Source organism: Dendrobates tinctorius, unplaced genomic scaffold, assembly GCF_039654945.1.
Source record: "Dendrobates tinctorius isolate UK_male_01 unplaced genomic scaffold, ASM3965494v1 ptg000078l, whole genome shotgun sequence".
NCBI lineage: Eukaryota > Metazoa > Chordata > Amphibia > Anura > Dendrobatidae > Dendrobates > Dendrobates tinctorius.
The window spans coordinates 10,920,646-11,209,003 of NW_027361746.1; the positions used below are offsets into that span (position 1 = coordinate 10,920,646).

A 288,358-nucleotide genomic window follows, 5' to 3' on the forward strand; every position below is an offset into this window, starting at 1 on the left:
GGCGACTGACAATGATGTCAGACGCCGATGATGTGCGCACTGACGTCAGCTGCCAGCCTCCAATTGGCTGGCTGGTTTAACTATTGCCGTGCGAGCCCGCGCGGCAATAGAGTAACTGAACCTGCGTCCTGGACACAGGTTCAGTAACTTGATCGGCAGAATCCTGTCGCTGGGGATGTGGCAGTGGGGCCCAATGGGTAGAGGTGATGGGGTCCGATGAGGGCCCCCTCTGCTGATCGGGCCCCATACGCCAGTCAGGGCAGTAATTCCCTGGTGGCGGCCCTGTACTGATGTGTGCTGTCCAAGTAAAAATCGGAAACCACACTGACCAATGTAATTCAATACGAAAGCAAGAAACAGTACTCACCAAGGGTACACAAAGCCCAAGGAACCCACTTGATAAGAAATGTAATTCAATTTTCTGTTCAGATGACAGTTTTTTTTCACAAAGACCGAATATCCGTGTGAAGAAAAATCAGCATGCACTGTTCTCTGCGGAGCCTTGGTGGAGACTTATTTACTCAAGTCTAAGAGTGCGTAAAAAAATCGGATCCTTTAGAGATCATCTGTGTAGGATCCCATTTTTACGGATGCATTACAGAAGGAAACTATTGTAATTGGATCATGTACAGTTAGTGTATAAAATCGGATGACGCACTGATGTAAAAAACACACACGCGGATGACAATATGGATGAAATTTGAATGAATTTTCATATAGTCGTCTGACCCTGGCTTAATGGTCAGAGGATCTTAGAATTTTCGTACTAGTCATAAAAACGATGGAACAATCTGACAGTTTTCTAAGCCACTAGATACATAATGATGAACACATTTTTCTTTTCTTCTGACTGATCACAATCTATATCTTGTGGTTTTCCATGGAGACAAATTTGAGCTCTTAAATATTCACAATTTGTAAACAGTTTTTTCGATAGTATGATTACAATTCAGTGGACTAATGGAGCCAATTACCGATCTTTAGGAAGGGGTCAGACGAGAGTATGACAAATGAAAAATCATCCAAGTTTCATCTAGAAAACGCAAATGATTTTCATCCATGATGTCATCTGTGTGCTTTGTGGGTGTCCGTTTTTACATTTTGTTTTACACCAATGTGTCCGTAAGAATCAGAAGCTACACAGATGATCTGTATGGGATCCATTCTTTTGCGCACCCATAGACTTGTATAGGTGATTCTCTTTCAACACTCGAAAGATAATAGTGCAATCTGAGATTTTTTTTTCACTCAGTCATCTGGAGATTGAATTACGTTGTTCAGTCCGTATAATACACTTTTCTGAACGAGCCCTTAAAGAGAACTTGTCATGTCTGATAATGCTATTAACATTAAGATATTGGGTTAATCTGCAGGTAAATAGCTATGAGGCTATGTGTACACGCTGCGGTTTTGGCCGCTGTGGATCTGCAGCAGTTCTGCAGACAGTGTACAGTACAATGTAAGTCTATGTGATTTACAATCTGCTGTGCACATGCTGCGGATTTTTAACTGCGGAAAAGCTGCGGTTTTGAATCCACAGAAAGAAATGACATGTCACTTCTTTTCTGCGGATTCTGCTGCTGTTTACCATGTCCTCCATTGTAGAGGTGATAAACCGCAGGGGAAGACCGCAGGCAAATCCGCAGGTCATTTTACCTGCGGTTCCTCAGATAAAAATCCGCAGTCCAATCCGCAGTGTGTGCACATAGCCTGACGGTGCCTGGCCGTAGTACTGAAAGTGCGGCATCTGGAAAAAAATAACTGTAATTCCTCCAAGGAGCCACCGGCTTTCAGTCATATAGGCGTGCTTGGAGTAATTACAGTCACCTCTCACAGCAGTGAGAGAGGCTGCTGCAAGCACACCCCAGCACTGACAGCTGGCTCAGAAGTGAATCAGTACAAAGCCTGTCAATCATTATCTCGGGCATACTTACAGCCGCCGCTCTCGGTACTGTGAGTGGTGACTGTATTTGCTCTGTGTACGCCTGCATGACTGAAAGCCGTCAGCTCCCGAGAGGAAAAAAGTTCATTTTCTCCCAGGTGCCGCACTTTCAGTACAGCAGACTTGCATCTTTATAACACTTTTAATCTGCAGATTAACTTCATATCTTAAGGTTAATAGTGTAATCAGACCTGACAGCTTCCCTTTAAGGGCTCATACTCATTTGCGAGAAAAACAGACAAGTGCAATCCACTAACAAATCGGATAGCACTGACTAATGTTATTCTATGTGTCCCTCCTCATATGTGATTTTTTTTCTCAGCTCAAATCGGACTGAGAAAAAAATCGCAGTATGCTGCATTTGTACGTGTATATCGGACGATGCAAGTCAATGGGTGCGATTAACAAAATCGCACAGCACTCGGACCATGTGAGTACCGTCTTATTTTTACTCATCCATCTGCTTGAAAACCTGACATTGCATCAGCCACGTACAGCAAAATTGCAGCACTGTTAGATTAAGCTATATGTATATATATATATATATATATATACATATATATAATAGATACAGTATAAAGATGTCAGTGACATATACAATTAGTACAGTGTGTTAATATTTTGAATAAAATCTATATTTTTTGAAAATTTGCATAGACTCAGGTCCTCCGTTTTTTGACTAAATGTATATAAGTCGCCGCTGTTAGGGTGTGTGCACACGCTGCGGATTCTGCTGCGGATTGATCAGCCAGGATTTTGCAAAATCCGCAGGTCAGAAGACCTGTGGTTTATCTGCGGATTAGCCTGGGTTTTGCCCTGCGGTTTATCACCTCTACAATGGAGGAGATGGTAAACCGCAGCGGAATCCGCAGAAAGAATTGACATGTCAATTCTTTCTGCGGATTAGAAACCGCAGCAAATCCGCACCGTCTGTACTGTGGTTTCCATTTCCCATAGGATATTATGGTACTGTACACCGCAGCAGAAACTGCTGCGGATCTGCAGGGCCAAAACCGCTGCGGATCCGCAGCAGAATCCGCAGCGTGTGCACACACCCTGGAATTTGTACCACAGTTAGGTGTTAAATAATGATTTGGCGAAACTTTATATTATTAGTACAGTGCGTGTGTAGCTTGCTGTACATGTATTTAATACATTTATGAAAAAAATGAAGTTGGATCCCCTGAAATTTTATTAACCAGCAGAGTAAAAGCGGATAGCTTGGGACAGATGTTTATAGCCTGGGAAGGGGTTAATACAAATGGAGGGTCCCAGGCTATTAATATCAGCTCATAGCTGTATACTTAGCCTTTACTGGTTATTAAAATGATGACCCACCACAAAAAAAATTATGTAGGATACCTGTATAATTACAAAAAAAAAACCATCAGAAGCTAGGCAGACAGATGCAGGTTGATATTACTAGACTAGGAATGGGTCATGGATATTGGATCTGTACCAGACTGAAAACATCAACTTTCACTGGCTCCAGAAAAAGGGCATCCATAAGATGCGCCAATTCTGGCGCTTAGGGTACCGTTACACCTAGCGACTCACCAGCGATCCCGACCAGCGATATGAGGCGGTCAGGATCGCTGGTGAATCGCTGGGTGGTCGCTAGTGAGCTGCCACTCAGGCAGATCTCACCAGCGACATCGCAGGGGACGGGGATCGCTACTTACCTGTCAGACGAGACGATCCTGACGTCCTCCCACCCGGTTCCACGCGTCGCTCGTCGTCACAGCAGGAAGCGCCGCAGGAAGTGGACGATGAGAAATGGTCCAGCAGCTTCTCGCGCGATCAGCGATAACCAGCGGGGGAGCCAGTCGGAGGTAAGTATCACATGCAGCGATATCGCTAGCAATATCGCTGTAACGTCACAAAATCGGTGACTTTACAGCGATATTGCTAGCGATATCGCAGTGTGTAACGGGGGCTTTAGCCTTGTTCTTCCCACTTGCCCTGGTGCAGTGGCAAGTGAGGTGATAGTATTGAGATTGATGGGGAGGCATATTGTAAATAAATACCCTGAATAAAGTCCTTTATTAGAAATAAAGATACTGACATTTGTTTTTATCTAAAAATAAAAAAAAACAAAGTTATACTCACCTTTATGCCCAATCCACTGAAGTCCATGTCTCCTGTAAAAAAAATTAAAATATTAAACAACCATATTCCTCACTTGTCCCAGATGTGAAGATAATCCTACTGTAGAGGGTATGCTATGTTACGGTAATGCCCTTGCCTTTCTCTTTCATCTCGGTGCCATATATTATCAGTGTATGTATATTTGTTAATACATTATAGTACTGCTACATGATTAAGTGTATTACCATGTCTATATAATGGTACTGCTACACTGTTGTGTGTATTACTGTGTCTTGCTAAATGTATATATGTATAATGTTATACCGTTGTAATGCTGCTATGTATAGTGTATAGGGTAAGTGTAGTTATTGGACTGGCCACTAGATGGGGGCATTATAGTGTACAGTATATAATGAATAGTGAATAGTATAGGAAAGGGTTAACAGTAGGAGGGGCTGCTGTGTGGTAAACTACGAATGTTCCTTTAGGCGGTCACAAGGACCTGGACGCCCGAATAGTCCACATGGGCTCTAGGCCCAGGACGCCACAGCAGTTACGTAACATTAAAGAAGAGAAGCTTAGCCATTCAGAGTCTATTGGACAGAAGTATGATGTCAAGCAGCAGGATTGTAGCAGTTCCTAGCTGGAGAAAGGAAGATGTCCTGAAAAGTACAGGGCGCAGATTGTCCAACATATGACAGATAGCTGCATGGACCGATGCTCTTAGGACCAGGGTGAAACGGGTCAGAGAATCTCCAAGCACAGGGAGTATAAACAGGGAGAACGATGCAGTACTGCCTAAGGCGATATTACCCCGTAATGTACTGGAGGACGTGGAACTGAGTAAAGGGAAAGAACAGATTGAGAACTGCATGGAACTTGCTGTTGATGTTGTAACTGACAAGAATGTGCTGCCAAGTTGTTCAAGTAAAGTTTCACTTGTTGCATTTGAACCGGACTGTGTCTCAATTCTTGCAAAACCAATTGCAGAAAGGCTTCAGCACCACAGTGGTATCCCTGATGGCACAGTGAGAGAAGACACAGGTATGCTGGTGAAAGAATACTGTTTTCATGTGAGAGGCCAGGGCTCAGATACACCAGAGTGCTCGGCCATGACAACAGTCCTGGATTTCCCTTACACTTGTCGTAGTCGGCAGGATGCAACTACCTCGCAATGCGGAGAAACCGAGAAGAAAGAAGATGTGGATGATGTGAAAGTAATTGCTGTGTTCAGAAAACTTAAAGATGAAGATTTGGTGAATGCTATTGAAATGCCGGATGTGACTAACAAACTGGACTTGACATATACCGTGAAAAAGACTGACATTGTGTTGGCAAAGATGGCAGCCATGATGGCGGGAAATTGCGTTGAAGAAGACATGGGCCTTTCAGTACAGTATTGGCACCAAAATCCACCGGTCGATATTCTCTGGTCCACCCCTGGTGGGTGCGAATGAAGAAAAGACCTTGCCCTCCCCTACAGAATTCCAGCAAATGGGTGTTGTTGGAGGTGTACCCACCTGGAAGCAGGTGGGGCTTAGAAGGAAAACCCGGGTGCAGCTGTGTGGCACCATTGCGTGATCTTGGACCGGCAGTGATGGAGCACTCCTGCACTCGAAGCTGCCGAGGCATAGGCCACATGGAGTGGAGGTGGTGGCATGAAGTGGAAAGAACCCGGCCTGGCAGATTGTGGAAAGACATCGTGGGGATCCCCACTCTCCCACTCTCAGTGATGCCCCAGGTGCAGAGTCGGTGGTCGGAAGAGTCGTCATCATCTTCCCGGAGGTCGGAGCCTCTGTGTGCGGAGCAAACGCCTCCTATGGAGCTGGAGCATCGTGCAGAGCCAGGAGGAGGAACCTCGTCGTCCGGAACCAAAGTTGTTAACTCAGCGGCGACTGGAAACAATGACCGCCCTGGAGGAGCCAGAAGCAGAGTATGAGCCGGAGCTCTATTTGCCACCAGAAAAATACGCAGGCGCAACCATGGAAGGATCCAGTGCGACCAATGTTCCTGAGAGGGTGAGTGCACCTCAACCCCTTACCCCGGAGGGATGGTCCACGCCACGGGGCCCTGTATCGGAGGCTGATGTCCACCCCCGTGTCCATGAAGGGGGAGCTGCGCCTCGGCCTTGTCCCTCAGAGGTCCGTCCTGTCTCCAACACTGCCATATCCCTGGGTGCCCCCACTTCCATCTGCCAGCAGAAGGCCCTTTTCCTACTCCTGGGCAGGCTATAAACAGAAACCATGTAAAACAACATAGATACACCTAAGAGATCAACAACCACGTGGTTATGTCAAAAGGTATCTTGAATGGACACTCCTGGAAACCATTATTACAACATCACAAGAAAAAGGAGTCCTATGTTCAACATCACTCTAAAATGTACAAATTTATTAATCATACAACAGATACACAGGCTGCCTGGATAGAGGATGTCATCAAGAAGAAACAAAGGGTGGAGGTGTGGGCCGAATTGCGCCAATCCGGAGGGAGCGCTTTGGCTGGTCGACGTACGCACGGCCAGCTTGTGTACACAGATATTGAACGGAGGTACAGTTTCATTAAGGAAGATGGGACTGACGCCAAAATTTATGTGATTGCGGCAAATTCGACAAACCCCTACACTACGATGCCCATGTCCTCTGTAAAAGAGTTTTTTAAAAAATAAACAAACCATATTCCTCACCTCTCCGAAAACTACTTGGCATACAGAACACTGGCATGATGCGAGCGTTCAAATTGTCAGGCATCAGTGAGCTGTGCATGCTAATGCAATTCAGTTCAGTGCCTCACGGTGATGAGAAAAAGGTGAAGTTAGTTCATATCCAATAAACTCTGTTTACCTCAATGATGTCAGCGGGAGCACCTTGAGAACTTTACCATGGCGCAAGCGCTGATGTCAGTAAAGGCTAAGTATATAGCTGTGAACTGATATTAATAGCCTGGGAAGCACCATGGGTATTATCCCCTTACCAGTCTATAAACTATGCCCCCATCTGTCCGTTTTCCAGATTTCTAAAACATTGGGGGAGCCTATGCTATTTTTTTTTTCAGAAAATCATTTATTTAGTAATAAAATACATGTACAGTAAATTACACAGGCAAAGCACTGATTATACAGTTGTGGCCATAAGTATTGACACCCCTGCAATTCTGTCAGATAATACTCAGTTTCTTTCTGAAAATGATTGCAAACACAAATTCTTTGGTATTATCTTCATTTAATTTGTCTTAAATGAAAAAACACAAAAAGAATTGCCCTAAAGCCAAAATGGATATAATTCCACACCAAACATAAAAAAGAGGGTGGACAAAAGTATTGGCACTGTTCGAAAAATCATGTGATGCTTCTCTAATTTGTGTACTTAACAGCACCTGTAACTTACCTGTGGCACCTAACAGGTGTTGGCAATAACTAAATCACACTTGCAGCCAGTTGACATGGATTAAAGTTGACTCAACCTCTGTCCTGTGTCCTTGTGTGTACCACATTGAACATGGAGAAAAGAAAGAAGACCAAAGAACTGTCTGAGGACTTGAGAAACCAAATTGTGAGGAAGCATGACCAATCTCAAGGCTACAAGTCCATCTCCAAAGACCTGAATGTTCCTGTGTCTACCGTGCGCAGTCATCAAGAAGTTTAAAGCCCATGGCACTGTGGCTAACCTCCCTAGATGTGGACGGAAAAGAAAAATTGACAAGAGATTTCAACGCAAGATTGTGCAGATGTTGGCTAAAAAACCTCGACTAACATCCAAACAAGTTCAAGCTGCCCTGCAGTCCGAGGGTACAACAGTGTCAACCCGTACTATCCGTCGGCGTCTGAATGAAAAGGGACTGTATTGTAGGAGACCCAGGAAGACCCCACTTCTTACCACGAGACATAAAAAAGCCAGGCTGGAATTTGCCAAAACTTACCTGAAAAAGCCTAAAACGTTTTGGAAGAATGTTCTCTGGTCAGATGAGACAAAAATAGAGCTTTTTGGACAAAGGTATCAACATAGAGTTTACAAGAGAAAAAAGAGGCATTCAAAGAAAAGAACACGGTCCCTACAGTCAAACATGGCGGAGGTTCCCTGATGTTTTGGAGTTGCTTTGCTGCCTCTGGCACTGGACTGCTTAACCGTGTGCATGGCATTATGAAGTATGAAGACTACCAACAAATTTTGCAGCATAATGTAGGGTCTCCCTCAGAGGTCATGGGTCTTCCAGCAGGACAATGACCCAAAACACACTTCAAAAAGCACTAGAAAATGAAAGCACTGGAGACTCCTAAGGTGGCCAGCAATGAGTCCAGACCTGAATCCCATAGAACACCTGTGGAGAGATCTAAAAATGGCAGTTTGGAGAAGGCACCCTTCTAATATCAGGGACCTGGAGCAGTTTGCCAAAGAAGAATGGTCTAAAATTCCAGCAGAGCATTGTAAGAAACGCATTGATGGTTACCGGAAGCGGTGGGTCGCAGTTATTTTGGCTAAAGGTTGTGCAACCAAGTATTAGGCTGAGGGTGCCAATACTTTTGTCTGGCCCATTTTTGGAGTTTTGTGTGAAATGATCAATGTTTTGCTTTTTGCTTCATTCTCTTTTGTGTTTTTTCATTTAAGACAAATTAAATGAAGATAATAATACCAAAGAATTTGTGTTTGCAATCATTTTCAGGAAGAAACCGAGTATTATCTGATAGAATTGCAGGGGTGTCAATACTTTTGGCCACAACTGTATATTTCAATCATATATTTATCTCTATCTACGTATCGTATTCGCACTTCATTCGGATGTCATTCGAATGCTAGGTGATAAAAATCGCATTGTACTTGCATGAAAATTGCTCGACATTCGTCGAACTTTAATGAAACTATCTAAACAGATTTTTTTTTTTAATTCAATGGGGATGGGTATGAGCCCTAAGGCAAATCCTCAGTCCCTTGGGAGGCATTTTTTTCTTTTGGGGCCACAAGGGTTAGTACTAGAGATGGGCGAATCCGAACAGTAAAGTTCCTACTGTTCGGCACAGATACCGAATACGGACTTCACCACATCTGATAGGCAGTAAAATCATCACCGCCAATCAGACGGCCACTAGAGCCCGCAGCTGTGATCGGAGGTATAAAGTTCACCTCCGTTTATTGGCGTTAGCTGATGGCTCTACTGCTCCTATCAGCAGACACCTGCTGCCGCTAATAAGTGAGAGCAGGAGCAGCTGATGGGAGTATTTATCAGCTGACTCTTGCATTGTAAATGAATAACTAAGAAAATGGCGTGGGTTCCCCTGTGTTTTTAATAACCAGTCAGGCAAAACTCACAGCTTGGGGCTGCAACCCTCAGCTGTCAGCTTCAGCAAGGTTGGTTATCAAGAATAGAGGGGTCGCCACACCGTATTTTTTAATTATTTAAATAAATTTAAAAAAATGGCGTGGGGGTCCCCCTCATTTTTGATAACCAGACTTGTTAAAGCAGACAGCTGGAGGCTGGTATGCTTAGGCTGGTAAGGGACCATGGATATTGACCCCCTAGTCTAAAAAGAGCAGCCCGCAGCTGAAAAGTTGCATCTAATTAGATGCGCCAATTCGGTTTTGGGTACCAGAACAGTATCTGGACCCCATTCACTTGAATGGGGGGCTAAAACATCCAGTGTTTGTTTTGGTGTCATGTGTAAATTCAAAAACAGCAATATCCCTTTACCTGGGACAGAACGACAGACATTGTGTTTTTTATTTTTGTTTGGCTACAGTAGAGGAGGGATTCAGTAGAATTAGGCGTTAGGTGAGTATAACTATTTTTAAATACAAATGGAAAAAAGCATGTTTTGGTTGTTTTGTTTTCTTTAACCCCTTAGCGACAGAGCCAGTTTGCAGCTTAATGACCAGGCCAATTTTTACAATTCTGACCACTGTCCCTTTATGAGGTTATAACTCTGGAACGCTTTAATGGATCCTGCTGATTCTGAGATTGTTTTTTCGTGACATATTGTACTTCATGTTAGTGGTAAAATTTCTTCGATAAGTCTTGTGTTTATTTATGAAAAAAAACAGAAATATGGCAAAAAAATTTAAAATTTTGCAATTTTAAAACTTTAAATTTTTATGCCCTTAAATCAGAGAGATGTGTCACATTAATTTCTTAATAAATAACATTTCCCACATGTCTACTTTACATCAGCACAATTTTGGAAGCAAAATTTTTTTTTGTTAGGAAGTTATAAGGGTTAAAAGTTGACCAGCGATTTCTCATTTTTACAACAAAATTTACAAGCCATTTTTTTTAGGGACCACATCATATTTAAAGTCATTTTGAGGGGTGTACATGACAGAAAATACCCAAAAGTGGCACCATTCTAAAAACTAGACCCCTCAAGGTGCTCAAAACCACATTCAAGAAGTTTATTAACCCTTTAAGTGCTTCACAGGAACGAAAGCAATGTGGATGGAAAAAATTAACATTTAACTTTTTTTTGGAAAAAAATTACTTCAGAACCAATTTTTTTTATTTTCACAAGTGTTAAAAGAGAAAATCAACCACAAAATTTGTTGTACAATTTCTCCTGAATACGCCGATATCCCATATGTGGGGGTAAACCCCTTTTTCAGCACACGGCAGAGCTCGCAAGGGATGGAGCACCGTTTGACTTTTTCAACGCAGAATTGGCTAGAATTAAGATCGGATGCCATGTTGCGTTCGGAGAGCCCTTAATGTGCCTAAACAGTGGAAAACTCCAACAAGTGACCCCATTTTGGAAACTAGACCCATTAAGGAACTTATCTAGATGTGTGGTGAGCACTTTGAACCTTCAAGTGCTTCACAGAAGTTTATAACGTAGAGCCGTGAAAATAAGAAATCCATTTTTTTTTCCACAAAAATGATCTTTTCGCCCCCAAATTTTTATTTTTACAAGGGTAACAGGAGAAATCATACCCCCACAGTTATTATGCGATTTGTCCTGAGTACGCTGATACCCCATATGTGGGGAGGAACCACTGTTTGGGCGCATGGGAGAGCTTGGAAGGGAAGGAGTGCCATTTTGGAATGCAGACTTTGATGGAATGGTCTGCGGGCATCATGTTGCGTTTGCAGAGCCCCTGATGGGCCTAAACAGTGGAATCCCCCAACAAGTGACTCCATTTTGGAAACTAGACCCATGAAGGAACTTATCTAGATGTGTGGTGAGCACTTTGAACCTTCAAGTGCTTCACAGAAGTTTATAACGTAGAGCCGTGAAAATAAAAAGTCTATTTCCACAAAAGTGATTTTTTAGACCCCAATTTTTAGACCCCCAAAGTTGGTAAATAGTGGAAACCCCTCAATTCTTACTCCAACCTTAACCCCAACACACCCCTAACCCTAATCCCAACCCTAATCCCTAATCCTAATTCTAACCCTAATCCTAGTTCGCCCTAACCCTACCCTACCCCAATCCTAACCCTTAACCCTAGCCCAACCCTAACCCTTAACCCTAGCCCAACCCTAACCCTAGCCCAACCCTAACCCTAGCCTAGCCCTAACCCTAGCCTAACCCTAGCCTAGCCCTAACCCTAGCCTAGCCCTAACCCTAGCCTAGCCCTAACCCTAGCCTAGCCCTAACCCTAGCCTAACCCTAACCCTTATGGAAAACTGAAAAAAAAAATTTTTTTTTTATTTCATTATGTGTGCCAGAATAAGGGGGTGATAAAAGGGGGGGTTATGTACTATTTTTATTATTTTGATCACTATGATCGTTTATCATAGTGATCAAAATAATGAATGGAATCTGCCAGCCGGAGCCAGCAGATTCCCGGCGGGCGCACTGCGCATGCGCCCGCCATTTTCAAGATGGCGGCGCCCATCGGATGACGCCGGCGGGCGCGGGACCACCGGGAGGGGACGGAGGACAAGGGAGAGGTACCGGGAGGGGACCGGGGGGATCGGGGACCCTATTTCTCTATCCTCTGATGTGCAATCACATCAGAGGAAAGAGAAATTAAATGTAAAATCGCGGCTTTTTTTTTTTTGGCGGTCGCCGTTATAGGGTTAATAACGGCGATCGCAAAAGCGGGGGTCGGTAAAAACCAACCGATTCATGTTCTCTGGGGTCTCGGCTACCCCTGGCAGCCGAGACCCCAGAGAAAATCCGACACTGGGGGGCGCTATTCACTTAAATCACAGCGCCGTGAATTAACGGCGCTGTGGTTTAAGTACCCTTAATTACCGCCGTTAAAAGGCGTATCGGCGGTCGTTAAGGGGTTAAAAGAGGATTTTATTCTGGCTATGTCTTTATTTACCATACAACTGTCTTATAGACATCTCTCCATTACTAAGACTTGATGTCACCACTCACAAGACAATGCAAAGGTAACATCACCCCGCAAATATGAACCCCACTTGCTACGGCTACAGGGCAAGTGGCAACAGCCAGGCAAAGCACCAGAATTGGCACATCTAATAGATGTGTGCCTTTTCTTGGCAGCTGCGGGCTGTTATTTTTAGACTGATGGGTCAATATCCATGGCCCCTTACCAGCCTGAGAATACCAGTCCCCAGCTGTCTGCTTTAGCAAGGCTGGTTGTCAAAAAAAATGGGGACCCCACACCATTTTTTTTTTTTTTAAGCGAGATCGCTGTGTGTGACACGTACCAGCGACCGGCCCCCCAGCCGGGTATCACTGATCGTCCTGGAATGGCCAGGACATTTTTTTTTTTTATCGCTGGTCTCCCGCTGGCCAGCACACATCACTGCGTGTGACAGGCGGGAGACCAGCGATCAGCCGCTGGTAACTAAGGTAAACATCAGATTTCTAAGCGGCGCGCAGCGCTTAGATACCCGATGTGTACCTTAGTTACCAGCGTGCTGGTGCAGGGAGCTGATAACCAAGGTACACATCGGGTTTCTAAGTGCTGCGCGCTGCTTAGAAACCTGATGTGTACCTTGGTTACCAGCTCCCTGCACCAGCGCGCTGGTAACTAAGGTACACAGTGGGTAACTAAGCGACATGTGTCGCTTGTTACCCGTGCGTCGCTGGTGCTGATCGCTGGTGAAGCTGCCTGTTTGGCAGCTCACCAGCGATCATGTAGTGACACACCAGCGATCCGGACAAGGTCAAATCGTTGTCAGGATCGCTGGTGCGTCGCTATGTGTGACGGGGCCCTAACAGTCCCATCAGCCGCCACCTGCTGTAGCTTTTATCAGTTGAATATAATACATCATTCTCCCCTGCTCGCGCGGATTGCCGGCAGATGCACGCAGTCTTCAGCGCCAGGGAACAGCGCTAACTGTACTGCTGCTTCTCAGGTGCCGATGTGTGTCACACTCATGACGTGTGTGGAATGTTTTGCGACCCGTGCTGCTGTTAAACGGCATGTCAGTATTTTTCTCACAGACACCCGGTCCCTGGAAGCACAATGACGTGCACAGATCCATTCACTTGAATGGGTCTATGTGAAAAGCGTCACCAGACACGCTTACGTGAAAGAGGACTTGGGGTGTATTGAGGATTTTCCCTAGGTTTTTAGAATTATTCATTAAAAATTACATTTTATTTATATTAGCGATTTTCCTTGCTCCTCACTAAATCCTCAGTCCCTTAAAAGTTTTAGGTCCCGACCCAGCAATTGTGAAGCAATTTTTTGTCATGTTTTTCAACTTTTGCTGGTGGACTGTGCACGTAAAAAGTGCAATATTTGATACATTTGTCACAAATTGAAAAATGGCTTCACTATTTTTTTTTTTAAGAGTAAAATATTTAATCATTCAAATGGTATTTAAAATGTTGCATTTTATTCTCCAAGTGCCTAATATTTTTAGACATATTATGTATTCCACAAGGGTACAGGAATACCAGTCACTTCGTGGAAAAACATCTGCATAATGAATACCACACCAAAATTGTCAAGCAAACAAAAAAATTACAAGGACTAAAAGAAACAAAAAAACCCTAGAGCAAAAAAATGTGCAGAATTGTGCCATAATGAATTTGGTGAAAAATAAACAAGCTTTTACTCCAAATTAATCTATCTGGGCCATTCTATCAAACAAGCGTGTGCAGTAAATCTTTTACACAGGACTTTCAAAAATTATATTTTTGTCTCAATCTCCATACTTAGTATTACCCTCCAGAAATCGCAAATCACTCAGCACTTCTTGATACCTGGATTTCAAGGAGTCCATCACCCCCTAAACTGAAATTAAACAGTTTATACGCTCCTATAGGGGATTTAGTCCCTGTAATCACCATATCTGTAGAATTTATATAACATTACACGTTTATGAGGGGCTTTGGTGAAAAGTTACACCCATCAAATACCATTCTCGGCCTCTCACTTTTTGATGACAGCGCTCGTTTTGTAGTGCCGCCTACGTTGAATCCTTAGTCCAGCCACACAGTTCACGCAGCGTCTGTGTGAACCCGCTGATCTCTGGCCCTGAATGCAGCAGTCGCTCGCTGCACACAGGATTGCACAGCAGAGGACGGCCGATGCCGACAGGAAAGAGATCACGCACACGCTGACATTGTGTGTATCCTCCACACCTTCAATGTCAATATGTGCAGGGCTGTGGATCTAATACAAGCAGCGCGCCTTAGAGAATTGTCAATCCATGGTGCTATATAATAGTAATGAAAGGGGTGGAGCTCTCAGGATCCTCAGGGGTGTGTCTTTAGGCTGCTCTACATAAGCAATGCCCCCTTGATAAAGACCATAAAAATTAGCACTAAATATAATGTCCCATATCTCTGGAACAGTAGGGTAGATACATAAGAAAAAAAATAAAAAATGGAATACTCAGGGGAGCAGCAGGAATAAAATAAGAGAAAACTGATGACATCCCCTCCTTAAAATCCCATGCACTATGCTGGTAATGTAAAATGCATCAATCAAATTTATTATCGCCAAGTACATATTACATATATACAAGGAATTCTTTGTGGCAAAGAGGCAATATAATATATAACAGATACAACAAGTAACATCTAACAAGACAGATACAGTATATAGTCTACACATGACGATTTAATTGTTGAACAGAGAGTGGATAGAAGCTGTTCATATGGCGGTTGGTGCTGCATTTGGGGACTCTGAAGCGACATCCTGAAGGGAGTAGTTGGAATGAGGAGTGTCCCGGGTGAGAGGGATCGGATGAAATTTTCAATGCGTGGGATCGAATACTCTTATCATAAAGATCCTGGATTTTAGGCAGGGGGGAACCTATAATTCTCTCTGCTGTTCTGAAAGTCCTTTGTAAGCGGAGTTTGTCATGCACAGTGGCTCCCCCATACCAGACTATCAGAGAGGAACAAATCACAGATCTGATGACAGCATTAAAGAATAAGATCAGCAGATTCTTAGACAAACCATCTTTTCAGCTGACGCAGGAAGAACATCCTCTGTTGTGCTTTTCTTATAACAGCATCCACGTTTTTCCCCCATTTAAGATCATGAGATAACACCAAGGAATTTGGTCTCTGTAACCCTAAGAACCACTTTGTCATGGATGTAGATTGGAAGTATCTCATGTTGATCTTTCCTAAAATCCACAACCATCTCAGCAGTTTTTTTTAGTGTTAAGTACAAGATTATTGGCTTTACACCAGTCACATATTCTTTTCACCTCACTCCGATACAAGTCTTCAGCATTTCCCCTGATGAGACCAATCAGTGTCATATCATCGGCAAATTTCAAGATTTTTACTGAGTCTGCTGAAGAGATGCAATCATTCGTATAGAGAGAAAACAGTAACAGTGACAAAACACACCCCTGAGGTGCCCCGATGTTTGTGACCAAGGTGTCCGAAGTGAATGGTCCAACTTTTACACTCTGTATCCTGGCTGTCAGGAAGTTATAAATCCACAAGCATAAGTTGAGAGGGACTCCAAGAGCTACCATTTTCTTATGAAGTAAATTCGGATCAATGGTATTGAACGCTGAGCTAAAGTCCATGAAAAGAATCCGTCAGAAAGTTGTGGGAAGCAGGGTATGTTGCAGTCCGCGCTGCCGAGATTAACAAATCACCTGGGATGCAAGATGTTGTAGCAGTGTACTCATTTATTTCCTCCTACGCGTTTCAGCGCCCTTCCTGGCACCTTCCTCAGGTGTGGCACCTTCCTACTTGGGTGTTGCACAATGAATGATCTTTATATGAACAGACTGAGGAGCTTAGAGATGAATGGCCACTGTGTGTAGACCTTGCCTTATGCATTGGATTATGCATGGGAGAAATCCAGTTCATTTTTGTACCCCAATTATTCAGGCAAACTACTGCCTGCAGCTCGTCAAAGCCTCCTCCAACTCTATAGTAATCAAGGACTTTACAACCAGCCAGGAATAAAAACACAGAACTAAATATTTCATTTCACTACTTTAATGAATCTCATGATGATGATACATTTAATAAACAGTTAAATTATAGCTTTTGTTGCTAGAACAATAAACCAGACGCAGTCAGTACTTCAGTTGTTCATCATGACCTTGCACATTAAAATGGAAAACTTCAAATCTCAAAACCAGCGTGGGTCAATCCTTTACCCGGAATTGCATTTACCAGTCCGTCTGAAAAACATTTTCATTCAAAATGTGGCAAAAAAAATAACATGTTATTAAAATACACTAATCACCTATGATCAATGGAAGTCACTAGAGGTCAAGTCATAAGAAGCTAGAGGCCATATGTATCATGTTCTTCTGCCTTGGTGATATCCATTCTCCAAAATTGAGTGACCTGGCAGCAGGTATTATTGTTTGCCTGTTTCATGCTCATGGTTTCTGGATTTTTCAACCTTTAAATTTCCTGTTTATGCTATATACAGGACACGTGACGTATTAGTAATGACTTTTACCGTGATGATACGCCCCATCCCATGCCCACGGAGAGAATAACCACCTGAGTTTCTGGAAACGGGCAGCAGAATTGCGAACGAACAGTCACATAAAAGGATCTTTCAGACAGCTCCTACAAGGACGTGTAGAAGTCCTGATGATGACTACTGCAAATGGTTTCCTGGAGTAGGTAATTACAACTTGTAGGTCAGTTCCCAGCCGCGACGCTGCTGCACCAGGCTCCTATTACTAAGGCAGTCATTGAGGTAACGTGTAAGAAGTGGAGGTCTTCGACGTCAGTTCGTTGCATTGAGTCACATTTAAGGATTAATCTTTGCTTGATTTAAACCACACATGACAAAACCGCCGAGACCTCCATTACAGTGTACAAGCCATGGCTATAAACCCTGAGGGCTACACAAAGTCAATATAAGGTTATATTATTACGCTCTTCCTTTTGATATGTGGTCTTCCCTCAACCATCTGCTACTCCCGCCATGTAAATCATGTAGAAAGACTAATGAAGAACGCCTGCTCGCCACAAGCCATAAAATATGATATGAAAGGAATTAAAAGCTTACAAGGAATCGGTGAGCAGGATTTCACTACTTATATACTCATGTAGCTCTTTCAAAGACAAATCCAGCAATACCTTTACACATGACCAGTCCATTCCTGCTTGACGGAGAAATTAGCATATGAAATGAGGCTGAAGGACTAATGGTAGATCTGAAGCCTCTGTCACTCCAGCTCTTTTCCTCACCCAATTCCGCCATTTCCTGTTTGACTTGACAATGGAGTAGTCAGTCAAGGAGGAGGAGATGATGACGAGTTGAGAATAGAGCTGGAGTGACAGATGCTTCAGATCTACAAATAGCTCTTCAGTCTAATTTGCATATCAAGTCAAACGCTTAATTCTCAGAAATGGAGGGACGGATTGACCACGTAAAGGCATTGCTGGATTTGTCTTTGGAACAGCTACATGCGCATATAAATAGTTTGGGGTATGAAATCCTGCCGACAGATTCCCTTTAACAGTTGCTTACGTCATATAACAGTTATTAATAGTATGTGAGCTGCACGACTGGAGCAGGCGCACCTCCCACCTTATCAGGAAATCGGTAACTTCCATGGTCTTACCATTGGCTCGATGACGCGCGGATTTGCAGCAGTTTTATCCATACCATTATATCATCTGTATCATAGATTTGATGAACTTGTTCAATACAGTTGTGATCCCGTTGCCTTCAGACATGTGCTTTAACCCCAGCTACTGTAGTGATACAATAGGTCAGGGGTCGGCAACCTTTGGCGCATGGATCAAGTTTCCCTGGCATATTGGGCAGCCTACACATAAAATTGTGAGCCTGTTGGCGCAACTGCAATTGGGCAGCTACACTGCGCCGCTATTAGAACCCACACGATCCGGTGTTGCTGTGGCCGAAACACCGGTCACCCACGGTTAGCCAATAGCCGCACGATTCTAATCTAAACTCATTGGTCAGCTGGGGAGGGCAAGAGCCAGACTGAGCCATTAGATAGCTACCTTTATCAGTAGGATAATCTAGCTGCCAAGGTGTAAAATGTCCTAAGTTTAATAGGAGAATTCCCTGGTAGAAAATGGTTTAGTAAGGTATGCAGAGCCCACATATGAAGGAACACTGTGCCTGGCATCATGGCTGGCATGGATTGCCATCTTTCTTACTAACTGCATTTAGGGCCTAAATAATATTGTTCTACCGCTGACAAAAAAAAAATTATTGCAGTCATGAGAGATGTGAAAAATTAGCAACAAATATCACAATAATTGGCCCATTCATTGGCCCATGGGGTGTGGTGGGTACAACAATGGGGCTAGGCGTCAATGTTATACCAAGAAATGATGCCATCAACAGTCTTTCCATGGGTGAGCTTGAAAAGCGATTCCCCACAAGTAGGGTTGGCAAGCTTTACAGGTGTGTCCAGATTAAAAAGAAAAAAAGTGTGGTCTAAGGTTCCCCATGTGGAGAGTGCCAAGTTGGCATAAGGAGGCCATGAAATGCTGAGAATTTAAAAATGCAAAATTGCCTCCTCAAAGGGTAAGAGGACAGGAAATCTCGTGCCACTTATTGGATGTAGCAATCCTAAATATCAATATTGACCCTTTAACCAAGCCTTACCACATGACTTAGGCCTGTTTCACACTTCAGTCTTTTGACATCAGTTGAAATCCGCAAAAGTGTAAAAAACACGGATCCGTTCAAACGGATGCACCGGATCCGTTTTTTTTGACGGATCCTCTGAGAGACAGACAGAGAGAGACAGAGAGAGAGAGAGAGAGACAGAGAGAGAGAGAGAGAGAGAGACAGAGAGAGAGACAGAGAGAGACAGAGAGAGACAGAGAGAGAGAGAGAGACAGAGAGAGAGAGAGAGACAGAGAGAGAGAGAGAGACAGAGAGAGAGAGACAGACACACAGAGAGAGAGAGACAGACACACAGAGAGAGAGAGACAGACACACAGAGAGAGAGAGACAGACACACAGAGAGAGAGACAGACACACAGAGAGAGAGAGAGACAGACAGACACACAGAGAGAGAGAGAGACAGACAGACACACAGAGAGAGAGAGAGACAGACAGACACACAGAGAGAGAGAGAGACAGACAGACACACAGAGAGAGAGAGAGACAGACAGACACACAGAGAGAGAGAGAGACAGACAGACACACAGAGAGAGAGAGAGACAGACAGACACACAGAGAGAGAGAGAGACAGACAGACACACAGAGAGAGAGAGAGACAGACAGACACAGAGAGAGAGAGAGACAGACAGACACAGAGAGAGAGAGAGACAGACAGACACACAGAGAGAGAGAGAGACAGACAGACACACAGAGAGAGAGAGAGACAGACACACAGAGAGAGAGAGAGAGACAGACACACAGAGAGAGAGAGAGAGACAGACACAGAGAGAGAGAGAGAGAGACAGACACACAGAGAGAGAGAGAGACAGACACAGAGAGAGAGAGAGAGAGACAGACACACAGAGAGAGAGAGAGAGACAGACACAGAGAGAGAGAGAGAGAGACAGACACACAGAGAGAGAGAGAGAGACAGACACACAGAGAGAGAGACAGACACACAGAGAGAGAGAGAGACAGACACACAGAGAGAGAGACACACAGAGAGAGAGCCAGAGAGAGAGAGCCAGAGAGAGAGAGCCAGAGAGAGAGAGCCAGAGAGAGAGAGCCAGAGAGAGAGAGCCAGAGAGAGAGCCAGAGAGAGAGAGACAAATTTTTTCTGCCAGAATGGGTTTTGGGGTTAAATTTCATGAAAGGAAATTCTTCCGGGCATGCTCAGTATAAAAAAGCGGATCCGTTGGCGGATTCCGTCAATTAACGGTTTGCAAAGGAGCCATCGCCCATAGACGTCCATTATAACGCATGGCGGACAGCGACAGATCCGTTGCTATCTGCTGTTTTAACGCAACGCCAAAATTAGGATAGATCTGTCAAAAACGGATGCAATGGATGACCATCCGTCAAAATCCGCCGCTAATTCAAGTCTATGGGAAAAAAAAGGCGGATCCGAAAAAAAAAAAATGGCGGATGGGTTTTTTTCTAAAAACAGCGGATTTTGACGGAAGTCAAACAACTGAAGTGTAAAACAGGCCTTAGGATAAGAAGTTAAACTAGAATAAAGTAGACACTCTATATACAAACGTGTTTCGGGGTGTTTGCTCCTCATCAGGACAAACCTGGACAACTAGTTTGGTTGGGTGAGGGGCCAACAACACATGAACACAAAACATGCGTCGATAAACAGTTTCTGGTTAGGTTTCTTATCCCCACTCATTTGTCAAGGCTCGTTAAAAAGGGTCCACATTGACTTTCACCACTTACAATAGGGAGAACTAGAGAGGATTTTTTTTCGAGAGGAAGAAGATATTCCTGTGTTGCTGAAAGTGCCACTTTTCCCTTTGGCGGTGCCAGGTATTGCATCTCACTATAGGATTTTTCAGAAAGATTTAGGTATTGAAATAATAAAAAGACATAAAAAAACAATTAAAACTGACATTTAGCTTTTGATCACGAGCTGGTCACATTAATTTAACAGCTGGAGTAATAATGGGTTGGCATCTCTAACATCCGACCACGTTCAACATCATCTTGTGCCACTTAAGATTTTATTAAAGGGATGATTGCAGCTTCACAAAAATGGAGAAATCGTTGCGATAACAGAGGGCTCCGATCTTCACATTATTAAAGTTCAATACATTATTGTAGTTAAGAAAGGTAGTATGCTACAGTTAGAAATATATAAAACATTGATTGCTTCCATGTACAATTGTGAGAGGTCTTTCTTTCTTGGCTCATGCATAATCTGGTATCAAGGACTGAAAATACCAAATCCAATTTGTTTGTTGCAGCCGCGTGTTACCGATCTCAGTCTAAAGCTACCAAGTTCTATTAAAAAACAACAGGTGGTTATCAGACCTGTTAACACTGGCTGGTAGGGCTTTTGTTTAAAAAAAAAACAAAAAGGAAAAAAGTAAGCCCAGGAGGAGCATCTACTTCGAGATGGCCTCCCGAACTTTGGACTGCAAAGCATCACAAGTCTTCTTGGCGTCACCCAACAACATGGCGGTATTGGGCTTGTAGAAGATGGGGTTGTCGACAGCAGCATAACCCACACCCAGAGATCTCTTCATTACTATCACCTGAAAAGACGAAAAAAAAATGTTAAAACCTTTTTACTAGTTGATAGAAAGTTAGGTCCCCTACTCAGGGCCCTGATCTTAAGCAGCTCTAATGTAGGTCTCACCATGAGGAAACACGGACATCCTATAAAAGAGAAGAGTGTAATGCTATATGTGGTAGGAAAACGCTCGCTTTTAGATCCCCCGATGATTTACACCTAATCACTGGGGACCATGGAAGTGCGGATAGTCAGGGTTTCTTTTCAGCAAAAAAGGATGCTCAACTTAACTAAAAAAAAAAAAAAAAGACTTTCAAATATCACTATAAAGAGTGACCCGTCAACAGATTTCACAATACAAACCGTATACTTTATTTAATACAGATCTTAGACTCCATGTGGCTGATGTACTTACTCGGAAAATCCAGATCACAATGGCGGTGCTTCTTCCTGAAAGTTTTGAAGCTTCTTGAAAGAAATCAAAACTTCCGACAAGTTGTCCTGCTTCACAGCAATGTGAGCTGGCGTTCTAAAATGCTCATTTTTTTTATCCGCATTATACAGTCATTATGATATGGATTTGCAAGGTAAGTACAAAAGGCATCATCGGGTCCAAGACGTATTTAGTAATGTATGAATTTTGTATTATGAAATGTGAGGACAAGTCCGCTTTTGGCTTCTTTCGAAACAAAGTAAAGTCAAGAAGCGTGATTTTCCTACATGTATCAAATCGGTAAACAAAGATCTTTAACGGAGAGCTTTACTTGGTTTAGCTTTAGTCAGAAACTAATCTTTACAGGACACTAATTATATATATATATATATATATATATATATATATATATATATATATATATATATATATATATATAATGTTTAGGGGGTAAATGGGATTTTCTTTTCTTCACTATGTTATTTCCAATGTGTCCTCCAGATCAAGGATGGCCAAGCACTGACTACGGACTATACGTTTAAACTCTCATGTGGCGGACCGCAATTCCTCCCGACTATGCTCGCTCAACTTCCCGAAAAGCATGGGATATCAATAGGGAGAGGAGAATAAGACACAGTCAGACACTCTTCCCTTGAGTGGGCATGTTCCAGTCCAATATGCCCAATCCCTATTCTCTTTCCAACTCCTCTGACATATGGGATTGGGAAATAAATATAAGGCCTCCCCTATTCACATTAGATGCTCATGGTAAAGGTTCTACAAGTATCACAGCTTGTAGTAATTCACAGCTGACAGGCCCACAAAAATACACCAAACTACCCGATCAGGAGCACAAGCAGATGGCTACAAATACTGAAGTCCTTCACGGAAGTTTCTCCTTAAAAAATGACCAGTTGAGTCTATGACTTAGGCCCATACCTGCTTCGATTTCCATACTTCCAGGACGGGCATACCAGCAATGATTGAGTTGGGGTCTTCTTGTGCTGCAGAGTTAACCGTGTCATTGGCACCAATCACAAGGACCAGGTCAGTTTCTAGAAAAGGAAGGAACAGAAATAGTCAGCAGCATTAATAAAACTGTAAGCTAGGGTCAAGTAGATGATAAGCCCATACACCACAAGCTTCCTTACCAGGGAAGTCTTCATTGATCTCATCCATCTCCAGGACAATATCATATGGCACACCAGCTTCAGCCAGAAGAACATTCAGCTGACCAGGCATACGCCCTGCCACAGGGTGGATGCCAAACCTACAAGATAATACATCAGAACAAAGATATTTATTCCACTGGAAGCAGCACAAGCCACATACTCAGTAGTAATATCTAACACTGATGCCCAGCAGATTGAAGGGCCACCAGTTTGATTCGATTCACAGAAGCCAGTCCATGGCCACGCCAATAATCTGTAGCCGTGAGACTTGAATCTTACCTGATCACATCCGCAGCTCTGCTTCTGATTAGCCGGCGTTACGCATCACGCCAGGATAGATAATCAAAGGAAGAGCCGCGGATGTCGTCTAGTAAATGGCCGTCCTTACTGCTCTCGCCCAATGGCCAGATATCACTGTTCTTAATATCTTTGAGTCATGCAAATAAATGTCTGCCAACTCTATGGTCCACGTTTCTAAAGGTGACCATAAAAATGGAGGTCAGGGCCAGGTGGTAGCTCACGTAGAGCAGTGATGGCGCAATATTCTCCATGCAATGAATGTTGGACTGTATGTGGTAATCACTGACAATAATGTGATCGTTGACCCACGTCTATCGGGACATGGTACGACTCTGTATTAGGGTATATTTGGAGACAGGTGAAGTTTCTGCGATTGTCCTACTGATCTTAGTGAGGTTTGCAGAAGAGACTTTCAATGTTCAAACGCTGGGGATGTGTTGCAGAAGTTTCTGCCAAAGAGATATTCTCTAATGGAAGTGTTGCTCTAATATGGCATCTGATGAAGTGTGACAAAACCTCTATAGGAGATCAGAGGAAAGTACACAGTATGGTCCCAAAAACTTCTCAAGTTGAAGAAGCCGAGCACCCATAGGACACACAAAGCCATAATATTGTACTGTAGAAAAGCTTGCAGTTCCATTTAGGTCTTATTCATACGTCCGTATGATGGCACTCTAGTGTGGAGCATCGATAGAGATCATAGAATCATAGAATGTTAAAGTTGGAAGGGACCTCCAGGTTCGTGTCCAACCCCCTGCTCCATGCACGATTCACTAAACCATCACAGACAGATGTCTGTCCAGTCTCTGTTTGAAGACTTCCATTGAAGGAGAACTCCCCCACCTTTTGTGGCAGCCTGTTCCACTCATTGATCACCCTCACCGTCAAAAAGGTTTTTCTAATATCTAATCTGTGTCTTCTCCCTGTGCCCAGGGCATCTAATGCACCTTCCCTGTGCAGTCTGTACGGCAGCACACATCATAAAAGACCTGATAATCTCACTGAAAATCATTTTTCTGACATGCTCACATTTTTTTTTCCTTTATAACTTCAAGTAATGCACTAATCAGTAACATGGAGCAGTAAAGATAACTCTCTTATGCGCTCAAAAAAGCCTAATTCTAACCTTCATTGCTAAAACACATGTTAAACTGGGTACAATGCTGCAACCACAAACCCTAAGTGGGGCCTAAAAAAAAAAAAAAAAAAAAAAAAGACATTACACAGAAATCCGGATCCTATTATGGAAAGCTAGAGGATGGAACATATTAAGCCTTGACAAGATCAGAAATATGGATGTAAGGACAGCTTGAGGAAGGATTAGATCATATATACAAGACAAGGTGAAAAGTGGTTATTGGATATACAAAATTAAACAGATCGCAGTAATTTCATTTATAGCATCATCTGCTTTTCTCATCAGGCAAAGTACGACCCAAAATCCATATACAACCCCCTGTTCTGTTTAGGAATTACACATGTTACAATCAGCTCCTTAAACAAATGTATAAAAACACTTGTAAAACTATATATACATCATCCGCCGGCGAGAGAAGCCAGTAACACTCTCCTCCGTACGGATATTGGGATACTGTGCTAATATGAATATATCTTAAAGAGAACTCGACATTTGCAGTAAATACACATTTATTTAATCTGGTATAACTGCCGCTGTTCTACTGAATCTGGCCTGGTTTTCCTTTTGTTCCTGCTCATCTCCATTCCCGAGGTACGGCCCTCTTTTCCAAGTATGAAAATCTATGTTTCTTAGCCAAATGGGAGTGGTCTTCAAAAATTCTCCCATACAGAAGTTGGGGGACTACACCCACTAAGCTAGAAAAGACTAGATTTACTCACTGAGCACAGTGGCTCAGTGGTTAGCAGTGCAGTGCAGCGCTGGGGTCCTGGGTTCAAATCCCACCAAGGACAACTTCTGCAAGGAGTTTGTATGTTCTCCCCGTGTTTGCGTGGGTTTCCTCCGGGGTCTCCGGTTTCCTTCCAAATACTGATAGTGAATTTAGATTGTGCGCCCCAATGGGGACAGTGATGACGAGGTCTGTAAAGCGCTGAGGAATATGATAGCGCTATATTAGCAAAGCATGATAAATAAATAATACTAGGAAGAGGGGGGCCGTATCTCAGGAACCAAGAAGAGGGGAAACTAAAAAAAACTAAACAAAGAACGCCAAATTCAGGAAAATGGAGACATTCACATTTGGTTAAGAAAAAAAAAAACCCACAAAAATTAATGGGTACTCTTTAAAGGCTAAGGATTGGGGAAAAAATGGACGGTATATCTGTACTGTAAAGAAAAAATGGGCTGTATAGTTTAAAAACAGCGCAACTCTTCGTCTTGGGTTAGGTTGGGTATTACAGCTCAGCCCTGCTAGCTAAGCCACTATATCAAACTCAACCAAAACAGTTTTTTCCAATCTCTGACAACCTCTGCATGGACAGACCCTTCAAGTCCTATGGGTCCAATTTTAGGTGGATTGTGAAAGGGTAGGAAGGCAAAACTGTAATGGATACCAATGAAAATAAGGAAGTGCCTTCAAAATAAAAATATAGTTGACTATAGGTATATCGTAATCACACAGATCTGAAGCGATGTATGGTGGATCCCTCACACTGTAGAGCTCTCTAGGGACCAGCTGGTTCTAGCCATGTCACATTACACTGGTTATTTAATGGTAAGACCGGATATTAATTGATTCTGGTGCCACAAAGATTGTTTTTTAAGGGATCGTTAATCTCCTATTGACCAACTTTTTCTATCTATACGAGTTCTGCAGGAACAAGGACAGATATAGAAACACCTCTCCTGTGCAGTATGCGACGCTGGCACCACATATCTTAGTTTCTTGTACTCTTAGAAGCCCATATACATGAGAAGATTGTCTTTTTTTATGGACAGACTATCAACAATCAAACATGTTGATCCGAGCTCCTATACTTCCATTTCCATGAAGCGATCATTGACAGCAAGTGTGGGTTTATGATGGTTTGTCCCACACAGTTTTATTGTTGGGAGTCAACAGAAGGGTTAAATCAACCAAAAATTGATCATATTACATTGCTGAAATAAATCAATTTCACACTGCTTTGTATATAGTAAAAAAGGACCTGAAGAGCAGTCTAGGTGATCATTTGGTCTTTGGTCAATGTAAAGCCTCCTATACACACTTGACTAACATGGTCAGAATCCACCAATAGCCATGAGTATGACCAGACATCTAATGTGTATGGAGGCCCCATAGAAATTATTTTCGGTGGAGATAGAAATCCAGCATTTTGGACTGCTTATTTTTTTAGGTTCACCCAGATATAAGCTGCTGCCGCAGAGGTCTAGCAGCGGATTTCACATAGAGCACACAGGAGCCCTAACAACAAAGCAAGGACTCCTGTGTATAGTAGGACAGCCTCTATAGCTCCTGGCAGAACAATCGGACGAAACATCGTTCAGCCGACAGTCTTACCCCCCCACCCATACACCTTTTAATGGCTAAGCTGCTCAAGGACAATACCAACATGGTTATCAGTATGAGAGAGAGTAGGTTCATTTATTCATAGGTTGGTTCTAGCGATGCATAAAATGATCCTTAAAAGAAAACCTGTTGCCTCCCAAAACACTACTAACCTGCAGATATGGGGTTAATCTGCAGGTTAATAGAGTTCCAAAAGGTGACCGGCCTCTGCACTGAAAGCCGGGCTACTGGGAGGAAATTAAACTCAGTTCTTCCCGGCAGACTCCAGTTTTCAGTTATGAACGACGCAGCTTCAGTCACCACTCAGTAAATAGTGTTATCATGCCCTGGCAGCGACTGACAGCCAGGTCTACAGCCAAACTGACCGGAAGGCCCGAGAATGCCGGGAGGAATAAAGTTAATTTTCTCCTGGCAGCTGGGCTTTCAGTCCTGCGGACAGGAACCTTTGGAATCCTATTTTCCTGAAGATTACCCCCATATCTGCAGGTTAGTAGCATTTTGGGACATGGCAGGATTACTTTAAAATTATTAAAATGTATGTATGCGTTTTATTCAACTGGTCACTGGTTTCTAATATTTTGTAAGAAAGCTCTCCTGCAGGCAACAGGCCAGAAAATTCCCTTTAAAATACCAGTTTTGCAAACGGAAGGTAAAGGGGGCAGATGTCAACTACTTGGCTATGTACGATAGATTCTTAGGACACTTTCCATATCAGCACATTTCTTGTTTACACGGTGGACGCGCTGCCGACAAAGAATATATTTTGGTGTCCACATAGCACATGGGATCACACAAAGAAATTAGACTTGCCCATTTTCCGATCGATTGACCAGAGTAAGCATGTCAGCCATGCCATTGGAAATGAACATTTGGCTAATCATCCACCCATGTGAACAGGCCCCAAGAATATGCCCTATGGGCAACAAAGTTGATAAATGAGGTCGAAAGTATAGTATAAAGTAGCAAAACTCTTCATTCCCGAAAGTCCCTTCAACCTATGTTCTATTTCACTCCGAGAACTTGCACAGATTAAGAAGCTGAAAGCCTCAGTATTTCAACATCATTCAAAAGACTTAGATTTTACAATTCTGTATTTATTTAGACCCCCGTCACTCATGTGGACAAGAAGGTCAAATGATAAACAGCAAATCGCATACCCAAATATGAAATTTGCATTTTTCCATCATCCCAGAGCAATACCATCAGCGACTATGGAGACAATATTTAGGGGATGGAGGTCATGTATAATGTACGCATGTCGTTTGGTTAACCCCGCAACCGACGCATGGGATAGAAGAGGGAATAATACAAATTAGAGAAGCATGGAAACAAGTTTTATGAATCACAAGAGAATTCTAGCAAGTAATTGTAGAAATATGGCTCTGATTAACAACACAATGCCATATTACAGCAACACAAGCCCTCACACTCCAAGCCGCTCTGCATGAGGTCCCAACTAAATTAGTCCAGACTGCACTTCTCATTGACACTGGGATATGGAGACATGTCAGCTACAGAGGCCAAACATATATGGAAACAGATTCCTGGAGGTGGCAACAGGAATTAGGTGTGCAGAAGTGAGCTAAACTAAAGAAAGTGATTGGTGGGAGCACCATCAAACAGGAGAAAAATATTCCGATGGCTCCTTTAGTTTACAGTCCAAATAGAGAAAGTTAGAAGCAGAACTTACACCAAAAATATGCCCACCTGTGCAATTGGGTGGTGTTCAGCAAAATACACAATGATCAACAGTCCAATATAATCGGAGCTTGAATAAGCAGCACTCACCCATGTAAAGAAACTTCAGCAAACTTTATTCCAAGTTAGTAAAATAACAGCATGGTAGCATGCAAGAACATAAGCATGGACAACGGCCGTTTCGCACCCAGCACTCTTCCTCCTGGTCAATCTCGGATTATACTGGACTCTAGACCAGGAAGAAGCACCTGCTGGAAGCGAAACATGTTACCAAGCTAGTATTTTACTAATTTGACCACAAAATTTATCTTTAGTATAGGTTGGTAAGCAAGCAAAATATGAACAAGATACTATTTTACATGCATACGAAATTTTATTCCAGTTCCGTTTTTTGGGGGGGTTTTGTTCAAGCCTCAAGCTTCTGCAGTTTGTGCAGGTAAGGGTGTGGCCCCCCTTTCTTGGAGCTGGACATTATGTTTATATAGCTACCCATTTTTCTGGATACTCATGTTCGGGACCTGGTCCTGCTCTGCCCTTCTTCACATTGACGTCACTTTGACACATGGTAAGGTTTTAATACTACAGGTTAGGACCGTCCCGAATTTGGGTACATCTTGATGCTGTTGGGATGGCTTTTAAGCTTTTTTTTTTTTTTTTTAAATAAAAAAAAAAAAAAGTATATAATTTGTTATGCACTTTTACTTATTTACTACAGCCGAGTACATGTTTAGAGAATAGATGGTGGGTTTTAATGAAAGCATTGATCGCCATGATGTATCGTAATTTTTATTTATTGCTCGTAGATCAGCCTTAACAAAAAGCTTTTGGTAGAAGTACAAAGAATCCACAAATAGAGGCCAACGCTTCAGTCTAGTTACAGGCCAGCTATACTTGTGTTCCCCGTAGAGGTAGACAGAGACAGCCATATAAATAGATCTTACTGGCAATGTGTGAGGTTGGTACGGCTTGACGTCTGGCTTTCTGTTTCCGGAATCTGGATCTCATTAAGACTTTGTACTTTTTTTTAATGAACTCTGAAAAAGGCCGTGGTGGATGACATAAATCATTTGGCATATGTTGTGATCATGGCTAATGCTCAGAGGCTCATCTGCTTTTTTGGGCTCTGAAACAACGACAAAAGCTTCAGGAAGATGTTCTGGATGTGTTTGGAGAAATGTCATCTTTCAAAAACTTTGTGAGACTTACAAAGAGATGGGATGTGCCCTAAGCAGATGGACGATAATTTTTAACAGGAAGGAAGTGGTTCAAAAATAGAAAGAAGAAAATGTCATCTACAGAATATTGGTAATGGCAGCAGGACCTCAGGAAGACTGTAATGAAGAACTAGGAACTCCTAATCATCTAGAAAACAACCTAGAAGGTGAAAAGACATACTGACACACACTTCATGGACAAAGTATTGTGTCCCAACTCCTACTCATCGAATTCTACTTATTTTTTTTTACTCTGACCCCTCGCCATGACAACTGCCTTCACGAATGGGTGACTAAATATCTAGTTCTAGAGAGCTCAGTGATCTCAGCGCGATCCTGTAATTAGAGCCATAGGTCTAACAAGTCACCTGGGAGTGAGATTACAGAAAAGTGGAAGGAACCGCAACAACTCAGCCATGAATTGGAGAGCATGTAACGTTACATAGTGGGGCCACCGCGTGCCGAGGAGTAGAGGGAATAAAAGTCACCAAAGCTTGGATGACTCCATAGGTGCAGAGTCCAGACCAACTCTGCCATTAACACCAGCAAAAAAAAAACTTCAGCTTCATGGCATGGGCTTCCATGGCTGGACAGCTGCATACAAGCCTACATCACCAAGAACAATGTCAATAGATAGAAGAAGTGGTGTAAAGCTGCCGCCACTGGACTATGGCCCGTTCCCTTGTCCATAAAGACCGGACGCTTGCTTCATGGCTTACATATTTGAAATAGGTTCTTCTGATGAAGACTTTAAAACTGCAGCAACTTTTGAGTTCGGTGTAGTGATCGATTGCGCGCCTCAATCTGGCACCCAAAGGACGAGTCTATGTTTAGCGAATGCAAGGTGAACGTTACCTGTCAGACTATTTCGCCAACTGTAAGTTTAGTGAAGGAAGGATAATGCTATGGGCTTGTTCTTCAGGGGTCGGCGTAGACCCATTATTACCAGTAAAGTGTAGTTGTAATGCTTCAGTACAAGACATTTAGGACAATTGTATGTTTGTGAAATAGTAAATAATCTTGGCACTCAATATGTGGGGAAAAAAAAAAAAAAAAAAAAAAAAAATCGGTTCCTTTTTATTATGCATCCAGACAAAATGAAATGTTTTCGGTCCATCATTGGACCTTCATCAGAATATTCTTATTAGTGGAAACTAGAAAAGAGATCCTTGGTTGTCATATCCCAGTAAAAATAAGCAGTATTTCCACAGTTAACAATTTTGTGCTGGATGTCATGTGAACTTATTGTAATGAAGGCATCAGTAAATGATCCGGTATCATGGGTGAATGCTGGACACCATGGGGCTGTGTAATCAGTGGGAGGAGGCAGCGCTTCAGTAGTGGGCAAGACGCCTTCCCTGAACGGCGTCATCCCTGCACCACGGACTCGGGCACTGAGTGCTACTCTCATCGCAAGGTTCTTGCCCACTACTGAAGCGCTGCCTCCTCCCACTGCTTACACAGCCCCATGGTGTCCAGCGTTTACCCATGATACCAGATCATTTACTGACGCCTTCATTACAATAAGTTCACATGACATCCAGCACAAAATTGTTAACTGTGGAAATACTGCTTATTTCTACTGGGATATGACAACCAAGGATCTCTTTTCTAGTTTCCACTAATAAGAACATTCTGATGAAGGTCCTATGACGGACCAAAAAGGTTTTATTTCATTTTGTCTGGATGCAAAATAAAAAGGAACCGTTTTTTTCCGCATACTGAGTGCCAAGATGGTTTACTATTTTATTGGATGGGTTGGATACCTGACTTGAGCACCAAATGCAGCATCAATCTAGAGTGCCGTGTTATACATATCTATGAATTGTATGCTTGTGTACATTGTGGGGGAAGGCCCCTTTCGGTTCCCCATGACTGTGCCCTATTGCGGTGTGTGGAAGAACTTGACTGACATGGAGGACTTGGGGATCCTAGTTAATGATAAACTTACCTGGAGCAGCCAGTGCCAGGCAGCAGCTGCCAAGGGAAACAGGATCATGGGGTGCATTAAAAGAGGTCTGGAGACACATGATGAGAGCATTATACTGCCGATGTACAAATCTATGGTTAGACCGCACATGGAGTACTGTGTACAGTTTTGTGCACCAGTGCTCAGGAAGGATATAATGGAACTAGAGCGGGTACAAAGGAGGACAACAAAATTAATAAAGGGGATGGGGGAACTACAATACCCAGAGAGATTAGCAAAATTAGGATTATTTAGTCTAGAAAAAAAAGACGACTGAGGGGCGGTCTAATAACCATGTGTAAGTATATAAGGGGACAATACAAATATCTCTCTGAGGATCTGTTTATACCAAGGAAGGTGACGGTCACAGGGGGACAATCTCTGCCTCTGGAGGAGAAAAGGTTTTTTCACCAACATAGAAGAGGATTCTTTACTGTTAGGGCAGTGAGAATCTGGAATTCCTTGCCTGAGGAGGTGGTGATGGCAAACTCAGTCGGGGGGTTCAAGAGAGGCCTGGATGTCTTCCTGGAGCGTAACAATATTGTATCTTACAGTTATTGTTAGGTTCTTTAGAAGGACGTAGATCTGAGGATTTATTCTGACAGAATATAGGCTGAACTGGATGGACAAATGTCTTTTTTTCGGCCTTGCTAACTATGTACTATGTTATGTTACTATAACTGGCTGACCAGGGCCCGGATAGTTTGGATGAACTAGAGAGATTGCGAACCAGGCCCCCCTCATCTAACATCAATGTCTGACCTCACAAATGCTGCTCTCGATCAAGGGGCACGATTTCCAACAGACAAACTCCAAAATCCTGTAGAAAGCCTTCCCAAAAGACTGAAAGCTGATTTAGCTTATAAAAAAAAAAAAAAATAGTGGTAGGGCAGGACCAATGTCATTCAAGGTAAATGGCGACGGGATGTCATAAAAGCGCCTGTAGATGTAAATACTTTTGTCCATGTAGTGTATATGCCATAAGCACTAAACACCAGCCATCTTTGCTACGTGCAGGATGACTGTTTTCCTAACAAATCGTCTGCGTCCCAACGGAGGCTGCGCGACTACTTTACTGCATGGCATTCACCTGCACTAGCCCGCTATGTGTGTTGGTTGGAAGAGGTCTCTGGGATGATTGAGAAATTGGGATTAGGAAAGTATAAGCTTTATATGTTTTTTTTATGGCGTTGGGTATCACAAAAGCGGCATTAATAAATTAAAAACTGGTATTCTAAGGGCATTATTATTTTTTAAGTGGGGAAGAGATCAACGGTCATTAACACTTTTTTGAAAAGGACTTTACTTTTTAAAGGGGGCAATCAAGAAGCATAATCTTCTAAAGAGGAAATTCAAGGAGTATTATTACGTTTTAGAGGGATTTGCGCATTACTACTTTTTATTAGGAAGCATTATTACTGTTTTGAATGGGGAATGAGGGATACAATTTAAGGTGGTACTGTTACTGTAAGGGGCCACTCGGAATGATAAGTTTCAAAGAGGAAGATGGGGGACATTACTTTTAAATAGGTATTATGATTGCCTAGGTGCAAAAAGAGGGCACGATTACTTTCTAGGATGCGCAGAGGAGTTCAAGCTATCAAAATAATAAGAGCTAGGCGCCTTCCTGAGCTCGGCATTTCATCTATATATATGGGCAGGTCTCTGAGCAGTCAGGCCCATGTCCTGCTCTGCCCTTATCTACATTGAGGTCTGCTGACACAGTGAGGTGAACCACAAGAGTTAGGGACCAACCTAACTGCGTCACTCACCTTGTTGCAGTGGGATGGCTTTTATGCTTTCTTTTTAAATCAAAATAGTGTTAACTAATGGTGTTAATAGTGTTAAGTCCCCTATGTTATTTACATGTACTATTACTATTTACTTACTACAGGGTCTTTTCTAATTTTGTCTTTTTCCTCGGATTCTTGTATTTGTAGAATATGTTTTATAGTTATTTCAAGTGAAAAATACACAGAAAATAGGTGAAATAAACTTTCCGACTTTCAGCCTTGCAGTGCCATATTATTCATGTCAGTTCGGAAGTATTTCCAAGGGGACAAAAAAAAAAAGAAGACAAAAATGCTACTAGAAAACAGATCTGAATCACTATTACTATATGTCTGCGTCCCGACATCTAGTATAGACTCCTACATTCTTGTAACCAGTTTTAGGGCCATACAGGGTGATCTCATTTTACTTCCCGAACAGACGGCTTTTATAACATAAGCTAAAATCACTAACATAAGGAAAGTCCTCAAATAAAAAAAAAAAAAAAAGGAATTCCCATCATCTACATGGACACAACATTTTTCATACATTAGGACAAAATTGACATTATAAAAAGTTGTGGATGGTTACAAAACGCTTTCTTGTTGAATAAGAGGATTGTCTCCGGGCTCCCGGCTTCTGCGCCTTGTCTGCTTTTAATATTCCAGTGATTTCCTGAACGTTAAGCCCTGGGATTTTGCTGTGAAATCCACTGTGCTAGGAACATAACAAGTTTATGTAACTAAAACCTTCCTAGATTTGCAAACACACCACAGATCTCTGGTGTCAGCTTTCTGGAGTTCGGGTGATTAAATAATACACGATTCTCGGAGATTTGGGCAGAATAAAGGCCGCCCGTCTTAAAGTCCGGATCATGGGGAGCGGGTCACGTTTAACCCTTCCTTAAGGGTAGTGTTGGATTTCTTTTACCACCAGGAGAAGACAGATGTAGGAGTTAGGAAATTCCACCTTGAAATAAGATCAGAATTGCAAGAAAATATCAGAGAATCGCCTTCATGCCAAATCCATAATACGGCGCCATTAACGTGGCTCTGGGAGCTTTATGATAATAATGGATAAGATTCCAAAGCAAAAGCTGAACCCACTGTGGCTTTCCTGATGGCTCCTTCACGGCAGGCTGTCATGTGTGAATAGGATCCAGATTACAGACTGCTGTAAATGAAAAGGCATGCTGCCGGAGAAATGGAGGGCTAGAAAACACACAACACCTAGAGAGTAGTGATGAGTGAGCATTCTCGGATAAGGGTTATCAGAGCATGCTGGGGCGCTAACTGAGTGTCTTCCGCGTAATCCAATATGTTCGAATTCCCGCGGCTGCATGCCTCGCGGTTCTTCGACAGCCGCAACATATGTAGGAATTGCCTAACAAACAGCTGCGAGACATGCAGCCGCGGTGACTCGAACATATTATTGTGTTACACGGGAGACGCCCTGTTAGCGCCCGAGCATGCTCCGATAACACCTCATTCGAGAACGCTTGCTCATCAGTACTAGGCAGTCATAAACCGCCTCTTCCGATGGTGCACATGACAACTGTATCAACTTTACCAGGAGTATTAATTTGCTCAGGGACACTTTCAGGTTTTTTCTTACACGCATAATAAAGAGCTGTGCATTTTGTCTCTCATTCAGATAGTCAGAATTTTTCATCTTTTCATAATACATGGGGCATGTATTTTAGGTTACTTTCATACTTTTTTTCATGCTGATATCAAGTGATGATGGGATAAAAAAAATCCTTGTATATTTATCCATTTTTTATGACTACAAAAGGACCACTGAAACACAAAGGTCTCTTCTCTTTTCTATAACAATTATTTCTTATATATTGGATACGTTGTATTTTCTGTAGGAGGCGATGCTAGTAACAGCAGTTTGTATTGGCAGTGGCTTTTTTATCACCTATTTCTTTTAATTATGTATTAATCTTTCATTTATTTCACATTAAGTGCCTCCTCATAAAAGTCATGAATTACCATTTTTTTTACCCGATGTCACTTGTAACTGGGGCTGGTATATTAGCCCCAGATAAAGTGGAAATGCAGTTTCCTAGCTGCATAGCAGAGCTGACACTGTCTCCTGGAACTCCGCAGCACCTGCTCCCTTCCTACACCCAGAAATCACATGACCGACGCCGCTTCCTATTACTACACGCACAACACTTGTGCAACACTGTGTACAGTATATACAGAGAAGGCAGATGGTAAACCGACCCTGCCTTCTCCACGTGGAGTTACTGACAGCCGGATCCCTGCGGTTGATTGAGTCTGGGCAGCGGCACTGCTATATATTCATTCTACAGCTCTGGCAAAAATTAAGAGACCACTGCACTGCAAAATTTTCAGTTTGTCTGATTTTTCTCTTTATAGGTATATTTGAGTAAAATGTAAGTTGCTCTTTTATTCTATAATCTACTGACATGTCTCCAAATTTCCAAGCGCTAAATTGTCCTTATTTCAAGAAAATGAGAAATGGTCAAAATAACAAAACACATGCAGTGCTTGCAGACCTCAAATAATGCTAAGAAAACAAGTTCATAATCATTTAGAAACAACAATAATGTTTTAACTCAGGAAGAGTTCAGAAATCAGTATTTTGCGGAATAACCATGATTTTTTAATCACAGCTTTCAGGCGTCTTGGCATGCTTTCCACCAGTCTTTCACGCTGCTTTTGGGTGACCTTATGCCACTCATGGTACAAAAATTTAAGCAGTTCTTTGATGGCTTGTGACTATCCATCTTCCTCTTGATTACATTCCAGAGGTTTTCAATGGGTTTCAGGTCTGGACACTGGGCTGGCCATGACAGGGATTTGCTGTGGTGGTCTTTCATCCACACATTGATTGACCTAGCTCTGTGGCATGGCGCATTGTCCTGCTGGAAAAAACAGTCCTCAGAGTTGGGGAACATTGCCTAAGCAGAAGGAATCAACTGTTTTTCCAAGATAACCTTGTATGTGGCTTGATTCATACGTCCTTCGCAAAGTTTAACCTGCCCACTTCCAGTCTTGCCGAAGCATCCCTAGATCATCACCGATCCTCCACCAAATTTCACAGTTGGTACATGTCGCTGTGGCTTGTACACCTCTCCAGGTCTTCATCTAACCATTAGACGACCAGGTGTTGGGCAAAGCTGAAAATTAGACTCATCAGAGATTACCTTACTCCAGTCCTCTATGGTCCAATCCTTATGGTCTTTGGCAACTTCAGCCTGGCTTTCCTTTGCTTCTCATTAATGAAAGGCTTTTTTCTAGCTTTACATGACTTGAGCCCTGCCTCTAGGAGCCTTTATTACGAACTGTTCTTGCCGTGCACTTCACCCCAGCTGCCATTTGCGATTCCTTTTCTAGGTCACTTGATGTCATCCTGTGGTTGTTGAGTGACATTCGGATGAGATGACAGTCATCCCGGTCAGTGGAGAGACAATATCGCCGGTCTGTAGCTTTGTTGTCCCAAATGTCTGAAGCTTGACCTTGTTGTAATGGACTGCTGCCTTAAAAATTTTAAGGATGGAGGCAACATGACGCTCACTGTAACCCTCTGCTAGTAAAGCCAGAATTGAGCCCTTCTTTTCCTCACTCAAGACTTTTTTCAACTCCTTTGGCATGGTTAAAAGTTATTTTTTCATTCCTATTACTTTTGGGATATTACTAGCTCTTGTTTTGCCATCCAGCTTGTCCTATTGCAAGAGGATTGTGAACACCACAGCAGGGTTTTTTATACTTTCCTTCGTTAAATAAGATTTGGTTCAGTTGATCACCTAATCAGAAGAACATTAAGTAGAATGAGATGTACTCTGGTTGGAATTCAACTGACACTGGAATGGAATGGCTGTCAGACATGTAGAGAAGCTGATTTTTATAAAACTGGGCAGTGGTCTCTTAATTTTGCCAGAGATGTATATATCTCATAACATTCTTCATCTATTGGCAGTTCGGAGATTTTCAAATGGTCCTCAGAGATTATTTCTGGTCAGAAAGACCTCACTAACAAATTCTCAGTTAACGCATGCTTCTGACAATCCCTTTTAATGAGAGTAATCAGAGGGTTCCCTACTTTCAGAGATGTCACACAATCAGCTTTAATCTGCAGGGAGTTTAGCCAACGTTCACTTTCCCTGCAGCTCCTCCACAGGCAAAATACAGCATTACACATCTGAAACCAATATGCTATCCATGTAATGCACAGATTTAAAGGTCTTCCAGAACAAGACATTCCTTCTTGCTTCTTCCCATTTCGGATATTTAATGGAGATCATACAAAAGTGGGATCTCCTCTATTAACTCAGAATTCCATAAGGGTATGTTGAAAATAGGCTAAAACAGACAATTTTAAAAAATATAATCACTAAAACATAAGTTCAGAGCAGTTACACCAGTGAAGTGACAATACACCCTAGACAGCGGGTGGTGGAGCATGAGAAGGCTTCTCTCCCCGGTAAGACCGTAGGACCGGGCGCTGGGACGGCAATATGTCTAATCGATTCTCTCCTGACTTTTGTTAAGGAAGATTCTGGAGGCCGACATACACATTACATGGAAAGCCATCACTACCAGTGTTATTGTTAAGTGGTTTAATTAGCAATTGAAATAAGCAAACAAAAAACAAATAGGGATTTCATGAGGATTCTAGGCACAGATTTCACATCCAAATGTTTTGCAAGATTTTATCCTTATGTCAAAAATCGGCACAAATTTTCATAAACGTCATAAGAAAAAAAAAATAATATATGTAGATATTGAGAAAGAACAACTTTGATATTCTTTGCTGAAAAGTCACAAATGTGCCCTATAATATAACAACGGTGTCGATGCTGATTTGTGCTGTACATACGCTTGTAACATGGACATTGTATTTTCCATAGAGAAATCTGTGACGTGTGAACATGTCTTGGCGCACACCGCACCAGAAAACGTCAGAATTACTAGCGATTCATAGGTTGTGTGTTTTGGAGGAAAGCCGTGAAGTGGCTGAAACAAGTGATCGGACATTCAGATGGCTTCCGTTTTTTTTACGTTTGGTAGTAACTGGTGATGAGCGAGTATAATCGTTGCTCGGGTGTCCTCTGAGTATTCTGGCGTTTTCGGAGATTTAGTTTGTGTCCACGCAGCTGCATGATTCGCGGTGCAGGACAGACTGAATACATGTGAGGATTGCCTGTTTGTTAGGGAATTCCCACATGTATTCAGACTGTCTGGCAGCCGCAAATCATGCAGCTGTGTCGACAAACACAATCTCCGAGCACGCCAAAATACTCGGAGGACACCCAAGCAACAAGTATACCCGCTCATCACTAGTAGTAACTAGTTTATATGTAGTTAAAAAAAAAAAAAAGGCACCAAAACAAAAACTATACCAAAGAAAACGCTTGAGCAATGACACCGCCTCTTTTCCTCAACAGTCTTCTGATTAAAAAATTCAGCGGGTATGCCAACATTAATAAGACACCATTTTGAGCATGCCTTCAGGGCTCATGCAGTGCAGTACAAGACCGGACCGCTAAAGCACAGACTGACCGCAGGTCTTCTAACCTAAGCGTGGCAGCATGGTAGAATAAGGAGCTGTCACGCTCAAGTCGGGTGTCCCGCGGCCAGTCCATGCTGCGCACACCTGTATGAGCCCTTAAGAATGGATGGTTGAGATTTAGAACCTTTCCTAAATACATTGCTAGGAGAAGTTCCACCTATATAGAACCTAAGGCAATAATAATTTGGGGTGTAATGGCCGCACAGATAACTCTTTAGAGTCCGATAATCTTCCGCATTGGTTGCTGGATCCCGCTCAGCAGGTCCTTCATGGTTATACCAGCTGGCGAGGCCTGCAGGTATCAAATACACAACAGCACAGCAAGGCCGCATAGCGTGTTATGGCTGTGGCCAAACTTGAATACTAGCCATCTGTGTTTCGGAGTCCTTCACAAGTCACAGAGAGTCCTATTGACAGATGGGAACGGTTTCTTGGCTAAGCAGGGGCATGACTAATTGATGACAGCCGTATGTCTGTGTTGGCGTGGATCCACGAGGGGTGGGTGTATGAGAGTGTGTCACAGCGTCTGGAAACTGAACAAGACATGGTCCTGAGGCAGTGCAGATCTAGTGAAACCAAGGAGAAGGGCAGCTGCAGTCAATGAACACCGTGGGAGCACCACAACATGATGAAAGACCCAGATTAAACAAGAGGTTCCTGTCGCGGTTACATCGTAATTGTACGAAATAAATCTGTATTTACAGCTTGCGGTAAACAGACGGGGCATTTAGAAGTCATTTACAATGATTAGGTAGAGTTTAGACACATCGAGCTGCCGGAGTGACATAGGAAATCTTTGATCAGGTTTCCACTCTCCGCAGATCAAAGGGCACGCCAGACGTTGTTTGCATTCAATGTTTCATTGGCTTTTCATTGCCACTTAGGACCGCGCTGCTCAAGTGTCACAAGCGAGTCGAGGGAGAACCCGGCCTGCTCTTATCAGTTTAACAAATAGGTCTTACTTTCTCTGCAAAACAAATGTCCGTCGGAGTGTAATAAATGATGCATCACCACACAGGGAACAGGAATGTCAAGGAAGGGAATCTGATCACTGCTAAGAATGAGCATTACAGTGAAGCGGATATGTTACGGAAAGTGGATGACAACTTCAGGGCACCGAGTGTCCATAGGCATAAGTTGCTGAAAATTAACTTGCATGTCATGTCTCACACTGACACTGAATTAAAGAGGTTGTCCAGGAGTAAGGTATTGAGCACCCCAACCAATCAACTGGTGGCAGGAGGTATACAGTGCAGTAGCTGGAACAGCACAGCTAAGTGCACTGTGTGTAGTGGCAGCTCAGCTTCTACTGAACGGCTGCGATATAGTGTACAGACCTGTGGTGTTCCAGATCCGAAGACTTCACATGTCCAGACACCATGACACCTGGTAACACTTGATCGGTTGCTTCACCTCGTCGCTTTACTCAAACTTCAGAATAAGGCTATGTGCACACGTAGTTTTAGGAGCTGCAGATTTTTCCGTGCGGATTTGGAAAAATCCGCAGGTAAATTCTCAGGTCAAAAGACCTGTGGTTTACCTGCGGTTTAGCCCTGCGGTTTCACACCTCTACAATGGAGAAGATGTGAAACCACTGCGGATTCCGCACAAAGAATTGACATGCTGCGGATTTGAACCCGCAGCAAATCTGCACAGAAAATTCCGCAGCATGTGCACAGCGTTTTTCAGATTACCATTGAAAACAATGGTACTGTACAACGCAGCTAAAGCTGCTGCGGACTCGCAGAGCCTGAGACACTGCGGATCCACAGCAGACTCCGCACCGTGTGCACATGGCCTTAGGTTTGGCTCAGATACCGGCTTGGTGGCAGAGTTCTGCAGCACTGACCAACTATATACAATTTGATTGGCACTGGCCAACAACGAATGATCGTGTTCACTAATACGATTGTTGTGTCCCCTACAGTGAAAGTCTATCAGCGGCACATTCTCTGAGTACACAGGGGTGATGTGCTGCCGATGATGATTTATATGGTGGCAGCACATCAATCAAATTAACCCAGGATCCATATGTTGAATGTTTGTCTTGTGATCACTGGCATTTATACAGGGGTCAATAATCAGGAACAAGCTTATCTACAAAAGCTCATTCACCAGTTATCTTCTCATCTGAATAGACCAGTGGTTGCCTGTCGCGGATATGCATTCGATCGTTGCTACAAAGGGTAGGTTAACACCAGCGTATAAAAATTAGTTCAGAGGTTCATCAAGAAAAGTTGGCCAATTTTCTTTGCACTTGTAATCTGTGTCCAGTCTGTACTTAATCAGTTTTTTTACGGTATCTATTAATTTACAGGACCATTACAGTTCCCTGTGCTACAGAATGGCAATGTATCTCTAAATATTGGATGCTGGACTGTGGCTCCATACGGCAACCAATTTTTTTTTGCACATCCGTAGACTTGAATGGGCAAGTCGCTTCCAATTTACAGAAGAAACTAATGCATGTTGAGGGTCCCATCCCCTGTAAGACCTGGACGATCACGTCGGGTAATGAATCACAGGTCTTCTTTAGAATTGGTGTGATTGGTGTCCAATATTAAATGGATTTAGTTTCCTCTGGTGCTGAAGGGGTTAATTACCGTTTTGATGCTGGTCAAAAACATGCAGCTCCACTTCACCTGCTTCTGATCTGGTCATTACCTCTTCCTATAAAAACTGGCCAGACCTTCTTGTCCCTGCCAATGAAAGATTTGTCTTCCTGTGCTGTGTGCTAAAGTTACCGTAAGTGGTTGGAGTAGAGTTGTTGCTGTTGTAGTGATCTGTGGTTTGTTGTAATATGTGTATTTATCGCCTGGTCCCTATTCCCATTTTAGTTTAGTTTATTCCTCCCTGTCCCTATCCTCTTCCTAATTGTTGGTTTGTGCTTCTGAAAGTGATAGAGGTTTTCTGTTATCCCTGTTTTGTTTTTGCGTCTTGTTTACCTTACATTTCTGTCCCATGACTCTGAGTGGGGGAGGGGACAGATTAGGGTTTAACAGGAGCATAGAGAATCAGCAATTGAGAAAATCATAAAACATAACTTTTAATATAGTATGATAAAAGCTACCACACGATATAGTGAAGACAAAACACACTAAATAAAAATGTCACAGACTATAACAAAGATTATCTGCATAAGTCTCAAAACAGATTACACTGCGTATATACAGGGGTTGGACAAAATAATGGAAACACCTGGAAACATCAACAAAAGTTTGTTTAATATGGTGTAGGTCCACCTTTTGCAGCGATTACAGCCTCAATTATCCGAGGTATGGATTCATACAAGGTGTGAATTGTTTCCAAGGGAATTGTAGCCCATTCTTCAGTTAAAGCACCCTCCAGTACTTTGAGCGACGATGGCGGCGGAAATCGGCGTCTAACTTGAATCTCTAAAATCGGCCATAAATGCTCAATAATGTTGAGGTCTGGGGATTGTGGGGGCCAGATGAGATGCTCAACTTCATTACAATGTTCCTCGTGCCATGCTTTAATGATTCTAGCTGTATGAATTGGTGCATTATCATCCTGAAAGATGGCGTTCCCCTCCAGGAACAGTGCTTGAACCATAGGATGCACTTGGTTGCCCAAAATGCCTAAATAATCGCGGCTGTTAATTCTTCCATGAAGGGATATCATTGGCCCGGCGGATCTCCACGAAATAGCACCCCAGATCATCACAGAACCTCCGCCATGTTTTACGGTTGGGAGAAGGCAGTCTGGATGGAATGCTTCTTTCGGCTGTCTCCAAACGTACACTCGACCGGAAGGCGGAAATAGGGTAAACGATGATTCGTCTGAGAATATCACATGTTTCCACTGCTCGATGGACCTATTCTGGAGATTTCTACACCACTCTAAACGATTGGAAACATTTGTCACTGAGAGCAGCGGTTTTCGAATTGCAGCTCTTCCGTGGAATCCAGATTTGTGCAGCTCGCGACAAACTTTTTTCGTGGAAACTAGGTTCTGTAGGTGTTCATTGAGCTCAGCAGTGATTTTCGGAGCCGTGGTCTTGCGATCCTCTCTCACAATTCGCTTTAGAGTCCGACAGTCTCTCTCAGTCATCTTCGACTTTCGGCCGGACCTGTGCTTTGCTGCAGACGTTTTTCCTTCTCTTTCAAACGCAGTCATTACTTTGGAGACAGTACCTCTTGACACGCCAAGCATTCGGGCACTTTGTTACACTAGCGCCTACCATACGAGCACCAACAATTTGGCCTCTTTGAAAATCCGAGAGGTCTGCCATTGGTATCAGGTTCTCATCAATGTTCTTACAATTCTGCAAAACAAACAGTTAATTTACATACACATCACACAAATAATCAACTGCAAAACATTACCATATGTCACGGGTTGCATGTTTATAAACATGTTCGAAGATTATGATGCCAAATTGTTAGGCGTTTCCAATATTTTGTCCAACCCCTCTACATGTGACTATTCCAAGCCCCAGAGTTTGAGAAGACTGGACAAAATACCATAGGTCCACGGCAATGAAACCTAAGACCAAATACTGCCAATGAACAGCTTCCTTGTTAAAGGTTATGCATTTACACAATCTTCCATACAGAAAAGAAAACACCTCTGCCCTGTTCGGGTTATCAAGGAAATTGCCTGCGCATGCATTTTATAGAGACGTCCTATAAAATCCCATAAACACAATTATAAAGAATGGAATGATCTCACCGCGTATATATGGAAGACGTCCCCTCTCAGATGTCCAATCAAAGTCACGTGTAGATCAGGAAGAAGGGAAGACCACTCACCCTATTCAGCCCTGTGGGAGCTACTAAATCCTGACCCCCATGACTCCCGCCCTAACAAGGGCAGTCCACATCTGAAACGCAAAATAGAAGCCCTATTATGTCCTTGTGCATCTTCCATATATACGCGGTGAGATCATTCCATTCTTTAGATGGATTTTATATGACGTATCTATAAAATGCATGAGCAGGCAATTTCCTTGATAACCAGAACAGGGCAGAGGTGTTTTCTTTTCTGTATGGAAAATTGTGTAAATGCATAACCTTTAACAAGGAAGCTGTTCATTGGCAGCATTTGGTCTTAGGTTTCATTGCCGTGGACCTATGGTATTTTGTCCAGTCTTCTCAAACTCTGGGACTTGGAATAGTCACATGTATATACACTGTGTAATCTGTTTTTAGACTTATGCGGATACTCTTTGTTGTAGTCTGTGACATTTTGATTTAGTGTGTTTTATCTTCACTATATCTTGTGGTAGCTTTTATCATACTATAAGAAAAATTATGTTTTATGATTTTCTCAATTGCTGATTCTCTATTGTTCGTGAGATTTGTGGTTTTTATTTACACGTGTTGCGGTTTCTTTAACAGGAGCATAGCAAGGTCGGAGACCCGAGCCGCTCTACCTTCAAGAGTACCCCAGAAACAGGGATAGTGTCCCAGCTCCTTTACCGAAGACCGTCACAGTATGGTAGTGTAAACGAAATAATCGCTCCAAGTGTGAATGTGTTGAGCTTGGGCATTACACAGCAGCAAAATGGATCACACAAACCTGCAGTGTAAAGCATGGGGAGGAGGGGGACACAAAGCAACAGCCTCACCCACTCTTAGGACAAGCAGTTGTGTTACAGAAGACATAAAATGACTTTGCATCTCAGATTACTATGCAGTTAAATTGCAGTTTCTGATCACAGTAGAAGTAAAAGCAGTCAATGCAGACTACAAAGAAAGCCCACCCTGGAGCAAGGCTGCCAGTCGTCTAGAAGTTCTAGGACAGTCCGTAAAAATAGGGAACTTTTTTTGCGCTGTCCGTAAAACAAATTTAAGGCATCTGTGATTCCTTGGAAGCTGAAGAATCTTGCACAATTATTTTGACCTGTCATAATCATCATTTTACAGTTTGCAGTGACTGCAGCTGATGTCTTCATATCAGAATTATGGGCTGTAGACAGGGATCACGTATAATCATAATGATTTATTATGAGGTTTATAAAAAATATTTTGTCTGTGATTTTGTGACAAGCTGTCCAGAAAAAATTTTTAATTACACCAATCATTTTACCATATAATGTAAAAAGAAATATTATTATTATTATTATTATTATTATTATGTTGGACAAAAGAATTGCAATTCTGCAAAAAAAAATTTTCCTGGTGTAAATTGTGCAGTAAAAACACAAAAATAATCTTTCAGGTCATATAGTGATACTATACTTTAGTGGTTAAAAAAAAAAAAAAACTAGTGATTTAGTTGTTTTTTTCATTAAGTGTAGTGACCCAAAAAAGCGCCGAATCTGGATTTTTTTTTTTAATTTCATTTTGATAGATCAGACTTATGGACATAATGATACCAAATATATTTTTCGATATTATTTCTTTTAATTAGGACAAGATGGTTGATCTAAACTTATTTTGTTTTATTAAAACTTTTTTTTACTAATTTTTTACTGTACAGTACATCCTATGTCAGGCTACAAAAAGAAAGCACCATGAAATGTCTCACTAATGTAGCTTATGCCCTAAACAAAATTGATACTTAGCAAGTGCAATCAGGGTCGCCTCCTTATTATCTTACTATTAATTTGCTACAATATTGTTACGTAGAGCAGTGTAAACTACAGCTCTAAAAAATGCACCTCATTGGATGCGGAGGCTGGACTTCTAAGATGAGTTGCAAGGAGTTTGTATGTTCTCCCCGTGTTTGCGTGGGTTTCCTCCGGGTTCTCCAGTTTCCTCCCACATTCCAAAAAACATACTGATAGGGAATTTAGATTGTGAGCCCAATCGGGGACAGTGATAATAATGTGTGCAAACTGTAAAGATTATTATTATGAGCTATTATGGTACATAAGAGAGAAGAAGGGACCAGGAAAAGAAGAGTTTTCCCGAAACGGGTGAATTTCCTGTAAATAACAGACACTGCGTAGATGGGAGCACTGATACTAACTATATGAAGTACAGCAGAAGGTCCGTGTCTGGAGACGTGTGCACAGAGCGGACACTGCCAGGCCGGCAAATGTTTCCTTTCACCAACAGATGGTCAAAGATGGTCCCGCAGGGATTCACATGGGAAGTGAGAGCGAAAAGGGATAACTGCCAGGAAACATGAAATGTGTGGCACAGAACACTGCTGACAAGTTCCTCGACAGCAGCACATTCAGAAAGTCAGATTCAGCCCCGCATGTGTGTCATTGTAGTTTCCGCTGAACGAGAGGATAAATTCTGCAAAAATGGAAAGTTGGAATAAGGAAGACGACCACAAGACACAAATGTGGAAAAGATACTTATGGCTGGAAATCAGCCACGTACCTCAGAAGTCTGACATGTCTTGCAGTTTACTGACCCTTCTGTTCCAGTGTTGGAAGTTGTGTAGATCGTCACTGTGTCATCACTCTACTTCGCTAGTTTCCATATTCACTCTCGTTACAACAGGAGTCATTAGGTGTCAGACTACACATTACGATGCTTTCGACTTTGTGTCAGTATTAGGCTGGTTTCACATTAGCGCTTTTTAAGCGCACGCACGGCCGGGGGTATCTCCGCCCCCGAGCCGGCGCTCTGCCCGGCGTGCCCGCCCCTTGCTTGTAGCGCCGCCTCCTAGCACACAGCGGCCCCTGCGATCGGCGCACCCTATCTTTAGCATAGGGTGCGCAGATCGTGCGCTAGTTGCGCTTTGACCTGCGCTGCGCACTTTTGACGGTGCGCCGTGCGCGCCAAAATCCGAAAAGCTTGATTTTGGCGCGCACGGCGCACCGTCAAAAGTGCGCAGCGCAGGTCAAAGCGCAACTAGCGCACAGCCTGCGCACGATCTGCGCACCCTATGCTAAAGATAGGGTGCGCAGATCGCAGGCGCCGCTGTCCGCTAGGAGGCGGCGCTACAAGCAAGGGGCGGGCACGCCGGGCAGAGAGCCGGCTCGGGGGCGGAGCTACCCCCGGCCGTGCGTGCGCTTAAAAAGCGCTAATGTGAAACCAGCCTTACAATGTCTTTCTGATCTAATACTGGAGACACCGGGTGTGCGGAGGTAAGAAGAAGCTGCTCATACTACTGCCCACCCTATCTCTTGGATCTAATACTGGAGATACCAAAAGTGCTGATGTAAGAAGAGGATGCTCACACTGCTATGTCTATCTGATCTAATACTGAAGATACCACGGTGCTGATGTAAGAAGAGGCTGCTCACACTGCTCTCCACCCCATCTGATCTAATACTGAAGATACCAGGGTGCTGAGGCAAGAAGAAGAGGCTGCTCACACTGCTCTCCACCCCATCTGATCTAATACTGAAGATACCAGGGTGCTGAGGCAAGAAGAAGAGGCTGCTCACACTGCTCTCCACCCCATCTGATCTAATACTGAAGATACCAGGGTGCTGAGGTAAGAAGAGGCTGCCCACACTGCTCTCCACCCCATCTGATCTAATACTGAAGATACCAGGGTGTTGAGGTAAGAAGAGGCTGCTCTCCACCTTATCTGATTTAATACTGAATATACCAGGGTGCTGAGGTAAGAGCAGCTGCTGCCTGCTGTGACTTGGAGATAATGTGATACTACAGGGTCTATGTATCTTCAGGTTGGAGCAGTTGAGCTTCCTACTGCAAAATGCTAACAGGCACCTGCCCTATAAAACATTCAGAGCAGATTTCTCTGAGTGTAACAGGAAAGTGGCTATTATAATTCTGTAGCAATTACCTCCCTTGACAAAATGAGTGATTTGTCAATTAAAAGATATTTAGGAATTTATTTACAATGACAATTTGGTATTTATTTTCTTTATCCCTAAAAAAACATTAATATTAATGGACATGTAACTAGAGCTCATAGCATATCCAATAACTGCAGAGACAGCGCTGATACTCAAAGTGCGTGATTTGGTAAAATGGAGAGCTCCCATGGAAAGCAGTGGTTCCAGGGAGCAGCAATATGGGAGACAAGCTCATGTGTATCATATACATTTTTACGTTTTCAGCTCACAGGGCGCCAACTCTGCAAAACATGAAGTTAAAATGAGGACATTGCCTTGTTAAAGAAAAAAAAAACCCTATTCCCGAAAGCAACCTTGACAGGGGAGTGTGACAAGCCTGATTACATAAGAGCAGATTTCCTGCAAAGCGCTCTGCTCAGGGGGATAGGAGGAGAGATACGAGTCGTATGCAATTACAAGAATATTTATTTTCAGGTTCCAAGAAGACTTCAGGACCAAGTAAGCAGTTTACATTGCAGCTGTGACTTTCTCTTCTAGGAAGGGAGGGAGGCTAGAAGACTATTTTAAGACTGGCCACGAAAATAAGTCAAGTCTTCCAGAACCAAACCCTTCAAAGGCAAAAACACCTCCGCACAGGGTCCAATGCAACCATTTTATGCTACAATAAACTCTGTGTAGTGCCGTTCCTCTGCTATTCCTCCTGCAAACGTATGAATAAAACGGACAACTGGGCGTTAACAAACTTATTAAAATGGCTGACAGCATAAAGTTAGACTAGACAGACATCAGCTGGCCATATAAATGCTATAGCAGTTGAATGGACGCTCGCTGACCCATCAGCTATCTCTCAACTCCCCCAATACACATAAATGTGTATTCACTGGGGAGAGCAGAGAAAGCTGCTGCGCTATACCTCTGGCGGAGGCTCATTTCCTGGAAAATAAAAGGGTAGGGCATTTTAGCTCATACTGCCAACAATAATCGCCCCCATACACAGATGGTCGGACGATCCCACCGATATCCCACCAACAGAACTGGATGCCTTTTAGAAATGTGCCAGATTTAGCGCAATGTCTCTTCCTGGTTTATTAATGTGGCGATTCTTTAGACCATCTAGTCTCATTTCACACCGCTGAACTATTAGTTGACTTACTGTGTGCCAAAATGGATGGCACATGGAATTACACACTAAGCTATGCCCCTTTCTGGTGAAGCCATGGCCTTTTCATGCTAAACCACAACCCTTTCTTTATGCGGTCCCTTAGATAGTATCAAAAACACACTGGTGCAAGAAAATACATTTGTCTTGAGCACATTAAAGGGAAGCCGTCATCATAAAATTACTACTGCTTAAATCAGGTTTTTAAAATGTTTTTTTTTTTTTCATAACACAATCAGGATTGAAGTTAAAGTAAAGAAATCTTGCAATAGTTGCAATGGCCACTGTTTTGTTTTGTAGCTCCTGTTTCAGGAAACAACACATGTACATAGCCACAGTGGTTTGATCCTGGCCCTTTAAAATGTCTAATGAGCATGTGCAAAGGTCATTATGAAGGAAGGGGGAGCAGGTCAGCTGTGACATCACCTATAGTGATTGGTGTGGATCCTGTGTTATCAGCTGTGCATAGAGGAGTTTCCTGTCATTATAATCTGGTCTCTGATAATGTGGATCCTTGCTGAAAACTCTGTCTGAAAGGACAAGAGTCTATGAAAACTTTAGTACGAGACTTGAAAGATTACTAAAGTTTTTTTTTTGTGTTTTTAATAAAGATCCATCTACATATATATTATGGATCTTTATTTAAAATCACAAAAAATAGTAATCCTGCAATTTTCATAATAAAGCTTCCTTAGACTCTTGTTCATTCAGAGAGAGTTTTCAGCAAGGCTCCAAATTATCAAAGACCAGATTTTAATGACGTGTGTGTCATTTTTCTGTATAAATATATGTGCATACACACAAAAGATATTGAAAACATTTTTCGAAAACTACAAGTAACACAGAAAGCAGATTTTTAGCAGTAAGTCTTCCTCCGCCCCTCCCCCCATGTCGCTTGCATCATATAGCCAGTGCAGACTGCTGGGAATTTATACCTACCTGACATTTTTTCCTGAATCTCTCAGCTGCTTCACTAAATCTGCGATGGGATATTGAGCCTTAGCAGCGCACAGACCGTAACCTGCAAACAACGGAGAACATGTGCATAAACCAAGGGCCTCTATAGGAACTGGAAAGGATGCTGCCTCTAGGGCTTTCCCAACAGGTTGGAGAAGCTTTATACCAAATATCAGGCCGTACGTAGAGAGGGAAGTAACAGGGAATTAAATTGCCCCAGGGATACCTGCATGGTGCCGTTTACATGGCCTGTGTGTTCCGGGGAGCAGAGGGGTTGTTGGTTTTCCAATTCATCCATCTTTACAGCAGTTTTATGCTTTATACAAGAATCAATAATAAAATAGAAGCAGCGCCCCCATACGGGAGAGGAATAATGAGGGTGCGGGAATTAATAAAGGACCAAATGACATTTAATTAATATATATATATATATATATATATATATATATATATATATATATATATATATATATATATATATATATATATATATATATATATGCCCACCGTTTTTCAGTTTTTTCAGTTTAGTTTTTACAGTGTTTATTGTCATTTATTCACAGCAACTTCAGCATACTCTGGCTTTTTCAGTCAGGTGGGCGGTCCTAATCCTTGACTCAACCTTCCCTTGTAAAATCAAAGAGCAGGACCGCCCACTTGATTGCAAAAGGTCAAGTGGGCGGTTCATTACCTGGCGTAATGATGATGTTATGAGATTCTTTGATCAAGTCCACTGCGCCTTCCAGATTGATTTCCGTGTGGGTGCCAGTGATCTCCATTGGCTTGCCACCGGCAGTAGATGTGGTTCCAAAGCCTCCAAGGATCACATTAGCAAGGGATCTGTTCATGGCCTACCGAAAATAAGGGGAAGGAAAAAGAAAAAAAAAAAAAAAAAAAGAAGAGGTACTTTAATAAATATAAACCACAAATTGCCTATTAGCCCTGGCCCCCCGTGGTCTGCGGGAGGAGGCCACCATGGACACAGGTTGCACGGATGTCTAGTTAGGTAACAATACGCTGATTCACAAGCTGAAGACTACCGTGGAAACCGAGCAACACAAGGATCGTGTTTAGTCTGTGACTGGCAGCCATAATTGGTATGTAAGGTATGTAGAAGACGATTCACTCACCCTGAAGTCTCCACTGGAAGAAATAGGGAATTAACTCGATTTTACTTTGATACAGATCAAAAGGGGCGAGGAGTAGACAAAACATTGCAGACACTAATCTCTCAAAAATTAGACTCAAAAACGTCCCGCGCTACTACAAAGACGTCTCACAGCAAACCCTCTATACGAGAAACATGCAAGAAGTGCGAAGACTAAAAACCACTAGACGGGGCCCTCCGAGCACTGCGACAGTCACAAAGACGAGGCTCGGGTGGACTGTATATGGTTTAAGGGGGCATCTTTATTATAGCGTAACCACCCTTTTAATTTTCATAAATCAATAGTATACATGAAAATAAGAAACTTTGTAATACATCTTATCTGAGAAATACGCTTCTTTCTCCTCCTGGACTGATCCTTGAATACAGATTTTACCAATGAATTGAGAGCAAATGATAATACTTTGCCATTTTAGAGATAAGCAAGAACAGTTGGTGCTTTTAAGATACTATGGCAAAAGGGAGGAGCTAGAGGCAAAGACATTCTGCTGCAAGTTCCATAGACTTTTATGAGCACCAACTGTCATCAGCAAAACCCGGAACTCTACATGAATTGTCATAGAGACCAAATCTTTAATAGCAGGAGCCTCCAGGAGTGATGTCAAAGGAAATGTACCATTACAAGTGGCCATTAAGATGAATTATGGTCCATGCTGAACATGGATGGACGTTGTCCGCCAGTGAAGCAGCTGCTGCTTATTTACTTGAAAATGGAGCCTTTAGCCGGATTTTTTTTTTTTTTACATTTTTTATTTTTACTTTTGGGCGGTCATTGTCACTTTCCAAAACTAGAATAGTTGATAATTCGCCACTTTAGGAGTAAAATTAAAACACGTGACCATATTAAAAAGGCTGATATTATTAACCTCCTAGAAATAAGAAAAGTAGCAAGAAGTCCGTGATTTCCAAAGACGTGCCCCCCAAAACATTTCACAGACCGTCACCTGGTAATAGCGGACACACGTGACCCAGTCAGTAAATGTTGTGCTTCTTACACCCATTAGGCTGTGTGCCCACGTAAGCGTTTTTCTCGCGTTTAAGCGTTTTTACTGGCAAAAGCGCTTAAAAATCGCTCAAAAGAAGCATGCCATTCATTTGAATGCATTTTGCACTTTGTGCATATTGATGCGTTTTAATCCGTGAAAAAAATGCTTCACGGTAAAAAACGCAGCATGCTCATTAATTTTGCGGAAAAGTCCGTGTTTTTAGCTATTTTCTATGTCTGGGGCCGCGCGGAAAAAAAGGCATCAAAAACGAGCGTTTTTTGAGCAAAAGCGTGCGGAAAAAAAACGTGCGTTTTCTGGGAAGGAGTTCAGTTTTGATGCAGAAATTTTCTGCATACGTGAGCACATAGCCTAACCGGTCACCCTCTACAGCCCGCAACCACAGTCTGGCAATGAATCATCCATATGGAAACTGGTCAGGGGTCTTTAATTTAACAACCACTGGTTTAACTCTGTTTTTCTTTTTTATCTATGTGGACATGTTATAAAGGAGCATTGAATCCACTTATGTTTATTTTTCTTTAATTGCTTAATAATCTAATATTAAATATTTTCGTATTATAAGAGGATATGGTGGATCCGCCATTCTCACTACAGCCCACTCTTCTGGTGATATGCCCAATCAGGTGTCGTATGTAGAGATGAGCGCTAGTGCTCTTTACTCGGGTATGCACCAAGTATTGTGGGTACTCGAGTGACATATCAGAGTCTCCGCGGACACACGTTTCACGGCTGTTAGACAGTCACAAAGCATGTGAGGATTGCGGGTGTTTGTCAGGCATTCACATGTTTTGTGGTTGTCGTGGGGACTCGGATATGTCACTCGAGCACCCGGGATACTCTGCGCATGCCCGAGCAAACTGGAGTAACTAGCAATAGTGCTCATCACCAGTCGTATCCCGTGCACTTGGTTTTCCTCCACTCAGGCCTTGGCCACTCACATATGCTGACACAAGTGAGGTCACAGACAGGAGCAGGCTGATGGGCAGTTGCTGACATCACAAGGACAGGGGCAGGCTGATGGGCAGTTGCTGACACCACAAGGACAGGGGCAGGCTGATGGGCAGTTGCTGACACCACAAGGACAGCGGCAGGCTGATGGGCAGTTGCTGACACAAGTGAGGTCACGGACAGGATCAGGCTGATTGGCAGTTACTGACATCACACGGACAGGGGCAGGCTGTTGGGCAGTTGCTGACATCACACGGACAGGGGCAGGCTGTTGGGCAGTTGCTGACATGACAAGGGCAAGGGCAGGCTGATAGGCAGTTAAGTGACATCACAAGGACAGGGACAGGCTGATGGGCAGTTGCTGACACCACAAGGACAGGGGCAGGCTGATGGGCAGTTGCTGACATCACAAGGACAGGGGCAGGCTGATGGGCAGTTGCTGACATCACAAGGACAGGGGCAGGCTGATGGGCAGTTGCTGACATCACAAAGACAGCGGCAGGCTGATGGGCAGTTGCTGACATCACAAGGACAGGGGCAGGCTGATGGGCAGTTGCTGACACAAGTGAGGTCACGGACAGGATCAGGCTGTTAGGCAGTTGCTGACATCACAAGGACAGGGGCAGGCTGATGGGCAGTTGCTGACATCACAAGGACAGGGGCAGGCTGATGGGCAGTTGCTGACACCACAAGGACAGGGGCAGGCTGATGGGCAGTTGCTGACATCACAAGGACAGCGGCAGGCTGATGGGCAGTTGCTGACACAAGTGAGGTCACGGACAGGATCAGGCTGATGGGCAGTTACTGACATCACACGGACAGGGGCAGGCTGTTGGGCAGTTGCTGACATGACAAGGACAGGGGCAGGCTGATGGGCAGTTAAGTGACATCACAAGGACAGGGGCAGGCTGATGGGCAGTTAAGTGACATCACAAGGACAGGGGCAGGCTGATGGGCAGTTGCTGACACCACACGGACAGGGGCAGGCTGATGGGCAGTTGCTGACACCACAAGGACAGGGGCAGGCTGATGGGCAGTTGCTGACACCACAAGGACAGCGGCAGGCTGATGGGCAGTTGCTGACAAGTGAGGTCACGGACAGGATCAGGCTGATGGGCAGTTGCTGACATCACACGGACAGGGGCAGGCTGTTGGGCAGTTGCTGACATCACACGGACAGGGGCAGGCTGTTGGGCAGTTGCTGACATCACACGGACAGGGGCAGGCTGTTGGGCAGTTGCTGACATCACACGGACAGGGGCAGGCTGTTGGGCAGTTGCTGACATCACACGGACAGGGGCAGGCTGTTGGGCAGTTGCTGACATGACAAGGACAGGGGCAGGCTGATGGGCAGTTAAGTGACATCACAAGGACAGGGGCAGGCTGATGGGCAGTTGCTGACACCACACGGACAGGGGCAGGCTGATGGGCAGTTGCTGACACCACACGGACAGGGGCAGGCTGATGGGAAGTTGCTGACACCACAAGGACAGGTGCAGGCTGATGGGCAGTTGCTGACATCACAAGGACAGCGGCAGGCTGATGGGCAGTTGCTGACACAAGTGAGGTCACGGACAGGATCAGGCTGATGGGCAGTTGCTGACATCACACGGACAGGGGCAGGCTGTTGGGCAGTTGCTGACATGACAAGGACAGGGGCAGGCTGTTGGGCAGTTGCTGACATGACAAGGACAGGGGCAGGCTGATGGGCAGTTGCTGACATCACAAGGATAGGGGCAGGCTGATGGGCAGTTGCTGACATCACAAGGACAGGGGCAGGCTGATGGGCAGTTAAGTGACATCACAAGGACAGGGGCAGGGTGATGGGCAGTTAAGTGACATCACAAGGACAGGGGCAGGCTGATGGGCAGTTAAGTGACATGACAAGGACAGGGGCAGGCTGATGGGTAGTTGCTGACACCACAAGGACAGGGGCAGGCTGATGGGAAATTGCTGACACCACAAGGACAGGGGCAGGCTGATGGGCAGTTGCCGACATCACATGGGCAGTTATACACTGCACATGTGCCAAGAAAGTGCTTATTCACACATCAGTATCTCATTAGTGTTTGTACGCCAAAACCAGGAGTGGAACTTACAGAGAAAGTATAATTGAAAGACTCACACCAGTTCTGTGTTTTGGAGACCCTCCTGGTTTTGGCACAGAAATACTAATGTGTGAATACCGCACTCCAGCCTACTTCTGTACATGAAGCCGCTTACGATGACACGTATATTAGGCGATGCTCCGAATACAAGGAAATCAAGAGCATGAGCATGAGTTAGAAGAGGGGACTGACTGTCACGTGACCCAGAATGATCGTTGAGAATATGAAAAATAAAATATTCCAAAAAAAAAAAAAACGTAATATAAAAATCAATAAGTAACTTTTCTATACAGGAGCACAAGTGTTTACAGTCTCTATACATGACAATATAGTAATGCATTGTAAATGAGGTCATGCCACCAAAATAAAAAGGTATCGCGTGCGCGGCCGGGGACACAAGTGAATAAGTGCCAGGCGATTGTAGCTCTGCACAGACACACACTTGCCGTGGCCTCAGACTGACCTGGCAGATGATCTGCTTATACACATCTAATCACTCCGTGTCTGCATCATCCGACACAAAAGTGCCAAACAGCGCTGGAGTCCCCGGAGGAAGGTCTCCCCAGACACACACGGCATTGGATAATACAGCAAGTATGCATCCAGCCTGCCATAAGAAATGTTCTCTGAAGAAGAATGCTGGAGCAATCAAAATATTTCGACTGTCACCTCCTCATCTGCAACAGATTATCTCCAGCAGATAATCCAGGCCGCTGGGGCCGCCTGCTGAACGAGCCGCTTATGTAATGTCTGACTGCTGCCCCACTGTGGTGGGACCAACCTACGACGACACGACAGCGTGCGATCCACGCAATGTAGAGCGCAACACTGCTGGCACCGGAAACGCTGCAAAAATACCGCCATACAGTAAGGCCACGCTCACATCTCCAGCCTAAGGAAAGCGCTGGATAAGTGGTACAAACAATCAGAAGGACCCCTTCGATTATTAAAGGGTCTGGCTTCCATCTGGCGTCATTTTTTAAAGTGGAAGAAAAAGTTCTGAAAGAGGTGCTATTCTTGCGATCTAAAAAACAGACACCAACAGGACCCCATAGTAATCAAAAGGACCCCGCGCTTCCCTTTGCACTAGTAACGAGAAGGAATTTTTTTTTCCCCATCTCCAAAATCCTATCCCAATATGTAGTTGGTGTAATAATATTATCAAGTACCTCCAATTAGAAATGTCTTATCATAAGAACTATACTACATGTCACTTACTCCATTTGCAGGGCATGGCAGTAGCTTAGGTATCCATGGTGACAACCACTAACTGTAAATAAGAGCGGTCGTAACCATGGATACCTAAGCTACTGTAATGCCCTGCAGATAGGGTAAGTGACATAGCTTATCCGAAGAACTATATTACATTTCTAATTGGAGGTATTTGCTACTTCTACTAACGCGACCTTGAGGCATTTCAGTTCCTGTTCCCCTCTGGTTAAGAGGATACCTTTCAATGTTGGGAATAACACTTTAACTGCAATAAGTCACAATTCTCAATACAGTCATGCCGGAAAAAAAAAAACAATCTTAAAAGGGAATCTATTAGCAGAATTTTGCTCTATAATCTGAGAGCGTCATAATTTAGTGGCTGAGATCCCAATTCCAGCGATATGTTGCTTACTACGCTGGGTGTTTCTGTTTCGGCGAGGAGATGAATGGGCACAGCTGATCTCCTGAACGCTCTACTGCTCCATTGTTGTACGGCACTGTGGGGAGGCTGACCTGACAGAGGCACTCAGAACAAGAAAGAGGGTGCCATATTGAGAGTGATCATTAGAGGGCAGTGGGGAGCTTGTAAAGGGTAGTTATATAACTGCCATGAGAGAGGTTATGTAACTGCCAGAGGTCGAGGTCACTCTCATTGGTCAGAGGTGACTGTCAGGTGACAGTGGGCGGGGCTACCTAGGCCGTGAGTATAAAGACTGAGGTAAGCTTCTAGAAGCTTCAGTCAGCCAGGGGAGCTCACAGGTTAGGAGAGTCTGTCACACAAAGGAGACGCCTCAGAGACTTTGGACAGTGGAAACGGTCACGGGGGGTGACCCTATAGGACATTGGTCACAGGCAGAGACAGCCTGTGAGGACCTGGATTATTGGTGGACTTTGTAAGGTGAAACGCCATGGTGGATTGGCCTAGGGCAGCCACGGCGGATAGAGCCACGAAGTACGCCTGATGGAAAAAAGTGTACAAGTGACGGTACCCGGGCCTGTCTGCAGGAGGATAACAGTGTGAAACATCTGTTGTTTTGTTCTGGTCGTCGTGAGGGCAGCCAATAAAAGCAAACCTGATGAATACAATTCCTGCCTCTGTCTCGTGCCTGTCGATGTCAAGAAGCGGGTCACCCCCCCATTCCTGTGAGTACAGCACACCTCCGCTGCCTACCAGCCACACCACCTAAATTCCACAGCACGCTACCCTCCGCCCCAGCCTGCCACCGGTCTCTACAACAGACCCGAGTACCTTTACTTGTTCTGCGTGTCACCATCGTGGTGTCCCCTGTGGTTCTCTTCGCTGTGGCTGCCCTAGGCACCTTCACCACAGCGCTTCACCACCCAGAGTACACTGTTGCCCTCACCCTCAGGGTGTCATTGTCTGCTGCCATCTATTGGGTCCCCCCCCCCCCGTGACTGTCTTCACTGTCAGGCTCTCTCTGAGGGCTCTCTGCTGCCTCTCTCCTAACAGCAAACCCTCCTTTCTTGTGAACTACCTAGGCTGTGAGTATAAAGACTGAGGTAAACTTCTAGAAGCTTACCTCAGTCTTTATACTCACAGCCAAGGCAGCCCCGCCCACTGTCACCTGACAGTCACCTCTGACCAATGAGAGTGACCTCGACCTCTGGCAGTTACATAACCACTCTCATGGCAGTTATATAACTACCCTTTACAAGCTCCCCACTGCCCTCTAATGGTCACTCTCAATATGGCACCCTCTTTCTTGTTCCGAGTGCCTGTCAGGTCAACTTCCCCACAGCACTGACGTATGGAGCGCAAGTTTGGTGCTGCACTCGGACATCCTTGCATCTGCAGCGTGTTAGCGAGTTCAGCTGCTGCACTCATCTCCTCCTAGCCGATAATGTCTATGACCGGTTCCCTCATTCTGGTGATCAGTGGGGGGTCCCAACCTACTTGACAGTTAGGAGCTATCCTCTAGATGCCTGCAAAGTACAGTCAGGAAGTAGGCCTCAGTCTAAAGACCACTGCACAGGTGACCAGATGACCCTGGGACCAACCTCCTTCACAATAATAATAATAATAATAATAATAATAAGTAATTTTTCAAGACAAAGCTTTAATGTACCCAAGTTTAAAAAAAAAAAAAAATTAGTGTGTGCACCCAAATCAGTTAAGTGATCGCACAAGTGTAATAATTACACATGGAGAGCAGATTTACACACTTCAAACCTTCATTAAAAATCCATCGTCTAGTCTAGAAACCTGACTGAATACTGTACAGGGGTATTCCCATCTCCAAGACCCTATCCCAGAAGTAGGTGTAATAATATTATTAACAAATACCTCAAATTTAGAAATAGTATAGTTTTTCTGATTCACTATGTCCCTTTCTTCATGTGCAGGCATTGCAGAACCTTAGGTATCCATGGTTACGACCCCTAGCAACTAGCTTATTGTCACTATATCAGTGGTCGTAACCATGGACACCTAAGGTCCTGAAATGCCTGCACATGAGGAAAGGGACATAGTGAATCAGAAAAAACTATACTACATTTCTAAATTGAAGGTATTTGCTAATATTATTACATCTACTACATATTGGGATAGGATCTCGGGAGAAGAGAAAACCCCGTTAATGAAATGATACGCTCATGTCGGGCATTCCTCTCTTCTGGGCCCAGACTTAATTTGACAAAGCGTCTCTTATCCTGAAGGAGCCAAATCTCAAGTGCGACAACACTGGAGACCGTGTAATGCTTCACTTCCCCTATGGTGGCGCTACAGGATAATATTAAACTCTTGACGCCAACATTGGCGGCCAAGATGGTTTATTTACATGGGGGGGTATTAAAAGTTTCAAAACTGTTACAGATGCCGGGATGTTCTGCACTTGGACAACTCATAACGGAGAATAAGCTACAAAGATCTTAGCAATTTTCCAACGCATTTTACAAGCAGCAGACACATTTGCACACTGTAAACCCCCCGGGAATGGTAATTGATGGCAGCCCGGGCATAAATCACACTGCGGGTCTGACAGACAGCCAAGACCTTGAGAAGATACGACATCGTAAGGCTTTAACGGACGGCTCGGTAACGGAGCAGAAGAGATGAGCGGTAAACATCGGGCGATGGGAAACCGGGGGGGCTACGGTAAACCAGTGGGAGGTGGGGGGGGCTACCATAACATTTTCTCAAGAACCACCTGATCTTGTCAATTTTGCAAAGCCTTAATTACTTTGATTTTTACAAGACTTAGCAACTTCTCCGCACAAATTGGGAGACATCAGAACCCAGTGCGCGGCACTCCTGGGAGTCGGAGGTGAGCAGACGTGTTGTGTGTACGCTACGGAGTGAGGCAATTAAAGATGACACTGATTAAAAGCACACAATATGGAAGACGGACGCAAATTTGATGCAGATCCCCCCCTCAATTTCCCAATTTACATGCTTCCCCTGCCCATCAAACCATTCTGACATCAAAGCGCCCCGCAGCATTTAACCCCTTAGCCGTCTGCGGGGGGGTGGGGGACCATTAAAGGCTGCGCATTTACTGGATTCTAACTCATTAAAGCCTGCATTAACTCGCTGCTTTGAAAGAGTAATTTCTCGGAGGAGCGGAGAAGAAGTTTTTCAACTTTCTGTGTGGTTTACTGACAGGAAGAGCCCGTTTTAACTTCTGAGGCCCCTGGCCCCATCTAACGATCTCAGCCGCTTCCCAGACTGTGGTGGGTGACCCCGTCATTACAATAATAGCAGCACTGATCAGATAACTACAACTTTACATGGAAAGAGTGCGCAGATGGGATCACACCCGGTAATTACCACTGGCGATAATACAGAAGTGTAGGATGCCCCTTGTGCCAGTCTGCAAGAGGCGGTGGGGGGGCGATGTGGTGCAGCCGCAAAAGGCAGCACTGACACCGCCGCCGTGCAGTCAATCAGGGTGGCAGAGATGGTGGTTTTTGTAGTTTTTTTGAATGGTTGTTAAATGATTTTTTTCTGCAAAATAATGCTACAGTTTACAGGGAATCGGTCACCCTTTATTCTCAAAAATTGTTGTTGACTCCCAGGTTGTAGCCACACACATCATAATGCCATGGCATATACTAGCCAGAAGAGAAAATGCCTTTTTTTACTTTGAGTATGCTTTTGCTTTTACTTTAGCGTAGGAACTCGCAGGACAGCTGGGATCCTCGACGTGAGTTGGCAGAATTATCCACCGATACCTCACAATCCACATCATCCAGAACCCTACTCCGCATCGGTGTATTTTATCCAATTAGATTACCATTAGAAATTCTTGCTCTAGTAGTTCCACAGGAGATCATGGCCAGCATGGACACAAGATTCCCTTAAAAGGGTTGGCTCATGTTCTTAAATGGTTTGCCTCTTATTAAAAAGGCTACTGGCCACTTCTGCAGTGTCAGAGACCTTTTTCCTAGACAAGGAATGTGCCCCACTAGAAGGCAGACTTCAGGTGCCCCTCTCAAGCCTCAGTCGTCTGCGTTTATCCGATGCTGCAGAGAATAAACGCACAGGACAGTGCTCCGTTCAGATTAGCGGGGAAGCCATGTAATCTTCAGGCGCACCGTAACCCCCACCATGGAGCCATAAGGCAGAGGAAGAAAGAAGTTGAGAACACCCCCCCCCCCCCTTAAAGAAGAACCAGATGGAGGAGCCCTGATAGATAATTTGCTTTTATAATAAAACCCCAGTTGAAAGAAAACCAATAAAAAAAGTTAAAAAAAAAAAAAAAAATACATTACAAAAATTACATCTAATAACATGCCACCTTCTATCCAATGTCGCAACCCCCCTTGACAGTAGTGTTGGCAGTGGAACTACTGGTCCCAGCAGGACGGAGGGCAACATCATTGGATGAATACACCAACACTAGGTGTGTGACGGAGAAGGAGAAATCCAGCTGACGAGGATTCTACCCTAAAGATGGTTCATGTGATAGAGCCGTAGTTTACCAGCATACAGATCCCCTCTTTGCCTTCCTACAAGCCCCTCATTCTGGGACGGTAACAAGAGATGGTTTCCCCAATTCCAGCCTCTGACATCGGATAATTGCTCATTATTTGAAGCGGATCTTTCACCAGATTTCACAATATAAACTGCATACATTTTCTAAATAGATCTTAGGCTAGCTTCACACTAGCACATTTTACATGCAGCGCACGGCGCCGCTAAGCCCAGTCCCCTGCCCGCCCCGTCCGGTCATCTCCTCTTACTATCGCACACGGCCGCATGCGATCTACGCACCCTATCTTTAGCATAGGGTGCGCAGGCCGTGTGCTAGTAGGATTTTTGCGTGCGCTGCGCACTTTTGAAGGTGCGCCGGCGTGCGCCGAACGCACCATGTTGCATTTTGGCGCGCTCAGCGTGATAGTAGGAGGAGATGACCGGACGGGGCGGGGCTTAGCGGCGCTGTGCGCTGCATGTAAAATGCGGTAGTGTGAAGCTAGCCTTAGACATGATGAGGCCGGTGTACTCCTTTTGAAAATCAGTGTCACAACAGTTATATAACCATGGTAATAAAATGAATATTTTAGGAGTCCTAACGATTGTCATTATAATATTAGCCGCGAAAACTTTAGCGCCTTCCTAAAGGAGTAGCTTGTAGAGTAGTGTAGGAGTAGTACAGCAAACCTGGCAGATGTCGGTCTTGTTGCACAGCCGGAATCTGCCTGTAAAAGGAGTGACTGGAGAATTTATCGATTTAAAAGCCACTGCCAATCACTGACGGCAGCACGTCAATCTTGTGACTGTAGTGTATGCAGGCACCAATTTTTATCAGGCAACCGCAACGTGATTGCAGGGTGCACATGGGTCATAACAGCAGTTGAGGACCTGAAGACGGACCCCATGGCTGTCTCCTTTGGCTGAGCTGCATAGAAGATTAGAGGATCTCCCATGAACATCCGGGTCGCCCTATGCTCTATACGTGAGTTGGAAGTTTCTCTTACAACGTAAGCCTATGGGGGCCTTATTCTGACGCTCCACAGACTTACATTATCATGTAGAGCGTAGCGTGGCCAAGCGAGTCTGCAGAGCGGTGACTGAGAAGAGGACTGGAGCGGCGCTGAATTACAACGACAGCGCTGGTGGGGGGAGTATATTAACGCTGACATTACAGCAGAAAAAGCTAATGTGAGGCCTTCTTTAAAGGGAACATATCACCAGTTTTGTGACACAGCAGCTAAAAATATCTTATTCAGCATACGCTGAGCAAGATGATATTTTTAGCTGCTATGTCACAAAACTGGTGACAGGTTCCTTTTAACATTTTCTATATACAATACAGCAGTACTGCATTATATACAAGAGGAGATCAAGTGATCACCAGTTCAATTCCCTTAAAAGAAGGAACTAAACTAAAAATATAAAAAAGGACACACACATTATTATATATAGACACATACACACACTAATTTACATATATATACATATATATATATATATATATATATATATATATATATATATATATATATACACACACACACACAGTGCCTACAAGTAGTATTCAACCCCCTGCAGATTTAGCAGGTTTGATAAGATGCAAATAAGTTAGAGCCTTCAAACTTCACACAAGAGCAGGATTTATTAACAGATGCATAAATCTTACAAACCAAAAAGTTATGTTGCACAGTTAAATTTTAATAAATTTTAAACATAAACGTGTGGGTCAATTATTATTCAACCCCTAGGTTTAATATTTTGTGGAATAACCCTTGTTTGCAATTACAGCTAATAATCTTCTTTTATAAGACCTGATCAGGCCGGCACAGGTCTCTGGAGTTATCTTGGCCCACTCCTCCATGCAGATCTTCTCCAAGTTATCTAGGTTCTTTGGGTGTCTCATGTGGACTTTAATCTTGAGCTCCTTCCACAAGTTTTCAATTGGGTTAAGGTCAGGAGACTGACTAGGCCACTCCAACACCTTGATTTTTTGCCTCTTGAACCAGGCCTTGGTTTTCTTGGCTGTGTGCTTTGGGTCGTTGTCTTGTTGGAAGATGAAATGACGACCCATCTTAAGATCCTTGATGGAGGAGCGGAGGTTCTTGGCCAAAATCTCCAGGTAGGCCGTGCTATCCATCTTCCCATGGATGCGGACCAGATGGCCAGGCCCCTTGGCTGAGAAACAGCCCCACAGCATGATGCTGCCACCACCATGCTTGACTGTAGGGATGGTATTCTTGGGGTCGTATGCAGTGCCATCCAGTCTCCAAACGTCACGTGTGTGGTTGGCACCAAAGATCTCGATCTTGGTCTCATCAGACCAGAGAACCTTGAACCAGTCTGTCTCAGAGTCCTCCAAGTGATCATGAGCAAACTGTAGACGAGCCTTGACATAACGCTTTGAAAGTAAAGGTACCTTACGGGCTCGTCTGGAACGGAGACCATTGCGGTGGAGTACGTTACTTATGGTATTGACTGAAACCAATGTCCCTACTGCCATGAGATCTTCCCGGAGCGCCTTCCTTGTTGTCCTTGGGTTAGCCTTGACTCTTTGGACAAGCCTGGCCTCGGCACGGGAGGAAACTTTCAAAGGCTGTCCAGGCCGTGGAAGGCTAACAGTAGTTCCATAAGCCTTCCACTTCCGGATGATGCTCCCAACAGTGGAGACAGGTAGGCCCAACTCCTTGGAAAGGGTTTTGTACCCCTTGCCAGCCTTGTGACCCTCCACGATCTTGTCTCTGATGGCCTTGGAATGCTCCTTTGTCTTTCCCATGTTGACCATGTATGAGTGCTGTTCACAAGTTTGGGGAGGGTCTTAAATAGTCAGAAAAGGCTGGAAAAAGAGATAATTAATCCAAACGTGAAGCTCATTGTTCTTTGTGCCTGGAATACTTCTTAATACTTTAGGGGAACCAAACAGAATTCTGGTGGTTTGAGGGGTTGAATAATAAATGACCCTCTGAATAAACTTTTCACAATTTAAAAAAAAATTAAACAAAGAAATAACATTCTTTTTTGCTGCATTGCATTTCACACTTCCAGGCTGATCTACAGTCCAAGTGTCACAATGCCAAGTTAATTCCGAATGTGTAAACCTGCTAAATCTGCAGGGGGTTGAATACTACTTGTAGGCACTGCATATATATATATATATTTATATATATATATATATATATATATATATATATATATATATATATATATATATATATATATATATATATATATATATATATATATATATATATATATATATATATATATATACACATACACATATACACTCACTGGCCACTTTATTAGGTACACCTGTCCAACTGTGTGTTAAGACTTAATTTCTAATCAGCCAATCACATGGCGGCAACTCAGTGCATTTAGGCATGTAGACATGGTCAAGACAATCTCCTGCAGTTCAAACCGAGCATCAGTATGGGGAAGAAAGGTGATTTGAGTGCCTTTGAACGTGGCATGATTGTTGGTGCCAGAAGGGCTGGTCTGAGTATTTCAGAAACTGCTGATCTACTGGGATTTTCACGCACAACCATCTCTAGGGTTTACAGAGAATGGTCCGAAAAAGAAAAAAAATCCAGTGAGCGGCAGTTCTGTGGCCGGAAATGCCATGTTGATGCCAGAGGTCAGAGGAGAATGGGCAGACTGGTTCGAGCTGATAGAAAGGCAACAGTGACTCAAATTGCCACCCGTTACAACCAAGGTAGGCAGAAGAGCATCTCTGAACGCACAGTGCGTCGAACTTTGAGGCAGATGGGCTACAGCAGCAGAAGACCACACTGGGTACCACTCCTCTCAGCTAAGAACAGGAAACTGAGGCTACAATTTGCACAAGCTCATCGAAATTGGACAGTAGAAGATTGGAAAAACGTTGCCTGGTCTGATGAGTCTCGATTTCTGCTGCGACATTCGGATGGTAGGGTCAGAATTTGGCGTAAACAACATGAAAGCATGGATCCATCCTGCCTTGTATCAACAGTTCAGGCTGGTGGTGGTGGTGTCATGGTGTGGGGAATTTTTTCTGGGCACTCTTTGGGCCCCTTGGTACCAATTGAGCATCGTTGCAACGCCACAGCCTACCTGAGTATTGTTGCTGACCATGTCCATCCCTTTATGACCACAATGTACCCAACATCTGATGGCTACTTTCAGCAAGATAATGCGCCATGTCATAAAGCTCGAATCATCTCAGATTGGTTTCTTGAACAGGACAATGAGTTTACTGTACTCAAATGGCCTCCTCAGTCACCAGATCTCAATCCAATAGAGCATCTTTGGGATGTGGTGGAACGGGAGATTCGCATCAGGGATGTGCAGCCGACAAATCTGCGCCAACTGTGTGATGCCATCATGTCAATATGGTCCAAAATCTCTGAGGAATGCTTCCAGCACCTTGTTGAATCTCTGCCACGAAGAATTGAGGCAGTTCTGAAGGCAAAAGGGGGTACAACCCCTTACTAGCATGGTGTACCTAATAAAGTGGCCAGTGAGTGTGTATATATATATATATATATATATATATTTTTATTCGTCTTATCATGACTGTCACCGAAACCCGGCGGCGTTGAAGGTGCAGCTGTTTGTAACGGTAAGCTGTGCTTGCCGCTGATTGGTCAATCAGCGGCAGGCGCAGTGCTCAATCGGGCGCAGCGCATCTGTAAAAAAATAGCATTAAAATAAAAAAGGTTATACTCACCTTCCAACGGCCCGCTATCTCCTTTCCACGCGCCCGGCCTCACGGTCCCAGTAATGCCTTGCACCTTAGACTGGACAGCGATGTTTCGCGCAAAGCATTACTGGGACCGTGAGGCCGGGCGAGTGGAGATCGCAGGCCGTCGGAAGGTGAGTATATAGCTATTTTTTATTTTAACAGAGACCATGAATACCAGGAAAGGGGGGTGAGGGGGGACCACGCATACCAGGAAAGGGGGGGTGAGGGTGACCACGCATACCAGGATAGGGGGGTGAGGGTGACCATACATACCAGGATAGGGGGGGTGAGGGTGACCATGCATACCAGGATAGGGGGGGTGAGGGTGACCAAGCATACCAGGATTGGGGGGGTGAGGGTGACCATGCATACCAGGATTGGGGGATGAGAGGACCATGCATATCAGGATTGGGGGGTGCATTATTGCATTATTATTAAAACTTCATAAATAAACTACATACATATTCTAGAATACCCAATGCGTTAGAATCGGGCCACCATCATGTATGTATGTATGTTATATATATATATATATATATATATATATATATATATATATATATATATATACATACACACAGATACACACATATACACACATACATATATGTACATACAAACACATAAAAGGAATGTCATATTAACCCAAAAATAGTATCAAGAAAAAAGAAAATAACTCAATACAGAAAAGAAGAAGCCCTCATGCAATGAGTAAGGTGATGGAAAACACTGTTGATCCTGATTAATGTAAGTTAATATGGCTGTGCCCATGGTTGTCTCTTGTACTCACCACACACATGATGTAAGACAGTATAGCACCGGAGGAGCCGATGAGAGCACCAACGATGGTCAGCAGGTTGTTGTTCAGCAGGAACCCTTCAGCACACAGAGCCCATCCAGAATAACTGTTCAGTACGGTAATGACAACAGGCATGTCCGCTCCTCCAATGGCCGCTGTCAGGGTGACTCCCTGGGGAAAATAAGATAATAGGACACATTAAACTGAGGAATCTACCTGCTAAAAGGAGCATGACCTTACTGGCGTCTTCAGGCATCACCAGGATCTGGAGATGTAAATATTACTGACGTGATAACAGCAGTCACGATCTAAAGAGACAAATTTAAAGAAATGAAATATACATGACTGCCCACCCGCCACAGCCCGGCCGTCAGCCTGCCCACCCGCCACAGCCCGGCCGTCAGCCTGCCCACCCGCCACAGCCCGGCCGTCAGCCTGCCCACCCGCCACAGCCCGGCCGTCAGCCTGCCCACCCGCCACAGCCCGGCCGTCAGCCTGCCCACCCGCCACAGCCCGGCCATCAGCCTGCCATAGCTGATTCTGGCCACTCCACCTAGGACTTCCACATTAATTTTATACTGGAGCTATTCGGAATAATCATTGTGTGCTTGCATTGAAGGAAGAACACATTGTTATGCATGAAGGGTGTTGTCAGGATCTCACAGTTACTAATTTCTTTTCTATTGAAAGGCCTAATAAATGGTGAAAATGACCAGTGTAGGTGAGGTCTGAACACCTGGGAGTGGCAACAGGCCTTACCACTAACTATACATACTTCACCTGTCCATAGACAAATGCATGGTTGTTGGGGATCTGACTGCAGAGACCCCCCACTAATCACAAGAATTAAAACATAGCGTCGCTTGTGTAATGGAGTCCATGACAGTCCATGAGACTCATAGAAAGTGGTGCTTGCAAATAAAATAAACAGAGGACACTTGTTCTAGTTGTCAGTGGAGACTCCCAGCCATCAGACCCCCAGTGATCATACAATTATCACTTGTCATGCGAAGAGATATTCTTTATCAGAACCCCTTTAAAGGAAATCTGTCACCAGGTGTTTGCTACCCTAAGAGTAGCATGATGTAAGAGTGGCGACCCTGATCCCAGCGGTGTATCACTTATTCGGATGCTTAAAGGGAACCTGTCAGCAGGATTGTGCACAGTAACCTACAGTGTCAGGTTGGCGCCGTTATAACTTATACTGATTACAATGATACCTTGGTTGCTGAAATCCATCTTGGGAGTTGTTGTGTAATCATTATTTTCAGTTTTTGGCTAATGATATGCTCGTGCTCCAGGGCGGCCTGTGGGGGTCTTCATGTGGTGCTCTGCTTAGCTATTCATAATGCAGACTGCTGACAGGTCACTGATCCCTCACTGACCGGAACACCACTTTACATAATGAATAATATGTACATACTGCAAAATAGGTAGGTTTTATAAAATTTCTTTTCTCTACTGGAGATCTAGCAGTTCTCTAAATGCTGAGCTCTGCATAACCCTGCCCACACCACTGATTGGCTGCTTTCTGTGTACAATCAATGGTGGGGGTGTGGTTATGTAGAGCTCATGAATATGGAGGACTACCTGGCAGTAGGTTTATTAATCCTCAAGTAATAATCTCCTGCTGATCAAACAAGGATTTATTCAAAACAACAGCAAGTAGCCTAGCAAGTGAGAAATCACTGGAATCAGGGTCTCTGCCCCTATATTATGCTGTGCTTAGATTAGGTGGCAAAAATCTGGTGACAAATTCCCTTTAAGTCCTGACAAGTCTCAATCTCTTTCAACTTGCAGTTATTTGGCAATTATTTCTTGAGCTGAACCCCAAGCAGAAGATGAGCTGCCCGGACCACATACCATCAAACACAAATACGAAGTGGAAAACCGTTCTATCGCGTTAGCTAGTCTAGTCTTCTGAGCAACGAGACGTGTAATAGTTTTCAAGAAGAACAAGCAGAAACCTACCATAACAGCAGAGAGGGCAGACACAGAGCCGAGGCATGTAATGCCAGTCGTGTAGCTTGGGTCCAGCATGTATGGGATCATACCACCGACGCTGGCAGCGAGCAAACCGGCATTCAGTGCGTGTCTGCCAGGCAGCAGCAGAGGAGCAGAGTTAAGGATACCTGATGGACAGACAAAGCAGCCATGTTACCTAATGAACACAGGTTTGTTTTTTTGCTTTTTTAAAATGTCAAAATTACTTGATATAATGCAATAAAATCCAGATGCAAAATGCAATATAAAAAAAAACGAATAAATATATAAACATATATATAGATCTATATACACATACCCAGTGTATGAGATAGATGTATATATATATTTTATTTATTTATTTATTTTTTTTTATCAGCGCTGTGCTGATTATATTCTAATGAAATCTCATTGTATAAAGTACAGGTCACACTCTGTGCACACGTGTAATAGGACAGGACGGATTTTGTGTATCTATATCCTGTTCTATTACATGCTGTTGCAGCCTTTTAAAGCCAAGGAGACACCAGCTTGGTCTTCCTGGCATTTCGTACCTCTGGAGCCGGTTTGTTCTTATGTCGTCTCTTCAACCTTTCCAAGAGCGGAGTAATTTACAACACATGCTCCTTCCCACATCTCCTGTACCAGCTCCAGTTGGAGCATCTGCTCTTCGAGGAGGCAGCATCATGGACAATAGAAGCAATAGCTCCACTACATCCATCAATGTCTGAGAAAGTGTCTGATCCATCACCCTGGGCCAATGCCACCTAGTCACACAGGGCGATCAGGGGCGTCTGCCACTAGGATAGATCCCAGTTGTCTTATAAAGCCACTATAGACATCATGGAGGGGGATCCTTGTCAAAGGCTTCTCTATGGGCTAAAACGTTGAGTCATGCTGTATGAACGACTTCACACACATCTCCATTCTATGTTACTAATCTAGATGTTTAAAGCATACCTGGCCTTTTGCAAAACCCCTGTATAAAACATGGTCCGGCAGTGCTCATCCTCTGCAAGTGTATAACTAACTGCTTTTGGTGCATAGATCTACTATATCCAGAAAATGGCCTAATTCTTAGGCTCTGTAACTGAACCATTCACTCTTTTTGAGTGGGCAGTTCATCTCATCTGCCAGCACTATAAGAGCTACAACTTCCTTTCCCCTTCACTTCCCAGCATGCATTTTCCCTGCCATTGCCCAATGGCTTGTTTGCTTACATCTTAAGGCCCACCTCTGTGGAATGCCAGTATGAAGTGCGACAGACAGGAGAGCAGGAGCACAGAGACTAAGGCTGTGGGCCCACGTAGCATTTTAAAACGCTCACTAAAAACCGGACTCCTTCCCAGAAATCACGCTTTTTTTCCGCGCGATTTCACTGCGATTTTCGAGTGCGATATTCAAGCACTTTCCAAGTGATTTGAAGCATTGCTTGGAAAGTGCTTGACAGGTTGGTCACACTCGTCATAGTGTTTGACAAGTGTGACCAAGTTTTTACTATTGAGGCCGCCTATGCGGCATCAATAGTAAAAGATAGGATGTTAAAATGCTAAAAAAAATAAAAAAAATCGGGGTATATTTACCTTCCGGCGTCCCGCGCTGCATTCCCGGGCCTCAGCGTTCCCAGTAATGCCTTGCGAGACCTGTGATAACGTTGGTCTCGTGTTGTTATAGCGATCTCACGAGACCACTAGAGTCACGCGAGACTACGTCATTACAGGGCCTTGCCGCAAGGCATTACTGGGAACGCTAGGCCGGGAATGCAGCGCGGGACATCGGAAGGTAAATATACCCCGATTTTTTATTTTTTATTCTTTTTTTTTTTACAGGGGTATGGTACCCAGGGCCTGGAGGACAGTCTCCTCTCCTCCACACCGTGGGTACCAACCGCACATGAGACGCTTAACTTCCCGCATGGTGGGCATAGCCACATGCGGGAAGTAAGCGATTCTCATGCATTCCTATGGGTGTGGAATCGCGGCAATTCTTTGCGATTCCGCCCAAAAGAATGACCATGCTGCGATTTTTTCCGTGATGCAATTACGCCGCGGAAAAAAGCGCAGCATTAGCACAGCATGTGCGGAATGCCATAGGAATGCATGGGGGGCGTTCTGTACACGATTTTTTAAGCGTTTTCGCGCCGAAAATCGCGGCAAAAATGCTTAAAAATCGCTACGTGGGCACACGGCCTAAGGGCCCTGTCACACATAGCAACGCACCAGCGATTCCGACAACGATATGACCTTGTCAGGATCGCTGGTGTGTCGCTACATGATCGCTGGTGAGCTGCCAAACAGGCAGCTTCACCAGCGATCAGCACCAGCAACAAGCGGGTAACGAGCGACGCATGTCGCTTAGTTAACCACTGTGTACCTTAGTTACCAGCGCGCTGGTGCAAGGAGCTGGTAACCAAGGTACACATCGGGTTTCTAAGCGGCACGCGGCACTTAGAAACCCGATGTGTAATTTGGTTACCAGCTCCCTGCACCAGCGCACTGGTTTCTAACGTACACATCGGGTCTCTAAGCGCTGCGCACCGCTTAGAAACAAGATGTGTACCTTAGTTACCAGCATCAGATCGCTGGTCTCCAGCCTGCCACACGCAGCGATGCGTGCTGGCCAGCGGGAGACCAGAGATCAAGAAAAATGTCCTGGCCATTCCAGGACTATCAGCGATACCCGGTAAGTGTCACACACAGCGATCTCGCTGGTGAGATCGCTGTTGCGTCACAAAACTTGTGACTCCGCAGCGATCTCACTAGCGATCTCGCTGTGTGTGACGGGGGCTTAAGAGCCGCCCACAGTTCCTGTAATCCGACTGTACTGCTAGAAATGGATTGACAATAGGCACTGAACAGCAATTTAAAACGGAAGAAGGGTTGACACTTTGGAATGATTGTTCAGGGGATAAGACACCAGAATTACTACCTAAAGTGATCTGCAGATCAGCTAGTCACTGGTCACAGTGCACAGATCGACAATCTAGAATGACGACCAACATCACTAATCGAGAGGAGGGTAAAGTGGATTTACCTTTATCCAGCATACACACACAACGTGCACAGCCGAGGCCAAGAGGTAATAGCCCCGCTCCACATGTTGTGCGCAGTCTGTGGGGAGGGGATATTTAATATGCCTTGGCAGTATAGTAAGACCGCTTTGGACAGGGATATATGGGAGCTGAGTAATCCGTCCGAGGCCCCTGATCGGCGAGATTCCGATCTCTTTCTTAATTGATGAGCTTAATACAAGAGGTTATCAAAGCTTTGTGCTAACAGTGCAGCTCGCCGGCTGCCAACAAACTGCAGTGGGACCAAAAATATTCAACGAGATCTTGGAACAATTTAGAAGCCATTATCGATTATTATACAGATTACATAACATGCAGAGCCACTTATGCAGACGCAAGGTTCACGGCCCAGTCAGTCCAAATGGAAAAACTATTTCCAGTAATATTTAAAGGGAATGACCAAAAGTATCGAAATGGGTGTGCACGTTGGCCCCAAAACAATGTCATCCTGGGTAATAGGCCATGTCTGGTACTGGTCCATGCGACTGTGGGAAATAGACAATGATTTACTATTTTGGTAATAACCTTCTATTCCAAATCTTCAATGCAGACCTGATCACAATCCTGAAATCCTACAACTACAAAACGAGATTAACCCCTTAACCCCCCCCAAGGGTGGTTTGCACGTTCATGACAGGGCCAATTTTTACAATTCTGACCACTGTCCCTTTATGAGGTAATAACTCTGGAACGCTGCCATGGATCCTGGTGATTCTGACACTGTTTTCTCGTGACATATTGTACTTCATGCTAGTGGTAAAATTTCATTCATATAACTTGCGTTTGTGAAAAAAAAGGAAATTTGGCAAAAATTGTGAAAATTTCACAATTTTCCAACTTTGAATTTGTATGCCCTTAAATCACAGAGATACGGCACATGAAAAACTTAATTAGTAACATTTCCCACATGTATACTTTACATCAGCACAATTTTGGAAAGCCAAATTTTTTTTTCTTAGGAAGTTATAAGGGTTAAAAGTTGACCAGCAATTTCTAATTTTTGCAACACCATTTTATTTTTACGGACCACATCATATTTGAAGCCACTTTGAGGTGTCTATATGATAGAAAATACCCAAAAGTGACACCATTCTAAAAACTGCACCCCTTAAGGTGCTCAAAACCACATTCAAGAAGTTTATTAACCCTTCAGGTGCTTCACAGGAATTTTTTGATTTAAAAAAAAAAAAAAAAAAAAATGAACATTTAACTTTTTTTCACAAAAAAAATACTTCAGGTTCAATTTTTTTTATTTTACCAAGGGTAACAGGAGAAATTGGACTGCAAAAGTTATTGTGCAGTTTGTCCTGAGTACGCTGATACCTGATATGTGGGGGGGAACTACTGTTTCGGCGCATGGCAGAGCTCAGAAGGGAAGGAGTGCCGTTTGACTTTTTCAATGCAAAATTGGCTAGAATTCAGATCGGACGCCATGTCACGTTCGGAGAGCCCTTAATGTACCTAAACAGTGGAAACCCCCACAAGTGACCCCATTTTGGAAACTAGACACTCCCAAGGAACTTATCTAGATATGTGGTGAGAACTTTGAACCAACAAGGGCTTCACAGATGTTTATAACGTACAGCGGTACAATTAAAAAATCATATTTTTCCACAAAAATGATCTTTTCACCCCCAATTTTTATTTTCCCAAGGGTAACAGGACCCTAAAAGTTATTGTGCAATTTGTCCTGAGTACGCCGATACCCCACATGTGGGAGTAAACCACTATTTGGGCGCATGGCAGAGCTCGGAAGGGAAGCAGCGCCATTTGACGTTTTTGGCTGGAATGGAGATCGGACACCATGTCGCGTTTGGAAAGCCCCTGATGTACCAAAACAGAGAAAACCCCACACAAATTACACCATTTTGGAAACTAGACCCCCCAAGGAACTTATCTAGATGTGTGGTGAGCACTTTGAACCACCCAGTGCTTCACAAAAGTTTATAATGCCCGGGCGTGAAAATAAAAAAAATCGTATTTTTTCCACAAACATGATCTTTTAGTCACCAATTTTTTTATTTTCCCAAGGGTATCAGGCGAAATTGGACCCCAAAAGCTGTTGTCCAATTTGTCCTGAGTACGCTGATACCCCATATGTGGGAGAAAACTACTGTATGGGCACACGTCGGGGCTCGGAAGAGAAGTAGTGACGTTTTGGAATGCAGACTTTGATGGAATGGTCTGCGGGTGTCATGTGCGTTTGGAGAGTCTCTGATGTACCGTATTTTTCTGACAATAAGACGCACTTTTTCCCCAAAAAATTTGGGGGCAAAGTGGGGGGTGCGTCTTATGGTCACAATATACTAACCTCCAATCATGGCTGGCGCGGGTGCCGCGGGGCTCTGCGGTGCGGTGGTGGCAGCGGGCGGGGCTCCGGTGCAGGGGCGGCGGCTCCGCCGGCATTTCCTCGCAGCCCGGAGGCCCCCGCACATCAGTTGCTGGCTGCCGCCATGTTGCGGTGGCCTCCGGAAACATGGATGCCGGGAAGGTGGTCGCCGGTCCGGGGACGGCGAATGCGCGGGTTCAGATCTCGTCCCGAGATCTCGGGGTACAAGATCTCGTTGCCAAGATTTGAATCTCATCTCCCGAGGATCTGAACCCGCGCATGCGCCGTCCATGTTCCCGGAGGCCACCGCAACATGGTGGCAGCCAGCAACGGATGTGCGGGGGCCTCCGGGCTGCGAGGAAATGCCAGCGGAGCCGCCGCCCCTGCACAGGAACACAGCCCACCGCCACCCTCACCCCGCAGAGCCCACCTGCCCCAGCCCAGCACAGCCCCACCTGCCCCAGCCCAGCACAGCCCCACCTGCCCCAGCCCAGCCCAGCCCCACCTGCCCCAGCCCAGCACAGCACCACCTGCCCCAGCCCAGCACAGCACCACCTGCCCCAGCCCAGCACAGCACCACCTGCCCCAGCCCAGCACAGCACCACCTGCCCCAGCCCAGCACAGCTCCACCTGCCCCAGCCCAGCACAGCCCCACCTGCCCCAGCACAGAGCCGCCACCACCGCACCAGCCTGGAGCACTGAATGACCTCTGTGACCACTCCTCCACCTGTGTCGGATCCTTTCCCAGGTAAGATGAATTCGGACTGTAAGACGGACACCCATTTGACACATTAATTTTTTCCCTATTTTCCTTCTTAAAATTGGGGTGCGTCTTAGAGTCCGAAAAATACGGTACCTAAACTATTGAAACTCCCCACAAGTGACCCCATTTTGGAAACCAGACCCCCCCAAGGAACTTATCTAGATGTGTGGTGTGCACTTTGAACCACCAAGTGCTTCACAGAAGTTTATAACGCCCGGGCGTGAAAATAAAAAAAATCATTTTTTTTTCCACAAAAATGATATTTTTGCCCCCAATTTTTTATTTTCCTAAGGGTAACAGGACAAATTGGACCCCAAAAGTTGTTTTGCAATTTGTCCCGAGAACACTAATACCCTATATGTGGGGGTAAAACACTGTTTGGGCGCATGGCAGAGCTTGGAAGAGAAGGAGCACCATTTGACTTTTTCAACGCAGAATTGGCTGGAATTGAGATCAGACGCCATGTTGCATTTGGAGAGCACCTGATGTGCCCAAACAGTGGAAACCCCCCAATAATAACTCCAACCCTAACCCCAACACACCCCTAACCCTAATGGGAAAATGGAAATAAATACTTTTCTTATTTTTTATTATTTTTCCCTAACTAGGGGGGTGATAACGGGGGGGTTTGATTTACTATTTATGGCGGTTTTTATGTTTGGCAGCTGTCGCACGCTAAAAGACGCTTTCTATTGTAAAAATAGTTTTTGCATCACCACATATTGAGAACTATAATTTTTCCATATTTTGACCCACTGAGTCATGTGAGGTCTTATTTTTTGTGGGACGAGTTGACGCTTTTATTGGTATCATGTTCGGGGAGGTGACATCTTTTGATCGCTTTTTATTCCGATTTTTGGGACCCAGAATGAACAAAAACCAGCGTTTCATGAATTTCTTTTGGGGGGTGCGTTTACGCCGTTCCGCATGCAGTAAAATTGATAAAGCACTTTTATTCTTCAGGTCGGTACGGTTACAGCGATACCTCATTTAGGTCGTTTATGTTTTGGCGCTTTTATGCAATGAAAGCAATTTTATATAAAAAAATAATTATTTTTGCATCGCTTTATTCTGCGAGCTATAACTTTTTTATTTTTTCACTGATGACGCTGTATGGCAGCTCATTATTTGCGGGACAAGATGACGTTTTCAGCGGTACCATGGATATTTATATTCGTCTTTTTGATCGCGCATTATTGCAATTTTTGTTCGGCGGTATGATAATAGATCATTATTTTTTGCTTCTTTTTTTATTTTTATTTTTTAAGGGGTTCGCTAAACGGGTTAACTAATGGGACAGTTTTATAGGGCGGGTCGTTACGGACGCGGCAATACCAAATACGTGTACTTTTTTTTTTTTTTTTATTTCCAAAAAAATGAATTAGGGAATATTTTTATTTATATTTTTTTTTTTTTTTATTTATTTAGCGATTTTTTAAACATTTTTACACTTTTTTTTTTTTTTTTTTTTAACTTTATTACATTGTCCCAGGTGGGACATCACTGTCCTGTGACAGATTCGCTGATCTGTCACATCACAGATCACTGTGACAGATCAGCGATCTGTCACAGGCACTGCACAAGGCTTCCTCCTTGCCTGCGCTTTGCAGGCATGAGGAAGCCAGCTCCCTGCAGGCCCCCGAAGGTCCCCATCGCCATCTTGGATTTGGGGACCTGCAGGGATGGAGCCCCCTGCATTGCGCTGCTGTGGGGGGCTCAGGGAAGCACGAAGGGAGCCCCATCCCTTCCAATGCTTCCCTTTAACCCCCGGTACACCGCGATCGTGTTTGATCGCGGTGTGCAAGGGGTTAACGTGTCGGGGGGCGGTCTGTGACCGCCCCTGACACATTGTTCCGGGTGTCAGCTGTGATAATCAGCTGACACCCGGCCGCGATCAGCGGCGCTCACCATGTGGGCACCGCTGATCGCTGTGACGTACTATCCCGTCCCTGAGAATTAAGTCCCAGGGCACATGGACGGGATAGTACGTCACATGACAGAAAGGGGTTAAAAAGACTGAGACAGATGGCAACATTTTGGTTACCACTATACAAAAATATAGGACTTCTTCTGGAACCTACACATGCAATTAAGACTGATAGAGGACTTGAAGCCGGGTGGCAAAAGGAGTAAAGACGGTTGTGCACACACACCGACAATGGGACACGCAGTACAACACACGCACAAGACAATGACTCACCTGGAAAACTAAGGGATAATTTTGTGAGGTGTGAACATGTAGGACAGCCGGAACACACTCACCTTGAAGTTTTCCATAAGCCACAAGGGAACCACTGAAAGTGACACCACCGATGTATGTGCCCAGGTAAGCCACAATCTTGGTCAGATTGGCAGCTGGATCAGTTGCAAAGTGTGGGTACTCAATCATGTACTCAGCTACACAGGTGAGGACGGCCGCCAAACCCACCAAACTATGGAAGGCAGCCACGAGCTGGGGTAGATCGGAAATCTGGATACGCTTGGCGATTGTTAAACCTGTTGGGGAGAGAAACAAGTAGACATTAGTGTGTGTTCCACAATGTTTGGAGATCTATACAGGAACGTTCACATGGATCCCATGTGTATTGACAGAGAAATCCTGGACTGAACCTCTGGTCTCTGAAGTGGATTTCCAGTCTGACGCCTTCATTAATGGGACACATCTTCATGTGACTGCCTATTGCAATTTAATGCCTCGGCGGGAAAGCCTGGGCCAAAAGAATTCCCCATTATTGTACAGTTCACAGAGTCGCACGAGCCTCTTCCGGGAGTTATGTCGCTTTCGACGTAAGGAACATGCAGCGACAGTGCTGCAATCAAGACCGACTAAACCCAGACAGGTCACAATGAGTAAATGACACCCAACATGAAGCTAGACACAAGTATACTATTATTATTGCGCCATTTATCCCATGGCGCTTTACATGTGAAAAGTGGTATACATAAAAAACACGTACAATAATCTAACAAAACATGTCACGACTGGTACAGGAGGAGAGAGGACCCTGCCCGCGAGGGCTCACAATCTACAGGGGATGGATGAGGTTACAGTAGGCGAGGGTAGAGCTGGTCGTGCAGCGGTTTGGTGGATCGATTGTTACTGCAGGTTGCCGGAAGAGGGAGGTCTTCAGGTTCCTTTTGAAAGTTTCCATGGTCGGCGAGAGTCTGATATGTTGTGGTAGAAAGTTCCAGAGTAGGGGGGATGCATAGGAGAAATCTTGTCTGTGATTGTGGGAAGAGGAAGGAGATCTTGGTGAAGATCGGAGGTTGCATACAGGTAAGTAGCGGGAGACATGATCACAGATGTATGGGGGAGACAGGTTGTGGATGGATTTGTATGCCATGGTTAGGGTTTAGAACTGGGCGCTCTGGACAATGGGGAGCCAGTGAAGAGACTGACAGAGTGGGAGGCTGGGGAATAGCAGGGGGACAGGTGGATTAGTTGGGTAACGAAGTTAAGGATAGATTGGAGGGTGCAAGACTGTCGGAGGGGAGGGCACAGAAGGATGTTGCAGCAGGCGAAGTGGGAGATGATGTGGGCATGCACTAGTGTTTTTGCAGATTCTTGGTTTAGGAATGTGCGGATCTGAGAAATATTTTTGAGTTGGAGTCGTCAGGAAGTGGAAAGGAGAGATCAAGAGTCAATATATACCAGACGGATACCTGCCCTGCACATGGGATCACGCAATACTATACTAATCAATTCCACGATTGGCCCCATTCTGATGTATCGGTCTCCACTGGTCTTTAGTTCTTTGTCTATCATGAACACATCAGAAATGGTAGGAAATGCCCAAAGCGGTGACTGACCTCAGAAATAGCAAGAAATGGTCAATCTGCCAATCGAGGTGTCTGGAGACAGTACCAGGAAACAGTGATTGGATATGATACCATGATTGATCAGTGAGGGAGAGTATTGCTTTTCTTTATTTTACTGGTTTGAGCCCTTTAGAAAATTATTTTATCTGCTGGAAATCTTTATAGCCACAAATTACAGCGTCTCAGGGAATGCTGGGAGTTGTAGTTTTGCACCACTGGAGGGCTATCGGTTAGGAAAAACAAATGTACAACTATGGATGAAAAGTATAGCTAAATGGAAGGAGAAAGTAGATAAGATGGGGTATGGCAGCCGACAGGTGTATAGTCTGTATATAGGCTACATGCGATCCACCAGGCAGCAGCGCTCCACCAAATGGCAGTATATAGGGGCTGGCATTAAACAGTTAACCCCGCGAGCTGTAGGACCATCGGCTGCCGGCAAGGTCTGTATATTCAGCGCAGCCCGAACAGCTGCACGACCTGAAAACACGCTCAGCATTCGGGATTATTTGCCGTTTGAAGATAAAAGGCCTGTATGGGGATCATGCCATCAAAAGGCACGACATTCCAGCTCTCCACCAACAATAAGTCAGCAACATGCCTCGGAGGAAGGGAGGCGTGCTGCAATCGTTTGGAAAGGTTTGCTCCTTCTAAAATAACTCTCCATTACTTCAAAGCAGCCAGCGAGACAGGACAGACAATAAAATAATATGGATGAAGCAGGAGGGAGGGGGGTTTATTGTGTGCGGCCACACAAAACCTGACAGGAGCGAGGGTCCTTTATGTAAACCTGTCAGGAGGAATTAATATTTCTACTCAAAATGATTTTATGTCCAGAGGGACGATCATGTAAAACGCACGTCACCTTCAAGTAGAGCGGTGGCTGTTACATGGGGTGTACTAATCAATAGTGAAGAGAATAATACAGGCTGCACATCAAAGCGGGGTCCAAGCCAAAACGTATGAGCAGCAAACAGATATTCAGAAGGGCTTCCTAATGCCACTCACGTTCGCATCAGAAGGAAAGTGCCATGGGTGACGTCCTTGGCGCCAATCAACAGAGCCACCAGTGATATCCTTGGCACCAATCAACAGAGCCACCGGTAACGTCCTTGGCACCAATCAACAGAGCCACCGGTGACGTCCTTGACGCCAATCAACAGAGCCACCGGTGACATCCTTGGCGCCAAACAGAGCCACCGGTGACATCCTTGGCGCCAAACAGAGCCACCGGTGACATCCTCGGCAGTCATCAGAGTCACTGGTGACGTCCTTGGCGCCCATCAACAGAGCCACCGGTAACGTCCTTGGCAGCCATCAACAGCCACTGGTGACGTCCTTGGCACCAATCAAGTCACTGGTGACGTCCTTGGCGCCAATCAACAGAGCCACCGGTGACATCCTTGGCGCCAATCAACAGAGCCACCGGTGACGTCCTTGGCGCCAATCAACAGAGCCACCGGTGACGTCCTTGGCGCCAATCAACAGAGCCACCGGTGACGTCCTTGGCGCCAATCAACAGAGCCACTGGTGACGTCCTTGGCGCCAATCAACAGAGCCACTGGTGACGTCCTTGGCGCCAATCAACAGAGCCACTGGTGACGTCCTTGGCGCCAATCAACAGAGCCACTGGTGACGTCCTTGGCGCCAATCAACAGAGCCACTGGTGACGTCCTTGGCGCCAATCAACAGAGCCACTGGTGACGTCCTTGGCGCCAATCAACAGAGCCACTGGTGACGTCCTTGGCGCCAATCAACAGAGCCACTGGTGACGTCCTTGGCGCCAATCAACAGAGCCACTGGTGACGTCCTTGGCGCCAATCAACAGAGCCACTGGTGACGTCCTTGGCGCCAATCAACAGAGCCACTGGTGACGTCCTTGGCGCCAATCAACAGAGCCACTGGTGACGTCCTTGGCGCCAATCAACAGAGCCACTGGTGACGTCCTTGGCGCCAATCAACAGAGCCACTGGTGACGTCCTTGGCGCCAATCAACAGAGCCACTGGTGACGTCCTTGGCGCCAATCAACAGAGCCACTGGTGACGTCCTTGGCGCCAATCAACAGAGCCACTGGTGACGTCCTTGGCGCCAATCAACAGAGCCACTGGTGACGTCCTTGGCGCCAATCAACAGAGCCACTGGTGACTTCCTTGGCGCCAATCAACAGAGCCACTGGTGACTTCCTTGGCGCCAATCAACAGAGCCACTGGTGACTTCCTTGGCGCCAATCAACAGAGCCACTGGTGACTTCCTTGGCGCCGTTCACCAGCACCACCGGCGTTGTCGCTCAACAGCGCCACTGGCGAAGTCATCTGCACTGCTCACCTCCAGGTGCACACAGTGCCAGACAATCCCTTAAAACTTTAGCAGTAGCATTCCTTGTGTGTTTTTTCTATTTTTTTTTTTGTTCTTTTAAGAGCCATTGGTATTTTGTTGTGAGACTGAGGGTAAAGTGGTCACTGAATGAACAGGCTGACAAATTCTGAGAAGTTAAAATAGTTTATCCAGGATTAGAAAAACATTTTGTTCTGTTTCAGAAATAGTGCCACACATGTCTACAGGTTGTGTCTGACATCGCAGCTCAGCTCGATTAAAATCAATAGAGACAAGCTGCAATACCTTAGGCAACCAGTAGACAAATGTGGAGTCAACCTTAGAATAAAGAAATGTTTTTTGTTTTTTTGCTTTTTTAAATCCTGGAAAACTCATTTAACCTCAGAATTTGTAGGCATGTTCATTCCACTGACTAATGATTTTTGCCTGACGTTTCCGAAAAGCTAAATTATAATAGCTGCACTCCCTGTTAATTTTACAAATACGGATGCCTCAACAAAATGCAAAGATTAAAGAAATCAAAAACTAGATACTGCTAAATTTTTAAATTGAAGCCTCATGTTTTTGAGCAGTAATGGCTTCCCTTTTAGTTTTATATTGAGGAGGACATTAGACAACCTTTTCTGGGTGCCCATAAAATGGTGATTAGATATAAGAGCGTGAAATAAAACTCCCAGCATAGTGATTAGTGTAACAGTAAAGCACTTACCAATCGTGCCTCCAAGCGCCAAGGCTCCTGACATCTGGGTCAACAATTCAGGGTTTGGCTTTAGTGCACCAAAGGTGGCTGCGAGACCTCCAGCGACTCCGATCATGCCCAAGGTGTTACCAAGACGGGCAGTGCCTTGGGTGGAAAGACCAGCCAGGGCACCGACGCAGCACAAACCAGAACCCAGGTACATCATCTGAAACAAGTCAAAAAAGGAAAAATAAATTGCCCTTCAATATGAATCAGTATTTAGGTCTGGTTCATCTAGTCCAGCCTCAGATAGCATAACACTACCAAGTACAAGGACACCGGGAGGACGATTTTTGGAGCCATAGGGACTCTCAGTGTTTCTTAATTCATCACCAAGTATATGAAGAGTTATATATTTTTTTTACAAATACCACAAACAAAATTATTTTAATTATTAGATATTGAAATGAAAGTTCAACAATTGGATGTGCTAAAAAAAAAAATGTTTCGATAATCTTATAAATGTGCCCCTGCTGTGTATTGTGTAATGGCTGTGTCTGACCATGCAAAGCCGCTCCAGTTCGTGGTTGGCATATTCCTCAACTCCTGGCCAGGGAGAGAAGCAAAGGACACTTATAATAAATATAAAGACAAAACAGCTGCTACTTTCTGAGGCAACATGGTTACCTGCTTGAGGTAACATTTCCCTTCCTGTATTGTCACAGGAATGAGTGTTTCAAACTCCCTCCGAAGTCGCCTTGCTACACTTGTAAGGAGAGCTTTAAACTAGAACAACATGGGAAGGGAAGCAAAAGACCAGAAAAAGCCATACACCTGACAAATGCTATTGAGAACTCTGCAATTAGAAGTGGAAAGGAAGAACAAAGACGAAAGAATCTAATTAATAAAAATATTGGAGAAAGAGAAACCAATCACAAACTAAAATGTTTCTATACTAATGCACAAAGCATGGGCAACAAACAAGGAGAATTGGCACTACTAACACAGGAAAAGAAATATGATGTCATAGGAATCACTGAAACTTGGTGGGACAATACACATGATTGGAATACAAGACTAGAAGGATACAACTTATTTGCAAGAAACAGACTTGATAAACGAGGAGGAGGTGTCGCATTGTATGTTAGAAACGCGTATATCTGCACAGAGATTGAAGCTTCAGAGACTGGGAGTTCTGTGGAAACTGTTTGGGTAAGAATACAAGGACAGAACAATGGAAAGGACACCATTGTAGGCATTTACTACAGGCCGCCTGTGCAAGCTGAAGATATGGATGAACTCTTTATGCATCAAATGGCCAAGTTCTCCAAAAAATATGACATAGTTGTCATGGGAGATTTCAACTATCCAGACATTTGTTGGGAATCTCTCAGGCAAAACTAACAGGTCAAGGAAATTCTTATCCTCTCTTGCTGACAACTTTATCTTCCAAAAGGTAGGAGAGAAAACAAGGGGAACTGCAACCTTGGATCTAATCCTTATAAACAGGGAGGAAATGGTTGAGGAGGTAAAAGTGGCTGGGACCCTAGGAGGTAGCGACCATGCTATTTTAGAATTTTGGATAACTAGAGGCGGAAGACCTGTGAAGACTCAGACGTCAAGGTTAGATTTCAGAAAGGCAGATTTTAAGGGATTCAGAAAGAGAATTGGAGGGATCCAATGGCTGGATATCCTTAAAGACAAAAATGTCCAGGAAGGATGGGAAATCTTGAAAAATGAAATTCTCAAAGCACAGTTGTTAACAATTCCGAAAAGAGGGAAGAATAGGAAGCATTTATGGAAACCAGGATGGATGAACACAGAACTTAAGCACATGCTAAAAAGGAAGAAAAAAATGTTTATAAAATGGAAAGAGGGAGGCATATCTAAAGAAGAATATAATGCTGTCTGCAGAACCTGCAGGGCACAAATCAGATTAGCTAAAGCTGAAAATGAATTGAGGCTTGCAAGAGATGTCAAAAGCAATAATAAAGGATTTTGGGGATATGTCAAAAGTAAAAGAAAAGTCAAAGATGCTATAGGATTTTTACAGGATGAAAATGATGAAATGGTAAGACAGGATGTCGAGAAGGCTGAACTTTTAAATTCCTATTTTGCATCTGTTTTCTCTCAGAAAGGTAATGTAACATCAACTGTTCTTCACTGTCCTATTAAGGGAATAGAAGAATCCAGGATATCTATAAACAGAAAGATAGTGAGGAAACACTTAGCTAACCTAAATGAATTCAAGTCTCCAGGTCCAGATGAATTACACCCCAGAGTACTGAAGGAGATAGCAGAAGAAATGTTTGAACCTCTCTCCATAATCTTTGAAAATTCTTGGAGAACAGGAGAAGTGCCAGAAGACTGGAGAAGAGCAAATGTTGTTCCTATCTTCAAAAAGGGGAAGAAGGTGGACCCAGGCAACTATAGGCCGGTGAGTCTGACTTCTACACCAGGAAAGATCTTTGAACAAATTATTAAACAACATGTATGTCAATACCTGGATAAGAATGAAGTGATTAAACAGAGTCAGCATGGGTTTGTAACTAATAAGTCATGTCAGACTAACTTAATTTCCTTCTATGACGGTATCACTGATTGGGTGGATCAAGGAAATGCTGTAGATATAGTATATCTTGACTTCAGCAAAGCATTTGACAAAGTCTCTCATACAATCCTTATTGAAAAAATGACTAAGTATGGAATGGACAAGGCAACTGTTGGTGGATTCATAACTGGCTTAGTGATCGGACCCAAAGAGTGGTCGTAAATGGCTGCACATCCAGTTGGAAGAATGTCTCAAGTGGGGTACCACAGGGCTCTGTCCTGGGCCCTGTATTGTTCAACATCTTTATCAATGATTTAGATGAAGGAATTGAGGGTAAACTGATTAAATTTGCTGATGACACAAAGCTAGGAGGGATAGCTAATACTAGAGAAGAGAGAGAGAGGATTCAAAAAGCTTTAAATAAACTGGAGAAGTGGGCAGCAACTAACAGAATGGTTTTTAACAGGGAGAAATGCAAAGTACTACATCTGGGCAATAAAAATGAAAAAAGCATATATAGATTGGGAGGAATAGGGCTAAGTGACAGCACATGTGAAAAAGACTTGGGTATACTAATAGATCACAGACTGAATATGAGTCAACAGTGTGATACAGCAGCAAAAGAGGCAAATGCAATTCTAGGATGTATTAACAGAAGCATACAGTCTAGATCACGTGAAGTCATTATTTCCCTCTACTCCTCTTTGGTCAGACCTCATCTGGAATATTGTGTCCAGTTTTGGGCACCACATTTTAAAAAAGACATCAACAAACTGGAGCAAGTTCAGAAAAGAGCGACCAGAATGGTGACCGGTCTGCAAACCCTGTCTTATGAGGAAAGGTTGCAGGATTTGGGAATGTTTAGTTTGCAAAAGAGAAGACTGAGAGGAGACTTAATAGCTGTCTACAAATATCTAAAGGGCTGTCACATTGTAGAAGGATCAACTTAATTCTCATTTGCCCAAGGAAAGACTAGAAGCAATGGGATGAAACTGAATGGGAGGAGACACAGATTAGATATTAGAAAAAACTTTTTGACAGTTAGAGTGATCAATGAGTCGAACAAGCTGCCACGAGAAGTGGTGAGTTCTCCTTCAATGGAAGTCTTCAAACAGAGGCTGGACAGACATCTGACTGGGATGATTTAGCGAATCCTGCTTTGAGCAGGGGGTTGGACCAGATGGCCCAGGAGGTCCCTTCCAACTCTACGATTCTATGATTCTATGATATCATAAATCAAGTCACTGAGCATTTACAGTGGGGAAAATAAGTATTTGATATACAGCCGAAGTTTCCCCACCTACAAAAAAAATGGAGAGGTGTGTAATTTGTATTGTAGGTACTCTTCAGCTGTGAGAGACAATCTAAACATAGAAACCAGAAAAATCACATTGTATGATTTTTTCCTTAATTAAATTGATTTTTTTTCTTGCATGACTTAAGTATTTGATACAATAGAAAAACAGAACTTCATATTTGGTATAGAAATCTTTGTTTGCAATTGCAGAGGTCAGCCTGTAGTTCTTGACGAGTTTTGCACACACTGCAGCAGGGATTTTGGCCCACTCCTCCATACAGATCTTCTCCGGACCTTTCAGGTTTCAGGGCTGATGCTGGGCAAAATTAAATTTCAGCTCCCTCCAAAGATGTTCTATTGGGTTCAGGTCTGGAGACTGGCTAGTCCACTCCAGGACCTTGAAATGCTTCTTACAGAGCCACTCCTTAGTTGCCTTGGCTGTGTATTTTGGGACATTATGCTAGAAGACCCAGCCATGACCCATCTTCAATGCCCCTACTGAGGGAAGGAGGTTATTGGTCAAAATATTGTGATACATGACTCCATCCCTCCTCTCTTCAATACGGTGCAGTCGACCTGTCACCTTTGCAGAAAAGCACCTCCAAAGTATGATGTTTCCCCCATAAGGCTTCACGGTGTGGTCGGTGGTGTCCTTGGGGTTGTGTTCATCCTCCTCCACTGTTGGAGTTGATACCAAAGAGTTCTATTTTGGTTTCTTCTGATTACATGACCTTATCCCATGCCTCCCCTGAATCATCCAGATGGTCATTGGTGAACTTCAAATGGGTCTGTACATGTGTCGGTCTGAGCAGGGGACCTTACATGCCCTGCAGGATTTCAATCCATGACGGCTTAGGCCTGTTTCACACTTCCGTTTTTGTGTCCGCCAAACGGATCCGTTTCCGTTTTTTTGACGGAAACGGATGCCAACGGATCCTTTTTAAAAAAACGGATCCGTTTTTTTTGACGGATCCGCGGTAACCGTAATGGAAGTCTATGGGACAAAAAAAAAACGGATCCTGCAAAAAATGGCGGATCCGTTTTTTTACGGAAAACAACGGATTTTGACGGATTTGAAAAAAACGGAAGTGTGAAACAGGCCTTAGTGTGTTACTAACGGTAATGTTTGATACTGTGGTCCCAGCTCTTTTCAGGTCACTGACCAGGTTCTCCCATGTAGTTCTGGGAAGATTCCTGACCTTTCTCAGAATCATCCTTACCCCATGAGGTGAGACCTTGCATAGAGCGCCAGACCGAGGAAGATTGACAGTCATCTTGTGTTTCTTCCATTTTCTAATAGGCCAACAGTTGTTGCCTTCTCACCAAGATGCTTGCTATTGTCCTGTAGCCTTTCCCAGTCTTGTACAGGTCTACAGTTTTGTCCCTGGAGTCCCTAGACAACACTTTGGTCTTGGCCATGGTGGAGAGGTTGAAGTGTGAATGATTGAGCGTGAGGACAGTGTCTTTTATACAGGTAACGAGTTCAAAACAGGTGCAATTAGAGGGCTTCCTAAAGAAAAACAAACAGGTCTGTGAGAGCCAGAATTCTTGCTGGTTGGTAGGTGATCAAATACTTATTTCATGCAATAAAATGCAATTTCATTATTTAAAATCATACAATGCTATTTTCTGTTTTTTATTTTCAAATTGTGTCTCTCACAGTTGAAGTGTACATACAATAAAAATTAGAGATCCCTCAATTCTTTGTAGCTGGGAAAATGTTACTGACTTTATATATCATGAGCACACAGGACAGGCAACGGGTAGAAACACTCACTCCTGTGATAAAACAGGCATTGAAATGTGTTGCCTCAGAAAGTTGTGAGCCCCTGCATTTTTGTCATGTATAAGTGAGTATATAATCTCTCCTGGCCAGGAGCTGTTATATCTACCAACCATGAACTGGAGCAGCTCTGCATGGTCTGACACAGCCATTAGACACAGGACGTAGCAGGGGCTATTGTAGAACCTATTCTTATTCCAAGATCTTTGTTTGTGGGGCAACCCACATTATAATAATAAATTTATAATAATTTTTATTTATATAGCGCCAACATATTCCGCAGCACTTTACAATTAAGCAGGGACATGTACAGACAATAAATTCAATACAAGTTAAGACAATTCAAACAGTGACATTAGGAGTGAGGTCCCTGCTCGCAAGCTTACAATCTACAAGGAAATGGGGGGGGACACAGTAGGTGAAAAGTGCTTGTTATTTCAGGTCTGGCAATTATAATAAATAGGGATTTTCATATAAAGCTGCATGATCCGGTCATCAGCTCGTGTGTTTAAGTGCAATAGTGAAGTATCAAGTGCAGTTATCGTGTGCATGGAGGGTGTGACGACAGATGAATAGTAGGGTGCACATTCAGAATAATATTTGGAAGGAGAGAACAGGGAAAAGTTAGTTTACTGAGTAGTTGATGTGGTAGGCTTGCTTGAAGAGATGGGTTTTCAAAGCGCGCTTGAATAGGTCGGGGCTAGGTATCAGTCTGATCGTCTGGGGAAGTGCATTCCAGAGAGCTGGAGCAGCACGAGAGAAGTCTTGGAGACGGAGGTGCGAGGTTCGGATTACGGGGGATGTTAGTCTTACGTCATTTGTAGAATGGAGGGCACGTGTAGGGCGATAGACAGAGGTGAGAGAGGAGATATAAGGCGGTGCAGAACAGTGGAGAGCTTTGTGGGTGAGAGAGATGAGTTTATACTGGACCCTGTAGCAAATAGGTAGCCAGGGTAATGACTGGTACAAGATGGAGGCATCGGTGAAGCGGCTGGACAGAAATATGACCCTGGCTGCCACATTCAAGATGGATTGGAGAGGAGAAAGTTTGGTAAGAGGGAGACCGATCAGAAGAGAGTTGCAGTTGTCCAGACGAGAATGAATAAGAGCGACAGTAAGAGTCTTAGCAGTTTCAAAGGTGAGAAAAGGTCGGATTCTGGAGATGTTTTTAAGATGCAGGTGACAAAAGTGAGTGAGTGATCGGATATAGGGAGTAAAGGAAAGTTCAGTGTCGAATATGACCCCAAGACAGCGGGCATGCTGCATGGGAGTTATGGTTGAACCCTCCAGGGTTATTTCGATGTTAGGTAGTGAGGTTAATAGAGGGGAGAAATGCAAGAAGTTCAGTTTTGGAGAGATTTAGTTTCAGATAGAGGGAGGACATGATGTTAGAGACAGCAAACAGACAATCCTTGGTATTTTGAATTAGGGTAGGGGTGATGTCAGGGGAAGAAGTGTATAATTGGGTGTCATCAGCATAGAGAGGATACTGGAACCCAAATCTGCCGATTGTTTGTCCAATAGGGGCAGTGTATAGAGAGAAGAGGAGGGGGCCTAGGACTGAGCCCTGCGGGACCCCAACAGTAAGGGGACGAGGAACGTATAACTATACGTGAATACAAAAGGACATAAAATGTGTAATTAAGGCCTTTACTATAAGCACCATTTCTGCATCTCTTGAGAGGAAAACCGCTGTGCAAAATTTTTTGGGCTGCTTTTTTACATGCATTTTTGTTGCGGATTTTTCTCCACTCATTAGAATGGATGAACGCTGCAGGAATAATGCTCAAAAAGCTGATACAATGCAGATTTTAAATCTGCAAGGAAGAAAAAAAAAAAAAAAAAAAAAAAAAAGCAGCAACGTGTGCTTGAGACTTAACGAATCGCATTCACTTTGCTGCTACAAGGAAATCCTTCCGGTTTTGCGAAAAAAACTGCTCAGAAAAAAAAACGCAATGTGTACACAGACCTTTACACTGCGGATATCGTCAAAATTGTAACAACCCCAAAAAAGGGGGATTTTTGGTACTTACCGTAAAATCTCTCTTTCTCGGAGCCTTCATTGGGGGACACAAGTTACCATGGGTGTATGCTGCTGTTGCTAGGAGGCTGACACTATGCAAATAAGAAAAAGTTAGCTCCTCCCCAGCAGTATACACCTACCGACAGACCCAAATTACCTCAGTTGGTGCTAAAGCAGTATAAGGAGCTACTATAAGAAACTCAACCGTAAGAACTCAACCCATGTACCAACCAAATAAGGCACATTAGCCAACACGGTACAACATTAAGGGAGCATGCTGTGTCCCCCAATGAAAGCTCCAAGAAAGATTTTACGGTAAGAACCAAAAATACCCCTTTCTTTCTCGCTTCATTGGGGGACACAGGTTACCATGGGATGTCCAAAAGCAGTCCACAGGGTGGGAAAGAAATGCTGAGAGAAAGGAACTTAGGTCGGCCGGTGTGAGACCGCTGCCTGCAGTATCTTCCTTCCTAAGCCTGCATCAGCAGAAGCGCGAGTATCTACCTTTAAGAATTTCATGAAGGTATGGAGTGACGACCAGGTAGCGGCCTTGCAAACCTGCAAAGCCGAAGCCTGGTGACGAACGGCCCAGGAAGCTCCAACAGCCCTGGTAGAGTGAGCCCTCACCCCCGGAGGAGGCTGTTTGTCCTGGACGCGGTATGCCTCCAGAACCGCTGAACGAATCCAACGAGTAATGGTGGATTTGGAGGCTGGGTACCCTTTTCGATGACCATCCGAGATGACAAACAGGGAGTCGGACTGACGGAAAGGAGCAGTCCTAGCAAGGTAGATTCGAATTGCTCTGACCTAGTCCAACTTGTGCAGGGATCTTCCCAAGGGATGAGTTGGAGAGGGACACAGGGCAGGACGATGTCCTCATTGATGTTAAAAGCAGAGACCACCTTAGGCAGAAAGGCCGGACCGGTCTGAGCACTACCTTACCCTGGTGCAAAACCAGGAAAGGGGAACAGCAGGACAATGCTGCCAACTCCGAGACCCTCCGAATAGAAGTGATAACGACTAGGAAAGCGACCTTCCACGAGAGGAGGGAAAGAGAAATGTCCTGAATCGGCTCGAAAGGCGCACGCTGAACAGCACTTAAAAGTATTAAGTTACGTACCGGTAACGGTATTTTTCGGAAGCCCATGACAGCACCACGAGAGAGGGGATCCGCCCTATAGGAACAGGAAACCTACAGATACAAAAAGGGCGGCACCTCTCCCACGAATCAGTTGGATTACAGAGCTTGAGAGGCTACCATGGTTAGTACACAACATATGATATATACAACCTATCTACCCTATTTACCAGAATTATTTTATACCATCTCCCACATAAGGTGATTTTATGAACAATCTTCTAAAGGAGTGCACCCCTATATGTGAACAAGGGAGGGAACTAAGGGTGCTTTCATGGGCTTCCGAAAAATACCGTTACCGGTACGTAACTTAATACTTTATTCGGACTCCCATGACAGCACCACGAGAGAATTACAGAGATGTAAACTAACTTAGGGAGGGACTACAGCCTGCAGCACCCTTAGCCCGAAGGTGAGGTCTGAGGAGGCACCCATGTCTAACCGATAGTGGTTAAAAAAGGTGGAAGGAGATGACCAGGTGGCCGCCTTACATATCTGGTCAATTGATACTCCCGATCTCTCTGCCCAGGATGATGCCATGGCACGGGTGGAATGCGCCCTCAGGTTCTGTGGAGCCGGACAGCCACCTGCTGTGTAGGCAAGAGAGATAGCCTCCCTAATCCACCTTGCTAATGTGCGTTTTGATACTCTGTATCCTTTCCTGGGACCTTGGAAGGATAGGAATAATGCGTTCTCCTTCTTCCAAGGATCCGTGGCTGCTAAATATGTCAGTAAGCATCTCCTAATATCTAATGCCTGGAGTTTCTGCTCTTTAGGGTTGGTTGGATTGGGGAGGAAGGAAGGCAGAACTATCTCCTGTGTCCTGTGGAATTGTGTTGCTACCTTGGGAAGGTATGCTGGATCTGGCCTTAGGATTACCCTATCCTGTAAGAACTCTGTGTAAGGGGGCAATCTGGAAAGTGCCTGTATATCGCTCACCCTACGTGCGGATGTTATTGCTACCAGGAATGCTGTCTTAAGAGATAATCTTTAGTGAGGCGGAATCTAAAGGTTCAAACGGACTGTCATGGCTGTAAGGACTAGGTTTAAGTCCCACGGCACGCATCTGTCTTTGTGTATGGGTCTCGATCTGGCCGCTGCTCTGATGAACCTTGCTACCCAATAATCTTTTGCAATATCACCTGCAAACAGGGCCCCTAAGGCTGAAACTTGTACTTTTAGCGTACTTGTGGAGAGACCTAATTCGAAACCTTTCTGGAGAAATTCCAGAATATGTTTCGTGGGAATTCCGTCTCTGATGTCAAAGTGAAAGGAGGACAGGAAGCGTTTCCAGGTCCTAGCATAGATGTTAGTGGTAGTTAATTTTCTGCTCTTTAGGAGGGTGTCAATTAAGTTCTTGGAGAACCCTCTATCTTTTAATAGTGACCTTTCAAATACCACGCCGTCAAATGAAGTCCCGCTACTTGTGGGTGGCTGACTGGCCACTGGTAGAGGAGATCCGGAAGGTTCGGCAGTACCCAGGGATCGCCTACCGACATGGTCTTCAACCACGCGAACCAGGTCCTCCTGGGCCAAAAGGGGGCAATCAGTATGACTTTTGCCCGATCCTCTCTGATCTTCCTGACTACCAGAGGAAGAAGATTCAATGGTGGGAAGGCGTATGCCAGAGAAAAGTCCCATGTTATCAGGAGGGCATCCACCGCCAGGGGATTTTCCCTGGGGTTCAGAGAGCAGAACAATCTTTCTTTTCTGTTTTTTCTGGTGGCAAAGAGGTCTACCTCTGGCTGACCCCATCTGCAGACAATCTGGTTGTAAATATCTTTGTTCAAAGCCCATTCTCCTTGTCTTAGAGCCTTGCAGCTTAAAAAGTCTGCTCTTACGTTGTCCTTTCCGCTGATGTGGAGCGCGGTTAAAGATAGACAATTTCTCTCTGCTATCTGGAGGAGCCGTTCTGTTATCTGCATCAGAGCGCTGGAGCGGGTCCCACCTTGGTGGTTGACATATGCTACCGCTACCTGGTTGTCCGAGTGTATCCTCACATGATGGCCCTGTAGGTAGATAATGAGTTTCTTGACTGCCCGTTCTATCGCCAATAGCTCTCTCTGGTTGGATGAGATTTCAGAATCAGAATCCCACTGTCCCTGTAACACTATGTCCCCCATATGGGCTCCCCAACCGAAGGAACTTGCGTCTGTGGTTATAATACGGGTTATCTGTGTTATCCAGGGCACCCCAGACGCTAGGTTCTCACTATCAAGCCACCATCTCAGTGATGTAACAGTTGAGGGGCTTAGCCACATCCGACCTTGTAAGGAGCCTCCAAGGGCCCTGCTATTAACCAAGACGTCGTTTTGAAGGGGTCTGGTATGGAACTGTGCCCACCTTACTGCTGGGATGCACGACGTTAGAGAGCCTAACAGGGACATGGCCTGTCTGAGGGTCATAGATGGATTATCAATTGCCTGAAGAACCTGCTCCTGTATCTTTTGTATTTTATCTAGTGGCAGCAGGCACCGCTGAGTCTCTGAATTTAGTACTAACCCTAAAAATTTCTGTATTTTTAAGGGCTGGAGTCGGGATTTCTCGTAGTTTAAAATCCATCCCAGGTTTTCTAACCTGGATCTAGCTTTTTCTATCTGGGATTTACAATGACCCACCGATTTTCCTACAATCAAGAAATCGTCTAAATATGGAATGATTAAGACGTCAACCTCCCGTAAGTGAGCCATAACTTCGGCCACTATCTTTGTAAAAACCCTGGGAGCTGCTGAGAGACCAAAGGGAAGGGCTCTATACTGAAAATGTCGCACTGTGCCTTCTACTGAAACTGCCACCCTCAGGAACTGCTGGAAGTCTGTATAGATAGGTACATGATAGTACGCGTCTTTCAAATCTATGACTGCCATAAAACAACCTTTAAACAATATCTTTATTGTTGTATTAATGGACTCCATTTTGAATGTATGATTAATCAAAAACTCGTTAAGGGAACGAAGGTTTATAATCGTTCTGAATGTGTTATCAGGTTTCTGGATTAGAAGCAGGGGAGAGTAAAACCCCCTTCCCCTTTCAGCTTCTGGAACCTCTACCAGGACATTTTTCTGGCATAGGCTCAAGACTTCCGCTTCTAAAGCCGCTTGTTCGAGATGAGAAGATCTTAAGGGGGTTAGTTTAAAGGTGTCCCGCGGGATCTGGGTAAATTCCAACCTAAGCCCGGTGGATATTACCTTACGCACCCAGTCACTATTCGTAATCTGTGACCATGCCGGGAAGAAGGATGACAGTCTACCCCCCACGGGAACTGCTAGTCATTGGTTTGGTCTCTTTTGATCTCTCGACGAGCGTGTGAACATATAGCCCGTACCTCGTCTCCTTCTCTCTTCCCATCTGGGCCGATCTCTAACAGGCGAAGAGTTGCGCCTTCTCCCCTGGCCAAATCTCCTTCTACCAAATGGACGACGGTAGGACGCTGACGAAAGGTTTGGGAATCTTTTCTTGTCGTCCCCCGCCTTCTCAAGCAGCTCGTCTAGGACAGTTCCAAACAAATATTCGCCCTCACATGGAATCCCACAGAGCTTTGCTCTGGACTGGATGTCTCCCTGCCAGCACTTTAGCCACAGGGCTCTGCGAGCTGCATTAGAGAGACCTGCTGCTCTGGCGGCCATTCTCACTGCATCCGCTGAGGCATCTGCTAGGAAGGCTGCTCCCTCTTGGATGGTCGGTAGGGCCCCAAGAATTGTCTGTCTTGATGTACCTTGTTTTAGTTGTGACTCCAACTGGTCCAACCAGACCATCATGGATCTGGCCGTGCACGTTGAAGCCACTGCTGGTCTTAAGGACCCGGCCGCCATCTCCCAGGTGTTTTTCAGGAAAGTATCAGCCTTCCTGTCTAAGGGATCTTTAAGGGATCCCATGTCCTCAAAGGGGAGCGAGGATTTTTTTGATGCCTTTGCAATGGCTGCATCTAATTTGGGGGCTCTGTCCCAAGAACTTACTGCCGGATCGTCGAAGGGGTATCTTCGTTTGAGGGCTGGTGGTAGCGACCCTCTTTTGTCCGGTTTTTCCACTCTCTGTGGATCAGATCCTGTATCTTTTGATTTAACGGAAAGACTCTCCGCTTCCTCTGTTCCAGCCCACAGAACATGACATCCTGCATGGACAAATGGGGCTTAGGTTCCTCTACCTCCATTGTCCCTCTGACTGCTTTGACCAGCTTGTCTACCCGGTCAAGAGGCAGACAAAATCGCCCCGAGTCCTCTTCTCCTGAGGAGGACGAGGGAGATGAAGCCTGGGAGTCTCTGCTTTTTCTCCACTCTACCGAGGAATCAGACTCCGCCGGGACCTCGCCCCTTAGACTTTGCGGCTGGGACAAGGACTTTAGGGTTTCCCTCATTTCTGCCCTGACAATGTCCCTTAAACTCGCCGCTACTGCGGGCGACTCATCTGCTACCGTCTGCTGAATACAGGGGAGGCATAATCTTTTGAGGCACGCGTCCGGTAATGGGCATGCACAGAGTGCGCATTCCCTATGTTTATTTTTACTTGTAGCTTTTTTCCCCTAGAAAAAGAAAAAAAAACACAGAAGGGGGTCCCGTCACTGAGTGAACTTTCACGAAGATCACTTACCAGTGCCACAATCAAGTACCGGAGAACGAGGGGGATTTCTTTCGGTCGATGCTCCTGTCTGCCTGGAGGAGCTCTTACGAGTGGACTGGTCACTTCGTCCCGCATTACTGTCACGGGACACTTTCTTTTTCTGTTTGACCTGCCGAAGGTCATCCAGGGGTGGCAGTGATGTTTGCCGCTGCTGTCGCCCTTGCTTCTGCCGCTGCTGCTGCTGCTCTCGATCACTCTCCATTACCACTGCTGCTGCTGTACACTGCTGCATGTAGTAATGTGGCCAAGGCAAAGTACCCTGCCAGGGTCCCGCCTAAATACCCCTCCTCCGGTCAGCAGTATCCATGCCGCGCCCCTCCCCCCCCCTTAACGGGGCTCCCTGCCCCAGCTGGCGCCGGACCCATCGGTGTTTCCGATGGGCGCCGCCATCTTGGAATCCTCGCGCATGCGCAGAGGCGCGCTGACCCGGAAGCGCATCCTCCGCCCGCCCCCTGACGTCACCGCTACCCCGGGAAACACCGGAAGTCCCGCGGGACGCCCGGGAGCTCCGGAAGCAGCGCCCGGTCGCAGCCCCCTGCACAGCGCTGCCGTCGTACCTGCGCCGCCGGAGCCGGGAACCCCCGGGGGGAATATACTTACCGGCGGCGGCCTAATTCCGGAGACGGACATCCTCCGGACGCCGCTCCCTGCTGCACACGCCACCGCCGTGACACCCATCCTGGGCCACCGTGGCGTCCTCCAGGAGATCCGCACCAGGCCGAGGTAGGAGACCCCCTCGCTACCGGTATCGGCTGGCCGGCCTGGGATCCGGTTCTTCTGTAGGATCCCGTCCCCTCAGGAACAGGAAACCAACTGATGCGTGGGAGAGGTGCCGCCCTTTTTGTATCTGTAGGTTTCCTGTTCCTATAGGGCGGATCCCCTCTCTCGTGGTGCTGTCATGGGAGTCCGAATAAAACAAGATTCAAATCCCATGGATCGACAGAAGACTGGTACGGAGGCGCTATGTGAGCGACACCCTGAAGAAAAGTCTTCACCTGGGGAAAAGAAGCCAGATCTCTTTGGAAAAGGATAGCTAGAGCGGACACCTGACCCTTTAAGGTACTGAGGGAAAGGCTGGAGTCGAGACCAGTCTGCAGAAAACCCAGAACAGAAGGAAGAAAAAAAAAAAGTCATAGGAAACACACTGTTGTCCTCACCACCGAAAAAAAGCTTTCCAACATCTGTGATAGATGCGAGATGACGCCGGCTTCCATGCTTTAATCATGGTCTGGATGACCTTGTGGGAAAAACCTGCGTCTCTCAGGACCGCGGCCTCAACGACCATGCCATTAAATTCAGAGACCGAGAATTTGGGTGGAAGAGGGGCCCCTGTGATAGAAGATCCGGACGGTCTGGAAGCCTTCAGGGGACGTCCGAGAGCATTTTTACTAGCTCCACATACCACGCCCTTTGTGGCAAATCTGGAGCTACTGACAGAACGGGAACCCCTTCTGCCTTTCTTTTTTACGATTCTTGGGATCAGGGAAGAGGTGAAAACAGATAAGGCATGCGAAACTGGGACCACGGGAATACCAGAGAGTCGCAACCGATAGCCATCGGATCCCGAGACCTGGCTACCTACTAGGGAACCTTGTGGTTTGCTCGAGATGCCATGAGGTCGACGCCCGGAACACCCCACCTTAGACAAATTTGGTGAAAGAAGTCGGGGTTGAGAGTCCACTCGCCTGACACGAGCCCTTGACGGCTCAGGAAATCGGCTTCCCAGTTGTCCACTCCTGGAATGTGTACGGCTGATATGGCGGGAACATGGCTTTCCGCCGAACGCAGAATCTTTGCCACCTCCAGCATGATCTGCTTGCTGCGAGTTCCGCCTTGGTGGTTTATGTACGCCACGGCCGTGGCATTGTCCGACTGGATGCGGACCGGCTTCCCCGCGAGGATGGGCTGCCAGCGGATGAGGGCAAGAAAGATCGCCCTGATCTCCAAGAGACTGATTGGTAGGAGAGCTTCCTGAGCATCCCAGCGGCCCTGCGCCGTGAGGTGGAGAAAAACCGCTCCCCAACCCAGGAGACTGGCATCGGTGGTGATGACCTGCCATCGAATGGGAAGGAAGAATCTCCCGCATAGGACCGAGGTGGGAAACATCCACCAGGTTAGGGATTGCCTCACCTTGAGAGGCAGAAGCACTGGGCGGTCCAGGGAGGAAGGCGTCTTGTCCCAAGCAGACAGGAGGGCCAGCTGGAGAGGGAGAGAGTGAAACTGGGCATACGGCACTGCTTCGAATGAAGCAATCATCTTCCTTAGGACTCTCATGCAGAGCCGAATGGGAAGAGGGACCGGGCGCTCTAGGGCTTTGATCTCCCGTTGGAGGGAAGAAATTTTCTTCTTTGGAAGGAAGACTCAAGCTTGGCTGGTGTCGAATTCCATGCCCAGAAATACGAGACGCTGAGTTGGGATCAGGGTAGACTTTTCTTTGTTGACTATCCAGCCGAGGCTATGCAACGTGTCCAGAGTGATCTGGAGGCTGTGATTGCAGTCTCGGCGAGATGGACCCTTGATCAGGAGATCGTCGAGATAAGGGGTTATAAGAATCCCCTTTGAACGAAGGATGGCCATGACCGCCGCCATGATCTTCTGAAGACTCTGGGGGCGGACGCCAGACCGAATGGGAGAGCTGTGAACTGATAATGGCACTCCTGTATGGCAAATCTGAGGAACTTCTGATGCTGCACACAAACAGGAACATGCAAGTAAGCATCCTGAATGTCCACAGAGCAAAGATATGCCCCCCGGTTCCATGGAGGCGATCACTGAGCGTAAGGACTCCATTCGAAAATGGCGAACCCGAAGGTGACAATTCAACTGCTTGAGGTCCAAGATAGGTCGAAGGGCGCCGTCCTTTTTTGGGACTACGAACAGGTTTGAGTAAAACCCGGAAAACAGTTCGTGCCAAAGAACGGGTACAATCACTCCTGAGTTTAGGAGAGACGAGACAGCCTGGGAAAACCCTGGGGCATGAGAGGGCTGTTTTGGTGGACGAGAAAGGAAGAAACATCCCTTTGGGGGCGAAGAAAATTCTATTTTGCAGCCTGATGTGACAACCTCCTTGACCCAGGCGTCGACCGCCGCCAACCAAGTTTCCTTGAAAAGAAGGAGCCTGCCTCCCACCCACCCTGGAAAGATTCCCAGGTGGGGGTGACCCGTCATTTAGAGGAAAATCTGTGGCCGTGAGAACCAGAGGGCTTAGAGCAGCGGCTCTTAGACCTCCAGCAAGGGGCAGGTTTGAAGGAAGGTTTTCTTCTTTCTCCCCTGAGTGGACGGACGGTCCTGTTGAGAGGATCCGCCTGAGGAAGAGAAAGGCCGAAAGGGCCGAAAAGGCTGAGGGCCCTTTATGTTGAAGGTGCGTCTTGGCCTGGATTGGGGCAGAGAAGTACTTTTGCCTCCGGTGGCATCCGAAATGATCTGGTCTAGCTTGGCCCCAATGAGTCTTGCGCCCTGGAAAGGAAGGCCAGTGAGATTTTTTGGAAGCCGGATCTGCGTTCCAAGCCTTCAACCAAAGGATGCGGTGAATAGCAATAATGTTGCCGTTAACTCTTGCTGAGCAAGCCGCAGCATCCAGGGAGGCGTTCAACAAATATTTACCAGCATGGGCAATTTGATCTGCTAAATCTGCTAGCTCCTCTGGGGGAGCTGCTGCCACAATGCCTCGACGGAGTATCTTGGCCCAGGCAGATGTTGCTTTCGCCACCCATGAGGAGGCAAAGTTAGGGCAAAAGGAAGTGCCTGATGCCTCAAAGGCTGACTTGGCTAAGGCCTCAATCTGTCTATCCGTAGTGTCCTTGAGAGATGCCGCATCGGGAATGGACAGGACTGTTTGAGATGCTAAACGTGAAACCGGCGGGTCCACCTTAGGAGATTCTGACCATTTGCTAACGAGGTCAGGACTAAAGGATGTCCAGATGTTTTCTTCCCGGATTTTCACAATTTCTAGAGGTAGTGATGTCAAACTCGTTGTGATTGGGAAAAAGCTTGGAAGGGTGTTTTACCCGTTGGAAAGAAACGGATTGGTCCTGAGCAGTAGCATTTTACTCCTTAAATTCAAGTGTTTGTACAATAGCCGAAATAAGGCTACCTACCATGTCCTGCGTTCTAGAGGTGTGATCTGCGTCCAAGTCAGACACTGACAGAGAGGCTACGTCTGATCCGAGGAGGGGAACCGGCAGAGAGGGGCACCCTTGGTGCTGCCGAATCTGAGGAAGAGCTAGACAGAGTTCACTTCCTAGTCCTTTCTCCTGATCTGTCCATGGGAAGGTCATGGTCAGGTGCGTGCGAATCACAGTGAGAGGTGTTCGGAGCACTGGTGGCAGCAGAGGGATGTGGCATATGTTCCAGGACCTGTACCAGGGACTGTGAAATTTTGGTGAGGTCTGAAACCGACTTGGACATGGCAATGGCCCACTCAGGAGGTGGGGGAGTGCTCTCATCCCGGGCGTTAGAGGAGTCCTGAGGCGCCGACATGGTGGAAGGACTGCAGGACAAGCAGAAAGGCGACGACTGGCCTGAAGCCCACTTTCTCTTACAGCGGGCACAAGCGTAGTGGACTACCGTGGGGATATAGGCAGAGGCCCCTGCAGAATTGGGCATAGGAAGAGTCTAAGTGAATACTGCAGCAGACCGCTATGGAGATGATACTGCTGAGGAGAGTTGACAGCCGGTCAGGGTAAGAAAAGAAGAGCCTACCAGTCACCCAGCGATGCAGCAGCAGTAGCGCAGGTAACAGAGTCCCCCCGCCGGAACACAGATGAGGAGGCTGGTATCTGAGGTCCCAGAGAGAAAAAACGCTGCAGGAGCACAAGATGGAGGCTGTGCCCTCTGAGCCACGAGAAGAGCAGGACGGAGGGCGGGGTTAACAACCTAGGCACCTCTAGTTATTGGCCAGACAGGCCGAGAGCGCCAAAAAGAAGGGGGCGTGTCCGGCCAGAAAAATCGAAAGCGGCGTCCTGATAGGCTGGCCCGCCGGAGAGGGCGTGGCCAGCGTGCTATGAAAGTAAAGGGAGAGACGGGGCATAGGAACAGGCAGGGGGACGGGCCCGGCGCTGGAGAATGAAAGGAAGGTGCCTATTGGCTGATGCCAGCCAGGAGGGGGAGTGGCCTAACCAGAAAACAGCCCAGAGGAAGAGGGCTGTAAGAAAAAAATGTCGGACAGCACGCGCTATGTGAAGAAAATGGCGCGGAATTTTAATCTGAATGGAGGAGAAGCAGGGGATGCAGGGGGCTTAACGGCTCGGGGGGGGTTCCTACTACCTGTCTCTTGAATCCGGCTCCTCTTCATAGCTGAGGATGACATCAGGAGCCCTCGGGGAAGAAGGTCCTGGGGGAAACAATCCTCCTTCCCGCACCGTTTCCCGACGGCGCAGAAGACTGTCACCCCTTAAGAATAAGGGGGAAGGCCACCACTGGTGACCACCGTCTTCCTCTCAGCCCTCTCCGAGGAGAGGGATGAGGAGGGGAATAGGCAAGGACTGGCCACCGAGAGTCGCCCTGAAACACCCTTACGGGGGACAGGAGACAAAGTCGTGCCAGCGGGTCCGAGAGTAGGCGATGTAGGTGACACCACACTGCTCTCTCGGTCGCTTAAATGTGGGAAAACAGGGTGAGCATTCTGCACCGTTACCCGACAAGCTGTATCTGAAAAATAAAGGTGAAATAGCTTCGTTATCGGTGAGTAACTGTTTCTCAGAACCCATGACAGCACCATGGAGAGAGGAGAGCCGCCCTTCAGGGACAGGAACCTACAGATAAAAAGGGCGGTATCTCTCCTCCGCCTTCAGTTGGTTACAGAGCATCAGAGGGTCTCCAGGTTAGTTAGACAACAGAAATATATACACAATATTATAATACTGCTTATTTATCAAAAGCACCGTGCCTAAACGGAAACACTCTACTCACAGAAAAAACGTGCTCACCATACTCGTGAAGGGGAGGGGAATAAGCGGGTGCTGTCTTGGCTTCTGAGAAACACCGTTATCGGTGAGTAACTAAGCTATTCTCTCTCACCCATGACAGCACCACGGAGAGAATTACAGAGATTGGTAGCTTAGGGAGGGACCACCGCCTGAAGGACCCTTCTCCCGAAGGTCAGGTCAGACGTAGAGGCTAGAACTAATCTATAGTGCCTAAAAAAGGTCGAAGGTGATGACCAGGTGGCCGCCTTACAGATTTGTTCTATTAATACCTCAGATCTTTCAGCCCATGAGGTCGCCATTGCCCTTGTGGAATGAGCTCTCAGCCCCTCCGGGATAGTATTTCCACTGGATGAGTATGCCAGGGCAATCGCATCCCTTAGCCACCTTGCCAGGGTACTCTTGGATGCCTTGAGCCCCTTCAGAGGACCATGGAAACATACAAAGAGAGCCTTCCTTCCTACATTTTTTGGTGGCCTCTAAGTACTGTACTAGGCACCTTTTAACATCTAAAGTGTGGAATTTTTCTTCCCCCCTTATTTTTTGGATTTGGGCAAAAGGAAGGAAGGAAGGACTACCTCTTGGAACCTGTGGAAATGTGATGATACTTTAGGTAGATAGGCAGGGTCAGGTTTTAGGATGACTCTATCCTCTAGAATTTTTGTAAAAGGTGGCCCTGCTGATAAGGCTTGAATATCGCTCACTCTTCGAGCTGATGTTAGTGCCACCAGAAGCACCGTTTTAAGTGATAGGATTTTTAGGGGTGCCGAGTAAATTGGTTCGAACGGAGGGCATGTCAGTGTTGAAAGTACAAGATTCAGGTCCCATGACGGTAACCTTTGACTAGTTATTGGCCTAGATCTGGTTGCGGCCTTAATAAACCGTGCTACCCAGGGGTCACCTGCCACATCATGGTTATATATTTGTACTTTTAATGTGTTGACCGCCAGACCCTGTTCTAGGCCCTTTTGTAGAAATTCTTATCAATCTGAACCCCGTCCTGAACCTTTGCCCTAGAAGTGGATAGGAATTTTTTTCCATGTTCTGCCATAAACTCTCATGGTAACCGGTTTCCTACTTTTTTTGCAGTGTAGTTATCAGGTTCTCTGAAAATCCCCTGTCCCTCATCAGTGCCCTCTCAAATTCCATGCTGTTAAATGGAGGTTCGGTGCCTGAGGATGTAACACTGGGCCCTGCGACAGCAGGTCAGGGAGATCCGGTAGGATCCATGGGTCGGTTACCGAGAGCATTCTTAGCCAGGAAAACCAGGTTCTTTTGGGCCAGAAAGGGGCTATCAGTATCATTCTTGCCCCGTCTTCCCTGACTTTCTTTAGTACCGCTGGAATGAGCATGATTGGGGGAAAGGCATATGTTAGACTCTGTGTACATGGGAGAATAAACACGTCCAGAGTTAGAGGATTCCCCCTGGGATCTAGGGAGCAGAAGGTGTCTACTTTTTTGTTTTTGAAATCGGCAAACAGATCTATGTCTAGGGTCCCCCACATTTTTACAATCTTCCGAAAAATGACCACTTTAGTACCCATTACCCCTGTCGTAATTGGGTGCGGCTCAGAAAGTCTGCCCTTTGATTCTCTGTACCCCGGATGTGTAGGGCTGTCAGAGATAGCAGGTTTGCCTCTGCCAGTTTGAGGATTTTGGCGGATGTGTCCATTAGGGCTTGGGACCTGGTTCCCCCTGATGATTTATATAGGCCACTGTGACTTGATTGCCCGAAAGAATGCGGACATGGTGATTCTGGAGCAGGGGTAGGAAGTGTGTCAGTGCATAGCCTACTGCTAGAAGCTCTTTTTGATTTGAGGAGGCTTTTAGTTCTTGATCTCCCCATACGTTCTGAGTCACCTCGTTGTTCATGTGTGCTCCCCATCCCGTGGGACTGGCATCCGTTGTCACTATGTGTGTTATCTTTGTTACCCAGGGGATCCCTTTGGACAAGTTTTCCTGGTTTCTCCACCAAGCTAGGGAATGAATAGTTCTTGAATTTAGGGTAATACGACCCTCTAGGTGTCCCCCTATTGCTGCCTGGTTGGCTAATACGTCCCACTGGAGATCTCTCGTGTGTAACTGAGCCCATTGAACTGCTGGCAGGCAGGCGGATAGGGAACCCAGCAGTGACATAGCCTTCCTTAGTGTCATAGAGGGATTTTGGATTGCTCTCACTGTAATTTGAGCAATTTTCTCCTTTTTGTGGTCTGGGAGGCGACACTCCTGAATGTTTGAGTCTAGTGTTAGGCCCAAGAATTCTTGTACCCTGCTGGGCTCCAATCTTGATTTTTTTAGATTTACAAGCCAGCCTAGGCCTTGTAGAGTGTCCATCACCCTGTCCCTCTGTTCTCTGCATTTTTGAGCCGAGCTGCCTGCTATTAGGAAATCGTCTAGATACGGGATTATTATGTCTTGTTCCCTTATATGGCCATCATTTCCGCTATTATTTTGGTGCATACCCACGGGGCTATCGATATTCCAAATGGCAGGGCTCTGTACCGGAATTCTTTCACCTTGCCCTTTATTGAGACGGCTAACCTGAGATATTTTCTGGAGTCTTTGTGGATAGGGACGTGATAATAGGCGTCGCTGAGATCTAACACCGTCATGTAGCAGTTTGGGAACAGGACTTTGGTGGTGGACCTGATCGACTCCATTTTGAAGCTCTGATTCCTGACATATTCGTTTAGCTTTTTCAGCTTTATAATTGTTCGAAAGGTGCCGTCCGGTTTGGTTACTAGAAAAAGAGGGGAGTAGAACCCTTCGCCCATATCCTGCAGGGGAACCTCCTGGAGGACTCCTTTAACCTTCCCCCCCACCCTGGGCGTACTGTCACTCTGAGGGCTTTTTGTCTCGGGGAGTTATTAAAGAACCCTCTCTCTCTTCTTTTGTCATCCCACTTTTGTTCCCTCGGTGGTCTCCTCTGAAAAAACCTCCTATTTCGAAAGGGCCTCTTAAATGCTGCTGGCCCTAAATTTGGGAATTCTTTCTTCTTGTCTCCTGCTTTCTGGAGGATGTCATCTAACATCTCCCCAAAAAGAAATTTCCCTTCACAGGGGATTGAACATAATTTCATTTTGGTCTGTAGGTCCCCTGGCCAACTTTTAAGCCACAGTGTCCTTTGGGCCGTGTTTGAAAGTGCTGCTGTTTTGGACGATAGCCTGACTGAACCGGCCGATGAGTCCGCTAGGAATGCAGCCGCTCCCCTTATTACTGGGATAGAATCTAAGATCTTATCTCCTGGTGTCCCTTCCCTCAGCTGTTTCTCAAGTTGGTCCACCCATACCATTAGGGCTCTTGAGGTACATGTCGCCGCTATTGCTGGCCTGAGGTTACCGCCTGCCGACTCCCATGCCCCTTTAGAAAGGTATCCGCCTTTTTATCTAGGGGGTCCCTGAGGGTGTCCATGTCCTCAAAGGGAAGGGCGAATTTCTTTGAGGCCTTAGCGACTGCTACATCAAGTTTCGGGGCTTTATCCCAAGACGTAGATGCCTCCTCCTCAAAGGGATATTTTCTTTTAAGGGACGGGACTGTAGTATTTTTCCTGTCTGGCTTGTCCCATTCTTTTTTGATTAGGCCCTTGACAATTTCGTTAAGCGGAAATACTCTGTTTTTTCTGGCCTAGTCCGCCGAACATTATGTCCTGGACTGTTTTATCCGGCCTAGGATCCAATACCCCCATGGTAGATCTTACAGCTTTTACTAGTCTGTCTACCTCTTCTAGGGGAAAACAGTGACGCCCTCCCGTTTCCTCGTCTGAGGATGAGGAGCCGGATTCCGAGGTTTTAGACGTGATTTCTCCCGACGTGGAAGAGTCTGACTGGGAGGTTTCTATCGTGTCTTTCTTCCTCGTTTTATCCCTATGCTTAAGGGACACGAGGGCACTCTGAACCTCTGATTTAATTGCGGCCCTTAGGTCGGATGCGAAATCCGGAGTCTCCTGACAAAGAATTTCTTTTGTGCAAGACTCACATAGTTTTTTCTCCCATGATACAGGTAGGGGTCTAGCGCAAGTGGGACATTCCCTGTTCTTTTTTGCCGCCTTCTTTCCCTAATAAGGGAGAGGAATTGTATTACAAGGGTGAACATTCACGAAGATCACTTACCCCCAAGAGGTGCGCAGCTGCAGGTACCGGTTCGGGAGATGGAGTCAGGTCCTGTATAGGCTGATCTCCTGGTGGCGATTTGCTCCTTGCCGCTGACGTACTACGCCGCGTGGAGTGACTGCTGGAACGGCCCTCTCTGTTTCGTTCCTTTTGTCGGTGGTGGTGTCGGTGGTGCTGCTGCTTGAGCTGCTGCCTGGCATGCTGCTTCTGTTGCTGGTCGCTATCCTCCATTATTAGGATCGCTTCAAGGTAGGAGTTTCTGTACCCACCATTTTTAAAGTTGCCGCCCGCGTGACGTCACCGCTCCCATCCTGCATCGCGCTGGTCGGGGAGCGCGCTCCTGCGCATGTGCCTGATTCAGGGACCCGGAAGCCACTCCTCTACTTCCGGGGCAGCGGCCATCTTGGTACACTCTGTACCATGGCGCTGCCCGCGCTTCCACCGGGTCCCCACGAGCCCCTATCTCCTTTCCGGAGCGGCGACTCTGGCGTCTCCCCCCGCTCACCCGGCAGCCCGCATCAGCCCCAGCGGTGGCGGCTTCGGGCACCGTTCCTGCCGCGACAGGGGCCTTCCCGTTGCCGAATACCGCACAGGCCGGCCTCGGACTCTTCCTTTGATACACAGGTACGCCGTACTGTGGGTCCCCCCCGTCAGGGACAGGAACCCAACTGAAGGCGGAGGAGAGGTACCGCCCTTTTTATCTGTAGGTTCCTGTCCTTGAAGGGCGGATCCCCTCTCTCCGTGGTGCTGTCATGGGTGAGAGAGAAAGATTATTTTGTTTCTGTTATAAACCCTGTCATAGGGCTCCATTATATGTCCATTTTGCAAGCCTGCGAGAAAATCTCGCCATACGGATGCTTACAAGCGCAAAATACGCGACCACACCTTGATTACGGATGACATACGGAGCACTGTTTAGGGGCCATTCATCCGTATTACGCATGTAAAATACTGACCGTATTTTACGTCGGTTAGTGTGACCCCGGCCTAAAGAAAAAATACTGCGGATCTGGTGTTAGATCCAGGTCCGCCTCCTTCAGACACTAAGCAAAAACGGAGGTAATTTGGGCCTGTCGGTAGGTGTATACTGCTGGGGAGGAGCTAACTTTCTTATTTGCATAGTGTCAGCCTCCTAGCGACAGCAGCATACACCCATGGTAACCTGTGTCCCCAATGAAGCGAGAAAGAAATAAAGATTACATATTATTTAAAACCAAATGGTGAACGTCGTAGAGGAAAATAAATTAATGACAGAATTGCCCACTCACAAAAAAGTTAGATAAATTATATTGATATAATCATTCCAATGCGCAGAATTAAAAGGTAACAGCCTTGTATGCAAAATGTTGAAAAGTTCAAAATACAAAATAATATTAAATGTAAAAAAAAAAGAAAATTATAAAAAAAAAAAAAAAAGGTATTTTTCCTCTGGTCTCTTCAAGAAAAGAAAATATCTGAAAAAGTCAGAATGTGGCCATATGTGCACAAAAAAAAACCTCCTGGACCCTCCTAAAAAGGTTGAGATCTTTTTATTTTTAACGAAGTTGGAAAAAAAAAAAAAAAAAGTCAAAAAAGTCAAAAGTGCCATTATTTGCTCAGCCTGGTATTAAATATCAGCCCGTTGCATGAACCCCTAACAGTATTAGGGAGGAGTTGCGCCATGTGTAGAGAAGCCTCGCTCGGCCCGGTGTCTGCGCACAGCGAGGGTCGTCCATTACATTAATAACTAGACTGCTTCATAGAGGCAGAGAATAGGAACCATTACAAGGCTTGTTGGCTCTCGTCTTTGGCGCGGATTCCATTAAATCCTCTGCAGACGTATGTAATCCTGTAGGTAATAAAGAATCACGCAATATCTGGTTTCTCGTGTTTATGGAACTGGATTCCACCCGGCTTACTAAGAATTAGGTTTTTCATAGGGGGATATAATTGTTTTAGGTCTACAGAACTCATCCATGCTGGGGAATTGGAGGGGGCTGTGATTATTAGTTTACGTTACTTTAGATGTTTGCCAAATGGCTCGCGAGGATTGACGTATGTTCAATTTGGGCCAACGTCCATGTTGGAAATAGCTGTGCTGACAAGCATCTCCCTCTGGGTTGGAGGGTTATAAAAAGGCTGCGATCCATGGTAATTACACACATACACCAAACACTGCGTTTATGGTGTAGATACAAGTACGGAGGTTGATATAACATTGCCCTGGATATTACACACAGTCGGCCTCCTGGCCATATCCAGCATGGACCCTCCATCTTACAGATGGTTGCTCGCTTTACACCCGGTTACACGGACAGATGTATGGTGACGAGCAGTGATGAGCAAACGTGCACGGATAAGGGGTAATCTAAGCATACTCCGGTGCTAATTGAGTGTCTTCCTCGTGCTCGAATAATATGTAGACGCGGGGACTTGCCTCTCACTCCTGCCTATAACTGGAGGATCTCGACAGTGCACACTGCGAGGATTCACAAGTCTGCAGTCACAGAGTTCTTGCAGACTTGCACCCCATGCCTAGACAACCCAACAAGGGTTATTCCCAATTGAGCAAGTTATGACCCATCCACACAAAGGGATAACTTACTGATTTGTCGAGGGTCCCAAAGCAGGGATCTTCACCTAAGAATGCAGCCTTGAAGTGCCCCATTTGAATGACCAGATGGCACTGCACTCACCACCGCTCCACTCATTGTGTATAAGGCTGCCGGGCAATGACTCACTCTGGCAGATTTATAGACTGTAAATGGAGCGGTGATGTGCATGGGTTGGTACGGCGTCACTTCAGTGGGCATCTTGGAGGACCATTCTCGGGCTTGGCGAGACCCCAACAACCATCAAGTTATTGTCTAAACTGTGGACATCATTGTGATCATTTGCTCAGATTGAATTAACTCTTAAAATGGATTCAATAATATATAGAAAAGGTCTGATCTGATTTTTCTCTTCCACTTTTGTCTTTGGACAGGTTTGGTATGGCTGCTATCTCCCATACAAGTGAGTGGTCCTCTCCAGTATCTGACACAGCACGTGCTGGTGTGAAAACTAGGTAGACTGACTATCATGCTTTCAGTCCTATCCCAAAAAAAATAATTTAAGACGTGGTACTGAAATCTACAGCTAAGAAGAGGATGCTCCCAGAAAACAGAAAAGCAAAATAATCCATCCAATATGTTTTGGGAGCAGATTTACTGCTGTTGAGCAGCAGGTGAAGATTGCCACAGAATAAAAAGGGATTAAATAGTTAATTCACAGAGGCATAACCAAGAAATCCTCCCTCACCTGCTCAATGGTGTATCCACTGTTGAGTGCAGCAGCATAGCCCCCCACAAACACACCAGCTGGGAGCAGGTACAGGTAGTTGTACTCTGGGGGATCAGTTGGACGCTTGAACATGTCCAGCATTCTCTGTGTCACCAGGAAGCCACCTACAGAGAGAAAAACCAGACGCACGTTATAATCGTACATTGCGATGGTGCAACCACACCGTACTGATAAGAGGTGTTAGGATTGGAGACTACTGGCAGCTATTTGGGGTTTTCGATAACCCTCCGGAACCTCATTAGGATGGTTGTAGGTCCTTCCATGGGTCAATCATGTAGCACTTGTTATATTGTGGGTGTACAGATGGGATGTGGCAGCATCACCTATTGTGAAGGCTGGCCATCTCCACAATTGGAAGAGCAGGGGCCACTGCGGCCGTCGCCACATTTAGGAGAGCAGGGGCCACTGCGGCCGTCGCCACATTTAGGAGAGCAGGGGCCACTGCGGCCCTCGCCACATTTAGGAGAGCAGGGGCCACTGCGGCCCTCGCCACATTTAGGAGAGCAGGGGCCACTGCGGCCCTCGCCACATTTAGGAGAGCAGGGGCCACTGCGGCCCTCGCCACATTTAGGAGAGCAGGGGCCACTGCGGCCCTCGCCACATTTAGGAGAGCAGGGGCCACTGCGGCCCTCGCCACATTTAGGAGAGCAGGGGCCACTGCGGCCCTCGCCACATTTAGGAGAGCAGGGGCCACTGCGGCCCTCGCCACATTTAGGAGAGCAGGGGCCACTGCGGCCCTCGCCACATTTAGGAGAGCAGGGGCCACTGCGGCCCTCGCCACATTTAGGAGAGCAGGGGACACTGCGGCCCTCGCCACATTTAGGAGAGCAGGGGACACTGCGGCCCTCGCCACATTTAGGAGAGCAGGGGACACTGCGGCCCTCGCCACATTTAGGAGAGCAGGGGACACTGCGGCCCTCGCCACATTTAGGAGAGCAGGGGACACTGCGGCCCTAGCCACATTTAGGAGAGCAGGGGCCACTGCGGCCCTCGCCACATTTAGGAGAGCAGGGGACACTGCGGCCCTCGCCACATTTAGGAGAACAGGGGACACTGCGGCCCTCGCCACATTTAGGAGAACAGGGGACACTGCGGCCCTCGCCACATTTAGGAGAACAGGGGACACTGCGGCCCTCGCCACATTTAGGAGAGCAGGGGACACTGCGGCCCTCGCCACATTTAGGAGAGCAGGGGGACACTGCGGCCCTCGCCACATTTAGGAGAGGAGGGGACACTGCGGCCCTCGCCACATTTAGGAGAGGAGGGGACACTGCGGCCGTCGCCACATTTAGGAGAGCAGGGGACACTGCGGCCCTCGCCACATTTAGGAGAGCAGGGGACACTGCGGCCCTCGCCACATTTAGGAGAGCAGGGGCCACTGCGGCCCTCGCCACATTTAGGAGAGCAGGGGCCACTGCGGCCGTCGCCACATTTAGGAGAGCAGGGGACACTGCGGCCCTCGCCACATTTAGGAGAACAGGGGACACTGCGGCCCTCGCCACATTTAGGAGAGCAGGGGACACTGCGGCCCTCGCCACATTTAGGAGAGCAGGGGACACTGCGGCCCTCGCCACATTTAGGAGAGGAGGGGACACTGCGGCCGTCGCCACATTTAGAAGAGCAGGGGACACTGCGGCCCTCATGTTATCTACAGGACAATAGGTACTATAGTTACACCCGGTCACCATGATCAGGACATGTCCAATAGTCACCCAGGGATTGATGCCAATACCTGCCCGTGTGACCAGCATGGTGCACAAGCAGCACCCGTGGGTGCGTTACTGGCATCTTCCATCAGACCCAGTGAATACAATACTCGGCTATGGCTAGAATAAGGAACACTGTATTCAACACTTGAAATGTAGATGCAGACGGTGGGGGACCCGCCAGTCCGGACTGTCAGGCTGCAATCACCCGGACCACACTTGACACCTTGCTATGGCCACCTCGATGGTTATGATCACGCATTTATGGCTTTCCTTGGAGCCCTGTATTTTATGCATCGCAGTATTGCTGGAAGGAATAATCCAGGCAAGCTTTAGCATATTACACACGGCTGCTTTAGATTTTCGGAGCAGAGCTTGGCTCTATTTGTGACAACCATTTAAAGAATTACTTACACAAAGACAGTGAGTAAGGGAAAAGCAATATCCTGGCAAAACGACAATTTGGCTCAATTAGCCGCATATAATTTTTCCACATTGAATTGATTATTGAAGAATGTCGACACCGATGCCAATAAAATCACTTTCCCTGCTAAGCTGGGACCTCCTTACCCCCCAAATCTGCAGAGAAAAGTTCTCCGAAAAATGATCCAGATGACCATGACAGAGCAAAATGATCCCCATGTATAATGTATTACTGCCCCCAAAAGTGCAATAATTCATGTATGGAAACTTTCTGTAGCATGAAGGGAAGCACCAGAGGGATTAACTTAGTGACCCAGTATCTCCCGTAGCCTGTAACCACCAGCGTATTGGAGAGAAAAAATTCACCCGGTCAAGATCAGATACTTGTCCAGCTTCTTCTCTAGAGCCCACCCAGCATCACTTATCAGCACAGCCCAAACTTGATGTGTTTGAAAGGTTGCAAGTTTTTGCCTCTCCAAATTTTTTTTTCTTTACATGATCATCTTACATTTTGGGAGTGAGGAAGCTTATTTTATTTTTATTTTTTTTAAAAAGCAAAGTAAAAAATGTATTTCTCATCTTCCCCGTAAGTTAATTGTACAACAAACCTTTAGTCCAAAAGAAAGAAAGAAAAAAAACACAGACTGTACAGAGACACTACACGATACAAAACGATGGAGCTCCAGTTATGGGTAAGCGATTTGTCTGTGTGTACAGGTGCCGATAGTCTCGTCCTGCTCTATAACGGGACTATCCTACAGGCTTTTAGGTCACACCCAGAAGAACATTCTTAAGGTCCGCGTTCAGACTGCAGTATGTCATTCTCCGTATACATGCAAAACACAAGCCGCAGAGACACCATCACGTTTCTCAATGCAAGCAATGACTAGCCAGGTCTTTCCCTGGGAAGGAACAACCACGGGAAGGGCAGTCTCCAATGAAGGAAACCACCTATACCAAAACATGGTATCCATCCACAGGCAGCTGTTTTGGGGTATTGCCCTTCATCAGTGTGGAGTAGGAAACTGGCTAGTAGGAGCAATGCCTAGCAGAAGACTGTGAAAATGAGGATGAATGAACTCATGGAGATCAACATCCAACACTGCAGAGACACCATCACATGTTCCTTCCCGGGGAATGACCTGGCTAGTCATTGCTTGCATTGAGAATCATGTGATGGTGTCTCCGCGGCTTGTGTTTTGCATGTTTTTGCATATTTCCCATAAGGGATGGGGGCATTGCTCTAGAATCACTGCGTTGAGAAACATGTGATTGTGTCTCCGCAGTGTTGGATGTTGATCTCCATGAGGTCATTCATCCTTATTTTTCACATTCTCCGTATACAGACCGTAATGTATGGACTGAACGAGGGTCTCACAACTTACATGTGCTGCGAGCTCAGGTATGGAGACCCGCGTTCAGTCCGTGTATTGCAGTCCACATTCGGACTGGGAAATACGACTGTGTGAACCAAGCCTAAAAGACTCTATATCGGTATAGCCTCTGGGGTCAACGATAAACACCGGCTATCACTAGAAAAATGGCCACATCTATCTTTTTTTCCCCCCCAAGGCCAACAGTAGGGTAAAAAAGTAGGCTTTTGTTAAAGGGAAACAGATTAATGATGCCTGCAATATGGACATCACAAATCAGAGACTGGGTCTTTTTTAGCAGACATGTATGTTTTACTCAGGAATGCTGCAACTTTTCACAGAAACCTACAGCCAGGGACAGGGAGACTAGGAGGATTTGTCCCTGGTGGCTTCCGCCTGGTCTACTGGGCTCAACCCCGCAGACCTCTCCCTGCCCCAATTCCTGCTGCTGGTGGTTGAGGCAGTATTGATTAGCCGACGGGTTCCTTTTAATGCCTCGATCGATAGAGACTGCCACCCTTAATGAGTTATATAGTTGGGAGTGTGAGGCATCTCTAATTCATCCACACCCGCATCTTACAAGTAATCATACGAGCACAACTGCTGGGTCCCCCAACACTAGGGCTGCAAAGTGATTTTGCACGTGCGACATAAAGTCTCAGACAGTTGCGCTACAAAAAGTTATGGAGATGCCGATTAGACCAAACTCCAGTTGTATATCACAAGCAGCAACGCAACCACAGTACCAGTCAAGTACGTTGCGTTCATGACACATGCACTCGCCATATATCCCAAGCCTTCCAGTACCAGGTGAAGCCTTATGTAAAGGTTTAGGCGTGGAGAAGAGCTGCTGGTTAGATCTCAGGAGTCGGAAAACCCATTCTTCCATCCTTGGAATAATAATCTCTTATGTACGGGAAATGGGACGGGAGAAGATGAGCAGCGCTCTTGGACTCCATGTACCAATCATATGCAGATTATATTCATCCCAGAGACCCTTACCTGCAATGTTCACAGAAGACACGAACGCTGCGAGCACAGCCAGGACCTCAGGGGTGCTGGAGGGGAGGTAACTGCCACCCATCAGGGCAAGCCCGCCGACAGCTGTCAAACCTGCACAAAGGACCAAGAAAACGTCATTACTGGCAATAAACACCTAATGCAATACGTCTAACTGGCTGTGGATACACAGGAAAACAAGAATGTATCTTAAATAAAATAATCTAAATCCCCCCTCAGAATTTTTTTTTTTTTTTTTTTTAGCAACAAAAAAAAAAAAAACCCAGACACAAAGTTGTGTGAAAAAGTGTTTGCACCCTTCCAGATTTCCTATTTTGAATGTTTGCAACACCTAAGTGAATCAGATCACCAAAGAAATTTACATATTAGACAAACTCATGTAATCACAAAATGCAGTTTCTGGTTACAATCTTTATATCTTCAGTAACTAATTTTTAGACTTCTATTCATATTCATTTTGCATTTAGCTGCTAGTTTCAGTCTTTTGTCATATGTCCCGCCCAGAAACACATGCAAGATACAGGGTCTGTGTTTAGTGCCGAGGTCACTAGCTCTCATATCTTCAGGGTGTTCATTCCTGGAGTGACTTCTCCTTCATCTTTACTCCGGTGCAGTCAGACACTCATGCTTATAAGCAATTTCCCCCCCTTGCTGTCTGACGTCTCCTCTCACTGTACACTGATCCACAACCCATGTGCCGCGCTCTCTCTCTCTCGTAGTTACCTCCCCATCCATGCACTCTATGATCTTCCCTTTCTGACAACCAGGATGCTCTCCTCCCCCTCCACTCTCTGATCTGCTGAACACAGCCTCTTTCCTCTCCCTGCTCCTCCAACATATAAGAGAGGTGGGACAGAGCTAGGCACCGATCTACATCAGCTTCAGCAGAACAGCCGGGTATGTGAAGGTGTTACACTCCAAAACAGCAAATAGAGGTAATTTTTAAAGAACCACTCCTTCCATCAAAATGTTTTATCATCTTAGTATATTGCAATTTTCAGATTATACAGCACTGTGTACTTACAATTGCTCATTTTGCCTTTCTACCCAGTTAATTAGGTTCATGACATCACACGATTAAAAACTGACTAGCTGAATCCTTCTAAGCTCTATGTAGAAACAGGAGGTACATTTTTCCCTGCATGAGTCATGAATCACTGAAGAAGTCAATGGCAGGGGAGGAGGGAGCAGTTGGGTCAGGAACTGAATAGGGGAATGATAAATGCAGGGACAAGAGACTTCCTGTTTCTATATACAGCAGAGAAAAGAGACAAATTATCTGGGTAGAAAGGCAAAATGAGCAATTGTAAGTACACAGTGCTATATAATAATATGACTGAAATATATTAGGAGGATAAAAACTTTGGGAGGAGGAGGAGGAGGAGGAGGAGGAGGAGGAGGAGGAGGAGGAGGAGGAGTGCTTCTTTCATGCCGTCTATATAGGAAGTTGCTTTATTTTGCACTTACAAAGCAAATAAACAAAATTAATTCAGGGTACAGACGTTACATGGGCTTTAAATACACTAAACTCTAAAGCGCTGTCCTACTACTGAGATCCGCAGCAATAATGTAGCAGAGTATTTGATTCTCCTACAGTTCTATAAAGGGTAAATGAAGCATTACAGTGTTTTTATTAAAACATTGTGTCCATGCAATGCAAAACCAAATAAATATATGTGACATCATGTAAATGTTTTCTTAATGTCTTGAACGTCAGTACGTCAAGCGCAGCCCTAAACGACAAGGACAGAAACCCATCCCGTTAGTTGGCTGCCAGTCTGCCCGTAAGGCAGGGTATACTGTAAGCTCTGCTAGATGTTTAGTAAAGGTTGCCATAAAACATTGGATTTTTTTTCCTCTTTTTTTCCCCCCCTAGAAAGGATTTTTATTAGAAAACCAAAAAAGCCGAGGCCATTACTGTGGTTTATTAGCAGCTCTGTTTCATATACTGCTCTCTGCCGCAGGAGGTCCGATCCCCCCAGCAGGATACATATTACTATGCGCTGGAGCATGGCCTAGTAAAATCATTTTTAACGAACATGTTCTAAAACAAGAATATTGAAATTTCACAGTACGGACCCTGCAGTGCAACTGGACAGAATACAAGAGAGAGCTGCAAAAATCAGAGAAGACTGGGAGGGGGAGATCCGAGACACGCAGGTTGTCGATGGGGAGGGGGGGAGATCCGAGACACGCAGGTTGCCGACGGGGAGGGGGGGAGATCCGAGACACGCAGGTTGTCGACGGGGAGGGGGGGAGGGTTCCGAGACACGCAGGTTGTCGACGGGGAGGGGGGGGGGGGGGGGAGATCCGAGACACGCAGGTTGTCGACGGGGAGGGGGAGATCCTAGACACGCAGGTTGTCGACGGGGAGGGGGAGATCCTAGACACGCAGGATGTCGACGGGGAGGGGGAGATCCTAGACACGCAGGATGTCGACGGGGAGGGGGAGATCCGAGACACGCAGGATGTCGGCTGCCGAGGTCAAGTATTGAAAGCGGGAAGACTTACAATACTGTTACTACTAATTTTAGGAAGAGAGAGAAGGTTTTCAAGAGGTAGCCACTTTTTTTTTTTGGAGGAATTTTACTTTTCCTAAAGTATATTTGAAGCAGTTTTGACAGGGAGTTGAATAAGTACTTTGAAGTTTACCCCCTCGCTTTTTTTCAGCCCTTTGGCCTAACTCTGATCAATTTGCATTAAAGAACGTAACTCTAACGCTGAGGTTCTCGGAACCACGTCAGGAATAAAAACTCAAAATAACTTGTATGGGCAGCAAAGCAGATTTTCATTAAAGTCAATAGAAAAAAAAAGTATTTAAAGAGTATATGAAACTGTTTTTGATGTGATTTTTATAGTGGATCTTGTGCAAAAACCTCCGCTTCAGGAAAAAAAGAAAAATAGTGCCATTGTAGGCTCATATCCTATCCTAAGGGGATCACCGATCGCGGTGTCAGTCAATCAAGACAGTAAGTTCCCCCACTGTTTCAGGACCATGCAGAAAATGCTGCAGTTAGTCAGCAACTAACACAGGAATTAAAGGGGTTGTCCAGTTAAAAAAAGTCATCACCTATCTATAGGATATATTACTTGCTGATCAGTGGGTGACCCAAACGCTGGGACTCAATCAGCAGAATGGAGAATTTTACAGCAGATGAGACGCTGACCAAGTTCCCATTTATTTGTATGGGGCTGCTGGAAAAAGCGGAGTGCAGCACTCGGCACCTCCATAGGAATGATTGGTGTGGCGGTTGAGCATGTGCACTGCTACTCCATTTTAACAAGAACAGAAGTTCCCCATTCTGCCAACTGGTGTGGGTGCCAGCGGTCGGACACCCACCGATCATCAAGCTACAGATAATTGACAACTTGCTTTCACCAGACAACCTCTTTGATCTCCAGATGTTTAATCCAATCTTTGGCCGGTGGCTGACTGGGTCTCTGTCCCCTTAGCTAAGGTGCACGGCCACGTTATATTGTTCTACCACCGGCAGTGCAGAGGGGAGAGGATCCTGCTGCAGTCAGACTCCGACATTCACACACGGGACATTTTGGTGGAGGAGGGTCATGGCTGAGCTCCTGAGACACGGAGATTTCTTTTTATATTTCTCTGATTTAATTGTAATATGAGACAATATAGGATCAAAGAAAAGAAGGGGGTCATAAAAGTAATTAACATTTTATTCATAACTTTATTTTTTTCTGCATTTTTGTGCTGGGTGTTCGTTTCAGAAGCAGTCTGCACAAGTCTGACATAAGAGGATATTTTATGTGCTGTACTGGAGCAGTACAGTTATGCAAAAGTGTTACTACACAAGTATATAAAGAAAACACATGGCACAAGGTGGCACTCACCTGAGATGGCATTGGTAACAGACATGAGTGGAGAGTGGAGGGCAGGGGTGACCCCCCACACCGTGTGGTAACCCACAATCCCAGCCAGGCCAAAGGTGGTCACCATCTGGGTAAAGGCAGAATGAGGAGAGGCAATACCGAGCCCTAAAAGGGTGCCGAGGCCTGTGAGGTGGCAGAAAAAAAAAAAAAGCAACAAAGTTTAATACTGGAAACACTTTTCTCGTTAGTGATGAACATGTGAAGTACGTCGTCTCCGTACCGGTGGTGTACATGGTGGCGTTGGTCATGGTCTTCCTAAAAGGGGAAATAGCAGCCGCCTTTTCAGCTTCCAGCTCGGCCACGGACTTCTGCTTTACTGGCGCTGCAGTTGGGACATTATTAGGCTGTGGTGCTGGGAAGATCACTTTCCCATCCTACCAAGGACAAAAAAAAAAAAAAAGTAAAATGCTGTCAAATAAACTTTGTAAAGTGATATTAAAAGGGTGGTCCACTACTAGGACAACCTTTTTTGGTCTAAAATGTTTGACGCTGATAAAATAGAAAAACCTATACTCCCTTCCTGTGCTGGCGCTGTCAGCACTCGCTCTCTCTGGGGCGATATCATATGGTATCATATGATGCCAGCGACCAGTCAGCGCTGGCGTCACTGTCCCCGCCTTCTTTCGAATTGAACATAAAGAGGAAGTCCGATCACCTGCAGCCCTGGCTTCCTCTTCATGTCCAATCCATACAATGGTGGGGACAGTGACGCCAGCGCTGAATGGGCACCTGGGTTACGTGTCATAAAACCACACAAGAACCCTGGGACCGCGAGTGCCCTCACCGCTAGAACAGCGCCAGCATGGGAGGGGAGGATAAGCTTTTTTAAATTTTATCGGGTCCAAACATTTAGATCAAGAAGGGTTTGTCCTAGTAGTGGACCACCCATTTAACCAGATACCAGGCATCAATCTGTATAAATAATTTTATTGAACTTGTGCAAAAATCCGTAAATTACTGAATTGTTCTCTACGGCTATCCAAACCTTTATAGCCATTTAACAGCCACCAGTGGTATTGGCATCCATCTTTCCTGGCGTCCTGGACTGACAGTCTATCTAGCTGTGCACCAAAACATGAGTAGAGGGCAGTAATAACTCCCTCAAGATCTTCAAAATACCCTGGTCCGACATCCAGCTCAGTACTCCGTGGCACAAGGAGGAGGGCAGTATGAACTTCTGAACTAGCACTTTTTTTGCCCAGGGCTTTGGGCACCTCTGCCACATACTAAGCCCACTGAACCATCCTGGTCGGACATCTAGTTCAGTCTTTTGTGGCACAAGGACCAAGGTAATGTTCACCTATGTGCCAGAAATTTTCTGCCCAGTATCATGGGTTCCTCTGCTGCTTACTAAGCCCCTGATCCCCCTTGGTCTGGCATCTAGTTCAGTCTTCCATGGCAGCAGGTCCAGGGTAGTGTTTACTCTCCATCAGCAATATTGTGTCGAGCGTTCTGGGCGCCTCTACTGATTACTAGGACCCACAAATGACCTTGGGTTGGCATCCAGTTCTTTCCTCCATGGCAGCTGGACAAGGGTAGTATTCACTTCTGCACTGCCAATTCTTCGCCAGTCGCCCTGGGTGCTTCGGCCATTTGCTTGGCCTCCGCAACGAGCGGGCCTAGTACACAGCAGAGTTTGTGCCAAGGATTGTCAGCACAAGAGTTCACACTGCCCTGGTCCGGCTGCCACAGAGGACTGACCTTAATGTCAAACAAGGGTAATCTGAAGAACTCTAGAGGCAAGCAAAAGCGTACGTGAAAGGGCAGTACCATTTAAAAAATAAAAATAAAAAAGACCACCAATGAGATCCGCCGATACTGCAGCCCTGTCGCTGGAAGAGATATATTCAAGATGAATATCTCCCAGAATGGAGAGACTCATGTTAGGTGTGCTACGCAAAATAAGGAGACTTGGAGAGTCAGATAAGGTTTTTTTTTGTTAGTACCAGCACATTTCGGCACCTTTCTCAGGGTCAAAAAAAAACAAAACACAAAATAATATTTGTAGAAATTGAACAGAATGCCACCGAACCATGTTGGTAGTACTAATAACCTTCAAATCTCCTTATTTCACACAGCCAACCTAACGCATGCCTATATGATTTATGACATAAGCAGTTGTGCAATTGACATCAACACCGACCCATGAGTACCAGCGCCTGGGCATCCCAACCAGCGCCTGGGCATCCCAACCAGGGCCTGGGCATCCCAACCAGGGCCTGGGCATCCCAACCAGGGCCTGGGCATCCCAAACAGCGCCTGGGCATCTGTGTGCACATGTCTATAGTCGCTGTAGCAGAATATAGTAGCTGTAATCAAAGCCTACACCGATAATATACAGCCACCCGAGTTTTTGGCATGACAGAACACAACCTGTCCTTGCCACCCTAGAACTCGTTCAGCTCACTTAGTCCCTTTAATACACCTTAGGACTAATTTTGTCACATACCAGACTATTGGAATTGACAAAATTTGGCGCTAGATTAGTGGAATATCTAAATAATACAGATTTTTTTTTCCCATAATAAATTCATCTGACTGTCCACCCCTACGTTTAATAGGCAGAACACCAAAGCAGGGTCAGCGCTGCCAGCCCCATGATTTATGGCCTCGCGTTCGCTCATCACTGGCTTATTGTTACGTGCCGCCGCTTTATCAAACAAAAGAGCAAACAATTGTTTCTGGAACGGCTTTTGCGTCTCGAGCGGAAAAAAAAAAAAAAAAAAAAAAAAATCACTTATTAAAACTGATCTAGCACGGGATCCGTGTAATTAAACCGAGAACAAACAAAGCAGATAGGCCGGGAGGATGCAGGCTTTAATTTCCTAAGCTGCACACAAGGCGGGCTATGCTGGGACCTGACGTGGGCTGCCATGATAGCAGCCAGTAATTAGCACACAGGGCTTACACCGAGACATTTAATAAAATGTTATGTACTTTCAACGCTGTATTCACATGTATTTACTGCTGGAAAGACGAGGCCGAGAGCTCCACAAAGGCGAGGTGCAAATCAACTGCAAAAGACCGCGCCGTGAAAGAAGAAAGCCATCGAGCCCCTGCCAAAGAATCAGAATCACATTACTGACACAGGTCAGCGCAAAGCCAAACGTGTGATAAGTACACCCGCATCACATCAGCTCCTACAGTTTTCCTTAGGCGGTATCCACATGCCCATGTACGGTCCGCGGGCCAACTGACTCTCTCAACCCAAATTACCAGCCTCAAAGACACATCGGAGGCCGTTCATTACGGTACAGCGCACATGTCCAACGTACGGCCGCTTATCTACATTAATAAAAAGCGGCCGCACAGAGTCACTGAGGAGACAAGAGCGGAACAGTGAGAAATGGCCACCGGGTTATGTTCGGAATTTCCACAGCTCCTAATCCGCTCCATGATAACAGACCATATTGTGCCTTCCATATTTCCGCTTGACCATCCTAATAGAAGTAACAGACAGATGGACGCGAGGATGATCAAAGCATCAGACTGCACAGGGACACATTGCTCTGCACTGGAGCTACAGCACAGCATAATAAGACTTTGAAAAGTTGCTTTTTTTTTTCTAATATTGCCAATGAATGGGGACAATAAAATCTTTGAGATTTTCCGTAAAGGCTATCTTTCACCAGGTTTTTGTTAGCCCATCTGAGAGTAGCATAATGCAGAGGCAAAGACCTTGCTTCCAGAAGCGGTTCACTTACCGAGTCACTTGCTGGCATTTTGATTAAAATTACCGTTTCATCCACTGCATTTTCTGAGTGCTGAGCTTAGCATAACCCCGCCCACACCACTGACTGGCTGCTTTCTGCCCATGCACAGTGTACACAGAAAGCAGCCAATCAGTGGTGGGGGCGCGGTTATTCAGAGCACATGAATATGGAGGACTACCTGGCAGCAGGTTTACTAGTCCTCTAGTGATATTCTCCTGCTGATAAAACGGTGATTGTACCAAAACTATATCCAGCAGCCCAGTATGTGACACTTCGCTGGAGTCAAGGTCTCTTTTCCTACATTATACTGGTCTCAGATTGGGTGGCAAAAACCTGGTGACAGATTCCCTTTAATGGTTTCATGCTTTGTAATTCAAGCCCTGTTCACAGAAGGTTACACATTCATTAATAAACAGCTGATGCTTTATAGAATGCGATTTGTCTGCACTTACATTCATGACCACTGTTCCTCTGATGACATGGTCCATGGTCCCATAGTCAAACTGATCCTTGATGTCGTAGTAGTAGTTCTCCTTGTCTGGGCTGATTGCCTTCAGCAGCTTGATGATGTTGTTTGAGTAGAGCGTGCTCGCTTGTGTGGCCATTCGGCTTGGTAGATCTGTGTAGCCGACGTGCGTCACCCCCTACAGAAACATCACAATATATTAATGGGGGAAGGAAAGCTTGGTATATACAGCCGTCGTCCAGCCGGACACCCCGAGTTGCTAGATGTTTACATCCCAAGACATTAGTAGGTAAGGTCCTCTGCTGATCTTAGGCTGTCTAGCAACAGCCCAACAAGAATCTTCGTATATGGTTCAAAGGAAGCCTCCCACCATTACAACTTATCTATACACAGGATAAATGACAAACTTCTGATCTCTGGGGGTCTAAGAACTGGGGAAATGACCAATCCAAAGAATCGGGCTTTAGATTCCCATTGGAATCAAGTGGGCGCATCACCGATCCATTAATTGTCAACGGGATTGATGGAGACAATGGGTCTTCCCTTTAACGACTTATGACGTATTATGTCCGTCATAAGTAGTCTCCCTGCCTTTGATAGGGGCTTGCATGCTGAGCCCGCCTCTTCCACGACAGATAATGGCTGATTTAATCAGCCATCAACTGCTGCTAAGAGCCGCGAGTGGATTGGCACTCATCTGTTATATGCCGCTATCAATCTGTGACAACGGCAGTTAGCACGCGCCGGCAGGGGGCCGCGAGCGCCACTTTTACAGATCGGTCTGCCATGAGATGCCACGAGAGCCAGGGGTCTGCTGAAGACCCCTGTGTTTGTAATCACAGTACTGCATAAACCAGCCTGTGGCTGGCATTAGTGATGAGTGAATGTGCTCGGATAAGGTTATCAGAGTATCTAGGGTGTGCTCAAGAAATATGTCCGATTCCGTGCGGCTGCATGCCTCGCTGCTGTTAGACAATCTCCCACATGTGTGGTGGCTGTCTCGCGGGGACTTGATCATATTTCTCGAGCACGCCAGAGATACTCGGATAACACCTTCAAATCCCCTAAGGGCAATAACAGTCTGTGAAAAGAAAAAAGAAAAAGTTTTAAAAAAAAATAAATGTGAAATTAAAGTTCAAATCACCACTCTTTCACAACATAAAAAAAAACAACACATTTGGTATTACTGCGTTCATAAAAGTCCAATATAGAAAATAGAACTATAATTAATCCGATTGGTAAACAGCGTGGTGGTGAGAAAAAAAAAAATAAATAAAATGCCACAATTGTGGATTTTCAGCAACAACGCAATAAGAGGCGATGAAAATATTGTATATACCCAAAGAACATGGCAAAAAACATCAGCTTGATGAGCAAAAATAAACGTCATAGCTCACAGAAAAGTGGAGACACAAGTTACATAAGTAAAACTACACGTTTGGGTATCTGCATAGCCATACTGACTGGAGGCTCATAGTTTTGAGAGTTTTACAGTAAAATAAATGAAGCAAATAAAAAAAAAAAAAATGCGTCAAAAAACGCGCGGAAAAAGACGCGCGATTTCTGGGAAGGGGATCCTTTTCCTGAGCGTTTAAAAACGCTAGCGTGTGCACATAGCCAGGGGGTTTCCGCTTATAACGGGCAAAAATAATGAAGTCCGATATTCCTCAACCTTCCCTGAGCCAATGCTGTCCTTTCCCCACTGCTCCTTTCTACGGCAGTGATATCACGTTAAGAGCGGACATCACTGCTGCGGTCAATAAGCCGCGACCGGAGCAGCAGCGGTAAGGCAGCACTAGATTGGGGAAGTAACATCTGACTTATTTTTAGCCCAGAACTAGCCATTAGAGGCCAGATAGCTGGACATGGAAAACCCCTTTAAGAGCATGTAGTAACACCACAGCAATATGACAGTGAATGAAGACCCCCAACAAGAAATAATCCTACGGTAGTAATGTGCGTAGCTGATGTACCTTATGTACATACAGTTCTCCGGGTTTGGTCGTTTCTATATTTCCACCGGCCTCTGACGCGAGGTCAACCACCACCGATCCTTCCTTCATTAATTCAATCATGTCCTTCCGGAACAAGATGGGCGCTCTTTTACCTGCAGACATAACATACCGCAGTTACTACATTTTATCATCAGACTTATAGACCAGTAGTGATCCCCAACCCACAGATCAAGGTGCAAAATCCTAGATGGTGAGACTCCTCCGAGAAGGCAGAGATGGTTTATTGCCCCTTCTGCCTTCCTGATCGCTGTATACACAGCGCCGTATCAACGTTACGTCTATAGTTTAGGATGAAGTGATGGCGATTCCTCCTCCCATACCCAAGATCATGTGATCGTCAGGTGGAGAGACGGAGCAGGAACTCACCCGGCGATCACATGATCTTTATCACAGGAAGAACAGCTGTATGGGTAGGTGGGCACAGAAATTTTGTAGGAGTCTTCCGGAATGGATCAGTTCTTCCACTTCAAGTTTCCAAAACCAACTCTGCAAGAACACTTGGAAAACTCTTAAGAACGGATTGAGAAAATTAAAAACTTTAAGCATGTTTCCTGAAGTGGTTTCCAAAAGAAAACTCATGGCTTTTGACCACCACAAAAAAAATAAATAAATAAATAAACACTATAGACATTACTGCTTCCTAATATGTATACACAGAGCTCATTCAGCCATCAAGTAGGCAGATATGGTAATAAACCTTCTCTGCGGGGATTCCCACTGCCACCTCCACACTCCTGCACTTAGCTGGCACAGACCAGATAATAGAGATTTTATATATACGAAATAGTGGCCCTTGCATTAGTCTTCCGCTGTTACCAGTGCCGCATGCTGGAGGAGCTGCACACGCGTTTCACGCCCTCATACCTGGAATGAGGGCAGTAGTGATGATGATGTCCACGTCCTGACACTGCTTGGAAAAGAGCTTCATCTCGGCGTCGATAAACTCCTTGGACATCTCTTTAGCATAGCCGCCCTGTCCCTCTCCGGATTCATGTAGGTCGACCTCCAGAGGTTCAGCCCCGATAGACTTAAACTGCTCCAAGGCTGCTGCCCTGCAGAGCAAAGAAGTCAGTGAAACGTGTCAAATGCTGGACTCAGACACTGGGACTCGTGAAAAGCGCATGGTCTCAGCGTGGGGTACAAAAAGCAATTCCATCTTAAGTGCCTAAAGGAAACAGTCAGCAAGCTGGTGAAACTACGGGAAGGTTTACACACTGCTGGTCAGAGGCCTACTGTTATTACACTGTGGAAACTTGTACAACTTTTGGGATTCTTCTACCTGGTATCAAATCCACGAACAATGGCACCCATAGATTTAGCAGCTCCTGCAGCAGCCAGACCAGCAACACCACCGCCGATAATTAGGACCTACAGAAGAAGCAAAGGAGAACGCCTTCCATTATATGGCCGCAGTGATTTATTCCAACTAAATATGCATCATGACAGCACTACATAAAGTTTTTTTTTGTTTTTTTTTTTAAAGTCAGCTTTAGTTTCATAGATCTAAAGCTGAAAAAAAAAGAGACATACAATGAGTTCAACCTATAGCCTAACACAGTCTCGCTGCTCGCACAGCAAACAATCCACGGTCTCGCTGCTCGCACAGCAAACAATCCACAGTCTCGCTGCTCGCACAGCAAACAATCCACAGTCTCGCTGCTCGCACAGCAAACAATCCACAGTCTCGCTGCTCGCACAGCAAACAATCCACAGTCTCGCTGCTCGCACAGCAAACAATCCACAGTCTCGCTGCTCGCACAGCAAACAATCCACAGTCTCGCTGCTCGCACAGCAAACAATCCACAGTCTCGCTGCTCGCACAGCAAACAATCCACAGTCTCGCTGCTCGCACAGCAAACAATCCACAGTCTCGCTGCTCGCACAGCAAACAATCCACAGTCTCGCTGCTCGCACAGCAAACAATCCACAGTCTCGCTGCTCGCACAGCAAACAATCCACAGTCTCGCTGCTCGCACAGCAAACAATCCACAGTCTCGCTGCTCGCACAGCAAACAATCCACAGTCTCGCTGCTCGCACAGCAAACAATCCACAGTCTCGCTGCTCGCACAGCAAACAATCCACAGTCTCGCTGCTCGCACAGCAAACAATCCACAGTCTCGCTGCTCGCACAGCAAACAATCCACAGTCTCGCTGCTCGCACAGCAAACAATCCACAGTCTCGCTGCTCGCACAGCAAACAATCCACAGTCTCGCTGCTCGCACAGCAAACAATCCACAGTCTCGCTGCTCGCACAGCAAACAATCCACAGTCTCGCTGCTCGCACAGCAAACAATCCACAGTCTCGCTGCTCGCACAGCAAACAATCCACAGTCTCGCTGCTCGCACAGCAAACAATCCACAGTCTCGCTGCTCGCACAGCAAACAATCCACAGTCTCGCTGCTCGCACAGCAAACAATCCACAGTCTCGCTGCTCGCACAGCAAACAATCCACAGTCTCGCTGCTCGCACAGCAAACAATCCACAGTCTCGCTGCTCGCACAGCAAACAATCCACAGTCTCGCTGCTCGCACAGCAAACAATCCACAGTCTCGCTGCTCGCACAGCAAACAATCCACAGTCTCGCTGCTCGCACAGCAAACAATCCACAGTCTCGCTGCTCGCACAGCAAACAATCCACAGTCTCGCTGCTCGCACAGCAAACAATCCACAGTCTCGCTGCTCGCACAGCAAACAATCCACAGTCTCGCTGCTCGCACAGCAAACAATCCACAGTCTCGCTGCTCGCACAGCAAACAATCCACAGTCTCGCTGCTCGCACAGCAAACAATCCACAGTCTCGCTGCTCGCACAGCAAACAATCCACAGTCTCGCTGCTCGCACAGCAAACAATCCACAGTCTCGCTGCTCGCACAGCAAACAATCCACAGTCTCGCTGCTCGCACAGCAAACAATCCACAGTCTCGCTGCTCGCACAGCAAACAATCCACAGTCTCGCTGCTCGCACAGCAAACAATCCACAGTCTCGCTGCTCGCACAGCAAACAATCCACAGTCTCGCTGCTCGCACAGCAAACAATCCACAGTCTCGCTGCTCGCACAGCAAACAATCCACAGTCTCGCTGCTCGCACAGCAAACAATCCACAGTCTCGCTGCTCGCACAGCAAACAATCCACAGTCTCGCTGCTCGCACAGCAAACAATCCACAGTCTCGCTGCTCGCACAGCAAACAATCCACAGTCTCGCTGCTCGCACAGCAAACAATCCACAGTCTCGCTGCTCGCACAGCAAACAATCCACAGTCTCGCTGCTCGCACAGCAAACAATCCACAGTCTCGCTGCTCGCACAGCAAACAATCCACAGTCTCGCTGCTCGCACAGCAAACAATCCACAGTCTCGCTGCTCGCACAGCAAACAATCCACAGTCTCGCTGCTCGCACAGCAAACAATCCACAGTCTCGCTGCTCGCACAGCAAACAATCCACAGTCTCGCTGCTCGCACAGCAAACAATCCACAGTCTCGCTGCTCGCACAGCAAACAATCCACAGTCTCGCTGCTCGCACAGCAAACAATCCACAGTCTCGCTGCTCGCACAGCAAACAATCCACAGTCTCGCTGCTCGCACAGCAAACAATCCACAGTCTCGCTGCTCGCACAGCAAACAATCCACAGTCTCGCTGCTCGCACAGCAAACAATCCACAGTCTCGCTGCTCGCACAGCAAACAATCCACAGTCTCGCTGCTCGCACAGCAAACAATCCACAGTCTCGCTGCTCGCACAGCAAACAATCCACAGTCTCGCTGCTCGCACAGCAAACAATCCACAGTCTCGCTGCTCGCACAGCAAACAATCCACAGTCTCGCTGCTCGCACAGCAAACAATCCACAGTCTCGCTGCTCGCACAGCAAACAATCCACAGTCTCGCTGCTCGCACAGCAAACAATCCACAGTCTCGCTGCTCGCACAGCAAACAATCCACAGTCTCGCTGCTCGCACAGCAAACAATCCACAGTCTCGCTGCTCGCACAGCAAACAATCCACAGTCTCGCTGCTCGCACAGCAAACAATCCACAGTCTCGCTGCTCGCACAGCAAACAATCCACAGTCTCGCTGCTCGCACAGCAAACAATCCACAGTCTCGCTGCTCGCACAGCAAACAATCCACAGTCTCGCTGCTCGCACAGCAAACAATCCACAGTCTCGCTGCTCGCACAGCAAACAATCCACAGTCTCGCTGCTCGCACAGCAAACAATCCACAGTCTCGCTGCTCGCACAGCAAACAATCCACAGTCTCGCTGCTCGCACAGCAAACAATCCACAGTCTCGCTGCTCGCACAGCAAACAATCCACAGTCTCGCTGCTCGCACAGCAAACAATCCACAGTCTCGCTGCTCGCACAGCAAACAATCCACAGTCTCGCTGCTCGCACAGCAAACAATCCACAGTCTCGCTGCTCGCACAGCAAACAATCCACAGTCTCGCTGCTCGCACAGCAAACAATCCACAGTCTCGCTGCTCGCACAGCAAACAATCCACAGTCTCGCTGCTCGCACAGCAAACAATCCACAGTCTCGCTGCTCGCACAGCAAACAATCCACAGTCTCGCTGCTCGCACAGCAAACAATCCACAGTCTCGCTGCTCGCACAGCAAACAATCCACAGTCTCGCTGCTCGCACAGCAAACAATCCACAGTCTCGCTGCTCGCACAGCAAACAATCCACAGTCTCGCTGCTCGCACAGCAAACAATCCACAGTCTCGCTGCTCGCACAGCAAACAATCCACAGTCTCGCTGCTCGCACAGCAAACAATCCACAGTCTCGCTGCTCGCACAGCAAACAATCCACAGTCTCGCTGCTCGCACAGCAAACAATCCACAGTCTCGCTGCTCGCACAGCAAACAATCCACAGTCTCGCTGCTCGCACAGCAAACAATCCACAGTCTCGCTGCTCGCACAGCAAACAATCCACAGTCTCGCTGCTCGCACAGCAAACAATCCACAGTCTCGCTGCTCGCACAGCAAACAATCCACAGTCTCGCTGCTCGCACAGCAAACAATCCACAGTCTCGCTGCTCGCACAGCAAACAATCCACAGTCTCGCTGCTCGCACAGCAAACAATCCACAGTCTCGCTGCTCGCACAGCAAACAATCCACAGTCTCGCTGCTCGCACAGCAAACAATCCACAGTCTCGCTGCTCGCACAGCAAACAATCCACAGTCTCGCTGCTCGCACAGCAAACAATCCACAGTCTCGCTGCTCGCACAGCAAACAATCCACAGTCTCGCTGCTCGCACAGCAAACAATCCACAGTCTCGCTGCTCGCACAGCAAACAATCCACAGTCTCGCTGCTCGCACAGCAAACAATCCACAGTCTCGCTGCTCGCACAGCAAACAATCCACAGTCTCGCTGCTCGCACAGCAAACAATCCACAGTCTCGCTGCTCGCACAGCAAACAATCCACAGTCTCGCTGCTCGCACAGCAAACAATCCACAGTCTCGCTGCTCGCACAGCAAACAATCCACAGTCTCGCTGCTCGCACAGCAAACAATCCACAGTCTCGCTGCTCGCACAGCAAACAATCCACAGTCTCGCTGCTCGCACAGCAAACAATCCACAGTCTCGCTGCTCGCACAGCAAACAATCCACAGTCTCGCTGCTCGCACAGCAAACAATCCACAGTCTCGCTGCTCGCACAGCAAACAATCCACAGTCTCGCTGCTCGCACAGCAAACAATCCACAGTCTCGCTGCTCGCACAGCAAAGAACAAATAATCTCACTGCTTGTACAGTAAAGAATCACTGTCTATTGATTAAATCTTCCAAAAGTGTACACAACCGCACTAGTGACTTGTATGGAGGCAAAACTAGGTTCTTGTCAGGAACATCTATGCTTCTATTAATGCATCCCGCTATTAGCCTTGGCAGCAGCTGCCTGACACTGGTCAATAAAGTTGTGTTCCATCCACCCAAATCTTTTTCAGTGACAGTTTTACATTTTTTTTCCACTCTCATCCATACAATGCCACAGTAAATACAATGCCATCTTGTATGGATGAGAGCGGACTTAAGACTTGTATAGTTTGCATGTGAGGCATGGGTGCCATATGGCGACACAATTAATACAAAATACACAATTAGACCGGGTGCCACGACAGTTGAGGCACAGGGTACACAGCCCTATCAATTTTTTCAGTGTCAGACTCATCTGGCAGACTACATACTGTACTTCGGGATAAAGCCTCAAATCATCAATTGCACTAAAATAATATATCTGATTGATGTCGTTTAGGTCAGTGTGATATACTAAAGGGATTTCGTAGCTTTGGTAATATTTTTATTCTTGCATAACTGCGTGTATTTTTGGCTAAAAATCATATTTACAATTGGGATTTCTTTAATTTTGCATCCTTTGCCTTATAGCCGCTGCATTGCACTACTGATTGCTGCAGAATGGGTTAACTGAGAATCTGACAGTGAGCTCCTTCTGATGAATCAATGTGAGCATGTCTAACTTTTATTTGTTCTTTTTGAGCTCCTCTCAGCCAGTCACAGACCACATCAAAGTTTAATGTACAGGCTAAAAAAAGAGCCTATCAAAGCATAACAGCACACTCACCCGGGGCATATAGCCCAGCTTAGGCGCCAAAGTAGTTGGTGTGACAAGTTTGGACTAGCACCGCTCTACTCTGCTATGTGGTGCCTTCCAAAATACTCTATTTTGCTGGGATCTGCTACATAGTCACTTTATACCTCCTGATCTATCCAGCTCTGCTATATTTCCATTGGTTAACTCCTGAGTTCTGCTACATTGTCTCTATGTGCTTCTGTACATATCCAGCTCTGCTCTGTTGTTGGGCTCTTCTATATAACCAAGTGGCTCCTGACAGTCCCGGCCCAACTATGTCGCAGAGTTCTACTACAGTTACATTGCAAGCCTCATAAAATACACAGCACTGCCACATCACTGGGCTCTGCTACCTCGCCACTCTGATTCCTGATAAACCCAGCAGTGCAACGACGTCATTATGACTCCTGACAAATGCAACAACTGCTACGTCACAGGGTTCTGCTACCTCGTCACTGACTCCTGATAAACCAGGCACCGCTACCTCGTCACTTTAGGACTCCTGACACACCCGGCACTACTACGTCGTCATTATGACTCCTCACAAATGCAACACTACTACGTCACCGCGTCACTCTATGACTCCTGACATGCCCGCCCGGCACTGCTACGTCACTGGGCTCTGCTGCCTCGCCACTCTATGCCTTCTGACGTACCTGACACTGCTACATCATAATTATGACTCCTGACAATTGCAACACGGCTACATCACTGGGCTCTGCTTTGTTGTCACTCTATGCCCCCTGACATACCCAGCTCTGCTACATTGCCACTGTGTACCTCCTGACATACCCAGATCTGGTATATTGCCACTGGGCTGTGCTAGGTCAGAGTGCCACCTGACATACTTAGCTCTGCTACGTCTCAGCGAGTCTCCGGACCTATTTTGTTTGGCCACTGCTGCTGTACTCCCCCAATTGGCATCCAGCCTCTATGGCCTCCGTAGTGTCAGCCGGTCCGCCCTGCGAGGACCCCCCTCACCAGGCTAGACTTGCCACCACCATCACGCACACATTTCCCACAGATCGCCCTGTTGCACGGAGTCTCCCAGAGCCTAGATCTTTCCTTATTCTTCAGGTAGAAATGAGAACGTTCTGAAGTCACCCGAGGACTGCGCTCACCGCACACGGCGCCGTCCTTGATGGTTTCCAGGCCGTCGGATGTTTATTTTTACGCTCAGTCTAAAAGTGATTCAAAATAAAATTTTCTTTTCTAATTCCCCGATCAGAATAAGAGTCACAGATGTTCATTAATATGCAATAAATGGGAGCGCTCGCTGCAAGCCCCGAGACGGTGGAAACACGGGCGGTGGAGAGCCTGAAGATCAGACACAGGTGACTCATATCTGGCCACGAAGAGCACGGTAATCGTCTCCAGGAATCCTCAGGCGCTCAGTCCAAATGTCATGCACAAATCAGCCACTAGAGGGGGCCCCGCTCATGGATTTGGTTACTTTGCAGTAAATATAGGCTGCAGTGAGCCAGCGGTGTTAAAGGGGAAGTCCGGGACTGAACAAGTGATGAGCTAGTATGCTATCTGGAGGGGTCCGACACTTGGCATCCCAGGCAAACAGATGCAATCAGTCCAGGCAAAGCACAGCACGGGGCATACATCATTTAGTGGCCACTGTTACCACTCAAATAAATATAAAAGTTATAACATTATGGCCTGTAATGACCAGCACTGGCTAACAATAATAAAGTTATATGCTTCCCACCCTCCCCCAGTCCAATGCTGACCATTAGCACCCCCAGAACACTAGAAGAAGATTCTGGCATTTGAAAGATCTAGTGTTGAAATTGTATGCAAATGAGCAGCAAGTGCTTTGGGGCAGGGCGTAGCACTTGCAGCTCTCCCACCCTCCCTATTCCTTATCCACCGCCAGCCTCCAATGTCTGACTGATGGGTTACTCCCCTTCAGGGACTTGCCACGACCCTTTCTCACGGCTGCTCCGTCCCGCGCTGTTTGCCCCCTCAGATGGTGGCGGTGCATGCACAGTTTAATCCATTGGGTCTAGTAACGTCATGAGGACCTTACTGCGCACGCACCTCCCCGGGCACTGACGTCTCTTATGAGACATCTCAGTCAGAGGAGACGGGTCACTGAAAGAAGACTGACCCAGCAGTGATAATAGGTATAAACTTAGCACTCAACTTAAGTGTAATCAAAGGAGATTTATTGTAGCATTAAGGTAAAACGTTTCGGTCAATTACGGACCTTCTTCAGTTACGTGTTTATAATAGATTTCTTGCAATTGGATGTGAACCTATAAAGTAGCTCCGTGTGCTCAGTACAGGGACAGACTGTCCTCAGACTGGGCTGGTAAGCTTAGTATGGTGTGGAGCAGGGGCAAATGTGCCTCCAGACGCAGGACCCACCGCAGACTTGTGGGACAGTCTGTCCCTATACTGCGCACACGGAGCTACTTTATAGGTTCACATCCTATTGCAAGAAATCTATTATAAACACGTAACTGAAGAAGGTCCTTAATTGACCGAAACGTTTTACCTTCATACTACAATAAATCTCCTTTGATTACACTTAAGTTGAGTGCCAAGTTTATACCTATTATCTATATGGTGTGGGAACCTAACTTCAGAACCACCCTTTAGTTGTGCTCACGGTGTTTTGTTTTACGTGACCCATCAGTGAGGCACAGGAAGCAGGGAAAAGGGACAGATGGCAGGAGAGCAGCAAGTGCAACGTCCCGCCCACTGCACTTGCGGCTAGTGTTGAGCATTCCGATACCGCAAGTATCAGGTATCGGCCGATACTTGCTGTATCGGAATTCCGATACCGACATCCGATATTTTTTCAATATCGGGCATCGGAATCGGAAGTTCAAAGTTGATTGACAGCCGAAATGACGTCATCATGATGCGCGGTGTGTGCGCACATCATGATGCGCCGTCATTTCGGGCCTTCCGGGGGTCTCTGCCGGCCTGCCGGGGGGCTGTGTGGACTGCCCGGGGTCTGTACCGGCCTGCCGGTGGTCTGTGCACCCTGTGGGGGGTCTGTACCGGCCTGCCGGGGGGCTGTGCTGATGTCCGGGGGTCTGTGCAAGCATCGTCCGATGGGACTACAAGTCCCATCTGGCGATGCCTGCTACCATGACAGTGATTGACACATTAGCCAATGATGGGACAGTAGTAGTCCCATCATCCGGCTAATGTGTTAAATGTTTAAAAAAAAAAAATAAAAAAAATAATACTACATACATACTACATACATACTACATACATGCTACATACATACCATATATACTACATACATACTACATACATACCACATATATACTACATGCATGCTACATACATACCACATATATACTACATGCATGCTACATACATACTACATGCTACATACATACTACATGCATGCTACATACTACATGCTACATACATACCACATATATACTACATGCATGCTACATACATACACACTACATACATACTACATACATACCACATATATACTACATGCATGCTACATACATACCACATATATACTACATGCATGCTACATACATACTACATACATACTACATATATACTACATGCATGCTACATACATACTACATACATACTACATGCATGCTACATACATGCTACATATATACTACATATATACTACATGCATGCTACATACTACATGCTACATACATACCACATATATACTACATGCATGCTACATACATACACACTACATACATACTACATACATACCACATATATACTACATGCATGCTACATACATACCACATATATACTACATGCATGCTACATACATACTACATACATACTACATATATACTACATGCATGCTACATACATACTACATACATACTACATGCATGCTACATAAATGCTGCATACATACCACATATATACTACATGCATGCTACATACATACTACATACATGCTACATACATACTACATACCACATATATACTACATGCATGCTACATACATACCACATATATACTACATACATACTACATGCATGCTACATACAATACATTCATACAATACATACATAGACATACAGTACATATAACAGAGTAACATACTTACCAATACTTGTCACATTGTTCCCCGAAGCCATTGTCGTCTACGGAATAAATATTAACATAACAAACCACAAAAATACTCACCCATGATCCGAAGCAGTCCACGAGTGTGTCCCACGACGATCTTGGGTAGAGAACTGCAGCATCAGCTGATGCTGCCGCTCTCTACGGGCTGCAGGAATCCAATGACGGAAGGTAGGTATCCTTCCGCACTGTATTCCTCCGCCACTTAAAAAAAAAAGTCCCTAGTCTCACTTTATGGTAAAAGCTGTGTGGGAATTCCCACACAGCTTTTACCATAAAGTGAGACTAGGGACTTTTTTTTTTTTTTTTTTTTTTAAGTGGCATCCATGTAATGGACATATAATGGGAGCTATGGGGCAGAGCATTACACAGCCATGTGTACAGAGCCGTCCGTCATCCCATATAATGCATTTTAGTTATGCCCGGAAGCAAAACTCCTAGTTGCCCAAACCTGTGGTTGATTCAATGATGGCCCGGCGCAGCGGCAGAAGCGTCACTCCACCACGTCCAACTCCCGGAATAACTGGCATACACGTGGAGGGCAGGTTTGGGGGTGTACGCCATCTGCCCTGTGCTTTTCCACTTAATGACTCATCCCCCGAACACCTTGTACATGCAGCCTCACATCACACAGATATTACTACATGGTTTGACCCTTCACAATTCTGAGCTGCGACCTACGGATTCAATCATTACTTGGTCTCTTGCTCCATATCAGCTCAGAATAAGGGAAAAAAGCAAGTAAGGGCCCCCATATTACACGCAGGAGCGGCTTCATGCGGATCCAGATGCAGAGCGCAGCCGGGAGCATAAGCGGAGCAGAGACGCGCCAGGGTCTGGTTACAGCTCCAATACCGCCATCTAATGGATACTTTACAAATGGCAGGAGAAATATACTGACCTTGGCAGGCGGGACCTTGCCTGCAGCGGTGATCTGCCCCGTAAAAAAGCGGCCAAAGTTGTTAGCGGCCAAGACCACGGCTTTGTAACTGCAAAGAACAGAAGTGAGAATCTATTCACTAACACCAAACATGCTGAGAAGGTCAGATCACTAGTGTACAGTATATGGCAGTCGCGGAAAAAACAGAGTAAAAAAATTCTTCCATCTCAGAAACTTATCTAATGATCAAGTTAAGGTCCCCCCTCCTCACTGATCCGGAGAAATAGGAAGTCATGTGGTTGACCCCCCCTTATATAATGTGAATCAGCAAGTTCAATCCCATCAACCACCAAAACATTTATATTGGTACATATATGTGTTATTCCTTTACGAAGTTTGAAGAAATCCACAATTTTTGCAATATGCAAATGAGTCATTAGGTGCTTTGTCATGCCCAGAGCACTTAATGAAACTCTGCCTCCTGAGATTATTTCCATCCTTAAAGCAATCACTCACAGAAAGAGATGCGGTGCATCTGTAACCATTAAATCTACCGCCGTGTTAGTTCGCCGCTTTCCTTGCTTTTGTGCACAAAGGTGCCCTGCGGGAGACACTGCGGATGCACTGACCAGACCCGCTGCACACCTGGAAGAAAAGAAAAGGGACGCTTGGACATCCAGGTGTACACGGGCGGTGCATACGCAGGACAACGCCAAACCCAAGCTCCTTAGCAGGACACCTTCCTGCGCACACGAGAGGAAAGTGACGATGGACGCAAGAGCTCGATTTCCTGGTTGGCACAGGACATCTCAAGACTCATAGAGCCGTCACTCAGAGAGGGAAAGTGAAAATAATCTCAGGAGGCAGAGTTTTTTTTAAGTGCTCTGGGCATGAGAAAGCACTCAACTCCTCACATGCATGGGAATAGCATTGATTTCTCCAGATTGATATCAAATGGGAGTGCCCCTTTAAACCTTAATATGTGGCTGTTTGCGGGCATCCCTATAATGTCTACCACATCCTGTCCCTACACTTTCCTGGATAGGACTATTGCTGTAGCCATTGCATCTCCATGACAGAAACAATTACACGTTCTTGTGATTGGCGGGTGCCAATGAAGTCCGACCACCATGAATCAGGGTGGTGGTATGATGTGACCTGGGAAAAGCGGGAATCACATGGGTCTAGATGTTACAGACTGGGCGTTAATGGTTAATGCATCTGATAAAAAAAAAAGCATGACTTCCAAAATGCCGAATTATCAGATTTCTCAACATTCATGTCATATAGGGAAAGAGAAATGCTGTGCAGAGGTCACACAAGCCCAATACCTGGCCGCTGTGTGCTAGAGGTCAGGTCAGCCGGCTTTGTTGTGCAATTGGAATGATACCGATTGCTCAATGCCCCGTCATGGTGGGCAGCAAACAAGCATCAAACGGTTCCTCACCCTGCAATGTTTGCCATGGAGCTCAGCGCGTCATATCCCTGCGCGATGGTGACACGTGGCACCTGGTCCATGGCCAAGACCGTCGTTTTCTTCTCCGATAGTTTGTTTAGCAGGTCCGAGTTTTGCGCGGGGTAAATAAAACTGATGAGAGTGGAGGATGGCTTCAGGAGGTCGACTTCATGGACTCCCAGAGCTGGATTGAGCATGGGTGCTCGTACCTGGGGAGAGGAGCACCAAATCACAGGATCATCACACGGACAACTATACACCGTACATGTCCTAGTGCCCACCAGCCGACACAGCACAGCCCTAACATCCTGGCTTGGTGGAGACAGACAATGTTTATCGTCGTTGGGGGGCTGGTTCCTGAGACCCCACTGATCGGCCAAAACACTGCTGTGAAATCTGCAGGTCCGCCATGAGATGTATGTTGCCCTATGGTAAGTTTACAGCAGTCTGCGCAGCACAAACAGGAGCCGACAATTTCAGAGCGGTATTTTCAGTTTATAAAAACTTTTACAACATGATCGTTACACTATAAAGGTGAGGGTCTGCCATCAGACTATGATAAATAAAAGTGAACACAGAGACTTACAGGACCCTGCTCCAGTGGCCACCAGACAGTAGCACTGCAGACCTACTGGCTGCGGAATCCCCGGCGCCTCCTCTATATCTTGGCCCGCACGGTGTTGTGCCACTGGACCAGGGTCTTGCCAATCTTTGTTACTCTAATATGGACCTATAAGTGGCAGCATAGTAAGAGGACAGGGTCAATCTCCTAGTAGCCAAAACCACACAAAATTATAACTTACGGCTAATAAGAATTACAGAATACACCGGACACAGATTACGAGGCCGGAGTATTCATAAGGAGAGGGTCTTTTCCAGCCACCCAGGAAGCATCAGACTTACTTTGACAACCAGGTCTGAAGCCAAAACTTCCTTGGTCCCCTGGATTTTGGCCCCGACCTCCTTATACTGGTCATCAGAGAACTTGGAGGAGTCGCCGGCCCCAGATTCTACGACGACATTGAAGCCTTGTTTAACCAGAGCCTGGACCCCGGCCGGGGACAACGCCACCCTCTTCTCATTCTGGAAGATCTCCTTAGGGACTCCTACAGTCAGCTGTTTGTATGGGATACCTGAAGAGACAAATTGCATTTCCAGTTATTAAATAGGTTTTACCAGTGAAGGAAACCCCCCCCCCCATGAGACTTTAGGGGATGAGGCTTCTAGGTCCAACTACCGAAATCCACACCGACTGACGTGACTAGCTGCAGAGCTATAACGAGCGTTCAGCGTATACCGGGCAAGTGAACGGGACCGAGCAGCCGTACCAGACACTGCCCCAACAAAATGTACAAACCTGTGACCAATCCATGCTAGTCAGAACACCCCAGATCTGCTAGGGCTCGGTGCACCCTTGGAATGGCCAAATAGTTAAGTGCACCTTCCCACCTACTTATTTTCCCATCTATCTTCATCCTCTTCGCTTCTTTAAATCCCAACCCATCAATCAAGGATGAAGAAGGCGAAGATGGAGAGAAAACAAGTAGAATGTGCAGTGGACTTGTTTGGCCACACTGTGCATCGAGCGCCTGTGCTTGGTTTGAACAGTCGGTTGTTTCAATATCTGTTAATGCTTTATAGAAACATTTGGTTGCAAAAGTGAACATACCCCACCGGATTTTATTTTGGGTTGGAGCTGGAATACCAGATGGTAGATAGAGGGACTTGCCCATTAACCATTGGGGAAAACCATCTAAACATGGCAAGCCATTGTTAGCCAAAGCTGCCCAAACCCTGCCCTCACGTCCCAAAATACATGATATTCATATGCAGTAAAATGGAGGGAGAAGGGAACAAGTGACAACAATTTGGAAAGGTATGGAAGGGGTTTTGGAACAATTAGACCAGGTATAAATCAGTTGGGGGGTGGGGAATAATCTGCAGATTTTGCACACAGGTATCTCGCCTGGTATTTTGTGAATCTGTATATTTCCATAAAAAAAAAAAAAAAAAGACACAAGTCTGTGTCCATCACATACACTCTAGGAATAGTGCAGCTTGTACAACACGCAAGGACATCTACATGCAAGTACTGTACGGCATTGTCTACGTCATGTCCATACAACGTGGGAATGAGGTCACCCCGAATGACGACAACCCCATTATTGCCCAATAGCGGCAATCTGGAAGAATCAGATTCGCATCATTTTCTGCCAGCGGAAGGTTTCCTCTTCTCTCCATTTAAAACTAAATAAAAATTCATTCAGTAAGAGAGGGTACGAAGAGCAAGGAGGGGGGGGGCGGGGGAGTCACTGCTTTATTATGGGGCGAGAGCGACGATCCTTCCAGAACTGATCTAAAGAACGTACATGTAAAAGTGTCAACACTGCAAAATGCCTCAGCCTGAAGAAGAGCCATGTCAGCCGGAAGGGGAGAGTCGGCAGGACCCCCATACACATGGCTGGCTTGTAGGGGGTCACAACAGGCGGATGCCATGAACATACCAGCTGTCACACTAAAGGAACTAGGACACAAGAAACTAAACGGCAGATTTTTTTTTTTTTTTTTTTTTACACTTTAGGAAGAATAGTCCTTAAAAAACGTGTAGAATAAGTATGAAGAAGTCTCCGCACATTTGACCTCTGGCGTCAGCAGTGAAAGTCAGCGTGGCTGGACGATCCACAATCAATCATTAACATCCCGGCTTATCTGGTTTTCTTCCTGGGCAGGTATGCAATAAACTTTCCAGCTCGTGATCTTCACAAGCTATGAGGGCGTCCGGCTCCGGCTGGAACATGTGCAGTGTGAACTAGATTGTGGTTCATAAGAAAATATTGTGAGCCGTCACATTTCTGTAGGCAGCGCCCATTCCTCATACTGACAGAGGTAAAGAATTCTACGAGCACGTATCTCCTTAAAAGTTCTTAGACCATAAGATACCCCATTAGCGCTAGGAGTCCCCCTGCTAAGCCACCTTAACAGGCATCTCAACACTCCAACCACAGACTTAAAAGGTGTTGGCCCCTTTCAGAAAAATCGTACTCCTCCGGCTATGCATCCACCTACAGTGGGGAAAATAAGTATTTGATATACTGACGATTTTGTAAGTTTCCCACCTACAAAGAATGGAGAGGTCTGTAATTTTTATAGTAAGTACACTTTAACTGAGACAGAAAAAAAAAAAAAAATTGTGTGATTTTTACATAATTAAATTGTATTTTATGGCAGGAAATAAGTACTTGATACAATAGAAAAACAGAACTTAATATTTGGTGCAGAAACCTGTGTTTGTAATTACAGAGGTTAGACGTTTCCTGTAGTTCTTTCCCAAGTTTGCACACACTGCAGCAGGGATTCTGGCCCACTCCTCCATACAGATCTACTCCAGATCTTTCAGGTTTCGGGGCTGTCGCTGGGCAACATTGAGTTTCAGCTCCTTCCAAAGATTTTCTATTGGGTTCAGGTCTGATGATTAGCTAAGCCACTCCAGGACCTTGAAATGCTTCTTACGGAGCCACTCCTTAGTTGCCCTGGCTGTGTGTTTCGGATCACTGTCATGCTGGAAGACCCAGCCATGACCCATCTTCAAGGCTCTTACTGAGGCAAGGAGGTCATTGGCCAAAATCTTGCGACACGTGACCCCATCCATCCTCCCTTGAATGCGGTACAGTTGTCGTCTCCTATGCAGAGATGCATCCCCAAAGTATGATATTTTATGCGTCACTATTGGAACGATGTTCTTGGGGTTGTACGCCTCCTTCTTCCTCCAAACACTGCGATTGGAGTAGATCCCAAAAAGTTCTATTTTGGTTTCATCTGACCTTCTCCCTTGCCTCCTCTGGATCATCGGCAAACTTCAAACGGGCCTGGACATGTGCTGGCGTGAGCAGGGGGAGCTTGTGTGCCCTGCAGGATTTTAATCCTTGACGGCGGAGTAGGTTACTAAAGGTAAAGTTTGAGACTGTGGTCCCAGCTTACTTACATCTATGTGAAAATTAAGTCTCTGAATTGTATGCAGGGACAGAGTGCCACAATTTATTCCCCTCTGCAATCCTGGACAGGGAGATTTTCGGGCGCGCCTTGCTTGCCACGTCCCAGGCGCAGTGCTGGTATAGGTATATTGACGATGTTATCATCATATGGCAGGATTCTGGGTCTCTGGACTTCATCCGTGAGCTCAATCAGAATAACTAATATAAAACTGACTTATAAAATTGCTGCTAAGGAAATTGATTTTTTGGATGTGAAAATCTTAGTAGATTGGGAGGGGAGATTACAGACCGATGTATTCAGAAAAGAGACATCAGTAAACGCATTGTTACAAGCTACATCTGCCCAAACTCCGTCTACTATACAGGCTGTCCCTATGGGACAGTTTTTGAGAATGAGAATATGCTCACTGGATGTTGTCTTTGAGAGCCAGGCTCGGTACCTCAGTTCCAGGTTCCGTGAGCGTGGCTACAGTAACAGATGCATCAGGAGAGGGTATCAACATGCACGCAGTTTCTCGTAAGGCCTGTTTCACACTTACGTTTTTCTCGGCCGTTGGCAGCCGCCAAAAAGGCGGAGAACGGATCCGTAGCCGTGGAAACACCAACGGGAGCCACCGGACCGTTGGTGTGCCGGCATCCGCCGATGTGGGAAAGTTAAAGGAACCGCGCAGAAAAAAAAAAAACGCCGATGTAGCGGGATGAAGCGGCCGGCGTATCGACGAGAGGCCGGCAAGAGGGAGAGGGAGGGGGAGAGGGAGGGAGAGAGAGAGAGAAAGAGAAAGATCATCCAGCCAGCAGCAAGAGTGGATTCAGGGTTAAACATGTAGCAAAAGTCAAAACTGCGGATCCGGACACCAAAAAAACATTGCATTGTCTGTTCGGTGATCTCAGCGGACGCCAACATTTTGGCAGATCCAAACAAATACGGATGCAACGGACGATCGTCAGTCAAAATCCGCCGATAATGAAAGTCAATGGGGAAAAAAACGGATCCACCAAGAAAAATGGCGGATCCGTTTTTTTGCAAATCGGCGGATTTTGACTGATGGTGACAAACGGATGTGTGAAACAGGTCTAATCAGTTACTCTGTGGATCTACGCGTGTTGCCAATCCAAGGATTCGCCATTATGATTTATTGCGACTTACAATAATCAGTGGCACAATATGTGTCGGATCCTGCAGAGACACTGGTCTGTTCTAAAAACTGAACCGTCTGAGTCAGATTCTACCTGACCACTCACTTTTGACTGCAAGAAGGGGCAGAAATTTAAAGGACCTTTTGGTTAAAGGCCACTATATGGTAAAACCCCCTAATCCTTTTGGGACTATAGGACAAAAATGGGGGTGCTACCCGTGCGGCTCTTGCTGTGCATGCAGTAACATCATGCATGCAACATCCTTTTCATCAGTAGACGGGAGTAGGGACTATCGCATTTTGTCTTACATTTAATGCAACACAAGATATGTTGTGCATTATGTCACATGCCCTTGCAATCTTATTTATATGGGTCTGACATCACGAGAACTTCATGTTAGGACACGGGAACACGTGAGGGACATTGTGCTTCTTCGGATCTTAAAACTATTCCAAGGCATTTCAGGCTGTGCCATGATTGCAATCCCGCAGCACTAAAAGTGCACGGTATAGAGTCCACTGTGGTATTAGAGGAGGGGATCTGAAGCGCGTTCTGGCACAGCTTGAGTGCCATTGGATTGTCACTCTTGGCACAAAGTCCCCTCAAGACCTCAATGAAAAATTGTCCTTCACATCGTTTCTATAGGCGCTTTTTTCTTTCTAGGGCCTCATCAGTTTGTCTCTTCGATTTTATCTTGTTGTGTCTTGTTTTTAAGTCTATTTTTGCTCTTTATAGTAACCTTATATTTTGGAAAGTTGCTGAAGGACGAAATTATTTCTTCATCGTTTTAGCCACATCATTACACCCGCAGCTGGACAATCAAGTCACCAATTTGGGACTTAAATAATTGTTATAGCATTTGTAGAATGTTCGTCTATTTAGATATAGGTGTTTGCCTGTTGGTGCCACTACGGTTTATGTCCTACACTATGGTTTCTTTTAATGAGGTTGAAAGATATACTTACCATCATATTCCGGTCTGGTGCTCATACTCTTTCCCTTGAGCAAAATGGCCGCCGCATTGTGCGCAAGCGTGGTGACAGCGCGTTCCGCTCGCACCCCCGAAGGCATCCATTTGAGTCCAGTGCGGGTCAGTGACGTCACGGGAAGCTTTCCCTTGACCCGCATCTGGCCTCGGACTGCCGGAAGTGACGCAATGGCGGTGGCCCATGAGATACATTTGGGATGGCCCCAATATAAGATTGGCCGGCATAACTCGATCCACACAGCCCCCCAAAGAATCTCATCACGAGAAACGCGCGTTGGGGCTATAGCAGGAAGACACTGAGCGCCCCACATGGGTAAGCATGAGTGTTGGCAGCACTATTTGCAGCACTTTATTTAGATCTGACTTTGTGGGTCTGTTTCCTTTCCCAGAGGCAATAGGACTAGTAACCCCTGGGTTTACTATATTTTTTTTCTTACATCTGCATTAGGGAATGACTTACAGATTCATTACTATTTTTGAGATTTGTTGCTTCTGCCCTGCAGTGTGTCTTGTGTGCATGCCACTAGACACCTGCTGCTGCGCAGTGTCCCTGTGATTTGTCTTGCGTTCTGTATCTGCATTTACCTCCTTATGTTATACGTGTATGCTGTTAAACTTTTTTGATATATTTCTAAAGAGACAGTGTCTGTCCATTTTATATAGTTACTTAAGCATAACACATAAATGTCTTCTTTTTGGGCATAGGGCCCGCTGTAGGTTCCCAATATTTTTGAGTGGCCCCTTCTGATTCTTGCCAATAACTATTTAGTGGTCTCAGTATGATATTTTTTTGTTAAACCTTCTGTAATACTATTAGACATTCTATATATTCACTGTTGAGCACCATCAAAAGTGGTTTGAGGATTGCCAAAATTATATATATTTTATTATTCCATTGCCTCATCTGTTTTTTTCTATGCGGAGGCATCCCACCCAAATTGTATAAAATAAATATATATATATATATATATATATATATATATATATATATATATATATATATATATATATATATATATATATATATATATATATATATATTACATACATACACACATATACACACGTTGTGAGGCAACAACCGATGTTATTTGCAAGGGTCGATATGTGTCCCTAAAAAAGCACAAAAAGAGGACTTAAAAATCCTCCAATAATACAAGAAAACAACAAAAAAGAGAGGTTTACCCTTTTTATTCAGGGTGCAGTTGGGCCCATTTGGTCTTGTAAACTGCGGCGACTGTTCACATGGCATGCACGCTGGGCAGCCTGCCTGATCTAATAGAAGGGTGTCACTACTAGACTGTTAACCTGGATGTTGTGCATTGCCATAGTGTGAACAGCGCCACATACAAGTTTCTATTGTGCATCAATATACCAAGCAACCGCCCCCCTCCATGTATTGGTAGGCTGTGAGCGGTTGTCTCATCAGTAGGGATGAGCTTTCAGATATCAGAAATTCTACGTTCAGGCCATAACCCCTAACCCTACTAACCCTAACCCCTAACGCTAACCCTACTAACCATAAGCATAACCCTAACCCCTAACCCTAAACCCTGACTCTTCTAACCCTAACTAACCATAAACCCTAACCCTACCCCAACTAATCGTAACCCAAAGAAAAAACACCACTGTTAAGAAGATGGCGACCAGTTTTCCTGCTACAGCTTTCGCTCTGTGCATTTTTCTAGCGATTTTTTTGCTCCTCTGCAAACTCCTTCCCCATTATCCTGAGGTGTTTCCCCTCCATTTTATCCATTATATAGCACTGTAGTGGTCATTTTGTAATTCCTATTTTTTTCTCCCATTGACTTGCATTGATATCGGAAATCGGAATTCCGATACGATATTGGGCAATATCGCTCATCCCTACTCATCAGTATTCTTGCACCTGTTTTGCCATCTTAATTATATGGGTCCACTGCATCCTGATAGTGCATTTGTCTGGAGGCCTGGACGGGTAAACCTCTCTGCTTTTTTTGCTGTTTTCGCGATATGTGTCCACCAGAACGCGATCAGAAGCATAGTGAGGCCGCGGGAGTGCATTGCAGTCACAGGAGTATCTGTGATTGCAATACAGAATAAAAGTGCAGTCTTGGACATGCAGAGCAGTCCAGGGCAGATTTAAGATAACCAGTCAAGGGCTGTTATTTTTGAACTGGACTACAGCATGGTTGTGGGGTGGTCCACTTCCTCCCACGGCCCCCAGGTTTTCCCATGTAGCCTACAACCACAGGTTGATTGTTCAAACTGACACACCCAACCCTCTGCTGCAGGGGTTTTGAGTTTGCAACTTGCGGAGCAGTTGGCTCTGTAGAAGCTCATCTTGTGCAAATTAACACAGAGCAAGCAGAGCGAACACCTGGCACCCCGCAGCGTTATACGGTGATGCCGTCGCCCTCAGCAACCAGACTCTCACAGACTAATTTTGTTTCCCGGCTGCGATCTGGATGATACCGAATGCTGTACACTGTGCGAGTGTGAACATTAAACACGTTTGCTGTGAACTTTTCCTATGATCACTGTCTGTCACACTGAACCAACCCCGCTGCGCTACAGTTGGTTGGAGAATGTGGGCAGTGTAAACTGAGGCATACCCCAATGCCAGCTGCATGTCTGTCATTAGGCTTGTCACACTGCATCCCAGGCCTGCGGACAAAATATAGGAAATCCTGAGGCAGTTGGTCCTCACACAGCAACAGATCAATAACCTGTTGCTGCAGCACATTGCAGCCCTGCGTGAGACACCTCCAGTACAGACCCCGGAACATCGCGCGTTGAGGAAACTGAGTTCACAAGACGTGGAAGCTTTCCTCACCGTCTATGAGCGCACGGCGGAGTGGGAGAACCTGCCAACATCCCAGTTGGCCGAAGTGGTGGCTCCTTTCCTGAGGGGTGATGCGCTAAAAGCCTACTTTGATCTCAAATCGGGAGGACGCCCAAGACTACGCCAAGCTAAAAAGGTAAGATCCTTGCCCAACTGGGGGTTAATACCTACGCGAGAGCCCAACGGGTGTTTTCATGGACTTTTGAGGAAGCCCAGCCTGCCTGGTCTCAGGTTTATGACTTGCTGCAGCTTGTGAAAAGGTGGCTCCAAGCTGAGACTGACTCTGGTCCAGATGGTAGAGAGGGTGGTGGTCAACCAGCTAGTGAGAGTTCTGCCAGCAGCCATACAGGGTTGGGTGGGGCAAGGTGACCCGGGCACTATGGACGAGGTTGTGGGACTGATCAAGCAGTACACGGCCACTCAGGACTTTATACGGGACATGGCTCCATTACGGCTGTCACGTTTGGCCCCACCAACCCTGGAGCCTGGGAAAAATCCACGTACCTCTATTGGGGCTAATCAGGACAGAGCCCATACCGAGGGGGGTTCCCAAAGGGAGAGTGACAGCAGACCTGTGTCCCCCAAGTCGGCCCCAAGGTCCAGTCATGCCGCAGCTATCAAGTGTTGGCGGTGCCAGGGCCCTGGACATGTGGAAGCCAACTGCCCCTTGAATGCTGAACCCATGGACTGCGGGCACACTCGCCGTGTGTCTATGTATGCCCAGCCAGTCTGCACCGCCACTTCAGGCACTGCCGGTAGCGAACCCCAACTGGGTGAGGTACTCGTTAACGGGTAGCAGACAGATGCTCTCTTGGACTCGGGGAGCTTATTGACTCTGGTACATGGGTCTCTTGTTGCTGGGGACAATCCCAATGAACTGAAGGAGGGGGTGGTATGCATACATGGGGAACTCCAAGAGTACCCAACAGTGGAGGTTAAGTTTTCCACCCCCTGTGGAGAGATATGACATGTGGTGGCAGTGGTAAAGACTCTTCCGTAAGGGACTGAATTGGGAAGAGACTTAAGTTGGAGTCACACACAAAGCGACTTACCAGCGATCCCAACAAAGATATCAACGTGTCAGGATCGCTGGTAAGTCGCTATGTGATCGCTGGTGAGCTGTCACACAGACAGCTTCACCAGCGATCAGCACAGCAACGCCGAGCGTGCGGCGTCGCTGTGTTCGTTAGTTACCAGGGCGCTGATGCAGGGAGCTGGTAACTAACGTACACATCGGGTATCCAAGGGACGCGCTTCCCTTAGATACCCGATGTGCACGTTAGTTACCAGCTCCCTGCATCAGCGCCCTGGTACAGTTGTGGCCAAAAGTATTGACACCCCTGCAATTCCGTCAGATAATACTCAGTTTCTTCCTGAAAATGATTGCAAACACAAATTCTTTGGTATTATCTTCATTTAATTTGTCTTAAATGAAAAAACACAAAAAGAATTGTCCTAAAGCCAAATAGATATAATTCCACACCAAACAAAAAAAGAGGGTGGACAAAAGTATTGGCACTGTTCGAAAAAAATCATGTGATGCTTCTCTAATTTGTGTAATTAACAGCACCTGTAACTTACCTGTGGCACCTAACAGGTGTTGGCAATAACTAAATCACACTTGCAGCCAGTTGACATGGATTAAAGTGAACTCAACCTCTGTCCTGTGTCCTTGTGTGTACCACATTGAGCATGGAGAAAAGAAAGACCAAAGAACTGTCTGAGGACTTGAGAAACCAAATTGTGAGGAAGCTTGAGCAATCTCAAGGCTACAAGTCCATCTCCAAAGACCTGAATGTTCCTGTGTCTACCGTGCGCAGGGTCATCAAGAAGTTTAAAGCCCATGGCACTGTGGCTAACCTCCCTAGATGTGGACGGAAAAGAAAAATTGACAAGAGATTTCAACGCAAGATTGTGCGGATGTTGAATAAAGAACCTCGACTAACATCCAAACAAGTTCAAGCTGCCCTGCAGTCCGAGGATACAACAGTGCCAACCCGTACTATGCGTCGGCGTCTGAATGAAAAGGGACCGTATGGTAGGAGACCCAGGAAGACCCCACTTCTTACCCTGAGACATTAAAAAAGCCAGGCTGGAGTTTGCCAAAACTTACCTGAAAAAGCCTAAAACGTTTTGGAAGAATGTTCTCTGGTGAGATGAGACAAAAGTAGAGCTTTTTGGGCAAAGGCCTCAACATAGAGTTTACAGGAGAAAAAAAGAGGCATTCAAAGAAAAGAACACAGTCCCTACAGTCAAACATGGCAGAGGTTCCCTGATGTTTTGGGGTTGCTTTGCTGCCTCTGGCACTGGACTGCTTGACCGTGTGCATGGCATTATGAAGTCTGAAGACTACCAACAAATTTTGCAGCATAATGTAGGGCCCAGTGTGAGAAAGCTGGGTCTCCCTCAGAGGTCATGGGTCTTCCAGCAGGACAATGACCCAAAACACTTCAAAAAGCACTAGAAAATGGTTTGAGAGAAAGCACTGGAGACTTCTAAGGTGGCCATCAATGAGTCCCATAGGACACCTGTGGAAAGATCTAAAAATGGCAGTTTGGAGAAGGCACCCTTCTAATATCAGGGACCTGGAGCAGTTTGCCAAAGAAGAATGGTCTAAAATTCCAGCAGAGCATTGTAAGAAACTCATTGATGGTTACCGGAAGCGGTTGGTCGCAGTTATTTTGGCTAAAGGTTGTGCAACCAAGTATTAGGCTGAGGGTGCCAATACTTTTGTCTGGCCCATTTTTGGAGTTTTGTGTGAAATGATCAATGTTTTGCTTCATTCTCTTTTGTGTTTTTTCATTTAAGACAAATTAAATGAACATAATAATACCAAAGAATTTGTGTTTGCAATCATTTTCAGGAAGAAACTGAGTATTATCTGACAGAATTGCAGGGGTGTCAATACTTTTGGCCACAAATGTAACTAACACACATCGGGTATCTAAGGGACGCACGTCCCTTGGATACCCGGTGTACGTTAGTTACCAGCTGATCGCTGGTCTCCCACCTGTCACACGCAGCGATGCGTGCTGGCCAGTGGGAGATCAGCGACGAAAGAAATGTCCAGAGGTTTCTTGCAGCGATCCCGGCAGGGGGGCCGGTTGCTGATCGCTGTCACACTCAGCGATCTCGCTGGTGAGATCGCTGTTGTGTCACAAAACTTGTGACTCAGCAGTGATCTCGCTATCAAGATCGCTGTGTGTGACGGGGCCCTTAGTCCTGTTCTGGTCCCTGTAGGAGACCAGGGTTAACCCTCCCAAGGTAAATGATTTTCCAGGCGCCGAACCAGAAGATCCCGAGTCGGGAATACCTGCTGTAGGAGGTTGCCAACATAGGGATAGAGTGTAACCCCAATAGGTTTCCCCTAGAGGTATTGGCAAGAGAGGTTCAGGAGACCCCATCGATCCCCGAGGTGGAAGTGTCCCCTGGTAAGTCCGGGACAGCACAGCTCCAGGATCCTACCCTTGCTCGGACATGTGAAAAGGGTGATCGAGGTTAATGGAGTGGCTCAGCAACCGGGTGCAGAAACGTTTTTTCCCCGCATGTCTGTCAACCAAGACCTATTGTATAGGGTTGACAAAATCCGGGATGAAGTGGTCGAACAACTGATAGTGCCTCAATCCTACTGTCTCGCGGTGCTCGAAATGGCTCAAACCCACATGCTGGGAGGGCACTTAGGAGCTAAAAAGACTCAGGAACGTATACTGCAACTTTTTTTTGGCTTGGGGTCTACGCGGAGTTCCAGAGGTAATGTGACACGTGTGCGGAGTGCCAACTGACCTCAACCACCGCGAACTACCGGAGTCCATTGATGCCTCTGCCCATCATAGAGGCACCTTTTGAGCGGATTGCGATGGATCTAGTAGGACCAATAGTAAAATCTGCCCAGGGCCACCAACACATTAGCGGTCGTAGATTACGCCACCCAGTACCCGGAGGCCATTCCGCTTCGGCACACCTCAGCCAAATTTATCGCCCGGAGAGGTTTACCATATTCTGTCGCCTTGGGCTAACGAATGAGATTCTCACTGATCAGGGGACTCCTTTTATGTCCAAGGTGACAAAGGAACTGTGCAAGCTTCTAAATATAAAACAGTTGCGCATGTCGGTGTATCATTCCCAGACCGACGGGTTAGTCAAACGCTTCAACAAAACCCTTAAATCCATGTTGAAGAAAGTAGTCTCCAAGGATGGAAGGGATTGGGACAAGTTGCCCTACTTCATGTTCACCATTTGGGAGGTACCACAGGCTTCCACAGAATTTTCACCCTTTCAGCTACTGTATTGAAGGCATCCTAGGGGTCTGCTGGATGTAGCCAAAGAGACGTGGGAACAGGAACCTGCACCCCTTAAGAGTGTCACTGAGCACATGGCCAACATGCAAGACCGAATTGCAGCGGTCATGCCTATAGTAAAGGAGCATTTGGTGGATGCTCAGGCAGCACAGAGCCACATATACAACAAAAAGGCCACGATCCGCTCCTTTAACGCTGGAGATAAGGTGTTGGTTTTGGTGCCCACCATCGAAAGCAAGTTTATGGCCAAGTGGCAAGAGCAGTATAAAGTTTGGGAAAAAGTGGGGAAAGTAAACTACCGAGTTTACCAGCTTGTGAAAAGAAAATCAGAACAAGTGTATCATGTTAATCTGTTGAAAGTGTGAAAGGACCGAGAGTGTATGGGGATCCTCAGATATCGACCCAGACGGAGGCGGAGGGTGAGGTAAAGAAAGGAGATACCCTCTCAAAACAGCAGCAGCAAGAGGTACTAAAATTGGTACAAGGGAATACTGATGTATTCTCGGGTTTACCCGGTCGTACCTCTGTGACCCAGCATGACACTGTCACCGAGTCTCAAGTAAGGGTACGAATGAAACCGTACCATGTGCCCGAGACCTGGAGACAAGCCATCACGAGTGAGGTGAAACAAATGCTTCAGCTGGGAGTAATTGAGGAATCCCGGAGTGACTAGGCTAGCCCGATTGTGCCAATCCCGAAGCCGGACGTATCATTACGGTTCTGTAATGATTTCCATAAGTTAAATGAGGTGTCAAATTTCGACCTTTACCCAATGCTCACAATGGACGATCTGATCGTGCGCCTGGGTCAGTCCCAGTACTTCACTACGCTCAATATGACCAAGGGTTATTGGCAGGTGCCTCTTACAGGGTTGGCAAAGGAAAAGACCGCCTTCATAATACTGGAGGGTCTTTACCACTATGTATTCTTGCACTTTGGACTACATGGGGCCCCTACCACGTTCCAAAGGTTGATGGATATAGTGCTGGAACCCCATCGAAAGTATGCATCTGCTTACTTAGATGACATCATCATCTTTAGTACTGAATGGCATACCCACTTTTCCCTGGTACAAGCGGTAATAGATTCGTTTAGAGCCGCGAGCTTGACGGCAAATCCCAAGAAATCTGCGATAGGGCTCGAGGAAGCACGATACTTGGGTTATGTGATCGGACGTGAGGTTATCAAACCCCATATAAATAAAATCGAGGCCATTCAGAACCGGCCCCGACCAGTTACTGACGTGACTCCCTTTAGCCCCTTTGCGTGATCTCATTTGACTGCACATCAGGATCTTGCGTTGAAAGCGGCAGTTTATCCATTTAGATGCTGACGTCAACCACTGATTGTGGTATTTAAATGGTCTGATGCAATCGCGGGGTGCCGATAAGGAGCCATTGAAGGTCTCCGTCCCTGTCAAAGAGGTTCTCCTATAAAGTCTAGGTGCAATACTGTTGTATATGCAATATGCAAGTGATAAAACAATTTCAGGTTCAAGAAGGACCAGAAAATAACGTAAAAGTTTAAAGAAAAAAAAAATAATATTTTTGTTTTCATTTAACATATTGGTATCTATCTTCTTAAAAATACATTAACATTATTTAATCTGGACATTAAATGTAGCAAAAATGTCTCAAAATGGTAACACAAGTCCTCACACAGCTCACTCAACGAAATTATAAAAAAAAAAAAATTTTCTTTTTTATTTTAACAAAGTTTAAATGAAGTGACGTATAAAAAGTAAAACAGCAGCTATAAGACGTTAGAACCTCTGGAAGCATAAAGACATGAGGAATCATGTTAGGTTATTATGAAAAAAAAAAAAAAAAAAATCAATGGCTGATTTGCAATTTTTTTTTTTTTTTTCTTTCACTGCAGTTCTTTCCCCGTTTTCAATACATTATATGCGAGCATGAAAGGAGTTATTCAAAAATACAAGCACTTCTGCAAAAAAAAAAAAAAAAAAAAAAAAAAAAAAAAAAAAACACACAACAAGCCCTCACATCACTATGTCGACAGAAAAATAGAGAAAAAAGTGAAGGCATTTAGAATTGGGGGAGAGTGGAAAAGCAAAAAAAAAAAAAAAAAAAAGGGTCCATCCCTCAAGGGGTTAAAGGAAAAAAAGTGGAGAAGTCAGGTTCTTTATTACGGTGATTCTTCTACAAATCAGAAGAGGGCAGCACTTACCTGGTTTGATGGGCTTCTGGCACCAGAGGACCTGGTGGGTGCGAAACATCCGCAGACATGGTGTCTTGGCAGTCTGCACCTTCACAGATATGACGCCATTGAACAGGGGACTTGTGCAGCCAGTAGCCAGTGATCTCAGGATGCTCGCCATGCTGTTGGATCTTATTCAAGAGCTTTTGTGTTTCTATGGAGGGAAAAAAAAAAAAAGAAAAATTTTTTACATTGCTTCTTTTTCGGGTCCACGGATGTCGAGGAAACGGCTCAAAAATTGCTCACTCTAAATTAGTCATATCATACCCCAATGTTCTGACTGATGGATTCATCATTACCAACCATGTATGATACAACACAAAGCAGGGGGAGAGCGACTGACACAGGAAGGCAGGCGAAACGTAGAAAGAAAAACATAATACCTGTATGATGCTCTGTTGGTTATCTGTATGGAGGCTGACACCAGAGAGCAAGTGCGGATACTTAAGTCTGCCATCAAAAGTCACAGTTATGTAAGCATGTAGATAGCGGTGCTGTCAGGGACAAATATTTGTTAAGAGTATATATAAAAAAATAAATAAATAATAAAAAACTTTTTCACATAAATCAAAACTTCGGGGGGAAAAAAAAGTTGCATTTGAGGCATTTTTTCATTCTTTCCTAAGTTTTTTTGTGGTTGTAAAGCATTGTAGCCAGCTGTTTGCTGGGAGTCAGTAGGGGGATATTAAAGGGGATTGCTAGTTTCAGAAAACCCCTTCCTTAAGCCTTCTGCACACATCCGTTTTGTAAGTCCGTATGAGGTTTTTTTTGTTTTTGTTTTTTTAAGGACCGCAAATACAGACATATGTATACGCATTGTTTTCAATGGTGATGTGCATAGCATTTTCACATGCACCCTGTATCCCTGTAGGAAAACCCACAGACATGTCAGGATTTTGTGCAGCACTGACAAAATGCATGCTGCACACTTATTAAATCCGTGTGTCATCAGCGTGACACGTTTGCACTGATCCAGGCACTGGCGGCAGCTGCAGGCAGCTCTCATTATGGTCTCGCGCGGAAATCAGTGCAACCAAGAAACAGTGTTGGGCGTCGTCTTCAGCCCCCACTGTGTACCTCCTGTGCAAAATAAAGAATTAAATTTTTTTTAAAAATGGCGTGGGCTCCCATGCAAATTTGATAACCAGCAGAGGGAAAGGTTTGGGGCTGATGTGAATAACCTGGGACAAAAGACAATATACCATAAGATTCCCAGGATATTAACAGCTCACAACGGTTTGCTTAGCCTTTCCTAGAGAATACACAGGAGACCCCAGGAAAAAAAAAAAAAAAAAAAAAAATGGCTTAGGGCCCCCCTATAAATTCAAACCAGCAAGGACTAAACAGACAGCTGTAGGTTAATATTAATAGCCTGGGAAGGAGTCAAAGATATTGCCCCCTCTACCCACCCAAGCTACCAACATCAGGAGATCACCGCAAGCACGGTAAGAAAATTTGGTGCTCGTAGTGATCTCGAGATCACTACAGTTCTTCAGGCAGTTCCCAGTGAAGAGTGCGAAAGCAGTTTCAATGACCAACGGTGACCTCTATGACGTCACCACCCATGACTGAATCTACACTTGTTGCACCTCATTATAACCTCTCCTCAGACTGGACGGTTGCATATTGTAAAGCAGTTATCGTCAAGATGGATTGCGGCATAGGACAGTAGGTCAGACAGGTGGGGAATATGGTGGTTTATTTTTTATCTGTTTTGTTACAGGAGACGATGGCTTCAATGAAGTGGGCAATAAGCGAGTATAACTTTTTTTTATTTTTAAATAAATGTGTTAAACAGGGTGTTTGTATTATTTCAAATAAAGGATTTTATTCTGGGTGTGTGTTTATATACAATATGACTATGGGGTTAGTAATGGGGATGTTTTATAGACACCTTTCCATTACTAACCCCTGGACTTGATGTCACCTGCCCATAACCCTATTACAACACTTGCCACTGCTACAGGGCAAGTGGGAAGAGCGAGACTAAGAGGAAGATTTGGCGCATTTTATGGATGCTCCATTCTGGAATGGCTGAGGGCTGATGTTGGAAGCCTAGGAGAGTGGGGGGCAGCAATATCTCTGAAACTTTCTCAAGCTATTAAAATCAAGCCACAGCTGCCCGTTTATCCTTTGCTGGTTTGAATTTATAAGGGGAACCTACAACATTTTTTTAATCTGAGGTCCCCTGTCACTTCACCAGTAAAAGCCAAGCAAACAGCTGTGAGCTGTTATTAATAGCCTTATGGGGTATTGTCCCTTGTCCCAGGTTAATAACATCAACCCCCACCCAGCCATGGGCTTTCCCTCTGCTGGTTATCAAAATTGCGAGGAAGGCCATGCCATTCTTTTTAATTTATTTTATGCAGGAGGTACACAATGGGGGCTGAATACAACTCCCACCATTGTTTCCTGGTCGCACTGATCTCAGCATGAGCAGGAGACAATGATGAGAGCTACTTTCAGCAGCCACCGGCGCCTGGGATCAGTGCGAGCGGTACAACCTTTTTCCAGGCACTGGTATGTGTCACATAGATGTAACACATGGATGCACTGACAGCAAACACAGACACAGTTGTCAAATACATACACGGACCACGGTTATCACCAATAATAGTTTTACCTCTACAGGAATCACCAGGATGTGTGAAAAAGGCATTACTAACCCGCTCCAGGTCCACTGCCAAGTCTCGACTGTTGCTCCCAGTGTCTTTAGCACGTACAGCACATCTACAGCGCTGCGGCCGATCGGTGATCGCACTGGATCTAAACAGCTCATGCCAGAGCCACTGAGCACAGTTATTGGCTGCAGTGATGTCCATGCGACATCAGCACTGCAGACAAACACCAGGAGCTGCAGGAGACTCTGGATAGGACCCAAGGAGGGCGAGTAAAGCACAATTTGTGTAACTGCTGCTGAGGGGACAAGGGTTTTCTAAAACAGGAAAACCCCATAGGATATGTGCACACGTTGCGGATTTGGCCCTGCGGATCCGCAGCGGATTCTGCTGCGTTGTACAGTACCATTAAAGTCTATGAGAAATGAAAAACGCTGTGCACATGATGCAGATTTTTCCACGCAGATTTTCTACAGATTTAAATCCACAGCATGTCAATTCTTCGTTGGAATCCGCAGTGTTTTGACACCTGCTCCATTATAGGAATACGCAGGTGTCAAAAAGATTGGGAAATCCGCACGAAATCTGCACTAAATTCGCAGGTAAGACGCAGGTCATTTGACCTTCAGATTTAGCCAAATCCGCCCGGAAAAATCCGCAACGTGTGCACATACCCTTAAATGAAAAAAAAATAAACTGGTTGTTTTTATGCATTTTTTGCAACTAGCCGTTTTTGCTATTGTGGTTATTATCAAAATTACAGCACACTCTAGGTTGGCTTTTATTTTCCAGCTGGTGGCAATTGTCTCCAATAAACTTATTTTAAAAATCAAAAATTTAAGTCTATGGGTCTGTGAAGAAAAAAAAAAACAAAAAAAACTGATGAAACGTGTACTAAACTGAAGTAATGCTGACCAAAATCATTGATGTGAGAGTTTCTCGTATATGGAAAAAAAAAAAAAAAAAACACTGACCGGCAATTCAGAGGACAGCCACAGATGCCTTGGGTAAGATCCCTTCCCTGCCTCCAGCCCCAATCTTCATGCCAAGCGTGGACTCCGCAGCTGTCACTCCGCAGCCACCAGTGTCCAAGCATCATGTGAACCCAATGACATCATGACAATGTCCCTTGTCACAAGTCCGCCACTAAAATAATCCCAGCACCCAAGAGGTCGTGGCCTTCTACCAGGCCTGAGGGGCTTACAATCACTTTTGTCAGTTCACCATGAAAGTGGGAACACAGATGACAAAAAGAGGAAGACTTAGGCTGTGTGCACACACATTGTTTTTTCCCGTGGATTTACTAAAAAATCCGCTCAAAAAACACCTAAAAGAAGCTTCCCATTCATTTTAATGTATTTTGCACTTTTTGTGCATATTGATGCGTTTCTTTAACCGCGGAAAAAACGCAGCATGCTCATTAATTTTGCGGTAAATTCCGCATTTCTGGCTATTTTCTATGTGTCTGGAGATGCTCCGGAAAAAAACGCACGTTTTCTGGGAAGAAGTCTGGTTTTCATGCAGAAATTTTCTGCATACGTGTGCACATAGCCTAAAAGGAAAGAAAAAAACCCACGGGTGACTAAACCCGGCACAAACTATGATAATTGGCATAAAGAGAATGAAGCACATGAACACCTTGTATCTCAAGGTGGGACAATCATGGAGATAGGCCCTCATGACCTTGGCTTCTACTAGAAGCTGCTTCCTATGTAGACTGGCAGACTTTCCTTTTTTTGTGTTTCATAGCCAAGCTTTTCCATTATCTCCGTGAAGTAGTATGTGACGGAGCATAATCATTCATTTTACGAAGGAGACAGAAGTGACAGAGGGCATTCAGGGAAGCCGGTAACAAACGCACAGGCTTACGTTTTTGAGGCGTCAGGGGCCTCAAGATAACGGGACAGAAAGCAAGATCAGCTTCACACATCCGACAGTCACAGAGTATGGACCTCCCTGCAGGTCCCCACTAAACCAGACATGGGACATCCACGACCAGTCCGTGCATTGCTGACCGTGAATCCAGCCTAAGGCTCCCATAGACCTGAAATAGCTGATGGTTGACAGCTCTCTTGCTCTACTCCCCTTATACAGGGACTCGTCACTGACTGACCTGACCCCGATAGTCTCCTATGAGGTTGTCAAGTTTGGTCATGAAATCCACAGCCAGTTCATACATTGGACTATGAATGTCAGATGTGTGATCCAAACCAAGGCCAAGTTCAGACGTCCGTGTATCACAGTCCAAGCTCGGAGTGGGATGCACAGACTGGCAGTAGGTGTCCTAACCAGAATTTGACAGTCTCATTGGTATACATCAGGAGATCTGCAGACAATCTGTGCATCACCGTCCGTATTCAAACCATGCTTCATGGACATCTGAACGAGGTTTTAGGCTGTGTGCGCACGATGCGATTTTTAAGCATTTTTGCCTCGATTTTCAGCGCGAAAACGTTTAAAAATCGTGTACAGAACGCCCCCCCATGTATTCCTATGGCATTCCGCACATGCTGTGCTAATGCTGCGCTTTTTTCCGCGGCCGAATCGCATCGCGGGGAAAAAGAAAAAAAAAATAAAATAATCGCAGCATGCTCATTCTTTTGTGCGGAATCGCAAAGAATTGCCGCAATTCCGCACCCATAGAAATGCATGAGAATCGCTTACTTCCCGCATGTGGCTATGCCCACCATGCGGGAACTTAAGCGTCTCATGTGCGGTTGGTACCCACGGTGTGGAGGAGAGGAGACTGTCCTCCAGGCCCTGGGTACCATACCCCTGTTAAAAAAGGAATAAAAAAAAAAAAAAAAAATAATTAATAATATCGGGGTATATTTACCTTCCGGCGTCCCACGCTGCATTCCCGGCCTCAGTGTTCCCAGTAATGCAAGGCCCTGTGATGACGTAGTCTCGCGAGATCGCTATAGTAACGCGAGACCAATGTCATCACAGGTCTCGCAAGGCATCGCTGGGAACGCTGAGGCCCGGGAATGCAGCGCGGGACGTCGGAAGGTAAATATACCCCGATTTTTTATTTTTTTATCATTCTATCTTTTACTATTGATGCCGCATAGGCAGCCTCAATAGTAAAAAGCTGCTCACACTTGTCAAACACTATGTTTGACGAGTGTGACCAACCTGTCAATCACTTTCCAAGCGAGGCTTCAAATCGCTTGGAAAGTGCTTGAGAAAATCGCGGCAAAATCAAGGTAAAATCGCGCGGAAAAAAAACGCACGATTTCTGGGAAGGAGTCCGGTTTTCACTGTGCATTTTAAAACGCTACGTGGGCCCATAGCCTAAGTCATGTTTTTGGCTCTCTTGCATAGCGAACAGGTGCAGGAGGTCCCGCTTATGGAACCAGAATAGCACGTGCTGCCTTCAACAATAACGGCGTAGGAAGGGGGAAAAAAAAAAAAAAAAAAAAAAAAAAAGGGCAAAATGCCACAATTACTTTTTTTGGTCACCGCGACATTGCATTAAAATAATGAGCGATCAAAAGATCGTATCTGCACCAAAATGGTATCATTAAAAACATCAGCACGCGGCACGCAAAAATTAAGCCCTCACCCAACCCGAGATCACGAAAAACTGAGACGCTACGGGTATCAGAAAATGGTGCAATTTTTTTTTTTTTTTTTTTAACCCCTTCCTGACATCAGACGCACTATCCCGTCCATGGGACCCGGGCCCCTATGCCCATGGACGGGATCGTACGTCTACCGCGATCAGCGGCGCCCATCGCTGATCTGTCACAGTGATCTGTGATGTGACAGTGATGTCCCACCTGGGACTATTTAATAAAGAAAAAAAAAAAAAATAATAATATTCCCAAATAAATCCATTTTTTTGGAAATAAAAAAATAAAAATAAATAAAAGTACACATATTTGGTATCGCCGCGTCCGTAACGACCCGCCCTATAAAACTGTCCCATTAGTTAACCCCTTAAAAAATAAAAATAAAAAACAAAGCAAAAAATAATGATTTATTATCATACCGCCAAACAAAAAGTGCAATAACACGCGATCAAAAAGACGCATATAAATAGCCATGGTACCGCTGAAAACGTCATCTTGTCCCGCAAAAAACGAGCCGCCACACAGCATCATCAGCGAAAAAATAAAGTTATAGCTCGCAGAATAAAGCGATGCAAAAATAATTATTTTTTATATAAAATAGTTTTCATTGCATAAAACCGATAAAACATAAAAAAAAAGACCTAAATGAGGTATCGCTGTAACCGTACTGACCCGAAGAATAAAACCGCTTTATCAATTTTATCGCACGCGGAACGGTGTAAACGCACCCCCCCAAAAGAAATTCATGAAACGCTGGTTTTTGTTCATTCTGCATCCCAAAAACCGGAATAAAAAGCGATCAAGAAATGTCACGTGCCCGAAAATGGTACCAATAAAAACGTCAACTCGTCCCGCAAAAAATAAGACCTCACATGACTTGGTGGGTCAAAATACGGAAAAATTATAGCTCTCAATATGTGGTGATGCAAAAACTATTTTTACAATAAAAAGCGTCTTTTAGCATGCGACAGCCGCCAAACATAAAAACCGCCATAAATAGTAAATCAAACCCCCCGTTATCACCCCCTTAGTTAGGGAAAAACAATAAAATAAAAAAAATGTATTTATTTCCATTTTTCCATTAGGGCTAGGGTTAGGGCTGAGATCAGGGTTAGGGGTGTGTTGGGGTTCGGGTTGGAGTTAGAATTGGGGGGTTTCCACTGTTTGGGCACATCAGGGGCTCTCCAAATGCAACATGGCGTCTGATCTCAATTCCAGCCAATTCTGAGTTGAAAAAGTCAAATGGTGCTCCTTCCCTTCCAAGCTCTGCCATGCGCCCAAACAGTGTTTTACCCCCACATGTAGGGTATCAGCCTACTCAGGTCAAATTGCAAAACAATTTTTGGGGTCCAATTTCTCCTGTTACCCTTAGGAAAATAAAAAATTGGGGGCAAAAATATCATGTTTGTGGAAAAAAATGATTTTTTTATTTTCACGTCCGAGCGTTATAAACTTCTGTGAAGCACTTGGGGGTTCAAAGTGCTCACCACACATCTAGATAAGTTCAGTGGGGGGGGGGGGTCTAGTGTCCAAAATGGGGTCACTTGTGGGGAGTTTCAATAGTTTAGGTACATGAGGGGCTCTCCAAACGCACATGACACCCGCAGACCATTCCATCAAAGTCTGCATTCCAAAAAGTCACTGCTTCCCTTCCGAGCCCCGACATGTGTCCATACAGTAGTTTTCTCCCACATATGGGGTGTCAGCGTACTCATGACAAATTGGACAACAACTTTTGGGGTCCAATTTCTCCTGTTACCCTTGGGAAAATGAAAAAATTGGGGACCAATTGATCATGTTTGTGGAAAAAATACGATTTATTTTATTTTCATGCCCTGGCATTATAAACTTCTGTGAAGCACTGGGGGGTTCAAAGTTCTCACCACACATCTAGATAAGTTCCTTAGGGGGTCTAGTTTCCAAAATGGTGTCATTTGTGGGGGGTTTCCACTGTTTTGGTACATCAGGGGTTTTCCAATCGCGACATGATGTCCGATCTCAATTCCAGCAAAAAAACGTCAAATGGCGCTGCTTTCCTTCCGAGCTCTGCCATGCGCCCAAATAGTGGTTTACCCCCACATGTGGGGTATCAGCGTACTCAGGACAAATTGCACAATAACTTTTAGGGTCCTGTTACCCTTGGAAAAAAATAAGAATTGAGGGTGAAAAGATCATTTTTGTGGAAAAAGTATGTTTTTAATTGTACCGCTGTACGTTATAAACTTCTGTAAAGCCCTTGTGGGTTCAAAGTTCTCACCACATATCTAGATAAGTTCCTTGGGGGGGGGGGGTCTAGTTTCCAAAATGGGGTCACTTGTAGGGGGTTTCCACTGTTTAGGTACATCAGGGACTCCCCAAACGTGACATGGCGTCCGATCTGAATTCCAGCCAATTTTGCATTGAAAAAGTCAAACGGCGCTCCTTCCATTCTGAGCTCTGCCATGCGCCGAAACAGTCGTTCCCCCCCACATATAGGGTATCAGCGTACTCAGGACAAATTGCACAATAACTTTTGCAGTCCAATTTCTCCTGTTACCCTTGGTAAAATAAAAAAAATTGAACCTGAAGTATTTTTTTTGTGAAAAAAAGTTAGATGTTCATTTTTTTTTTTTTAAATATTCAAAAAAATTCCTGTGATGCACCTAAAGTGTTAATAAACTTCTTGAATGTGGTTTTGAGCACCTTAAGGGGTGCAGTTTTTAGAATGGTGTCACTTTTGGGTATTTTCTATCATATAGACCCCTCAAAGTGGCTTCAAATGTGATGTGGTCCTAAAAATAAAATGGTGTTGTAAAAATGAGAAATCGCTGGTCAACTTTTAACCCTTATAACTTCCTAACAAAAAAAAAAATGTTGGTTCCAAAATTGTGCTGATATAAAGTAAACATGTGGGAAATGTTAGTTATCAAGTTTTTTGTGTGCCGTATCTCTGTGATTTAAGGGCATAAAAATTCAAAGTTGGAAAATTGCGAAATTTTCAAAATTTTCGCCAAATTTCCGTTTTTCTCACAAATAGACGCAAGTTATTTGAATGAAATTTTACCACTAACATGAAGTGCAATATGTCAGGAGAAAACAATATCAGAATCACCGGGATCCATGGAAGCGTTCCAGAGTTATGACCTCATAAAGGTACAGTGGTCAGAATTGTAAAAATTGGCCCGGTCATGAACGTGCAAACCACCCTTGGGGGTGAAGGGGTTAAACAGAGTTTGGAATTTTTTCCCACCACTTCGATGATAAAAAAAAAAAAAAAAAAAAAGAACCTAGACATGTTTAGCGTCTATGAACTCGTAATGACCTGGAGAATCATAATGGCAGGTCAGGTTTAGCATTTAGTGTACCTAGTAAAAGAGTCAAGCAAAACAAGTGTGGGATTGCACTTTGTTTTGCAATTTCACCGCACTTGGAATTTTTTTCCCCGTTTTCTAGTCCACAACATGGTAAAACCAATGGTGTCGTTCAAAAGTACAACTCGTCCCACAAAAAACAAGCCTCAATTGGCCATATTGACGAAAGAATAAAAAGTTATGGCTCTGGGAAGAAGAGGAGCGAAAAACGCAAAACCGAAAAAAGCTCTGGGGTTAAGGGGTTAATACAGTGTATTGCCCTCTCTAACATCAATGACAGCTTGAAGTCTTTTGTGGTAGTTGTGGATGAGATTCTTTATTTTCTCAGATGGTAAAGCTGCCCACTCTTCTTGGCAAATAAGCCTCCAGTTCCTGTAAATTCCTGGGCTGTCTAGCATGAACTGCGTGCCTGAAGTCTCCCCAGAGTGGCTCAATGATACTGAGGTCAGGAGACTGAGATGGCCACTCCAGAACCTTCACTTTGTTCTGCTGTAGCCAATGACAGGTCGAACGGACCTTGTGTTTTGGATCGTTGTCATGTTGGAACGTTCAAGTACGTCCCATGTGAAGCATCTGGGCTGATGATTGCAAATTTGACTCCAGTATTTGCTGTGTAAGGTACTACAACAGAGCCCCTGATTTTCCACAGTTTGAACCAGGGCTGTGGAGTCGGAGTCGGAGTCGTGGAGTCGGAGTCGGTGCTCATTTTGGTGGAGTCGGAGTTGGAGTTGGAGTCGGTATAAAATGGAGCGACTCCGACTCCTAAAATATATAATAAATTGGGTACAGTAATTCAATGCAGGATGTGCTGAATATTTTTTCATAGGAGTTTGGGAAAGTTATGAAATGTCCTATAAATGGCTGTTCTATTCCTGATCTAAGGCTACATTCACACACAGCGTTTTTCCTGTGTTTTTTGAGGATACGTTTTTCAGCTGCAAAAGCTGATCATCTTTTTAAAAAACCGCATCACCTGAAAGGTTTTTGAGCTCATAGATAATGTTTTCAATAGCAAAAGCAGATTAGAAATCTGCTCTATCCATTTATCCATATCTGTCTATCCATATCGTATCTGTACCAAAAAGAATGAAAACCGGGTAGTACACCAATATATATTCTGTTCTATCTAAATGTCTTGATTATTGTATCATAGAAATGATTAAATGTCTGAGGTTCACATTGTACTACAATAAATTTTTCACTTAAATATAAGCAATATGTGTGGGAGTCGGAGTCGTGGAGTCGGAGTAAGGGAAATTGAGGAGTCGGAGTCGCAGGTTTGGCTTACCGACTCCACAGCCCTGGTTTGAACACTGCTGACTCACATTATCAATTCCTTTGATATCTTTTTGTATCCCTTTCCCATTTTATACAGTTCAACTACCTTTTCCTGTAGATCTGTTGACAATTCTTTTGCTTTCCCCATGACTCACAATCCAGAAACGTCAGTGGATGGATGAAAGATGCAAGAGTCTGTCTGGATCCCAGAAACTCACTCAGCTTTTATGCACACACACTGATTACAAGCAAACAGGTCACAGGTGAGCAAGATACCTTTAGCAGCCATTCAAACCCATTGGTGTCACCTTCTGTGCATGTTATCAGGCCAAAATCACCAGGGTATGTGAACTTTTGATCAGGGTCATTTGGATGTTTTGGGTTGTCATTATGATTTAAAAAGAGAAAACACAGTAGTTTGACAATAAATGGCTTCACCCAACCATTAACCATGGGTGGAGAAAAAGGTTTGGTGTTATCATTTATATTCTCTGAAGAAAAATTCTGCCGGGTATGTAAACTTTTGAGCACAACTGTATGCTGGCAAGAAAAGGGACAGCTTGTGTGCACAGAAAAATCCATTACGTATTGTGCTGAGCGCAAAGTAAAGTTCAAAAGTATCACCAGGTCACGTGTTGCTCTTATACTATTCCCGCTGTGCTCCTGAGTATCCCAGGAGGGTTTTTTGTTTTATTTTTAAATGTGCTATATGGTTCCAGAGATATGGGAATTTAGTGCTACTTTCTATGGTCTTCATCAAGATGGTGGTGCTCGCAGGATAACAATTATATAATACAGAGCCGTCTAAAGACGCACATCCAGAAAATTCTGCGAGCCACTCACACTTGGTCACTCGGCTAACATTAAAAATGAGCAGAGGATAATAATAATAAATTTTATTTCTATAGCGCAGACATATTCCGCAGCACTTTACATTTCAGAGGGGATTTGTACAGACGATAGACATTACAGCATAACAATAATCACATAGATCATAACAAATACCAAGAGGAATGAGGGCCCTGCTCACAAACTTACAAACTATGAGGAAAAAAGGGGAGACACGAAAGGTGGGTGGTAACAATTTCCCTGATTGTTTGGACCAGCCATAATGTTAAGTGTGTAACAGTACAGACGCAGAGGGCTAATGGATGCATAAAGCATTTGGGAACATGATGTGGGGAACCTGGTTATGGTGAAACTTTTGGCTGTGCCACACAGGGATAGTTAGGTTGATGTGTTGAGGCGGTAGGCCAGTCTGAATAAATGCGTTTTCAGGGCACGCTGAAAATTGTGGGGATTGGGGACTAGTCATATTGACCTGGGAAGTGCATTCCAAAGAATTGGCACAGCACGTGTAAAGTCTTGGAGACGGGAGTGGGAGGTTCTGACTATTGAGGATGCTAACCTCAGGTCATCAGCAGAACGGAGGGCGCGGGTAGGGTGGTATACTGAAACAAGGGAGGAGATGTAGGGTGGTGCTGAGCCATGGAGTGCTTTGTGGGTGAGGGTAATAAGTTTGTACTCGATTCTGGAGTGGATGGGTAGCCAGTGTAATGACTGGCACAAGGTAGAGGCATCGGTGTAACGATTGGCGAGGAATATGATCCTGGCTGCAGCATTCGAGACAGATAGGAGGGGGAGAGCTTGGCAAGTTAAAAAAAAAAAAAAAAAAAAAGGTCCAGTCTTTGCTTTTACCAGGTGACAAGTCCTCAGACAGGCTATTAAATGCCCGCCAATAAGTAACCGCTCAGGGGACGTTTAGCACCGCAGATTGCGCCATGTGAACAAGCCCCTATACTGTGATTCCGTGACATAGGGGGAAGGCCATCCGTCTACAGCTTCCTGAGAAGTAGCACATTTTTTGAGATAAGATAAGGTAACTCTTCATATCACAGAAGGCAAGGGTCCCGCTGTGTGCACAAGAAGTCTCAAAGATAACACATATACCTTCATAGATATGACACTATATCTAACCAATAACGGCAACTACAGAATGGTCTCTGGATAACAAGTGGCTACACCATATATTACACACACTTATTTTTTCTTATTAACATTGACATAAAAGCTCCGTCATCTGTTCTGGCCCTTACTGCGTTATCATGTCCCCTCATTTAACATGGAATCTATCACCGGGTATTTGCAGCCTTATCTGTGAGCAACATAACATAGGAGGAGAGACCCCGATTCCAGCGATGTGTTGTTTAGGTTACTGGGTGCAGCAGTTGTGAGTTTTTAGATGTAGCAGAACTCAAAAGCTGCCCCTCACCACCACCACCACCACAGCTTTCTGAGTACATTGCGTAGCTGGAATAGGACGCACAGGCAGCTAGTCCGGTAGTGATAATCTCCTGCTGATAAAACACTCATTGTATTAAAACAGCACAACAAGCAACTTATCGCTGATACCAGTGTTTCAGCATCTCCATCATGCTGCCCTGAGAAAACCGCAAAAACCGGATGACAGATTGCCTTTAAATATTGGGTTAGCACGGTGGCTCAGTGATTAGCACTGTTGCTTTGCAGAATTGGGATCCTGGGTTCAAATCCCAAGGACAACATCTGCAAGGAGTTTGTTCTCGACGTGGGTTTCCTCAGTGTTCTCTGGCTTCCTCCCACACTCAAAACACATACTGATAGGGAGGCTCAGGAGCTGGAGTCCAGGCAGTGATAATCTCCTGCTGATAAAACACTCATTGTATTGAAACAGCACAGTCTAATAAGCGATATTGTTAAAATCATTGTCTGAGCCCCTAGCTCTTGCTGCCCTCAGATTACATAGCAAAAACCTGCTGACAAATTCCCTTTAATGAGCAATTCTCCCCAAACGTGTGAAAACATACATGTATGAAAGAAAACAGAGGTGGGATCCCTAAGGCTGGTTTCACATTAGAGTTTTTTTGCGCAGCGCATCGTGCGCGTCCATGCGTCATGCGCACCTATGTTTAACATGCAGGGTGCATGGTCTTGTGTTTGCACCGTCCAACGGCGGCAAAAGACGCTTGCGCACGGAATGCGAGAAAATAACGCAATACAGTCTATGGGAACGCAGGCGTTACAAAACGCTTGCGTTTTAACAGTTAGCATGGCTAGAAACTGGTTAAAACGCATGTGCCTAAAAAACACAAATGCATGCAAAACGCATGAAGCGTTTTTTGCATGCGTTTCTATTGCGCATGAAGCGCTGCGCTAAAAGCCACTAATGTGAAAGTAGCCTAAGCTATCCCTTTTTGGTGCTCATATTTAACCTCCTAAGCCCTCAGAATATTTACCTAGGCCGTTTGCCAATGGAGTTTTGCATCGTCTCCCCGCAGCCCCCAAACTGGCTGCACCTGACAACCGGCAGGATGGGCGATAACTTGCTGATTGATGCCAGTGATTGGACCCCTAAAGATCCTGAGAACAAGGCTCTGTAGACCGGTCCAGAAGGGAGCAGGGGTGCCATTCACTGACTATGAGACTGAGGGAAGAAGCTGAGAGCAGCACTCCGCAGTCCCATAGAAACAAAGGAGCAGAGTGCACCTCCGCTGCATTTGGGCAAAGTGCACATTCCCACTCAGAGATCCACAGCCTCTATGGAGCAAAATTTCATTTTTTTTAAGGAACATTAGGAGTGCTGACGTAAATATATTACAACATTGATCCCGCAGGGACTAATCCAGAACCTGACCAGGTATTCTTCATCCTGTACTAAGTCACATACATATTCTTATATGTAAAATGTACATATTACACACATACTTTTTCTTTGTAATTCCACTTTTCCTTCTTGCCCCTGTGGATAGATGGTCGGCAAAGAACCCAGAGGGGGGGGGGGGAAAGGAAGTGTGTCCATTTTTTGATCAGACTTACAAATAAAATTTGCTCATTCAAGTGGTTGGATCTATGAAAAAACAGGCAGCCTTTAGCAGACTTCTGTATTTATCACTCACTCCTGGGTTCGACTTGCAAATACTGATGTAAAATACTGACCAAATACTGAACATGTGAACGTGGCCTCATTGTTCTGCTCCTATGATGAAACAGAAGAACTGAAATCGCCAATGTATATACACACACAAGGTTAAAGGGGATGTCTGGGATGTTACCTATCCCCGGGATAGGTCATCAATAGGGGGATCACTGACAACCAATACCCCACAACCTCACCAATCAGTTGACCTTTGCTCCAGCAGCAGATAAAGGAGATACATAGGGCAGAACCCAGCAGCCGCGGACATTGCGTTGCTTAGTGTTTGCTGCTGGGGACTGCACTTTATCTCCCATTAAGGTGGACGAGAAACGTCATCACTTGTTAGGTCCTGGACAACCTCTTTGGTAGGTTCCCTCTTCATCTGCTGCTGGCTCCATCATGTGACCACTGAGCGTGTGTTCATTCAGACGTCCCTGGCAATCTGACCCAGCACGGTCCCCAGCACGCACTGGCGATTGTCCTCCCGACCTGAACGGGACAGCTTCATATATATCTATGAGGCTGTCATGCCCAGGTCGGGGGACCCTCGGCCACGCCATGCATTTCGGTTCGATCTGTACGGACATCTGAGTGAGCTCTATGGGCTTGTACACATCCTATTTTCTGGTACGAGTGCTGTCAGTGATTTTCACGGATCGTATTCGCACCTATATTTAAGGGTGTGTGCACACGCTGCGGAATGCTCTGCGGATTTGTCCGCGCGGATTTAGTAAAATCCGCAGGTAAATCATCTATCATCTCTACAATGGAGGAGATGGTAAACCGCAGCGGAATCCGCAGAAAGAATTGACTTGTCATTTCTTTCTGCGGATTGAAAACCGCGCGGAAAAATCTGCACCATCTGCATTGCGGTTTTCGTTTTCCATAGGTAATAATGCTACTGTATCCGCAAGGCCAAAACCGCTGCGGATCCGCAGCAGAAACTGCAGCGTGTGCACACATTCTTATGGGCTGATTTTGATCTGCGTGACCTCCAGGTGCGGTGTGGTTTTCTCAGATTGCCAGAAAGGAGAAATTTTATTTTTTCTCTCCACATTCGATAAAAACTGATCAAGTCTGATCAGGATAATCGCTCCATTTGTCTCATATATGGAAAACACTGATGTCTGAATGAGCCCCAACACAGGTCTCCACAGCCATGTGCCCTACATACAGACATCGCAATCACCACAGTCAGCGGCAGGGACCAAGTGAGAAAGCGGCAAAGAAAACAGTATAAGGCTGTGTGCCCACGTAGCGATTTTTAAGCGTTTTTGCCGCGATTTCTGGCGTGAAAACATTTAAAAATCATGTACAGAACGCCCCCCATGCATTCCGCACATGTTGTGCTAATGCTGTGCTTTTTTCCGCGGCGGAATCGCATCGCGGGAAAAAAAAAAAAAAAAAAAAAAAAAAAAAAAAAAAAAAAAAAAAAAAAAAAAATCGCAGCATGCTCATTCTTTTGTGCGGCATCACAAAGAATTGCCGCGATTCCGCACCCATATGAATGCATAAGAATCGCTTACTTCCCGCATGTGGCTATGCCCACCATGCGGGAAGTTAAGCGTCTCATGTGCGGTTGGTACCCACGGTGTGGAGGAGAGGAGACTGTCCTCCAGGCCCTGGGTACCATACCCCTGTAAAAAAAAATAAAAAAGTTGGGGTATATTTACCTTCCGACGTCCCGCGCTGCATTCCCGGCCTAAGTGTTCCCAGTAATGCCTTACGGCACGGTCCAGTGATGACGTAGTCTCGCGAGATCGCTATAGTAACGCGAGACCAACGTCATCAGAGGTCTCGCAAGGCATCGCGGGACGCCGGAAGGTAAATATACCCCGATTTTTTATTTTTGTATCATTCTTTTACTATTGATGCCGCATAGGCGGCCTCAATAGTAAAAAGCTGCTCACACTTGTCAAACACTATGTTTGACGAGTGTGACCAACCTGTCAATCACTTTCCAAGCGATGCTTCAAATCGCTTGGAAAGTGCTTGAGAAAATCGCGAACAGAATCGCGGTAAAATTGCGCGATTTCTGGGAAGGAGTCCGGTTTTCATTGTGCGTTTTAACACGCAACGTGGGCACATAGCCTAAGGTTACCTTATTCTCCAACATGTCCTCCTTTTGGATGATTAAACTTCAAGAAAACCCCTTTAAGGCCACGTTCACACCGTCAGTATTTGTTCAGCATTTTACCTCAGTATTTGTAAGCCAAAACCAGGAGTGGGTGAAAAATACAGAAGTGGTGACGTGTCTCTATTATACTTTTCCTGATTGTTCCACTCCTGATTTTGGATGACAGATACTGAGGTAAAATCCTGACCAAATACTGAAGGTGTGAACCTGACCTTAGCTGTATTTGCTGCTGTGGAATCCAGCAGCTCCGATCTCGGTAGCGAGATCGCTGCTGAGTCACAACTTTTGTGACGTAACAGTGATCTCACCAGCGAGATCGCTGTGTGTGACAGAGATCAGCGAGCGGCCCCCCTGCCGGTATCGCTGAAAGAAACCTCTGGACATTTCTTTGGTCGCTGGTCTCCCGCTGGCCAGCACGCATCGCTGTGTGTGACAGGTGGGAGACCAGCGATCAGGTGTAAAAAATAAAAAAAATAAAAAAATATAGTTATTCTCACCTTCCGACGTCCCGTTCAGCCATCTGGCCTCTCTCCACGCTCCGGTCCCAGTGATCCTTTGCACGAATGACCGCGAGACTTTGTTATCCCGCGAGACTGTGACATCTCGCAGTCATTCGTGCAAAGGATCACTGGGACCGGAGCGTGGAGAGAGGCAGGATGGCTGAACAGGACGTCAGAAGGTGAGAATAACTATATTTTTTGTTTTGATTCTATTTTTTTCAGCGATGGCCAGCGATCCCGGGCGCTCGGCATCGCTGTGCTGATCGCTGGTGAAACTGTCTGTGTGACAGCTCACCAGCGATCACATAGCGACTTACTAGCGATCCTGACACCTTGATATCGGTGTCGGGATCGCTGGTATGTCGCATAGTGTGACGGGGCCTTAACACCAGTCTCTTATCTCGTGGCCTTGGGTCGGATGCTCTTGCTTTTCCTTTCTGATTACAGTATGGTGGAATTACGGCTCATTGGGGTTATGCTATCAGTGCCTTTACCTCATCAGGGACAGGTCGCCATCTGCCCTCATGTATGACTATACACTGTGCAGAGCAGACATCAGACCGTACGTCTGGACACATTTATCCAGTCGCAGGGCTGTGGAGTCGGTAAGCCAAACCTGCGACTCCGACTCCTCAATTTCCCTTACACCGACTCCAACTCCGACTCCCACACATATTGCTTATATTTAAGTGAAAAATTTATTGTAGTACAATGTGAACCTCAGACATTTAATCATTTTTATGATCCAATAATCAAGATATTTAGATAGAACAGAATATATATTGGTGTACTACCCGGTTTTCATTCTTTTTGGTACAGATACGATATGGATAGACAGATATGGATAAATGGATAGATAGAGCAGATTTCTAATCTGCTTTTGCTATTGAAAACATTATCTATGAGCTCAAAAACCTTTCAGGTGATGCAGAGTTTTTTAAAAAGATGATCAGCTTTTGCAGCTGAAAAACGTATCCTCAAAAAACACAGGAAAAACGCTGTGTGTGAATGTAGCCTTAGATCAGGAATAGAACAGCCATTTATAGGACATTTCATAACTTTCCCAAACTCCTATGAAAAAATATTCAGCACATCCTGCATTGAATTACTGTACCCAATTTATTATATATTTTAGGAGTCAGAGTCGGTCCATTTTATACCGACTCCACCAAAATGAGCACCGACTCCGACTCCACAGCCCTGTCCAGTCGTGTCTATATACCCGCACTGTCACCACCGAAAACACTCAGGTGCACACTACACAATATTGTACTGCTTATACCTACAAGTTGGTGACAAATGATGGCTCTGGTGCCAGCCTCTCATGCTACAAGTGGTACATAGATGGAACAAGTCTATGTTAGACAGCCATTGGTGGGGATCACCAAGACAGAAAAGCATAAAAAAGGCGTAAAATTGAAGAAAAGTCACTCATTTGTGTCCAAAAGCAAAAATACCCCCCCCCCCATCAAGGGCCAACATCTGACACCATGTCACACTAACAGATATATTCTTTTCTTTGGTGGTATTGTGGCGTAAAACAAGTTCTTTGGTTATGGTCTGGAATCATCATTTGGAGAATTTTTTTTTTCCCTCCCTCAGGAGCGGGGGGGGGGGAAAATTCTATTCTTTATTTTTTGCCTTGTGGTATTAATTGCAGTTTTTGGTGCTGGACTCTTCAATATGGCACATGGGGTTCATGAATTTTGTGCAAGTTAAAAAAAAAAGCTTCCTTTTTTTGAACAAAAAAAAAAAAAAAAATCACTTGATTGGCTAAAAGGGGTGATCTCACAGATTTAAAGGAGGTGCAAATTAGAATTTGGTACAAATCAAAGTCACCACAAAATACACAAAGTAGGTGCAAATTAAATATTGAAATGGCCCTTGCAGTGCTTTATGCTCTTCAAGGTAACCCCAGAGATGGCTCTGATCGGCCCCCCATTCTGTAAGGGGCTGTTCCACTACTGAGATATTAACGACTTACCCACGATCCGGAAGAAATAGCAGCACTTTGGACACAGCACATGTTCGCTGCATTCATAGCACTGCCGTCTACTGAACGCAGGTAAATCCTCTGTGTTCTCTGAACTGTGTGGATTCACCGCCTCCAATACATTGTATGGGTGAAGCTTTGCTTGCAGCGAAATTGACATGCTGCAGTCTGGAGAGACGCGTCACGTCAGTCTCCGCAGGGGACTAAGCACACATGGTGGCTATTAGATTTCTAGAAGTCCCACCCAATATGCTGTAACATCTGCCTGCTGTGGGTATGATGCAGCCTAAATACGCAGCGTTTACTGATCGTGTGCACATACCCTTAAGCTTAGAATAACAGATCGGTGGGGTCCAAAACAAGACACCCCCCTGATCAGCTGGTCTCAGTGTTGACTGCTGCTGCCGGGTGCTACAGATGCTCTCTTATTCAGTGGTGCACATACATCTGGGGCAAAGAAAAGCAAAGATGGCTCTATGCCGCTGTTGTGACAAGTTGCAAAAAGTGGGAACCAGTTGGATCCTTTGTACCTTAATTCTCGCGGTCCCTTGCGGACTGCAATCCAACCCCATTCAGTTGCACTACGCCGTGATGGAGTAGCGGCACACACGACTTTGACCACATGACCTGAGTTTCAGTCAAAGTCCCCAGATAAACTCAGATATAAGGGGTTGTCTGGTGAAAAACAAGTTATCGTCTGTCCAACAGATACAGTTGTGGCCAAAAGTATTGACACCCCTGCAATTCTGTCAGATAATGCTCAGTTTCTTCCTGAAAATGATTGCAAACACAAATTCTTTGGTATTATTATCTTCATTTAATTTGTCTTAAATGAAAACACACAAAAAGAATTGTCCTAAAGCCAAATTGGATATAATTCCACACTAAACATAAAAAATAGGGTGGACAAAAGTATTGGCACTGTTCGAAAAATCATGTGATGCTTCTCTAATTTGTGTAATTAACAGCACCTGTAACTTACCTGTGGCACCTAACAGGTGTTGGCAATAACTAAATCACACTTGCAGCCAGTTGACATGGATTAAAGTTGACTCAACCTCTGTCCTGTGTCCTTGTGTGTACCACATTGAGCATGGAGAAAAGAAAGAAGACCAAAGAACTGTCTGAGGACTTGAGAAACCAAATTGTGAGGAAGCATGAGCAATCTCAAGGCTACAAGTCCATCTCCAAAGACCTGAATGTCCCTGTGTCTACCATGCGCAGTGTCATCAAGAAGTTTAAAGCCCATGGCACTGTGGCTAACCTCCCTAGATGTGGACGGAAAAGAAAAATTGACAAGAGATTTCAACGCAAGATTGTGCGGATGTTGGATAAAGAACCTCGACTAACATCCAAACAACTTCAAGCTGCCCTGCAGTCCGAGGGTACAACAGTGTCAACCCGTACTATCCGTCGGTGTCTGAATGAAAAGGGACTGTATGGTAGGAGACCCAGGAAGACCCCACTTCTTACCCCGAGACATAAAAAAAGCCAGGCTGGAGTTGACCAAAACTTACCTGAAAAAGCCTAAAACGTTTTGGAAGAATGTTCTCTGGTCAGATGAGACAAAAGTAGAGCTTTTTGGGCAAAGGCATCAACATAGAGTTTACACGAGAAAAAAGAGGCATTCAAAGAAAAGAACACGGTCCCTACAGTCAAACATGGTGGAGGTTCCCTGATGTTTTGGGGTTCCTTTGCTGCCTCTGGCACTGGACTGCTTGACCAAGTGCATGACATTATGAAGTCTGAAGACTACCAACAAATTTCGCAGCATAATGTAGGGCCCAGAGTGAGAAAGCTGGGTCTCCCTCAGAGGTCATGGGTCTTCCAGCAGGACAATGACCCAAAACACACTTCAAAAAGCACTAGAAAATGGTTTGAGAGAAGGCACTGGAGACTTCTAAGGTGGCCAGCAATGAGTCCAGACCTGAATCCCATAGAACACCTGTGGAGAGATCTAAAAATGGCAGTTTGGAGAAGGCACCCTTCAAATATCAGGGACCTGGAGCAGTTTGCCAAAGAAGAATGGTCTAAAATTCCAGCAGAGCATTGTAAGAAACTCACTGATGGTTACCGGAAGCGGTTGGTCGCAGTTATTTTGGCTAAAGGTTGTGCAACCAAGTATTAGGCTGAGGGTGCCAATACTTTTGTCCGGCCCATTTTTGGAGTTTTGTGTGAAATGATCAATGTTTTGCTTTTTGCTTCATTCTCTTTTGTGTTTTTTCATTTAAGACAAATTAAATGAAGATAATAATACCAAAGAATCTGTGTTTGCAATCATTTTCAGGAAGAAACTGAGTATTATCTGACAGAATTGCAGGGGTGTCAATACTTTTGGCCACAACTGTAGGTAATAACGTGTTGTTTGGCGTCCAACTTATCGGGAGAATACTGAACTTTTATGCCCATTAGAAAGGCGCGACGGTGTGACCTGTGCTCCAGTCATTCCTTATGGGGCTGCTGAGCGCTGCGCTCATCTTTTCCCCGGCAGCCCCATGGAAGATGAATGGAGCGGTGGCTGGACAGCCATCCTTACGCTCATTATTGTAACACCCAATCTGCCGATCGGTGCGAGTCCCAGCGGTCAAACCCCACCGATCAGTACGTTATCACCAATCATGCAGACAGGTGATACCTGGTGTTCACTGGAGGACCACTTAAGTGGTGGCGACGGCATCTTTTGAGCCCCATAATATTCATATTACGAGGGGCAGAGGGTGGACGACATTTCCATGGAAACATCCCTCCCATCACTACACATACAGCGGGTGGAATAAGTATTGAACACATCACCAATTTTCTAGGTAAATCTATTTCTAAAGGCGCTATTGGCATGAAATTCTCACCAGATGCCAGAAACCACCCATCCAATCCACACAGGCAAAGAAGTCACCAGAGATGTCCATAACGTGTGTGTAATAATGAGGAATAGGGAAAAGCATTGGACACAAAGAGAAAAAGAAAAAAACCCTGGAAAGTGGCGACACCAGCCGATATCTGACAGTGACGGCCTATAGAAGGTGTCTGGGGGGAACGTCACATCTAATGGCACCAGCACACAGATGTAATGACGACACTGGGGACGTGTTACCCCGATATCAGACATTCGGGGTCCGCGGCTCCGGACGCATCGGGTAACGGTTTTCGGTTACGTCTCACCCCGGAGACGCACTCTTGGGGTACAGGCGAAATAATAACAATTGTTGTGTTTACTTTGTGCAGTAATAAGGAGGCAGCACAGCAGTGTGCTGGTTTCTATATTTAATACCATTATGTAACACAAAGCTGAAGTCACGGCCGGCAGTTACTGAGGCATCAATGGGTTATCAGGCCGGCTTTGTGGCGTAGCTCCGGCCATTACAGCGCGGGAAAGAAACACGCGTGTGACCTACGCCGGGAACTAGAGGGTAACACAGGAGGCGAGCGCTTCCTAGTCCGCCAACTTAGTTACTAAGCAACAGCGTGACGTCACGCCTTCAAGGGCAAAACGAGAGTCACCTACACAGCGCCGCTCAAGTTACGCTTGCGTCCCATAGGGCTATGTCAACACGTACGCCCCGCCCCTAACTATTTAGAAGGATTGCTATTGGACGGTCCGTCGCGACTACAAAACTTCTATTTTTAAACCAGTGTACGCGGCAGTGATGTGATTGGTCACCGCAGATGTCATTCATAATACGGAACGTCCATTCATCCCAACACGGGAGAGCAGCTGTGTCCAAATACAGACATGGGGACGGCGGCAGACAGCCCCCCCACAGCTCCGCGGCTCCTGCTCACCCACAGTGCGCGCTGTCAGGCCACGCTGGGAGTTGTAGTTCTCCAGCTGTCAGGCCACGCTGGGAGTTGTAGTTCTCCAGCTGCCAGGCCACGCTGGGAGTTGTAGCATCAGTGGTCTCCAACCTGCAGCTCTTTAGCACTTGTAAGACAACAGGATGTCCCGGCGTGCTGGGAGCTGTAGTCCTGCGGCAGAGCACTGATGTAGTGTACGAAGACAATGGCCGCAAAGAGAAGCGGACAGCAGAGGAAACATCCCATAATACCAGGGCGGGGGGCGTCCTACCCGGTGCAGGGAGGTCACCCTGACTGGAGGACAATGTCACCTCACACTCCCCGGGCTATGAATAGACAGCTCGTGTCCTGCATCTATCACGCAGGCCCCTGAGCTGCCAGCCATGACCCCCACAGCCCCTCACCCATTCTTCACTGCACACAATAGCGATCCAACTTGGGCTGGGGGTAAGTCACAGTCCAGCCAGCCACTGCAGCAGCCTCCTCTCCCCCCCCCCCCCCAAGCCACTGCACCAGCCCCCTTTTCCCCTAGTCCATGCAGCAGCCCCCTCTCCCCCCAGTTCTTGCACAGATCCCACCAGTCCATGCAGCAGCCCCCTCTCCCCCCAGTCAGCAGCTGCTGCCCCAGCACACAGTGCACTCTCGGGGTGCAGGGCTCCTCCTGCCGGCGCTGCCCTCTCCCCGCTCACTGACCTGTGCTGTCCGCCACGGGGCGCACCTCCTGCTCCGGCCGCTACTGCAGGCAGGGAGACTACGGGCACAGGCTGCCGGCCGGAAGAGACGGAGCACAGAGCGGCTGCACGACGTCACCTGTCCCCGGTCCCGCCTCCTCTGTACTGACACGTGCCGGGACCAGTGAGAGTGCTGCAGAGAGAGAGACGTGACGTTTGTCACCTTCCTCTCTTATTTCCCTAGTGCTGACTGTCTCTCCTTCCTCTCATATTTTCCTGGTGCTGACTGTCTCCTTCCTCTCTTATTTTCCTGGTGCTGACTGTCTCTCCTTCCTCTCATATTTTCCTGGTGCTGACTGTCACCTTCCTCTCTTATTTTCCTAGTGCTGACTGTCTCACCTTCCTCTCTTATTTTCCTAGTGCTGACTGTCTCTCCTTCCTCTCTTATTTTCCTAGTGCTGACTGTCTCTCCATCCTCTCTTATTTTCCTAGTGCTGACTGTCTCACCTTCCTCTCTTATTTTCCTAGTGCTGACTGTCTCACCTTCCTCTCTTATTTTCCTAGTGCTGACTGTCTCACCTTCCTCTCTTATTTTCCTAGTGCTGACTGTCTCTCCCTTCTCTCATTTTCCTGGTGCTGACTGTCTCTCCTTCCTCTCTTATTTTCCTAGTGCTGACTGTCTCTCCCTCCTCTCTTATTTTCCTGGTGCTGACTGTCTCTCCACTTATTTTCCTAGTGCTGACTGTCTCCTTCCTCTCTTATTTTCCTAGTGCTGACTGTCTCCTTCCTCTCTTATTTTCCTAGTGCTGACTGTCTCTCCTTCCTCTCTTATTTTCCTAGTGCTGACTGTCTCTCCATCCTCTCTTATTTTCCTGGTGCTGACTGTCTCTCCTTCCTCTCTTATTTCCCTAGTGCTGACTGTCTCTCCTTCCTCTCTCATTTTCCTAGTGCTGACTGTCTCCTTCCTCTCTTATTTTCCTAGTGCTGACTGTCTCTCCTCTTATTTTCCTGGTGCTGACTGTCTCTCCTTCCTCTCTTATTTCCCTAGTGCTGACTGTCTCCTTCCTCTCTTATTTTCCTAGTGCTGACTGTCTCTCCTCTTATTTTCCTGGTGCTGACTGTCTCTCCTTCCTCTCTTATTTTCCTGGTGCTGACTGTCTCTCCTTCCTCTCTTATTTTCCTAGTGCTGACTGCCTCTCCCTCCTCTCTTATTTTCCTAGTGCTGACTGTCTCTCCTTCCTCTCATATTTTCCTGGTGCTGACTGTCTCTCCTTCCTCTCATATTTTCCTAGTGCTGACTGTCTCCTTCCTCTCTTATTTTCCTAGTGCTGACTGTCTCTCCTTCCTCTCATATTTTCCTGGTGCTGACTGTCACCTTCCTCTCTTATTTTCCTAGTGCTGACTGTCTCTCCTTCCTCTCTCATTTTCCTGGTGCTGACTGTCTCTCCTTCCTCTCTTATTTTCCTAGTGCTGACTGTCTCTCCCTTCTCTTATTTTCCTGGTGCTGACTGTCTCTCCTTCCTCTCTCATTTTCCTGGTGCTGACTGTCTCTCCTTCCTCTCTTATTTTCCTAGTGCTGACTGTCTCTCCCTCCTCTCTTATTTTCCTGGTGCTGACTGTCTCTCCACTTATTTTCCTAGTGCTGACTGTCTCCTTCCTCTCTTATTTTCCTAGTGCTGACTGTCTCCTTCCTCTCTTATTTTCCTAGTGCTGACTGTCTCTCCTTCCTCTCTTATTTTCCTAGTGCTGACTGTCTCTCCATCCTCTCTTATTTTCCTGGTGCTGACTGTCTCTCCCTCCTCTCTTATTTCCCTAGTGCTGACTGTCTCCTTCCTCTCTTATTTTCCTAGTGCTGACTGTCTCTCCTCTTATTTTCCTAGTGCTGACTGTCTCTCCCTCCTCTCTTATTTCCCTAGTGCTGACTGTCTCCTTCCTCTCTTATTTTCCTAGTGCTGACTGTCTCTCCTCTTATTTTCCTGGTGCTGACTGTCTCTCCTTCCTCTCTTATTTCCCTAGTGCTGACTGTCTCCTTCCTCTCTTATTTTCCTAGTGCTGACTGTCTCTCCTCTTATTTTCCTGGTGCTGACTGTCTCTCCTTCCTCTCTTATTTTCCTAGTGCTGACTGCCTCTCCCTCCTCTCTTATTTTCCTAGTGCTGACTGTCTCTCCTTCCTCTCTTATTTTCCTGGTGCTGACTGTCACCTTCCTCTCTTATTTTCCTGGTGCTGACTGTCTCTCCTTCCTCTCATTTTCCTGGTGCTAACTGTCTCTCCCTTCTCTTATTTTCCTAGTGCTGACTGTCTCTCCTTCCTCTCTTATTTTCCTGGTGCTGACTGTCTCTCCTTCCTCTCTTATTTTCCTAGTGCTGACTGTCTCTCCCTCCTCTCTTATTTTCCTGGTGCTGACTGTCTCTCCACTTATTTTCCTAGTGCTGACTGTCTCTCCTTCCTCTCTTATTTTCCTAGTGCTGACTGTCTCTCCTTCCTCTCTTATTTTCCTAGTGCTGACTGTCTCTCCTTCCTCTCATATTTTCCTGGTGCTGACTGTCTCTCCACTTATTTTCCTAGTGCTGACTGTCTCTCCATCCTCTCTTATTTTCCTGGTGCTGACTGTCTCTCCCTCCTCTCTTATTTCCCTAGTGCTGACTGTCTCCTTCCTCTCTTATTTTCCTAGTGCTGACTGTCTCTCCTCTTATTTTCCTAGTGCTGACTGTCTCTCCTTCCTCTCTTATTTTCCTAGTGCTGACTGTCTCTCCTTCCTCTCTTATTTTCCTAGTGCTGACTGTCTCTCCTCTTATTTTCCTAGTGCTGACTGTCTCTTCTTCCTCTCTTATTTTCCTAGTGCTGACTGTCTCTCCTTCCTCTCTTATTTTCCTAGTGCTGACTGTCTCTCCTTCCTCTCATATTTTCCTGGTGCTGACTGTCACCTTCCTCTCTTATTTTCCTAGTGCTGACTGTCTCTCCTTCCTCTCTCATTTTCCTGGTGCTGACTGTCTCTCCTTCCTCTCTTATTTTCCTAGTGCTGACTGTCTCTCCCTTCTCTTATTTTCCTGGTGCTGACTGTCTCTCCTTCCTCTCTCATTTTCCTGGTGCTGACTGTCTCTCCTTCCTCTCTTATTTTCCTAGTGCTGACTGTCTCTCCCTCCTCTCTTATTTTCCTGGTGCTGACTGTCTCTCCACTTATTTTCCTAGTGCTGACTGTCTCCTTCCTCTCTTATTTTCCTAGTGCTGACTGTCTCTCCTTCCTCTCTTATTTTCCTAGTGCTGACTGTCTCTCCCTCTCATATTTTCCTGGTGCTTACTGTCTCTCCACTTATTTTCCTAGTGCTGACTGTCTCTCCATCCTCTCTTATTTTCCTGGTGCTGACTGTCTCTCCCTCCTCTCTTATTTCCCTAGTGCTGACTGTCTCCTTCCTCTCTTATTTTCCTAGTCCTGACTGTCTCTCCTCTTATTTTCCTAGTGCTGACTGTCTCTCCCTCCTCTCTTATTTCCCTAGTGCTGACTGTCTCTCCTTCCTCTCTTATTTTCCTGGTGCTGACTGTCTCTCCTTCCTCTCTTATTTTCCTAGTGCTGACTGCCTCTCCCTCCTCTCTTATTTTCCTAGTGCTGACTGTCTCTCCTTCCTCTCTTATTTTCCTGGTGCTGACTGTCACCTTCCTCTCTTATTTTCCTGGTGCTGACTGTCTCTCCTTCCTCTCATTTTCCTGGTGCTAACTGTCTCTCCCTTCTCTTATTTTCCTAGTGCTGACTGTCTCTCCTTCCTCTCTCATTTTCCTGGTGCTGACTGTCTCTCCTTCCTCTCTTATTTTCCTAGTGCTGACTGTCTCCTTCCTCTCTTATTTTCCTAGTGCTGACTGTCTCCTTCCTCTCTTATTTTCCTAGTGCTGACTGTCTCTCCTTCCTCTCTTATTTTCCTAGTGCTGACTGTCTCTCCACTTATTTTCCTAGTGCTGACTGTCTCTCCATCCTCTCTTATTTTCCTGGTGCTGACTGTCTCTCCCTCCTCTCTTATTTCCCTAGTGCTGACTGTCTCCTTCCTCTCTTATTTTCCTAGTGCTGACTGTCTCTCCTCTTATTTTCCTAGTGCTGACTGTCTCTCCTTCCTCTCTCATTTCCCTAGTGCTGACTGTCTCCTTCCTCTCTTATTTTCCTAGTGCTGACTGTCTCTCCTCTTATTTTCCTGGTGCTGACTGTCTCTCCTTCCTCTCTTATTTTCCTAGTGCTGACTGCCTCTCCCTCCTCTCTTATTTTCCTAGTGCTGACTGTCTCTCCTTCCTCTCTTATTTTCCTGGTGCTGACTGTCACCTTCCTCTCTTATTTTCCTGGTGCTGACTGTCTCTCCTTCCTCTCATTTTCCTGGTGCTAACTGTCTCTCCCTTCTCTTATTTTCCTAGTGCTGACTGTCTCTCCTTCCTCTCTCATTTTCCTGGTGCTGACTGTCTCTCCTTCCTCTCTTATTTTCCTAGTGCTGACTGTCTCTCCCTTCTCTTATTTTCCTAGTGCTGACTGTCTCTCCTCTTATTTTCCTAGTGCTGACTGTCTCTCCTTCCTCTCTCATTTCCCTAGTGCTGACTGTCTCCTTCCTCTCTTATTTTCCTAGTGCTGACTGTCTCTCCTCTTATTTTCCTGGTGCTGACTGTCTCTCCTTCCTCTCTTATTTTCCTAGTGCTGACTGCCTCTCCCTCCTCTCTTATTTTCCTAGTGCTGACTGTCTCTCCTTCCTCTCTTATTTTCCTGGTGCTGACTGTCACCTTCCTCTCTTATTTTCCTGGTGCTGACTGTCTCTCCTTCCTCTCATTTTCCTGGTGCTAACTGTCTCTCCCTTCTCTTATTTTCCTAGTGCTGACTGTCTCTCCTTCCTCTCTCATTTTCCTGGTGCTGACTGTCTCTCCTTCCTCTCTTATTTTCCTAGTGCTGACTGTCTCTCCCTTCTCTTATTTTCCTAGTGCTGACTGTCTCTCCTTCCTCTCTTATTTTCCTGGTGCTGACTGTCTCTCCTTCCTCTCTTATTTTCCTAGTGCTGACTGTCTCTCCCTCCTCTCTTATTTTCCTGGTGCTGACTGTCTCTCCACTTATTTTCCTAGTGCTGACTGTCTCCTTCCTCTCTTATTTTCCTAGTGCTGACTGTCTCTCCTTCCTCTCTTATTTTCCTAGTGCTGACTGTCTCTCCTTCCTCTCATATTTTCCTGGTGCTGACTGTCTCTCCACTTATTTTCCTAGTGCTGACTGTCTCTCCATCCTCTCTTATTTTCCTGGTGCTGACTGTCTCTCCCTCCTCTCTTATTTCCCTAGTGCTGACTGTCTCCTTCCTCTCTTATTTTCCTAGTGCTGACTGTCTCTCCTCTTATTTTCCTAGTGCTGACTGTCTCTCCTTCCTCTCTTATTTTCCTAGTGCTGACTGTCTCTCCTTCCTCTCTTATTTTCCTAGTGCTGACTGTCTCTTCTCTTATTTTCCTAGTGCTGACTGTCTCTCCTTCCTCTCTTATTTTCCTAGTGCTGACTGTCTCTCCTTCCTCTCTTATTTTCCTAGTGCTGACTGTCTCTCCTTCCTCTCATATTTTCCTGGTGCTGACTGTCACCTTCCTCTCTTATTTTCCTAGTGCTGACTGTCTCTCCTTCCTCTCTCATTTTCCTAGTGCTGACTGTCTCTCCCTTCTCTTATTTTCCTGGTGCTGACTGTCTCTCCTTCCTCTCTCATTTTCCTGGTGCTGACTGTCTCTCCTTCCTCTCTTATTTTCCTAGTGCTGACTGTCTCTCCCTCCTCTCTTATTTTCCTGGTGCTGACTGTCTCTCCACTTATTTTCCTAGTGCTGACTGTCTCCTTCCTCTCTTATTTTCCTAGTGCTGACTGTCTCTCCTTCCTCTCTTATTTTCCTAGTGCTGACTGTCTCTCCCTCTCATATTTTCCTGGTGCTGACTGTCTCTCCACTTATTTTCCTAGTGCTGACTGTCTCTCCATCCTCTCTTATTTTCCTGGTGCTGACTGTCTCTCCCTCCTCTCTTATTTCCCTAGTGCTGACTGTCTCCTTCCTCTCTTATTTTCCTAGTGCTGACTGTCTCTCCTCTTATTTTCCTAGTGCTGACTGTCTCTCCCTCCTCTCTTATTTCCCTAGTGCTGACTGTCTCTCCTTCCTCTCTTATTTTCCTGGTGCTGACTGTCTCTCCTTCCTCTCTTATTTTCCTAGTGCTGACTGCCTCTCCCTCCTCTCTTATTTTCCTAGTGCTGACTGTCTCTCCTTCCTCTCTTATTTTCCTGGTGCTGACTGTCACCTTCCTCTCTTATTTTCCTGGTGCTGACTGTCTCTCCTTCCTCTCATTTTCCTGGTGCTAACTGTCTCTCCCTTCTCTTATTTTCCTAGTGCTGACTGTCTCTCCTTCCTCTCTCATTTTCCTGGTGCTGACTGTCTCTCCTTCCTCTCTTATTTTCCTAGTGCTGACTGTCTCTCCCTTCTCTTATTTTCCTAGTGCTGACTGTCTCTCCTTCCTCTCTTATTTTCCTGGTGCTGACTGTCTCTCCTTCCTCTCTTATTTTCCTAGTGCTGACTGTCTCTCCCTCCTCTCTTATTTTCCTGGTGCTGACTGTCTCTCCACTTATTTTCCTAGTGCTGACTGTCTCCTTCCTCTCTTATTTTCCTAGTGCTGACTGTCTCTCCTTCCTCTCTTATTTTCCTAGTGCTGACTGTCTCTCCTTCCTCTCATATTTTCCTGGTGCTGACTGTCTCTCCACTTATTTTCCTAGTGCTGACTGTCTCTCCATACTCTCTTATTTTCCTGGTGCTGACTGTCTCTCCCTCCTCTCTTATTTCCCTAGTGCTGACTGTCTCCTTCCTCTCTTATTTTCCTAGTGCTGACTGTCTCTCCTCTTATTTTCCTAGTGCTGACTGTCTCTCCTTCCTCTCTTATTTTCCTAGTGCTGACTGTCTCTCCTTCCTCTCTTATTTTCCTGGTGCTGACTGTCTCTCCTTCCTCTCTTATTTTCCTAGTGCTGACTGCCTCTCCCTCCTCTCTTATTTTCCTAGTGCTGACTGTCTCTCCTTCCTCTCTTATTTTCCTGGTGCTGACTGTCACCTTCCTCTCTTATTTTCCTGGTGCTGACTGTCTCCTTCCTCTCATTTTCCTGGTGCTAACTGTCTCTCCCTTCTCTTATTTTCCTAGTGCTGACTGTCTCTCCTTCCTCTCTTATTTTCCTAGTGCTGACTGTCTCTCCTTCCTCTCATATTTTCCTGGTGCTAACTGTCTCTCCACTTATTTTCCTAGTGCTGACTGTCTCTCCATCCTCTCTTATTTTCCTGGTGCTGACTGTCTCTCCCTCCTCTCTTATTTCCCTAGTGCTGACTGTCTCCTTCCTCTCTTATTTTCCTAGTGCTGACTGTCTCTCCTTCACTTATTTTCCTAGTGCTGACTGTCTCTCCTTCCTCTCTTATTTTCCTAGTGCTGACTGTCTCTCCTTCCTCTCATATTTTCCTAGTGCTGACTGTCTCTCCTTCCTCTCATATTTTCCTGGTGCTGACTGTCTCTCCTTCCTCTCTTATTTTCCTAGTGCTGACTGTCTCTCCTTCCTCTCTTATTTTCCTAGTGCTGACTGTCTCTCCTTCCTCTCTTATTTTCCTAGTGCTGACTGTCTCTCCTTCCTCTCATATTTTCCTGGTGCTGACTGTCTCTCCACTTATTTTCCTAGTGCTGACTGTCTCTCCATCCTCTCTTATTTTCCTGGTGCTGACTGTCTCTCCCTCCTCTCTTATTTCCCTAGTGCTGACTGTCTCCTTCCTCTCTTATTTTCCTAGTGCTGACTGTCTCTCCTTCACTTATTTTCCTAGTGCTGACTGTCTCTCCTTCCTCTCTTATTTTCCTGGTGCTGACTGTCTCTCCTTCCTCTCATATTTTCCTGGTGCTGACTGCCTCCTTCCTCTCTTATTTTCCTAGTGCTGACTGTCTCTCCTTCCTCTCATATTTTCCTGGTGCTGACTGTCTCTCCACTTTTTTTCTTAGTGCTGACTGTCTCTCCGTCCTCTCTTATTTTCCTGGTGCTGACTGTCTCTCCCTCCTCTCTTATTTCCCTAGTGCTGACTGTCTCCTTCCTCTCTTATTTTCCTAGTGCTGACTTTCTCTCCTTCACTTATTTTCCTAGTGCTGACTGTCTCTCCTTCACTTATTTTCCTAGTGCTGACTGTCTCTCCTTCCTCTCTTATTTTCCTGGTGCTGACTGTCTCCTTCCTCTCTTATTTTCCTAGTGCTGACTGTCTCTCCTTCCTCTCATATTTTCCTAGTGCTGACTGTCTCTCCTTCCTCTCATATTTTCCTAGTGCTGACTGTCTCTCCTTCCTCTCATATTTTCCTGGTGCTGACTGTCTCTCCTTCCTCTCTTATTTTCCTAGTGCTGACTGTCTCTCCTTCCTCTCTTATTTTCCTAGTGCTGACTGTCTCTCCTTCCTCTCTTATTTTCCTAGTGCTGACTGTCTCTCCTTCCTCTCATATTTTCCTGGTGCTGACTGTCTCTCCACTTATTTTCCTAGTGCTGACTGTCTCTCCATCCTCTCTTATTTTCCTGGTGCTGACTGTCTTTCCCTCCTCTCTTATTTCCCTAGTGCTGACTGTCTCCTTCCTCTCTTATTTTCCTAGTGCTGACTGTCTCTCCTTCACTTATTTTCCTAGTGCTGACTGTCTCTCCTTCCTCTCTTATTTTCCTGGTGCTGACTGTCTCTCCTTCCTCTCATATTTTCCTGGTGCTGACTGTCTCCTTCCTCTCTTATTTTCCTAGTGCTGACTGTCTCTCCTTCCTCTCATATTTTCCTGGTGCTGACTGTCTCTCCACTTATTTTCCTAGTGCTGACTGTCTCTCCATCCTCTCTTATTTTCCTGGTGCTGACTGTCTCTCCCTCCTCTTATTTCCCTAGTGCTGACTGTCTCCTTCCTCTCTTATTTTCCTAGTGCTGACTGTCTCTCCTTCACTTATTTTCCTAGTGCTGACTGTCTCTCCTTCCTCTCTTATTTTCCTGGTGCTGACTGTCTCTCCTTCCTCTCATATTTTCCTGGTGCTGACTGTCTCCTTCCTCTCTTATTTTCCTAGTGCTGACTGTCTCTCCTTCCTCTCATATTTTCCTGGTGCTGACTGTCTCTCCACTTATTTTCCTAGTGCTGACTGTCTCTCCATCCTCTCTTATTTTCCTGGTGCTGACTGTCTCTCCCTCCTCTCTTATTTCCCTAGTGCTGACTGTCTCCTTCCTCTCTTATTTTCCTAGTGCTGACTGTCTCTCCTTCACTTATTTTCCTTGTGCTGACTCTCTCTCCTTCCTCTCTTATTTTCCTTGTGCTGACTGTCTCTCCTTCCTCTCATATTTTCCTAGTGCTGACTGTCTCTCCTTCCTCTCATATTTTCCTAGTGCTGACTGTCTCTCCTTCCTCTCATATTTTCCTAGTGCTGACTGTCTCTCCTTCCTCTCTTATTTTCCTAGTGCTGACTGTCTCTCCTTCCTCTCTTATTTTCCTAGTGCTGACTGTCTCTCCTTCCTCTCTTATTTTCCTGGTGCTGACTGTCTCTCCTTCCTCTCTTATTTTCCTGGTGCTGACTGTCTCTCCTTCCTCTCTTATTTTCCTAGTGCTGACTGCCTCTCCCTCCTCTCTTATTTTCCTAGTGCTGACTGTCTCTACTTCCTCTCTTATTTTCCTAGTGCTGACTGTCTCTCCTTCCTCTCTTATTTTCCTAGTGCTGACTGTCTCTCCTTCCTCTCTTATTTTCCTAGTGCTGACTGTCTCTCCTTCCTCTCATATTTTCCTGGTGCTGACTGTCTCTCCACTTATTTTCCTAGTGCTGACTGTCTCTCCATCCTCTCTTATTTTCCTGGTGCTGACTGTCTCTCCCTCCTCTCTTATTTCCCTAGTGCTGACTGTCTCCTTCCTCTCTTATTTTCCTAGTGCTGACCTTCTCTCCTTCACTTATTTTCCTAGTGCTGACTGTCTCTCCTTCCTCTCTTATTTTCCTGGTGCTGACTGTCTCTCCCTCCTCTCTTATTTCCCTAGTGCTGGCTGTCTCCTTCCTCTCTTATTTTCCTAGTGCTGACTGTCTCTCCTTCCTCTCTTATTTTCCTGGTGCTAACTGTCACCTTCCTCTTATTTTCCTGGTGCTGACTGTCTCTCCTTCCTCTCATTTTCCTGGTGCTAACTGTCTCTCCCTTCTCTTATTTTCCTAGTGCTGACTGTCTCTCCTTCCTCTCTTATTTTCCTAGTGCTGACTGTCTCTCCTTCCTCTCATATTTTCCTGGTGCTGACTGTCTCTCCACTTATTTTCCTAGTGCTGACTGTCTCTCCATCCTCTCTTATTTTCCTGGTGCTGACTGTCTCTCCATCCTCTCTTATTTCCCTAGTGCTGACTGTCTCCTTCCTCTCTTATTTTCCTAGTGCTGACTGTCTCTCCTTCACTTATTTTCCTAGTGCTGACTGTCTCTCCTTCCTCTCTTATTTTCCTGGTGCTGACTGTCTCCTTCCTCTCTTATTTTCCTAGTGCTGACTGTCTCTCCTTCCTCTCATATTTTCCTAGTGCTGACTGTCTCTCCTTCCTCTCATATTTTCCTAGTGCTGACTGTCTCTCCTTCCTCTCATATTTTCCTGGTGCTGACTGTCTCTCCTTCCTCTCTTATTTTCCTAGTGTTGACTGTCTCTCCTTCCTCTCTTATTTTCCTAGTGCTGACTGTCTCTCCTTCCTCTCTTATTTTCCTAGTGCTGACTGTCTCTCCTTCCTCTCTTATTTTCCTAGTGCTGACTGTCTCTCCACTTATTTTCCTAGTGCTGACTGTCTCTCCATCCTCTCTTATTTTCCTGTTGCTGACTGTCTCTCCCTCCTCTCTTATTTCCCTAGTGCTGACTGTCTCCTTCCTCTCTTATTTTCCTAGTGCTGACTGTCTCTCCTTCACTTATTTTCCTAGTGCTGACTGTCTCTCCTTTCTCTCTTATTTTCCTGGTGCTGACTGTCTCTCCCTCCTCTCTTATTTCCCTAGTGCTGGCTGTCTCCTTCCTCTCTTATTTTCCTAGTGCTGACTGTCTCTCCATCCTCTCTTATTTCCCTAGTGCTGGCTGTCTCCTTCCTCTCTTATTTTCCTAGTGCTGACTGTCTCTCCCTCCTCTCTTATTTTCCTGGTGCTGACTGTCTCTCCCTCCTCTCTTATTTCCCTAGTGCTGGCTGTCTCCTTCCTCTCTTATTTTCCTAGTGCTGACTGTCTCGCCTTCCTCTCTTATTTTCCTAGTGCTGACTGTCTCTCCTTCCTCTCTTATTTCCCTAGTGCTGGCTGTCTCCTTCCTCTCTTATTTTCCTAGTGCTGACTGTCTCTCCATCCTCTCTTATTTTCCTGGTGCTGACTGTCTCTCCCTCCTCTCTTATTTCCCTAGTGCTGGCTGTCTCCTTCCTCTCATTTTCCTAGTGCTGACTGTCTCTCCATCCTCTCTTATTTTCCTAGTGCTGACTGCCTCTCCATCCTCTCTTATTTTCCTCGTGCTGACTGTCTCTTCTTACTCTCTGATTTTCCTAGTGCTGACTGTCTCCTTCCTTTTTACCATGCTGTGGACATTTTGCCTTATTTACAGAGCGCAGGTCTGGGGCTACACTGCGACTTTGGCCCCATATAGGTGAATCAAGTGCCTGGGGCTCTGCCATGTGACGCCGCTCACCTGCACTGTGGCAGCGGTATAGAGCTAGGATTGGCCGCTACCCCTGTAGACACAGCGGAATGAAGACACAGTCTCCAGCCCGTATTGTGGCTGCGATCCTCACACCTCGTGGCTCTGCCGCATACCTGGGATGATCGACAATCAGTACAACTGTGCAGGGTCTGGTGGGTGTTATGGACGTCATTCACCCCTAAACTTCATATGTGCGTGTAGTTATTTCAAAGACAAGTCCATGTAAAGTTACTTTAGTAATAAGCAGGAAGGAAAGAAGAACAAGTCCCACCACAGCTTAGGTGTCTCCGGGTGTGTAATGTGAGGATACAGCTCTGGTCTAACCTCCTGCATGATTAGACAGTGCAGCTGAGTTTAGCTGCGTCCCTTTCCAACCCCTTCTGTTATGAATGGGTCTCCGAAGAGGATAGCAGGCCAGGCTAAGCTACAGAAAACCAGAGAGGTTGGTAACTAAGCGGATTGCAGACCCCTGATCCTGTGCACACAACTAGCAGTAGCCGTGGAGTGTACCTACGATGATCCTAGACGCCTCAGCACAGCCAGAGAGCTAACTAAGCCTAAAGCAAGAAAGGGGAAATCTAAACTGCCCCGGAGCAGACCCCAAAGGAATAGATAGCCCCCAAACATATTGTCGGTGAGACAAGATGAAAACACAAACGCAGGCAGAAAAATAGACTGAGCAAATGATGGGGCCCACACTGACTAGCCAGGAAAGGAAACACACTGTCTGCAATCACGCAAAAAACCCTGCAAAAAGTCCAACACGTCTGATGCACAAAAACACTGAAGTCACACGACTTCGCCCACCACTATATCACCACTCTGGTATATTCTGAAAGCAAAGAAAAAAGAGACCAATATAAAAGGGGACAGAACAAACTGGCACATGCAGTAACATATTGGCAGTGATTCAGCACAGCCTGTTGTGAGTTCATTTTTCCCTTCACCATTGAGGTCTGATGAACTCCCTCCTCTAGTGAAGGAAGGTAGTGAGACTGATTACCAAACACCTGGGCAGCTAGATGATGACTGGGTGGCTGGAATTGAGGACTGGATATAAGGCTGCCGACGCCCTACTTCCTGGCTGGTGATTTTCCTGCTGGATTCTTGGAGACCAGTCTGATTCCTGCATCTCAAAGCTAAGTTTTTCTGCTCTGCTTTGTACTCTTAAGTTTTGTTTTTGTTTTGCCTTGTTTTTTGGGAGTTCTGCCATCCCCGGTCGGGGGTGAGCTGAATTCCATTTTTGTCTCTCATCTGTTGATATTTTGCTCTGTCTTCAGAATATACCTGAGTGCTGATATAGGCTTTTGAAGCCTAGCGACTTCAGGGCTTGTTTTTCCTATCAGTCGGTTGGCTCATTTTGATAAGGTTTTTGCGGATGGCAGACAGCAGCTTTCCTATCCTGTCCTATGTAGTTAGCTTGGGCCCCATCATTTGCTCAACCTATCTTTCTATCTGTGTTAGTGTTTTCATCTTGCTTCACCGTCATTATATGTTGGGGGCTGCCTATTGCTTTGGGGTCTGCTCTGGGGCAGTTTAGTTTTTCCCCTTTCTGTCTTTAGGCTATATAGTTCTCCGGCTGTGATCGAGGGGTCTAGGGCACCGTAGGAACCCCCCACGGCTACTGCTAGCTGTTGTGGATAGGTTCAGGGGTCTGCAATCCGATAGCTGCCAACCTCTCTGGTTTTTCTGGACTTAGCTGTTATTTTGTTTTTTCCTCCTTCGGTGACTCATCATAACAACAGCCCCAGCTGGAGCTAGCTGACCCGCACAAAGCAGAGATAGACAAAACCAGATCAAATGCATACAGAATAGCAAATGAACCACTTAGCTGAACATGCAGGGAAAGAGCAGGACTCATCAGACCTCAGGAGGCACAGGAACAAAATCACCAGCAGGGATAGAGGGAGTCAGCTGTCTTAAATCTCAGTCGGAAACCCCAGATCTCCAATCGTCTTCCTCATTATCAGGTGGCAAGCCTCTGTCAATCAGATCAGCTCCACTACCTCCAGTAACCACCAGAGGGAGCCCAGAAAGAGAACTCTCAATCTGACTAGCTCCACTATCTTCAGTAATCACTAGAGGGAAGCCAGAGAGAGAATTCACAACAGTACCCCCCCCCTTGAGGAGGGGTCATTGAACCCTCATCCACGCCACCAGGCTGGTCAGGATGGGCCCATTGAAAAGCACGAACCAATCTTTCGGCATGAATGTCAGAAGCAGAGACCCAAGAATTATCCTGCTGGCCATAACCCTTCCATTTGACCAGGTACTGGAGTCTCTGTCTAGCCAAACGAGAATACAATATTTTCTCTACCTCATACTCCAAATTACCTTTAACCAATACAGGGTCAGGAGGCGCCGCCATGGGAACTACTGGCTCCACAAACCTCTTCAACAAGGATTTATGGAACACGTTATGAGTATTAAACGTAACTGGAAGAGCCAAACAGAAAGAAACGGGGTTAAGGTTTTCCAAAATCTTATAAGGTCCAATGAATCTTGGCTTGAATTTTGGAGACGCAACCTCCATAGGAATATTCTTTGAAGACAACCAAACAATATCACCCACTTTAAAACTGGGACCAATGGTCCTATGCCGTTTGCTTTTTCCTGAGAGTGGGACAACTTATCCACCACTTGGTCCCAAATCTGCTGCATTCTCTCTACCACAGAATCCACACTTGGGCAGGCCGAAGATTCCACCTGCCCTGAAGAAAATCGAGGATGAAACCCAAAGTTACAGAAAAAGGGCGACATCAAAGTGGCATAACTTGCCCTATTGTTTAGCGCAAATTTGGCCAAGAAAATGACCCAGTCATCCTGATCAGCAGATATGAAACATCTCAAATAGGATTCCAAAGTCTGGTTTGTTCTCCCAGTCTGCCCATTGGTCTGAGGATGAAATGCAGAGAAGAAAGATAACTGAATTCCCAGTTTGGAACAAAAAGCTCTCCAAAATCTGGAAACAAACTGGACTCCTCTGTCCGACACAATGTTCTCAGGAATCCCGTGCAACCAAACCACCTGTTGTAAAAACAAGGGCACCAACTCAGAAGAAGATGGCAACTTTGGGAGTGGTACAAGATGGACCATCTTAGAAAATCTATCACAGATCACCCAGATAACAGTCATTCTCTGAGAGACAGGAAGATCAGAAATAAAATCCATTGAGATATCCATTGAGTCCATGGCCTCCTGGGCACCGGCAGGGGCATCAACAACCCACAAGAACAGTGCTTGGACTGAGAACAAGTCCCACAGGACTGCACAAAATTCCTGACATCACGAGATAAGGCAGGCCACCAAAAAGACCGACTTACCAAATCTCTGGTACCAAAAATACCTGAATGACCAGCCAACGCGGAGCAATGAATTTCAGACATTACTATTTTCCTCCACTGGTCAGGGACATACAATTTTCCCATAGGGCAACGTTCAGGTTTGTCCTCCTGAAATTCCTCCAGGGCACATCTGAAATCGGGTGAGATGGCAGAAAGAACTACACTCTCACCTAGGATGGTAGTAGGCTTGGTCACAAAAGGAGAATCAGCAAAGAAACTCCTAGAAAGGGCGTCTGCCTTAACATTCTTAGTGCCCGGAAGAAAAGAGACCACTAAATTAAAACGCGTGAAAAACAAGGCCCACCTAGCCTGTCTAGGATTCATGCGTATGGCTGATTCAAGATAAATCAAATTCTTGTGGTCGGTGAGGACCACAACTTGATGTCTAGCTCCCTCCAACCAATGTCTCCACTCTTCAAATGCCCATCTCATGGCCAAAAATTCCCACGTCATATTTACGTTCAGATGGGGAGAATTTTCGAGAAAAGAAGGCACAGGGATTCATCTTAGAAGTCACCGGATCTCTTTGGGACAAAACGGCTCCTGCACCAATCTCAGAAGCATCTATCTCCACCTGAAATTGGAGTGAGACATCAGGTTGCCGTAGAACCGGAGCAGAAGTGAATCTCCGCTTAAGCTCCTGAAATGCCGAGACTGTTTCTTGAGACCAATTCACCACATCAGCGCCCTTTTTGGTCAAATCAGTCAGTGGTTTAACAATACCAGAAAAATTACTTATAAATTTACGGTAGAAATTAGCAAAACCCAAAAACTTCTGGAGAGCCTTCAAAGAAGTGGGCTGAACCCAATCATAAATGGCCTGTACTTTGGCCGGGTCCATTTCAATAGCCGACGGGGACAAAATGAATCCCAAAAATGAAATCCTCTGTACACCAAAGAGGCACTTCGATCCCTTAACATACAGGGCATTTTCCCTCAAAATCCGGAACACAGTCCGGACATGTTCCCATGAGAATCCCAATCACTGGAAAAGATCAAAATATCATCCAGATAAATGATCAAAAACTTATCCACAAAGTCCCGGAAAATATCATTCATGAAGGATTGGAAGACAGAAGGGGCATTAGTGAGCCCAAAAGGCATCACCAAGTACTCAAAATGTCCCTCCGGAGTATTAATCGCCATCTTCCGTTCATCCCCGTGCCTGATGTGAATAAGATTATACGCCCCCCTGAGGTCAAGCTTGGTAAACCAACAAGACCTTTTAACTCTGGAAAATAAATCAAAAATCAGGGGTAACGGGTACTGATATTTAACAGTGATTTTGTTAATGGAACGATAGTCAATACAAGGCCTTAATGAACCATCTTTCTTGGCCACAAAAAAAAACAGCACCTTAAGGTGAAGAGGATGGTCTAATATGACCCTTCTCCAACGACTCCTTGATATAAGATCGCATAGCATCATGTTCGGGTACCGATAAGCTGAAAAGCAGACCCTTGGGAAATTTACACCCGGGCATTAACTCAATTGCACAGTGATAACTCCTATGAGGAGGCAAAGACGCGGACTTATTCTCATTGAATGCATCAGAAAAATCAGCCAAATAATCAGGAATATCATGAAACTGGGGAGAGGTGGAGAAAACAGGAGCGCCCTAAGAACACACTGACAACCCCAACTCACCACAGACACAGATTAACAATCTAAAAGAGGATTATGAGTTTGCAACCAAGCAGTAGCGTAGCTACCGGGGGGGCAGGGGGGGTGGTGGCCCCGGGCCCCGCGCTATGAGGGGGCCCACAGGAGTTACACTACACTACACCACTATTCTGCGGCAGAGCAGGGAGAATCGATCTCCCTACTCTGCTGCCCGGCTGCTATGGGCCCCTGAGAAGGCGGTGGGGGGCCCCGGTGCCAGCAGTGGGCCCCCCACCTCTCAGCCAGCAATGTCATCCTGGGCTATTCTTTGCGCACAGGACCTGTGATGAGGTCACAGGAGGGGCGGAGTCAGGGGTCACATGATCAGTGGCTGCAGGACTCTGCTGTGCTGGTTGTCATGGTGCTGGCTGGATGAGGTGAAGTTTCTGTGTGGGGTCATGAGGGATTTACAGGGTGGATGTAGCAGAGCCGTGTGTGTATGAGGTGTACAGAGCGGAGCCGTGTGTGTAGAAGGTGTATGGAGCAGAGATATGCATGTATGAGGTGTACGGAGGAGCGGAGCCGTGTGGGTATGGGGTGAGCGGAGCCGTTTATGTACAAGGTGTACGCAGCGGAGCCATGTGTGTACGGGGTGTGCGGAGCGGAGTCGTATGTGTATGGGCTGTACGGAGCGGAGCCCTGTGTGTACAAGGTGTACTGAATGAAGCCACGTGTCTACAGCGTGTACGGAGCGGAGCCGCGTGTGTACAAGGTGTACGGAGCGGAGCTGTGTATGTATAGGGGGTATCAGGTGCAGTAATAGGGACACATGCGGCAGCAGCGGCTCAGCATTGGGGTATCAGGTGCAGTAATAGGGACACATGCGGCAGCAGCGGCTCAGCATTGGGGTATCAGGTGCAGTAATAGGGACACATACAGCAACAGCGGCTCAGCATTGAGGTATCAGGTGTAGTAATAGGGACACATACGGCAGCAGCGGCTCAGCATTGGGGTATCAGGTGTAGTAATAGGTACACATACGGCAGCAGCGGCTCAGCATTGGGGTATCAGGTGCAGTAATAGGGACACATGCGGCAGCAGCGGCTCAGCATTGGGGTATCACGTGCAGTAATAGGGACACATACGGCAGCAGCGGCTCAGCATTGGGGTATCAGGTGCAGTAATAGGGACACATGCGGCAGCAGCGGCTCAGCATTGGGGTATCAGATGCAGTAATAGGGACACATACGGCAGCAGCGGCTCAGTATTGGGGTATCAGGTGCAGTAATAGGGACACAAATGGCAGCAGCGGCTCAGTATTGGGGTATCAGGTGCAGTAATAGGGACACATACGGCAGCAGCGGCTCAGCATTGGGGTATCAGGTGCAGTAATAGGGACACATACGGCAGCAGTGGCTCAGCATTGGGGTATCAGGTGCAGTAATAGGGACACATACGGCAGCAGTGGCTCAGCATTGGGGGATCAGGTGCAGTAATAGGGACACATATGGCAGCAGAGGCTCAGCATTGGGGTATCAGGTGCAGCAATAGGGACACATATGGCAGCAGTGGCTCAGCATTGGGGTATCAGGTGCAGTAATAGGGACACATACGGCAGCAGAGGCTCAGCATTGGGGTATCAGGTGCAGCAATACGGACACATACGGCAGCAGTGGCTCAGCATTGGGGTATCAGGTGCAGCAGTAGGGACACATACGGCAGCAGTGGCTCAGTATTGGGATATCAGGTGCAGTAATAGGGACACATGGCAGCAGCGGCTCAGCATTGGGGTATCAAGTGCAGTAATAGGGACACATGGCAGCAGCGGCTCAGCATTGGGGTATAAGGTGCAGTAATAGGGACACATACGGCAGCAGCGGCTCAGCATTGGGGTATCAGCAGGATGAGGGGTTTGTGCAGGTTGGGGATGCATGGTGATGGAGCTGGAGTATGAGAAGTGAAACATGTTATTGTATTCTCTGTAGCAGAGGCGTGGCTGGAGGAGCTGTCATGTCAGTCTGGGCCAGATGGAAAAGACGTGAAAAGTGAACGATTCCATCAGAAAGATCGTCAGCGGTAAAACACCAACTATAACTGTGCAGTAATCACTTATATGTTTTGTAGGACTGGTATTTACCACTGACCATATGGCGGTAATATCAATATTGGTCTTTATATAGGGATTATTTTCCGTAACAGCGCAGTAATCTCCTACATCCACTATTAGGGGGCGTCTCCGAGTTGTAATCAAAGTTACCTAGTTAGGGGCCCACTCAGAAGTTTCATCCCCCCCCTGAACCGAAACCCTAGCTACGCCTCTGCAACCAAGGAAAACCCAGAACAATAGTATCATGCAAATTGTGCAACACCAAAAATTTACTATTTTTTTGGTGGTCCGGGGCGACCCGCATTATCACCTGGGTCCAAAACTGGGGATTATTCTCCGCCAAAGGAGTAGCATCAATACCCCTCAAAGGGATAGGAGTCAGCAGGGGCATCATGGGAAAACCACAACGTTTAGCAAAGTCCAAATCCATTAGATTCAAAGTTGCTCCTGAATCAACAAATGCCTTAGCGGAAAATGTAGACAAGGAGCAGATCAGGGTAATCGCCAAAAGGAACTTAGGCTGTACACTGCCTACCACAAATGTGTGAGCAAAACGCTTTTCTCGTTTAGGGCAGACAGCAATAGTATGAGAGGCGTCCCTGCAGAAAAAACACAACTTATTACGCCTTCTAAACTCCTGACGTTGCACCCTAGACAAAACCCTATCGCATTGCATGGGTTCAGACGTTCGTTCAAAAGGCGGCAACGCCTCACGTGTAGTTTTACATTCCCGTTAACGCCGATCAATTTGAATGGCCAATGACATAGAGTCGTCAAGACCAGAGGGAACAGGAAATCCCACCATAACATCTTTTACGGTTTCTGCCAGACCTTTCCAAAAGAGAGCTGCTAGGGCATCATCATTCCATGTAGTAAGGACCGCCCACTTTCGGAATTTTTGACAATATAACTCTGCAGAATCCTGACCCTGGTTCAATGCCAGTAAAGTTTTCTCAGCTTGATCAATAGCATTAGGTTCATCATACAACAACCCCAAGGCTTGAAAAAACACGTCCACATTAGTCAGAATAGGATCTCCGGGTGTCAAAGAAAAGGCCCAATCCTGGGGATCGCCGCGTAGCAGGGAGATGACAATTTTAACCTGCTGCACAGAGCTTCCCGATGAGTTAGGTTTCAAGTCAAGAAATAGTTTACAATTATTCTTAAAATTCAAAAATTTAGACCAATCCCCAGAAAACACAGGAGTAGGGATTTTTGGTTCAACAGCTGATGATTGAGCAAGATAGGCAGAAATTCCCCGCACTTCAGCAGCAAGCTGCTCAACACGATCAGACAATTGCTTAGTCTCCATTTAGACTAAAAATATCCTCCTACAGCTCCAGAAAAAAAGAGGAAAAAATATATGAAAAAAAATTCTGACACTTTTTTTTTTTAAATTCTTTCCTTCTTTAGAGTACCCTAGAGTCTACAGTAAGGCTGGTGATTCTGTTATGAATGGGTCACCGAGGAGGATAGCCGGCCCTGGTAAGCCACAAAAAACCAGAGAGGTTGGTAACTAAGCGGATGCAGACCCCTGATCCTGTCCACACAACTAGCAGTAGCCGTGGAGCGTACCTACAATGATCCTAAAGCCTAAAGCAAGAAAGAGGAAATCTAAACTGCCCCGGAGCAGACCCCAAAGGAATAGATAGCCCCCAAACATATATTGTCAGTGAGACAAGATGAAAACACAAACGCAGGCAGAAAAATAGACTGAGCAAGCGATGGGGCCCACACTAACTAGACAGGACAGGAAAGGAAAGACACTGTATGCAATCACGCAAAAAAACCTGCAAAAAGTCCAACATGTCTGATGCACAAAAACACTGAAGTCACACGACTTCGCCCCCCACTATATCAGCACTCTGGTATATTCTGAAAGCAAAGAAAAAAGAGACCAATATAAAAGGGGACAAAACAAACTGGCACATGCAGTAACATATGGACGGTGATTCAGCACAGCCCCAGCCGGAGCTGGCTGACCCGCACAAACCAGAGATATACAAAACCAGATCAAATGCATACAGAATAGCAAATGAAACACTTAGCTGAACATGCAGGAATAGAGCAGAAGACATCAGACCTCAGGAGGCACAGGAAAAAAATCACCAGCAGGGTTAGAGGGAGTCAGCTGTCTTAAATCCCAATTCAGGAACCCCAGATCTCCAATCATCTTCCTCATTATCAGGTGGCAAGCCTCTGTCAATCAGATCAGCTCCACTACCTCCAGTAACCACGAGAGGGAGCCCAGAAAGAGAACTCTCAATCTGACCAGCTCCACTATCTTCAGTAATCACCAGAGGGAAGCCAGAGAGAGAATTCACAACACCCTTCTATCTGCTCTCCTATCATTGCGCTGTATTACCTCTTCCCAGACTCTGTTTGTCTGAAGATGAGTCATACTTATGTCTGTTGTGCTCACAGCGTCTTGTAATCTTTCTGAAGAGGATTTCAAGCTCTGAATCAGAAACTCAAATTTCAATACATGTTTAGAGTTTGGGGAAATAAATGGTGTACAAGTGTGAAAAATAAACTATAATTGTCATTTCAGGATAAAGTCTGTCTGCATCTGTCCTGCCTCTTCCATAGAGCTGTGTAGACACTGTCATAAATGGAATTATACAGATCAAAGGCCGGTGCCTTGGATCACTTCCTGCATCCGCGCTGTTAACAGGTAATTGAAGCAGGTTATCTGATGGACAGCAGACACGGAGTGTGTACATTGAGTTACTAAGCAACTGACAGTTGTTGGAAGGGCAGATTTTGACTACATCCATCGAGTGAGTGGTGTTCGTGACTAATTGGTGGCTGCAGGAGTGTTGATCCTCAGATACCAACTGTTATCTTCTATCGGAGAAATGGGAAAGTCTGCCTTCAGTGACTACAGAGTTTACAGAGGGATGATCAGTCCAGGGGGAGAAAGAAGCAGATTATTTTCAGGTGTACTATTCATTGAGTAAATACAAATTAAACTGATACATACGCTTAAACCTCCTTTAGGGCCGTGCAATTTTTAATTTTGTCGCTTTCATCTCCCAAGGGTCATAACATTTTTATTTTCTCCTATTTCTTTCACTGCCATCATCTGTACTCCAAATGAATACTGTCTGATATAACTGCAGGCAAGTAGACTGGGGAAATGCAGGGGTTTGGATCCCACTTCTATTCAATGTTTTTACATAAATGAAGACAAATCTCCTAATAAATCAATTTGCTAAGCATCATAACTTTCCATTCTAGACAAAGGTTGTCCCCTAAGGAAAAAAATCTGTTATCCTCCAGCAGACACAAGACATGCTACATGTGCGTAGAAGACCCCCCGACCATGTCGCTACTCCCCGCAGAGGAGCAGCTCAGGATGCACACATACGTGTGGGTGGTGGAAATATAAATATGGTAAGGATTAAAAAGGAGTGTATTGCTGTGCACAGGGGGTGCCTGAAGCTCAGTGCACTAGTGTGGTGGGAGTGCTTGATGCCAGAATACAGCATGTCGGGAAGGTGGGAAGTCCTGGATGTACAGACGCCGTCTGCAAGGGAGAGGGGCACAATATCTCAGTGTGGTTACTGTGGGGAATCTTTAGTTCTGCTGATACAGGGAATTTAGATTGAGTGGGCTCTGCATATCACTACTGTGGGGGGAGGGCTCTGATGTCACCACTGTGGGTGGAGGGCTCTGCATATCACTACTGTGGGGGGAGGGCTCTGATGTCACCACTGTGGGGGGAGGGCTCTGATGTCACCACTGTGGGGGGAGGGCTCTGATGTCACCACTGTGGGGGGAGGGCTCTGGATATCACTATTGTGTGGGGGCTCTGGATAACACTACTATGAGTGAAGGGCTCAGGACAGGGCCAGACTGGCCATCTGTCAATTCTGGCAAATGCCAGAAGGGCCTTTCTGGTTGTGGGCTGTTTTATCTGCTACATTGTTAACAGAATCCGTGTTCTCAAGACATCCATACTGTTAAGAGTTGTGACTGAGCACAAAGTGGCTGACTCTGTCACTTACCCCAGCAGGCCACGGGTATCATTATAAATATGGGTCTCGTAGTAAATCTTTCTTCCTCCATCCAGGGTAATATTAGTAATATATCCACATCTGGTGCTTGGGGACGGGGACAACATGGGCCTGTGTGATATCAAATGCCAGGGCTGAATTTTAGTCCCAGTCCGTACCTGGCTCAGGATATCACTACTGTGGAGGAAGGACACTAGATATCACTATTGTGGGGGGAGGGATCTGGATATCACTACTGAGGGGGGAGGGCTCTGGATGTCACTACTGTCGGGGGAGGGCACTAGATATCACTATTGTGGGGGGAAGGCTCTGGATATCACTACTGTGGGGGGAGGGCTCTGGATATCACTACTGTGGGTGGAGGGCTCTGGATGTCACTACTGTGGGTGGAGGGCTCTGGATGTCACTACTGTCGGGGGAGGGCTCTGGATGTCACTACTGTGGGGGAGGGCTCTGGATGTCACTACTGTGGGTGGAGGGCTCTGGATGTCACTACTGTCGGGGGAGGGCTCTGGATGTCACTACTGTCGGGGGAGGGCACTAGATATCACTATTGTGGGGGGAAGGCTCTGGATATCACTACTGTGGGGGGAGGGTTCTGGATATCACTACTGTCGGGGGAGGGCTCTGGATGTCACTACTGTGGGTGGAGGGCTCTGGATGTCACTACTGGCGGGGGAGGGCTCTGGATAACACTGCTGTGGGGGGAGGACTCTGGATATCACTTCTGTGGGGGGAGGGCTCTGGATATCTCTTCTGTGGGGGGAGGGATATGGATATCACTACTGTGGGGGGAGGGCTCTGGATATCACTACTGTGGGGGGAGGGCACTAGATATCACTATTGTGGGGGGAGGGCTCTGGATATCACTACTGTGGGGGGAGGGCTCTGGATATCACTACTGTGGGAGGAGGGCACTAGATATCACTATTGTGGGGGGAGGGCTCTGGATAACACTACTGTGGGGGGAGGGCTCTGGATATCACTACTGTGGGGGGAGGGCTCTGGATATCACTACTATGGGGGGAGGGATCTGGATATCACTACTGTGGGGGGAGGGCTCTGGATAACACTACTGGGGAGGGAGGGCTCTGGATATCACTACTGTGGGGGGAGGGATCTGGACATCACTACTGTGGAGGGAGGGCTCTGGATCTCACTTCTGTGGGGGGAGGGATCTGGATATCACTTCTGTGGGGAGAGGGATCTGGATATCACTACTGTGGGGGGAGGGATCTGGATATCACTTCTGCGGGGGGAGGGCTCTGGATATCACTTCTGTGGGGGGAGGGATCGGGATGTCATTTCTGTGGAGGGAGTGCTCTGGATAGCACTACTGTGGGGGGAGGGATCTGGATATCACTACTGGGGGGGAGGGATCTGGATATCACTAATGTGGAGGGAGGGCTCTGGATATCACTTCTGTGGGGGGAGGGATCGGGATGTCACTACTGTGGAGGGAGGGCTCTGGATATCACTACTGTGGGGGGAGGGCTCTGGATATCACTTCTGTGGGGGGAGGGATCTGGATATCACTTCTGTGGGGGGAGGGATCTGGATATCACTAATGTGGAGGGAGGGCTCTGGATATCACTACTGTGGGGGGAGGGATCTGGATATCACTACTGTGGAGGGAGGGCTCTGGATATCACTACTGTGGGGGGAGGGATCTGGATATCACTTCTGTGGGAGGAAGGGATCTGGATATCACTACTGTGGGGGGAGGGCTCTGGATATCACTTCTGTGGGGGGAGGGATCTTGATATCACTTCTGTGAGGGGAGGGATCTGGATATCACTACTGTTGGGGGAGGGCTCTGGATATCACTTCTGTGGGGGAGGGATTGGGATGTCATTTCTGTGGAGGGAGTGCTCTGGATAGCACTACTGTGGGGGGACACATCACTATTGTGGTTGACACTGGATATCACTACAGTGGGGAGCACACTGAACGTCATTACAGTTGGGGCTCTGGTTGTCACTTCTCTGGGGGGACAGTGGATAGCACTGTTGTGGGGAACACTGGACATCACTACTGTGGAGGGACACTGGATGTCATTATTGTGCGGGTCTCTGGATGTCATTTCTGTGGGGGAAACTGGATGTCACAACTTTGGAGAGACATTGGATGTCACCTCTGTAGGGGGACATCACTCTTGGTGAATCAGGATGTCAGTTCTGCATTGGGACAGTGGATGCCACTAGTGAGGGGTCATTTGGATGTTTTGGGTTGTCATTATGATTTAGAAAGAGAAAACACAGTAGTTTGACAATAAATGGCTTCACCCAACCACTAACCATAGTGGAGAAAAAGGTTTGGTGTTATCATTCATATTCTCTAAAAAAAAGGCCAAGAAAGCAAAAATTCTGCCGGGGTATGTAAACTTTTGAGCACAACTATATGTCAGGTAAATACAGCAGTCTCAGTGTCTCCAATGTGATGTTTATACAGCAGTTCCAGTGTCTGCTATGTGATGTATATACTGCATTCTCAGTGACTCCTATGGGACGTATATACAGCAGTCTTGGTGTATCCTACATGACATATAGAATACGCCGGGACTGTTGAATATGTCAGGTAAATACAGCAGTCACAGTGTCTCCTATGTGATGTATATACAGCAGTCCCAGTGTCTCCTATATGCTGTATATACAGCCGTCCCAGCGTCTCCTAAGTGATCTATATACAGCAGTCTCAGTGTCTCTTATGCAATGTACATATAGCAGTCTTAGTGTCCTATGTGATGTATACACATCAGTCTCGGTGTTTCCTATAAGATATATACACAGCAATCTCAGTGACTCCTATGTGACGTATATACAACCAGTTCACCAAAGGACAAAAATTCAAAAACATCACAGAAAAAACAGCCTTACCAACACCAAGTTACGATTCCAAATTCCCTAGCAGGATTCAGCAGGCCCCTATGATAAAGGCAGGTGCAGCACATGTGCAAAATATTGATGCAAACAGCCACTCAAAACCTTACAATTCATGGGGGGGTGGCTGTCTAGTATTAAAAATGCACTTAAATGAGGCTTGCATAGGACAATAGTCACACAGGTGCATATTATGCACATTGTCTGGTTTGCAACCTATCGAAGTCTCCCGTACTAATTGATCAGGCAAACTGCCCAGCACTATATACAGTGGCATGTCAAAGTTTGGGCAGCCTTGGTCAAAATTACGGTTGCGAACCGTTAAGCAATTTGAAGATGAAATGATCTCTAAAAGGCCTAAAGTTACAGATGACAGTTTTTCTTTGTATTGTAGGCAAAAAATATATATATATTTCTCTTTTACATTTAAAAATTACAAAAAGAAAAATGAACTGATGCAAAAGTTTGGGCACCCTGCATGGTTAGTTCCAAGTAGCAATACCTTTTGTAAGTATCACAACTTGTAAATGCTTTTTGTAGCCAGACAAGAGACTTTCAATTCTTATTTGAGGGAATTTCATCCTTTTTTCCTTGGAATATTCTTCCAGTTCTGTGAGATTCCTTGGTCGTCTTGCATGCCCTGCCTTTTTGAGGTCTAACTGCGGCGCCCACCAGGGGGCACTCAGTCCGGGCCGGTCAGTTCTTTAGGGGATGTCACAGTAGCGGTGACCCAGTCCGTGGCCCTGGGCGTGCAATAAAAATTCTGAGGGAAAGTTTATAGTGGATTTAATGTGACACCACCTGTGGTGTTCTGCAATGGATGGCTGATGCTGCTTAAGGAGACCACTGGGGCCGATGGTGACGCAGCTGGGATGGTCTGCTCCCCACAGGTGGAGCGGGGCCCCAGGGCTACCGGTAAAGTTCTTACAAGGGATCGTGGACCTTGGAGTGCAGGACTGAGTGTGTGGGGAATGACACAAGGGTTGTAGTTTCCATTACCTTTACTTGATTTGAAATGCAGACCGGGGCACGGATAACAGTTGGTATGAGACACGGCAGCCTGGAAGCAATTTAGGTTCTCCAAAGCCAAATGGGTTTGGAGGCCTTCCTGTTGCGCTGCCTTCTGAGGTCCTGGCTGCCTAAAGCTATGCTTGGGCCTCTGTTCCTCCTTGTCCTTAAGTCCTTGCCCGCATGACAGGCAGCTTGAGCCTACTACAGGTGTCGCTCCTTCATATCGGCTCCGGGCTCTAGGGTGCTGCTGTGCAGATGGGTGGTTGATGAGACCAGGAGACATGCAATCCCCTGCCCTCCGGATTTAGCTGCTGATACTTCTGTACCCACGCAGCCACAGACTCCAGCGTTCGGTTTCTAGCACTCAGCTCTGGGGTGAACTTGGTCACAGCTCCCCTCCCCAGGTTCTCTTTGACTTCCCTCCTTCTTCTCTCACTCTCTCTCACAGACTGACTAGCCTCACCTCCAGGCCAGAACTTATAGGGAAGCTCCCCTGAAACCACGTGTTAGAGCTCCCCCTTGTGGTCTGAAGTCAGGAAAAGTGTTGGATGCTGGTGTTACCTGGCAAGGGGAACCCTCCTTGCTTCCAAGCATGACATCACTCTCTGTGAAGGAGGCAATGCCACTGTGGCAGCCGGACTGGGGTGCCACATATCCACAGATTTTCAGTCATGTTCAGATCAGGGGACAGTGGTAGTCTATTGTGGATTTTGATGTGTGTTTAGGATTATTATCCATTTGTAGAAGCCATCATCTTTTTAATTGCTTTTTTACAGATGGTGTTATGTTTACATCAAGAATTGTTGAAATTTCATTAAATCCATTCTTCCTTCTACCTATGAAATGTTCCCCGTGACATTGGCTGCAGCACCACTTCAAAGCATGACTGAGCCACCTCCATGCTCATGGTCTGACTGGCTCACCAGAGGAGGGCCAACGTGCTGGCACTGTTTACAGCTACAGGCACAGCGGGGACAAAAATCCGGCTGATTGGAACAGTATCCGTTCAGTGTACATGATCTGCAATTTGCCAGGAGAAGAGAGAGCTTCACCGATGGCTAATCCGCTCTCCCTGGCTTTTCCAGGTGTGGTAGAGCAGTGACAAGGATCCAGCAGGATTGATCAGTGTTCTGTCCAGTATGAGAAGTGAGCTGCAGTCTGCAGCAGAACAGAGATGCAGTGACCCGTGCACTGCCCTCCCGGGATGTCTAATACTGAGAGGAGCAGTTTGCCATACTCAGTGGCACTAGCACATGGACTGCAAACATGGCAGTTCACATGTGTTAGTCCTCTTTTACACTTCAGTTTTTTGCCATCAGTCAAAATCCGCCAAAATTTGAAGATGGCGGATCCGCTTTTCTTGTTGCGGATCCGCCATTTTTCCCCATTGGGATACATTAGTGGCGGATTTTGACGGATGGTCGTCCGTTGCCTCTGCTATTCGGCGGATCCGCAAAATTCCTTGCGGATTCTGTCTGAGGGGGACGGAGCTTGTAACGTTTTTTTTCGCCGTCAAAATGGCGGGTGACGGCGGATCCGCCGTCATCCGCCATGCGGTAGAATGGCCGCCTATGGGCGGCGGATCCGCCAAGACCCGCGATTTTGCGGAATCCGCCGGCGGAATCCTCAAAATCGCACTGCGCATGCCCAGAAAAAAAGATACTTTTCCAGACACTCCCAAAACTAAGGTGGGCTAATTGGGCCCAGACATGCAGAAGCAGCCAGCCAGCAAGCAAGCCAGCCAGCCACCAAGCCTGCCAGACAGCCACCAAGCCTGCCAGCAAGCCTGCCAGACAGCCACCAAGCCTGCCAGACAGCCACCAAGCTGCCACACAGCTATCAAGAGGCCTGCCAGTTACAGCACCAGCACGCCTGAAAGTGTGAGTATACCTATTTGTTTATGACATTTCTGTGTGTGTGTGTGTGTGTGTATGGCCTGCTAGTGTGTAGCCTGCCTGTGTGTGTGTGTGGTCTGCGAGTGTTGCATGTCTGTGTGTATATTTTTTTTTTTCATACTTTTTTTTCTGTTGCATGTGTACTGCATTTTATTTTCATACAACTGTAATATTATTGCATTTTTTATGCTGTGATTGTGTGGTGTATGGTATGTGGTGTAATTGGGCCCAGACAATCCGGCACCAGCCACACTGAAGACACCAAGCTAGACATCTGACCGCAGCCTGACTGATATTAGACCGAACTAGCGCCATAAAACCTGCCTGTCCAGCTGCAAGTCTACCACCTGCAAGACCCCTGGAGCGTGTGTGTGTGTGTAATGCATTTTTTTTTTTTTTTTCCATACTTTTTTTTTTATGTTGCATGTGTACTGCATTTTTTCTTCATACTTCTGTAATTTTAATGTATTATTTATGCTGTGATTGTGTGGTGTAAGGCCGGTTTCACATTTGCACTTTATAGCGCAGCGATGGCCTGCACATGGCCGCCGCTAATCTCCACCCCCTCCCTGCCCGCCCCATCCGGTCATCGCCGCCTACTAGCGCACATGGATGCTTGCGATCTGCGCACCCTATCTTTAGCATAGGGTGCGCAGATCGTGCGCTGGCAGGATTTTACCGTGCGCTGCGCACTTTTGAAGGTGTGCCGTGCGCGCCAAAATGCAACATGCTGCGTTTGGCGCACACGGACACACCTTCAAAAGTGCGCAGCACACGGTAAAATCATGCCAGCGCACGATCTGCGCACCCTATGCTAAAGATAGGGTGCGTAGATCGCAAGTGTCCATGTGCGCTAGTAGGCGGCGATGACCGGATGAGGCGGGGATTAGCGGCGGCCGTGTGCAGGCCATCGCTGCTCTATAAAGTGCAAATGTGAAACCGGCCTAACTGGTATTGTATGTGGTGTAATTGGGCCCAGACATCTGGCACCAGCCACACTGAAGACACCGAGCCAGACATCCAACACCAGCCCGACTGATAGAAGACCAAACTAGAGCTATAAAACCTGTCTGCTCAGCTGCAAATCTTCCACCTGCAAGACCCCTGGAGTGTGTGTGTGTGTGTGTGTGTGTGTGTGTGTGTGTGTGTGTGTGTGTGTGTGTGTGTATGTGTGTGTGTGTGTGTGTGTGTGTGTGTGGCCTGCCTGTATGTTATGCGTGTTTGTGTGGGGTTTTTTTTTCATATTTTAATTGTTTTTCTTTTGCATGTTTATTGTATTTTATTTTCATATTTGCAATTGTGGTGTGATTAATGTATCTGTTGTAAATCGTTGTTTTTTATTTTTCATTTATTGTGGTATTTAAAATAAAGAGCAGAGTAGCTCCTATTTGTTGTAAAAAAAAAATTATAAAAAAAAAAAATAAAAAAATAAACTGTTTTGAAAAAATCTCTGTAGTATCATTTTAAAACAAGGTAAAATTAAGTTACCATAAAGGTACATTAAATTTTTTGGTATACAAGTGTGGTTAAAAGTGAGAGATTGCAACATGCCATGAAACAAATCTGGGTATACACAGCAATTACACACCTTAAATCACAGGTTAAACTCTCGGTGAGAGTTTTTCAGGGAATTTAAAAACATGCAAACACAGTGTGGGTATACACAGAAATTAAACACCTTCAATCACTGGTTACACTCTCGGTGAGACCTTCAATCACTGTGGTTACACTCTCGGTGAGAGTTTTTGAGGAAATGCAAACACTGGTATACACAGCAATTACACACCTTCAATCACTGGTTACACTCAGTTACACTTTTTCAGGGAATTCAAACACATGGAAAGATAAAGTGTGGGTTTACATAAAATATTACACACCTTCAATCACTGTGGTTACACTCTGAGAGATAAGGGAATTTACACATGCAAACACTTAAAACTGCGTATACTTAGTTTCAGGGAATTACACTAATTATATACAAATGAAGATTTTTTTTATGGTTTTTTTTAACTTTCATATCATTTTCTTTATACTTGCAGATCACTTCATGAAGCACCGCCAGCAAGGCAGCAGCAGAGACGGCCAGCCAGGCCGCAGCAGAGATGGCCAGTGAGGCCGCAGCAGAGACGACCAGCGAGGCCGCAGCAGAGACGACCGGTGAGACCGCAGCAGAGACGACCGGCCAGGCCGCAGCAGAGACGGCCAGCGAGACCGCAGCAGAGACGGTCAGCCAGGCCGAAGCAGAGATGGCCAACCAGGCCGCAGCAGAGGACAGGCAACCATTAGTTTCCGTGTAAGTATAAAGGCCTGAAAGCTTATTATGATCCTTTGTATAGTAGCTTAACAAGTGTCTGTATACTTGCAGATAACTTCAGCAAGCACCACCATCCAGGCCGCAGCAGAGACGGCCAGCCAGGCCGCAGCAGAGACGGCCAGCCAGGCCGCAGCAGAGACAGCCAGCCAGGCCGCAGCAGAGGACAGGCAACCATTAGTTTCCCTGTAAGTATAAAGGCCTGAAAGCTTATTATGATCCTTTGTATAGTAGCTTAACAAGTGTCTTTATACTTGCAGATCACTTCAGGAAGCACCGCAGCTGCCACCGCAGCTGACCCAGACCGTAATGTCTTCTCCTGAAAGCTCCCCCTCACATCATCAGCGAGCTGAGGTAAATAATTTGTTGGTTTTTTTTTAAACTCATTTTCTTTTTTGTTTAAACACTATCCATGTATTATGTTTTGACAGGAAGCTGATTCAGAGGAGCTGGACGTGCAGGGTGGAGAGACACAAGGAGGGGGTGCACAGAGTGTAAGTTTAGCACATACACACATACATAATGCTACACCCAACACAAACATTCATCACAGTGCACACACAATAACTACGCATCCATCCAAACAAAAAAATTTTTTTTCCACAGTCTTCAGAATCCGGTGCCCGCACTAGAGTGACTCCCAGGACATCCCAGGGTCGTCAAGGTGATGCCTCTGGTGGTCGGCAAACGGTAAGTAACCCTATTTGGATAATTGTTTAAATGAACATCATGTGTTTGAATAGAATGTAATTTTTTTGTTTTGTTTTGTTTTTTATCTTCACAGGTTTCACAGCGTGCTCCCCGGAGACATCTGGAGGAGGGTGTCATTATCGATACAGATGAACTCATTCGTGAGGTGGAAAACCGGGAGCCGCTGTGGAACATGGCAAACCGTTTACACGCCGACCAACCAACCATCCAACGGCTCTGGGATGAGGTCTGTTCTTCAGTTATAGAGAACTGGGAGGAACTCAATGCGAGGGCCAGGGATTTTGTGCGTAAGTATTACAACTTCAGTAACTTATATTCCAGCATGTGAAATGTTGAATACTAAACCCCTTTTTTTTTTGCTTCACAGGTGACAGGGTTATCACACGGTGGCGGTCGCTCCGGGATCGCGTCAAGAGGGACTACAAAAAGGAGATGCAGACCCCGAGTGGATCGGGAGGACGCCGGGGACCCCAGTACAAGAACTACAGAGCCCTGGCGTTCCTCCGATCAACAATGGTGTGCAGAAGGTAAATATTCCCCTAACCATTTCTGTAGTAGAAATGTTTAAACAAATTTTTTTTCAGCAGAGTTAAATTAAATATCAATATTTTTAATATATATTTTTTCTCCTTTTTTTTAGCACCATCTGCAGCACTCGGGAGTCTGCATCAGAGTTGCGTCCCTCTGGAGTGATCCCTAGTGAGACCGCCCCCGGTGACCACATCGAGGTATCCGACCCCTCTGTACCTACCCTCTTGTCTCATCCCTCTATCCCCTCCACCAGCACTGGAGCAGCAGGGCAGACTTCATCACATGAAGCTGCTGGTGACGACTTGTTCCCTGTTCCCCACCCCTCAGACACTGCCGCAACATCTCGACCAACTTATGGTTCTGGCCGGCAGCGTCTGAGGAGTCAGGAAAGGATGACCTTGTCTGACTGTTTGAGTCTAAACTCATCTGTCCAGCATGGTTTCCACACTTATGGACAACAGTTATTTTCTGGGTTGACCATGATCAATCAAAGTATCATGGAACTCAGAAGATACATGGAACAGATGAATTTAGAATCAAACCAGACACCGAGACATACCTTTTTTCAATCCGTTGTCCGGCAAATGGAAGGTTTAAGTACTCACCAGCAGATGCGTGTGATGCAAGCCTGTCAAAATGCTCTAGTGGAAGTACTTGCTGAAGCATCCCATCCTCCCCCTGTCCATCCTCCCCCTGTCCATCCACCCCCTGTCCATCCTCCCCCTGTCCATCCTCCCTCTGTCCATCCTTCCCCTGTCTATCCTTCCACAGTCCATCCTTCCCCCGTCCATCCTTCCACCACCATCCATCATACAACCGTCCCTCCTCCTACCACTCCCTCTCCTTTCTCTAGTTCCCCATTCCATTCTTCCCAGTACCTTCCTTCCCCATTGCATTATACCCCAATGCCCTCACCATACCCACCCCGACATACACCTTCAATGTACCCACAAACCTCGTCTGTCCATCCACTCTCGTCCCAACCACATGTGTTAAACCCCCCTTCCACTTCTGGTCCTCACCAACTCCCTCCCCAGTCCTCTCCCCCCCCCTCGATGTGGTCAACCCTGTTAACCCCTCCAATACTATCTCCACCCAACATTATCACAATTTATAAAGTGTTTTGTTTTTTCAAAAAAAAGGTAATATATACCAAAAAAAAAAACATTTTACAAAAAAGGTTTAAGATACCATAAAAAAACTGTTAAAAGAAAAAAAAAAAAATTCACAAAAAAAAGAAAGTTATTACAAATTCACAAATAAACAATGTTGTTTTTTTTTCAAAAAGAACTTTATTGTGTTGTTTCTTTTTTGTTCTTTCTTTCTTGGGAAATATTCAAAGTACACCAGTGGTGTAAAAGGTAAACATAACACTTGGTAACACAACACTGGGTAATATTTTACAGTACACGGGTGGTGTACAAGGTGCAAAAAAACAACACTTGGTAGCACAATATTTGGTACCCAACACTTGGTAACATTTCAAAGTGTAAAACAACGCTTGGTACACAACACTTGGTAACATTTGTAAGTGTAAAACAACGCTTGGTACACAACACTTGGTAAAATTTCAAAGTGTAAAACTTTACGCTTGGTACACAACACTTGGTAACATTTCAAAATGTAAAACAACGCTTGGTACACAACACTTGGTAACATTTCAAAGTGTAAAACAACGCTTGGTACACAACACTTGGTAAAATTTCAAAGTGTAAAACTTTTTTGCTTGGTACACAACACTTGGTAACATTTCAAAGTGTAAAACAACGCTTGGTACACAACACTTGGTAAAATTTCAAAGTGTAAAATTTTACGCTTGGTACCCAACACTTGGTAACATTTGTAAGTTTAAAACAACGCTTGGTACACAACACTTGGTAAAATTTCAAAGTGTAAAACTTTCCGCTTGGTACACAACACTTGGTAACATTTCAAAGTGTCAAACAATGCTTGGTACCCAACAATTGGTAACATTGCAAAGTGTAAAACTTAAAAAAAAAAACACTTGGTAAAACAAATCACATGGTAACACAATGCTTGGGAAAACCAAACACTTGGTAAAATTTCAGTTTAGAAAAAAAAAAAAAATGGTACTCACAATTGGTATATTAAGAAGAAAATTATATCATGTCATCTTGCCGGTCCACTTGTCCCTCTGGTGTCAGAAAATAGTCTGCAAAGGTGTCCCTCATTCTTGACACTGAACCAGTACTCCGAAAAGTTTGCTGCTCATAATCCCACAAGGTGGTTTCAGACAGATTTTCATCAATGGAAACGGGTTCCTTTGAAAGGACAAAATTGTGCAGGATGACACAGGGCTTCACCACCTCATCCACAGTCTCTGTTTTCATTTTAATGGCCGTTAACAGGACTCTCCATTTGGCAGTTAAAATTCCAAACGCGCACTCTACCACTCTGCGCGCTCTGGTTAACCGATAGTTATAGATTCTTTTCCGGTGTGTTAATCCATGACTACCATATGGTTTGAGTAGGTGTTTAGGTGTTTAGAAAGCTGAAAAGCATCGTCACCAACGCACACAAAAGGCATTGGTGGGCCTGTTGTTCCAGGGAGTGGTCTTGGAGGTGGGAAGTCAAAATTGTCTCCATACAAGCGACGGCCCATGGTGGACATCTTGAATACCTGAGAGTCATTAGAACGACCGTATGCACCAATGTCCACGGCAATGAATTTGCAGTTTGCATCCGGAATGGCCATAAGCACAATAGAAAAGTATTTCTTATAGTTGTAAAACTGTGAACCAGATCCCATGGGTTTCACAATCCTGATATGCTTGCCATCCACGGCACCGATGCCGTTTGGAAACTGGCAGATTTCTTGAAACTTGTCGGCAGTCTCCAGCCACCTCTCCTGTGTTGGCTCTGGGATGTATTCCTCCTGTAGAGAATCCCACAATGCCCGGCAGGTCTGTTGTACAATTCCAGCAATAGTTGAAATCCCAATCCGGAACTGCAAATGGAGGGAGGTGAATGATTCTCCAGTTGCCAGGAATCTGTTAAAAAAAGGGAAAAAAAGTAAAATTAATACAAACTACAAGCCATAACATAACAATAAAAGCCTGCAGAATCTGAAACATTTTAGAAAGTAGATAACTTACCGAAGGGTCACCATCAAACGCTCCGCCGGTGATATAGAAAACCGCATTTGTGTGCCCCTTCTCCGGATTTGTTCTCCAACACGATCCACCAATATCTCGAAGAATTCCAGCCTCATGCGCATGTAGTTGAAGAACTTGTCCGGATTATCCCTCAATTCCAGGTACAGTGTGGAAAAACGCCACGGGTGAACCTCTGCGCATTAATGGGATGAATCCACTGGCCCCATCTCCTCATACGCAGGATTCGCAATCTTCTTTTCTCCCTCTGGAGAGCAATAATTGACAACCGATTCAAGTGAAGATCCAGTTCCACACAGAAGCTGTCAATACTCGCAATAACTCCTTCCAGACTCGCACTAACTCCTTCCATCGCTGCCACTAGCTCTAAAACCTTTCAAAGAAATTGTATCACAACACCCTAGATATATTTCTCCCTAGTTTCCAGTATCCAATCACATTTGGGAGCATTCTCCAAGAGCGAATCATATTTGGGAGCATCCCATTTTGGAGGTGTGGAAAAACGGATCCTCAAGAAAACGGATCCAACGGATGTGAAAAACGGATGCCAGCTGATGGAACGGATACGTTTTGTTGAGGATCCGCACTTAAATCGGTATAGCGGATCCTTAAAAAACGGATCCGTTCCATCAGCTGGCATCCGTTTTCATACATTTTTAGCGGATCCGACATTTTCAAATTTTGGCGGATTTTAACTGATGGCAAAAAACTGAAGTGTGAAAGAGGCCTTAGTGCTGCTAATTACTGTTCACTGCTCCTCTCAGCATTAGACATCCCGGGAGAGCAGTGCATACAGGGCCGGGACAAGGTGTTTTGGTGCCCTAGGCAAATGAAGCTGACGATGCCTCCCACCCCCACCCCAATGAATCCTCAGTACCAAACTAAAGGAATGAGTCAGAGACTAAGGTAAAAAGACCCTAAATTACCCCCCCTTTTCATCCAAAAATACCTGCAAAAGTAAAAAAAAAGGGATTTTTTTTTTTCCAAGTTTATATATGCAATTAGTCATTGTTTGTGAACCATTTATACTGTATGTCAGACCCAAGGGTGGTCATAGAAACTAATATGACTTCACTATACTAGGAGCTGTTTGATTTTAATGAAAGGGTCCAGCATTTGGCAGACGCCCTAATGGAAACCAAACCGACCTCGTTAACGATAAAGGGATATGGATATGTATGAGCAATACGCTTGATCACTGTTATACAGTCATAAAAGGGGCCTACAGGGCAGTGAGGAGAGCAGCAGTGGGCTTTTCAGATCATTGTCCAATTCATTTAATTCCAGCCTACAGGCAAAGGTTGAAAACATCCAAACCTACAGTTTATACAAAGAAGACATGGTCTGAGGAGGCAAAATTGCAACTGCAAGCATGCTTTGAATGCACGGACTGGGAGGTATTCCAGGAAACATGCTCGGGTCTGGATGAATGGGTGGATGCAGTGTCCTCATATATCCGTTTTTGTGAAGACACGTTTATTCCATCCAAATCTGTCCACTTTCGGGGAAACAACAAGCCGTGGTTAACAAATAAAGTCAGGTTGATCCGTAAGAGAAAAGAGGAGGCTTATAAAGCAGGCGATATTACTGAATTCAAGAAACTTAGGAACTCGCTATCTAAAGAGATCAAGTTAGCCAAACACGAGTATGCAAAGATTCTGGGGGAAAGGTTCTCATCAAAAGATACTAGATCTGCATGGAGAGGATTAAGAGAGGTCACCAATTATAAAAGCCACCCCACTATAGTGAACCCCAGCAGAAGTCTGGCAGCAGAGTTAAATGAATTCTACTGCAGATTTGAGGCAAGCTCTACACACAGTGGCTATTCATCTCTAAGCTCCTCAGTCTGTTCATATAAAGATCATTCATTGTGCAACACCCAAGTAGTGATCTCCGAGGCAGAGGTGATACGCATCCTGAAGGGACTTAAGGTCAAAAAGGCACCTGGCCCTGATGGTGTATCTCCAATGTGTCTGAAAGTATGTGCTACCCAGCTTGCCCCTATACTGACAAATATATACAATGTGTCACTGAAAGAGTGCGTTGTACCTCAGTGTTGGAAAAATTCCACAATTATCCCTGTCCCCAAGAAAGTGGGATCCTCTGAGTTGAACGACTATAGACCAGTAGCACTCACATCTGTAGCTATGAAAGTCTTCGAAAGAATTATGATGTCCCACCTGATAAAATTCACGCAGAAGCTATGGGACCCGCTTCAGTTTGCCTATAAGGAGAATCGTTCGGCAAACGACACTGTCAATCTGGCACTGAAGTACATTTTGGATCATACAGATGAACTGCACTCATATGTCCGGATTCTTTTCATGGACTTTAGCTCAGCGTTCAATACCATTGATCCGAATTTACTTCATAAGAAAATGGTAGCTCTTGCAGTCCCTCTCAACTTATGCTTGTGGATTTATAACTTCCTGACAGCCAGGATACAGAGTGTAAAAGTTGGACCATTCACTTCGGACACCTTGGTCACAAACATCGGGGCACCTCAGGGGTGTGTTTTGTCCCTGTTACTGTTTTCTCTCTATACGAATGATTGCATCTCTTCAGCAGACTCAGTAAAAATCTTGAAATTTGCTGATGATATGACACTGATTGGCCTCATCAGGGGAAATGCTGAAGACTTGTATCGGAGTGAGGTGGAAAGAATATGTGACTGGTGTAAAGCCAATAATCTTGTACTCAACACTAAAAAAACTGCTGAGATGGTTGTGGATTTTAGGAAAGATCAACATGAGATACTTTCAATCTACATCCATGATGAAGTGGTTCTTAGGGTCACAGAGACCAAATTCCTTGGTGTTATCATCTCTCATGATCTTAAATGGGGGAAAAACGTGGATGCTGTTATAAGAAAAGCGCAACAGAGGATGTTCTTCCTGCGTCAGCTGAAAAGATATGGTTTGTCTAAGAATCTGCTGATCTTATTCTTTAATGCTCTCATCAGATCTGTGATTTGTTCCTCTCTGATAGTCTGGTATGGGGGAGCCACTGCACATGACAAACTCCGCTTACAAAGGACTTTCAGAACAGCAGAGAGAATTATAGGTTCCCCCCTGCCTAAAATCCAGGATCTTTATGATAAGAGTATTCGATCCCACGCATTGAAAATTTCATGCGACCCCTCTCACCCGGGACACTCCTCATTCCAACTACTCCCTCAGGACGTCGCTTCAGAGTCCCCAAATGCAGCACCAACCGCCATATGAACAGCTTCTATCCACTCTCTGTTCAACAATTAAATCGTCATGTGTAGACTATATACTGTATCTGTCTTGTTAGATGTTACTTGTTGTATCTGTTGTTATATATTATGTTGCCTCTTTGCCACAAAGAATTCCTTGTATATATGTAATATGTACTTGGCGATAATAAATTTGATTGATTGATTGTTTTTAAAGAAGCACTCCCATCAATATTTTTATCCCCTTAAATCCACATTTACACGTTTACTATTTTATCTCAGTATTTGTAAGCCAAAACCAGGAGTGGGTGATAAATACAGAAGTGGTGACGGGTTTCTATTATACTTTTCCTCTGATTGTTCCTCTCCTGGTTTTGGCTTACAGATACTGAGGTAAAAAACTGACCAAATACTGAACATGTCATAAAGGGTATATCCGGGACTTATCGAAAAACAAAACAGGCAGGTAATTGCTACTGTGGTAGTTTAATTCACATGGCAGTATACGGAGGAATAAAATAGGAACACTGTCTCTTTAAATCCTGGGTTGATTTATTATTATGCAGCATAAAGCAACAGAAAATAAACAGCCTTTCCGGCTAACACAGGAAAACAACAAAGAAAAACAAAAACGCTGAAACACAGTCCATACGCTGCAGGTGGCACACCCGCTCTGGAGCAGCACAGGTTCAGTCTATCCTCTACTAGACACAAAATCACTGGAGACTCCTCTCTCCAGTCTAGCTGAACACAGACTGCCCCAGAGCCCAATTATTTAACCCCCAAGGGTGGTTTGCACGTTCATGACCGGGCCAATTTTTACAATTCTGACCACTGTCCCTTTATGAGGGAATAACTCTGAAACGCTTCCATGGATCCTGGTGATTCTGATATTGTTTTCTCGTGACATATTGTACTTCATGTTAATGGTAAAATTTCATTCATATAACTTGCGTTTATTTGTGAAAAAAACTGAAATTTGGTGAAAATTTTGAATATTTCGAAATTTTTCAACTTTGAATTTTTATGCCCTTAAATCACAGAGATACGGCACACAAAAACATAATAAGTAACATTTCCCACATGTTTACTTTACATCAGCACAATTTTGGAACCCAAATTTTTTTTTTTTTTAAGGAAGTTATAAGGGTTAAATGTTCACCAACGATCTCTCATTTTTACACCATTTAAGGACCACATCACATTTGAAGTTACTTTGAGGGGTCTATATGATAGAAAATACCCAAAAGTGACATCATTCTAAAAACTGCACCCCTCAAGGTGCTCAAAACCACATTCAAGAAGTTTATTAACCCTTCAGGTGCTTCACAGGAATTTTTGAATGTTTAAAAAAAATGAATATTTAACTTTTTTTCACAAAAAAATTACTTCAGGTCCAATTTTTTTTATTTTGCCAAGGGTAACAGGAGAAATTGGATGGCAAAAGTTATTGTGCAACTTGTCCTGAGTACGCTGATACCTGATATGTGGGGAGGAACCACTGTTTCGGCGCATGGCAGAGCTCGGAAGGGAAGGAGCGCCATTTGACTTTTTCAAATCAAAATTGGCTGGAATTGAGATTGGATGCCATATCGTGTTTGGAGAGCCCCTGATGTGCCTAAGTGGAAACCCCCCATAAGTGACCCCATTTTGGAAACTATACCCCCCAAGGAACTTATCTAGGTGTGTGGTGAGAACTTTGAACCCCCAAGTGCTTCACAGAAGTTTATAACGTACAGCCGTACAATTAACAAATCATATTTTTTCCACAAAAATGATCTTTTCACCCCCCAATTTTTATTTTCCCAAGGGAAACAGAAAGTTATTGTGTAATTTGTCCTGAGTACGCTGATACCCCATATGTGGGGGTAAACCACTGTTTGGGTGCATGGCAGAGCACGGAAGGGAATGAGCACCGTGTGACTTTTTCAACGCAGAATTGGCTGGACGCCATGTCGCGTATGGAGAGCCCCTGATGTGCCTAAACAGTGGAAACCCCCACAAATGACACCATTTTGGAAACTAGACCCCCCAAGGAACTTATCTAGATGTGTGGTGAGAACTTTGAACCCCGAAGGGTTTCATAGAAGTTTATAACGTACAGCCGTAAAATTAAAAAATCATATTTTTTCCACAAAAATGATCTTTTCACCACCAAATTGTTAGGAGTCAGATTTCTGCGGTTAATATGCAGGAATCCAGTCCCTCACATCCTGCAGTCTCCTGCTCATTATCTTCTGAAGAGGAGATTGCCTTGCAGCAGATCTCTCCAGAGGCTAAGTTCTTCCATCTGCCTTCTGAGCATGCTAATTAGACGGTCTCCCATTGGAGATCGGGAGTCATGTGCTCAGGTCCCGCTCCAGATCTCATTGATCGATTTCGGAGGTCTGGAAGCTTCCGGAAGGTCCCGGCTGCTATAAAAAGCGCGCATGGCCGTTCCGCCATGCGCTAGTATAGTCATACTTGCTGCTGTGTGTTTGTTGATGGATGCATGATCTGGTGACAGACTCATCTGAAACCCCTACCCTTTGATATTACGACTGTGTGAGGGATTGAGTTACTACCAGTGCCAGCGCGCTATTGTTGCATTACCACAGCTGCTAGCGTCCGACATCGTGCTTGCGCCATAGCGGTGTCATCCAGCGGCAGTATCCACGCCACGCTGCTTTAGCAGCCTTTGAGTGTTCGCGGCTGCGACGCTATATTCTCTGATAACAATGGTAGGTCTAGAAGGATTTAGTACCGCCATCTTGAACTACTCCTGTGACCTTTTACCATCCTGTGTGTATTCTACCTGAAGCCTGTGTCACAAACAGGTTCAGTGTTTTGTGTTTTTTTGTTACGGTATCTCTGGGTGTGAACAGAGCCCGTCCTGCACACTCCGGGTGAAGTTAAACCCGTGTGCATAATCGCCATATTGTCTCTGCCACCATCTAGCAGCGGTTATATCACCTACTGCACGGTGGACCCCGAGCGGCGAACGCACTTTATTTATACTTTTATTTAGTGCGTTCCGCCGTTCCTAACATTATACTAGCGCCAGGGTCTGGCTAGTGATGGCAGAACAGCAGCAACTCCTGCAGTGTATTCGGCAGCTCGAGGGCCGGTTTGCCACTCTTGAGAGGGCTCTCTCTGCTGCACAATCCACTGAAGCTGCTGTAAAGGCACTTACTGACGCGGTTTCTCGTATGTCAATGTCCTCCCTCGCGCCGACAGTTACCCACCTCCCGTTGCCCGATAAATATTCTGGTGATGGTGCCTCTGTCGGGCAAGGCGTTGGAGTGGGCTACGCCATTAATGGGAGCGTGGTGACCCAGAGATTCGGACCGCTGCTCACTTGCTAACAGCCATTAAGCAGGTCTTCCTCGGTCCACGGGTCACGCACGATACCTCTCTTCAGCTTCTTGCTCTAGCTCAGGGTTCCCTCTCGGTTAGTCAGTATGCCGTCCGTTTTCGGACACTGGCTTCCGAGCTGGAGTGGTCCGATAAGGCTCTCATCCCTGTGTTTTGGAGAGGTTTAGCGGAGCACGTTAACGATGCTCTCTCTATCAGAGAGATTCCTGCCAGTTTGGAAGAGCTGATTGCTATTTCCACCCGCATCGACCTCCGTTTTTCGGAGCGCGGTATGGAGTGTGCTCAATCCAAACGGAAGGTTATTATTATTATTATTATTTATTGTCATAGCGCCATTTATTCCATGGCGCTTTACATGTAAGGAGGGGTATACATAATAAAAACAAGTACAATAATCTTAAACAATACAAGTCATAACTGGTACAGGAGGAGAGAGGACCCTGCCCGCAAGGGCTCACAATCTACAAGGGATGGGTGATAATACAGTAGGCGAGGGTAGAGCTGATCGTGCAGCGGTTTGGTGGATCGGTGGTTACTGCAGGTTGTAGGCTTGTCGGAAGAGGTGGGTCTTCAGGCTCTTTTTGAAGGTTTCGATGGTAGGTGAGAGTCTGATATGTTGTGGTAGAGAGTTCCAGAGTAGGGGTGATGCGCAAGAGAAATCTTGTATGTAATTGTGGGAAGAGGAGATAAGAGGGGAGTAGAGAAGGAGATCTTGTGAGGATCGGAGGTTGCGTGCGGGAAAGTACCGGGAGACGAGGTCACAGATGTATGGAGGAGACAGGTTGTGGATGGCTTTGTATGTCATGGTTAGGGTTTTGTAATGGAGTCTGGGCAATGGGGAGCCAGTGAAGGGATTGACAGAGGGGAGAAGCTGGGGAATAGCGGGGGGACAGGTGGATTAGTCGGGCAGCAGAGTTTAGAATAGATTGGAGGGGTGCGAGAGTGTTTGAGGGGAGGCCACAGAGCTGGAGGTTGCAGTAGTCAAGGCGAGAGATGATGAGGGCATGGACCAGGGTTTTTGCAGATTCTTGGGTGAGGAATGAACAGATTCATGAAATATTTTTGAGTTGAAGTCGTCAGGAAGTGGAAAGGGCTTGGATATGTGGTTTGAAGGAGAGATCAGCGTCAAGGATTACTCCAAGGCAGCGAGCTTGTGGGACTGGGGAGAGTGGGCAGCCGTTTACTGTAATTGATAGGTTCGTTGGGGGGGGTCACATGAGATGGGGGAAAGATGATGAATTTTGTTTTGTCCATGTTGAGTTTCAGAAGTCTAGCGGAGAAGAAGGATGAAATAGTGGACAGACATTGAGGGATTCTGGTTAGTAGGGAGGTGATATCTGGTCCAGAGATGTAGATCTGTGTGTCATCAGCGTAGAGATGATACTGAAAGCCATGAGATTCTATGAGCTGTCCCAGGCCAAAGGTGTAAATGGAGAACAGCAGGGGCACAAGGACTGAACCTTGTGGGACTCTGACAGATAGGGGGCGAGGTGAGGAGGTGGTGTGTGAGTGGGAGACGCTGAATGTCCGGTCTGTTAGGTATGATGAGATCCAGGATAGGTCCGAGTCTGTGATGCTGAGGGATGAGAGAGTCTGTAATAATAGGGAATGGTCCACTGTGTCAAAGGCAGCTGACAGGTCCAGGAGGAGGAGGACAGAGTAGTGTCGCTTGCTCTTGGCAGTTAAGAGGTCATTGGTGACCTTAGTAAGGGCAGTTTCAGTGGAGTGGTGTGACCGGAAGCCAGATTGTAAGCAGTAGAGGAGGGAGCAAGAAGAGAGATGGGAGGACAGTTCAAGGTAAACGTGTTGTTCCAGGAGCTTGGAGGCGTAGGGGAGAAGTGATATAGGGCGATAGATAGATACAGAGGATGGGTCAAGAGAGGGCTTTTTGAGGATAGGTGTGATGGAGGCATGTTTAAAGCTTGAGGGGAAAACACCAGTTGTTAGTGATAGGTTGACGAGATGGGTTAGGGTTGGGATGAAGACTGTGGTGAGGTTTGGTATGAAGTGGGATGGGATCGGGTCAAGTGCACAGGTGGTGAGATGTGATCTTGAGAGTAGAGTGGAGAGTCGATCTTCTCTAATGGTGGAGAAGTTGGTTTTGAAGGTGGAGGGCTGGGAAGTCGGGAGGAAGAGCTCTGGGGGTTGTTGACCAAAACTGTCTCTGATGTTATCAATCTTCTGCTTGAAAAATGAGGCAAAGTCTTACTCCGGCTCCCAATTTTTTTGAGCCTCTGGAGCTGCCCGAGCCAGAGGTTCTACCCCCAGAGCCCATGGAGGTATCTCGTGTCATACTTGAGACGCGCCCGGCACAAGATTCCATTTGCGGTTGTCACCGTCTACACGTTGACAGCGCCCCACAATGGTCAGATTCTGGGCCGCCCGACGAGACCTTTGTTCCTCCTCGCCTTCGGCCTAAGCTTTTCGCGTGGGCACACGCGTCCAATGCGGATGGTCACTGTGGCTACATGCAGACCACGAAACTCCTGGCTGGGTCGTATTGGTGGCCGCACAGGGCTCGGGACATTAAAAAGTATATTCGGGCATGCGCCACATGTGCTCAGGATAGCCTCTTTAAACGGAGAGTGGCGACGCCTGCCAACTCACGGCGGCATTCCACTTTAGCTCCTGCACCCATCGTCTCCCGTTTGTCCCTTCTTAAACCTAGCGATCTTGCCACCCCTGATTCCTTCCGCGTGTCCCGGTTTTCTGTGTCACCTACCGGGACATCAGACTTGCCAGGTCTGAGGCCCATGCCACTGATGGGCGTAGGTTGGTGGGTCGGAAGTTTCAGGGAGGGGGGGCCCTAGGAGGGGGGGTAATGTTGGGAGTCAGATTTCTGCGGTTAATATGCAGGAATCCAGACCCTCACATTCTCCAGTCTCCTGCTCATTATCTACTGCAGAGGAGATTGCAGAAGAGATTGCCTTGCAGCAGATCTCTCCAGAGGCTAAGTTCTTCCATCTGCCTTCTGAGCATGCTCAAGAGACGGTCTCCCATTGGAGATCGGGAGTCATGTGCTCAGGTCCCGCTCCAGATCTCATTGGTCCATCTCGGAGGTCTGGAAGCTTCCGGAAGGTCCCGGCTGCTATAAAATGCGCGCATGGCCGTTCCGCCATGCGCTAGTATAGTCATACTTGCTGCTGTGTGTTTGTTGATGGATGCATAATCTGGTGAATAACTCATTTGAAACCCCTACCCTTTGATATTATGACTGTGTAAGGGATTGAGTTACTACCAGTACCAGCGCCAGCGCGCTATTGTTCCATTACCACAGCTGCTAGCGTCCGACATCGCACTTGCGCCATAGCGGCGTCATCCAGCGGCAGTATCCACGCCACGTTGCTTTAGCAGCCCTTTGAGCGTTCGCGGCTGCGACGCTATATTCTCTGATAACAATGGTAGGTCTAGAAGGATTTAGTACCACCATCTTGGACTACTCCTGTGACCTTTTACCATCCTATGTGTATTCTACCTGAAGCCTGTGTCACAAACAGGGTCAGTGTTTTGTGTTTTTTTGTTACGGTATCTCTGGGTGTGAACAGAGCCCGTCCTGCACACACCGGGTGAAGTTTAACCCGTGTGCATAATCGCCATATTGTCTCTGCCACCATCTAGCAGCGGTTATATCACCTACTGCACGGTGGACCCCGAGCGGCGAACGCACTTTATATTTTTATTTAGTGCGTTCCGCCATTCCTAACACAAATTTTATTTTCCCAAGGGAAACAGGACCCCAAAAGTTATTGTTCAATTTGTTCTGAGTACGCTGATACCCCATATGTGGGGGTAAACCACTGTTTGAGCGCATGACAGAGGTTGGAAGGGAAGGAGCGCCGTTTGACTTTTTCAACGCAAAATTGGCTGGAATTGAGATCGGACGCCATGTCGCATTTGGAGAGCCCCTGATGTGCCTAAACAGTGGAAACCCCCCATAAGTGACCCCATTTTGGAAGCTAGACCCCCCAAGGAGCTTATCTAGATGTGTGGTGAGCACTTTGAACCCCCAAGTGCTTCACAGACGTTTATAACGTGAGTCATAAAAATAAAAAATCATATTTTTTTCCACAAACATGATCTTTTATTCCCTAATTTTTTTAATTTCCCAAGAATAACAGGAGAAATTGGACCCCAAAAGTTGTTGTCGCATTTGTCCTGAGTGCGCTGATACTCCATATGTGGTAGAAAACTACTGTATGGGCACACGTCAGGGCTCGGAAGGGACGTAGTGACATTTTGGAATGCAGACTTTGATGGAATGGTCTGCGGGTGTCATGTCGCGTTTGGAGAGCCCCTGATGTACCTAAACAGTGAAAAAAATCCACAAGTTACACCATTTTGGAAACTAGACCCTCCCAAGGAACTTATCTAGATGTGTGGTGAGCACTTTGAACCCACAAGTGCTTCACAGAAGTTTATAATGCCCGGGCGTGAAAATACAAAAATCATATATTTTCCACAAACATGATCTTTTATTCCCCAATTTTTTATATTTTCCCCAGGGTAACAGGTGAAACCGAACCCCAAAAGTTGGTGTGCAATTTTCCCTGAGTAGTCTGATACCACATATGTGGGGGGTAAACCATTGTTTGGGCGCATGGAAGAGCTTGGAGGGGAAGGAGCACCGTTTGACTTTTTCAATGCAGAATTGGCTGGAATTGAGATCAGACGCCATGTCACGTTTGGAGAGCCCCTGATGCGCCTGAACAGTGGAAACCCCCCAATTCTAACTCCAGCCCTAACCCCAACACACCCCTAACCCTAATCCCAACCCTAGCCCTAACCCTAATGGGAAAATGGAAATAAATACATTTTTAATTTTATTATTTTTCCCTAACTAAGGGGGTGATAAAGGGGATTAGATTTACTATTTACAGCGAGTTTTTATGTTTGGCAGCTGTCGCACGCTAAAAGACGCTTTTTATTGCAAAAAATAGTTTTTGCACCACCACATTTTGAGAGCTATAATTTTTCCATATTTTGACCCACCGAGTCATGTGAGGTCTTATTTTTTGTGGGACGAGTTGACGTTTTTATTGGTACCATTTTCGGGCACGTGACATTTTTTGATTGCTTTTTATTCTGATTTTTGGGACGCAGAATGAACAAAAACCAGCAATTCATGAATATCTTTTGGGGGGGTGCGTTTACACCGTTCTGCGTGTGGTAAAATTGATAAAGCAGTTTTATTGTTCAGGTCAGTATGATTACAGCAATTTATAGCATTTTTTTATGTTTTGGCGCTTTTATACAATAAAAACTATTTTATATAAAAAATAATTTTTGCATCGCTTTATTCTGAGAGCTATAACGTTTTTATTTTTTTGCTGATGACACTGTATGGTGGCTCATTTTTTGCGTGACAAGATGACTTTTTCAGTGGTACCATGTTTATTTATATACGTCTTTTTAATCGCGCGTTGCACTTTTTGTTTGGCGGTATGATGATAAAGCATTGTTTTTTGTCTTGTTTTTTTTTTGAAGGGGTTAACTAAAGGGGTTAACTAGTGGGACAGTTTTATAGGGCGAGTTGTTACAGATGTGGCGATACTAAATATGTGTTTGTTTTTTTATTTACAAAAAAAGAATTTATTAGGGATTTTTTTTTATTTAGGATTTTTTTAAAAAGTATTTTTACACAATTTTTTTGTTACTTTATTATATTGTTCCAGGGCATCACTGTATAATGTCAGATCACTGATCTGACACTTTGCAGTGCACTGTGTCAGATCAGCGATCTGACAGGCACTGCAGGAGGCTTTCTCAGCGCCTACTCTCAGCAGGCACTGAGAAAGCCGCCTCCCTGCAGGAGCCTGAAGACCCCCGCGGCCATATTGGATCCGGAGGCCTGCAAGGAGGAGGCCCTCAGAGCAACGCAAGCACATCCCTGCGTGATTCTTCCCTATGCCCCCGCTACACTGCGATCATGTTTGATCTCAGTGTGCCAGGGGTTAATGTGCCGGGAGTGGTCGGTGACCGCTCCTGTCACATAACACCGAGTGTCAGCCGTGATAATCAGCTGACACCCGGCCACGATCACCTGCGCCCCCCCCCCCGTGAGCGCAGCTGATCTATGATGACGTACTATCCCATCCTTGGGAATTAAGTCCCAGGGCACATGGATGGGATAGTACGTCATCTGTCAGAAAAGGGTTAAATCTGAGACCATGTGACTTTTTCCATCATGTGACTGACCACATGATCATGACATCACACAGGGTTAGGAATCTGGGTTCTATGATGCCTATGCGGGAATCCAGATTCTCACATTTGTCTCCAGAGGCTAAGTCCTTCTTTCCAGCTTCTGAGCATGCCCACGGGACGAGCTCCCATTGGAGTCCAGGAGTCAGGTGCTCAGGTCCTGCTCCTGATTCCATTGGTTTAGCTCAGGGCTCTGGAGATTTCCGGCAGGTCCCGTACGCTATAAAAAGTGCGCATGGCCGTTATGCCATGCGCTAGTATTTAATACTGCTGCTGTATGTATGGTGACGGATGCTTGGACTGGTGACTGACTCATTAAGAAACCCCTTCCCTCGGTTATTACGTCTGTGTGTGAGTGGTTTTCAGTCAGTACCTTTGCTAGCGCCAGCGCGCACAAGCTCCATCTTTCCAGCAGCTTAGCGTCTTGCATCGTGCTTGCGATATTTGCGGTTGCAGCCTTTCCAGGCGTACGCAGTTGCGACGCCGAGCACACGTGTACACGGTAAGTCCACTCGGTTGTATTGATCTTATTTGACTACTCCAGTTTCCAGCTACCGCACGTGTGCCGCTGAGATCCTGTGCTGTTAACAGGCTCAGCGATATTATTTTGTTATTATTTTCCCTGCAGCTCTGAGTCCCTTAACAGAGCTTGCCTTATTGCCTCTGGATGTGTTAGAACCCTGTGCATATTTGTGCTCTCCCTCTCTCAGCAGCAGTTTTACCATCCACTGCACGGTGAACACCGAGTGGCGAAGGCACTTTATTTATTTTTTTTAGCGCCTTCCGCCACTCCTAGCAGGTCCTGGCAGCTCTGCAGATGGACATAAAGTGGACCTCCTCCCACCTGCTCTATGAAGGTCCACATGAAACCAGGCCATTATGCAACTTTAACTTAACCCTCACAACTCGTAGTGTGCTGGAAGAACATACTCTAGTTTCATATTAATGAGGCCATTAAGCGCAGTGACATATATATCTCCCCTCTATTACCTTACCAGTGACTGTGTCACATATCCCCCCCCTCTGCCCAAAGCCGGGGGTTTTGGCACCTTCACTTGCTAAGCAGGGGAGTCTGGAGAGAGCATGTGGGTTCTTTTGCAACTTTCCTGGCCTATGCTCGACGTGAAATGAGAAATCTTGGAGGCCTAAGAACCATCTAGTCATCAGAGCATTTTTACTTTTCCTTCAACCACCTCAGAGGGGCAGGGTCAGATACCAGCTTAAACCTATGGCCTAGCAGGTAGTACCACAGGGAATCTACGGCCCATTTATGGCTAAGCACCCCTTCTCGACGGTGGCATATTTTCTCTCACATGAAGAGAGCTTCCGGCTCAGACACAGGATGAGATGCTCCTCCCCATTCACTTCCTGAGATAGCACGGCTCCCAAGTTGACTTCTGACGCATCTGCCTGAACCAAGAACTCCTTGCTGAAGTCTGGTGCGACCCGAACTGGATGTTTATGTAAAGGGTCTGCCAAGGCTAAGTGGTACCCCACTCCCCTTGCCCGTGTTTGTGATTTGTCATGTATGTTTTGTAATGCTGCTACTGTGTAATGTAATGTGTAATTATATACATTGTATGGAAAGTGCAGTACTTTAGTTAGACCACTAGATGGGGGCACATATGCACACATAGATCAGGGTAGGGAATACTTAACATAGGAAGGGCCAATTGTGGGTAAGTCAGTGAGTTTCCCCCATTTTAGTCAGTAGAGCCTGAGAGCCCGGTCTGGGCAGTTGGCAACGTAATGCTTCAGCAAGTAGCCCAGTCGTCCAGGGCCTGTGAGTCGAAGGTCACAGCAGTAACGGAATGCAGGGCAGCTCCAATATGCAGCAGCTAAGTATGTGGGCTGATGCCCTTTTGTCTGGGGCGAAATGAACAGAGGAACTCCTGAAGATACAATAGTTAGGCTGGCCAGAAGGAATGCTGCGGTATCGGACGAGTTGGTACGACCTTTAACATTCCGGACGAAGTAAGGGAAAGCACATGGAAAGAAAGGAATGTGCTCTGTGATGTTCCTTATGGTGTTGCTGTGACTGAGCTGGACGTGCTGAGAATGGAACCAAGTAAAATTGTTTATTTGAAGTTGGAACTGGGCTCTGTCTTTCTTTGTTTAAAACCATCAGAAGGAAATCCTCAGCAGATCAGAGAGGACCCTGATGGATCTGAAAGCACAAAGATAGGTACGCTACAAAGGGAACATTGTGTGCCAGGGTGAAACAGCCATCATTGTGGTCCACGACTATGGCCATGGAATCCCTCACATTTACACAGCCCCTGCTTAAGCTCCTGGAATGCCATCTCAGTCTCAGCAGACCATTTAGTCAACATCGATCTTGTGCGCGCAGCTATCATGGCAAACCTTGGGATAAACTGCCCAAAGTATCCCACAATTCCAAGAAATGCCCTCACTTGCTTCTTGGAAAGTGGTTGTGGCCATTTCTGGAATGCCTCAATCGTGTTTATCTGGGGCCTGATTTTGCCCCTCCCGACGACATTGCCTAGGTATCTTGCCTCTTACTTTTCTATGGCACATTATTTGGGGTTTATAGTGAACCCCACATTCCTCAACACATCCAGAACTACCTGTACCTTTGATACATGCCTACCCCAGTCAGAGCTGAAGACTACAATGTCATCCAGGTAGGCGACAGCACACTTCTTATGCGGAGCCAGGACTCGATCCATAGCCCTCTTAAAAGTTGCTGGAGCCCCCTGTAGTCCGAAAGGCATTATAGTGTATTGGAAAAACCCATCAGGCGTTGATAAGGCCATCTTCTCCTTGGCACTCTGGGACATGGGGATCTGCCAGTAATCCTTCGTCAGGTTGAGGGTTGTGGGTCGCCTTCCCAGGGCTGTGGGGTACTCGGTACCGGCTGGTATCAGCGGGATGTGTCACAGCAGCGGTGACCCGGTCCGTGGCCCTGGGTGCCCAATTAATAGGGGAAATTAAATGGTGGAATGTAGTGGATTAAATGAATAGTTCGTGACGCCACCTGTGGTGTTACGGCAAGTGAGATGTTAAGCTGACGCTGCATGCAGATCCTCTGGGGCTGGTGGTGTGTTGCAGCCAAGATGGTGAAGCTCCCCACAGTTGGAGCTGTAGTCCCAGGGCAGTGTAGTGGTGGTTGGCACGGGGATGTAGCAGTGCCGGCAGGGTAGGAAGCAGACAAGACACAGCGATATGCAATTTCTGTACCTTTACATGATAAATGCAGTCCAGGGTCCTGGTTACAGATGGTACCAGAGCAGGTTAGCCTGGAAGCAACTCAGGGATTCCCTCCTGCAGACGGGCTGTGCAGTCTCCTTCCTAGCGCTTACTTGAGTGAAGTACTCCTAGTACTGAATTACACTGGAGTTCCTCCTGTCAGATGTTCCCAAGAACTATATTTGCACGGCAGACAGCTGTAGCCTGCGTCGGGGGCTCCTCGCTCCTAAGTCCCGGCTCACTATCCAAGTTGCTGTGGTGCCCTCAAGTCTTAGATGGGAGTAGTGCATTTACAGCCTACTACTCCATTGGTGTCTGTTGCTGGACCGTTAGTATCCCTACAACCATGGAGACCAGGCTCCAGATCATGCGCTCTCGATGGAGATGAGCCTTCCCTCGCTGCTCGATCTCTTCACCCTCCTCCCGCTAACTCCCCACTCCTTCCTCTTGGCCCTCAGAGAGCACTCCTCCCCTCAAGTCAGGTTCAGAGTTCCCCCTGCTGGCCTGGAGTGGAACTGTGTTGCAGGTATAGGTTAACTGCGAGAGAGACCCTTCATTGCTTCCAAGCATGACATCACCCTCCCTGGAGGAAGGCAATGCCATTGTGGCAACCATGCTCCTGGGGTCACCACATTCCCCCCTAGTGCAAGTCAGCACTCCTGGGCTGATGAAAAAAAACATATAAAAACATATACACAATATGAACAATTATAATTGTACAAGATTTGTAAAAGGAAAAATTAACAAAAACCAAGAGCTCCAAAAATAGTCCTATGATGATAAGTCCAAGCATCAATGTCCATGGTCCATTCCTGGGCAAATGGTGAATTATTTACAAAGAAAGTTTTTGACCACTCACAGTCCTGTGGTTCAGTGTCCATGAAACAAGGTAAAAAAAATGGAAAATTCAAAGGAAACTCTTACAGATTACCTGTAGGCATAAAACTTAAACAGTTACTTAATTACATACATTTTAACAGTCATATTACTTTATATGCGGAATCTAATGGGTGGTATGCCTTGTGTAGTACGGGTAGACCTGCGTAACACTGGTGTGACTGGGGATCTTACTGGTTGTCTAGTGCTCACTACTGGTGTAGTTAAACTAGGTAGTATTCTCCTACTGACTCTTAATCTCACCATGGGTATGACAGATTCTCCATTGGCAGGGCGAGGGTTCTCTTGCTCCACTGCTGGTATGGCATCTGCTACCTGAACTTCCCGATTTTCAGAGTTCTCATGAGTCACTTCTTCTTGTACTACCAGTTGGGGAAATGTCAACACTGGCACCACTATAGCATCATTTACTTTAGTCCAATTGGCAGGGAATTCTCCAAGTATAGTGTTGACCTTTTCTTCTTCTATGGGTTGAATGTTATTTTGTTCTTCCATTCTTTCTCTTAACTGCTCAGGGCATAATTTCAAATGATCCCTTGATACTGCTGCTGAGGTTTCTCCTCCATCTTTACTACTAAGGCACACCTTGGTATTGTCAAAGTTTGAGGGCAGAATGGTGTAGGGTTCAGCTTCCCATTGGTCATCCAATTTATGCAGTCTTCTTTTCCTCTTGATGACTTGTTCTCCTGGTGACAAGGGAACTGCAGGTGCATGCTGATTGTAGTGCCTTTCTTGTTTTTGCCTTGCCTGAGCTAGACTCTTTTCCACACATTCTTGTCCTCTTCTGTACTGTTGCTGCCTCTCTGTGTCCCAGTCAGCATCTGGTGATGTCACTTCAGGTGTCAGGACTCCCATGTCCAAATCAATAGGCAGTTTGCCAGGCCTCGCTCTGATTAGGTAGGCTGGAGTGCAGTTGGTGGAATTCACAGGAATGTGGTTGAAGAGGTCTACCAGATCTGGCAACTTTTCTGGCCAGATTCCCCTCCTCCAAAGGCAAGGTTTTTAGCAGGTGGATCATCACCTGGTTCATCTTCTCACACATGCCATTGGTCTGTGGGTGGTACGGTGTTGTCCGGATCTTCTTACAACCATACAAGTTACAGAATTCCTGGAACCCTTCTGCATCAATGGTGGAACCTTGATCTGTAAGCACTTGCTTAGGATAGCCATGTGGTCTACAGAAGTGCTGTTGGAATGCTCTGGCTGCTGTCCTGGCTGTTTGATCCTTGACAGGCACAACTACCAGGAATCTTGAGTAGTGGTCCAAAATGGTAAGAGCATAGATGTAGGCTGACCGGCTTGGAACCAGCTTCACATGGTCCAGGGCTACCAATTCGAGTGGCTGTTTGGTTACTAATGGCTGCAGAGGAGCTCTCTGGTTGTTTTGATCCTTTCTGCGCAGGTTACATTGTCCACACTCCCGGCACCACCTCTCAATGGCTTTCCTCATATCAGCCCAGTAGAACCTCTCCCGGAGCAATGCTTCCAACTTCTTCCATCCGAAGTGTCCAGCTCCATTGTGGTATGCTTCCAAGACCATTGATGCCTCTCTCTTTGGGACTATCACCTGCCAGACCAGCTCATGAGTGCGGGCATTGATACTCCTCCGACACAGCTTTCCTTCATAGATGAACAGCCGGCCTCTTTCCTTCCACAACTACTGGGTTTCTTCAGGAGCATCCGACTCTGGGCGTGAGTGAGCTTGTGACAGTAGCTCCTTCACCAGGCGGACTGCGGGGTCATTATCCAGAGTTTCTGCCCAATCATGATGGGGCAATGGATTTAGGGTGACCTCTTTCAAGCCAGACCATCTGTTTCTCACTCCTTGAGCATATTGGGCCACAATTGGCCGGTGGAAGGGAGGTAACTCGATTTCTTCAAGAGCCTCTGGGTCTTCTCCTACATCTGGCAGATTAGGCATTCTGGACAGCGCATCAGCATTGGCGTTCTTGTGCCCTGCTCGGTACTTGATGGTAAATTCATAGTTAGATAGCCGAACCATCCATCACTGCTCCAGTGCACCTAGCTTGGCAGTTTCCAAGTGAGTCAACGGGTTGTTGTCCGTGAAGATAGTAAACTTGGCTGAAGCTAGGTAATGCTTGAATCTTTCAGTGACAGTCCAGACTATGGCAAGGAACTCCAGCTTAAAGGAACTGTAGTTGTCAGCAGGGGCGTAACTAGAACTGATTGGGCCCCATAGCAAACTTTTAAACGGGGCCCCCTCAAAGACACACCCCCTTCAAGACACACCCCCTTCAAGACGCGAGGGCTCAGGGAAGGGGCGGGACTGAACTGAAGCAATACACTGGCTGCAGGCAGGGAGGCGGGCCCAATATGTGCTTCGCTCCGCACAGCAGGTACAGAAATGCAGCGCAGGCTGCGAAATCATAGTGTACATTTTTTCCGCCGGGACCCCGGATACCCTACATGCACCGGGCCGGCGGGCCCCCAAGACAGTGTTGGCTACAGCACCCGCTGGAGCGCCGCAGTAATGTACTTAATTGCACTCAGGGCTGCCACTAGGAATTTCAGGGCCCCATACTGGTAAAATTTTCAGGGCCCCCTTGAGACTCCGCCCAGGCTCCACCCCAGCCTCGCCTCCACCCCTCGAACTGTCCAAAGCCCCACCGCTCTCTCTTGGAAAAACTCCACTTCTCACCAATCACACATTAACAGTTCCCATCACCAGATCACACATATAGCTGGCAGCTTTTGCTTTGGCCAAAAGATTTTTTAAGCCGCCACCATAACACGGTAGACTCTTTTGGCCGAGCCCTACTCTACTGTAACCTATTAAATATTTGTTAAAATATGTGATACAATTTAGGGATTTTTTATTTTTCAATTTTTAAAATGACCAATAATATCACATACAAGGGAAAAATACCGCCACACCATGTCCAGACCACATAGTGACCTATAATACCACATACAAGGAAAAAGTACCGCCAGACCATGACCAGACCACATATTACCACCACAGTGACCTATAATATCACATACAAGGAACACCACCGCACCATGACTAGACCACATATTACCACCACAGTGACTGAATACTACAATACTGATCAGTAATAAAGAAAACACGATACTATCGCCATAAGTGCCATTATACACAGGAGATCTGTACTTAGTATGCAGTGTCTGTGTACAGGTAATACAGTGATCAATGACATTATACACAGGGCCTCTATACAGTGTCTATACACTGTCAGTGTACAGGTAACACACTAACTCACCAGTGACGTCTCTAGGTGAAGTGCTTAATCTTTGTTTTTCATCTTTCATCCAGCACAGATCGCCATCATGTCTTCCAGCCAGGGCTCGTCTCTGCAGGAAATAACACATTACTTATTTTTCCCAACTTCTACATTACATCACATGAAGAAAAAAGGCGACATAGTGTCACTCTACACAGTAACAGGACCGCCCCCCCATTTAAAACAGTATACTCAAAAAATAAAATAAATACATCACTGCAGTAATAATATCCCTTAATTAGACCCTGTGGTAATAATATCCCCCATCCTGACCCCCGTGTGTCTCATTCCTGGCTTCAGCCCGTTCTCCCATCCTGCCCTCATAAGTATCCATTCTGCCCCACATGATCTCCCCATCCTGCCCCATCTGTCTCCACAGTATCCATCCTGCCCCATAATCCTGCATGATCTGTCTCCAACCCTGCCCCATCTGTCTCCAATCCTGCCCCCAGTGTCTCCAGTCATGCCCCCATGTCTTTGATCCTGCCCCCTGTGTCTCCAATCATGCCCTGTATCTCATTGTGCCCCTTCCTGTGCCCCCATCATGACCAGCAATCTGCCCCATCGTGTCCAGCAATCTGCCCCATCGTGCCCAGCAATCTGCCCCATCGTGCCCAGCAATCTGCCCCATCGTGCCCAGCATTCTGCCCCAATCATGACCAGCAATCTGCCCCATCGTGCCCAGCAATCTGCCCCATCGTGCCCAGCAATCTGCCCCCATCATGACCAGCAATCTGCCCCATCTTGTCCAGCATTCTGCCCCCATCATGACCAGCAATCTGCCCCATCATGTCCAGCAATCTGCCCCATCATGACCAGCAATCTGCCCCATCGTGTCCAGCAATCTGCCCCATCGTGACCAGCAATCTGCCCCATCGTCACCAGCAATCTGCCCCATCATGACCAGCAATCTGCCCCATCATGTCCAGCAATCTGCCCCATCGTGCCCAGCTGTTGTGAGCTCATTTTCAGGTTTGCCTCCAGCTTCAGGTGAGGGTTATAGAGCTGGCTGTGCTGACAGAGGAGTAGTGAGTTCTCTATCTGGACTCCCTCTGTTGGTGAAGGGAGGTAATGAAGCTGATCTAAATGGCAGAGACCGGCCACCTGAGGAAGAGGACTGCGATTGGACATCAGGAGTTTCTGATTGGATTTAAGGCAGCCGACTCCCTAGTTTCTTGCTGGTGATTTTTCCTGACTGTGGCTCCTGGTTTTCAGTTTGGTTCCTGCCTTCCTAAAGCTAAGTTTTCTCTGCTATTGTTCATATGAGTATTTGTCTGGTTTACTTAGTTTTTGTGTTCAGCCAGCCCTGGCTGGGACTAGGCTGAATCCCCATTTTTTTCTCTGATCAGTTGATCTCTTTTGCTCTGTCTTCAAAATATACCTGAGTGCTGATATAGTGATTTGAAGTCTAGCGACTTCAGGGCCTTATTCTATCAGACGTGTTGGACATTCTTTTTGGCAGGGTTTTTTGCGTGATTGCAGACAGCAGCTTTTCTTTCTTGTCCTTTCTAGTTAGCGAGGACCTCATTGTTTGCTCAGCCTATCTTTCTACCTGTGTCTGTGTTTTCATCTTGTTTCACCGACAATACATGTTGGGGGCTGTCTATTGCTTTGGGGTCTGCTCTGGGGCAGTTTAGATTTTCCCTTTCTTTCTTTAGGCTTAATTAGTTCTCCGGCCGTGAGAGGCGTCTAGGACCACCATAGGCACGCTCCTCGGCTACTGCTAGTTGTTGTGGATAGGATCAGGGGTCTGCAATACGCTAGTTACCAACCTCTCCGGTTTTCTGGGCTTAGCTTGCTTTTTATTTTTTCCTCCTCGGTGACTCATTCATAACACCCAGCATTCTGACCCATCGTGTCCAGCAATCTGCCCCATCGTGTCCAGCAATCTGCCCCATCGTGCCCAGCATTCTGCCCCATCATGACCAGCAATCTGCCCCATCGTGCCCAGCATTCTGCCCCATATCCAGCATTCTGGCCCAGGCCCCCAGCATTCTGCCCCCATCTCACAGTCTGCCCCAGGCCCCCCGGTTCGCCGCTCTCAAAAAACAAAAAAAATTTCTTGTTAACTGGCCCTCCCTCTCCCAGTCCCACGTGGCACACACTGACCGAATGAGGAAGTGGAGCAGAGCAGTGTGTGACGTCAGGTGAGGGCGGTGCTGTGGCTGGACCATTGTGCAGGGGGGGGATTGCAAAGCTGGCTGGACCATGGCGCGGGGGGGGGCCGGGAGGGCCCGGAGGCACTTGGTATTCATTGAAAATAAAGCTGCAGAGCAGACGCCTGAATAAAATGTAGGGGGGCCCTAGCGCAGACCGGGCTGCCAGCGTAGTCGGGAGCTGGGGACCCGGGCCCCTATATGGGCCGTGCTCCAAAGCAACCGCTTCGGCTGCTACCCCGGTAGTTACGCCCCTGGTTGTCAGGGTTCCTTTCAGTGGGACGCAGCTTCCTACTGGCATAGGAAATCACTTTCTTTTCCATTCTGTACCTGCGACATCACTGCTCCTAGTCCCACGTTGCTGGCATCAGTGTACAACACAAATGGTTTGTCATAATCTGGGTAAGCCAAAACTTCATCACCTGTGAGAGCCATCTTCAATCAAGCGAAGGATTTCTCCAACTCCTCAGTCCATTCAAAGGTGGAATTTTTCTGTTTGGTCTTCTTGGACTGCCCCACCAGAAGGTTTTGCATCTGGGTGGCTATTTCAGTAAAGCCTTTGATGAATCTTCGTTAGTAGCCTACCAGTCCGAGGAACTGGCGTACTTCATGGAGGTTGCTGGGCTTCGGCCAGTCCCGGATGACTGTGACCTTGTCAGGATCTGGTGCCACACCTTCTTCACTCACCACATGACCGAGGTACTGTACCTTGGGCTTCAGGAGGTGGCATTTGGAAGGCTTCACCTTTAGGCCAAAATTGGACAAGGCTTCAAACACCTCAGCCAGGTGCTCCAGATGGTCTTCATAAGTCTTGGAGAAAACAATGACATCATCAAGGTACAACAGGACTGTCTCAAAGTTCATATGTCCCAGGCAGCACTCCATCAGCCGTTGAAATGTTCCTGGGGCGGTGCAGAGCCCGAATGGCATATAGTTGAACTCACAGAGACCCATCGGGGTGGTAAATGCTGTTTTCTCCTTGTCTGCCTCTGCCACGGGAACCTGCCAATACCCACTAGTGAGATCTAAGGTGGAAAAGTAGTTAGCAGTTTTAAGTGCAGCTAATGACTCCTCAATTCTGGGTAATGGGTAGGCATCTCTATGTGTAATGTTGTTAATTTTCCTGTAATCAACACACATTCTCATGGTACCATCCTTTTTCTTTACAAAAACTATTGGAGCTGCCCAGGGGCTACAACTGTCTCTGATGACCCCTGCTTCCCTCAACTCTCTCAACATCCCTTTAGCACATTGGTATTGTGTTGGGGGTATAGGCCAGTACCTTTCTTTTATGGGAGGATTATCTCCAGTGGGGATATGATGTTGAACCCCTTTTGCCTTCCCAAAATCTAGGGGGTGTTTACTCAATACCCGCTCATATTCCTGGGTCACCCTGTAAACCCCATTTTTCTGGTATGAAGGTGTAGAGTCAGTCCCCACCTGCAGTTGCTGGCACCACTCCTCTAGCTGCTTTCCAGAGCCATTGTCCTCCACCTGGTCGGATGAGACCAAGGGCTCTGCTGCCTGCATTGCATTATTACTGACAGTGAGCAGCTTAGCAACTGTGGCCTACCGAGGTATTGTGGCCTCCTCCTCCCCACAATTCAAAAGGCGTATAGGTACTCTCCCTTTACGTACATCAACCACCCCTGTGGCTGTCAGGACAGTGGGCCTGCTGTCAGAATATACTGGTTCTACCAATGCCTGGTAATCTTTTCCTCTGAGGCCTATAGCTGCCCGACACCAAATCAACATTTCACATCTGGGGGGTATTGCAATGGGGAAAGCATCACCCACTCTGACACTGCCAATTTCTCCGCAAGAGAGTTCTACGTGTTGCCTTTGCATCAGGGCCTTGATATCCTTCTGCAGGACTCGTTGTTCACCGGAACCAGCAATCTCAGCCACCTGTTGCAACAAGACAATAACCTCGGAATGACAATTTTCAATTACATTTGTACCAAGAGTCATCATGGGATTACATTCACGTCGATCAATATCCACAACTATCAGACCTTGAGATTTTAACTCCACCCTCCCCACTTTAACAGTAATTTCTTTACATCCCACTTGTGGTAAAGACTGACCATTACTAGCAACTACTGTTAGTTCATCAGTTGGGCCACGGGTGAGTTCAGAGTCAGCCCAATACCTCTTATAAAGGATATAGGGCATAGTGGTCACCTGGGAGCCAGTGTCCAGCAAAGCGTTCATGGGGATGCCGTCAATCACCACTGGAAGTACTGGTCTCCCTCCAACATGCTTGGCTCTCCAGTTCTTTGGGCTTGGGGATCATATTCCTGGGGGTTGGCCCTCTGCCCCAGGGGTTGCTCGTTTAAATGACAGAACCTGGCGATGTGGCCTGTCCTGCGGCAGTTATGACAGATGGGACGTCCATCCGGGTCATAGCGATCGTTGGTTCTCCCATGGAGTGGCGGAATCCTCTTCTTCCGGAGCCACGGGACATCCTCTGGCCTGGAGGCAAGCTGGATCTTCTCCTTGGAGGATACCTGCAGGGACTGCACAGTTTTAGTAAGGGCAGCCATTCCTTTGGTCAACTCCTGGACCTGTAGACGTAGATCTTCAGCTGGGTCTTTATCCAGAGTCTGGGCATCAGCCTCCACAGGGATGGAAGGGAAGGAGGTTGCTTCCTGGTGGTAGGTGATCGCTGGTCGCCGGGGCAGTGCTGGATGACTGACAGTGGGTTCCTGCAGTACCCGAATAGCCCTGTCCTTAAAATCAGCAAAGTCCAGATCAGGGTTTTGCAGGGTTATGATGTGCAGCTGTCCCCGCTGGGTACTGGATAGGAGTCCCTCAATGAACTGCTCCTTTAACAGTTTATTTTCCTCCTTCACACTGTCAGGATCAACTTGCTTAACTGCTCGCAGCACCTCCTGCAGGTTAAGAGCATAGTCCCTTATACTGTCCTGCGCTTTCTGTTTGCATCCAAAGAACCTCATCTTGATCTCTGCGGCATTGCATGTGTCAAAGGTGCCCCTTAGCTTAGCCAGGATTTTCTTAACAGTCTCTTTGTCAGTGTCCTGCCAGGCTTTCACTTCTCTCTGCGCTGCACCTGTTAGGCCTGTTTCACACTTCAGTTTTTTGTGTCAGTTAAAATCCGCCAAAAAGGCGGAAAAGCGGATCCATTCCTAACTGATGCGAACGGATGCCACCGGATCCGTTTTTTTGATGGATCCGCCGAATGAAGAATTTTAAAGGAACCATTGCCCGGGAAGGAGAGAGAGAGAGAGAGAGAATGAGAATTTTTTCGTCTGGCCGCCAGAAATGATTTCAGGGTTAAATTTCCTCCTGACTTCATTCCTCCGGGCATGGGCTGTAGAAAAATGCGGATCCTGCAGTACAAAAAACGTTACATGGTCCGTCCAGGCATCTCGGCGGACGCAAAAAAATTGACGGATCCGCAAAAAAACGGATCCAACGGATGGCCGTCAAGATCCGCCGGTAATGCAAGTCAATGGGGAAAAAAACGGATCCGCCAAAAAAATGGCGGATCCGTTTTTTTGCAAAAACGGCGGATTTTAACTAATGGTCAAAAACGGAAGTGTGAAACAGGCCTTAGCTGTCCAATAAGGATGTTCACTTTCTGACTTTCAGATAAAGGGTATACTTCAAACAAACTACAGTCTCTCTTTGAATTCACTGAGGGTATGTGACTCCCCTGAATACTGCGGCAGCCAGGCTGCTCCCGGAAGGTAGGGCAAGGACAGCGGCATTATGGGGACCGCTGCGGTGGGCGCTATCGGAGCCGCAGCCACATTGGATCTATCATCTTGCGGCGTGGAGCGGATGGCGGCGGTGTCCGCCGCTGCATTGCTGCGTTGCGCAGACATTCTCTTCCCCCCTAGTTAACGTTAGCCAGGGCCGGGGGTTGTATGAGCTTACCGGCGGCCGCTTCGCAGGCCCGATGGTCCGGGCTCTAGGCCTCAGCTCCTCCCACGTCTCGCGCGCTTCTCCCTCTTCCCGCGCGGGACCTCACTGATTCGTGCTCTCTGAGGGGCTCCGCCCACGAAGGCCCGCCTCTTTTGCTTTCCCGCGCCCGCCAAGTAGCTTGGCAATGGGGGCGATGGTGCCAACACAGTCTAAAGCACAAACACAGTCTATGGCACACAGGACTCGGGGATACCAGGCTCCGTAATCCTGTTCGTGACGCCAAGTTGGGTCGCCCTCTCAGGGCTGTGGGGTACTCGGTACTGGGCCAGTATCAGCAGGATGTGTCACAGCAGCGGTGACCCGGTCCGTGGCCCTGGGCGCCCAATTAATAGGGGAAATTGAATGGTGGAATGTAGTGGATTAAATGAATAGTTTGTGACGCCACCTGTGGTGTTCGGCAAGTGAGATGTTAAGCCGACGCTGCATGCAGATCCTCTGGGGCTGGTGGTGTGTTGCAGCCAAGATGGTGAAGCTCCACACAGGTGGAGCTGTAGTCCCAGGGCAATGTAGTGGTGGTTGGCATAGGGATGTAGCAGTGGCGGCAGGGTAGGAAGCAGACAAGACACAGCGATATGCAATTTCTGTATCTTTACTTGATAAATGCAGTCCAGGGTCCTGGTTAGAGATGTACCGGAGCAGGTTAGCCTGGAAGCAACTCAGGGATTCTCTCTCTGCAGACGGGCTGTGCAGTCTCCTTCCTAGCGCTTACTTGAGTGAAGTACTCCTAGTACTGAATTACACTGGAGTTCCTCCTGTCAGATGTTCCCAAGAACTATACTTGCACGGCAGACAGCTGTAGCCTGCGTCGGGGACTCCTCGCTCCTAAGTCCCGGCTCACTATCCAAGTTGCTGTGGTGCCCTCAAGTCTTAGATGGGAGTAGTGCATTTACAGCCTTCTACTCCACTGGTGTCTGTTGCTGGACCATTAGTATCCCTACAATCATGGAGACCAGGCTCCAGATCATGCGCTCTCGATGGAGATGAGCCTTCCCTTGCTGCTCGATCTCCGCACCTCTTCCTCACGTCTGCACTCTTCACCCTCCTCCCGCTAACTCCCCACTCCTTCCTCTTGGCCCTCAGAGAGCACTCCTCCCCTCAAGTCAGGTTCAGTGTTCCCCCTGCTGGCCTGGAGTGGAACTGTGTTGCATGTATAGGTTAACAGCGAGAGAGACCCTTCATTGCTTCCAAGCATGACATCACCCTTCCTGGAGGAAGGCAATGCCATTGTGGCGACCATACTCCTGGGGGCGCCACAGTTGTCTCTCAATGAGTTCATCCACACTGGGAATCGGATATGAATCACATTTGGAGACCTCATTCAGTTTGCTGTAATCATTGCAAAACCACCACTCACTGTCGGGCTTCGGCATGAGGACAATGGAATTCGACCATCCACTTTTCGACTCCTCAGTCACTCCAAGGTCTAGCATCCTCTTCACCTGATTGGCTATTACCTCCCAATGTGCTTCAGGAATTCTATAGGGCCTAAGGTTCACCCTTAGACTGAGTTCACACGTGGCGTTTTTTTCACGTTTCCGCGGCAGTTTTAACCGCGCGATTTTGCCGCGAAAACGCGAAAAATAAGCATCCCATGCATTCCTATGGGATTCCGCAATGCTGTGCTAATGCTGCGGTTTTTACCGCGGCGGAATCTCTTCGCGGTAAAAAACGCAGCATGCTCATTAATTTGCGGAATCGCGGCGATCCCGCAGCCATAGGAATGCATTGTTCCGCTTACTTCCCGCATGTGGCTGTGCACACCATGCGGAAAGTAAGCAGAACAATTGCGGATGGTACCCACGGTCCGGAGGAGAGGAGTCTGTCCTCCGGGCTTTGGGTACCATATCCCTGTAAGAAATAGAATTTAAAATAAAAAATATTGTTATTCTTACCTTCCGGCGTCCCACGCAGCCTTCCCGCCTCTCTCCATGCTTCCGTTCCCAGTAATCCTTTGCGAAAATGCCCGCGATGGCGTCCGTTCTCGCGGGATCGCGAAGTCTCGCGGTCATTCGCGCGACGTCATCGCAAATTACCGCGAGACATCGCGATCCCGCGAGAACGGACGCCATTGCGGGCATTTTCGCAAAGGATTACTGGGAACGGATGCGAGGGACGTCGGAAGGTGAGAATAACACCATTTTTTATTTTTTTTTTACATTATATCTTTTACTACTGATGCTGCATAGGCGGCCTCAGTAGTAAAAAGTTGGTCACACTTGTCAAACACTATGTTTGACGAGTGTGACCAACCTGTCAATCAGTTCTCCAAGCGATGCTACAGATCTCTTGGAAAACGCTAGCATTTTGCAAGCTAAATACGCTTGCAAAATGCTAGTTTTTCCGCGGGAAAACCGCGGGGATTTAAAATGCGATTTTCCCGCGGAATGGAATTCCGGAATTCTCGCGGTAATTTCCGCGAGAGTTCCGGTACGTGTGCACTTAGCCTTACATGTGGCTCTGTTAACACATTATGCTCGACCACCTGCTTATGCCCTGCCAACTCCGAGAACAGGTCACAGTTCTGCTGCAACAGTTCCCGACAATGTTGTCTCTGGGCCGGCGTGAGAGTCTCTGCAATGGTGACATCGTCCACTGTGGCTTTGCGATTAGCTCCCAGGCAAGGGTTTTCCAGCAACTCCCAATCTCGCCATGGCTTGAGCAAGTTCACATGGTATATTTGGTGTGGCTTTCTTCGGCCTGGCTGGTGTACCTTGTAATTCACCTTACTAAGTTTTTCTCCACCTCGTATGGGCCTTGCCACTTGGCTAGGAACTTGCTCTCCACCATAAGGATAATCACTAGCACTCGGTCCCCGGGCTGGAATTGCCTCAATCTCGCTGAATGGTTATATATCCTTGCCTGTACCTCCTGCGCCTGGAGAAGATGCTCCTTCATGATTGGCATCACTTTCGCCATCCTCTCCTGTAACTTGGAGACATGCTGCATGACACTCCGGTGTGGTCTGACCTTGGCTTCCAAGGTTTCCTTGGCGATATCCAGGAGCCCTCGCGGATGTCGACCATACAGTAGCTCAAACAGCGAGAAGCAGGTAGAAGCTTGTGGGATTTCTCTGATTGAGAAGAGCATAAATGGAAGCAGATAGCCGCAGTCTCATCCGTCCTTCTCAATGACCTTCTTGAGCATCGCCTTCAAGGTCTTATTGAAGCGCTCTACTAGGCTGTCTGTCTGTGGATTGTAGACTGAGGTTTGCAGCTGGGCAATCTGAAGGACCTTACACAACTCCCACATTACCTTGCTCATGAAAGGGGTTCCCTTGTCTGTAAAAATTTCCTTCGGCAGACCAGTCTGTGCGAAAATATGAACAAGTTCCCTGGCGATACTCTTGGCTGAGGAGTTTCTCAGTGGTATTGCTTTAGGGTACTGGGTCGCATAGTCCATGACCACTAAGATGTACTGATGCCCTTGTGCAGGTTAACTAGAGGACCGACTAGATCCACGGCAATCCTCTCAAATGGTATCTCTATCACTGGTAACGGAATTAGGGGACTTCGGAAGTGAGTAGATGGAGCGGTTATCTGGCAGGTGGGGCAGGACCTACAATAATTTAGGATCTCCCGGTAACAATAGAACTTCTCCATTATTCTCTCCTGAATTTTCTCTACCCCAGATTTCCCCTCAAAATATTTGAATAGGCCATGTCCAAAACCCTCCGCCGGTAGGGACCTGGAACCAAGAGCTGCTACACTATGTCCCCTCAGTGTGGTTACCCGATACAATAACTGGCAATTAACGGCAAAGTGTGGGAACCTGGTGTCAGCCCTCGGCGCCTGAGCAACTCCATCTATTTATATATTTTACTCATTTATATAGCGCTATTAATTTCACAGCGCTTTACAAATATTATTGGCACTGTCCCAGATGGGGCTCACAATCTAGAATCCCTATCAGTATCAGTCTTTGGAATGTGGGAGGAAACCAGAGAACCCAGAGGAAACCCACCCAAACACAGGGAGGACATACAAACTCCTTGCAGATGTTGTTCTTGGTGGGATTTGAACCCAGGACTCCAGCACTGCAAGGCTGCAGTGCTAACCACTGAGCCATCGCGCTGCCCTATCAATCACAGAGAACTTAAATAATAAATATACCAAGGGCCTTACTAAGTATTATCATGAAGAAATAGCATAAAAAGATACTTTATTGATTAAAAAACCAAGAAATTGGTTAAACACCAAAAACCGTGACAAAAACAAAAACAAAATGTGTTCAGCCAAACCCCATAAAGGAATAAACTAGGTATCCCTGGTGCATCGCCTAAACTCACACCTGCCTGGCCGCAGAAGTTGGCACCCTAGGGGGGGACGTTGTGGCGCCCCCGCTCAACGATGACTTACCCTAGGGGCCCTGATGTACCCTGTGTGACGGACTCAGATTCTGCTGAGACGATTTTTTGAGTGGACCCTCTGGGTCGTGGCACCCACCCACCGAGGGCGAGCTGACCTTGTGAGGAACCACCCCCTATACAGGGAGTGTCAGGGGCAAGACCAAGGGGGTGAGCCACCACGACTGCTGGGACCAGACGGCCGGCTCAGGGAGACACTAGTGAGTGTCTAACAACAGGAACGAGCAGGATGCAAAACATAAAGCGAGGTCACTGGGTTTCTTCAATAAACATGGTTTCAAGCTTTAATCAGGTGCAAGGCATAAACAGTGAAACACAGCAAAGTGCGTGCAGGGGCACGCCAAATGTTCATAGTATAATGCAGCCCCATAGTGTATAAGGCAGCCCCGGAACAAGATGACTGCGGCCTGATGTCTGGAGCTGATTTCCGCAGCCTGATGCCTGGATCCTGTCGGTCGTTGCCAGTAGTCCGGAGTCCGATGCTATCACACCCTGCCTTGGACCCTGGTGTGTCTTCTAGCACGCACCCTGCTTTGGACCCTGGTGTGTCTCCTAGCACGCACCCTGTCTTGGACTCTGGCGTGTCTCCTAGCACGCATCCTCTCTTGAACTCTGGCGTGTCCCCTAGCACGCATCCTCTCTTGAATGCTGGCGTGTCTCCTAGCACGCATCCTCTCTTGAACTCTGGCGTGTCTCCTAGCAGGCCTCCTGCCTTGAAACCCTGGTGTGTCTCCTAGCACGTACCCTGCCTTGGACCCTGGTATGTTTTCTAGCACGTGTTATGCCTTGAACATTTGGCATGCCCCTGCACGCACTTTGCTGTGTTTCACTGTTTATGCCTTGCACCTGATTAAAGCTTGAAACCATGTTTATTGAAGAAACCCAGTGACCTCGCTTTATGTTTTGCATCCTGCTCGTTCCTGTTGTTAGACACTCACTAGTGTCCCCCTGAGCTGGCCGTCTGGTCCCAGCAGTCGTGGTGGCTCACCCCCTTGGTCTTGCCCCTGACACTCCCTGTATAGGGGTGGTTCCTCACAAGGTCAGCTCGCCCTCGGTGGGTGGGTGCCACGACCCAGAGGGTCCACAACGTCCCCCCTAGGGTGCCAACCTCCGCGGCCAGGCAGGTGTGAGCTTAGGCGATACACCAGGGATACCTAGTTTATTCCCTTATGGGGTTTTGTTGAACACATTTTGTTTTTGTTTTTGTCACGGTTTTTGGTGTTTAACCGATTTCTTGGTTTTTTAATCAATAAAGTATCTTTTTAGGGTATTTCTACATTTTCGAATGCGCCTTTTAGGGTAAGATCCCGCAATTGAGCAGAGCCAAAATTTTCCACAGACACTCCAAGATCGGGAACCTCGGCTTCATTGACCACCGTCTCGTCTTCGTCACCCGCCTGGACACACAAGGGGAACTCCTCCACCTCCGGCTGTGACGGAGATTGATAAGGGTTGAGTTGGCTTCTGTCTGAGTCACTTAGCAACCCCGCCTTCTCCCACAAGTCCAAAAACAGGCTGAAGTCCCGCCCGATTATCACAGGGTGTAGTAAGTCTATCACTAGCCCGCCTCATGGGACTCACTACCACAGATTGTTTTCATAAATAATCTGGCAACGGGGTAGTCTTTGGCATCACTGTGGATAGAGTGGACACCCACGTGTTTCCCTGGGATCAACGGGTGGGGGAGTGTGGCCCTTATCAGGGTAACCAAATTCCCTCAGTCCAATAGTCCTGAAACCAGCACCCCATTTATAGACCACGGGCAGGTACGGACTAAGGCTGAAATTCAGCCCTGGCATTTGAAATCACACAGGCCCATGGTGTCCCCGTCCCCAAGTACCATATAGGGATATATTACAAATATTACCCTGGATGGAGGAAAGCAAGATTTATTACAAGACCAATATTTCTAATGATACTCGTGGCCTGTTTGGGTAAGTGACGGAGTCAGCAACTTTGTGTTCTGTCATAACACTTAACAGTATGGTTGTCTTGAGAATACTGATTCTGTTAACAATGTAGCAGACAAAGCAGCCCACGACCATACAGGCACTTCTGGCATTTGCCAGAATTGTCAGATGGCCAGTCTGACCCTGGACACGAGACATGACTGTGGCCCATATCTGGGCTGAAGGTCCACACTGCAAGCAGGATAAGCATAATACGAGCAGCGCCTGCATAGGCTGCAATCCATCTGCTCAGAAGACAAAGGACAACGTGCCGCTATCTGTCCAGGACCGTGACACCTCCAATAGACCAGGTCTTTACCAGCAGTCTTTTGCAACCCCTCAATGGCTCCTTGGGACCTCAGACTTCCCCCAGTGGTGGCTCTGCTATGCCTCTTTGGGGACGCTTGGGTACCCCAGTATGGTGATGCACCACACCCCTGCTTCCTTAGGGACCTCTCGACCACCTGGTACCTTTCTACCAGGCCAACCAGGTCATCCACATTCCGGGGATCCCCCTGGGCAATCCGTGTCTGTCTGTACTGGCCTTGGAAGGGAATGGATAAACCTGTCCATTACAACCTGCTCCACCATCTTGGCAGGGGTGGAGGATTCAGTCTGCAACCATTTCTGCATCAGAAGCAGCAAGTAAAACGTTTGGGAGCGAGGAGGTTTATCATCGTAATACGCCCTGTTGTGAGTTCATTTTTCCCTTCGTCACTGAGGTCTGGTGAACTCCCTATTCTGGTAAAGGAAGGTAATGAGCCTGATTATCAGGCACCTGAGCCTAATGATGATGACTGGCTGAGTGGAGTCACTGACTGGATATAAGGCTGCCGACGCCCTTCTGCCCTGCGGGTGATTTCTCTGTGGACTTCTAGGACACCAGTCTGATTCCTGCTCCTCTAAAGCTAAGTTTTCTGCTTTGCCTTTTTGCATTTGTGTTTTGTTTTTTGTTTGCCTTGCTTTTCTGGATTCTGCCATTCCCTGCTGGGGTGAGCTGAATCTCCTTTTGCCGGTTGCTCTGTCTTCAGAATATTTCTGAGTATTGACATAGTCTTTTTGAAGCCTAGCGTCTTCAGGGCCTTTTTCCCTGTCAGTCTGTTGGCTCTTATTTTCATAGGGTTTTTCACGGATTGCAGACAGCAGCCTTCCTGTCCTTTCCTATCTAGTTAGCTTGGGCCCTGTCTTTGCTCAGTCTATCTTTCTGTCTGTGAAAACAAAAAGCAAAAAACACAAATATCCTGAAATAAAAAGTAAAAAATATACTGCAAATAATGCATAAAGGTAATAAAAATAATAAGGGTATTTAGTAAACATAATTTTGATAAAAAAAAATGTACAAGCCATCCCGCCACGTAACGGTAAACCTTGTGGGACAGTCCCTACTCTAGTATTTAAAACCTTTTCACTTGCCAAGTGGCGTGAATGTGAACAAGGGTCGAGCGGCTGAACCACTAGTAACAGCTTAGGCCATCCAGTCTGGCCTAAGCTGTTACTAGTGGTTCAGCCGCTCGACCCTTGTTCACATTCACGCCACTTGGCAAGTGAAAAGGTTTTAAATACTAGAGTAGGGACTGTCCCACAAGGGTTGCCGTGATGTGGCGGGATGGCTTGTACATTTTTTTGATCAAAATTATGTTTACTAAATACCCTTATTATTTTTATTACCTTTATGCATTATTTGCAGTATATTTTTTACTTTTTATTTCAGGATATTTGTGTTTTTTGCTTTTTGTTTTCTCTGGTTAATGGTCATGTGTTAATATGCACTTACATTGTGCATACACATTAACTTACTTTTCTCAGTTCAGATTTGTTTTTTGTTTTTTATCTTTCTGTCTGTGTTGTGTTCTTTCTTCTTGCTTCACCCTCATTATATGTGGGGGGCTGCCTTTTGCTTTGGGGTCTGCTCTGGGGCAGTTTAGATTTCCCTTTCTGTCTTTAGGCTATCTAGTCCTCCGGCTGTGATCGAGGGGTCTAGGGCATCGTAGGAACCCCCCACGGCTACTGCTAGTTGTGTTGATAGGTTCAGGGGTCTGCAATCCGATAGCTGCCAACCTCTCTGGTTTTCTGGACTTAGCTTACATTTCTGTTTTTGCCTCCTACGGTGACTCAATCATAACAGAATCACCCGCCATACCGCAGATCCTAGGGTACTCAATAGCAGGAAAGAATTGTGTTTAAAAAAAAAAGAAAAAAAAAAGAGTGTGTATATTCTTTCCTCTATATCTCTGAGGCCGTAGGGGGAATTTTTTTTTCTCTCAATGGAGATAAAACAATTGTCTGATCGTGTGGAGCAGCTCGCTGCGGAAGTGCGGGGAATTTCCGCCTACCTTGCTCGTTCACATGCTGTTGAACCAAAGATCCCTATACCTAATGTATTTTTTGGGGATCGATCTAAATTTTTGAGTTTCAAAAATAATTGTAAATTATTTTTTGCCTTGAAGCCTAACTCGTCAGGGAGCTCCGCGCAGCAGGTTAAAATTGTCATCTCTTTGCTGCGTGGCGATCCCCAGGATTGGGCGTTTTCTTTGAAACCAGATGATCCTATTCTGACTAATGTGAACGCATTCTTTCAAGCCTTGGGGTTGTTGTATGACGAACCTAATGCTGTTGATCAGGCTGAAAAGACTCTGTTGGCATTGAACCAGGGTCGAGATTCTGCAGAGTTGTACTGTCAAAAGTTCCGAAAGTGGGCGGTCCTTACTACCTGGAATGATAATGCCTTGGCTGCTCTCTTTCGGAAGGGTTTGTCAGAAGCTGTAAAAGATACTATGGTGGGATTTCCTGTTCCCTCTGGTCTGGACGATTCTATGTCATTAGCCATTCAGGTTGATCGGCATTTACGTGAACGCAGGATTGCATGAGAGGTGTTGCCACAGGTTGAACAGACGTCTGAACCTATGCAATGTGATAGAGTTTTGTCTAAGGCGCAACGTCAGGAGTTCAGAAGGCATAATAATCTGTGCTTTTTCTGTGGAGATGCCTCGCATATTATTTCTGTTTGTCCTAAACGAGAGAAACGCTTTGCACACACGTTTTCTGTTGGTGGTGTTCAACCTAAGTTTCTTCTGGCAATTACTCTGATCTGCTCCCTGTCCACATTTTCCGCCAAGGCTTTTGTGGATTCGGGAGCAGCGCTAAACCTAATGGACTTGGATTTTGCTAAACGTTGTGGATTTCCGATGACACATCTGCAGACGCCTATCCCTTTGAGGGGGATTGATGCTACTCCTTTGGCGAAAAATAAACCTCAGTTTTGGACCCAGGTGGTCATGCGGGTCACCCCAGACCATCAAGAAAATTGCAGATTTTTGGTGTTGCATGGTCTGCATGATGCCATTGTTCTGGGGTTTCCCTGGTTGCAAATTCATAATCCAGTTTTGGATTGGAAATCTGTGTCTGTGGTGAGTTGGGGTTGTCGGTGTGCCTTTAGTGAGGCTCCGGTTTTTTCCACCTCTCCTCAGTCGCATGATGTTCCTGACTATTTGGCGGACTTTTATGATGTATTTAGTGAGAATGAGTTTGCGTCCTTGCCTCCTCATAGGAGTTATGACTGTGCAATTGAACTGAGCCCGGGGTGTAAATTTCCCAAGGGTCGGCTCTTCAAATTATCTGTACCCGAGCACGAGGCTATGCGGTCCTATATTAAGGAGGCGTTGGAGAAGGGTCATATTAGACCATCCTCTTCACCCTTAGGTGCCGGGTTTTTTTTTGTGGCCAAAAAGGATGGTTCTTTAAGGCCTTGTATTGATTATCGTGCCCTCAACAAAATTACTATTAAATATCAGTATCCGTTACCCCTGATTTCGGATCTATTCTCTAGCGTTAGAGGTGCTTGCTGGTTTACCAAGCTTGACCTCAGGGGGCGTATAATCTTATCCGCATTAAGCAGGGGGATGAATGGAAGACGGCGTTTAATACTCCGGAGGGACATTTTGAGTACCTGGTGATGCCTTTTGGGCTCACTAATGCCCCTTCTGTCTTCCAGTGCTTCGTGAACGATATTTTCCGAGACTTTGTCGATAAATTTTTGATTATCTATCTTGATGATATTTTGATCTTCTCCAAGGATTAGGATTCTCATGTGGAACATATTCGGACTGTGTTCCGGATCTTGAGGGAGAATTCCCTGTATGTCAAAGGATCGAAATGCCTTTTTGGAGTACAGAGGATTTCATTTTTGGGATTTATTTTGTCTCCGTCAACTATTGAAATGGATCCGGCCAAGGTACAGGCCATGTATGATTGGGTTCAGCCCACTTCTTTGAAGGCCCTCCAGAAGTTTTTGGGTTTTGCTAATTTTTATCGGAAATTTATAGCAAAATTTTCTAGTATTGCCAAGTCATTGACTGATCTGACTAAGAAGGGTGCTGATGTGTTGAATTGGTCTCCGGAGGCTGTTGCTTCCTTTCAGGAGCTGAAGCGAAGATTTACCTCCGCCCCGGTTTTGCGGCAACCTGATGTCTCACTCTCGTTCCAGGTAGAGGTGGATGCTTCTGAGATTGGTGCAGCTGTTTTGTCCCAAAAGGATCCTGTAACATCTAAAATGAATCCCTGTGCTTTCTTTTCCCGAAAGTTCTCTCCATCTGAACGTAACTATGATGTGGGGAATCGGGAACTGTTGGCCATGAAATGGGCATTTGAGGAGTGGAGACATTGGTTGGAGGGAGCTAAACATCAAGTTGTGGTCCTCACTGACCACAAGAATTTGATTTATCTAGAGTCGGCTAAACGCTTGAACCCTAGACAGGCTAGGTGGGCCTTGTTTTTTCACATTTTGATTTTGTGGTCTCTTTTCTTCCTGGAACTAAGAATGTCAAGGCAGACGCCCTCTCTAGGAGCTTCTTTGCTGATTCTCCTGTGGTGACCAAGCCTGCTACCATCTTAGGCGAAGGGGTAGTTCTTTCTGCCATCTCGCCCGATTTGAGACTTGCTCTGCAAGAGTTCCAGGAGGACAAACCTGAGCGTTGTCCCAGTGGGAAGTTGTATGTTCCTGACCAGTGGAAGAAGAGAGTGATGTCTGAAGTTCATTGCTCTGCATTGGCTGGTCATCCAGGTATTTTTGGTACTAGAGATCTGGTGAGTCGCTCTTTTTGGTGGCCCACCTTGTCTCATGATGTCAGGAATTTTGTGCAGTCCTGTGGGACTTGCTCCCGGTCTAAATCTTGTTCTCGCTCTAGTGGGTTGTTGATGCCTTTGCCGGTCCCCAGGAGGCCATGGACCCATATTTCAATGGATTTCATCTCTGATATGCCGGTCTCTCAAAGAATGACTGTTATTTGGGTGATTTGTGCTAGGTTCTCTAAGATGGTTCATCTTGTACCACTCCCTAAGTTGCCGTCTTCCTCTGAGTAGGTGCCCCTGTTTTTGCAACAGGTGGTTCGCTTGCACGGGATTCCTGAGAACATTGTATCTGACAGAGGAGTTCAGTTTGTGTCTAGATTTTGGAGGACTTTCTGTTCCAAGCTGGGAATTCAGTTGTCCTTCTCCTCTGCTTTTCACCCTCAGACCAATGGGCAGACAGAGAGAACAAACCAGACCTTGGAGTCGTATTTGAGATGTTTTATTTCCGCTGATCAGGATGATTGGGTTTCATTTTTGCCCTTGGCCGAATTTGCTTTAAATAATAGAGCTAGTTCTGCTACTTTGATGTCACTTTTTTTTGTAACTTTGGGTTTCATCCTCGATTTTCTTCAGGGCAGGTGGAGCCTTCTGCCTGCCTAGGTGTTGACACTGTGGTGGAGAGAATGCACCAGATCTGGGACCAAGTGGTGGATAAGTTATCTCTCTCCCAGGAAAAGGCCCAGCGGTTTTCCAACCGACATAGGACCATTGGTCCCCAGTTTAAGATTGGTGATATGGTGTGGTTATCATCAAAAATATTGCTATGAAGGTGGCTTCTCCTAAGTTTAAGCCTAGATTTATTGGACCATACAAGATTTTGGAGATTATTAATCCGGTCTCTTTTCGTTTGGCTCTTCCTGTCACATTTAAGATCCATAATGTGTTCCATAAGTCCTTGTTGAAGCGGTTTGTTGAACCAGTTGTTCCTGGGGTGGCACCTCCGGACCCTGTATTGGTTGAAGGTAACATGGAATATGAGGTAGAGAAAATACTGGCTAGACGGAGACTCCAGTATTTGGTTAAGTGGAAGGGTTATGGTCAGGAGGATAATTCCTGGGTCTCTGCCTCTGATATTCATGCCAAAAGATTGGTGCGTGCCTTTCATCGGGCTCACCCTGATCGCCCTGGTGGCGTGGTTGAGGGTTCGGTGACCCCTCCTCAAGGGGGAGGTACTGTTGTGAGTTCATTTTCCCCTTCGTCACTGAGGTCTGGTGAACTCCCTATTCTGGTAAAGGAAGGTAATGAGCCTGATTATCAGGCACCTGAGCCTAATGATGATGACTGGCTGAGTGGAGTCACTGACTGGATATAAGGCTGCCGACGCCCTTCTGCCCTGCGGGTGATTTCTCTGTGGACTTCTAGGACACCAGTCTGATTCCTGCTCCTCTAAAGCTAAGTTTTCTGCTTTGCCTTTTTGCATTTGTGTTTTGTTTTTTGTTTGCCTTGCTTTTCTGGATTCTGCCATTCCCTGCTGGGGTGAGCTGAATCTCCTTTTGCCGGTTGCTCTGTCTTCAGAATATTCCTGAGTACTGACATAGTCTTTTTGAAGCCTAGCGTCTTCAGGGCCTTTTTCACTGTCAGTCTGTTGGCTCTTATTTTCATAGGGTTTTTCACGGATTGCAGACAGCAGCCTTCCTGTCCTTTCCTATCTAGTTAGCTTGGGCCCCGTCTTTGCTCAGTCTATCTTTCTGTCTGTGTTGTGTTCTTTCTTCTTGCTTCACCCTCATTATATGTGGGGGGCTGCCTTTTGCTTTGGGGTCTGCTTGTCATGGTATGCCTAGGTTACTTTAGGCTAAAACCCCGGGGCCCCTGCGGTGTCCCTCAGACTAGGGAAAACCCTGTCTGTCCCTCAACCCAGGGTTTACACTGAAGGTGTGCCTGCCTGGGCCTCCACCCTGTCCCTGTCTCCTGTCCAGCCCTAAGCTGAACCCACCACTCTCCACCCAGTGAGGGGACCAGACACCAGACCCCACAAATACGTATGGACAGGGGTAAAAGAAACACCACACCGTTAACACACCAGGAAATACAATAATGTGCAAGGGCAACCAAATATATATATAACAGATAGGAGAAAGAACAACTGAGAGATATACTGCACCAGATATCAGACGCTCCAAAACCACCACTGCTGACCGGTATTGCTAGCACTAGGCAAAAGCTATAGTCGGCGACGCCCATAGTCAGGAAGGACTATTTAAAGACCAAGGGCGTGGCCAAGCCCTCAGCCAGCATGACAACCTGGTTAACCCTATCCCGACTGGAACAGAATACCCAACAAAGTCCCTGAGCATACTGTAGTGGAATAGGGTATTACCGCTGTCTGCCGGACACCCTGGTGTGAACAGTGTCCGACATGACAGTACCCCACCTTCTACGAGGGACCTCCGGAACCTCACCATGTCAAGGACCTGGCTTGTCCGGATGGCGACGATGGAACATAGTAACCAGTCGATCAGCATGAATGTCTGAGGCCGGCACCCATGTCCTCTCCTCAGGACCATAGCCACGCCAGTGGACCAGGTACTGTAGAGTGCGACGCACAACCCTAGAGTCCACCACTTTGGACACCTCAAATTCCAACGCGCCATCCACCAAGACGGGAGGTGGTGGCCCGGGAGAACCATCCACCAAACCCACGACCTTCTTTAGCAATGCTTTGTGAAACACATTATGAATCTTATACACAGCCGGCAACTCCAAACGAAATGCCACGGGGTTGATCACTGCGGAGATCCTAAATGGGCCAATGAACCTGGGACCCAACTTAAGTGACGGTATCTTGAGCTTGATGTTCCTTGTAGATAACCACACCCAATCACCCACACACAGGTCCGGACCTGGCACACGTCTGCAGTCAGCCACCCGTTTGTACCTGGAACCCACCTTCAACAAGCGCTGCTTGACTCTCCTCCAAACAGATGACAATTGAGCTCCCAACTGGTCCTCCTCAGGGACGCCAACCGAGCACCCCTGACGCAAGGTACAAAATTGAGGATGTTGACCATACACACAGAAAAAAGGAGATTCCCCAGACGATTCCTGGCAATGGTTGTTTATTGCGAATTCTGCCAGAGGAAGAAACGCTGACCACTCTTCCTGATTGTCGGAAACAAAGCAGCACACGTATTGCTCCAGGTTTTGGTTCATCCGCTCAGTCTGCCCATTCGACTGAGGGTGGAAAGCCGATGAATGAGATAATTTGATCCCAAGGAGAGAACAAAAAGCTCTCCAAAACTTTGCCACAAACTGCGTACCTCGATCAGACACAATGTCAGACGGGACACCATGAAGTCTGACCACCTCGCGAATAAATATCTGAGCAAGAGTCTTAGCATTGGGCAAAGATGGTAAAGCAACGAAATGTGACATTTTGGAGAACCTATCAACAATTACCAAAATGACCGAGTTCCCCGCCGAGGCGGGCAAGTCTGTAATAAAATCCATGGAAATCTCAGTCCGTGGCTTACTGGGCACCCCGAGAGGCTGCAAACTACCAGCGGGACGGGAACGAGGAGTCTTGGCCCGTGCGCACGTGGTACAGGCAGACACATATGAGGCCACATACTGCCGGATTTTAGGCCACCAAAACGACGCGATACCAGTTCCAGAGTGCTCTTAACCCCTGGATGACCTGCCAGTACCGTGTCGTGATGTTCGCCTAACACTCTTGAGCGTAGATGTAGTGGCACAAAAGATTTATTCGCAGGCAACCCCGGCGGTACCTCCTCCTGAGCCTCCGCAATCTCTGCCTTAATTTCTGTCGTGATGGCAGATACCACCACACCCTTTTGGAGAATAGGCACCGGCTCTTCACATAACTCTCCACCAGGAAAACACCTGGATAAAGCGTCTGCCTTAATATTCTTCGAACCAGGTCGATAGGTAACAATGAAGTTGAACCGGGTGAAGAATAATGCCCAGCGAGCCTGTCTGGAGGACAGGCGCTTAGCAGATTCTAAATAAAGCAAATTCTTATGGTCGGTTATCACAGTAATCTGATGAACAGCCCCCTCCAAGAAGTGTCGCCACTCCTCAAATGCCAATTTGATGGCCAACAATTCCCTGTTGCCAATATCATAATTACGCTCCGCAGGTGACAGCTTCTTGGAGAAGTAGGCACACGGATGCAACTTGGTCCAAGATGGGCCCTGAGACAGTACAGCCCCCACTCCAACCTCCGACGCATCCACCTCCACGACAAACGGTAAGGAGACATCGGGTTGCACCAGAATGGGCGCTGAGGCAAAACTATTCTTGAGGAATTCAAACGCCTGTACCGCAGGCTCAGACCAGTCAGAAAAGTCGGTACCCTTCTTAGTCATGTCAGTAAGTGGTTTGGCAATCATAGAGAAATTCTTAATAAATTTCCTATAGTAATTGGAGAAGCCAAGAAATCGCTGAAGCGCCTTAAGATTATCAGGCCGATCCCAATGTAGTACCGCCTGCACCTTTGCGGTGTCCATCTTAAACCCTGAAGCGGAGATTATATAACCCAAGAACGGTAGCTCCTGTACGACAAACACACATTTTTCAAGCTTGACATAGAGCCTGTTCTCTCTGAGCAACTGCAGGACCTGTCTAACATGCTCTATATGTGTATCATGGTCGCGAGAGAAAATGAGAATGTCGTCTAGATAAATTATAACAAATCTCCCCAACAAATGAGAGAAGACATCATTTATGAAATGTTGAAAGACCGCCGGTGCCATAGTCAACCCAAACGGCATTACCAAACTCTCAAAGTGACCCTCAGGGGTATTGAATGCCGTCTTCCACTCATCCCCCTGACGGACTCTTATAAGATTGTACGCCCCCCTGAGGTCCAGTTTGGAGAACCACTTGGCACCAACCACTTGGTTGAACAAATCGGGTATAAGTGGCATAGGGTAAGGATCATGAACCCTAATCTGGCTGAGTTCTCTGAAATCCAGACACGGGCGTAAACCGCCATCCTTCTTTTTAACAAAGAAGAAGCCAGCAGCCAGAGGAGAAGAGGAAGGTCTAATATGCCCCTTGCTCAGACTATCCGCAATGTACTCCTTGAGAGCTAGCCTCTCGGGACCTGAGATATTAAACATTCTAGCTTTAGGTAACTTGGCCCCTGGTTTCAACCTAATAGCACAGTCATAGGGGCGATGCAGTGGTAGTTCGGAACAACCTTTTTCAGAAAATACATCCGCATAGTCCAGCAACAGCTCCGGGATACTGGGAGTCAAAGCGGATATACATGTAGCAAGGCACCTCTCCTGACACTCCCTGCTCCACTGAATTATGTCCTGGGTCTTCCAATCAATAACAGGATTATGCATTGACAACCATGGAAAGCCCAGAACCATCTGAGCCGGTAAGTTACTAAGCACCTTACAAGTTACCCGCTCTGAGTGTAATACTCCAATGTGGAGTTGTATATCCAACACACACTACACACACTCTGTGATCTCCCCTTGAGACAACGGGGAAGCATTGATGGTAACCACCCGGATGGGGTTCGGCAATTTCTCCACCGGAAATCCCGCTGTATGCGCGAACTTCTCATCAATGAGATTGGCAGCTGAGCCACTATCAACAAACACTGTAATAGAGAGCATTTGCCCCCCAAGTGCTACCCTAGCAGGGAGCATACACTGGGAAACCATGACGGAGGATACACAAAGGCTCAGACTAGACTCCTCCAAACCCTCTGAGCCTATCAGTTTTCCGCCGGCGCGCCCTTCTTAGGTACCAGGGGGCAAGCGTTAATAAAATGTCCTCCTTTGCCACAAAAAAAACAAACCCCCTGCCTTCTGTGCCAAGGACGTTTAGGCTTGTTACTCGGTGAATGTGCTATACCAGCGATCTGCATGGGTTCCACGGATTCACCCGAGGCAACCTCACCTGCAACTCCCCCACCTCCCGGAGGTAACGAAACCAGCGCCCCCTGACGGAGACGGCGGTCTATGCGTACTACAAGTGCCATCGCAGCCTCCAGAGAGGCGGGAGTCTCGTACATTAGGAGAGTCTGTTTAACCCTTCCAGAAACCCCATGCAAAAATTGACTTCTAAGCGCAGGGTCATTCCACTGCGTGTCCACCGCCCAGCGCCGGAATTCCGTGCAGTAATCCTCAGCTGGTCGCTCACCCTGTAGTAGTGAGCGTATCTTAGACTCTGCTAAGTTTAATCTATTCGGATCGTCATAGATCAAACCCAGAGCAGAGAAAAAAAAATCTACAGATTCAAATGCCGGTGAGTCAGAAGGGAGTGAAAAGGCCCAAGCCTGTGGATCACCACTCAGCAAAGAAATCACCAAGCCCACGCGTTGAGCCTCATTACCTGAGGAATGTGGACGCATACGGAAATACAATTTGCATGATTCACGAAAAACCGTGAACTTACCACGATCACCAGCAAATCGTTCAGGAAGGGGAAACTTGGGTTCAGCTGCCCTGGCTGCAGCCTCAGCAGGTACTGCAGGAGCTGACAGGCCTTGTTGCTGGACCGACCCCCTAAGTTCAGTGACCTGTATGGATAGAGCCTCCAGCTGCTTGGTTAGGGAAAGTATAGGATCATAGTAAGTAACCCCTATATTCCCTATCTCTTTTTTTTTTTTATTTATTTTTTTTTACTTTAGTATTTGGGCCGACTATAATGTCATGGTATGCCTAGGTTACTTTAGGCTAAAACCCCGGGGCCCCTGCGGTGTCCCTCAGACTAGGGAAAACCCTGTCTGTCCCTCAACCCAGGGTTTACACTGAAGGTGTGCCTGCCTGGGCCTCCACCCTGTCCCTGTCTCCTGTCCAGCCCTAAGCTGAACCCACCACCCTCCACCCAGTGAGGGGACCAGACACCAGACCCCACAAATACGTATGGACAGGGGTAAAAGAAACACCACACCGTTAACACACCAGGAAATACAATAATGTGCAAGGGCAACCAAATATATATATAACAGATAGGAGAAAGAACAACTGAGAGATATACTGCACCAGATATCAGACGCTCCAAAACCACCACTGCTGACCGGTATTGCTAGCACTAGGCAAAAGCTATAGTCGGCGACCCCCATAGTCAGGAAGGACTATTTAAAGACCAAGGGCGTGGCCAAGCCCTCAGCCAGCATGACAACCTGGTTAACCCTATCCCGACTGGAACAGAATACCCAACAAAGTCCCTGAGCATACTGTAGTGGAATAGGGTATTACCGCTGTCTGCCGGACACCCTGGTGTGAACAGTGTCCGACATGACACTGCTCTGGGGCAGTTTAGATTTCCCTTTCTGTCTTTAGGCTATCTAGTCCTCCGGCTGTGATCGAGGGGTCTAGGGCATCGTAGGAACCCCCCACGGCTACTGCTAGTTGTGTTGATAGGTTCAGGGGTCTGCAATCCGATAGCTGCCAACCACTCTGGTTTTCTGGACTTAGCTTGCATTTCTGTTTTTGCCTCCTACGGTGACTCAATCATAACAACTCCCAGTGATGAACTCTTTGTGCTCGGACATTAACAGTCACTCCTGAGCGTGCCAGCAGGGCTGCCATCAGGACATTACTGCCCTTACCGGGGTATGGGGCCCGATGAGCAGAGGGGGCAAGCAGCGGGCCCCCTCTGTTTTGTTCACCAGGCCCCAGCGGCATGATTCTGCTAGCTCAGTAACTGCCCATGCGTCCTCAGTCGCACGATCAGTTAAAATCTGTTGCCGTGCAGGAGATTTCACCTGCATGGCAACAATTAACGGCCGTCAGCCAATCACAGGCCGGCAGCTGACAGCAGGCACGTCGCCGGCGTATGACGTCACTGTCATACACCGGAACGAAGGTCCACACCTCAGATGCATCGAGTGGAGGTCATCGCTAGATCTTGGCCAGGTAAGGAAAAACGTTTTAATTTTTTGCAAAGCCGCTATCCGGGACTGTCTTATACACAATGGGGCTGCCTTCTACACTATGGGGCTGCCTTCTACACTATGGGGCTGCCTTATACACCATGGGGCTGCCTTATACACTATGGGAATGCATTATACTATGGGGCTGCATTATACTATGGTGCTGCCTCATACACTATGGGGTTGCATTATACTATGGGGCTGCATTATAGTATGGGGCTGCCTTATACACTATGGGGTTGCCTTATACACTATGGGGCAGACTCCTACACTATAGGGCTGCATTATAATATGGGGCTACCTTATACACTATGGGGCTGCATTATACACTATGGGGATGCCTTATACACTATGGGGCTGCCTTATACACTAAGGGGCTGCATTAAACTCTGGGGCTGCCTTATACACTATGGGGCTGCATTATACTATGGGGCCGCCATATATACTATGGGGCTGCCTTATACACTATGGGGCTGCATTATATTATGGGGCTGCCTTATACTATGGGGCTGCCTTATACACTATGGGGCTGCATTATACTATGGGGTTGCCTTATACACTATGGGGCTGCATTATACTATGGGGCCGCCTTATATACTAAGGGCTGCCTTTTATACTATGGGACTGCCTTATACACTTTGGGGCTGCATTATACTATGGGGCTGCCTTATACACTATGGGGCTGCATTATACTATGGGGCTGCCTTATACACTATGGGGAATGCATTATACTATGGGGCCACCTTATATACTAAGGGGCTGCCTTTTATACTATGGGACTGCCTTATACACTTTGAGGCTGTATTATACTATGGGGCTGCCTTATACACTCACTGGCCACTTTATTAGGTACACCTCTCCAACTGTGTGTTAAGACTTAATTTCTAATCAGCCAATCACATGGCGGCAACTCAGTGCATTTAGGCATGTAGACATGGTCAAGACAATCTCCTGCAGTTCAAACCGAGCATCGGTATGGGGAAGAAAGGTGATTTGAGTGCCTTTGAACGTGGCATGATTGTTGGTGCCAGAAGGGCTGGTCTGAGAATTTCAGAAACTGCTGATCTACTGGGATTTTCACGCACAACCATCTCTAGGGTTTACAGAGAATGGTCCGAAAAAGAAAAAAAATCCAGTGAGCGGCAGTTCTGTGGCCGGAAATGCCATGTTGATGCCAGAGGTCAGAGGAGAATGGGCAGACTGGTTCGAGCTGATAGAAAGGCAACAGTGACTCAAATTGCCACCCGTTACAACCAAGGTAGGCAGAAGAGCATCTCTGAACGCACAGTGCGTCGAACTTTGAGGCAGATGGGCTACAGCAGCAGAAGACCACACTGGGTACCACTCCTCTCAGCTAAGAACAGGAAACTGAGGCTACAATTTGCACAAGCTCATCGAAATTGGACAGTAGAAGATTGGAAAAACGTTGCCTGGTCTGATGAGTCTCGATTTCTGCTGCGACATTCGGATGGTAGGGTCAGAATTTGGCGTAAACAACATGAAAGCATGGATCCATCCTGCCTTGTATCAACGGTTCAGGCTGGTGGTGGTGGTGTCATGGTGTGGGGAATTTTTTCTGGGCACTCTTTGGGCCCCTTGGTACCAATTGAGCATCGTTGCAACGCCACAGCCTACCTGAGTATTGTTGCTGACCATGTCCATCCCTTTATGACCACAATGTACCCAACATCTGATGGCTACTTTCAGCAGGATAATGCGCCATGTCATAAAGCTCGAATCATCTCAGATTGGTTTCTTGAACATGACAATGAGTTTACTGTACTCAAATGGCCTCCTCAGTCACCAGATCTCAATCCAATAGAGCATCTTTGGGATGTGGTGGAACGGGAGATTCGCATCAGGGATGTGCAGCCGACAAATCTGCGCCAACTGTGTGATGCCATCATGTCAATATGGTCCAAAATCTCTGAGGAATGCTTCCAGCACCTTGTTGAATCTCTGCCACGAAGAATTGAGGCAGTTCTGAAGGCAAAAGGGGGTCCAACCCCTTACTAGCATGGTGTACCTAATAAAGTGGCCAGTGAGTGTACACTAAGGGGTTGTCTTATACACTATGGGCGCTATGTTATACTCTATAGGGCTGCCTCATACACTATGGGGCTGCATTACACTATGGGGCTACCTTATACACTATGGGGCTGCATTATACTATGGGGCCAGGAAGGATGGGAAATCTTGAAAAATGAAATTCTCAAAGCACAGTTGTTAACCATTCCGAAAAGAGGGAAGAATAGGAAGCATTTAAGGAAACCAGGATGGATGAACACAGAACTTAAGCACATGCTAAAAAGGAAGAAAAAAATGTTTATAAAATGGAAAGAGGGAGGCATATCTAAAGAAGAATATAATGCTGTCTGCAGAACCTGCAGGGCACAAATCAGATTAGCTAAAGCTGAAAATGAACTGAGGCTTGCAAGAGATGTCAAAAGCAATAATAAAGGATTTTGGGGATATGTCAAAAGTAAAAGAAAAGTCAAAGATGCTATAGGATTTTTACAGGATGAAAATGATGAAATGGTAAGACAGGATGTTGAGAAGGCTGAACTTTTAAATTCCTATTTTGCATCTGTTTTCTCTCAGAAAGGAAATGCAACATCAACTGTTATTCACTGTCCTATTAAGGGAACAGAAGAATCCAGGATATCTATAAACAGAAAGATAGTGAGGAAACACTTAGCTAACCTAAATGAATTCAAGTCTCCAGGTCCAGATGAATTACACCCCAGAGTACTGAAGGAGATAGCAGAAGAAATTTTTGAACCCCTCTCCATAATCTTTGAAAATTCTTGGAGAACAGGAGAAGTGCCAGAAGACTGGAGAAGAGCAAATGTTGTTCCTATCTTCAAAAAGGGGAAGAAGGTGGACCCAGGCAACTATAGGCCGGTGAGTCTGACTTCTATACCAGGAAAGATCTTTGAACAAATTATTAAACAACATGTATGTCAATACCTGGATAAGAATGAAGTGATTAAACAGAGTCAGCATGGGTTTGTAACTAATAAGTCATGTCAGACTAACTTAATTTCCTTCTATGATGGTATCACTGATTGGGTGGATCAAGGAAATGCTGTAGATATAGTATATCTTGACTTCAGCAAAGCATTTGACAAAGTCTCTCATACAATCCTTATTGAAAAAATGACTAAGTATGGAATGGACAAGGCAACTGTTAGGTGGATTCATAACTGGCTTAGTGATCGGACCCAAAGAGTGGTCGTAAATGGCTGCACATCCAGTTGGAAGAATGTCTCAAGTGGGGTACCACAGGGCTCTGTCCTGGGCCCTGTATTGTTCAACATCTTTATCAACGATTTAGATGAAGGAATTGAGGGTAAACTGATTAAATTTGCTGATGACACAAAGCTAGGAGGGATAGCTAATACTAGAGAAGAGAGAGAGAGGATTCAAAAAGATTTAAATAAACTGGAGAAGTGGGTAGCAACTAACAGAATGGTTTTTAACAGGGAGAAATGCAAAGTACTACATCTGGGCAATAAAAATGAAAAAAGCATATATAGAATGGGAGGAATAGGGCTAAGTGACAGCACATGTGAAAAAGACTTGGGTATACTAATAGATGACAGACTGAATATGAGTCAACAGTGTGATGCAGCAGCAAAAAAGGCAACTGCAATTCTAGGATGTATTAACAGAAGCATACAGTCTAGATCACGTGAAGTCATTATTTCCCTCTACTCCTCTTTGGTCAGACCTCATCTGGAATATTGTGTCCAGTTTTGGGCACCACATTTTAAAAAAGACATCAACAAACTGGAGCAAGTTCAGAAAAGAGCGACCAGAATGGTGACCGGTCTGCAAACCCTGTCTTATGAGGAAAGGTTGCAGGATTTGGGAATGTTTAGTTTGCAAAAGAGAAGACTGAGAGGAGACTTAATAGCTGTCTACAAATATCTAAAGGGCTGTCACATTGTAGAAGGATCAACTTTATTCTCATTTGCACAAGGAAAGACTAGAAGCAATGGGATGAAACTGAATGGGAGGAGACACAGATTAGATATTAGAAAAAACTTTTTGACAGTTAGAGTGATCAATGAGTGGAACAGGCTGCCACGAGAAGTGGTGAGTTCTCCTTCAATGGAAGTCTTCAAACAGAGGCTGGACAGACATCTGACTGGGATGATTTAGCGAATCCTGCTTTGAGCAGGGGGTTGGACCAGATGGCCCAGGAGGTCCCTTCCAACTCTACGATTCTATGATTCTATGATTCTATGATATACTAAGGGGCTGCCTTTTATATTATGGGACTGCCTTATACACTTTGGGGCTGTATTATACTATGGGCCTGCCTTATACACTAAGGGGCTGTCTTATATACTATGGGGCTACGTTATATACTATGGGGCTGCCTCATACACTATGGGGCTGCATTATGCTATGGGTGTTGTGAGTTCATTTTCCCCTCCGTCACTGAGGCCTGGTGAACTCCCTATTCTAGTGAAGGAAGGTAGTGAGCCTGATTATCAGGCACCTGGGACTAATGAAGATGATTGGCTGAGTGGAGTCACTGACTGGATATAAGGCAGCCTACGCCCTTTCTGCCCTGTGGGTGATTTCTCTGTGGACTCTTGGACACCAGTCTGATTCCTGCTCTCCTAAAGCTAAGTTTTCTGTTTTGCCTTTTTGCATTTAAGATTTGTTTTTGTTTTTCTTGCTTTTGGGATTCTGCCACTCCCTGCTGGAGTGTGCAGTATTCCGTTAGCTCTGTCTTCTGAAAGTACCTGAGTGCACATTTAGTTTTTGAAGCTTAATTGCTTCAGGGCCATTTTTATATCAGCTTGTTGGCTTTTGTCTCTGATAGGGTTTTGGCAGATTGCAGACAGCAGCCTTCCTATCTAGGTAGTTTTTGGCCCCGTCTTTGCTCTGTCTGTCTTTCTGTCTGTGTAAGTGTTTTCATCTTGCTTCACCGTCATTATATGTGGGGGGCTGCCTATTGCTTTGGGGTCTGCTCTGGGGCAGTTAGATTTCCCCTTTCCTTCTTTAGGCCTATGTATCTCTCCGGCTGTGATCGAGGGGTCTAGGTCATCGTAGGAACCCCCCACGGCTACTGCTAGTTGTGTTGATAGGTTCAGGGGTCTGCAATCTGATAGTTGCCAACTTCTCTGGTTTTCTGGACTTAGCTAGCATTTCTGTTTTTGCCTCCTACGGTGACTCAATCATAACAGAATCACCCGCCAAACCGCAGATCCTTGGGTACTCAATAGCAGGAAAGAATTGTGTTTAAAAAAAAAAAAAAGAGTGTGTATATTCTTTCCTCTATATCTCTGAGGCCGTAGGGGGAATTTTTTTTTCTCTCAATGGAGATAAAGCAAGTGTCTGATCGTGTGGAGCAGCTCGCTGCTGAAGTGCGAGGAATTTCCGCCTATCTTGCTCGTTCACATGCTGTTGAACCAAAGATCCCCACACCTGATGTATTTTTTGGGGATCGATCTAAATTTTTGAGTTTCAAAAATAATTGTAAATTATTTTTTGCTTTGAAGCCTAACTCGTCAGGGAGCCCCGCGCAGCAGGTTAAAATTGTCATCTCTTTGCTGCGCGGCGATCCCCAGGATTTGGCGTTTTCTTTGAAACCAGATGACCCTATTCTGACTAATGTGAACGCATTTTTTCAAGCCTTGGGGTTGCTGTACGACGAACCTAATGCTATTGATCAGGCTGAAAAGACCCTGTTAGCATTGAACCAGGGTCGAGAATCTGCAGAGTTGTACTGTCAAAAGTTCTGAAAGTGGGCGGTCCTTACTACCTGGAATGATAGTGCCTTGGCTGCTCTCTTTCGGAAGGGTTTGTCAGAAGCCGTAAAAGATACTATGGTGGGATTTCCTGTTCCCTCTGGTCTGGACGATTCTATGTCTTTAGCCATTCAGGTTGATCGGCGTTTACGTGAACGCAGGATTACACGAGAGGTGTTGCCACCAGTTGAACAGACGTCTGAACCTATGCAATGTGATAGAGTTTTGTCTAAGGCGCAACGTCAGGAATTCAGAAGGCGTAATAAGTTGTGTTTTTTCTGTGGAGATGCCTCACATATTATTTCTGTTTGTCCTAAACGTGAGAAACGCTTTGCACACACGTTTTCTGTTGGTGGGGTTCAGCCTAAGTTTCTTTTGGCGATTACTCTGATCTGTTCCCTGTCCACATTTTCCGCCAAGGCTTTTGTGGATTCGGGAGCAGCGCTAAACCTAATGGACTTGGATTTTGCTAAACGTTGTGGATTTCCGTTGACACCTCTGCAGACGCCTGTCCCTTTGAGGGGGATTGATGCTACCCCTCTGGCTAAAAATAAACCTCAGTTTTGGACCCAGTTGGTCATGCGGGTCGCCCCAGACCACCAAGAAAATTGCAGATTTTTGGTGTTGCATGGTCTGCATGATGCCGTTGTTCTGGGGTTTCCCTGGTTGCAGATTCATAATCCAGTTTTGGATTGGAAGTCTGTGTCTGTGGTGAGTTTGGGTTGCCGGTGTACCTTTAGTGAGGCTCCGGTTTTTTCCACCTCTCCTCAGTCGCATGAGGTTCCTGACTATTTGGCGGACTTCTATGATGTATTTAGTGAGAATGAGTCTGCTTCCTTGCCTCCTCATAGGAGTTATGACTGTGCAATTGAACTAAGCCCGGGGTGTAAATTTCCTAAGGGTCGGCTCTTCAATTTATCTGTACCCGAGCACGAGGCTATGCGGTCCTATATTAAGGAGGCGTTGGAGAAGGGTCATATTAGACCATCCTCTTCACCCTTAGGTGCCGTTTTTTTTTTTGTGGCCAAGAAGGATGGTTCTTTAAGGCCTTGTATTGATTATCGTGCCCTCAATAAAATTACTATTAAATATCAGTATCCGTTACCCCTGATTTCGGATCTATTCTCTAGAGTCAGAGGTGCTTGCTGGTTTACCAAGCTTGACCTCAGGGGGGCGTATAATCTTATCCGCATTAAGCAGGGGGATGAATGGAAGACGGCGTTTAATACTCCGGAGGGACATTTTGAGTACCTGGTGATGCCTTTTGGGCTCACTAATGCCCCTTCTGTCTTCCAGTGCTTCATGAACGATATTTTCCGAGACTTTGTCGATAAATTTTTGATTATCTATCTGGATGATATTTTGATCTTCTCCAAGGATTGGGATGCTCATGTGGAACATATTCGGACTGTGTTCTGGATCTTGAGAGAGAATTCTCTGTATGTCAAAGGATCAAAATGCCTTTTTGGAGTACAGAGGATTTCTTTTTTGGGATTTATTTTGTCTCCGTCAACTATTGAAATGGACCCGGCCAAGGTACAGGCCATTTATGATTGGGTTCAGCCCACTTCTTTGAAGGCCCTCCAGAAGTTTTTGGGTTTTGCTAATTTTTATCGGAAATTTATAGCAAAATTTTCTAGTATTGCCAAACCATTGACTGACCTGACCAGGAAGGGTGCGGATGTGTTGAATTGGTCTCCGGAGGCGTTTGCTTCCTTTCAGGAGCTGAAGCGTAGATTTACCTGCGCCCCGGTTCTGCGGCAACCTGATGTCTCACTCCCGTTTCAGGTAGAGGTGGATGCTTCTGAGATTGGTGCAGGAGCGGTGTTGTCCCAAAAGGATCCGGTAACATCTAAAATGAATCCCTGTGCTTTCTTTTCCCGAAAGTTCTCTTCATCTGAACGTAACTATGATGTGGGGAATCGGGAACTGTTGGCCATGAAATGGGCATTTGAGGAGTGGAGACATTTGTTGGAGGGAGCCAAACATCAAGTTGTGGTCCTCACTGACCACAAAAATTTGATTTACCTAGAGTCGGCTAAACGCTTGAACCCTAGACTGGCTAGGTGGGCCTTGTTTTTTACACGTTTTGATTTTGTGGTCTCTTTCCTTCCTGGAACTAAGAATGTCAAGGCAGACGCCCTCTCTAGGAGTTTCTTTGCTGATTCTCCTGTGGTGACCAAGCCTGCTACCATCTTAGGCGAAGGGGTAGTTCTTTCTGCCATCTCGCCCGATTTGAGACTTGCTCTGCAAGAGTTCCAGGAGGACAAACCTGAGCGTTGCCCCAGTGGAAAGTTGTATGTTCCTGACCAGTGGAAGAAGAGAGTGATGTCTGAAGTTCATTGCTCTGCATTGGCTGGTCATCCAGGTATTTTTGGTACTAGAGATCTGGTGGGTCGCTCTTTTTGGTGGCCCACCTTGTCTCGTGATGTCAGGAATTTTGTGCAGTCCTGTGGGACTTGCTCCCGGTCTAAATCTTGTTCTCGCTTTAGTGGGTTGTTGATGCCTTTGCCGGTCCCCAGGAGGCCATGGACCCATATTTCAATGGATTTCATCTCTGATATGCTGGTCTCTCAAAGAATGACTGTTATTTGGGTGATTTGTGATAGGTTCTCTAAGATGGTTCATCTTGTACCACTCCCTAAGTTGCCATCTTCCTCTGAGTTGGTGCCCCTGTTTTTGCAACAGGTGGTTCGCTTGCACGGGATTCCTGAGAATATTGTATCTGACAGAGGAGTTCAATTTGTGTCTAAATTTTGGAGGACGTTCTGTTCCAAGTTGTCCTTCTCCTCTGCTTTTCACCCTCAGACCAATGGGCAGACAGAGAGAACAAACCAGACCTTGGAGTCGTATTTGAGATGATTTATTTCCGCTGATCAGGATGATTGGGTTTCATTTTTGCCCTTGGCCGAATTTGCTTTAAATAATAGAGCTAGTTCTGCCACTTTGATGTCACCTTATTTTTGGAACTTTGGGTTTCATCCTCGATTTTCTTCAGGGCAGGTGGAGCCCTCTGCCTGCCCAGGTGTTGACACTGTGGTGGAGAGAATGCACCAGATCTGGGACCAAGTGGTGGATAAGTTATCTCTCTCCCAGGAAAAGACCCAGCGGTTTTCCAATCGACATAGGACCATTGGTCCCCAGTTTAAGATTGGTGATATGGTGTGGTTATCATCAAAAAATATTGCTATGAAGGTGGCTTCTCCTAAGTTTAAGCCTAGATTTATTGGACCTTACAAGATTTTGGAGATTATTAATCCGGTCTCTTTTCGTTTGGTTCTTCCTGTCACATTTAAGATCCATAATGTGTTCCATAAGTCCTTGTTGAAGAGGTTTGTTGAGCCAGTTGTGCCTGAGGTGGCACCTCCGGACCCTGTATTGGTTGAAGGTAACTTGGAATATGAGGTAGAGAAAATTCTGGATTCCCGTCTGGCTAGACGGAGACTCCAGTATTTGGTTAAGTGGAAGGGTTATGGTCAGGAGGATAATTCCTGGGTCTCTGCCTCTGATATTCATGCCAAAAGATTGGTGCGTGCCTTTCATCGGGCTCACCCTGATCGCCCTGCTAGCGTTGTTGAGGGTTCGGTGACCCCTCCTCAAGGGGGGTTACTGTTGTGAGTTCATTTCCCCTCCGTCACTGAGGCCTGGTGAACTCCCTATTCTAGTGAAGGAAGGTAGTGAGCCTGATTATCAGGCACCTAGGACTAATGAAGACGATTGGCTGAGTGGAGTCACTGACTGGATATAAGGCAGCCTACGCCCTTTCTGCCCTGCGGGTGATTTCTCTGTGGACTCTTCGACACCAGTCTGATTTCTGCTCTCCTAATGCTAAGTTTTCTGTTTTGCCTTTTTGCATTTAAGATTTGTTTTTGTTTTTCTTGCTTTTGGGATTCTGCCACTCCCTGCTGGAGTGTGCAGTATTCCGTTAGCTCTGTCTTCTGAAAGTACCTGAGTGCTGATTTATTTTTTGAAGCTTAGTTGCTTCAGGGCCATTTTTATATCAGCTTGTTGGCTTTTGTCTCTGATAGGGTTTTGGCAGATTGCAGACAGCAGCCTTCCTATCCGTTCCTATCTAGGTAGTTTTTGGCCCCGTCTTTGCTCTGTCTGTCTTTCTGTCTGTGTAAGTGTTTTCATCTTGCTTCACCGTCATTATATGTGGGGGGCTGCCTATTGCTTTGGGGTCTGCTCTGGGGCAGTTAGATTTCCCCTTTCCTTCTTTAGGCCTATGTATCTCTCCGGCTGTGATCGAGGGGTCTAGGTCATCGTAGGAACCCCCCACGGCTACTGCTAGTTGTGTTGATAGGTTCAGGGGTCTGCAATCTGATAGTTGCCAACTTCTCTGGTTTTCTGGACTTAGCTAGCATTTCTGTTTTTGCCTCCTACGGTGACTCAATCATAACATATGGGGCTACCTTATACACTAGGGGGCTGCATTATACTATGGGGCTGCCTTATACACTATGGGGCTGCATTATACTATGGGGCTGCCTTATACAATATGGGGCTGCATTATGCTATGGGGCAGACTTATACACTATGTGGCTGCATTATACTATGGGGTTGCCTTATATACTAAGGGGCTACCTTTTATACTATGAGGCTGCCTTATACACTTTGGGGCTGTATTATACTATGGGGCTGCCTTATACACTATGGGGCTGCATTATACCCCTATGGGGGTGCATTATACCCCTATGGATGGGGGGGCATTATATTATGGGGGGTGAATTATACTATATCTCCCAATCCCCTCAAACCATGCACTGTCCTCCCTCCCCCACTGCATCTAGCTCACTCTCTGATTTTGAACTAGTCACAAAAGAAGTGATCAGCCTCCTTGCTTCTTCTCGCCCTACCACTTACACCAGTGACCCCATTCCATCACATCTCCTCCAGTCCCTTTCCCCTGCCGTCACCACTCACCTAACAAAAATATTCAACCTCTCTCTTTCTTCTGGTATCTTTTCCTCCTCTTTTAAGCATGACATCATACGTCCTTTAAAAAACATCCCTCGACCAAAACTGTGCCGCTAACTATAGACCTGTCTCTAATCTTCCCTTCATCTCTAAACTCCTGGAACACCTGGTCCACTCCCGTATTATCCGCTATCTCTCTGATAACTCTCTTCTCGACCCTCTCCAATCTGGTTTCCGCTCTTTACACTTTACTTAAACTGCCCTCACTAAAGTCTCTAATGATCTACTAACAGCTAAATCTAATGGTCATTACTCCATGCTAATTCTCTTGGATCTCTCTGCAGCATTCGACACCGTGGATCATCAGCTCCTCCTCACTATGCTTCGCTCCATCAATCTCAAGGACACCGTTCTCTCCTGGTTTTACTCCTATCTCTCTGACCGCTCCTTCACTGTATCTTTTGCTGGCTCCTCCCCTCATCTTCCCCTTAGGCCGGGGTCACACTAGAGTGAAATACGGACAAGTGAGAGGCGTTAAAACCACGCATTACACACGGACAAATGATTCTCTATGGGGCAGCTCCCATCAGCCGTATATTTCTTGGCGGATTCTACAGTCCGTGCCAATCGCAGCATGCTGTGATTGTCAGGTTTCTACGCCCTTAGTACACCAATGCAAGTCTATCGGTGCGCTAAAAATACACATTACACACGGACCAGATGCGATGTCTTTTAGAAAAGCCGGCAATTCAGTGCGCGATACAGTAAAATCACACTGAGAGGTTTAATAAAGAAACGAAAGAATAGATATAGACACATAGAATACATATATATATATATACATGTCATTGAGACACACACATATATATATATATATATATATTTATATTTCATAGAGTTCTTCATAGCAGAATAGCCGCTAATTCAATTGCCGGCTTTTGTAAAATTATTCCCCAACCCGACATGAAATGACACATGGTTTACATACAGTAAACCATTTCATTTCATGTTTTTTTATGTCTTTCATTAGTAATTAGATGAGGGTTGATGTGTAAAATTTGGGAGGTGTAGTTGTTAATTTAAGGGGTTAATTCGTTGTAAAAAAATGCGTAGGCTTCCGCGGTAATTTGTCAACCAGAGAGGTAAAGCAGATGAGTGAGGGCAGATTTTAATAGCCATGAGAGGGACCATTGTTTTTGCACCCCCCCCCCCGGCTACAAAAATCTGCCCCCAGACACCCCAGAAATGGCGCATCTATAAGATGTGCCAATTCTGGCACTTATCCTCTCTATTCCCATTGTCCTGTAGCAGTGGTGAATGGGTTAATATAACAAAGGGTTAATGTCACCATTCGATCGTAAGGTGACATTAAGCCGATTAATAATGGAGAGGTGTCAATAAGACACCGACCCATTATTAACCCTATACTAAGAAAGGGTTAAAAACCTCACACAGACATTAATTAAAAAGTATTTTAATGAAATAAATACACCAAGTTTTTGACAAATTTTTATTACTCTGGTAATCCCAAAAAAACCATGATCTGCAAAAAAATAACATAAAAAATCACCAATATCCTTACCTCTCCGCCGTTCAGTCATGTCCAACGCTGCAATCCTCAGAAGGGGTTAAATAGTTTACAATGAGGACCGGTGCTAATGCGACCAGCCTCACTGTAATCGACTACAAAATGAATTGATTCAGCTCTGCGCAGCCTCAATGGCTGCCTGTAGATGATCTAATTACCGTGGGAGAGTTTCTGACTTTTTTCCCACGGTCATTAGTTCATTCTCAGATCATCCAGGGACTCCCGCTGACGTCACTGAGACTTTTTAATTAATGTCAGTGTGTGGTTTTTAACCCTTTCTTAGTATAGGGTTAATAATGGATCGGTTTCTTATTGACACCTCTCCATTATTAATCGGCTTAATGTCACCTTACAATCGAATGGTGACATTAACCCTTTGTTATATTAACCCATTCGCCGCTACAGGGCAATGGGAATAGAGAGGATAAGTGCAAGAAATGGCACATCTTATAGATGCGCCATTTCTGGGATGTCTGGGGGCAGATTTTTGTAGCCGGGGGGGCCAAAACAATGGTCCCTCTCATGGCTATTAAAATCTGCTCTCACTCACCTGCTTTACCTCTCTGGTTGACAAATTAACGCGAGAGCCCACGCATTTTTTTACAACGAATTAAACCCTTGTATGTAAACCATGTGTCATTTCATGTTGGGTTGGGGAATGATTTGACAGAAGCCGGCAATTGAATTAGCGGCTATTCTGCTATGAAGAACTCTATGAAATATAAATATATATATGTATGTGTGTCTCAATGACGTATATATATATATATATATATATGCATTTGATGTGTCTATATCTATTCTTTTGTTTGTGTTGGAAAACCTGTCATTGGGCTCCATTATATGTCCATTTTGCAAGCCGGCGAGAAAATCTCGGCATATGAATGCCATACGGATTACATACGGATGCTTACATGCCCAAAATATGCGGCCACACCTTGATTACGGATGACATATGGAGCACTTTTTAGGGGACATTTCTCTGTATTACGCATGTAAAATACGGACTGTATTTTGCGTCGGTTAGTGTGACCCTGGCCTTACTGTTGCGGTTCCACAAGGATCAGTTCTAGGCCCCCTCCTCTTCTCTTTGTATACTGCCCCTATTGGCCAATGTGTTCACATTACCAAAAATTAATAGCTGACAATACCAAAAAGTGCCATCAGTTTCACCACAGTAGAAATAGTATAATAGGGACCGACAGGACTTCCATTACGCCCAATCTAGCAGATGGACACCCAACCAAGAGTGTTCACATTTAAACAAATGAGGGCCTTACACCACAGAAGTGGCATAAATTTCACGAGAGTAGAAATAGTATAATTGGGAACAACACATCTTCCACTATAGCCAACACAGCAGAGGTAGTTCACCCATGATTGTTCACATTTCCACAAATTTGTGTTAACATCAGCAGCAGCCACAGAAGCCACACTAAAGACATCACAGAGTGCAGTTACGTGACATTAATGCAGCACACTAAAAAATGAAATATCACCTAGTCTGTACAGTCTGCGACTGGGGTGCAAAAGTCCTTGGAGATCCATGACTTGTTCATCTTGATTAAAGTTAGGCAGTCTACACTTTCAGGGGACAGCCGGCTGCGCTTATCCGTCAGGATACCACCAGCAGCACTGAAGACACGTTCTGAGAGAACGCTGGGTGCTGGGCACGATAAAACCACCAAGGCATGTGAGGTGAGCTCAGGCCACTCATCCATTTTGGAAGATCAAAATGTGAAAGGGTCCAAACCCTCCCAGATGATATTAATATTTAGTTCTAGATACTCCTGCACCATTCTCTCCATTCATTCACAGCGTGAAAAACTTGGACTCTGTTGTGCTGGTGCACGAGCTGGTCTAAAAAAGTGTCAAAGGACTCACAGAAATTGCTTCTTCCTCTTCCACCACCGCTGCTGCTGCTAATGTTTTTGTTTTGACAAATTGCCATGCCAGATGTTGGAAGTCTAGAGCTGTGATCAAGTACGGACTGGGGCTGAAATTCAACCCTGGCATTTGAAATCACACAGGCCCATGTTGTTCCCGTCCCTAAGCACCAGATTGGATATCTTACTAATATTACCCTGGATGGAGGGCAGCAATATTTACTATAAGACCAATACTTCTAATGATACCCGTGGCCTGCTGTGGTAAGTGACAGATTCAGCGACTTTGTGCTCCGTCACAACTCTTAACAGTATGGGTGTCTTAAGAACACCGATTCTGTTAATAACATGGCAGACAAGGCGGCCCATGACCAGACAGGCCTTTCTGGCATTTACTAGAATTGCCATATGGCCAGTCTGGCCCTGACTGTGATGTGAACTGTGTGCTTCACTGCTGTCTTGGGAAAAGCTCTCTTAAGGTTGTGTAAAAGCTTGTTTCAATACTCCAGCATTCGAGGGTCTCTTTCCAGGGCAGAAGTGGAGCGCCCCTCAGGACCTTAGGTTACTCGGTACAGGGCCGGTCAGGTTCTTTAAATGGGATGTGTCACAGTGGCAGTAACCCGGTCCATGGCCCTGGGCATCCAGTAATTAAAAATAAAGGAAAATTATGTGGTGTTTGGTCGTGACGCCCACCCGTGGTGTTCGGCAATGGGCGGCCGACTCTGCGGTTTTGGTCCACTGGGGCTGTTGGTGACGCAGCAAAGATGGTTCGGCTCCCCACGGGTAGAGCGGGGCCCCAGGGCAAATATATTTGATTGTTCAGATGGTGGTGACCATTGGGGTGCAGAGGAAAAGTGAAGGACACAGAGAGGTGCGGTTTTCTTTACCTTTTACTTGAACAGGTAAATGCAATCTGGGGTACCACATACAGATGCTGGATTGAGTCACCTGGAGGCATTCATGGGATCCATCCTGCCAGGTGGGGTTGGGGACCTTCCTTCTGCGCTCTGTTTTCAGGTCCCTGCTGCTTGTAGATAAGCTGTGGCCCTCTCCTGCGTGATGATTGCTAACCATATGGCTGACAGCGTGAACCTATATCACGGGCACTGTCTTGTTCACTGTCAGCCCCGGCCTCTTGGTCTGCTGCCGTGCCTTCAGCTGTTTAGTGTGGCAAGGGAGCTTGCAGTCCCCTGCACTCCAGTTTCGGCTGTCAGGGCGTAAGCTCCTGCCCAGCCAAGGACTCTGACATCCCTTTTATCAGCGATTCGCTCTGGGGTCAGCTATACACAATTTTAGTTCCCCAGAGCCCCTTATCTCTGCTCCTGTCCCGTCCCTCTCCACAGACCAACTCTCACTGTCCCTAACTGTCTTGTCATGAGCTCCAACTGCTCCTGTTTCCATGACAACTCTCTTGTTTACTCTCTCAGCTGTCTTCTTACTGACTCACTAACCCCACCTGCTGGCCAGAATTTATAAGGAAGCTCCCCTTTCTGGCCTGCAGCAGGAATTGTTATGTACATTGTGTTACCTGGCATGGGGACCCCTCTCCTGCCTCCAGGCATGACATCACCCCTTAGCAGTGCTTTTTTTGCGCCAGTACGCGACAGTACGGCGTACCGGAAATCTGATGGTGCTTCAGCGGGGGAGGGGGAGCGGCGGCAGGAGCCGGTGGCTGGGAAGTCATACTCACCCCTCCCGTGCCTCCCTGAACGTCCCCTGCATCCTCCTTGTCCCAGCGCTGACAGCTTCTTCCTGCCTTCAGCGATCACATGGTACCGCTCATTAAGCTCATGAATATGGACGCCCATGGGCGTGGAAGCATATTCATGAGCTTAATGAGCAGTACCATGTGACCGCTAAAGGCAGGAAGAAGCTGTCAGCGCTGGACAACGGAGGATTCAGAGACATTCAGCGACGGCACAGCAGGGTGAGTATGAAGGAGGAGGATGGGGGCTGCACAGAGGAGGACGGGGGCTGAACAGAGGTGGTCGGGGGCTGCACAGAGGAGGTCGGGGGCTGCACAGAGGAGGTCTGGGGCTGCACAGAGGAGGATGGGGGCTGAACAGAGGAGGTCGGGGGCTGCACAGAGGAGGATGGGGGCTGCACAGAGGAGAACGGGGCTGAACAGAGGAGGATGGGGGCTGCACAGAGGAGAACGGGGCTGAACAGAGGTGGTCGGGGGCTGCACAGAGGAGGTCGAGGGCTGCACAGAGGAGGTCGGGGGCTGCACAGAGGAGGTCGGGGGCAAATATTGCGTACCGGCAAATATTTTTTTACAAAAAAAAGCCCTGCCCCTTAGAGAGAGGCAATGTAACTATGGCAACCGGACTCTGGGTTGCCACAGAAGCATTTGGCAAAATTTGGTTTTAGAACATGGATCTAATGGAGTGGCAACCCCGTACTCAGCATTATTCCTAATCATAAGTATACGGGAATCATGTTGCACATAGTGCAGCAAGAAGGTACTCATATGTCGAGATCTACCACGAAGTCCAAGCCCATGCTGTGTTGGTGGCTGGGTAAAAATGATGCTTGTTTCCTCCATCCCCTGCTCCCAACCACGAACAGCAGAGAGGGGAGAATTATCCTTTTTATCTGACAGTTGCTCGCCCATCACGTCTTCCTCCTCCATTTGTTCCTCGGATCTTGCACCTTCGATAACAGTTTATCTGTTATCACAAGCCCCCCCCTCGATCGCAGTAATCCACCCTCCCTTGGCATCCGCATGTGTGACGACAGTCTGGAACTTAGAGACAATGTTATCCCATCTGCATCCTCCTCTGCTTCCTACTCTTCTTCTGGGACCACCATCTCCTCTTGGAGGCTATTCAAAGTCTTCTCCAGCATATAGATGATCGGAGTAGTGATGCTGATGACAGCGTCATCAGCGCTAACCATCTTAGTAGCCATTTCGAAACTGTGCAGGAGGGTGCAGAGGTCCTTAATCTGTGCCCACTCCGTAAACGTGATATGTGCCACGTACGTACTGCATTGGCCCAGGCTATATGACTTGAAATACTGCGTCAGGGCTCATTGCTGCTGCCACAGTCGCTGCAACATGTGCAGAATGGAATTCCACCGTGTCAGCATATCACATATCAACTTGTTAACTGGCATGAATAAAGACCTCTGTATTGATGCAAGTAGATGATCTGAGGGGTGCGAATAGTGGAAATTAGCACACAGCTTACGTGCTTTCTGTAGCAGCTCAACCAGGCCAAGATAGTTGCGGAGAAAACACAATACCACCAGGTTGAAGACGTGAGTCATGTAAGGCATGTCTATGAGCTTGCCTCACCGTAGGGCAGCCAACAGGTTCACACCATTATTGGACACAGCCTTCCTGCAGGTTCAGCGGAGACAGCCATTGATCAAACTCAGCCTGGAGAGCTGTCCACAACTCTTCAGCTGTATGACGATCTCCTAAGCATATCAATTTTAACACTACCTGATTGCGGTGAGACCTGGCTGCGCAGTACAAAGGTGGTGGGGATTCACTCTGCACTGTTGGAACGCGTGTCTCATTAAGGCAGAGGTTGAGGGCGCAGGTGGAGGCCCTAGAGGACATAGAGGAGGAGACAGAAGCAGTGGAGGAAGTGATAAATGTAGAGGTTTGTCCTGCAAGCCTTGTGGATTCCAAGACTTGTGGAGCAGCCCCACCTGCCCCTACAGCTACAAGAGTCACCCAGTGCCCAGTCAGCGAGATGTAACACCCTTGGCCATGCTTACTCGTCCAAGTGTCTGTGATGAAATGCACCATGGCAGACAGAGATTCAGTCAAGGAATGGGTGATGATGTCTGCGACATGCTGGTGTAGCATAGGCACAGCTTTCTTAGAAAAGTATTGGCGACTGGGCAATTGGTACTGGTGAATGCGACGGCCATCAGCTTTTGGAAACCGACTGCTGTATCTACCAGGCGGAAAGGCAGCATTTCCATGGCCAACAGATTGGAGATGGTGGAGTTCAACCTCTTAGCTTTGTCATGCGTAGGAGAAAACAATCTTTTACTTGACCACAACTGCGGTACCGTGGGCTGGCTGCAGTGATGAGAGAGGGCGGAGTACGGTGAGCTGGACAAACTGCTGGACCGTGAGAGAGATCCAGGCGTAGATGTTATGGTGGATTGCAAAAGTTGTGGTGTGCTCGTTCTTTGAGATGGGTCTAAAACATGAGGCACGTCCGCATCCATTACAGCGGACGGCAGGCTCTCAGAAAGCATGACTGGAATGAGTAAAGAACTCAAGGTTCTGAAGTCGAAGACCTGCGTCTCAATAGATGGCACGGTAAAAGAGAAGGAGGAAGAAGCAGCCGATGTGATTGATGGGGCAGCTGATGGTTGTTGAGATCCGCATTTTTGCACAGTGGTATTCCCAGAGTAACACATGTTGATTGCGCATGTGACGGTTCATACATGTAGTAGTCAAATTATTGCACTTTTTACCTCTACTCAGTTTTTTTTTTTTGCAAAGTTGGCAGATTACGTGAGTTGGCTCATCCAGTGTCAATAAAGGCCCAGTCTAGGCAACCCTTGCCACACCTGCGAGCTGCAGACCCACTGACGCTGCTGGTCACAGCCACAGTTGTGACTGAGGATGCATTGCTTGCCATGGCTGCATCACTATGTGTCTGTGATGTATGACGTAACATAACATTGTCTTCCTCCTCAGATGAAGAACTCAGCTGTGTGCCTCTATGTTCACGCCATCTGGGATCTAACACCTCATCATCATCATCCTCTGTGTCATCACATTCCTTACCCTTGGAGTCACTCTCCTCCTCTTTCTGCCCTGACAGCACAGTACAGTCCGCGTAAACCTCAGATAGCTGATGTAATGGGGCGCTAGCAGAGAACACAGGCCAGCAAGGGAGTAGGGAGAGCACTGCAAAGTGCCGTGCACACCAGACCAGAGCCCAGAAGGTCGCGCGAGGTCGGAGGGAATGATGGAGGTGGAGCCCACCACCACGCGATGGAGCGGGAGTCGGCTGGTTTTGGTAACAGGGACGTAGTCAGGAGCGAGCAGAGGGTCGGAAGCCAGATGGGGTTAATGGGAGCTGAAGGGTGAGACAAGAGAGAAGTCTATAATAAGCCGGGGATCAGAGGCCATTAGGGAGAGGAGTATCCAAAGGGCTGGACAGGAGAATAGTCAGGAAGAGATCCGAGTGTCAGAAACCAGAGAAGTCAGAACGGTACAGAAACGGGAGGCAGAAACGAGTCAAGGGGCAAACCAGGTCATTCACAGATAAACACAAGCATACAGAGGAACAACGATAGTTAAGGCTAGTTTCACACTTGCTTTTTTTTGCAGCGCGTTTTTCCCGCAAAAAAACGCATTAAAAAAACGCATACAAATGCTTACAAACGCTGCGTTTTTTTCCAGCATTTTAATGCGCATGCAGGAAAAAAACACAGCGTTTTTGCGCGTTTGTATGTGTTTTTTGTGCGTTTGCGTTTTTTTTACAGATTTTGGAAAAACCCCACAAAAAAGAAAAAACAACCATTCAACAACACACAAGACCAATGGGACTTCATTGTGGGTGTGGTATGTTAATATATATAGACCCTGTCTACAGTATTCTTCACATTTGCTTGATTCTTCTCGTGACCATGGATCTGCGCTGGAAGAGTTTTCACTTCAACTTGGATTTGGACATCGCGATGGCTCAGGCGTATGCAGTTGCTTGCCATGAACAAAGGAAGAGAGAGAGGCAGCGAAGACGGCGGCGTGTGACGCCTCTGGCTAATACGTCCAAGAGTGGACCCTCTGGATCGCGGATCCGGAGCCCCTGGGCCGAGCACACCTGGTGAAGACCGACCCCTGTACAGGGATCGTTAGGGGCAGGACCGCAGGGGGCGGAACCGCGACAGCCGGAGCCAGCAGGGACGACTCGGAGGACTGGCAGACAGAGCAGGAGTAGCGAGGTGGAGGGCAGAAGGAAATGGCTGGAAGCCTACAGGAAAGGTACAGCGAGGACCACAGGAAGGAGACAGGCAGACAGACACGGAGCAGGAACAGGGCAGACAAAGGAACAGTAAGGATAGGCAGGGTACACAGAAGAAGGTAGGGCCGATGGGTGCTGCAAGTCACAAACAATCATCAGGCGCCCTCAGAATAGAGCGGACGCCTGATATATGCGGAGACCGGAAGTGCGCCCTACAGACCCTCCCCTAGCGACGCCCCCTGCCAACGGAAGAGGCCGGGGGAACGCGCGTGCGCGGCCTAAGGCCGTCGCGGTTACCCGCAGCAGAGCGGCAAGCAGCGCGGAGGAACGCGCGAACCGGGGGGCGCAGGTGAGAGGAAGCTGCGGCGGGCACCGCCGCTAAAGGGGCATCGGCGGGCACGACCGCCGATGTCACAGTACCCCCTCCCATATGCCCTCTCCTTCTGAGGTTGGTTAGAAATCTTTTCATGATAAGGGGGGCATCGACATTCTCTCGGGGCTCCCAGGACCTCTCCTCTGGGCCAAAACCCTTCCAGTCGATAAGAAAAAGAGTCTTACCTTTGACCCTTTTCATAGCCAGGATGTCCTTTACTTCAAAGACATTGTCAGAACAAATTGGCGAGGGAGGGGACATGGAGGTTGGTTGGAACCGATTCAAGACCACAGGTTTAAGGAGCGAGATATGGAAGGCGTTAGGGACCCGGAGTGACGCCGGCAACCCCAATTTGTAGGCTACCCTGTTAATGCGCCCAAGTACTTCAAAAGGCCCGATGTACCGAGGACTTAATTTGTAAGCAGGGACTTTCAGGCGGATATGTTTGGTAGAAAGCCAGACTTTGTCCCCGGACTGGTACGGGGGTAGATCCCTTCGTCTTTTGTCCGCGTGTTTCTTAATTTGGACGTTGGCTAGCTCGAGCGCCTCTCTGGTCTCCTTCCAGATTTGCGAAAACTCCTTGGCGAGAGTGTCTGCTGCAGGAACTCCAGACGATGCGGAAAAGGGCAATGGAACCCCAGGATTTAGCCCAGTTACCACAAAGAACGGTGTCTTGGACGTTGATTCGCTGGAATGATTATTATGAGCGAATTCCGCCCAAGGTAGAAGAGAGACCCAATTATCCTGATGGGCGTTAGAAAAGTGGCGTAGGTAGGTGGTCAGAATTTGGTTAATCCGTTCCACTTGGCCGTTGGTTTGAGGATGATACGCTGAAGAGAAGTCGAGAGACGTGCCCAGGAGCCGACAGAGGGCCCTCCAGAATCGGGAAGTAAACTGGACCCCTCGATCGGTCACGATTCGCAGAGGGAGACCATGTAGCCTGAACACGTGGTGGATAAAGATTTCGGCCAACTTTGTGGCAGATGGCAGTCCGACCAAGGGAATAAAGTGGGCCATCTTGGAAAAGCGGTCAGCGACGACTAAGATGGTAGTACACCCAGCCGAGCGAGGCAGATCAGTCACGAAATCCATGGCGATTTGCTGCCAAGGAGCCTCTGGGACAGGCAACGGATGAAGGAGGCCGGAGGGGAGAGTCCTTGGAACCTTGTTCTGAGCACAAGACCTGCAGGAGGCTACAAAGTCCTTTGCATCCTGGTGGAGAGAGGACCACCAGTAATACCGGGAAAGAAGCAAAAGAGTCTTCTTAATCCCAACGTGCCCAGCAACCTTGGAAGAATGTCCCCAGCGCAGTACTTCCAGGCGTTTGTTTGGAGGGACGAAGGTCTTGCCAGGCGGAGGGTTAGAGAAACTCACGGGGGCCACGGAGATAACCTTAGCCGGCTCGATGATATATGATGGATCCTCCTCCCTCTCCGGAGGCTGCAAAGACCTGGAAAGCGCATCGGCTTTGATGTTCTTACTGCCGGGCCGGAAGTGGAGCTTAAACTCAAAACGGGAAAAATACAGAGCCCACCTGGCTTGTCTGGAGTTGAGTCTCTGGGCAGATTGCAGGTAGGCCAGGTTCTTGTGGTCCGTGAGGATAGTAAAGGGGTGCACTGCCCCCTCGAGCAGATATCGCCATTCCTCCAGCGCCATTTTAATGGCCAATAATTCCCGGTCCCCAATGGAGTAGTTGCACTCCGCCGGAGAAAAGGATTTGGAGAAGAACCCGCAGGGGACAAGACGTCCAGATGGAGCCTGTTGGGAGAGAACTGCCCCAGCTCCAGTGGAGGAGGCATCAACCTCCAGAATGAAGGGCCTACTGGCCACTGGACGGTGTAAAATCGGAGCAGAAGCAAACGAGCGTTTCAGGGCAAGAAAGGCGTCCTCGGCTTCAGAGGGCCAGACGTTAGGCTTCGTCCCCTTACGGGTCAGGACCGTAATGGGCTTGGTGACTGTAGAGAAGTGGGGTATAAACTGCCGGTAATAATTAGCGAAGCCGAGGAAACGCTGGATGGCCTTTATGCCAACCGGACGAGGCCACTGGAGTACCGCGGACAGCTTGTCCGGATCCATCTTAAGACCGGAATCCGTGATGATATACCCCAAGAAGGGTAACGCTGTTTGCTCGAAGAGGCACTTCTCGATCTTGGCGTAAAGACGATTTTCTCGAAGGCGCTGCAGGACCATGCGTACACTTCTCCGATGGGAGGAGAGGTCGGTCGAGAAAATGAGGATATCGTCCAAATACACCACCACGCAGGAATAGAGTAGGTCTCGGAACACCTCATTTACGAATTCCTGAAACACCGCTGGAGCATTGCAGAGACCGAACGGCATGACCAAGTATTCATAATGGCCGTCCCGGGTATTGAAGGCCGTCTTCCACTCGTCCCCCGCTCGGATTCGGATTAAGTTGTAAGCTCCCCGCAGATCCAACTTCGTGAAGATTCTGGCCCCCCTCAGCCGGTCGAAGAGTTCAGGAATCAGCGGGAGCGGGTACCGGTTTTTAACCGTGATGTTGTTCAGGCCCCGGTAGTCAATACAGGGTCGCAGGGACCCATCTTTCTTCCGGACGAAGAAGAAACCTGCGCCCGCAGGGGACGAGGACTTCCGGATGAACCCCTTGGCCAGATTTTCCTGTATATATTCCGACATAGCCGAGGTCTCTGCTGGGGACAAAGGATAAGTTCTCCCTCTGGGAGGAGTGGCACCAGGAACTAGGTCGATAGGGCAGTCATAGGAGCGATGAGGGGGTAAGGAATCCGCCTCCTTCTTGCTGAACACGTCGGCAAACGTGTGATAGGGTGCGGGTAAGCCCGGGAGGTCGGCAGGCTTCAAGCATGGACGAGGACGCGTGAGGGCCCGTAGGCAGTGCTCCTGGCAGGAGTGCCCCCAACGGAGAACTTCCCCAGAGCGCCAGTCAATCACAGGCTCGTGCCGTCTGAGCCAGGGCAGTCCTAGGAGAACAGCATGGGCTAGTTGTGGCAGGACATAAAAGGCTATCTTTTCGAGGTGGAGAGCTCCGATTTGAAGATCTACTTCGACGGTAATCATGGTGATGAGTCCGGGTAAAGGTTTACCATCAACGGAGGAAATAGCGCGAGGGTTCTTCAATACCAACACCGGAATCTGGAGTTTGTCAACCTCCTCCTGGCGGATGAAATTACCGGCAGCACCCGAGTCCACATACGCCTCCACAGACCCACGCCCCCGACCTGTAATTAGCAAAGCTGAAAGAGTAAGGGGAAGAGAGGAATTTTGATCACCTAGGGGGTCCTCTCTTACCTGACCTAGGTGGAGGCATTTCCCGACCTCTCTGGCTTCTCTGGACAGGAACGCACAAAATGGTTGGCCCCTCCACAGTACAGGCAGAGGCCCTTGGTCATCCTCTCCCTGCGGCGTTGCTCGGACAGTCTGACACGATCAACCTGCATAGGCTCAGGAGCGGCGCTAACAGGAGATACAGGGAAACGGGGGACAGGAGCCTGATACAGCCTAAAGGACCTTCTCTCTCCGACTGCCTCTCGAGCGCGCTCCTGAAAGCGTAGGTCTATGCGAGTGGCCAGCGAAATAAGGTCCTCCAGAGTGGTGGGGGTGTCTCGCCCGGCAAGCTCATCCTTGATCTTACTGGAGAGGCCTCTCCAAAAGGCTCCCACAAGAGCCTCATTGTTCCACCCTAACTCAGAAGAGAGGGTCCGGAAGCGGATGGCGTATTGCCCCACTGTGAGGGAACCCTGGCGGAGGTTAAAAAGGGCCTCAGTGGAGGATGCTAAGCGACCCGGTTCATCGAATACCTTGCGAAAGGTTTCTAAGAAGGTCTGTAAATTTAGCACTACGGGGTCATCTCTCTCCCACAAGGGGTTCACCCAGGACAGGGCCTCACCCTCAAGATGGGACACAACGAACGCCACCTTGGCGCGGTCAGTAGGGTACTGAAGGGGGGCAAGCTCAAAATGTAGCCTGCATTGATTTAAAAAACCCCGGCATAACTTGGGATCTCCGCTGTACCTGGGGGGTTTACCCAGACGGGGAGCCGGAGTAGAGGCTACATCCGGGGAGGAAGTTGCAGAGGCAGCAGAGGATTGCAGGGCCAGCAATCGGTCATCCACGGATGCCATGTAACCCAAGATGTGGGATTGGGCGTCGCGCTGCTGCGCGAGCTCCTGTTGAAGGCTGACTAAGAGAGGAGCGTGCCCGGGGTCAGAGGTCTGCAGGGCGGACAACCGGGTGTCCATAGACTTCATAAAGGACATTATCCGGTTCTGATTTTCACGAAGGAAAAGCAATTCCTTTTGTGTGGCGGCTGCGGCACCGGCGGGATCCATGGCCTGATGATACTGTGACGCCTCTGGCTAATACGTCCAAGAGTGGACCCTCTGGATCGCGGATCCGGAGCCCCTGGGCCGAGCACACCTGGTGAAGACCGACCCCTGTACAGGGATCGTTAGGGGCAGGACCGCAGGGGGCGGAACCGCGACAGCCGGAGCCAGCAGGGACGACTCGGAGGACTGGCAGACAGAGCAGGAGTAGCGAGGTGGAGGGCAGAAGGAAATGGCTGGAAGCCTACAGGAAAGGTACAGCGAGGACCACAGGAAGGAGACAGGCAGACAGACACGGAGCAGGAACAGGGCAGACAAAGGAACAGTAAGGATAGGCAGGGTACACAGAAGAAGGTAGGGCCGATGGGTGCTGCAAGTCACAAACAATCATCAGGCGCCCTCAGAATAGAGCGGACGCCTGATATATGCGGAGACCGGAAGTGCGCCCTACAGACCCTCCCCTAGCGACGCCCCCTGCCAACGGAAGAGGCCGGGGGAACGCGCGTGCGCGGCCTAAGGCCGTCGCGGTTACCCGCAGCAGAGCGGCAAGCAGCGCGGAGGAACGCGCGAACCGGGGGGCGCAGGTGAGAGGAAGCTGCGGCGGGCACCGCCGCTAAAGGGGCATCGGCGGGCACGACCGCCGATGTCACACGGCGTATGTGGATACATCCGATTGTTGAACTCCGGGAGAGCCGTGGGGCATACCACACCCTCTACAGCGAGCTACGTGCAAACCCGGAGAAATTTACTGATTATATCCGGATGTCCCACGAAAGTTTCATGGATTTGCTTGCTCGTGTCCAACAATCCATCCGGAGACAGGACACACAGCTCCGTCGTGCGATTCCTCCTGAGGAACGGCTACTGGTGACATTACGGTATGTTTTAAAAACAAAGGGGTGTGGTCTGATGTTTTTTTTTGTAAATTTAGTATTCAAAACCTTGGGTAATTAGTTTTCGTGAATGTACTAATATTTGTTTTTATAGTTTTTAAAAATAATATACATAAATATTAATTTTACTTCTTTGTCTGTTCACAGATTCCTGGCGACTGGAGAAACCCTATCCTCACTACACTTCCAGTACCGTATTGGAATCTCTACCTTGTCTGGAATTGTTGCTGACACCTGCCGGGCTCTCTGGAATGTTCTTTGCCCAGAATTTATGCCCCTGCCCACCGCTGAAAAGTGGATGGAAATTGCTGACAAATTCTGGACAGTATGCAATTTTCCCAACTGTTTGGGAGCTGTTGATGGGAAACACATACGGATCATCAAACCCCAAAGAACGGGATCTGAGTACTATAATTACAAAAAGTACTTTTCAATAGTACTCATTGCAATTGCGGATGCCGGATGTATGTTTGTAGCAGTGGACATTGGAGCATTTGGCCGTGGTAATGACTCGCAGGCTTTTAAAAACTCAGACATGGGCCGGAGGTTGTATGGCAACCAATTTAATTTCCCTATGCCACGGCCTCTTCCTCACACCGAAGCTCCGCCACTGCCCTTTGTAATGGTTGGCGATGAGGCTTTTCAAATGTGCGGAAACTTACTGAAACCCTACTCCAGCCGGGACTTGGACCACACCAAAAAAATTTTTAATTACAGGCTGACCAGGGCCAGAAGAACTGTCGAGTGTGCTTTTGGGATTCTTGTTTCCAGATGGCGAATTCTGGGCACGGCCATTAATCTTAAACTTGAAACAGTCGATGAGGTGGTGAAGGCCTGTGTGGTTCTACATAACTTTGTGATGGCTAAAGAGCACCCGACCTTTGAACTGGACGATGATGCTCCTAACCCATTGCCTGAATTCACTCAGCACACTCTCAGGTCATCCGTTGAAGTTGGCCAAATTGTGCAACTAGTTTAAAACACAGTATGTGATTTTCTCAAAACACAACCCTCAAAACCCAACCCCAATGAAAGTCCATGGGGAATACAAGTCAGCATTGAGTGGATGAATGTAATCTGCTCATGTAATCTGCTCCATTACAAGTTATTACACTAGGCCTTGGAATGACTACACTAGGCCGTGGTATTTCAAATATGAGTATAGTAGGCCTTGGGGCTAGTAGTATAGTAATATGTGAAATACCACGGCCTAGTATAGTCATAACAAGGCCTACTCGATTTTGGCCAACTAGTATCTTGTTTCACAAAAAACAAACGGGTGAAACTTGACAAGTTTCAACAGTTTGAAAATAGATTCTAGTTGGTAAAACTAGAGTTATTACACTAGGCCTTGGAATGACTATACTAGGCCGTGGTATTTCAAATATGAGTATAGTAGGCCTTGGGGCTAGTAGTATAGTAATATGTGAAATACCACGGCCTAGTATAGTCATACCAAGGCCTACTGTAATAACTCGATTTTTAACAACTAGCATCTTGTTTCACAAAAAACAAACTGGTGAAACTAGAAAGAAACTTTTTTAGACAAGTTTCAACAGTTTGTTTTTCATGAAACCAGATTCTATTTGGTAAAACTAGAGTTATTACACTAGGCCTTGGAATGACTATACTAGGCCGTGGTTTTTCAAATATGAGTATAGTAGGCCTTGGGGCTAGTAGTATAGTAATATGTGAAATACCACGGCCTAGTATAGTCATACCAAGGCCTACTGTAATAACTCGATTTTTAACAACTAGCATCTTGTTTCACAAAAAACAAACTGGTGAAACTAGAAAGAAACTTTTTTAGACAAGTTTCAACAGTTTGTTTTTCATGAAACCAGATTCTATTTGGTAAAACTAGAGTTATTACACTAGGCCTTGGAATGACTATACTAGTCCATTTTATTTCACATATGACTATACTAGCCCTTGGGTTGGTTTTTAACATGTATTTACCCATCAGTGTGTGTGAGCGGCGCAAACAACATTAATGAAACTTATTAATGGTGAACCACAAATGTAAATTTATTTTTTATCACAAAAAAAAAACTAAAAATTATTTTTTACGGCGTTTGGGGGCAGATGGTTTCAATTTGGGGGTGTGCAGGGAATATGCAACACTTGCAGTTGAAGACGGTGTTTGAGGGGAAGGGGCAACAAAACTTGTGGGGGAAGGTAGTCCAGTTAAGGGAATTAAACTTGGAACACTTGTAGGAGAGGAAATCTGTTCAGGTACATTAGTTGTAATGGCATGTCGCCGTAGGCTTGTGTGCCTGGACCGACTTTGGCCCAATGCCCGCCTTGATTGATTTCGCCTTGAAGTAGGGGCAAATATGGAATGTAGGTCCCCCGTCTGCTGGTATGGCAGCTGCTGCTGAGGTGGCGGCTGCTGCTGCAGAGGTGGCGGCTGCTGCTGAGGTGGCGGCTGCTGCTGAGGTGGCGGCTGCTGCTGAGGTTGCTGCTGCTGCTGAGGTGGTTGCTGCTGCTGCTGAGGTGGCGGCTGCTGCTGAGGTGGCTGCTGCTGCTGAGGTGGCGGCTGCTGCTGAGGTGGCTGCTGCTGCTGAGGTGGCTGCTGCTGCTGAGGTGGCTGCTGCTGCTCTTCGTTGTCAGTGCTCGTCCTTGCAGGAGGACTGGTGGCGGCAGTGATGGCCCAGGTTTGCAGAGTGGTGGTGGCAGGGCTACTACATGTTGTTGTAGCGGCAGGGCTGTTCCATGTTTGCCTAGTGGTGGCTGAGCTCCACGCATGCATGGGATTGGCGGTGGTGCTCCAGACAGGAGCAGCGCTTGCCATGGTGGTGTCGGTGAAGTGACCAGCTGCACTCAGACTTGTGGTGGTGTAATGGTGGGTGTCCTGGCTTTGAATAGAGGTGTCCGTGCAGTGGTATGCAGCACAAGTCGGTAGTGAGGTGAAGCGAGTCAATGGTGGCACAGGTGGAAAGGACACCACTGACTGCTGACCGTACCGATTATGCTGCATAGCCTGCAAGAAAGCATTGTTGCAGGCCTGCAGCACATTCAGCTGTTGATCAGGACTAAGGTGTTCCGCCATGCCCTTTTCAATCTTACTAAAAAAATGGTGTGCTGGTCTGTTGAGGTCGGCCTCCAGACGGTCAAGGCGCTGTTCTACAGAATTGAAGCGGTGTTCAAAGTGGTTAAAACCACGTTCCATGAGTGCAAAACCGCTTTCAACTCTGTCGGACAGTGACTTGAGGCTGGAATTAAATGTCTCGCTCAAATGCATAAACTCGGGCAAGACATTCCTGTCCAAGGCCCTCTGCCGCTGGCGGGTAGTGCCCGCATAACCAGTGGCAGAGACCTGGGACAGGGGAACACCTGATGGCCCAGCTTCCTGGTCACCAGCTGTGTGTGTGGTTGACCTGCAAGGTGCTTCCTGGCTGTCGGATGGCTGGGACGGGTCAGAGGACGTCCGAGGAAGGACCGCTCCAGGGCCAGGTTGCAGGGTGCTGCTCCAGGTGCTGTGGAAGAAAGGAAAATCATTACTACCATGCCTTTACAAGAAGCATCAGCTGTGGATTAGAAAAACACAGATTAATAAAAATAAAAACCCAAAATGTATAATACTTACGATCTTGTGGCAAGGACCGGTCTTAGGAACTGCAACGCGTGATAGTGACGGTATCTAGTTCTGGTCCTTGACGCAGATCCACTGCGAACCTGGCCCTCAGCACGAACATCACTGTTGAAGCGGTCCTTGATCGAACGCCAACGTGTTCGGACTTTGTCCACTGTTGATAAAAAAAAAACAGTGCCGTCAAGGACAACAGTCACTGCGGCACAATGTAGCAATACAATACTCAAAGCAGTCACTGTAGACCCCGATGACACTGTTGGGTTTCCTGCTAGAATACGCCTAGCACGAAACCCAACAGTGCCGTCAAGGACAACAGTCACTGCGGCACAATACAGAGCAATACAATACTCAAAGCAGTCACTGTAGACCCCGATGACACTGTTGGGTTTCCTGCTAGAATACGCCTAGCACGAAACCCAACAGTGCCGTCAAGGACAACAGTCACTGCGGCACAATACAGAGCAATACAATACTCAAAGCAGTCACTGTAGACCCCGATGAAACTGTTGGGTTTCCTGCTAGAATACGCCTAGCACGAAACCCAACAGTGCCGTCAAGGACAACAGTCACTGCGGCACAATGTAGCAATACAATACTCAAAGCAGTCACTGTAGACCCCGATGACACTGTTGGGTTTCCTGCTAGAATACGCCTAGCACGAAACCCAACAGTGCCATCAAGGACAACAGTCACTGCGGCACAATGTAGCAATACAATACTCAAAGCAGTCACTGTAGACCCCGATGACACTGTTGGGTTTCCTGCTAGAATACGCCTAGCACGAAACCCAACAGTGCCGTCAAGGACAACAGTCACTGCGGCACAATACAGAGCAATACAATACTCAAAGCAGTCACTGTAGACCCCGATGAAACTGTTGGGTTTCCTGCTAGAATACGCCTAGCACGAAACCCAACAGTGCCGTCAAGGACAACAGTCACTGCGGCACAATACAGAGCAATACAATACTCAAAGCAGTCACTGTAGACCCCGATGAAACTGTTGGGTTTCCTGCTAGAATACGCCTAGCACGAAACCCAACAGTGCCGTCAAGGACAACAGTCACTGCGGCACAATGTAGCAATACAATACTCAAAGCAGTCACTGTAGACCCCGATGACACTGTTGGGTTTCCTGCTAGAATACGCCTAGCACGAAACCCAACAGTGCCGTCAAGGACAACAGTCACTGCGGCACAATACAGAGCAATACAATACTCAAAGCAGTCACTGTAGACCCCGATGAAACTGTTGGGTTTCCTGCTAGAATACGCCTAGCACGAAACCCAACAGTGCCGTCAAGGACAACAGTCACTGCGGCACAATACAGAGCAATACAATACTCAAAGCAGTCACTGTAGACCCCGATGAAACTGTTGGGTTTCCTGCTAGAATACGCCTAGCACGAAACCCAACAGTGCCGTCAAGGACAACAGTCACTGCGGCACAATGTAGCAATACAATACTCAAAGCAGTCACTGTAGACCCCGATGACACTGTTGGGTTTCCTGCTAGAATACGCCTAGCACGAAACCCAACAGTGCCGTCAAGGACAACAGTCACTGCGGCACAATACAGAGCAGGGAAATACTCACTAAACGCCTTTTTGGAGGATGCTGTGGCGCTGTCCCAGCCATCCATCAACGCTGCGGCCACCTCATTCCATAGCCGCCGGGTCACCACATTGTCCTTGTACAGCCGGTCACGGCTGTCCCACAACGGTGAACGCTCCTGGACCAGGCTGATGAGCTGCTCATTATCCAGGTAGACGTCTTCATCCCGTTGTGGAACCTAGACAAAACACATTCATTAGAATAATCAAATTTCAATTGAATAAAAAGTTACAAAAAAAGAAACAAAAAAAAGAGTAAAAATAGAAGATAAAAAATAAAGAACATTACAAATCATTTGATACTTACATTCCGTATCACCACCGGGACTTGGCTTCGCTGCTCCTGCTCTTCGCCCTCACTAGTGCCGTCCGCAGATGATGATGACGATGTCTTAAGAAAGTTGAAAAAAACGTAAGAGATTTGGAGAAGCAGCAGATATACTTACCAGATGCACGAAAATAATCACCTCACGGTCTGCTTGCGCCAATTCCTGCCGCGATGGGGAATACTCGGATTCTGAAGACATACTGCATGTAAAAATAATAAAAATCATTAGTACATACATAATTTAAAAGGACAGGCATATAATGTAATATACTCACATTCTTTGCTGATATAATGGGTTCTTGGTTGACTGTCTGCTCTTCAATCTGTCAGTGTAGTAGTGGCAGAGTTTTGGCAGGCACCTCCTTTATATAGCCTTTTTTTTTTTGACTTTAGAAGATTCTAACTAGGATAAAAAGTGGACACCACCCAAAAAACGCAGCGCTAAAAAATCGCATACCTGCGCATGCCAGTGCGCACGTATGCGCATCCATAGGCTATAATGGCCATTTTTAGCGCAAAATGTGCGCATACGTGCGCATGCGCTTTTTTCCAGGGCCAAAAAATGCAACATGCAGCGTCTGGAAAATACCAACGCACACCCCAAAAAAACGCAGCGCATGAAAATCGCATACATGCGCTTACAAGCGCGCATGTATGCGCACCCACGTTAAATATAGGGGGAAAATCGCATGCGCACGTATGCGTTTTTTTCCAGCGCTAAAAAACGCAAATGTGAAACCAGCCTTAGCGCTGGAAAAAAACGCATACGTGCGCATGCGATTTTTCCCCTATATTTAACATGGGTGCGCATACATGCGCGCTTGTAAGCGCATGTATGCGATTTTCATGCGCTGCGTTTTTTTGGGGTGTGCGTTGGTATTTTCCAGACGCTGCATGTTGCATTTTTTGG

General features: G+C 46.4%; 1 protein-coding gene and 1 long non-coding RNA gene across 3 annotated transcripts; one reads left to right on the forward strand and one right to left on the reverse strand.

Annotated features, from left to right (window-relative positions):
• Positions 1-20,959: 20,959 nt before the first annotated feature.
• On the reverse strand, positions 20,960-175,656 carry NNT (nicotinamide nucleotide transhydrogenase). 2 transcript variants are annotated; one of them, XM_073583411.1, is made up of 23 exons: positions 175,507-175,656; positions 151,999-152,109; positions 151,586-151,769; positions 137,063-137,292; positions 136,151-136,368; positions 134,725-134,812; positions 124,412-124,500; positions 123,997-124,184; positions 123,091-123,224; positions 121,104-121,295; positions 117,159-117,312; positions 116,900-117,061; positions 113,027-113,137; positions 108,481-108,626; positions 81,790-81,985; positions 77,189-77,422; positions 68,753-68,913; positions 66,773-66,952; positions 50,578-50,737; positions 49,869-49,950; positions 23,075-23,193; positions 22,863-22,978; positions 20,960-21,512 (listed from the first exon to the last, which is right to left on the reverse strand). In XM_073583411.1, exons 3-23 carry the CDS (start codon positions 151,734-151,736, stop codon positions 21,363-21,365), a joined length of 3,261 nt encoding a protein of 1,086 aa, XP_073439512.1. In that variant the 5' UTR covers positions 151,737-151,769; positions 151,999-152,109; positions 175,507-175,656; the 3' UTR covers positions 20,960-21,362. The 2 variants fall into 2 exon arrangements, with proteins under 2 accessions (XP_073439512.1, XP_073439513.1); XM_073583412.1 differs by lacking the exon at positions 151,999-152,109.
• A 31,122-nt stretch (positions 175,657-206,778) lies between these two features.
• LOC141096702 (uncharacterized) lies at positions 206,779-208,684 on the forward strand. The gene is made up of 3 exons (XR_012233759.1): positions 206,779-207,011; positions 207,106-207,319; positions 207,400-208,684. It is a non-coding gene; the product is annotated as an uncharacterized lncRNA (long non-coding RNA).
• The last annotated feature ends 79,674 nt before the right edge of the window (positions 208,685-288,358 follow it).

Bases quoted from the DNA above. Each gene is read 5' to 3' on its own strand.
- NNT (XM_073583412.1), bottom strand. From the start codon at position 151,736: ATGGCGAGCATCCTGAGATCACTGGCTACTGGCTGCACAAGTCCCCTG. The intron at 113,138-116,899 runs GTGAGTGCCACC...TCCTTTGTGCAG, and splicing joins TGTTACCAATGCCATCTCAG to GTTTGACAGCTGTCGGCGGG. The intron at 77,423-81,789 runs GTAAGTGCTTTA...TCTCCCCAACAG, and splicing joins GGCGCTTGGAGGCACGATTG to GTTTAACAATCGCCAAGCGT.